Source organism: Poecile atricapillus, chromosome 17 (assembly GCF_030490865.1).
Source record: "Poecile atricapillus isolate bPoeAtr1 chromosome 17, bPoeAtr1.hap1, whole genome shotgun sequence".
Taxonomy (NCBI): Eukaryota; Metazoa; Chordata; class Aves; order Passeriformes; family Paridae; genus Poecile; species Poecile atricapillus.
Genome location: NC_081265.1, coordinates 7,047,539 through 7,283,358, shown reverse-complemented (window position 1 = coordinate 7,283,358; position 235,820 = coordinate 7,047,539). Strand labels below are relative to the sequence as shown.

At 51.2% G+C, this 235,820-nt stretch overlaps 15 protein-coding genes across 47 annotated transcripts; 11 read left to right on the top strand and 4 right to left on the bottom strand.

Annotated features, from left to right (window-relative positions):
- The first annotated feature begins 2,329 nt into the window (after positions 1 to 2,329).
- On the top strand, positions 2,330 to 27,676 carry PRPSAP1 (phosphoribosyl pyrophosphate synthetase associated protein 1). Of its 8 annotated transcripts, XM_058852686.1 has the most exons (12): positions 2,330 to 2,627; positions 3,139 to 3,160; positions 3,300 to 3,411; positions 11,049 to 11,101; positions 12,743 to 12,809; positions 17,195 to 17,367; positions 17,778 to 17,893; positions 18,593 to 18,648; positions 19,153 to 19,298; positions 25,124 to 25,194; positions 25,849 to 25,995; positions 26,597 to 27,676. In XM_058852686.1, the coding sequence occupies exons 3-12, from the start codon at positions 3,329 to 3,331 to the stop codon at positions 26,753 to 26,755; spliced, it is 1,071 nt and encodes a 356-aa protein (XP_058708669.1). In that variant the 5' UTR covers positions 2,330 to 2,627; positions 3,139 to 3,160; positions 3,300 to 3,328; the 3' UTR covers positions 26,756 to 27,676. The 8 variants fall into 8 exon arrangements, with proteins under 8 accessions (XP_058708669.1, XP_058708664.1, XP_058708665.1 ...); XM_058852681.1 differs by lacking the exon at positions 3,139 to 3,160 and having other exon boundaries at positions 2,489 to 2,627; XM_058852682.1 differs by lacking the exon at positions 3,139 to 3,160 and having other exon boundaries at positions 2,582 to 2,651.
- Positions 27,677 to 27,811: 135 nt separating this feature from the next.
- Positions 27,812 to 40,846, top strand: LOC131585985 (uncharacterized). The gene is made up of 13 exons (XM_058852679.1): positions 27,812 to 30,858; positions 30,951 to 31,098; positions 33,115 to 33,367; positions 33,587 to 33,691; positions 34,154 to 34,198; positions 35,569 to 35,677; positions 35,826 to 36,097; positions 36,306 to 36,457; positions 36,604 to 36,678; positions 37,355 to 37,411; positions 37,542 to 37,634; positions 38,203 to 38,314; positions 38,481 to 40,846. Exons 2-13 carry the CDS (start codon positions 31,037 to 31,039, stop codon positions 38,538 to 38,540), a joined length of 1,395 nt encoding a protein of 464 aa, XP_058708662.1. The 5' UTR covers positions 27,812 to 30,858; positions 30,951 to 31,036; the 3' UTR covers positions 38,541 to 40,846.
- Positions 40,303 to 45,070, bottom strand: UBALD2 (UBA like domain containing 2). Its single transcript, XM_058852689.1, has 3 exons — positions 44,848 to 45,070; positions 44,206 to 44,268; positions 40,303 to 41,424 (listed from the first exon to the last, which is right to left on the bottom strand). Exons 1-3 carry the CDS (start codon positions 44,965 to 44,967, stop codon positions 41,104 to 41,106), a joined length of 504 nt encoding a protein of 167 aa, XP_058708672.1. The 5' UTR covers positions 44,968 to 45,070; the 3' UTR covers positions 40,303 to 41,103.
- A 3,972-nt stretch (positions 45,071 to 49,042) lies between these two features.
- Positions 49,043 to 71,546, top strand: RNF157 (ring finger protein 157). Of its 5 annotated transcripts, XM_058852582.1 has the most exons (21): positions 49,043 to 49,266; positions 54,320 to 54,438; positions 58,365 to 58,453; positions 58,954 to 59,100; positions 59,647 to 59,764; positions 59,863 to 59,929; positions 60,086 to 60,129; positions 60,516 to 60,563; positions 60,827 to 60,898; positions 61,407 to 61,566; positions 61,875 to 61,987; positions 62,279 to 62,517; positions 62,602 to 62,710; positions 62,908 to 63,019; positions 63,429 to 63,631; positions 63,761 to 63,826; positions 64,103 to 64,151; positions 65,618 to 65,728; positions 66,341 to 66,436; positions 70,439 to 70,479; positions 70,903 to 71,546. In XM_058852582.1, the coding sequence occupies exons 1-20, from the start codon at positions 49,179 to 49,181 to the stop codon at positions 70,477 to 70,479; spliced, it is 2,091 nt and encodes a 696-aa protein (XP_058708565.1). In that variant the 5' UTR covers positions 49,043 to 49,178; the 3' UTR covers positions 70,903 to 71,546. The 5 variants fall into 5 exon arrangements, with proteins under 5 accessions (XP_058708565.1, XP_058708567.1, XP_058708566.1 ...); XM_058852584.1 differs by lacking the exon at positions 66,341 to 66,436; XM_058852583.1 differs by lacking the exons at positions 66,341 to 66,436; positions 70,439 to 70,479.
- A 3,311-nt stretch (positions 71,547 to 74,857) lies between these two features.
- Positions 74,858 to 81,355, top strand: FOXJ1 (forkhead box J1). 2 transcript variants are annotated; one of them, XM_058852473.1, is made up of 3 exons: positions 74,858 to 74,970; positions 75,689 to 76,243; positions 78,998 to 81,355. In XM_058852473.1, the coding sequence occupies exons 2-3, from the start codon at positions 75,746 to 75,748 to the stop codon at positions 79,796 to 79,798; spliced, it is 1,299 nt and encodes a 432-aa protein (XP_058708456.1). In that variant the 5' UTR covers positions 74,858 to 74,970; positions 75,689 to 75,745; the 3' UTR covers positions 79,799 to 81,355. The 2 variants fall into 2 exon arrangements, with proteins under 2 accessions (XP_058708456.1, XP_058708455.1); XM_058852472.1 differs by lacking the exon at positions 74,858 to 74,970 and having other exon boundaries at positions 75,413 to 76,243.
- Positions 81,356 to 92,075: 10,720 nt separating this feature from the next.
- On the top strand, positions 92,076 to 113,047 carry EXOC7 (exocyst complex component 7). 16 transcript variants are annotated; one of them, XM_058852336.1, is made up of 22 exons: positions 92,076 to 92,246; positions 93,076 to 93,141; positions 94,182 to 94,366; positions 95,032 to 95,137; positions 95,638 to 95,860; positions 96,915 to 97,082; positions 98,070 to 98,093; positions 102,596 to 102,688; positions 103,656 to 103,724; positions 104,894 to 105,039; positions 105,270 to 105,422; positions 105,836 to 105,934; positions 106,523 to 106,585; positions 106,907 to 106,973; positions 108,390 to 108,428; positions 109,445 to 109,510; positions 110,568 to 110,688; positions 111,116 to 111,211; positions 111,495 to 111,558; positions 112,074 to 112,115; positions 112,274 to 112,407; positions 112,792 to 113,047. In XM_058852336.1, exons 1-22 carry the CDS (start codon positions 92,187 to 92,189, stop codon positions 112,892 to 112,894), a joined length of 2,187 nt encoding a protein of 728 aa, XP_058708319.1. In that variant the 5' UTR covers positions 92,076 to 92,186; the 3' UTR covers positions 112,895 to 113,047. The 16 variants fall into 16 exon arrangements, with proteins under 16 accessions (XP_058708319.1, XP_058708320.1, XP_058708321.1 ...); XM_058852337.1 differs by having other exon boundaries at positions 92,091 to 92,246; positions 98,082 to 98,093; XM_058852338.1 differs by lacking the exon at positions 98,070 to 98,093 and having other exon boundaries at positions 92,091 to 92,246.
- A 5,202-nt stretch (positions 113,048 to 118,249) lies between these two features.
- GALR2 (galanin receptor 2) lies at positions 118,250 to 121,211 on the bottom strand. Its single transcript, XM_058852500.1, has 2 exons — positions 120,794 to 121,211; positions 118,250 to 119,509 (listed from the first exon to the last, which is right to left on the bottom strand). Exons 1-2 carry the CDS (start codon positions 121,132 to 121,134, stop codon positions 118,729 to 118,731), a joined length of 1,122 nt encoding a protein of 373 aa, XP_058708483.1. The 5' UTR covers positions 121,135 to 121,211; the 3' UTR covers positions 118,250 to 118,728.
- A 2,066-nt stretch (positions 121,212 to 123,277) lies between these two features.
- Positions 123,278 to 138,170, top strand: SRP68 (signal recognition particle 68). The gene is made up of 16 exons (XM_058852520.1): positions 123,278 to 123,464; positions 125,293 to 125,359; positions 125,852 to 125,965; positions 126,879 to 127,074; positions 127,792 to 127,874; positions 128,083 to 128,192; positions 128,528 to 128,610; positions 128,857 to 128,997; positions 132,263 to 132,361; positions 132,644 to 132,708; positions 132,979 to 133,138; positions 133,804 to 133,898; positions 134,133 to 134,262; positions 134,655 to 134,730; positions 135,544 to 135,596; positions 136,030 to 138,170. Exons 1-16 carry the CDS (start codon positions 123,317 to 123,319, stop codon positions 136,255 to 136,257), a joined length of 1,848 nt encoding a protein of 615 aa, XP_058708503.1. The 5' UTR covers positions 123,278 to 123,316; the 3' UTR covers positions 136,258 to 138,170.
- Positions 138,171 to 145,578: 7,408 nt separating this feature from the next.
- Positions 145,579 to 168,610, top strand: EVPL (envoplakin). Its single transcript, XM_058852428.1, has 23 exons — positions 145,579 to 145,648; positions 150,623 to 150,653; positions 151,249 to 151,348; positions 151,781 to 151,935; positions 152,611 to 152,734; positions 153,377 to 153,502; positions 153,795 to 153,833; positions 154,558 to 154,719; positions 155,274 to 155,381; positions 156,016 to 156,111; positions 156,350 to 156,475; positions 157,312 to 157,458; positions 157,590 to 157,744; positions 159,026 to 159,123; positions 159,663 to 159,844; positions 160,563 to 160,741; positions 161,146 to 161,284; positions 161,823 to 162,016; positions 162,352 to 162,502; positions 163,087 to 163,170; positions 163,256 to 163,366; positions 163,960 to 164,052; positions 164,820 to 168,610. Exons 1-23 carry the CDS (start codon positions 145,579 to 145,581, stop codon positions 168,267 to 168,269), a joined length of 6,120 nt encoding a protein of 2,039 aa, XP_058708411.1. The 3' UTR covers positions 168,270 to 168,610.
- A 10,783-nt stretch (positions 168,611 to 179,393) lies between these two features.
- On the bottom strand, positions 179,394 to 183,655 carry CDK3 (cyclin dependent kinase 3). The gene is made up of 7 exons (XM_058852469.1): positions 183,528 to 183,655; positions 182,545 to 182,622; positions 182,080 to 182,200; positions 181,422 to 181,592; positions 180,898 to 180,999; positions 180,102 to 180,305; positions 179,394 to 179,715 (listed from the first exon to the last, which is right to left on the bottom strand). The coding sequence occupies exons 1-7, from the start codon at positions 183,653 to 183,655 to the stop codon at positions 179,590 to 179,592; spliced, it is 930 nt and encodes a 309-aa protein (XP_058708452.1). The 3' UTR covers positions 179,394 to 179,589.
- A 2,885-nt stretch (positions 183,656 to 186,540) lies between these two features.
- Positions 186,541 to 191,539, bottom strand: TEN1 (TEN1 subunit of CST complex). 4 transcript variants are annotated; one of them, XM_058852223.1, is made up of 4 exons: positions 191,316 to 191,539; positions 188,861 to 188,963; positions 188,578 to 188,735; positions 186,541 to 187,371 (listed from the first exon to the last, which is right to left on the bottom strand). In XM_058852223.1, the coding sequence occupies exons 2-4, from the start codon at positions 188,944 to 188,946 to the stop codon at positions 187,232 to 187,234; spliced, it is 384 nt and encodes a 127-aa protein (XP_058708206.1). In that variant the 5' UTR covers positions 188,947 to 188,963; positions 191,316 to 191,539; the 3' UTR covers positions 186,541 to 187,231. The 4 variants fall into 4 exon arrangements, with proteins under 4 accessions (XP_058708206.1, XP_058708205.1, XP_058708204.1 ...); XM_058852222.1 differs by having other exon boundaries at positions 191,307 to 191,536; XM_058852221.1 differs by lacking the exon at positions 191,316 to 191,539 and adding an exon at positions 190,677 to 190,804.
- Positions 190,770 to 211,429, top strand: ACOX1 (acyl-CoA oxidase 1). Of its 2 annotated transcripts, none has more exons than XM_058852218.1 (14): positions 190,770 to 190,964; positions 192,008 to 192,167; positions 200,590 to 200,750; positions 202,488 to 202,595; positions 203,079 to 203,198; positions 204,368 to 204,483; positions 204,680 to 204,849; positions 205,140 to 205,302; positions 205,975 to 206,165; positions 206,765 to 206,944; positions 207,573 to 207,678; positions 207,764 to 207,907; positions 208,665 to 208,871; positions 209,816 to 211,429. In XM_058852218.1, exons 1-14 carry the CDS (start codon positions 190,850 to 190,852, stop codon positions 209,864 to 209,866), a joined length of 1,992 nt encoding a protein of 663 aa, XP_058708201.1. In that variant the 5' UTR covers positions 190,770 to 190,849; the 3' UTR covers positions 209,867 to 211,429. The 2 variants fall into 2 exon arrangements, with proteins under 2 accessions (XP_058708201.1, XP_058708202.1); XM_058852219.1 differs by lacking the exon at positions 200,590 to 200,750 and adding an exon at positions 197,523 to 197,683.
- Positions 211,430 to 212,674: 1,245 nt separating this feature from the next.
- On the top strand, positions 212,675 to 218,015 carry MRPL38 (mitochondrial ribosomal protein L38). The gene is made up of 9 exons (XM_058852595.1): positions 212,675 to 212,797; positions 213,919 to 214,098; positions 214,644 to 214,772; positions 214,848 to 215,056; positions 215,382 to 215,454; positions 216,138 to 216,183; positions 216,510 to 216,668; positions 217,015 to 217,151; positions 217,435 to 218,015. Exons 1-9 carry the CDS (start codon positions 212,731 to 212,733, stop codon positions 217,569 to 217,571), a joined length of 1,137 nt encoding a protein of 378 aa, XP_058708578.1. The 5' UTR covers positions 212,675 to 212,730; the 3' UTR covers positions 217,572 to 218,015.
- A 782-nt stretch (positions 218,016 to 218,797) lies between these two features.
- On the top strand, positions 218,798 to 224,185 carry TRIM65 (tripartite motif containing 65). Of its 2 annotated transcripts, XM_058852652.1 has the most exons (7): positions 218,798 to 220,207; positions 220,799 to 220,894; positions 220,966 to 221,199; positions 221,476 to 221,647; positions 221,956 to 222,036; positions 223,114 to 223,292; positions 223,568 to 224,185. In XM_058852652.1, exons 1-7 carry the CDS (start codon positions 219,761 to 219,763, stop codon positions 223,607 to 223,609), a joined length of 1,251 nt encoding a protein of 416 aa, XP_058708635.1. In that variant the 5' UTR covers positions 218,798 to 219,760; the 3' UTR covers positions 223,610 to 224,185. The 2 variants fall into 2 exon arrangements, with proteins under 2 accessions (XP_058708635.1, XP_058708634.1); XM_058852651.1 differs by having other exon boundaries at positions 223,114 to 224,185.
- Positions 224,186 to 225,547: 1,362 nt separating this feature from the next.
- On the top strand, positions 225,548 to 235,203 carry TRIM47 (tripartite motif containing 47). The gene is made up of 6 exons (XM_058852525.1): positions 225,548 to 226,286; positions 227,947 to 228,042; positions 228,578 to 228,808; positions 229,373 to 229,568; positions 230,225 to 230,299; positions 231,400 to 235,203. The coding sequence occupies exons 1-6, from the start codon at positions 225,579 to 225,581 to the stop codon at positions 232,023 to 232,025; spliced, it is 1,932 nt and encodes a 643-aa protein (XP_058708508.1). The 5' UTR covers positions 225,548 to 225,578; the 3' UTR covers positions 232,026 to 235,203.
- Positions 235,204 to 235,820: the final 617 nt, after the last annotated feature.

The window sequence follows — 235,820 nt, the reverse complement described above, 5'->3', positions numbered from 1 at the left end:
GGGGAGGTTCCTGCTGCCTCTGTACATGCCAGGAGCTGGGATATTAATGACTCCCTAAGTAAACAGAATTGCTCCTTTCTTCTCCTTTGCCTGGCTGTAAAACCGAGCGTGACCTTCAGCCCGCAGAGAAATCAGAGTCGCTCCCCTTTCCAGGAGAAAGGCTGGTTGTGGCAGTGATAACACCGTGATCTCTGCCTGCCACCCTTCCCAGGGCTGATCCAAACCCTGCCGCTTCAACAGCTGAAGAGTTCCCGGTGGGACTCGCAGGGCCACCCCTGCGAGGCTTTGGCCTCTCCCCGCAGGAATGAAGCTGGTGGTTCACTGAGGGGGAACCTCGGGAGCACAGAAGGGGGGATTTGGGAAACCCAGCCCCTCCAAGGTGTGCACACCTTGTCTGCTGTGCCGGGGCCTGCCCTGTAGCAGAACCTACAAACTTGTTGCATCTCAGCCTCAGCAGCTGGAAAAAGGGCAGGGAAGCGACAATGCCGATAAGATCCATTCCCTGTGGCTGGGATGGCTCTGAGCACCTCACAGGACACCAGGAATGGTGACAGGAGGAGGGCAAAGCAGAGGCTGAGGGCACTCAGAGGCCACAGCATCATCCCTGGGCTGCTGTGCTGAGGCTGCTGAATGAGGAGCCAGCTGGGAAGGGGATAAACAGCCCTTCCTTCTCCACATGCCTGATTCCAGGCAGGGAAGAGCTTTAAAGAGGAGGGCAAAGCAGGTCTCTGGGAGGGAGTTGGTGGGAGGCTGTGTGCTCTGCAGAGGGATGTGCCATGGTTCCTGCAGGGGCAAAATTCCCTCCCTACCCTTTGGGCATGCCCCTGCTGCTTGGGTGTCCCTGTAGCAGGATGTCCCTTGCTTCCCTGGGAATTGCCATTTCTCTGGTGGATGCAGGAGGGACGTCAGGAGGTAGGCAGCTTCCTACATCACAAAAAGTCCAGCTCTCACCAAATTTTTTGAAGGACAAAGGCAGCAACCTGTGTGGAGTGACCACCTGTACCGTGGGTGTTGTGACTGCCCTCAGCCTGGGGTTGGGGTGCCCAGGAGGGATGTCTGGGCTCTCTGGCTGATGGATGTTGTGGATTCATCCCAGGATAATGCCAGCCTGGAGGTCTGATTAGAATCCCACACGTGGCTGTGGTGCCTCCTCAGAGTGAACTTGGCAGCTGATGCTGTCAGCTCTCACCTCACCTTGGGGGAACGGGCCGGGATGTGAGAGCCAAACTGGAATAGCCCCTACAGCCGAGCTGGAATAGTCCCTGCTCTGACAAGGCATGAATTTAGGACCTGCAGGAGGCACAGCAGGAGGGAGATGTGGGGCTGGAACTGCAGGCACAGGTAAGGTATCACCAGGCGTGGTGGAGTGAGACAAAACTCTCCTGGTCCTTGGGCAGTGCTGGCATACACAGGGGACACGGACAATCCTCTCTCGTTTGCATGGAGGATGTCTGAGAGACAAGCTTTAATGAAGTGTCAGCTCAAGGGGCTGATGGCAGTGCTGTAGCTCCCAGCTGAGTCTGTGACAGGGAGTCACTGTGGCTGTCACAGCTGGAAAGCCACTGGGTCATGGAGAGAAAGCTCATCCATATCCTGAACGACGCCCACCAGGCCTCCTCCTCCTCCTCCTCCCTCACTCCCAGCTGGGAGGACACAGGCCAAGGGATGATGGTGCTACACAGCAGCTTCGAGAACTGCCAGGAAAAGCCTCTCCCTCCAGGATGAACCAAGTGATGTGGGGCAATGCTGGTGATTAAAGTAATGCAGTTTGCCTTCCCTGAAATACATAATTTCTGTCATATACCCTCATTTCTGCTGCTCTGTGGGGTGCTCTGATCCATCCTGACCACAGGGGATGGATCCCAACAGTGTTGTCACCTCCCATCATTTTCCCAGCTGCCAAGGCTGAGATGTATATTGTACATATATAAAATAAAATTAAAACAAAATGTAAACACATGTATATATATACTTGTTCAGCCAAGTTTCACCTCCTCCTTATATATATATTTTCATATATATATTCCTTGCATATAACATATAGCATATAATAGATATTTTATATACAATTACTATACACATTTATATGATATGCACTATGTATGATATGTATGTGATATGTACACTATGTATTATAGATATAATACTTTATATACGCCATGTATTTTATCTATAAAGTGTATATTATTTATATAATAATACATGCGTTAATATATTTAATTTATAGGTGTTATATATAAGCACACAGTGCATGGAAAGGTCAGCCTAGCGCTCTGCCAGATGGGCTGGAGCTGAACTTTCCTGTTTAACTAAGCCCGTACCCGTGAGGATTCCGGAGCGGACAGCGGAGCGCCGGGCACGGAGCGTTCCCTCAGGAAAAAGCTGCGGGAGCCGCGGGCCGGGCGGCTCCTCCCGCCGCCCCCGCCACAGAGCGGGGCCAGAGCGCCGCCGCCGCGCTTCCGTTTCCCCCGCCGCCATCTTCGGCACGGGCACTTCAGCCACCGCCGACCCCCGTGCCTCTCACCGCCGGGCAGGAGCGGGAGGCGGCCGCACTGCGAGCCGCCCTCGGCCAGCGGGAAGTGTATTTATCCCCCGAGGAGGGACGGTTCTGCCGCTGTCCTCCCGAGGTACCGGCGCACTTCGGGCAGGCGGTGAGGGGACGCCGTGACGGAGCAGCGCGGCTGCGGTGCCCTCACCTAAGATGGCGGCGGGGGCGGGCTTTTCCCGCCGAGAAGATGGCGGCGGAGGGAGCGGCGCTCTGGCCGGGTGGCGAAACTCGCTGGGCTGGGTGAGGGGAGCGGGATGGGACCGTGGCCCCCATAGACTTCCCCTTTCACAGGGACTCCCTGCGCCGCCACGGAGACCTCGGTCCAACCCTGCTGCATCACAAACCCCCCCAGCCTTCCTCCCTCAGCTCACCCGTACCTTCTCCAGTCCAGGGACCCCTCTCCGCCTTGCTACCCACCCTCATTTTGGGGTCATCCCTCCCCTGCTGCATGAGGGGCCGCTGAGTGGGCGTGGGGTGGGGTTACCCGTTGCCTGTCTACCCCTCTACTCCCCAAAGCAGCCGCTGCTCCATTTTTTTTATTATTTTTTTTTAATCATAATTTCCACTCTCCCTTTCATACTTTGCCGCAGGAATGGACCAGCAAGTCCATAGGTAGCGGAAGGGTCCCCACCCTCCTCTTCCCCCTCCTCCTCCCCACCCCTTAAGGGGCGGTGATCACGGCGGAGAGGAAAGAAAAGGATGCCACGGAAGCTGTTGTTGCCTTATAAATCTGTTTTTTCTCACTTTCGAGCTCCACGGGGGTTGCATGACTCTTTGGCGATGAACGCGGCCAGAAGTGGCTACCGGGTCTTCTCGGCCAACTCCACCGCAGCCTCCACCGAGCTGGCGAAGAAGATCACGGAGTAAGTTGCCTTCTCTTTCAAGTTTCTTTCTCTCCCATCGCTCCCCGGCGCAGGCAGGAGCCCTCCCGAGCGGCTGGAGAAGCTTCTGGCATCCCCCCGCATTCCCAAGGCGTCTCCTGCGAACACCTTTGTGGAGATTTTGCGCTGGGAATCTTCACCAGCTCTGCCTGACCCAGCGATGGGAATGGACTCGCCGCTTTACCCCTTCTTTGATGTCCATTTCACTGCTGGAAAGGCTGGGCTACGGCAAAAGCTGTTACTTTTGGGGAGGAAGGAGGTGAAACTTGGCTGGACAAACCTCAGAAAAGCGTTTTTAGCAGGTTTGGGAGACTCTCAAAACTTTCTCCAGCTCCTGACCTTGTTTTCCCAGCAGCTTCGGTGCCTGGGGCAAGGGGAGTGTCCATGTGCACCTCGGCACAGCACCTTGCGCTGACCAGAATGAATTCTGGAGAGCTGTGCTGTTTGATTTAGGGTAAAAGTCTGCCTCATTTTCTTCAGCCATCAATTTAAGCAGAGTTTGACCTTGTCTTGTCTGGGACAGATGTGTTGGGTCTTGATGAGTTAAGAGTGTGACATCTGCCTCCAAAATGGGGCTCTTGGTGCTCTTAGATACAGTTCATAGACAGCTGATCCCAAAACCGAGGAGTCTCAGTGCTGGTTTGTCAGCTGCAGCTGACAGCATCCCAGTTATCCTTGCTAGGCATCTGCTGCCCCATTCCCATCTCCAAGGGTGTGCTTAAATTGGAAGCAGGAACCAGGACTTAAGTACAGGTGAGCTGCCACCTTAAACTGTGAGAACACTTTGCTGTTGGTCCTGCTTGCTTAATAGACAGTGTTCAATCCTTAGCACAGATTATCTCCACAGAGCTGACTTGGCTGTTTGGCTGGGAGGTGTATTGGATAATAGTGATGGACTTCTTTAAGTGTGAGGCTAAGAGGAAAGTCCTTGTGTTTGGGAGTGGAAAGCTTTTTTTTTCTTTTCTTTTTTTTGGGCTTATGTATTCTTGCTATATTTGGTCAGTTCAGTTTCACTTTCCTGTCACTGAACTCTGAAACTAATGTATTTCTCTATAAAAAAGTAAGTTTTGCTGCAGCAGATGGGACAGAGTTTTACAGAGCTTGTCCTGTTGCATCAACATGACACAACAGAATTCCCCTGGGGACAAGTTCTGAGTTCTCAGGACTGGAGGAGCAAATGGGCAATCTTTCTTCCTTGCTCTTTGTCTTAAAAATAACTCCCTTCTTTGTAAAGATGCAATGAGAAGAGACACAGAGAGGCTTCCCCAGGCCATGGCGCTGGCTGGGATGATGTGCTGATGTTATCCCAGGGATGCTCTGGGGGGGAAAGAAGCAGGATCTGGATCCAGAATGACCTCCCAGCCCCCTCCTTGATCTCTCACCAAGTTAATTTCTAATAGGGGCGATGTGGGATTTTTTCCCTTGGCTCTGCCATCAGTGGGATATTGGGTGCTCTGATGGTGGCACGAGCACAGCCCTGTGACACACAGCTGCTGCTTAACTGAGGCTTAAGGACATTTATCTTTGTTGTGGGTACAAAATCTGGAACTGTTCACAGTACAGATTTGCCCACAGTAAAAAGTCTCCCAAAATTAAAGGTATTTTGAGCATCTAGCACAGTGGTTTTGCACTGCCTTCCCTTAGGAGCTTGAGGGCTGTTTCAACTGATCTGTAACACATCCCTTCTTCTTTCAGGTTGCAAAAGATGCATGGTTGCTGCCTTTCCCCCTGTCTCACATCCCAGCCTGTTCTTTGCTGGGAAGGTCAGTTGCACCTTTAAACAGAGTTGGAGCAATCTTACAAGGGTGAGTCTGTCCTCTAATATTGGGGGTTCTTTTTAAAGTTTTTTTATGACCTTGAGTAAAAGAAGTAAAAAAACTTTAAAACAACACTCAATATTAGGAGGGCCCCTTGAGACACCTGTTCATCTGGACTCTGTAGGTATGAGCTTAAGATATCTACTTGAGTAGTTATGGCTTATCCTTTTTAAAATCTCCAGCCTGGAGAGGAGCAGTGTGACACTGACCAGCTTTCAGACATCTGATTTATCTCTTCACTTTCTTTACTGCAAAACTTCCAGAGCTACTTTCATTTCAGGCTCTGAGTATCATATTCTGGCACAGTTCTGATCTTCATGATTTCCCTTGAGCATTCTCTGCTTATGGGACGATGACTAATGGTCAGTCTTACTTTCACTTTAGGTTTTCAAAGTTTTAGTTGATAGTAATGACTGCCAGGGAGAGGAGCTGGTGCTGGATTATTAGGACCTTGTGAAACTTGAAATAATGAAGATCTTCCTTAGATTCAGCACCACTGAGACATAAATAAACCAATGTCTTTATTTTTTCTGTTATAAATTGAGAGTGATGATTATTTTACTTTAAATTCTTTCCATGATGGAGAGCAAACTGTTGCTGTAATTAGGACACTTGGCACCTGATTACAAGCTGCATTTCCAGGGGACAAAGATAATTTCTGTGACCAGTGCTGGTCCCTGATGGGCCTGTGTGCTGCTGGGGGGAGGGAGATCTAGGAAGTCTTTTTGATCTTTAATCCAACAGATGCATTTAGATCTCCTTGTGACTGCAGTGCTTGGCTCAGCAGGTACAAATATTACATTCTACTCACTGCTTATGTGTTTGGCTTGGAGGAGGTTGGTGATTGAATCTTGCTAATGCCTCCCCAGTGCTCCTGCAGCTCTGTGATGTGGGATGTGATACTCTTTCACTGCCAACTGTGGATGTGAGTATTCCAGAGATTTATTCAGTTTGCATCGTGGAAAATGCTGGTGGTGTGAAGATAGAGCATTGCCATGAGCATGAACATGGAATTAGGAAAACACAGGGATTTGTGTTCGGACCTCTGGCTGCACGGAGCTGGGTCACAATGCTAAACCCAGGGTGGTATTTTCTGTGACTGGGTGGGAGTTTAAAGCCCTGCTTTGCGGGGAGACAGTACATTCAGAGGACTTGCAGCAGCCTCCCTCAGCTGAGGAAGGATTTCTGGTAAGAAATCTATTCTTTAGGTCATCTTACCAGCACATGAGAGGGTGGCAGAGGGGAGTCAGAACATCTCAGTGCAGTTTAGATGGAGCACAGAATGTGGCTGAGCAGGCTGGGTTCATGAGGAGCTTTCTGTGCCGGCCAGCACAGCTTTAGGGGAAGTTCCTTCACCAGGAGTAGAGGAAGATCTGCCTGGTATTTGCCAGTAGTTGGGCAGCATGGCTTTGGCATGGCTGGAACAAGTGATTCCAGATGAGCAGTAGGAACTTTTCTTCAAATACTCAGTTGGGCTGGGTGGATGGGGAGAGGCAAAGGAGAGCTCAGATAGTTCTAATGATATCTAAATAGATTGTATCCAGGAAACTGCCATTCCCTTTCCCTTTCCTGGCTGTTCTTTTACTGGGGGATTAGGAAGTGCACTGCAGAGCTGCCATTGTGCTGGCTGGACCATGGCTGATCTTTATTTAAATGTTTGCTGAAGTTTGAAAAGCAATTCAGAGTCAGGCTGTGGCTTGATTTGGCCACAGTCAGGCACAGCACAGACCCTCTGTCCTCTGCTCCAGCTCCTTCTGAGTCTGCAGATGTGGGGAGAGTTGGGAATTTGTTGAGCTGATACCAGGGAAAGTGTTTATAATGAAGCAGATATTGCCAAAATAAATTATCATAATTAAGAGCTTTGTGTTTAGCTTTCTCTTCAAATTAAATGTTTGTGCTGTAAGCTAGCTGAAAGCTCCCTATGGAGATAACCTGACAAATATCTTGGATTCTGGTCACAGAGGAGAAGGAAACACGGCCTGGGCTGAGGGCACTTCTCAGTGGCACTGAAACAGGCTCTGATGGCACGAAGTACTGTGAGTACATTTGCCCCTTGAAATTTGATTCAGCTGAACATGGAGTTGCTTTGTCTCAAGAGCCTGGTACAGTGGTTTTTGACAGTCTTCAGTGGAGCATTTTAAAGTACAATCTGATACAGACTCCCAGTGTTTCCTAAAATACTGCAGTGTGTCACTTCCTCATTAAACTATAGGTGACTCCTGAGCTGTTTTCACTTAGATGTGAATTTGAGACAGGTTTTATAAACACTTTTGTATTCACAGCTTAATATCCTCTTGGCATATTTTGAGACTGCAGAAAGTTAGATCATCCTTCCTGGGCAGTGTTTACAGAGAGATTCCAGATCAATACGAATTTTTACTGGCCAATTGCTCTGAGTAGGATTTTTAAAGCCATAAAGAGGTATTTTTTTTCTCTTCAGTGCTGTCATGCCCCAGAGGAGTTGGTTTAGTGATGGAGCTGCTGTGAGGATAGCAGCTCATTTTGCTTGGAAATGTGATCAGGACCTAAAATGTTACTTTTCCCAGAGGCAGCTTTATCTCTGCTGGGTGTGTGGTCTGGGTTACCTGCAGTGGCACCTTCTGTGTCCTAGTGCAAGCCTGCCTGTGTCTGCAGACAAGTGATCAGTAACTGTGGTAGATTATTATAGGCCCAGATTATTGTGATTCTGCTGTTAGTCCTGGAGCTGGATGAAAACAGTTCTTGCTGTCAATTCAATTCCTGTATCCCCTAAAGCAACAACCAGTTGGGAACTTCAGGATGGAGAGGATTTTTGAGAGAAAAGAATTGGGATGGAAAAGAAAACAAGGGAGAGGTAATAGGAAGGGGAAATTTATCTTTGAACTCTGGCTGCTGCCAGGCTGTGTGGTCAATAAGGCTGTGCCCTGCCCTTGACTTCCATGCAAATATCCCTTTTGATAAAAGTCCTCTGGAATTTGGTGCTTTACAGCACCAAACAGTCCCCTCTTTATTGTCCTTGACTCAGTCAAGGTTTATCAGACTCCCTCCCTGGCTGATACCTTGTCTAACCGAAGCCTCCAGGAAGGGATTTGGTGCAAGGTGTGCCCCTGGGGTGCACATACCTCAGCTGCTCTGGGGGAGCTGCCTGTGGATCCTGCTGTGCCTGTGGCTCCTGGGACTCTGGAGTGCTGCAGGCAGGGCTGATCTGGGACTTTCATGGGCAGTTTTATCTCATATCCACTGCTCTTGTTTACCTGCAGTCAACAGCTGGAGCAGAGCTGGGATTTATTGTCTGACCAGAGCCGCTCATTCCTCTAAATTGTCATCTGTTCCTGTCTTTTCTGCTGCTTCCTGCACCTAGGTTTGACAACTGAGCTGCTTTAGTGCCCCAAGCCAAGCTGTTTTAGTGTCTCTCTTGCCATGGGGGAGCAAACTTGCCCTTCTGACTTCTGGTTTCAGCAGCACACAAACTGCATTGCTGCTGTATGGTGAGTAGGAGAGCAGTGGGCTCTGGTTTCTGCTGGCTGCATTATGGAATCATGAAGTTCAAAAAGACCTTTAAGACTGAGCACAGCTGTTAACCCAACTCTGCCAAAGCCACCACTAAACCATATCCCCAGGTGCCATATCTACATGTCTTTTAAATCCCTCCAAGGATAGTGCCACATCTACATGTCTTTTAAATCCCTCCACCACTTCCCTGGGCAGTGTGTTCCAAGGCTTGACAACCCTTTCAGGGAAGAAATATTTCCTAATATCCAATCTAAACCTCCCCTAGTACAATGTGAGAATGATTCCCTGTGAGCCCAACAACCATGGTTTTGTTTGCCACCACTTAGCACTGAAAGTGCCACCTCCCAAGGGGTGTTTTGCTGAGATGAGTCCAGCTGGACTGGTTTTGAAGCTTTCCATCCTGCCATGAGATTCAGGGCTGACTAAGAGCACTTGCACAGTCTCTCCAATGGATTTTTTTTCCCAGTACTGAGGTAGGATTGTGCTGTCTGCAGTGAAGTCAGGGCGCACGTGCCTCCAAGTGGAACTTGCAAGACTTGCCATGTAGTTGTGGTGGAACAAGTGTGAGTCATGAAACATTTCCCACCACACACTGCTCTGGGGTGGGTGGATGTGTGTGTATGTTTCTGAGCTTGTTTGGACACAGATGCCTTAGCAGTGATTAGGACTGAGCTTGGTGGTTGAAAATGCCAGACTGTCCTCATCAGGACAGCAGGGTTACACCTGAAAAACTCACCTCTGGTGTGGGTGAGGTGCCAAGAATTGCTTTTATTTGACTAGCTGGCAGCTCTTTTTGAAGATACTGAATGTACTGAGGATGCCTTTGGGTTGCAGCTGCAAGTTTTAACCCATCTGAGCTGAGAGGAGCCCAGAGGGAGATACGTGAGACTTGTCTGGCCTGGGCTGCAGGGTGATGCTGCAGTTGGTACCCAAGCAGGGCTGGTGACAGTCTGGCACGTCCAGCTCTCGAGGTGGCAGTTTAGTCACCAGCCCAGCCATTGCAAAACGTGCTGCCAGACACTCGGTGGGGAGGGTGTGTGTGCCAGACGTGCTTTCGAGCCAGCTAAGCAAACATATCCCATGGCATCCGAGTGTCTGTTATCTCAGCTGTCCCAGGCACACTCTCCAGGCCAGCTTCTAGCTGGGACCTCCAGCTCTGGCTCACAGCTGAGCCCAGCAGTTGCTGATGGAACAGAAGCATGCCAGGGTCAGGCTGTGTTGTTCTTTCACTTCTGAAAGCACAGATCTTTGTGACAATTGAAGTGCAAGGCCGAATTAGTGGGTAAGGAGATGGAGTGAGACCAACTGCTGAAGGCTGTAGATCAGAAAAAAACAGCAGAAGATACGTACTCTTCTATTTAGGGTTAGTCCTGATCTGCAGAATTTTGGCACATATCCAGGTAAATACAGTACAAGTACAAACAGGAAACTGCTGCCATAATCAGCGTGGTGAACAAAGGTATTTTTCAGGCATAAACTCTTTCCTAATTCATTGTGTGGCCATGGCCACAGAGCATATCCTGGGAGAGGAGGGAATTGTCCCGGCTCCATCTCCTTCAGCCCAAGCATTTCACTGCTGCAGGGTCTCACAGCTGAGGCTCTGGGTTAAAGCACAAATGCCTTTAAGTACTTACTAATGGATTACTTGTCAGTACAGTTAAGTACTGAAGTGTCACCTGAGGGAAAAGTCTGCATTTTGGAGCCTTTTAAAATGCTCTTCAAAGTGAGTCTTTGTTTTGTAAGAAATAAATTAAAAAGAGAAGGAGGATGACTAATCTTTGTTGTGATGAGTGTTGTAGATTTGATATTTAAGAAAAGGAAGGAGTAATTTGAAAAAAAAAATTAAATTGACATTAAAATCTCATTTATCATTTGAGTTATTTCAGAAGGAAGGCTCAAGGAGAAAAAAAAAGGAAAAGAGGTGGGAGTCAAAAAAGTGACTCAGGTGCCATTAATTGAGTCTGAGTAAATCATTCAACTCTAGTTGTACATCAGACTAGCCCAAGGGAGCATTGCACAGGCTGGCAAGGTGTCCTTTGCCATCAGGAGTCACAGCCTGTGGTCACTCATACAGGCTTTGGGTACAGCAGTCACCTGCTGCAGAGTGATGTGTCCCAGGGCCCTCTCAGGGACATCAGAGGGAAGGAAACCCCCAGAGAAGGGGATGATGTAGTTCTGCAGCCTGGCTGGCTCACTCAGCTCCCTCTTGGGCAGTGCTGTGTTTTGGTGGTGTGTAATGTGGTCCATTCCCTGTTTTGCAGCACAAACTGCCGGCTCCCTCCATTTCTAACGTCCTTTTTTTCTTTCCAGGCGTCTCGGTGCTGAGTTGGGGAAATCTGTGGTGTACCAAGAAACCAATGGAGGTAAGAGAAAATTCTATATTTTCAACTATTCTGAGGTAATCTTAGAAATGCTGTGTAACTCCGTTGGGCAGACCTGCCTAAGAAGTGCAGTGATTCAGCTGTGATGTTACTGCTGCCTCTGGCAGTGCTAAACCTCCATGGCTGGCCTTGGACAAAGCAATTAAACATGTTCCTTGTTTTCCCTGGTTATCTTGCTTGTTTGCCCATCTGCAAACTCTACTCTAGAGTCCTGCCTCAGGTTTTAGTTGCTGCCAAATCTTTTATGCTCCTATGCTGAGCAAAACATCTCCAGATTTAAAAGTGATGCCCTGCTTTTTCAGTGTCTGCCTTGTGAAAATTTAAATTATCGCTTTCTTTCAGCCCTTCCCTGACACACAAAATTTACAGCTGCCCTTGCCTTTAAAAGTGCAAATTCATGGCTGTGCTGGGGAAAATGCCTCTTGAAGGTTGCTTTTGTTTTTAAGGAGGTTAACACTCCGCAAGCGTCCATTTTCAGATGCTGGTGTAAAACACAAGGATTTTGGCCAGCAGAGTTCTGTAGCCAAGAGTCATTTACTATTTCAAGACCTCTGTTACCTTGTTTGCAAGAGAGAGTAGCAATAGAGAGCTGCTATAGGAAGGGGTGGAGGATTTTGTGGTAGTGCTGCTGCTGTTATAGCAGGAATGGGCCTCTCAGCGGAGAGCTGCTGTGGATATGGTTGGGCTGGCTGGTGCATTCCTGCCCGGGAGAGCTCGCTGCCCTTTGGGGTTGGTTTTAAATCAGGTTGCTTGCTATGAGGTCTGAAGTCGTTTTTCATGGCTGCACAGCTGATCAGTCTGCTCTCAGCAGAGTCCTGTAGGGTCACTGCCAGGGCAAGGCAATTAGACTTGGAATTCCATAGCTGAGGAGCTGTTTCTTTCCTTGTCTTCATCCCTTCCCTCTAGCTCATGACTGTGTGGAAAATGAGTGGCTAAGGCAGGCACCTTGGGAAACCTGGAGTCATTGCTTTGGCTTTGCAGAGCTACTTGGGGTTTAGTTTCTGCATTTGAGTCAGGGACTGTAGGAGTGGTGCTCAGCAGAGACCCAGACTCCCAGCCTGTGCCAGTGTTGAAATGTCTTGACCTTGATAGTGAAACTGGGGAGTTCTTGCTCTGAGCTGCTGCTGTTGCCTTGAGCTCTCCAGTCAGCATGGAGCTGATCCCATGGTAAGCTGTGAAAGATCAAAGTGCAAAAAGTGCTGAGTTACCTTCTTGGAAGTTCTGAAGGTTGTTCTTCCTTGGGTGGTTAATTGCTCACTAATGAATGTGCTGTTGACATCTCTCAGCCCTCCATGGAAGTGTGAAAAGGATTTCTCATTGAGAGTTAGGTAAATTGTGTTCTAAATCTTAAAATTCTAAATTCTATAAAAAAACAAACAGATATTCAGTCTACTTTTGCTCTGTAAATACAACTAGCTCACTGGTATGTCATGCCAGCTCTACCCAGGTCTAGCCTTTGGAAAATCCAGTTGGCTCATTTGCATATGTATGTGCACAAAGGGCAGAGGAGTGAGTCCTCATCTGCCCCGACTAGGGGGCAAGGTTGCTGCTACAACATGGTGTGTTGTCACTGTCAACCTGATGTTTGGAAACAAAACTGACTCTGTTTTCCATCCTTTTCAGAAACAAGAGTTGAAATAAAAGAGTCTGTCCGTGGACAGGATATCTTCATCATACAGACAATCCCCAGGTGAGGCACTTGTGGCTCAGTTCTGCACCTGGGATGTGCTTTGAATACCTAGATCAGCAGATGGTTCAGTGGTTTGCTCACTGCTAACCAGCACAATAACCAATGGAACTCATGCAGTGTTGTTATTGCTCTGCCTTAGATCTAAGCCCCACATAGTGTTAAGTTGTTAACATTCCCAGGGGATTGATTGCAACACTGAGATGCTTCCCATCAAAGAGATGGAGTGTGTCACTTGAGGCAGGAGCAGGAGTGACTGATGGTTTCCACTGAAACATCCCTGGTCTGTGTGTTGGTGGCCTTTCAGGCTCAGCTGTTGGATGATTTCTGATTGGCATTTCCATCCCAGGATGGGTGATTTCCTCTGCCTCCCAGCCACCAAGCAACAGAGCCAGCATCAAACAGCAGCTGCTGCTTTGATTGCAGGCTGGATGACTCTTCCCCTTTTTGCTGTAGTGATGTGAAACTGAGCTCAGGTGGAAGCCCATAGCCTCCCTCCTGTACTTTTACAGTTCTTGATGATGGTGGGGCTTTTTGGGTTTTATTTTGGGCTGTTCTAGGCTTGGAGTAAGAGAAGTGCTGCAAATTACCAGGGGGCTAGAAAACCATCTGTAACCCCAGAAGCCTTGCTCCTTGCTGGCTCAGGAAGAGTAATGGGACAGCACTAGGGTGATGGGAGGGGAGCCTACAAATAAATGATAACTGCAAATCGACCTACTGTGAGCAGGGGAGGTGCTGTTTTCAGAGATGAGGTATTAATATTAACAAAACAAGAATATTCCTGCTCTGGTAGCTTTTTCCAAGTTACCAAATTCTGCTCAGATTTTGGAGATCACAAGAAGTAATAAGTTAGCAGAGCTCAATTGTAGCTCAAAAGTAGTAGGGAGCAGAATTGCCTGGACACATGATTTTTTCTTTCTTGCTAAAGAAATAGAGCCCACTGAAAATTCAAGTTCATTTCCTCTGTGAAATGCTTGGCCTATTGTAAAGAAATCAGTAGGACTACTAGACCAGCTTACTCCTGGAATTCCTCTTGCAGGCAGAAACATTTTCGTAGGGCTCATCTCTCTCCAGAGAGAGCTGCCCCAAGTGTTTCCTCCCTCAGGGAGGAAGATGCAAGATGAAAATCCCCTGCTGTAGGATTATGTTTTGGGTGGATGGTGCCATTCTGTTGTCCCTTGTGAAGGAGTTCTCTGAAATAACTTGTTACTGAGAACTGTGTAAACATGAAACAGATAAATGTTCAGAGAGAGCTAACTCAGAGCATTAGGGATAAGAACAGTTTTGGGAGAGGAAAGCCTCCCTTTTTATTTTAACTTGTTGATCCCTTGTTTTTCCATTAACTGAATTCAGTGTTTTGGGCCAAGAAATGGATCTTTTTTAGCCAGAATGTTCAAAGCCCTCCAGGTGAGGAGCCAGTGTTGTGCAGCCAAGTAATCTTTCATTCCTAAACTGCAGCTGTGCCTTGCTGCATTTCTAGAAAGGACAGGTTCAAGGACATCTCAATTTTGCAGTGGGTTTCAGGAAGCTTTTTAGGAGAGTCAAAACAACAACTGTGTGGAATAATCTAAGAATAGGACTTCCACACTCAGTAGTGGTTTGAAAAGAAAATATTAGGACTTGTTAGTAGAGAGGGAAACAACCTTGTTATGCTGCAGTGTGAATTCACAGTCTGCATCTTAAATGCACAGAGAGAGCAGAAGGACCTGAATATTTGATACAGGCTCTCTGTCGTAAAAGCTGTAACACAACCCAAAAAAAGGTGACAAGGACAGTTACCATCCAAGACTGGTGTGTAGACTGGCATTTGTATGAGGGAAAATCAAATAGCTCATGTTTAGGTGGTAGAAAAATGAACGAGTTGGCGATTTTGTGATACCCTAAAGGCAAAAGGAACCTTTTAGTGCTGAGTGTTGGTGCTGATTGTTGCAAAGTCTATGGACAGTGTCCCATGAGGTGTTTGCTCAGCCTCCAGAGCAGGGGTGTCCAGGGATGGCCCAGCCAGAGGTAAGGAGCAGCAAGGGAGTGTCTGGGGTGGTAAGCAGGGTGTGGGGGATAGCTGAGCTGTCTGAGTGTCCTGGTAATGAGCTGCCAGCCCCTGTGTGAGGTCTTGGCTCAGCCCTCCCAGCGGTCACTAACTGAGCATGGCTTCAATGCCAGAGATGGGGAGGGCAGCAAGGGGCCCAGGATGCTCTCTTGGCTTTTGGAGATGCTGGGGCTGGGCTTCCTCCATCAATGCCATTTTCCCCAGCTGGTGCCCTTGGTTGGGGTCAGTGCCCCTTGCAGAGGAGCAGATCAGAGATGGCTCAGCTTGAAACCTGCTCAGCCCACCCACCCTGGGCCCTGCTGGAGGGACAGACACATCCACCTCTGCCTACTGCCTGTGCCAGCTGGTCTGCAGGAGCTTCCCCGAGCCCAGCTTGGGATCCTGCTTGAATACCGGGAGAAGCACCCTCCTTGAATAATTTCTCAATCAATATGGCTGCTGGTATCCTGCAGCAGCACTAGAACTGCTGGTGCCTTTTGAAGTCCCAGTCCTGTTCTTTGCCTGCTTTCCATGGGAATATGCATGTATTTTCAAAGAGTAAGTTGAAAAATAATGATGAAAAATACTAAGTTTCTCAGATGAGCTTTAAATAGGCTTCAGTTTGACCACTTTGTTTTTACATGACACTGATAGTAGCATCTTTTTCTTCTCTCACAGCCCCACTGGCACAGCTAAATCACCAAAGGGAAGAAACAGTTCTTTGTTTGCTTGTTGTCCTGTGTGGCAGGGGGCTGTGTTTTATGTAATTCTTGGCTGGGTGCTCCAGAGCCAACAAAGCTTTCTTGTGTGTAAATGGCATTGTGTGCGCGGGCTGGCGGGGCCAGCGGGACAACAGAGACCCAGAGCCTCACAAAAGAAGAGGCACAAGTGGAGGTTAATTTCCAAAGGAAGAGAGAGCAGTGGGGAAATGGAAATGGTCAGAGGTTTGTCATGGGTCATGTCTCTGGGCAGTTGGAGAAGCTGTCTGTAGTGGCTGTCTCAGGAGGAAAACAGGGCCTGAGCAATGCTTGGGTAATGTCCAGGAAGCTCTGCAGGGCTTTAGGCTGCTCTGTTTATTCTGCTGCTGTGTGGAAAGATGGCCCAGTTTGCCCCTGCCCTGTCACTGTGGGCTGCACAGCTGAGGCACTCCAGCACTGCTCTCCTGACTGGGCTGGGGGTGTGGTGTGTCACTGGGATCTGTCCGTGCTGGAAACCCCCAGGAAAGGGGGTCTGTCTTGCAGGAGTGCCTGTCCTGCCATCTGAAGCACGTGCTCTTCAGTTTCCAAATGTTCTTGAGTCAGTCTGTGGTGAAGCAGCGTCTCTTGGTGCTGGTCTCAAGAACTAAATGGGATCTAAGGGCTTAGCTTTTTTCCCCATCCCAAAATTAATTAAAATGCAGATAAATACACTCCTACTGGGCCACCCCAGTCATTGTGGGTGAGCAAACTGTAAATGGAATATTTCAGTCTCATGACCAGTGACAGGACTCAAGGAAACAGCACGAAGCTGAGTCAGGGGAGGTTTAGGTTAATACCAGGAAAAGGTTTTTCAACCAGAGGGTGGTTGAGCACTGGAACAGGCTCCCCAGGGAAGTGGTCACAGCACCAAACCTGTCGGAGCTCAAGAAGCAACAATCTCAGGGACAGGATAGGATTTTTTTGGGTGTCCAGTGCAGGACCAGGAATTGTACTCATGATCCTGATGGAGCCCTTCAAACTCAGCATATTCTATGATTCTTCTGCCTATGTTACTTTTTTCTTTGGTTGTTTTTTCTTTCAAGAAACAGTCCTTTAGCATTTCATGTGCTGTTGTTCCTTCTGTCTCTGGATAAGCTAAAGTGTGGAGATGCTGACCTCTACCTAAGTGCTATATCTGGAGTTTGTGCTGCTCCAATTACAGTATTTCTTAAGGCAGGAAAAATAACCTGCCTTACACTGTTAAAGAGGAATATACCCTAAGAAATCCAGTGTGGATGAAGTTGTGTTGGCTGCATGTGAAGACTATTTTAGTTCAAATTAAACTGTATCAAGTGACATTTGTTCCAAACTAAATTCTATACAAAGACTTTTTTGTTGGATGATGGAGGGAAATCATCATACACGTTATGTTAGAATATAAAATCAAATTCCAGTCCACAGCTCTTGAGTGCTGGTGTTATGTCCTGTATGTGTAAGAGTTGATTGTAATTTGTTGTGGCTTGGTGGAAGGAGCTGTTTGGCTGCAATCCGGGTGTGGCACACATTAGCCTGAGATGTAGCATTATTTTCTTGGAATTTTGGTGAGGGGTGGTCAGTATAAATGGAAAAGGAATTGCATTGGAAAAACGCCTGCTAATATTTGGAATTGTGTTCAAATCTCCTAGAGATGTGAATACTGCTGTCATGGAGCTGCTGATCATGGCCTATGCACTGAAGACTTCCTGTGCCAGGAACATCATTGGGGTCATCCCCTACTTCCCCTACAGCAAACAGAGCAAAATGAGGAAGAGGGGCTCCATAGTCTGCAAGCTGCTGGCTTCAATGCTTGCCAAGGCAGGTGAGTGTCCCAGGGAGCAGCAGCACAGCAGGCTGAGTGCTGCTGGGCATCCCAGAGGTCATCTGTCCTTCCAGTCTCCTGTTTGATGTGGGGGCATGTTGCTGAGATCTTGAGCCACATTAGGGGAATTAATTTTCTTCAGCTTTCTTGTGTTTCTCTGTAACTTGTACCTGGGGAAGTGGCCTAGAAATGTTGTAGTGAAATACAGTGTCAGGCCAGTGCTGTGGCATCACATGCCTGTTTCTCATTATGTCTGTGGAACTTTCTGTGTTAATCTGTTTATGATTATTTTATGACATGGCATAATAATCTGAGTAATAGCTAAAACAGTCTGGAAAATGGAGGTGTTGAAGGAACTCCAGCCACGTGGGAGTATTTTCTATAAATTGTTGTCTTTTTTCCTCCCTTAGGTTTAACACATATTATTACTATGGACCTTCATCAAAAGGAAATCCAAGGCTTCTTCAGCTTTCCAGTAGACAACCTGAGAGCATCCCCTTTCTTGCTTCAGTATATACAGGAAGAAGTGAGGTTACTCTAATTCTATGTATATCAACTTGTCTGACCTCATTTGAATATGATGGCAGCATTGGGCCTCTGCTTAAGTAGAGGTGGTGGTGTCAGTCTAGGTCAATCCTTCTGTTAATGAATTCTTTCTCAGGGGGCACCTACTGCATGTTTCATGGAAGGATGTTACACTTCTGTGATTGGATAGAAACTGAACTGCAGCACGAGCAGGAGAGGAGCTTGCTCACTGTGGAGTTAGTGCCATTTGAGAGATGCTACTTGTGCTCCTGCCTCTAATCACCTCTGAAATCCTGTTAAACTGCTTCCCCTCTCCCTTGGTGCTGTGCTGGATTTCTGACTGCTCTGAATTATTGATAGACTTTGTCTTGGGCTGGATGTAGGAGTGCTGAGCACAGCAGGGCTGGGAGCAGGGCACAGAGGTTTTATTCTCCATGTGCAAAAGATGATTTATTCCCACATGATGAGAGCAAGGCTTCTCCATATGGGGAGGGTTAAACATAGTGAACATTCCCACCTTTGCAGACTATACAAATACTGGTGTTGGAAGCAAGTGCAGTTGCCTCTCTAGTTTCTTGTCACAGAATGAAAATTTGGTTCTGGGGAAAAGGATGGGTGAACTTATTCAGCCATGTATCAAACCAGTTACTCCCTAGCAAGACGGTCTTTTTTTAATTAATTAACTTTTTATCACATCCAGATTCCAGATTACAGAAACGCAGTTATTGTAGCCAAATCTCCTGGTGCTGCTAAAAGGTAAATGGATGCTTTGCTGGCTGGTTAAAAGTTACTAGGAAAATACCTGAGCTGGTGGAAGATGTACCAGGGAAAGTATGGGAGGGTGGCAGATGGATTGATAATCTGGTCATAATTCCTTTGTGGCTGGAAATGGGATGGATGTGGTGCAGATAGGCAGCTGAACTTTCTATTCCCACCCTCATGTGAGTAAACTCTGGCAGTCTCACTGAAATGGTTCACCTGGAGTCAGACTTGCTACTGGAGTTTCAGCACTGCCTGACCATCTCAGAAAGCATTTCACATGTGGAGGAACACAGGAGACCCTGTGGTGGAGTCAAGGGGTAGAGTGGGCTTTGGGATATTAATAAGGAATGAGGAGTCACTTCCAGTGAGGTTTCTTGCAGAGAAACAGCCACAGAGGTGCAGCCTTTGCTTGCTGTTGATTTGGGAGAGACTTGCTGTAGTGGGCTGTGAAACTGCATCAGCCCAGCACCTTCCTGAGAGGCTGTTTTTGTGTTGCAGGGCTCAGTCCTACGCTGAGAGGCTGCGGCTGGGGCTGGCAGTGATCCATGGAGAGGCTCAGTGCACAGAGCAGGACATGGATGATGGGCGTCACTCCCCTCCGATGCTCAAAAATGCAACTGTGCATCCTGGCCTGGAGCTGCCATGTAAGATCAAGCTTCTCTGCTTACCTTTGGGGGGAAAAAAAGAGAAGAGTTTGGTGGGAAGTTTCTGTTGGTTTATCTGTGTAACCATCCTAAAGGCAGTTAGACCAGTGGAGAATTGGATAGAAACTGAATCCAATTGTAGGATTGTAGGAGAATTCACAGGGGAAGGTTTTTATTTAACTCCTTCTGGCCATGCGGAGCATCAGTAGTTTCTCCTTGGCTGTGCCTACTTTATAGTGTTATACTGCCAAACCTCTGATAAAGGTGGTGCTTTTACAGTATTCAGCAACAGAATTCATTGAGCTGATGAAACAAGGGAGATGTAAAAGTGTAAGTAATGAGATAACGATCACTGAGGCTGTTGGCTCCACTGGGGAGGGGAGGGCTGGTCTTTGTCTTCCCTTCTCTGCAGACATTGTTACTGCTCGAAATTTTCTTCACCTTGGCACCCAGGTGATCATATTCCAATGTCTGTTCTGACAAGGTTTTGAGGTTTATGTGGCTGGGGTGAATAGGTTCTCCAAGAGCATTGTTGTCCTGCTTCCAGAGCTCTTGCCACTGATTGGGGAGCAGAGAGCAAAAGAAAAAGAAGAAACTTGTGTTCTGGGAAATGCCATCCTCAGGATTGTTTGTATTCCTGCAGCAGTCAAATAACAACAGTGCAATCAAAATCCAGCTCCTTTTTGGGAAGATTTTAGCTTTCTTGGCAGGTGGTGGTAGGAAAGAAATTGGGCGCAGGAACGTGGCTGAGAAGTGCCCAGGGGAAAGACTGTGTTGCTGCATGTGGCAACACCAGCATTGGTTTGGCTACTGATAATCATCTTTGGAAATTTAGGGAGAACATCCAACCAGTTTGTGGGCAGCTTGTGGAGGGCAGGCAAGTAAGACTGCAGGCATTTTACGTCACCCCAGTGTGTCTCACTGGAATACAATCAGTTAAAAAGTGCTTTTGTTGCTGGTGAAACTCCTCTTGGGCCTAGGGGGGCAGGTGGGGTTTGGCAATGAAGTTTGGGGCTTTTATTTTCCTCCTGACAAGAGGATTTTTTTCATGCCTGTCCAAGAAAGCAGGAATTTGCATTGTTATTCTTCACTTTCTCCTTCCCCTCCTATTCTGGAGGATGCTGTCCTCCAGAATATCAGTAGCTGACATGTCTGGAGGAATTGATGTGATTGTATTTTTATTTCCAGCCATGTCAGTTCAAAGAAGCTCAGTTGTGGAAGGTTGTGCTGCTGGAGAGCTCTGTAAATAGTTGTTCATACAGAAATGTGCCCTTGTCCTGTTTAGTAATGAATCCAATGGAAGATTGTTTTCAGTCCTCAGCTATCCAAACACAAACTAATTTGCTGTATCACCACTTCCTTACTATCTCCTGCTGCACAAACTCAGCACTTGACCAATGACCTTACATCCCAGCATGCCTAAGGCACAGTGTAAAACAGTTGAGCTGTGGCTTGGCAGCTCTCTGTCATGGGGTGGACTGTGGGGCAAACTTGTCCAAAACTCTCCTTAGAAGTTGTTTTCTATCCTGAGAGATCCCTGGTTTTGAGTGAGCAGGGTTCTGAGGTTATCCCTGTCTGAAAGCAGTCTGCATTCTGGTTGTGTCACAGTCTCTGCCAGACAGAGGTGAAAGTGCAGCTGGGATGGCAATGCTGCAAGTGTCTCTGCTGACCCTGTCTGCTGTGCCTCGTTTCTTGTCCAATTCAGTCATTTGAAAAGCATCTTCCCACTTCAAATGTCACATTAATTCCAAACCCTCATTCAGCTAGCTCTCCCTTCCTGGTGGTGAAAGCTCTGAGAGCAGAGTATAGCAGGGTTCAGCTGTGTGATTGGTTGTGAAAGGTCAGACACATGCTGCTGCTCAGAACTGGATGTTCCTTACACCAAAACTGTCCCCAGACCCTCCAATTATCAAAACAGAAACAGTCTGTGAGTCTGCCTGGCTCAGCAACCAGACCTGGGCCTGGCAGATAGAAGGTTGGGGATGTTCCTGGGGAGTGGCAGAGACTTCTTATGGGGCATCCCACTCTGGGCTACAACCAGATCAGTGTGGAGGATCCCAGACTTGGCAGTTGTGTTAGAACCAGGAGAGAGGTGAAACCTGTGTTTGGGAGCAGCCCCAGAGCCCCACAGCGATGGCTCGTGCTTTGTGCCATTCTCCATGGGCTTCCTGGTGAATTGGCCGGGCTCCTGCGTCCTGGCATGCACCTTCTCCCCCTGTTCTAGCAGGGATCATGTGCCTCTAATTAATGAATGCTAGGCAGTGTAATGGCTTATTTATTGTCCTCTGAGTGTGGCCTGATGTGATATTCTGATTCGTAGGGAGCCACAACAGAAAAATACCAGAGGTGCTTCTAATTGCACTTAAAATGCTGTGCTAGAGTGGCAGCAAGAGCCCACATCACTGCAGCCCCTGAAATCAGAGCCTTGGAGACAGGATGTCACTCCAAGGTTATTCCCTTTGATTGTGTGCTTTTGTGTCTCAGAGCTTGCAGCTGGCTCGGGGCTGTGCCTTAACAAATGCATGGGGACTCTTTGCATGTTTCCGTGAGAAAAAGAGTGGAGCACCATCTGTTAAATCATTTCAGTGGCTTTGGAATTCAGTACTTTATACAGAGCTAATGGTCTGCTTGAATCCCAGAGCCCAGCAAACTGCCACAAAGGGAGTTAGGGGGAAAAAATGGAGTGACCATAGATCTGTTCCTGCTTCCCTACCCCCATCTTGCCTGTGTTTAGGCTGGGCACAGGGATGTTTTCTGTCCTTCCAAGGTTATCTACACAAAACAGTTCATTCTTGAGCAGCCTTTTGCTCCCAGGCTCTGTTATAAATGCAGCATTATATTTCTTGGTGATTGTCACTTTAATTTGCACTGTCAGCTCCAAACAGAATATGTTTTAGTACTTCTTAACTCGTTTTTGACCACTTAATTAAAGCAACATGTTTACACACCTGGGAATGTTCTTTTTGAGTGCCAGTGATCCTGCCTTTAACATGTGGTACTTTGGTGTATATTATGCACATCTGAATGAAAGTGTTCTTTGATATTCTTGTTTTGTAAAAAATGGTGGTTGGTCTAGTTTTTTCTCTTTTATTTTTCCCCCTCAGAAGCTACAGGTACCAAAAGCATCTTTTCTTACTCTCCAGAAAGTCAGCAACTCTTTAACCCAAACTTGTACATGATCCAAAGGGTTACATCGGGCAAAAGTACCACCATGGCTTATTTCTGTTACCCTCTTCTGTCTATGAACATAGAGGGTTTGTGTCTGGGAGGAAAATATTCTTTATTATTTGAATCATTTTTCAAGGCACCTCCTCATTTCTGACTTGCACATCCTTATATGTCCAAAGATTTTGAAGAAGAAACTGGCTGCACTAACCCTTGTGTAGACTCTCATCACCTTGGAGCAGTTGAGAATTGATGTGGTTGTGGGTAGATCTTTGGCTTGCAATTTCTTTTTCTTTTTTTTGCAGAGAAAATTGAACAAGGAAAAGGGAGAACATCTCTTTAAGATCCGGGTAGGTCGACATGTTGCCTACCATTCTTTAAAAATAAACCAAAATTGAAATACAGCTTTTAAAAAACAGACAGAGATGCAAAGCACTGCTAATGTTGCTGGTTGCCATGTTAGCCTTTAAGCATAGCGAGGAATGTGTCTGCTTCCTTCATGGAGTAGAAGGATACTGATTTGCTGAAACTCCATATCTCTGTGAGTAAAATAGTGCTGAATTTCAGCTCTTCACCATTTGTGTAGAAAAGTTTCCCCTGACCTGGCTGTTGTAAGCAGAGATGGCACTCTTCAGTGGATACACATGGAGGCTGGGATGGCAGCCAGGTGGAATCCTTTTGATACTTCACAGCTCCCACCAGGAGCTCTGTTGCTGTCCAGACTAGATAGTAAATTCATAACTAATCTAAGCAGGCCAGTAGTGCCTGTAACTGAAATTTACTCTTGTGGTGCTTAGTCTTCATTTATTACAAATAATCTTCCTTCTCATAAGAATATTTTTCCTTCAGGGTTTAGATGTGACTTTGCATTTGATAGGAGACTCAGAAATAACCATGCAAGGGAGGCTGAGGAATCTGTGCCACAAAGAGCTGTTGATTAACTCCTCAGTCCAAGGTAGCTGTGACTTTAACTGCAAAACCTGGCAATGAGTAATGGGACTTTGGGCAAAACAGAACTACTGGACACCTTTTATACAGTTTTGGTTGGTTTATGAAAAACCAGCCTGTGGAGTAGGTCATGGATGTGAATACACAAGAATCTTTGAAGTTGTGGTCCTTATAATTGCTTTCATCATATCCCTCAGTGTGACTCATTCACCCAGCTGTGCTTGCACTCTAAGCTTTCCCAGGCACTGATGAGATATGGGAATAGTACTGGATCATCCTGCTGTGCAGGATGGGGAGTTTAATGTAAGACATTTTTGGTGAGGAGAGTGGAGATCAATATTCAGACAGGCTTTTTGATGGGCAATGGCTTATGTTCTCCTGCTGCTCAGGTATTACATTGAAGTGGATTATCCTAAAAGAGAAAAATCTTGCCGTGTCTGAACTCCTTGAGGCACTTGAGAAGCCTCTGTGGCCAGAATCCTGGCAAGACCTGAGCTTAGAAAAGGAGGGGCACCAAGTGCCTTGGCAGGACACTTTGCACTCACTGTGGAGAGTATAAAATAGGGGTGTGGGGTGTGGGGGTGGGCCAGGTAAGTGTTACAAAATGCTGGAGGTGCCTCTTGGCTTCAGTGGTTAGATCAGCCCAGATTGTCACCTGTTGACACACGTCTGCCCACCACGGTGTCCTTCCCATGCTGGAAGGTTTTGTTCCAGCACCCCATGGCAAGTGAGAGGTTTGGCAGATGGACACCAAGTCCCTGGCTGGCAACCAACTGGGGGCTGGTTGCTGCTTGGTGTAAGTCTGAAGGCTGTGTTACATCTGGACACTCTCAGTGCATCTTAGTTCAGATCTCTGGTATTTTTATGATGCTGCTGGAATTTTGGCAGGATGTGTTTTTGCATGAACCCTGTCAGTACAAAAGTAGTGTCAGGAGGGAATGGAACCTTATTTCCCAGTACATCTCTTCACTGTGTGCCAGGTAGCACAGCTTGTCAGTGTGTCCTTTGATCCAGTTGCTGGTTGCACTGAGCTTGTTGAAATGAGTTTCAACTGGATTTTTTCCTACTCTTTCCATTAATCCACTTAAAAATAATCAGCAAATTTACTTCTGCAAACTTCCTTAAGCTTTCTTTGCCTGAGCAGGTGGTATTAAGGTTCTTACATGGTCTCAAAGACCCCTCTGTGTTTGGTGATGTGAGAAAGCAAATGAGGTGCAGTGCAAGTCTCTGATCCTACAGATGATTTACTGAGTCCAAGAGGTGAAAAGTTGCACCTTGTAAAGCACCTGCCCTTTGAGAGGTGCTGCTTAGAAAAGCACATTTTTTGTTCCCAGTCATGGAATGGACCCTTTTTCAAGTCCTGTGCTGGAGCTCAGAGAAAGTCACTGATATTGCCCATAAACCAGGTGCTGATTTGTAACTCTCCTTGCACAGGGGTTTGTTAGAGTTTGAATTGCTTTCTGTTTCTGAGGTGAGTACAAAATCCCCACAGAAACAGAATTTCCTCTTTATGCAGCAGTGCTGTTCATTTGAGGAGAAAAATGGTGTTTAAATCAGGGTTCCTCACTTAGGTGGGTGTCAGGATCACGTAAAGCACATCTGTGTCTGAATCAATGTAAGATGTTTAATGGTTCAGCCTCTTGTGTGGTGGAACTGTTGGGGTTTGACTCAAGCCTGACTCACCTGGACTCTTTTTTTCCCTTTTTCTTTAGTGATGATGGCCAAGGAGAAACCGCCAATAACTGTGGTTGGAGATGTTGGAGGAAGAATTGCCATCATTGTGGTATGAGTGTGAGGGGAGCAGGTGGGGGGGTGGCTTCCTCACAGCATCTTTGCTTCAGCTGCTCCATCCCTGAGGGTCAGAGGTGGGAGGAGTGGGAATGTGTTTTTTAGACACTCATTTCTCCAGTAGTGCTGGTGGCTTTGGTTATTTCAGCTTTCTGTTGAAAACCATTTGCACTTCAGCTCTTTAAGCCCTAAAATCTCCTTGCTCACTTGATTCTAAGTGTCAGATGTCTGCAAGTAATTAATAAATCCAGGGCACACAGAAAAAAAAACCCTGAAGTGTTAAAAAACCCCAAACAAACAAAAAACTTTCCAAGCCTCTCTTACTTGCTATGCCATGCTGCTGTGTAAGTAATGCAGCTCCTACCCCATGAAAAAAATACGCCTTGCTGATGATAAACTGTGCATGTGCAGGGACTAATTTGTTTCCAAGACACAACATTTGCTGTCCACACTAGCAAAAGGGTCATTAAACCCGGGAAATAGCATTCACAGATTAGTCATGCACGTGGCTGTCCTCATCAGCAGCTGAAGTAGACAGGGATTCTATTTTTCATCTGTGTGCATGGCCAAAGCTGCAGTACCCTGATCCACTCCTGCCCTGCAGGCTCTGTAAACTTCTGGTTTTGATGTTATTTCTGTTTCTGCTCAGGATGACATCATTGATGACGTGGAAAGCTTTGTAGCTGCTGCAGAGATCCTGAAAGAGCGTGGAGCCTACAAGATTTTTGTGATGGCTACTCATGGGCTCCTGTCAGCAGATGCTCCCCGTCTCATAGAGGAATCCTCCATTGATGAGGTGAGTCTCCTCTCCAGACTGCAGAGGGAGGGCTGGCACCAAAACTCACAAATTGATGTCCTTCCTATGGCACGTAGCTCATGTCTGGAATTACTCATTTAATCAGGTGCTTTCAGTTAGCTGGGTCTTCACTGGAACAAATAAAAAAAAAAGAGCTAGTGTGATTAATACTTGCTCAGATCAGATCTGCTTCTCTGAGTGTATTTTCTCCCTTATAAAAATATTAGATATCCCTGCCTGGACACTTCCCTCCCTGCAGCTGGGGCTGTGTGGCTGCATCTCACTGTGCAGCCCCTCTCCCCCAGCTGGTCAGGGGCTGCTGGTACATGAAGAGGACAGGATTTCAAACCTTAGTAACAGATCCTGTGATCTGAGTGGGCCCATCAGCCCGTTGGAGAGTGCTGGTTTTGCTGGTCCCCTCATCAGACTGTCCTAGAGGGGAGACCATTTATTTTAATCTTTTTTGCCAATATGCAAGGATTTCTCCCCCTGAACTGTGAAACAGCAGTACACACCCCTCCTGGAGTCAATCCAGGGTGGCTGCTCAGGGAGGGTGAACGTTCCAGCAGCACAACTTCCTTTCCTTTCTGGCCCTCCATAGGTGGTAGTGACCAACACTGTTCCTCACGAGGTGCAGAAGCTGCAGTGCCCCAAGATAAAGACTGTGGATATCAGTTTGATCCTCTCGGAAGCCATCCGGCGGATCCACAACGGCGAGTCCATGGCCTATCTCTTCCGCAACATCACTGTTGATGACTAGACCTGAGCCTGCCCCCGTCCTGGATTCCAAAAGAGAAGGAAATCTGCATGGAAAGGCAATATCATAAAACATAGGCATAACACAGCTGTTTATTTTTGTAGGAGCGTTGAGGTTTTCAGGGTCTTGAGCCATGAGATCTAATAGAAAAAAAACAACCTGACCAGCACTTTACAAGTGAATAGAGGGGGACACTGGCATAGGGGGGGATTACACCTTAATTAAGAGAGATGGAGAAATGAGGTGGTGTTGAATTTTTAAGTTTCTTTAATGATTTTTTTTTTTTAGTATGTATCTCTTGCCCTGTAGGGGCAGAAAGAAAAGCTAAACAGAAGTAGCTGTCAGCTTGTGAGAAGGGAACAGACTACTCATTGCTGTGTGGGCAGCAAGAGCAGCTTTTGGGGTTGTTTCTGCCTGTGTCTTGCCCCAGAGCACGGAAGGGAACGTTCAGGCTGTGCTGCTGGCAGAGCTGAGCCAACAGCAGCTCCGTGCCAGCTCAGTGGCCTCTCCTCTCCTGCACAGCAGAGCAGGGACTTTCATCAAAACTAAGTTAGCGGAACATCCCGAAAGGACAGCTTAGGGCAACCCATTGGCAGGGCTGCTCCCATCCCTGGGTCAGGGAGCTGGGAACAGGCTCTTGTGTGTGTCCCAGCAGAGCAGGGAATGCTAGTTTATGTGTTGGCCTTTTCATTTTGCGAGCTTTGGATCATTATTTCTCCTCAGTGATGTCACGTGAGGGTCTTGGTCCTCACTGGAACACTTGTCTGCACTGCAAAACCAGGCACGATTTTTGGAGTTGCCTGGGGCTGAGTTTGTGGCAGAGTCTTGTGGGGAAGGGAAGTTGGAACAATATCTGCTTCTAATGCAGCCATGCTCACCAAAACACTAACACTGAACCTGCAATAAAAAGTGTAAGATTTTTCAGCTTTGGTGCTTCCTGTGAATGCTGTGCCCTCTGAAGAGCTGCTGTGTCTATTCAGTGGGGCTGTTGCTGTAACAGGGCTCACTTGGCAGCTTGGAGCCTTTTTTCACAGGGAGGTAGGACTGTTTGATCACTCCTTTCTTGAGTGATAACTAATTTCTGAGTGGAGGGGACACTTGAGGAAGCAGCACAAGATGCATGTGGAGGGCTTTGTCTCCAGGATGATACAAGGATAAACTCCCAAACTGATCTTTCCCCTTGATGAGACAAACACACTCCAGAAAAACCTACAACACTAGTCTGCTGATGTGAGGAACAAATAAAAGCTGTTGCTTCAACAGCACACGAAATGTTTAGTTGTTTAGTGTTGGTTATCCTTATTCTACAACCTTCCATTCCACTCAAACATCTAAAATGTGCCACCGGGCCAGCAGTGACTGAGCAGGACAAGCCTTGAACACCAGGTGAACAAACAAACTCCTCATCATGGAGTGCTTGGACCACCTTCAGTATCCAGCATGGATTAAACCTCCATGCCAAATTCCATGAGGGGTGTGCAGGACTGGATGAGGTATCAAGGCTGCTGATGGGTTTTCCTGCATTTTCAAAGTACCACAAACAAATCTCAGCTGTTTTCTGTGACCATAGCCTGGCTCCTTGGCCTGGAGGGGTAACATGATGCTGTACTGCAAGTACATCACCACCAGATCTTCTGGAGCTGTGGAGTCCTTGCAGATGTCTCTGCCCCCTTTCTTCTGTGCTGCTACTGGACAGTGTTCCTCATCCTGGAAGCCAGTGTTAAAAGTGTGAGCAGTATTGCTGTTCCACTTGGGTTGTTATTCAGGCAAGAAAAATAATTTTCAAAGGCTGTTTGTTAAAATACAGGAGCTTGTTAGACAGCACAAGTTCCTGGGAGCAGACAGTGTTTTTGATAAGATTGAGAGTTGCTCAACCCAGGTGCTGTTCTCAAGGCCAAGGTCTAACAAACATTTCTCAGATCATAGTGCAGCTCAAGAGCTGGGTGGGGGGAGGCACCACCAGAATCCACCCCATGACTAAAGACAACTTCTCTTGCTCCACAGAGTGGCCATGTGTTCACCTCTTGCCTCTGTGCCTATAAACAGGGATTTATTATGTCCAGCTTAAAAATTGTGAGAAATTTTTGATCAGGTTAGCTAAATACTGTGATTTTTAAGACTACTGAAAGTGAGGGAACAGTATTATTTATGCAAGGACATCTGTGGGACAGTGCAGTCTGTCTAGCTAATATAAACACTCCAATATATAGAACACTACAGTACATTAGGCATAAAATGACAGAAATCAGAAAAATTACAGCAGGATGCAATGTTAGATCTGGAATTCCTGTTGCAGTGGGTGACCACCCAACACAATCCCACCAGTGGTGTTCTCCATTTCTCATCACATGATGTATCTCTTCTGTATCTGATGAACAATGATTAGAGCTCTGTGTCCATTCCTTCAGACACCTTCCAGCAGTCAACACAGCTCGTCATGCTGCAGTAATCTTTCCACCAGTGCAAGGTTCATTCCAGTGGGGGTGAGCAGGAAATCTTGCTGGGATGTATAGGTAGGTTGTAGCAATTCATGGATTGTGACAGAGCTGAATAGTTGAAGTTGCATCCCCTAATTTTGGAGAAAACTACAAACCCAAATGTTTGAGTGATGGCTTATTTCTACAGTGGTGTGGTGTCCATGGAATCACAGATAGTTCTTAATCTTCCCAATGTATATAAGTACAGTTTCAAGCATTTCAGCAGGACGTATTTCAAAATGACAAACATTTTGTTCAGTGCCAAGACAAATGTCTTGGACATTAGTGGTGTTCCTTTCACAAATAAATCCCTGTTGTTCCTGTACAACACACATCAACAGTGACAGCTTGCCATTTGTTCCTATTTTGTTGGGCCCATACTCTGTGTTGTATTGGAAATAATTCCATGGTGATTTAACCCCAGTGCAATGGGTGGGTATATGAGGTTTACCAAAGCACTGTGTATTGTTAAAGCAAAAGCTGTGGCTTTACTGTTGGTAGGGTCAGAAGTGAAGTTAACTAGATGCCACCAAGGCTGAAATTCTAATTAAAATTTGTTTGCATTAGCCCTGATTACCTCTTACATTTCAGTGGTCAAGGTACCTCCATAGCTTTCCCTTATAAGTTGCTGTTGCAGTGAATTGTGTGCACCACAGAGTTTGGATGTAGCTGTAGACAGGGAGACCTGCAGGCTCCAGAATGAGGAGGAGAGTGAAGAGGAAGGAGCCTGCTGGCTGTGTCCATCTTGCTCCACTTGCTATCACCTCCCAAGTGGGATGCTTGGACACCTGGGCCTGTGGGATCTGCCTGCCCAGGAGAGAAGGGAACCATTGCAGGGAACTGTGAGAGGCCCCTGTGGTTCCCACCCCATCAGACATGGAGAAGATAAGGAAGAAAGCGGAAGCCAGTGAAAAGAGACATCACCAAGGCAGAGCAAGAAGCTCTTCCCAGCCCCTCTGAGTGCTCCCCCTGAGCCACCCCCTCCTTTGGGGTCTGCATCCCTTGTGCTTTTGGGGAGCTGCTGTCCCTTCTTGGCTGCTGAGGATGTGCTGAAGGCCAAGCCCTGCCTGCAGTGCCCTGTGCCAGCCTGGCTGGGCCCTGTGCTGCCCCTGGCTCTCTGCAGACCATGGTGGGGACAAAGGACCTGGTCACCAGAGAGCCTGCCCTGGCTCACCCAGGACATCCCCCTCTCCAAGGTCAGGGCTCTGTGCCAGGAGATCTGCAAGGAGATCCATGACTTGATGGCAGAGCACATGGCAGAGAACATCTGGACCCTCCAGGAGTCCCTTGACTTGGTGAGCTGCCACTGGTGTCCCCTGGGGCTGCCCCTCACTGCTCTGCCCTGCTGCCCCTGCCCTGCAGCCCTTGGAGGCTTCCAGGGTGAAGGGACCAGGAGGGAAGAGTGGGAAGGGTGTCCTAAGAGTGGAATGTGGGAATCAGCCCAACCCACCTGAAGCCCCCTACACTCCTGCCAGCCTCTCTCCAGCCCCAGGGAAGGTGACAGAATGGCGTGCTGAGATGTGCTGCAGGATTTCCTGGGGGGCAGCAAAGCAGAGGGAGGAAGAGGAGACCAAGGTCTGCCAGTGGAGTGGGACTGCAACCCCCAGTACCTCCAGCCACTGCCCCAAGGTTCCTGCCCCTGTTCCCTGCACATCCCACCAGGAGGCACAACCTGGCACAGGCAGAGCCAGGGCAGCTCTAGTGTGCTGTTTTCTGCTCAGAAAAAGGCCGTGCTGAGGGTGACAGGAGAAACAGCAGGAGCTGGTGTCAGCTGGGGCCAGGCTGCATTGACACCCCACCACAGCTCATGGGTGTACATGGGCACCTGAAACCCTTAGCTGGGAAGGAACCTTCTGAAATTCAGCAAAGGTAAGTGCCAGGTCCTGTGCCCTGAGGTGTTCATCCAGGATCCCCCAGCACCCACACCTGCATCCTGTGGCTGCAGCCAGCACAGACCCTCTGTCCAACAGTGTGGCTGGGACTCAGGCAAGCCAGCGATGGCTCTGGGGACAGCTGTGGCCCTGTTCCCTCCAGGAGCCATGTGATGCCTGGCATCACAGACCCATTTTAGCTAGAGATGTCCTCCCAATGACAGGTTTCTGTCATTCAGGGAGGCATGAGGAGTGGGCAGCTCCAGGATGGAGCCTCTCTAAAGCACCAGCTGCTCGTGGCTGCCCAGAGCACACAGGGATGGGACGTGGAGGGCACAGGCTCCCACGCCTGCCATCCCAAGCAGCTCTCACACCTCTGTCCTCACTTGGTCAGCACCCAGGACCCCCATGTGCCCTGCCAGGAGACCATGTGCCTGCCCTGAGAGGGTGGTCCTGGACCTTCAGGATACCCTGGGGCTGTGTTAAGGTGAAACAGCACCAAACAGTCAATTAGAAAGTTGGAGTTTTTGGGCAGCAAGGATCTAAACCTTGTGATAGGTTGCATGGACTGGCGGCAACAATTTAAACACTTCTGAACAGCCTGCAGATTAAATTTTCCTGGACAATTTGTGGATTATACTTCCCTCAGGAACAGCTCACAGATTAAGTTTATTTCAACAGCCCACAGATTAACATTCTCAGAAAAACACGTGGCAACGTTTTTTAACAACCCACAAATTCTCTGATGAAAAGCCCATGGATTACACAACCACCTCAATGAACAGCTCATGGGTTAAATTTCCTTGAACTGTGCATGGAAACAGCGATTTCATAACAGCCCACAGCAGCTACAATTTAAACTCTTAAAGAGAGGGGGAAAGGAAGGAGAACAAATGTAGAGAAAGAATTTGTGTCACCAGCCTGGGTTCCAGCACCATCCCTGCCCCAGTCCCTCGGGATGGTGGGTGTCCCCCCAGCCCTTGTCCATTGTGGAATTTATAGACTGGTCCTTGCACAGCCTCATTTTGTTACTCTTTTAACTTCTCAGAACAGGGTTGGGGGTTCTTGTGGTTTAAATTTCTTCCCCCCTGGGAAGAGCAGGCAAAGGGGAACAGGTTGATGGGCAGAAGTGCAGCAGCAAGGGCAGCACCTGGGGCTCCTCAGCCTGTCCCCAGCCTCGTCTCCAAGCCTTGGCTCATGGAGCCAAACTCAAGTACCCCCTGAGAACCCAAAGGTTCTAGTTGATTGTTTTGAGGATTTTTCTGATGGATCACTTTGGTTCAAAGATTTTTCCCAGTGTTTGAGTCCTTTACTTCCTAGGCTTGTGTTTATCTGCTTTTCCCTGCTTGTATGGCTCTCTGCTCTGGAGTGAGGTGCTGAAAATCTGTGTATTAATGGAGTCAGCAGCAGACTTCCACCATTCCCACATCCAAGGGAGAAGGGAAGCTCTCAAGCTTTTGAGACCTCAAGAATGAATGGCTAGAGGTGCTTCCTCTCTGGGGCTGATCTCCTGGAGTGTTCTGGAATGCTCCAGATAGTGTGAGAACATGGATCACTTTTCCACAGGGCACAGCCCTCCTGGGCAGGCTCAACTCACCCTGAGAGTGGCTCCTGGGGCAGCACCTGCCCAATGTGAGCTGTCCTTGGAGTCATTTTGGGGCTGAAAGTGGTAAAGGCTGGAGGTGTTGTGGCATGTGGTCCCTGCGGGTCCTGTTGATTGCTGGCACCAGGACATCACCAGCAGTGGGGGACAATGGGGACATTCCACATAGGCTGAGCCATTGCTGTGTAACAATGGGCACTCCTTGCCAGGGCAAGGGGACACTGTAAAGAGGGAAACAAGTGGCACAGGCTCTGGAACAAGGAGGAGACCAAAGAGGAAGGAGCCTGCTGGCTGTGCACCTCTTCCTCTTCCTCCTTCTACCACCTCCTACCACCTTCCACCCTACCTGCTCCTCTCTGGAGCAATAGCTCAAGAGGCTCCTGTTCATGGCAGTTCTGTGCTTTTGAACAGATCAGCAGCAATGGCAACACTCACTCTGGGCACGATGCTGGATGTTGCCCTCGGGTCATCAAGAGCTGGAGCTGTCGACTTTGAGCAGCTGTACAACCTCCTGAATGGGATGCTTTTGCACCTGGGCCTGCGGGATCTGCCTGTCCAGGAGAACGGGGAACCACTGGAGGGGGCCGAGGGAAGCCCTTTCTCTGCCGCTTTCCTTGAGGAGTTAATGCGGAAAGTGGAAGCCAATGAAAAAGAACTCGCTGAGGTAGAGACTCTTCCCAGCCCTGGGTGCTCCCCATGAGCCACCCCCTCCTCTGGGGTCTGAACACGCTGCTGGGAGCTGCTGGGGATGTGCTGGAGGCTGAAGCACTGCCCAGGCCAGGCCCTGCACTGCCCCAGGCTCTGTGCAGACCATGGTGGGGGCAAAGGACCTGGACCCCAGGGACCCTGCCCTGGGGCTCACCCCACCATCCCCCTCTTCTAGGTCCGGGCTCGTTGCCAGCAGCTCAATGAGGAGGTCACTGAGATGAAGGTGGAGCAGTCCCGCATGACAGAGGACATGCAGAGGATGAAGGAGAATTTTGGCGTGGTGAGCTGCCACTGGTGTCCTCTGGAGCTGCCCCTCACTGCTCTGCCCTGCAGCCCTTGGAGGCTTCCAGTGTGAAGGGACCGAGAGGGAAGAGTGGGAAGGGTGTCCTAAGAGTGGAATGTGGGTGCTTATCCCAGCCCACCTGAAGCCCCCCCACTTTCCTTCTGCCAGCACTGCCCCGGGGAGGGCAGAGGGGCACCACTGCCCACAGGTCAGGCCAGTGGTAGAGCTCACTGCTTCCCTCAGACAGGGCTGCTGAGGCATTTGTCAACTAAACAGCCACCAAAAAAATGTAGCCTGGGTCCTGGAAGGTGGGGAGACAAAGGGCCAGCTGTGAAATACAGGCACAGCCACTTGGCATAGCCCTGTCCAGGATCCCTCTGTCTGGTGTCCAAGTTAATTTGCAAATGTTCCTTTTAAAACCTGCTCCTGTGTTCTGACTCCTGTCCCTGTCCTCGCCAGGACTCGCTGGATGACCTCCGTAACCAGCTGCTGGAAAGTGTCATGGTAGGTCCTTGAGCACACCCAGGGCCTGCTCCAGGGTAGGGTCCCCTCACATCAGGACATGGTCCCCAAAAGTTCTGTGGGGGTAGGGAGTGGAGGAGGGTCAACACTCCTCTGGATCCCATCCTGCCCCCAGTTACACGGATGGCTCTGATGCCTTCCTTCCCAAAGAAAATGCTAAAAAAGAGGCTGATGCTCTCCCCAGCCCCAGAGGAGGTGAGAAACATGGTGTGCTAGGATGTGCTGGAGGACTTCCTGGTGGGCAGGAAAGCAGGAGAAGGAGGAGGAAGAGGAGGCCAAGATCTGGCAGTGGAGTGGGATCACAGCCCCCTGCACCTCCAGCCACTGTGCACCCTGGCGTCTCTGCCAAGGTTGCTCAGGATTCCTGTGCATCCCACTGGGAGAAGGACCTGGCATAGACTGAGCCAGGGCTGCTCCTCAGCTCATGTGCTCCCAGCTTGTCTTCTGCTCAGAATACAGGTTCAGGGTGGTGGGAGAAACAGCAGGAGCTGGTACCTCCCTTCGGCCAGGCTGTATTGACATCCCACCACAGCTCCTCCTCACTCAGCACCAGGCAGGATCACAGCTCCCTGCCCTCCAGGTCTCTCTGGAGTGGTGGTTGGGATTGGGGGACAGCAGAGGGATGTTATGGGGCAGGTCTGGGATACTGAATCACATTGCTGGAGGGAAGAATGCCTTGCTGTTGTATTAGATGGCATCAGTTGGGTGTTTGCTGATCCCCTGGGTTGGCTCTTAAAACCATGGTCATGGAGGTGCCCAAAGAGCTAAACTGGCTGGGGAGGAACATCTGGAATTTCAGCAAAAGCAAGTGTGGGGTCCTTCACCTGCAGAGGAACAGCCCCAGGCACCAGCACAGGCTGGGACTGACCCGCTGGAAAAGCTGCTCCATGGGGAAGGAGCTGGGGACAATGAGCTGGCCATGACCAGAGCTGTGCCTGAGGGGACGAGAAGGGCTCTGGTGTCCCGGGGTGCCTTAGGAAGAGCATTCCCAGCAGGTCAGGGAGTGATGCTGCCCCTCTGCTCAGCCCTGGCGAGGCCTCCCCTGGAGCAGTGTCCAGTTCTGGGCTCCTCGGGATGAGCGAGACACAGAGCTCCTGGAGCTCCAGCATCCTGGAGGGGCACAAAGATGATCTGGGGACGGGACCATCTCTGTCCTGGGGAAAGGCTGAGGGTGCTGAGGCTGTTCAACCTCAAGAGGAGATGCTGAGAGGGAACCAAGGATGGGAGGGTCATGCTGAGCATCCAAGGGGGATCTGTGCCTCAGTTTCCCCAGGAAGATCTGTGTTGGGAGGTTGGCTTGGGGATCCTGAATGCAGCCTGGTGTGGTAGCCAGCCCATCCTCTCCTTCCCAGTCCGCCGTGAGGGACATGTTGATGGGCGACCAAGACTCCCCAGATCAGCCTAGCTCCAGGCAGATAAATCCGTTGGATGACGACGAGCTGATTGTCATCGGCAATGAAAGTACCTTTGGCCACAGCTGGGGAGGGAGCTGGAGGGTGTGAGGGCACAGCAGGCCAGGCAGGGGGCCTGCAGACTGCTGGGTTTTCCCCCAGGCATGTTCCTCCAGGCTCCCCTGACCCTGGGAGCTCCCTCTGGTTTCTTCTTCCAGTTACCCTCGTGGAAAGGACACCCGTACCAAGGCCTGTCAGCCCCCTGCCCCCCAAGGCCGAGACAGAGGACAGAGAGAAGGATTCCCTGGAGGCAACTACGAGCAGCCACCCAGTCTCCTTCGGGGCAGATGACGTGGGACAGATCAAGGATGAAGAGATCAAGATAAGTATCTCTGAGGCAGAGGCTCTTCCCAGCCACCTGGATGTTCCCCCTGAGATGACCGATGTGGGAGAGATCAAGGATGAAGAGATCGAGATGAGCATCTCCAAGGTAGAGGTTCTTCCCAGCCCCCCGGGTACTCCCCCCGAGACCTCTGGGGTCTGCACCCCCATTTTGCTACCCTTAGACCAAGGTCTGGTTTAAGACCAAGCTCACAGAGGCACAGGGGGCTTCCTTGAGGGAAAAGGGTGGAGTTTTGGGGGCAAGAGCTGGGGCTGAAACACTGCTCAGGCTTGCTCAGGCTCCTCCCCACGTTCAGAAAAAGAGTTTGGATGACAGAGTCACCGCCTCGAGAATGCATCCAGGAGCCCCTGGCACCCACCCCCCAGTCCAGCGGGTGCAGTCATTACGAGGCACCCCAGGAACCCAGACCCCCAGGATCCCAGGGGAGAGTGTGGCTGGGACCAGCAGGTGAGTGCCATAGGGACAGTAATGGCTTTGGGGACAGCACTGGCCCTGTTCCCTCCAGCTGGGCCCATGAGGTGCCCTGGCATTGGATCCATTTATCCACTGATGGAACCGTGGGGATGCTGCTGATGATTTCCTCCCACTGGCAGCAAGCTCCTGACACCCAAGGAGGAACATGGAGGAGGCAGCTCCAGGATGGAGTCACCCCCAGCTAAACCTGGAATGTAGGTGCAAAGGCTTTTGTGACAAGTGTGGGGGACAGTGGCTCGTCCCCTGGCAGGGCTGGGACACGCGGTGGCAGAGCCAGATCATGACCTGCCCTCCTGGAAGGGCACAGGGGGGTCCTGGGTGCTGACCAAGTGAGGACACAGGTGTGAGGGCTGCTTGGGATAGCGGGTGTGGGAGCCTGTGCCCTCCACCTCCCATCCCTGTGTGTCCTGGGCAGCCACGAGCAGCCACCACATTTTGGAGGCACCAGTGGGACCAAGGTGACGTGTCCCAGGCTGGGAGCATCCCACCCCAGCAAGGGGTACAGGAACCCCCTCTTGGACCTTGCCATCAGCCCGTTCCCATGGGGTGCTGCTGGGACAAATTCCCATAGCAGTGTGGGAGTTTGGGAGCTTCCCTCTGTATAATCACCATTGTCTAACATGAGCTGGAGCTTTGATCCAGGTGGGAAACCACAAATAGCCTATTTCCCCATGGCACCCCCTTTATCTTGTAACCAGCCAGGGGGTTGGACTGTGCTGGGGTGGTGGTGGGGAATCCAGGCTCAGCACCCCATGATTCCCCTGAAAATGCTGGAACTCCCTGCAGTTCTGTGCCCAGCACTTGGCTCTGCCTGCAAAGTCAGGGCTGTGACCCTCAGGAGCCTGCCCAGCCTTTTTCTTTCTGTTTTAGGATGGTCCTAAAGGTGCCCTCTTCCAAGTACTCACCTTGTGAGCCGCTTGTGCGCTTGTGAGTGGCACTGGCACCAGTGCATTGGGGGGTGGGACAGGGGCATATGGGTGCTGGCAGTGCCCTGCAGTGCCAGGGGTGGCTCATCTGGCCTCTGTCACCCACCTGTGGCCCCTGTCACCCTCCCCAGACGCTCTGAGATCCCATCCACGCCACCGCTATCCCCTGGCCTCTCCGGGCGCCTGTGCCATGCTCGCAAGCAGTACCAAACACAGGAGCAAAGGTAGGGACATGGGGACCCATCCCTGGCCCCTGGGGGAGCCCTGTCCTGGAGAGGAGAGCTCTTCCCTGGGTGGGCTGGAAAGGGCTGGAGGTGCCTTGACAGAGAGGAGCTGCAGAGGGTCAGCTGGGCTTGATCCAGGTCAGAGGGGTCTTGCAGCCCTCTGTGCCATCCTGCCAAGCCCTGAAGCCACATGTGATGAGTTGTCATCAGGGACTTGGTGCCTCCTGTGAAAGGAGTTCCCAAATCAAGCCCTGAAGCTGGCACATCCCTGCAAAGGGCACCAGGACCTGTCATGGCCATGGGCAGTTCATGGGGCTGTGGGGAAAGGGCAAATCCTGCAGGGCTGGGTAGGCAGGGGTCTCCTGCAGCAGCTGGAGGAGGGGGATCACCCCTTGAACCCCACCCTGTTGAACCTTGAACCTTCACCCAGCAGGTTGAAGCACAGGGTGCCACGGTGCTGGGTACTGAACATCCCTGTGCCCTGTCCCACAGGGAGCAGGGACTGAGTATCCCTGTGCCCTGTCCCACAGGGAGCAGGGACTGAGTATCTCTGTGCCCTGTCCCACAGGGAGCAGGCAGCTGACGGGTATTCCCGCAGATCACCGATGTACTGTGGGGGTAAACACACCAGCACCTACCCCGTGCAGCCCATGGAGCCCCTGCTTCCAGACCCCAACAAGGTAGGGATGGGGAAGGTGAGGATACAGACAAGGGACACCGAGGCTGGGAGGGTGATGTTGAGCATGTCGGAGAGGATCTATGCCTCAGTTTCCCCAGGAAGAGCTGGGTTGGAAGGCTGGCTTGGGGATGCTGAATGCTGAATCCAGCCCATCCTCTCCTTCCCAGCCCGGCGTGATTGAACTGGTGGGCAAGGATGGACTCGTGTACCGGGGCCGGGATGCCTAGGGGATCTGAGCAAGCAACTGCAGCCTGCAGAAATAAAGGGTGACGAGCAGCCAAGCACCTCCTGAACGCAGCAGGATCTTCCCTTCATGCACAAAGAGGAGGCAGCAGCATCCCTCGTCCTGAAAACAGCCCCTGTGGAACCCCCTCTCAGGGTCTGTGTCAGCCCCACAGTGTCGTGCACCCCCGGCCCTCACGAGCCCCACTGCCAGGGGAGCCTGTGGTCCCAAAAGGGTCCGGGACAGCAGGAGGAGGAGGAGCTCGTGGAAAAGGGGAAAATGGGGACCTCAGTGGGAAGGACAGCAGCAAAACACAGTTCGATGCCAAAAGCAAATCCCACCCCAAGCCTCTGGTTTGCTGTTGCTTATCCCCCAGGATGAGCATCACTGAGCTGCCTTCCTCATCTCCAAGTGAAGAAACCCCCTCTGTCACCCCCTCATCCCTCTTGCAGTGCTGCCACTGATTGAAGGCACAAACCCCTCTGCTCCCCACCTCCAACCAACACCCCACAACCCCAGGAGATGGACACGTCCCCTCCTTTCCCTTGTGCCACCCCGAAGCCCCCCCTCACCGTGGGTGGGAGGAAGCCCCAGTGTGTGCTGAGACTGAACACAAGTGGTGTCACGGGGAGTACCGGGCAGGGAAACCCCGAGCCCTGGAGCAGCACGGGGGAAATGAGGGGTGTCACAGCTGGGGACACAAGGCTGTGTGCGCAGGGGGCTGGGGATGTCCCCTCTACACACGAGCAGTGACACTTCCTGGGGGGGACACAGCTGGTGGCACCTCTCGGGTGAGTGGGAGGGTGAGAAAACTTGAGGGGAACCCCAGAAGAACCTGGGGAGGACCCAGAGCTTATGGGGGACATTCCCTGGGGAATCCTGGTGGATGTCCCCAAACCTTCCCCCCACAGGGACAGCCTCCATGCCTGGTCTGCTCCACTGTACTCCACAGGCATCTCAGCTCCCAGGGAGATCCCCCTGGAATGTTCTCCCTGGTGAGTTTGGTTTTTCAGGGGAAAACCAGGTACTCAAAACCTGCTTTGGGGGTACTGAGGTGGACACAGCAGGATCTGGGATCCCCCCAGTGCCACAGTAGGGTAACAGGAGGCCCCAGGAGGATAACTGGGCACCAGAGCAGAGCCAACAAAGAGCCATCCTGCACTCCTGACTGGGATTGAGGGGCTTAAAAACAAACCCCTTTGGGACCAATTGGATTGGCAGGACATGGCCCAGCTGGGGTCACCTCTTTGGTGCTCATCATCCCCCTGCCCCTTTTGCTGCCCCAGGATCCAGATGCACCCTATAAACACCCCCACAGCCCTGCACACCCCAAACACACCCCCAGCCTTGGGCAATCCTTGGAGCAGGTAAGGAACTCCAGACAGAGGATTTGCCTTTGCTCCTTGGAGTTTGTGCCATCCTGAGGACCTCCCCATCCCTGCAGAAAACTTTGGACTGTGCCTTGAGCCTCCCAGTGTTTCCTGGCATTTCCAGAGCTGCTGTGCTCCCATTTTAGAGGTTTTATGCAGACAGGGGTGTCAGCTGCACCCCGGCACATGGGGACTCCTCGCTGTGCTGGAACAGCACCCCCATGGCCTTGGGTCTTCCCTCTGATCCCCCTTTTTGGGGACAGCAGTGGTGGTTTGTGCAGGCAGAGCACAGACTCAGTCTCCACTGGTGACGCTGCTTCACAGAGGAGTCACCCCCATTTTCAGTGCCCTACCAGGGACACCCTCTCATCAAAGAGAAAAGGCAGGGACAGCTGGTGTTAAAAAAGTGATTTTTTTTTTTAAATTTTTATTATTTTTTAAATTAATAAAAAACCTTCAACCTGTTTTTTGCTGGGTCTTTTTTCTCTCTTTTTTTTTTTTTTTTGGTTTGTTTTTCTGTTCGTTTTTTTTAAGCAACATTGATTTGAAAACTAAAAAACCCCCAGCTCCCCCCTGCCTGGGGAAGCGCCACGTAAGGCGGTCACAGGGACAGGGGGACATCACTTTGATAAACCCCCAAGCCCTGGGGGTGCTGAGGGAGGGAGGACGGGGTTGGGGGCAAGTCCAGGAGGGTCTGTGCAAGAAGCTGGGCTGAATTTCGGGAGCCAGAGAGCTGCATTTGTCCTGGGCACTGCAACAAGTGCCCAGGGAAGCCAGAGCTGGGAAGGGTGTCCAGTGGCTCCACGTCCATGTGGCCATGATCTGGGGTGCCAACAGCCACCTCCATCCATTTATTTTTGTTATTCCTGTCCTCCCCTCTCCTGCCCTGATGTAGAGATGCTGGGTGGGGATAGAGCCATAGAGAAAACCCCCCCAAACACCCAGCAGCTGCCTCTATGCTGCTCCTTCTCTCTGGATTTATATACATTAGATATATTTATATATTATAGTTATATATTTTTTAAAAAAAAGTGGAGGAGAGTAGAGAGCAGCCAGAGGCTCTCATGGGTCAGTGCCCCCCCTGGCAGCATGTACTCCCCCGCTAAAAATAATAATAAAACCTAGAAAATTATTCCAGTGCGTTTCTTGGCGAGCCCCTGCTCCCAACGCCCCGGCCCCCCCTGACCCCCCCAACCCTTATCTCTGCCCATCCATGGTGGCCACGGCTTTCTGTGGGGGGGCAGGGGCCGGGGGGGTGGGGGGCCAGGAGGGCTGTGGGTGGTGCAGGTGGTGGTGGAGGCCGTGGGTGGTGGGTGAGGATGGGGGCAGCCAGGCAGGCTGGTGGCTGGGGGGCGAGGAGGCCCAGAAGGGGCTGAAGCTGCCCGGGGGGGAGCAGGCCATGGAGGTGATGGGGCTGTTGCTGCTCTGCAGGCTCTCCGAGGTGCGCAGCTTGGAGAACATGGCCAGCGCGTCCGGGAAGTTGGGCGGCGTGGCCGGCGTGTTGCTGGGGGTGCACATCTGCAGGGCACAGGAGAACGGGGGGGTCAGCTCGGTCACGGCGGCTTTTGGGGGTCCCAACCCACCCACAACAGCCCAGACCCATGGCTGAGGATCCTGCCTGTATCCCACACCTGGCACCACCACACATCCAAGGCTCTGTGTGGCTGCCCCTAAAGGTGTGGGGTCCTGGGGAGAGGCTCCAGAGAATCTGGGAAGGACATTTTGGACCATCCCAGATGCTCAAAGCCCACAGATGAGGCAGGTTTGGGGAGCAGCGCACACAGGGCTGACACAAAGGGGTCCAGTATGGTGGGTAGGGAGGGTGCTGGGGTCCCACCAGGCCCCACAGGACCCCCTTTCACCTTCACTCTTCCCCTTCACACCCCATTACGACAGAAAGAGCAAAAGGCAAGCAGGGTACCCCCAGTTCCTGGTACAGCCCCTGCCTTCTCGGTACCCAGCTAAATTTAGCACCTGGACAGTGATGGATCCGTCCCTTTTTCCAGCAGAGGAAAAATCCATTAGGGAGAACCCAGCCCCACACTGAGGCTCAGGGGCTGGCACAGGGACCCCAAATAAGCACAGAACTTGCTGAACTGAGAACTGGGGAGGTGCTAAAAGGGGGACAGGGGTGTGTATGCAAATTCCTATGAGGCTGCACACACAAGGAAGGGCTTGTGGGCAGGGGAATGCACTGGCAGGGGATGCCTGGACATGGGGGTGGTCTGTGCACAAGGAAACTTCATCCCTCTGGGTAAAATCCATCCCAAATCCCTCTTGCCCTCCCAGAGCCACAGCTCCTGACGGATGCTTGTGGGGACTTGAGCAGAGTTATGGGGCTTGGACAGTGTGTGCTGCCTTTAGCAATGGGGGATTGAGGTATTTCTGGTGGGGAATAGCTGCTTGATCTCCCCTTTCCTGGGACTTATCCCAGGATTCACCCCTGGCTGGTGCTCAGCTGCCCCTGCTGCTCCCAGGACAGGACAACACTGAAATCCCTCCTTGAGGTCCCTCCTCATCCCCATCCCGGCCACCCCCAGTGGGATCAAAGGAGCAGTGGCCAAACCCTTGTTGGGGGGCCCAGACCCCTGAAGTTGGGGTGATCCCTCAGCCTGAGGAAAGCAGCAGCTGGCTCACATCAGCTTGTGGAGCTGGGGCACCCCAAAAATGCAATCATGGCCTGGCTGGCACTGAACAGGTTCACAGTTAACCGGGGATATTCCTCCACAGAACTCATTTCAGAACTCAGCTTGCAGTGGTGCTAACCCAGCTTTTGCATTTTAAATTAACCTATACATTTGGCAATATCTGAAAAGATACTTGCTGGAAAAAAAAAAACAAACCAAAAAAAACCCACCAAACCAACAAACCCCTAAAACCTTAAATTTGCTCTGATTTGAAAAGAACCCACCACCACCACAGCCAGCCATGGAATGATGCTGGACACAGCTCTGAGCTTCTGGGGTGATGTTTGCAAGATTAATTTGAAATATTAATTAAAAAAATAAGAATTCCCATGTAATTATTGCCTTCCTCCTCCAACACATCTTGAGGAGAGCTCTCGGCTGTCAGAGGATGCCCCCCACACTGAACCACGGCTGCACTCGCAGCTTTGTTCCCTGACGCTTGAAAAAGAAATAGAAACTGCAAGCACAAAACTCCTCACCTCACGCCTGCCCTGAACTGTGTGGGGCATTTCAAACTGTCCAAATCAGGATGCTGGGGAGGGGAAGGGAAACACTAAAAAAAAATCCCCAAAACAGGAGTATCTGGGGAGAAGGTAAAAGGTATTTTGACACCACGTGGAGCACATGGCGTTGCTGGGGAGGGGGAGAACCGAGTGGCTCCAGATCCTCCGGGCTGGGGGGAATGGGGTGCCCGTCACTGGGGTTGAGTCCCTGCACAGGGATGGGGTTGGGATGGGTTTCACCAGCCCAGCTTTGCATCCCGCTCCCAGCAGCCGCCCCGATTCCGACAGGAATTGCCCCGATGGGGTGAGAACAGCAAGGCCTGGATCTGGCACCCGGCCCCTCTCCCTCCGGGAACGCGGCTTTTCCATCGCCAGACCCTCTGCGAACCCCCCGGGGCAGCACGAAAACGTGCGGGGTGGGGAAGAACTGCAATAAAAGGGGTTTTAGTGGGAGCTGCCTGACAACACGACTTTCTCCGAGGGAAACAGAGCACTCGCTGCCGGCAATGCCGGGCCGGCTGGCGATCCCCGATGGAATGAGAAAAAGGGGAAAATTCGGTTTAACCCAGACCCGCTCCTTCCCCCACGCGCGGCACCGCTTAGTTCCCTCAACACTGGAGGATGGCGGGGGGAGAGAGGGAAAACAAGAAAGAAAACCCCCCAAGAAACACAAAACAAAACACCCGGAGGGCAACAGCTTCCTCCCTTTGGCCAAGGGGATGTGCCCTCGGCCAAGGTCAAGTGGCGTGGGTGGAAAGGGGGGGCCAGACGTGGCCCCCCGGCCCGGGGAGCCCGAGTTGCAGCGCGATGCTCGCCGAGACAAACTATTTCCTGGCAGACATTTTAGCTCGTGTTTACATTCTCCGGCTGCGTGTTCCTGCGGGCGCCCAGCAATATGGCTGGCAGGGAGCTGACAGCTCCGAGGGCTGGGGGCTGCACCCCCTCGGGGGGCTGGGATGGGGGGTCGCGGGGTGGGTGCTGGTTGTAGGGGTGGGGGCGTGCGGGGTTGGTTGGCGCTGGGAAGGGTCTAAAGGTGTTTTTGGGGCTGGGGGCGTTGGGGAGGGGATGGGGTGGTGGAGGGGTGAGGCAGGGGTCGGGGTTCCACTTACCATCTGGGGGGGGTGGTGGCTGCTGGGAATGTTGGTCTCCTGGAAGAAGGCGCTGAGGGCTGTCTGTGGGGACAAGCTGTCAGCTCCAGCCCACCCGAGACAAAGGGGGAGGGATAACACGGGCCCCCCCGAAGCTCACCCCGCAGCCCCCCGCTCGCTCCCGTCCCGGGGGGCACCCAGGGGTGCCCCCAACCCCGCCAGGCCCGGGGGCTGCCCTTCACCCGACCCACCGGAGATCGTGTCCCCTGCTCGCTCAGGGGCTCCCCACGGGAGGGGGGACACCCCAAAGCCCTGGTGTTTACAGCCCCCACCTCCCTCCAGCGGCTCCCCCATCCCCAGACCGGAGCGAGGGAGGGGCCGGGGAGCCGGGCCGCAGCTCGGGTTACGGCCGGGTATAAATAGACCCGCCGGAGCCCGGGGCCAATTCCCCCCCCGCCCCGGCCTGGGTGCCGGGGGGGCGGGCAGGACCCCCAAAACCCGGCCAGGCTCGTCGCTGGGCCGGGGCCGCTCAGGCCTGCCCCCACCCCCAGCGCCTTCCGCCCCGCGGCTCCGCGGGCAGACGGCCGTGCGGATCGGGACCCGGGGCGTCCCGCTTCGCGTGCGGCTCATCCCGACCCGAGCCGCCGGCGGCCCGTCCCGTACCTCGAACTGCCAGTGTGCCGCCTGCAGCAGCTGCTTGGCCTGGTCGGCGGCGCAGCCCGCCGCCAGCACGAACTGGTTGATCATCACCTGGTGCCGCAGCTCTTCCATGTTCACGGACATGGCGGGGCGGCCGCGGCCGTGGCCCTGGCCCTGGCCGTGGCCCTGGCCCTGGCCCCGGCCCCGGCCCCGGCCCGCACCGCCCGGAGCGCCCCGCGCCCGCCGCGCCCGCCGCGCTTCACCGGGGGGACCGGGGGGGGCGCCGCTGGCCCCGCCCCCACGCTCTGATTGGCTGTCACCGCCCCCCCGCGGCCCGCCCACCGCCGGCTTCGAACCTTCCAGCTGCCTCGGCGCCTCCCCATTGGCCGGCGCCTGTGTTTTGGCTGCAGGCTGCGCCGCGATTGGCTGAAGATGGCGGAGGCGGGGCCATGCGGGAGGGAGAAGGGGAGGACAGGACGCTGATTGGCTGTGCGGGGGTTTTTATCGTGAGGCGCTGGTGACGTCACGTTCATTGAGGAGGTTCATTGAGGACGCGCGGGAGGGGCCCATTGAGAGGGGTTCGGTGTGGGGGGCGCTCATTGAGCGGAGCTGGTAAGGGGGGGACCATGGAGGGGGGGGACCATGGGGGGTTCACACAGACGGGGACTCCTCCCGTCTTTGGATACCCCTCTGGGGGCCGCTCCCTCGGGGGCTGCACCTTAAGCCCCTGCCTTGGCTCCCCCAGCCAGGCTCCCTCATTCCCTTAGTAAGGCTCCTCTTTCCCCTCAGCAGCGCTCTCCCAGCACTCCATCCTCCTTCCTGTTGCCCCCTCCGGGGGTTCCCCCTTAACCCCCTGTCTTGACTCCTCCAGCAAGGCTCTCCCAGAGCTGCTCTCCCATCTGGGAACCGTTTACCTTGGGGATGGAACCCTAACCAGATGCCAGGGGCAGGAGCCCCATGCCCTTCATCCTCACACCCTTCATCCCCATGCCCTTCCCATGTAAAGTCTATGGGGTTCGGGGCAGCTCCCAGTTTGGGGTGGGGTTTGGGATTTTTTGTTAATGGTATAGATCCTGATGACTCTGAGCTCCAGTCTCAGCCTGGAAGGATGAGCTCTCTTCTGGTGTGCTTTCCCCACACCGCATTTGGGGACCCGAGTAGGACTTGTGCAATTTATGCCTTGAAGTGTTTCAATTAAAAAGGTAAAATCGGCATTTAAACCCCAAACAAATAAAGAAGGGACTTGGCAAATCCATGGTCTGCAAATAGGTTGATCTGGGAAGAGCCACTGGAGATTTGGATGTGGCAGTGGTGACCAACTGGCCAGGGGAGAGGGAATGAGGAGGCAGAGGGATGGAAACTTGAAGCTGCATCTGCAGATGATTGCCCCCAGCAGTGAAGACCTCTGTGGGGCTTCTGCAAAGTCCTGGTGGTCCCATGGAGGTGAGGTCAGCAATGCCAGTGTGTGGTTGCCCAGGCTGGATATCCTCCTGGGATACTCAGGGGGATCCCATCACTGGGATTCAGCGATGGGCATGGAGGGTCCTGCTTGCCCAGTAACATTTTGGTAGCTTTGTCTTCTTGGAGCAAAACCAGCCTTGAGGCAGGTTGAGGTGTGAGAGGAGCAATTTCAGATGCAGGGATCCCAGACCCACATGCACACAGCCTTGGTGAGCTCTCAGAACCTCCTGCTTGCCAAAGCCACCCACTCATGTGCACAGCACGGCTTGGAGCTGGGAGCAGCCAGCCCCAGGTAGTGCCGGCCTGGGAAACCAGTGGGAACGCAGCTCATGGGCCCTTGGCACCCAAACCTTTGACAAAGTAGTGTTGGTGACATTTGGAGAAGTCAGCAGGACTGTGAGTTCTTCCAAATTAACCCCTTTTGGGGGCAGGATTTGCTGTCACCTCTCCATGCTGAGATGCTCTTCCAGATGTGCTGCCCTGACGCCCCGCTGGGGATCACCCTGCAGGCAGGGGTGGGCTCCCAGCACCTTCCCAGGCAGGGGTGGGCTCCCTGCACCTTCCCAGGCAGGGGCTGGGGAGCCCTCAGCAGGGCTGAAGGGTCACCCCCTCCCCAGCCATTGCCACCGTGGGCTGCACAGAGCAGAGCCAGCCCAGAAGGAAAGGGGCTGGCAGCTCCAGTTTGTGCCGGTGACTGCTGGGGGAGCTGGGAATGGACTGGGTGTACAGACAAACGTTTTCTGCTGTGGGTGAGCTGCACACCCTCCTGTTATAACATTAACTGCTGTGCTCTACCGTGACTCGGTTTCCCTCTCAGCACAAGGAGGCAGGATCCTCTCTCTGTGCCAAACACACGTGTGAAATCCCACAGCCAGGCAGCACGAGCTTCAGGCTTGCATCTCGCCCAGCAGCACGTGCATTTTGGATTTAAACATTGCACTTTTCCTGGATGCCCCCTCCGGGTCAGCCCTGCTGAGGTTTCTCCTGGCTTTGTGTGTGCTGGGATGTGCAGCTGGGCAGAACTGGGAGGGCCCCTGCCCTCGGAGCCGTATCGTCACCCAGCTCCTGCCAGCGCTCCACTGCGGCACTGTCCTACAAAATCCTCTGCTGCAGTAATCGCAGGGAAAAAAAACCACGAGCCGTGCATGCAGGCAGCAGCGCTGTGCGTAATGACTGCCGGGTTATGGATCTGCACGGGGATAACTTTGAATTATTATCTACACTAAAACCCTGCAGTCTGCTGTGTGCTGCTAATGAAATGTGCTGGCTCCCTCTCCCAGTTTCTCGCTGTTGGTGCCGCCTGGAGCGAGGCAGGGGAGCGGGGCTGTGCTAAATTTTTAAATTATCCATGTGTAGAACAGGATCCCCAAAAATGTGTTGGGATGAACAGGGATCAGTTCCTGGGGTCTCGGGGCTCGCAGCTGGGCACCAGCCCTGAGAACTGGAGCAGGCTCTCGGTGTGGATGTTGCCCTCAGCTCCTCCTAGAATCATTTGGGTTGGAAAAGACCTTTAAGATGATGGAGTCTGAATCCTCCTCTTCAGTCGGTGCTCCCGCTGGCAGCCAGCCCAGGTGTGACATCCAGCAGCGTGGACGTGGTGTCACTGCTGGGAATGTGGGTCCCGGTGTGACTGTGGCAGGCTGACAAACAGGATACAAAGCCACCCCTGCTGCTCTTTGATTTGGCTTTCTCAGCTGCCCTTGGGGCTTGTGAGGGTAGGAAGAAGTCAGGAGAGGGGTCCGTGTGTCCCTCTACAGGGAGGGGATGAAGGGGGGAGCCCCAGGGACGGCCTTTGCTCGTCACCACTGAGTAGCCGAGGACATCAGGGCAGCTGATCCGCCTCCCTGCACATCTCCCGTTTGATATTTATAGCACTCGTGTTATCAACTCAAATCAAAATCATGTGATCCTCCACTAACTGGCGCTGCCGGACTAATTAATCACCGGCTGGTTTAAGTGAGCGGTCAAAGCGTCCATTCTTCCTCTTCAGTCCAAGAGGAAAATCAGTAGGTGACCAGTGCTTCCCAGTATAAGGCTGGGGGAATCTGTTGGGGTGCACTGGAGCGGACAGGCAGCTCCCTGCCTCCAGATTCCCGGTGGATGCAGCTGCTCCTGGTGTGGAGAGGAACTGGGAAGGCAGGATGGGGATGAAGAAGATGGGGATGATGAAGATGTGCACTGGAGGGGGGTTTAACCTGGCTCCTCCCCAGCGCTGCGCACCCCTGAGGTGCTGCTGGAGGGGGTCAGTCCCTGTGCCAGCAGCTGCACACAATCCTTCCCCTTATAACCGGGAAAAGTGGGGTTGTTCTCCTCCCAGGTGACACGCAGTCAGCAGGGGGTGCAGGGACAGAGGGGCCATGCCCAGCCTCGGGGTCCCTGAGCTGGAATTGCTGCTCGGTGCCACCCAGCTGGTGGGGCTGGGGGCAAGGATGGGAGCAGGGAGGGCCGTGGGGGACAGAAGTCACTGGGGAGTGGCTGAGAGTGGCAGATGATGGCCAGGAGGGCCGCTGAGCGGTACTGGAGGCAACTGAGGGGGATGGCGGGTGGGTGGCACTGTGAGCACGCGTGTGCCACCGCGGGGGGACAGGTGAGTGGCACCTGAGGAGGGACCCTTCACCGGGGCAGGGCGACACGGGAAGGCAGCGGTAGCATCTGGTCTCCTCGCCGAGCTGGACCGAGCCGGGGCGGGTCGGGGCGTGCCAGCCGATGCCGGCCCCGCCCCGAGTGTCGCAGCCCCGCGGTGCCGCGGAGGCGGCGCCGGGCGCGGCGCAGAGCGAGCGGAGGATGCTGCGGGCGGGGGCCGCCGCCAGTCCCGGTCCCGGCCCCCGTCCCGGTCCCGGTCCCGGGCGGGAGGACTCCCCGCCGCCCCCAGCCCGCTGAGCCCCGGCCCGGCCATGGGGGCTCTGACCAGCCGGCAGAACGCAGGGGTGGAGGAAGTGGATATCCCCGCTAATTCCGTCTACAGATACCCCCCGAAATCCGGTGAGCTCCGGGGGGCCTCGCGTCCCGGTGCCGCCGATGGGGAGGGAAAGAAAGGAGCGAGTCGGGCGGGCACCGGGCACGACCTTGCTCCGGGCGGGGGTGACCCTGCGCACCCCAAAGCAAACGCTGACGCACAGGGGGAGCACCCTAAAAATCTGGGTCTGGTGCGGGACACCCTGCGTGAGTGCGGCGCGGGAGGGATGGGGGTCACTCCTCTCCGGGCACCCCTTTGCCAGCGCACCCCGCTTCCCAAACTTGGCTGAGTTGACGCGACTTTAATGACATTATTGTTACGATTATTTCTGTAGCCGTGGTCTGCGGCAGCGGGCTCCGGAGGCGATTTTTATAGCCGGTTACTCCGGTGCTGCCTGCTCGGGAAAATCCTGGTTTTAAATTCCCGGGAGGATGAGGGAGGCTGGGGTGGGAGGGATTGGAGGGGATCCCTCCTTCCCAATGCTCTGCCCCATCGTAGCACCCCAGCCCCTGCCGTGGGCAGCCTGCGCCTTCCCGGCTCCTCTCCGTTCCTCGAGGCTGGCTGGTGATGCATCTCCCGCTCCCCAATCCGGCCCTGTCTCAAACCTTGTGCGTGACCTTGGAAAATCCGCCTCTGTGCCTCACTTTTCCCTGCCAGGGCCGGGCTGAGGGGGTGTCCGAGGGGGGCAGGCTGGGGAGGGAGGGGTGCTGGGGTCCAGCCCTTGGCTGGGCAGCGCCTCGGAGCCGCAGAAATTCCGGCGCCGGTGGGTGATGCCCCGGAGCACCGTGCGTGCATGTGAGGAGATTGCACAGGGTCCTTGCAGCACTAAATATTATTAATAGGTAACTATTTTGGTAGTTAATAGGATAAGGTAAACGCTCGGATCGTTAGTGCTGTGACAAATTACTTGCTAATTACAACTAAAGACCTCCTTAGCAAGAATTACAGCCAACACAAACGCTATGCTTGTCCTGAAAAGCCGTGTTTGGCTTTTTTTTTTTTTTTTTTTTTTTTCTACTTTTAATCTAAAATAGGTTGCACAGCTGACTGGAGATGGCTGATCCTTGACAGCCTGGCCTCCTGCAGGGCTCCCCCTGCTCCCCTTTTTACATGGTTTCAAGGCCTCTGTCACTTTGATGCCAGGTGAGGCAGGACCAGCCCATCCATGGATTGTTCTTTGTAGGGACGGTGTTTCCATGCATTACAACCTTTTCCCTTGAGATCCCATCTTATTTAGGGGCTCTTGGAATATCTGGGTATGAAGGGGTGGAGGGTGTAAGAGCACTTCCAAAGCCATCTCAGCTGACAGAGGTCACCAGGCTGATGTTTAACTCGGGCTTTCATTGAGAGCCTGGGGCTCCTGGCTGTGCTCAGCTGGCCTGATCCCACTGCTGGGGTCTGGGCAGAGCTGGGGGATGGTCCTGGTGCTGCCCAGGGTCCTCAGGAGAGGGGCAGGAGGTGCCCAGGTGACACAGCCATCTGCACTGAGACAAGGGCAGGCTGGTGGCCCTGGGGGATTATGGCTGGTTTGCCTCTAATCCGAGTGGGATTTGCCTTCAGCGCTGCTGGCAGCCGAGGGAGGACGTGCCAGGCAGCGGAGCTGAGTCCTCTGTGGCAGCAGCGCTTCCCCCACCACAAAAACCACCTGGAAACAGCCACTGCCTTTGGAAATGTGGCCCTGGAGGGGAATCTCATGGGACCTTGGGGCATTTCCCTCTCTCTGTGGATGTGGCTTTGACTGTTGGGCTGTAGGCTCTCTCGGGATGGCCAGTGGGAATTGGGCAGCTGTGTCTTATCCCAGTTGAGCATCTCCCCATCCTGGGAGTCCCATCCCCTCCAGATGAGATCTCAATGGGATTAGTTAAACTATAATTTTTGAAACAAAGTCTGAGATTTACTTCCATGGTTGCCACTGGGAGGGAGAGCCAGCAGGGGTTGTAGATGGAGCCCACTGCCTGGCTACTGGGATGGCTTTTGGGGCCAGCTTTCAGCCCCTGTCCCCAGCTGAGGTTGTCACTGAGCTCTCCCAGGGCACACAGGGCTGTGAGCAGGGCCCTGGCAGGGGGCAGGAGCACAGGGGTTAATCCAGCAGTGACACCCCCAGTCCTGGGGCACAATCCCAGCGGTGGCAGAGCCACGGCGGGCGAGGGCTGACGCAGCAGTGCTGTGGACAGGGTTCGGCATCAGCTCCGGCTGCTGCTGGCTCTGGCTGCCCATTTTAGAGCATGGAATTAAATAATGGGCTGCCCAGGGGCAGAAGCACCCAGAGCCTTTAACCAGCCCATCACAGCACCCTGTGCTGGCACCCGTGGCCGCAGGGTGTCCCTGTGCCAGCGCTGTGCCACCCGTCTGGGCTGACCACAGGCTGTGCAATCCCAGTGCTCCCCTCACCAGAGTGTGTGGATTAGCTGGGAATGAGCTTTTCTGTTTCAGCAGCTTTGGAGAGTGAGGCTGTAACGTTGGAGAGCCAGAGGCTGCAGTAGCAGAGCCCAGCAGGGCAGTGATGGCTTGGGGCACGGTGCAGGACATGTCACTGCACACCAGAGCACAGCACACACGAGGCTCCTCACCCTCCTCTGCCTCCTGGACAAGGCAGCATCGCTGGCACTGGTGGGGAAAAGGAGCTGACAGCTGGTGCCAGATGTGTGCTGCTACCAGCAGATGTGCAGGACACAATTACTTTTTTTTTGCTGGGAACCTCAGGCAATTTGGGTTTATTCCCCTTTTCCAGCAGCTGCTCGTGCAGCCCTTCCCGAGCTGTGGCTGTGCTTGACTGGCTCTGCTTCCCCAGGAGTGGGTGTGGGATTTACAGTCAGCCCATAATAAGGTGGCTGTGGCTGGGAAGGTTCTTTCCTGCTCTGCCCCCCGGCCATGTCCAGGGAGTCACCGGCACGCTCCTGCCAACGCCCTGGGCTTTCCTGGGCTGCTGCTTCCCTGGAAAACCTGGCTCGACTCACGCCTCTGTTTAACAGCAAGGAGGACCTTTCCTTGGAGGGAGCACAGAGCTGGTTCTGCCTGCTGTCAAGAGGGACTTGAAGCCTCTGGGGGATGTGCTGGAGCCTGCAGCTCCCAGAGATACTCCTGGGAGGGAGACTGGGTGATGGCAGCACGGTCCTCACCTGCTCTGTCCATCCTGCAGGAGCCCCCACCATGCACTAAACTATGGCTGGGCAAATCACAGAGAGCCTGTGCTCCATTTTCCAGCTTTTTCTTAGTGCTGGGGTGGCTTTTCTCCATGTTTAAATGTAATTTTTTTTCCCATCTCCTGCTCTTGCTCCATGTCAGTGTCAGGAAAAGCTTTGGATGGCCCCATTCTCCCCTGGCTGTGCTGTTGCAGGCAGCTCTGAAGGCACTTTGCTCTTGGGTTTTTTTTTCCACGTGGCTGAGTCCTTCCAGGCGAGCTGCCTATAAATTATGTACATGGAAAATGGGACCTGAAAGCAGCAGGCATCAATAATAGATGGTCGACGTTTGCTAACGGGCTCGCTGCATTTGGGCATCCCTGTGCCATGGGGCCTCGGGGCAGAGCTGTGTGACCCACTCATCCCTCCCAGCCTGGAGTTAGACCCCCCCCCCTACTCCTCCCCTTGGGCTTAGGGCTCTGTTTCGGGTTTCAGTGCAGTATTAAAGCCTGATCCAGCCCTGGACAGCCCGTGCCTCTGTTGGAAGCTGATTGCAAGCTCTGACCTCAGTACCCACAAGCAGAGCTGCTGCTCAGGCTTAAGCTCCTTTATCTGTGGTCTCCAAATGTTTGGTTTTGGGGTGTCTCCTGGGAGGGGTGCAGATGGATCTGTACTGGTGGGTTTGGAGTTTTTATAAGCCAAACCCTGTCCCTGTGGCTGTCAGGATTCAGGACTCTGTGTCCATGTCTGACTGAATCCTGGTGCTTCTGCTCACCCCTTGCTGCTGCCCCATCCCTGTCCACCTTTCCCTTTTCTCCCAACCCTCCTGCCTGTGCCACAACATGCTTTCCCCACATAGCCCAGATCTCACAGACAAGGACCAGGCACCACTTGGCTCCTGGCCAGGCTGGAGGAAATTCTCCTCTAGTGGAGAAGTGCCTGACCTGGGGGCTGCTCCCAGCTCAGGGCTGGGACATTTGGTGTTTTGGCTCTGTGAGGGAAGAAGGGACCCTGGTCATTGACCCAGCGTTCACCAGGGCAATGTGGAGCACTCTGCAGGGCAGGTGCTGAGCTCCTGAAGGATCTACAGGACCCCAAAATCCTGACTCCTGCAGGAGAGCCCAGGGAGGGCTGCAGGCTGAGAACTGACAGAACCGGGTTCAGCTGTGTTCCTGGTGGCAGCTGCAGCCAATCTGGGCAGTGTCTGGCTGTGGGCACGCTGCCTTGGGTGGCACACGAGGTCTGTGCCATCAGGTTCTGGGCAGGAGCAGCCCTGTTTTGAGGGCTGTATGCCGGGTCCGTGCTGCCCTTCCCCGCAGCATCCCCAGGGATGTGGGGCCAGCCTGGCTCCTCCGGGGCTCGCAGGGCTCTCTGGCAGCTCAGGCTGTGCCTCTGCCTCTCCCGCCTCCTCGGGGCATGAGCTGCTGCTTATGGGCAGGATTAGCTCTGCTCTGCCGCCCCAGGAGCCCTCTCCTCTTCCTCCTCACGGACCAGGATCCGGCTGCTCCTGCCAGTGCGGGGATGGATGAAGGTCAGGGTGACCTTGGGTGGCTCAGGCCATACTGGGGCTCACAGGGATTTCCCAGACAGGGAAAGGGGACCAGGCACTATTAAATCCCATGGATGGAGCAGCCCCCAGGGCCAGCACTGCCATGGGGCTGGACCCTGCAGCAGCCTCTCCCCATCCCGGCTCTGTGTGCCCAGGCTTGGACCGCAGTGCTGAGGCAGGTGGGATGCAGGAAGAGGGGAGGGTGGGCAGGGAGTGAGGCTTCTTGGCATCCTCTGCCTCCCTGGGGGCTCTCAGCGTGTGAGCTCAACCAGAAAGGCTCCCAGCAAGGTGACCCTGGGGACAAAGTCACCTCCGAGCCATCGATCCGGTGGCTTTGTGCCGCTCCATCCCCCGGCAGGAGCCCCCTCCTCCCGCTCCGCTCAGGAGCTCTCTCTGTTCTCATTTCAGGGAGTTACTTTGCCAACCACTTCATCATGGGCGGGGAGAAGTTCGACTCCACGCACCCCGAGGGGTACCTCTTCGGCGAGAACAGCGACCTCAACTTCCTGGGGAACCGGCCCGTGGTGGTGGGTACCGGGGACCCGGGGCTGGGGGGGTCCGGAGCACAGGCACCCCCTTCCCAAACCTCTGCTGGCCGTGTGTGTGTGGGACAAGGCTGCTGGCTGTCCCCCTCCACGGGCACAGCCAGCCAAGCATGCCTGGAGTGGGCTGAGTGGATTCTCAGGTGGCTCATCCAAGGTCTGGGTTCCTGCTGCAGCCTGTCCTCTATCCGGGAGTGAACGGGAATTGGGCTGATTTAATCCAAATTCTTTCTCGTTCCCTCTCCAAGAGCTGCGTTTTCTCTTGCCTTCCCCATGTCATCCAGGAGCTATATCCCAGACAGGAGGGCACATGTTGTGGGGCATAACACAGAGGTGCTGGTGTGGTTCAGGGTAGTAGAGCAGCTTGGACAGGAGCAGATGAAATTGCTCCCCAAGCTCTAGCAAGAAAGGGAAAGAAATAAAATAAAAGTAAAAAGGCAGGGGTAAGTTGGGGTTGGGGACAGCATGGATGGGTTTTGCAGTGCTGGGGACAGCATGAATGGGTTTTGCAGTGCTGGGTGCTACCAGCTCCAGCTGGTCTCAGGGCACAAGGGAACCTGGCTGGAGGGGGGTCCCTACACCCCAGGCTTCTGGAGATGGTTTTTGTGCTTGCTGCCTTTGGAAAGGGAGGAAATGAGAGCAGGGGTTCAGCCTGGGAGTGATGTCCCCCTCTCATCTGGGTGTCTCTCAGCAGTGGGACAACTCACCAACACTGGCTGGAGGAGTTTGGGAGGTCAAATATTCAAAAGATTCAGGTTGAGGACTTAAAAGTCATCAAAGCTTTTCTGTTAAGTCGAGATAAACTTGCCTGGTGCTTTAGCCCAGCTCTCAAGCATTGCCTGCTGCCAGCAGGGCTCCTGTTTCCTCCTTGCTTTGGTAGTGTTTTGGCAGCATCATGTGGTCCCTCAGAGGGGAAGTGTCCAGCCCTGGGCTGTGCCAGAGCAGGGATCCCAGCAGAGCCAAGGCTGGGAGCACCCACAAAGCACATGAATACAGGGTGAGCAAGGGCAGTGCCTTTCTCTCCAGCCCCTCTGCTTCCCCGGAAAATGAGAAGTCAGCACTCAGGGTCCTCCAGCAGCGTGTTGAGAAATCCTCTTGATTACAGTAAAAGCCTCTAAACTGCCCAGTGAGCAGTTCCCATGTCAGCAGCCCTGACAGAAGAGCAGCAGGGAAGGCAAAGGAACAGCTTGGAAACAGCAGAGAGAATTAATACAGCATCACAAGCTAAATTGTTTTGCTCCGGTTTAATTACCGATGGCTCTGGGCTGCAGAACTGTGACCAAGATCCTGACTCCCCGGGGAGCAGGGGGAGTTCTGGGGCTGGACTTTTGGGTCAGGCCAGTTTTGGGGGCTCAGGGAGGAGTTGGGGAGGGTCTGTGCTGGTTCTGGTCCAAGCCTGTGTCCAGGCAACACTTGGGCCTCTCTGCTGCCACCTCCGAGTCCTGTCCTGATGCTTCTTGGCTGCGAGACTTTTGCTTTCTGGCCTTCTGTGAAAGCCCTGGTTGGGCTGGAAACATTAAAGATGACCACTGCTTTTTGGTGGGGGATTAATTTTGAGTTCCTTGGGGATCAAGGGCCAGGATATCTTAGAATTGTGTCCCAAGTCCTCTGTGAGCAGAGCACTTGGTCTGAGCTATGAACAGCACTGCTGTCACAGGGACGTGCAGGGCAGCCGGAGGCTGTGCAGGTTCTCCCCTCTGTGGATACATGATAATCTGGATTTTCCAGCTGGGAACAGGTTCCCAAGGGGCTGGGAAGGGCGTTGCAGGTTTAAATAGCTGCCACCATGCAGGGGCAGAGGAGCAGAGAAGCTCCTGGAGGCACTCTGAGAGCACAGGGTAAGCTGGGAACTGTTGAAATGTGCCACTGGGTTTCCCTGCCCACGCAGAGCTGCTGGGGTTTGCTTGTAGAAAAACCCCAAGACAGACTTTTGAGGATGTTTTTTATTTCACTTCAACAGAAGCTGGCCTGCACCAAATGTTGCTATAGGCACATGGATGACATTCTTAACTTCACTGCAACTGTTACCCATTTTTTCTGTTGTGTTTCAGCGTGGTTTAAAGTGAGGAGATGCAAAACGTCCTCTGAATGGCCTCCTTCTGATGTGCAAAATCTGGCTTGTAAAATTTAATTTAAAAAAAAACCCCAAACAACCACCCCCAAAAAGCGCTTTTCACACATGGGAGAGCCTGAAGTGGTTTCTGCAGCACAGAATTTGCCTGCAGCACTTCCCCATCCTGCCCAGCCCAACGGCCCCTGTGGGTGACACCCAGGGGACCTGGCTGCCCCTTCCCTTCTCTGTCACCCACCCCTGCAGCAGGAGGGGGGTGCACCCATGGGTGCTTTCCCTGCCAGGGCTGGTTTGAGTAAGGTGCAAACAAGCAATTTTGGATGACTGCATTAGTTTGAATTACAGGGGGTGTATCACGACATGGCACAACATGTCATGACATGGCTCAGCTTCAGCCTGGAGCGTGTTCTCACTCTCTCCCCTCCAGCTGCAATGGGTGACTCTGCAGGTGCTCGATTCTGCAGGTGCACATTTGGTGACTCATAAAAAAGATCGTTAACAGCAGTTTAATGACTCTGCTGCCCTTTTCCCCTCCTGGAGAGGACGAGAGCAGTGGGACCCAGTTCCACAGTGCTGGGAATTCATCTCCAAAGCCCCTGATGCCATCAGCTGAGCTGTGTCCAGCCTAAGCTTTAATCTGTCTTTAGTGGCACCCGTGGGATCAGGGCTGTGCCATAGTTGGCCATGGTGATGGTGGAGCAGGGATGGGACAGAGCTGTGCCTGCACTGAGGGCTTCTGCCTGTCCCATCCTGAGCCCAGCACGGGTCCCCCAGCCCCATCCATCCTGCTCTGCAGGGCTTTGGGGATGGGAAAGGTGATGATGGCTTTGAGGACAGGTTGGGTTAGGTGGTTGTCCCCTGTGAGAGCACCAGGGACATGAGAAACTGGCATCTGGCTCCCTGCAGGGCATCCCCAAGGGCCACTTGCAATTCGGTCTTGTTCCCTTGGTACTGGGGTGGGTGCCTCAGCGAGGGACAATGGGACACTATTCCCTCTCCAGAGGCAGCAGTTGAGGCTCTTTGACCACCCCTGATGGCACCTGACACCCTCCTGGCTCTGGCTGTCCCTTGGCACACGGTGACAGCTTGCCAACGAGCTGGGCCTTAGGGCTGATCCCTCCTGGAGCTAAACCTGCCTGGGAGATGGAGAGGGGGGAGGTGGGTCCTGCATCCCTTCCTCACTGCCCTCAGTCTCTTTTGGGTGACTGCAGTGCCAAGGAGAGGGTGTCCCCTGGGTGCCACCATGTCCCCTCTCCCCAGGGAGCCCTGCAGCCCCTGCCAAGGGGACAGACAGGACTGGCAAGGACAATGTCAGCTTGGAGGAGGGATGCTGCTGCCTGCCTGCTCCTGCCCAGACACCTTGCTGGCTCTCTGCTCTGGGCATGGGGCTGGGATCTCACCACCCAAATCCCGTCCACCACAGGGAGGAAACAGGGACGCTTGTGCCTATTTTTTCTCAGCTGGTGGGCAGGGAGAGACCTTCAGCCTCTCTCTGCCAAGCCTCATCCAACAACATAAAAATCCATCAGCAACCGCCTGCCCCATGCCCCACATCCCCCTCACCCTCCAGCTGAAGGGACAAGGAACAGCCCCCCTGTGTGTCCCCTCCCCAGTGAAACTGTCCCTGCTGTCCCGGCCTTGCTGCTTGAGGAGGGACATCCCTGTCATCATGCTGCCTGGTACCCAGTGCCAGCAGGAGCTGCAGGTGCTCAGCACCCATCAGGATGCCCAGGCCACCCCAATTCCCTCTGTAGGGTGTTGGGTTTGGGTCACAGGGGGTTCCACAGCCACCAGAGCCCCCTGTGTGCGTCTGCCTTCACCGCTGTCTCTCTCGTCCTAGTTCCCTTACGCTGCTCCACCTCCTCAGGAACCCGTGAAGACCCTCAGGAGCTTAATCAATATCCGCAAGGACACGCTGCGCCTGGTGAAGTGAGTGTCCTGAGCCCTGAGCCGGGAGGGAGGTGCTGCTGGGTGCTCTGGGGATGGTGGGCACGGGGGGCTCCTGCTGGGTGCTCTGGGGATGGTGGGCACGGGGGGCTCCTGCTGGGTGCTCTGGGGATGGTGGGCACGGGGCTGCTCTCGCTCCGGCACCTGCGGGTGGAGGGATGAGCCGCCCTTCCCCTCCTGGCACAGGCACTGCCGCAGGATTAAAGGAGCTTAGCGCTGCCTTTGAAGTTCTTTGCTGCTTCTTCCTCCCCCACCTTCCCAAGGCTTTGCTGGAGGGAGGCTGGGGATTGCGGCAGGGCGATTCGGGAGGTTCGGGATTATGGTTGGAATCTGTCTGCGGCGCTTCCCAGCCTGCAGGAGTGACCTTGGGCATGCCAGGCACTCTTGTGCCTCAGTGTCCCCTGATGGAGGGCAGCAGCCCCTTTTGGTGCCAAGAGGATTAGTCCTGGAGCACCCCAAGGTGGACCCTCTGTGCTCCTCAGGTGCTCAGAGGAGGTGAAGACCCCGGGGGAAGAAGTGAGCAAAGCCAAGGTGCACTACAACGTGGAGTTCACCTTCGACACCGACGCCCGCGTGGCCATAACCATCTACTACCAGGCAACCGAGGAGTTTCACAATGGGGTGGCGAGGTGAGGGGTCCCAGCCAGGCCTGTGTCACCCCCCAGCTTGGCCTGTGTCCCCCCAAGCTTGGTGTGTGTCCCTGGCTGGTGGATGTGGAGCCTCACCCCCTGAGCATCTTTCCTCTTCAGGACAGGGAACAGCTGAGGGTGGTGCTGACATTGGAGGGGGGCTCCTTGTTTCCCCCAAGTTCCACCACCGGGTCTTTGCCAGCCCCTGCCACCTCCTTCCCTGTCACATCCTGCTCCCTCTTTTTACCCTCAGGTCACAATGGAGACCAGGCAAGTAATTCTTCCCCCCAAACCCCTCCAGGTTGGCTATGGAGTTGTTCCTGTCCCCTCCCATGCTGTGCTGGCTGCCCTGTGTTTACTTTACCCTGTGGATTATTTTAGCCCTTTTTACACCTTCACACCTCAGCCCCAAGAGGCATCTGGGAAGGGAGGAGTGACACACACACACCCCCTCCCATTTTCCTGGCATCTCGGTGATCTGGGGAGAGCAGGAGGAGCGTGGGGACAGCCGTGGTGCCCTGACCCTGTCCTCTCCCCACGGGACAGCTACACCCCCAGGGACAACAGCCTGCAGTCGGAGACGGTGCACTACAAGCGGGGGGTGTGCCAGCAGTTCTGTGTGCCCTCCCACACCATCGACCCCTCCGAGTGGAGCGAGGAGGAGGTGGGTGCCCCCAGCCCCGACATCATCCCGTGGAGATGGAGGTGGGATGAAGCCTCAGCGCTGCTCCATCTCACCAAGCCCGCCCTGTCTCTCTCCAGCTGGGCTTTGACCTGGACCGCGAGGTTTATCCCATGGTGGTGCAGGCAGTGGTGGATGAAGGAGAGGGTGAGGAGGGGGTTCCTTGCTGGGATGGCCTTTCCCACTTTGCTGGCATTGTGATGCCAGCTTGGCAGAGCCTCCTGCATTTCCTCACTGCTGCTGTGGCTCTGCCCATGCCCCTGCACGTCCCCTGAGCCCTGCGTGTTCCTTTGTGTCTTGCAGAGCACAGTGGGCACTGCCACGTGCTGCTGGCCACCTTTGAGAAGGTAAGTGCCAAGCTGGGGCCATCCTCCCCCTCCTGCCTTCATCATCCACCAGGTACAAGAGCCTGGAGAATCCCTGGGAATTGGGTGCTGCTGGGCTGGGGATGTTTTGGGCGGCTCCTCAAATCCTGGGATCATTCCCTCATTTTAAGTACCCACTTCTAAGGCGTTTGGGCTCAATTCCCTCTTCCTTCCTCCAACAAGTCTCCAGCTTTGCAATGTGTGTGACCTCCCACAGCTACCTGGTGCTGGGCTGTCAGGAAAAGCCAGAATTCCTGCAGAATGGGCTTGTTGGGAGCGGAGAGGGAGCAGTGACAGCCACAGGTTGGGTGGGTGCTCTGGCACAGCAGCCCAGGGCTGCCCACCCATGTGCTCCTTCCTCCCCCCAGCACAGTGATGGCACCTTCTGCGTGAAGCCCCTCAAGCAGAAGCAAGTGGTGAGTGTTGGGGTGTCCCTGAGGTACAGATGTCCCTGCACACCCTGCAGGGAAAGCACTGAGGGGTTTTGGGTAGCCCCTAAAGCCCTAAGCCTCTTCCAGCCTTGCCCCTGCCTCCCAGGGAGTGCAATTTTGAGGTTATCAATGCAAAGGGAACCCCTGGATGTTGGGGGGAGGAGGGCTGGCCCAAGCAGGGCTCTGGGAGCCACAGGGGCTCTGGGCAAGGTGTCTCTGCTCCTCACCCCTTCCCCATGGGATTGCAGGTGGATGGTGTGAGCTACCTCCTGCAGGAGATCTACGGCATCGAGAACAAGTACAACACACAGGACTCCAAGGTGTGTGCCTGCATCCCCCTGCCTGCCTCCCAGGGGTCTTCCCTCATCCCTTCTTCCCTTCCCCTAGCCCAGCTCTGGCCACTGAAACACGCTCAGGGCAAGAGTTTGCAGCACAGCACGGAGCTGGTGATGGCTGGGGACACTTTGTGTTGGCATTGAAGCTGCTGGAGGCAGTAAAGTGAAGGATTGAGCTTTCCCTCCATCCTCTGTGGTCCTTTGAGGGAAGGGTGGTGGCTTAGATGGGGAGCATCAGGCACAAGGCACAGGATGTGCCTTATGCTCTGCTCTAATAGGTGAAAACTGGGGTGAAAGTTTGGGTTTCTGTTTCCTTTGGCCTCACCTCCCAGCCTCCTGGAGGAGAGGAACGTGGTCCCGGGGGGGCATTTCAAGAGCAGGCAGCCCATGGACACAGGCAGAACTCTCCCTGAGCACCCAGCCAGTATTTTAGAGCACCCACGTGGGCTGGGCACCCCCGAGGCCGAGCAGTTCCCTCCTGTCCCTTGGGCAGGTGGCTGAGGATGAGGTGAGCGATAACAGCGCCGAGTGCGTGGTTTGCCTGTCGGACGTCCGGGACACGCTGATCCTGCCCTGCCGCCACCTGTGCCTGTGCAACACCTGCGCCGACACCCTGCGCTACCAGGCCAACAACTGCCCCATCTGCAGGCTGCGTAAGGCCCGGGTGGGCTTGGGTGGGCTGGGCAGCATCTCTGGGAATGGGCTGGCATCTCTGGGAATGGGCTGGCATCTCTGGGAATGGGCTGGCATCTCTGGGAATGGGCTGGCATCTCTGGGAACGGGCTGGCATCTCTGGGAACGGGCTGGCATCTCTGGGAACGGGCTGGCATCTCCCACCCTCGAGCTCTGCAGTCCCTCTAGCCCCACTGGGGATGCCCCTCTTGAGAAACGGTGTCATTTTTTGATAGGTCTCCTTTCAATGCCTGGTTTTCACTCCTCCCTTTTTTCCCTGCTGCCGCAGCTTTCCGAGCCTTGCTTCAAATCCGAGCCATGAGGAAAAAGCTGGGCCCGCTCTCGCCCACCAGCTTCAACCCCATCATCGCCTCGCAGACCTCCGACTCCGAGGAGCACTCGGTCAGTGCCTGCCTGAGGGTGGGACCCCGGCCTCTTACACCAGGATGGGGATGTTTGGGGATCTGTGTGTCTCTGAAGAACAGGGTTTATTTATTTATTACAAATTCATCTTGCAAAAAAATGCAGGGTTGATATTACAGGAAAAAAAATAAAAAAGAATAAAGGTTTTTGTCAGGGTGTCCATTCCCTAGGTTTGAGCTTCTTCCTGGGGCATTTTGATCCCACTGGGAAGTGAGGGGATCAGCAAAATGGCCTAAGGAGGATCCTCAGCCCATCTTCCCCCCTCCCCAGTCCTCGGAGAACATCCCCCCGGGTTACGAGGTGGTGTCACTGCTGGAGGCTCTCAATGGGCCGCTGACGCCGTCACCGGCCGCGCTGCCCCTGCGAGCGCTGGGGGATCCCCCGGGCGTGGGGACCCTGCCCTCGTACGGCAGCGATGGCCCCCTGCCCCCCCTGAGGGCCCTGTCACCCCTGGAGCGCCTGCCCGACTGCGGCCCCCCGGGGCTCAAGCTGAAGAAGAGCATCTCCAAGTGAGTACTGGGAGCCTGGGGGCACGCTGGGGCTCTGGGGGCTGTGGGCAGGGGTGGAACTCTCTGCTTTGCTCCTTTGGCCAGGTCCATCTCGCAGAACTCCTCCATCCTGCCCGAAGAGGAGGATGAGAAGTCGTGCACCGAGTCGGAGCTGAGGGTACCCAGGAGGAGATCCCCAGCCCGGCATGAGGAGGTGAGCACTGTCCAAAACGTGCTGGTAAGGAGTTGAGGCAATGGGGGGACAGCAGGTTTGGGGGAGGCTTGGGACCAGAGAGGCTGCCTGGGGTTGCCCCTCCTGGCTCTTCCTCCATCTATAAGGATGCCTGGAAGAGATGAGCCATCCATGCTGAGTATCCCTCATCCCATCCTTCCCATGGGCTCCTGTTCCAGGAATGTGGTGCGACACCAGAGAGTGAAAACATCACCCTGTCATCATCAGGAGCCGTCGACCAGTCCTCGTGCACTGGGACACCCCTCTCCTCCACCATCTCGTCCCCAGAAGGTACAGCATGGAGGGGTTCATAGGTGCTGGCAAGGCAGGAGAGTGGCATCGTGATCTCAGGACTGTCACACTGTGGGGGGATGCAAAGAGGGGTGGCATGGCCCCTTCTTACCCTGCCATGGACATTGGATGGAGCCCCAGGACATCCCTCTGCTTTGTCACCTGTAGATGGGGATCATGGGGATCATGCCTGCTTTGTCGCCTTGTAGACCCAGAAACTGGTGGCTGTGAGCCCTGGGGACCTGCTGCCGGTAGCTTTGCACCCATCACGTCTCTGTGGCACGCAGCCAGTCCTCCCTCTGCACCCCACAGCTCCTCATTAGCCCCTTCCATTAGTGGGTGCTGTGCCGTGACTCCCAGCAGCGGCTGGGGGGGTCCAGCGGCCCCCTCAGCCCCTGCTCTCCCCCAGAGCCCGTGAGCAGCAGCCTGGCTCAGTCCGTCATGTCCATGGCCTCCTCCCAGAGCCAGCACTCCCAGCTCAGCACCGACACCGTGTCCTCCATGTCTGGCTCCTACATCGCCCCTGGCACGGAGGAGGAGGAGGAAGAGGAGGAGGAGGAGGATGTGCTCCCCTCGCCTGCGGCCGCAAGCGCCACAGCCTCTGATGGAGAGGTGGGGACTGGGGGCTGTTGGTGGAGCCCAGGTTGGAGAGCTCTCCCATGGGATGTAGCTCCTCCTCCAAAACCACTGGCACCAGACTTTTTTTGCTTTTGTTCCATCTTTCCCACCTTCCTCCTACAGTCAACACCTGTGGAGTCCCCAGATCTAAATTTTGTCAGCATTTCTGCCGAGGAGCGCGATGCTGAGGTAACCATCACCATCCCACGAGGAACTGGGAGCTGTGGTGTCACCTGGCACCGTGGGGGGATCCCAGTTGTGCCCACGGAGGGGGAAGCTGGCATCACATTCCACCAGGGCTGGGCTGGGGAAGGGGCTGCCCTGGGGATGGATGGGGCACTGGGGCTGTGCCCCACCAACACTCCTGCTCCGTGGAATCCCCAGGGATGTTCCCCCAGAGGGAGCTGGGAGCAGCCCCTGGCACAGCCCTGGGCTAACACGCACTGCCTCTCGCCTGTGCCACAGGGCAACGATGTGCTGGAGGACGAGGACGCCTCTCCCACACAGGAAGATGGTAAAAGGCCCTGGGTCCTTGTTGTCCCCTCGCTGTCACCGTGAGTGGGGGGTGCTGTGCTGTCCCCAGCTCCCCTGCTGCCATCAGGGACAGCCCTGGGGGCTCTGTGGGAGCCAGGGAAACCTCTGTCACAGTGGGGACACCCACGGGGGGGCTGACCACCAGTGGGTGGGGGGAGCCAGCCAGCCATGGGGACCCCAGAGAGTTCAATGTGGGACGTGGAGCAGGCGATGTGTGCAGGATCCAATGGTCTTTTCCAAGGAGCCAAATGGGAAAGAGGTTTCTCTCTCTGCGCTTTTTCCCTCGCCAAGGTCTTTTCTCAAATCTCTGGAACTCTCCCCTGTAGAAATCAGTGTCTGGGCTGATTCCCATAGGAAGGGGCTGCAGAGCTGTTCCCTCTGGGATGCTTTCCTCACTTTCTTTGGCCTGTCCTCAATGTGCTTTCACAAGTCAACACACACACATCGAGGGCTCCTCTTGCCTCCTCCCCTGAGCTCAGCCAGCCAAGGAAAGAGGTGGTCACCTCCATGCCACTGGCCACCAACTGCCCTGGATTGCTTTTGGGCAATAGGGAGGCCCACAGTGTGCCCTCTCCCACATTTCCAAGTCTCTTTTCAGCAAAAATACAACAAAACTATTTCCCCATCCAACCCAGATGCTCAGCCAAGCTGGAAAGCAGGAACACCTATGGAACACCCATCTCCAAATCATGGCCTCTGACCTGCAGAGAGCCTCATGCTGATGGGGAGACTCAAGTGTAACAAATAGGAACAACCAGGGGCTGTGGTGGACACCCACGGGCATCCCAACAACTCTGGGAGCAGGATGGCCTTTCTCCTTAGGACACAGTCCTGCGCCTGTTCTCAGCAGGGCTACTGGCACATTTGGGAACATCCCTCCTGAGGTTTAGTCACCTGCATCTGATGGATGCAGGTAAGAACCTGGAGGCTGATCTGTTGTAGAAGCGATGCTAAGAAGCAGAGTTACCCCCCTCATCCCCAAAAGCCTCCATCCCCCCCTGCAAAAGCTTGGCTACGGCTTCTTTTGCCCCACGCATCCAGCTACTGCCTCTTCCCGGCATCCACGCAGCTCTCACTGCACCGCTGGTGCTGGAGAGGCTCCTGCAGGAGGTGATGGGTGCCACCACAGCCTGGCTGTGCCAGAGGGAAGGTTTGGCTGAACCCTGTTGGTTGGCAGGTTCGTGCGTGTGCCCGCGGCCGCATCGTCGCTGTTCCGCTGCCCTCCGATGCGGCCTCTGCGAGGAAAGGAGCAGCTTGGGCCGTGCCCAGGCGTTATTGTCCACTCTTCACCCGCTCCCACACAGATGCATCGTTTCTATGTCATTTTTTGTTTTGAAAGAGGCTGGGGAGGGGAGAGGAAAAGCCCCAGAAATCCCACCCCCCAGTGCTAAAAAGGCGACATCGAGCCCCAGCCCGGCCGAGTTAACTGCCTTAACTCCCTTCCAGGCCCGAGGACAGGCGCTTTCCTCGGTCTGAGGTGTGACAATAACAATGACATGGGCATCGCACACGTGAAAGCGCTGGACAATAAACTGTGCTCTGAGGCCTGCTTACCTGGTGAGTGGCCGTCTGCTGAACATGAACTTGGGGTGGGGGGGGACAGTTCCACTCTTCCCTGCATCCCCCCAGCCCTTTGCATCCATCCCTCCTCTCCCATCACCATCATTCCCACCATCCTGGCCACTACCATCCTCGCCAGGTTGTCCTCACTGCACCCCTCCACCCGTCCCTCTGTGGGGCTGAGCACCAGACACGTCACCACCCGTAGGTCAGGGTGGCCTGTCCAGACTGGGACATCCCCAGGCAGCTTTGCTGGGATTCTCTGTCCCTTGGCCAGGGGCTGCTGGCACTCCAGAAGGCACCAGACCTCCCTAGGATGGTGGTTGTGTGGTACAGCTGTAGCCTGGTACAGGCTTGTGGTGGGCACAGCAATATTTTGAGTTGGGATGTGATCCACAGGCAGTCCAGCTGTGCAGCAGGAGCTGCCTGTCCTGTCCTCCTCTTCCTCCAAGGCCAGGGAGATGGGGTGTGTCCATCAGGTCACCTTTCTACAGAGCCCCGACATTCATCTGTCTTTCCCATTTCTTCATGCTTTTTCCCCCGCCCTCCTTCCATTTCTGTTTCCTCCCAGCCTCTCTCCATCCCCCTTTTTTTCTTCCTTCCCCCCAGGCTCCTCCGTCTGCGTGAAAGTTCATGTTCGCTCTGTGCCAACACGGTTTTCTCCACCCACGCTTGTGCCCCTTCCCTGCCCAGAGTTGCCCAAAGGTGACAAATGTATTGAACACCCCTGGCCCCTGTGTGGAAGGGGGCAGTGGGCTGGGGACCCTGCCCAGACCTGCAGGCTCTCCTCAGCCTGTGCGTGGGGAAACGAGCCAAAAAGCCAAAACAACTCCCTCTGAGGGGTCTCCCTCAATACATTTGTGGACAAGCTGAAAGCAACTCTGCCCCTGCCTTGCCCCTTCAGCAGACTTTGTGGCAGGTCCCAGACCTGCAGCAGGTACTGGAGAGCCAAGAGAGTGGGTGAAAACCACTGGAGGGAGGCAAAATCCTTTCTTCTCCCCTTCTCCTTTGGGAAAGCCTCCTCTCCTGCTGCCTTGCCTGTTCCTGCTGGTTTCTGTGCTGGAGAAACACGGCTGAGGCTCTTGGGGAGGAACAGGCGCCTGCCACAAAAGCCCTGTGTCCCCCCCATCACCCTCTGTCAGCAGCTGGCTGAGTCCTGCTGGCCTGGAGGGAATGGGGAGGGAGCTGGGGGTGTCCCAGCAGCACCTCTGCTTTGCTGGAGGGACTGGCAAAGCATCCCTCGGCTGTGGCAGTGGCCAAAGCCATCCTTGACTGCATCCCTCTTGGTTGTGCTGGGGGGAGGATGAGGAAGGGAGAGCTTTGCAGCCCAGATGGCTCTGGCACAGGGTCAAATTCTTGCTCTGCTGTGAGGTGGGCACTGGCCTTGTCCCCTGCCTGGGCTGGGGTGCAGGAGCTGGTCCCTGGGCTGGGCCCAGCCAAGGATGCCCTCTCCATCCTTTGGCCACCACACCTGTCCATGTGTCCGGCAGCTGCAGCCCTCGGCACGAGCTGTGCTGCATGAGAGGGGTGATCCAGCCTCGGCATTTGTGGGGAAAAGCAGAGGGCTGCTCCCTGTGCTGGGACCAGGGGCAGAGGAGGTGCAGGGTGGGGGCTTTGGGGCTGTCCATGGTCCCCTGGGAATGGCAGACATGATGTTCTCCATCCCTTTTCACTCGCTGTAGGATACAAGGCATTTTTCCCACATAATAACAGACAGCAATCATTGATTTCTGACTTTCCTTTTTGAGTTGTTGCACCGGTTTTTATAGATCAGGATGTTCCAGCAGTTTTTAACTGGGGTAATGTCCATTCCAGTAGGGGTTGGAGACAAAGTGTCATGTAACACATCTAACATAACATTTTGGTGCAGTTTCAGTAGGGAGCAGCTGAAGTGACACCCTGCTCTATAGGTGAAATCACAAATACATTGATTCAAAGCTGTATTTTTGTGTCATCCACTGTAAATTGTCACAAGGGGTTCTTAGACACACACACACACCCTTACCCTGTGGGTACTGGGATGGATTCAGGGTCATGGTCAGGAGACATTTCAAAATGATAGCCACAGTTCTGTGTCCAAACACACGGGTTAGGCTATCAAAATATTACTCTTCCATATAAACCCCTGCCATTCTCTCACCACACAACCACTTACATCAGTGGTTTGCCATGCATGTGTATGGTGGTTATTAAAAGCCCATGCTCAGTGCTCCAATGGATCTAATCCTGTTCCTACCACAGGGATTTGGTTCTTGCTATGTACAGAAGCACTGTGTATTGCCAAGACAAATGCTGTGACCTTGCTAGTGATGGGGACATAAGAAAATTTGATTAAAGACTGCCAGGATTAAAATGCCCTTTCAAATTTCAATGAATAAAAGTCCCTTTTCCCATTCAGTGATTATCCCAGCACTGGTAGAGTGTAACCACAACTGAGTTGGAATACAGCTGAGTGCTGAAGACACTGCTTTGGGCAACTCCCAGACCATCAGCCAGTTGGTCATTAGCATTTGGGTATTTTTGGTATTTGAAGCTGACTACTGTGCGTTCCCAAGAGCAGATAAGGAAGACCTTAAGGGCTGATCTGTAGTGTTGAAATTATTAATGGTTGCACTTGATTGATCAGTTAGAGTTTGAAGATTGATATTATTCAATAGTCCTATTCCAGTTCCCAATATATCAGTTAGATGTGTGAGATAACAGCCAGGAAAACCACACAGTAGAGGAGGTAACAGTAAAAGATGAATGTTTTGGTCTGATAGCAGAAACATTGGTCTGAATCTCTTTAAGGACTAGGATTAAACAATATTTGTTGTTGTTCAACCAATTTGACCTTGAAATGTTATATATAATTTAATAATTATAATAATGATAGTAATTATAATAATAACTTATACATTTTTATATTTTTATATATATACATACATATATGTATACATATATATATATATACATATACACACACACATGCACAAACACTATATATATATTTATCTGAAATGTATAGGTTTTGGAGAAGTTTTTGGAGCAGTTGTGGAGGGTATGATGGGCACCCTTAAATCCTCTATGGTCCAGTCAGCTTCTGTACAATAGGGAGCTAAGATCAGTATTGTGTCTTTAAATTTACAATCCTTTGGGCTCATGGTAAGACAGACTGGGGGTGTTCCATATTTTGTGATTTTGTTTTGGCTGTGTCATTCATAAAACTTCTCAGGGCTTTTACCCAGTTCATGACAACCCCATTCACTGGGTGTAGGGAAGGCAGTAGCATCCTGGCCCTTGAGATCTGTGCTGTTCAAGAGTCAACATCTAGGACAGTCTCCAAGCTGGTGACATTTGATAATGATGGTTTTGTCCTCTGTAATAGACGAAGGCGAGGGACATGGTTCCTCAAAGTTTCTTTTGAAATCTCTGCAGATTTCAATCTGTTGGGAAAGAGCACTGGGAGGAGGCGAAAGTCCCCATCCCAGGGATTTTAGGACACGAGGTTTGACTAAACTTATAGATCCGTGTCCTTGTGCGGATCCTGCAGAGCACAGGTTGCAGGGGCTGTCTCCAGGGTTCAGAGCATCCTCCGGCCACAGCCTCTGCCAGGGGAAGGATGGCAAAAACAGCTTTGGAAAGAGAAACTGGGGAAAAGCATCTGCCAGAAAGGCTGGCACTGAGGTGGGGGGCTGGAAGGCTGCTGTAGAAAACCTGAAATCCCCTGCGGGCTCTTGCTGGTTTAAAGCCAGAGATGCTCTGAGCCGTGAGCAGTGGGCTGGGTGAGCCGGTTGGGTTTCACCAGGATGGGATTTGGGAGCTGCTCTGCCCAGGGCAGGTCTGCCAGCTGCTGACAGCAGGGGAGACCCCTCCAGCAGCACAAGGGGTGGGAGGTGGGTGGGCACAGGGCTGACACCCTGCTCCAGAGCCAGACCATGTCCTGCTGCCCCAGCCCTGCTCCTCGGCAGCCTCACAAGGGTGCACTGAGCAGAGCTGGGTCTCTGCTCTGGAGCACTGCAGTGACTTAGGCAATATCAAGCTCTTAATGGGATTTCCGTGTGCATGTACGTGTGGTCCTGTTTAATTATCCATTCCCTCCGGGATCTGCAGACTTAACATGCCTCGCTCTCCAGCCTGAGCTCGCCATGAAAAGCCAGTCGAAATGGCAGCTGTCACCTCCCATAAATCAGCAGGCAGCAGGATTTTGTTGCTCTCCCTCTGAGAAAGCCTCAGCCCTGGGCCTTGGCATGCCTCACACAGTCCCTGTGCCTCAAAGCTCCCCTGGCCACAGGGCTTAACCTCTCTGGAGGGCACAGCCAAGCTGCCCTAAGCGTGCACCCCCTTCCTAAGGGCACCACGCAGCCTCTGATGGGTTTGGTGGTGGGACACAAGCCAGGGGCCGAGCTCTGCCATCACCCAGTCCCAGCTGAAGGCTGCTGCCTGAACCGAGAGCCTGCAGCCGGAGAGGAGGCATGCGGGCACCCAGCTACACCACAAGCACGTCCACCCCTCGGTTCCCCTTGGCACCAAACCCCGGGTGGCTCCACGCATGGGGACCCCTCTCCCCGTGCCCGGCACAGCTCCCCGGACCCCTTGGCAGGCCGTGAGCCCCCCCAGACCCGCCGGTCACCCCGTTTGCTCGCTCGTGTGTGCATGTCCCCGTGTCCCCGAGCCGCCTCCGCTCCTGCCTTCACCGTGTGCCTTCTGGTCTCTCCCGCCTCGCAGCCGCCGTGCCGGACTCCTGCCCCATTAACATTGAGGAATAGGTGAGACCCCGAGACCCCCCGAGCTGTGCCCGCCTCGTGCCGTCCCCCGGGGGGTTGGAGCTGGGTTGTCACCCGTTGCTGGTGGCCCCCTCACTGCCCAGGTGACATCCCTTGGGCACCTGCATGTGCTGGGCAGAGGGGGCACAGGCAGCCCCCTTTATTTGGGTTGTTTAAACCCAGCGGTGGTCGCGCTGTGCTTCCCGTTTGGCCCTCAGCGTTCCTGAGAAATTGGGGGTTTAAGAGGCTCCCCCGGCCTGGAGAGGTGAGTTCGGGCACCCCCCCAGCCCTCACTGCACCCAAAACCCAACGGGGGACTGGGGAGGTGGGCGTTACTTTGGGAGAATAAATCGTATCCCCCATGAATAAACCAGCCGAGTGCACCAGTGGGCTTTGGGAGCCCCTAACCCCATTTTCTCCCCCCAGGCCCAGAGGCAGCCAACAACAACGTGGGGCTGCAGCAGACCTGGCCCCGCCGCCCCCCCGGCTCCCGGGACCCGGAGCAGGCAGCGCCCGCCCTGCCCGTGTGAGGGCTCAGCCTCGGTGGGGGCACAGACCCCCCTGCCCACCCAGAGGGTGTCTGGGCACCGTGGGCATCGCCACCTCCACCCCTCAGCTGTACCAGGACTGATTTTCAAAAGAAAAGACGGTAACCTCGACTTTTCCGTGGGGGCTGAAAGCCATGTCACTTTGGAGCCCCCCATTAGCACCTTCCCATTCTCCAGCCCTAACGGGGATGGGCTGGGGTCCCCTCCTGCCCCCCCGGTCACTTTACACCCCCAGGCTCCTCTCCTCCAATGTGTGGAGCAGATGGGACAGGGTCACCTCACTGAGGGGGTTCTGGGATGTGGGTGGGTAGGTGGGGACAGTGGGAGGATGATGTTCAGGGGTGTGGGTTCAAGGGTGAGTGTTGGGATTGGAATCCTTGGTGCATGAGCTGGTGACTCTCATGGGGGGCCGGCCCCCCCCAGGTTTGCTGGCCCATGCCCCTGCCCTGCCGTGTGCTGTCCCCAAGCCATGGGATGTCCCCATTGATGCACTGGCAGTAGTGGTGCCCTCATAGCTCCCCCTCCTCCTGCTCTCCCTCTGAGCAGCACCTGGGCTCCTGGGCCTGGCCCTGAGGTTGCTTTTCCCCAGGGCATGCAGTAGGGTGGCAGGGGTGGGCAGGAGACCTGGTACCACCCCCCAGCCCTGCCAGCCTGCTCCAGGGGCATTGATAATTTATCCTCTCTGTCTTCCGCCCTGCTGTGAGCTCAGGGCTCTGGAACAAGTGCCAAAAGTGTCGCCCCCGTCCCACCCGTCCTGCCCTCCCATAACACTTTGTAGCAAGGGGTGGATGAGGGTGTGGAGCCGATCCCCATCCCCATCCCTCTGGCCAGCACTGGGCTGGCAGCATAAGTGGATTTTGCTCCAAGGGCAGATACACAGGGATAGTAAAGGAAGAGGGATAAAGCCACAGACCCTGAGGGCCTGGTGGGGCCACTGGCAGAGGCCACGCTCTACTCCAGAGAGCATCAGGACAGTCAGAAATCGCTTGGAAATCACATCAGACCCTGCATCCCAATCTACTGAGCTCTAGAGCTGTTTGGGGCAGCCCAGGGTGGGAAGCTGAGCCTTCCTTTTCACCATCTGTTTTTGTCACATGGCTGTGGCAGCAAAGGCCACCTCCTCTTTGCAGAGCCACCTTAGAACAGAGGTGTCCATGCACTGAAAGCAGTGTCCCTGGAGGGGTGTGTGTGAGAAGCAGGTTCCCAGTGCCATCCCCATGGCAGAGCATGGGCTGTGCTGGTGATGGCTGTGGCTCCTAAAGAGGGATGAAGCCCTTTTGGGGGCTGGGGGATGTTTTCTCTGCCTGGCTCTCAGCCAGGGCCATGGTAGCTGCTTGTTCTGCAGCACCAGTGCGGGTCCTGCCAGAGGTAGGTTTGGAGGCAGCCATCCCACTGGCCTCTCCTCTGGGCTGGCTGTCTCCTCTGCACTCAACAGCTCCCAAATTCCTCCCTGGGAACCCAGGGCTGGCTGCTTGATCTCCAAAATGCCATCCTGTGGCATGTGAGGTGGGAGCTGCAAACAGCAGGGAGGGATGAAGTGGTGGGGACAAGTCTTGTGCCCCATTTGGGGATGCACTGGGTGTCCCAGCCCCAGGGAGCCACAGCACCTCACAGGGAGAGCTTTGGAGGTTCATCATCATTCTAAGCTAAGAAAATCATGGCAGCCACCTCTTCCCTAAGTCTCCAATAAGGGCAGGGGAGAGAAAATTGGGCTGATGCTCCAGGGGCATCTCATCTACCACAGCCCAGCCTTCCTCATGGTTTCAAAGGGGACAAAGACAGCTGGCCTGGCACCCTGGCACAGGGTGCAACGGTGCTTGTGGCTGCCAGCAGAACGAGGACGACTTAGGAGTGACCCTGAGGGTTTTCTGGCTTCTCTGAGCGGTGTCCCCAAGGCTGCAGGAGCGGCCAGACAAGCTCACGAGGCAGCCGCAGACCCGGGGTGGCTGTGGGTGAGCACTGCCCCTCACTCAGAGCGACTGTGGCTGCGATGGAGAGGAGCCCAGAGGATGCTGTGGCCGAGCAGCACTGCTGCCTGGCTGTGAGCAAAGAATCCATCCTCTGGGTGGCACAGGAGAGACGGGATTTGGGCATGAGTGACACCAGTGCCGTCCTTGGCCACCCAGAAGGGATAAGGGGCAGGCAGGAGCTGCCAGCACAGCGTGGGGTGAAAGGTGACAGCCCCTTGTCTCGCTTGTTCCAGTGACCCACGTGTCAGGGATTTAAGGAAGGAAACCAGATTGCTGCTTATGATTTTGCTTTGAGCATGTTTTGGATTTTAAGAGTATGTTTAATAAAGGGTATCTTATGTCGACAAAGTGTCCAGAGTCATTTTGTGGTTGCAGGGTGAGGGCAGTCGGGGTCTGGAGGGCTTGGTGTGTAAAAACCCTTTTTGGCTGGGAAGACCCACTTACCTGTCACCCAGGTACCTTCTCCAAAACAGCCCAGCTGATTCAAATGTCCTAAAACACTTCCAAACTGCATTCCCAACTATCCTAATTCCTGCCAGGGTGGAGAAAGGGCAAATGCAAACTAAAGCTCTGCAGGAAGCGTCTGGCCTGGGGTAGAGGCATCTTCCGGGTGTGTGGTGTGCGTGGCCCCTGTCAGTGCTGGGATGGATGAGGACACCCAGAGGGAACTTTTCCTGGGGTAGAAGAGGAGCAACAAAGAGCCAGGAGCTCATGCAAGAGAAATCCCTCCAGGGGTGGGGAAGAAAATGTGTGCTGGGAGCTGAAGTCTTGAAGGTGAGGAGGGCTGTAAGGGGGATTATAATTTGGGTTTAGTAGAAGGGGCTGATGATAGTGGGGGGAAGCAACTTGCAGCTAAATTAGAGTCAAAATCAGAATCAATCAGATTGCAAAAGACCTCTGAGATCATCGTGTCCAACACATGACTGAACAAGCTGGAGGGGAATGGCTTGCAGATGGTCAGATCCTTCAAAGGGATCCCTTCCTGGCTTCTGCTAAAGCTCTTGGAACAGCAGTTAGGGGACAGAGATTTCTTAGAGAAGCCTGTGGCTGTAGTTTTTATTAATTAAAGGCAGATTCCATCCTTTATGTTTGGAGTCTGCCAGCTTTGCCCTCATCGCTGTGGGTGCATCAGGAGCAAAAAATAGGATGGAGGCACAGGTAGGAGGAAAAGGGCTGGGGTTGCCCCTGGAGGGGCAGGACACAGGTTTTCACAGAATCACAAATGGTTTGGGCTGGAAGGGACAGTAAAGATCATCCAGTTCCAACCCCTCACACCACAGTCAAGGACACCTTCCACTACCTCAGGTTGCTCCAAGCCCCATCCAACCTGGCCTTGAACTATTCCAGGCATGGGGCACCCACAGCTTCTCTGAGCAGCCTGTTCAACAACGCTCACAATCAATTCCTTCCTATAACCCAGTCTAAACCTACTCTCGGTTTGAAGCCATTCCCTTTTCCTATCACCACACGGCCGCTTCAAAAGTCCCTCCCCAGCTTTCTCAGAGCTCCCTCCAGGTACTGGAAAGCCTCCACAAGGTCACGGCAGAGCCTCCTCCTGTCCCCAGGGCTGCGTTCGGCGGGGTCCCCCAGCATCCCTGGGTACCACCCCCGGTTCCCATGGCAACGCGCGGGCCAATGGCGTGCCCGGAGGATGTTTACGGGGCGTGGCGTCTCCCCGGCAACGCGCGAAGCCTCCCGGAGCCGCTACTTAACCCCGCACCGGGGCGGCCGCGGCTCACGGCGGCTCGGCGGGCACGGCCCGGCCCGGGCACCCCGACACCCCTGGGACTTCTCTTTCCCCTTCTCTTTTTCTCCCCTCCTGCTTTTTTTTTTGTTGTTGTTGTTTGGGGGTTTTTTTTGTTTGTTTGTTTAATTTTTTTTTTTTTAATTTTTTTTTTACCTGCCGTCTCCTGTTTTTCTAGAAGCTTCTTACTCTGTCGTGAACTTTGCCTGTCGGGGGGCGACACCCGGACGGGGTAAGGGGATGCGGCGGGGTTGGGACGGCGGTGGGACGGGAAGGGCAGCGCTGTTGGGGGCGGAGGGTCTGCGTGGGGGAGCGGCTCTGGTTATGTGCCCTCCCGGAGCTCTCTCGTGGCCCAGACACTCGGGATTTCGGGTTTACATCCACATCCCCGACACAGGACTCCCCAAAGTCTGAAGCTGCCGGCTCTCACTGACTGAGGGTGTACTTGGGGTGGGATCCCGCCACTTCCCCCAACCCACCCCTGAGTTGTTTCTGGGTACCACGGGAAGGTAAAAGCAGAAATAGCATAAAACCAAGAGAAACTGGCTGTGAGGGGTGAATCTTTAAAGTATTTTGTCCTAGTGTGGACTACTGAGTTAGTCCTCTGAGTGCCAGGTATCCAGAGATGTGTGTTCCCAAGAAACTGCCTCACTTTGTGGGATGGCAGGGCTGGATTTTGGTTGTTCGAGGGGTTTTTTGTTGTGTTTTTAAAAATTCTTTGTTTAGCCAAGAACTTGCTGGGCAGCAGGTCAGTGGGTGACACTGAGGTGAAGGAGTTTGAGGTCCAAGGTGGCTCAATCCCTCAGGGCAGGCATGGCAGGTCCTTTGCACAGCACACCAGGGATGGGACTCACCCAGCAGCTCCAGGAGCACCCAGGCTGGCCCTGCCTGGCTGTCAGAGAGAGACTGCACCTTGGGGAACCTCACCCCTGTTCCTGTTGTTATTGCAGGGTCTGCCCCATCCCTTCCCTCCCCTTCACGTGCAGTTGGGAAGCACTGAGGGAGGCATGGCGTGGCCGAGCCGAGCGCTGAAAGCCAAGGGCAAATTGAAGTGTGTGGAGGAAGACCTGGATGACAGCCTGCCAGACCTCATGTGGCTGAGGGACTTCACGGTGGCCCAGACTGGCCTGCCTCAGTTATACTCTGGCTCAGACCCCCAGGACTGTTACACGATGAGTGAGAGTCTGTTCAGCCTGGTTGATTTTGAGTCCCCGTGCTCGCCCCTGGCTGCTGACCCGGCCTGCAAGGGCACACGCCACACTCCCTGCACGCCTGTCTCCTCCTCCACCTCCTCCACCACGCACCACGACGTGGCTGTGCCCCCTCATCTCACAGGGGACATCGACTACAAGACCAACCCTCATGTCAAGCCGCCCTACTCGTACGCCACCCTCATCTGCATGGCCATGGAAGCCAGCAATAAACCCAAAATCACTCTCTCTGCCATCTACAAGTGGATTACTGACAACTTCTGCTACTTCCGACACGCTGATCCCACCTGGCAGGTAGGAGATGTGGAGCCTTGGCCACTGTCCCTGCAGGGCTGAGCAGGGCTTTCCACAGCCTCCACCCTGCAAGACAACATCCTGCAGGGATGCTGGATCCCACTGGGAAAAGAGTGACACCAGCCACCAGTGGGGAAGGGCTGGAATGGGAAAGGACTTGGCTGGGCATGGATGCCACGGCCATCAAGGTGGCAGAGGGAAGGAGCCATTCTGGGGGAGAGCCCAGGACCATTTTGGGAGCAGGCAGGCACTCATTGGGCTCCTGGCACCTGAGACTCCTCTTGGTCCCTACATTCCTGGAGTTCTCCTGGGGCTCTGAGTCCCTTGGGGTTGAGCACATGTGGAGAAGTTGCCAGGTCGAGTGTCCCTGGGTGCTGAGAACCAGGCATGGGAGAGGGATGGAGATGTCACTTGTTGGACAAGTCTCTCTCTGGGGAAGTTTTGAGCAGAAATGCCGCTGCTTTCCAAGCAGGGCAGAGTACTGGGCTCCTGGCCCCAGGGACAGGCCAAGGAGGCTCCATCACTGGGATGAGCTGGTGAGACCTGCAGAGGGAAGCCCAGGAGTGGTTAACTTGGGCTTCTGTCCCCAGCTAGCACAAACATGTCCCCAGGAGAGAGGGGACAGCCCCCAGGCTCACCAGCTTTGGGGACAGCCTGAAACCTGGGGGGTTTTCCCAGCCACCCTAGCTTGGTGCCCTCCTCTGTCACACCAGGAGACCTCTGGCACGTGAGGTTTTCTAGGATATGGCAGGGCTGGACGGCCCTAGGGGCTCATCCCTCCACTGGGGTTATTCCCATCCCAAATCCACAGTGTGTCACTAATCCTGATGGCAGTGCCCATCCAAGCAGGGTTGGAGAAGCCCACGACAAAGCCCAGGCATTGCCCACCTTCTCTCCAGGCAGGTGGGTCTCCAGTGGCTCTTGAAGCCCATCACAGGGAAAGGAACCCCTCCCAGTCCCCCTCCAGGGCCATCTTGGTCCCACTCTTACACTCAGGGGACCTATGAAAGTGATTTGGATGCAGGAGCTGGGTGCCAGCGGGTTGACTTTCTCCTGCACACTTCATGGCTAAGCATTCACAACGTTTTTAATTAAATGTGTTCATTAAAAAAAGAAAGAAGGTTTTCAATTCCTCTCTGCAGAGATGCAGGGGGTACCCTGGGCCGTTGCAGGCAGGAATGATAAATATGTTGACCAGCTGAGTAATAATTCAGCCTGGGCTGAGCAAAGTTTGGGATGGGGAGGAGAGATGGGCAGCAGAGAATTCAGCTTTCAAGTCTCTGATCCTTGTAAAATTTCATTACACAGTAAAATTGGAGTTACCACAGCCTGGATTGTATGGGGGAATATCTGTATTCCTTCTTCTTCTTTCTTCTCTTTTTTTTCTCCTCCTTTTTTTTTTTTTTTTTTTTTTAAATCTTTTGTTTCTTTTCACTTTTTTCACTTTTTGTTTTTCCTTCCTTTTTTTTTTTTTTTTTTTTTTTCTTTTCTTTTCTTTCTTGTTGTGGCTGTGTTCTCATCCTCTATCCCGATTCCCGTACGTGAAGACAGCCTGGAAAGGTCATGCCACCCATAGTCTGGGGGGGAGATGGATATATTCCTGTGGGAGCTGAGTGCTTTGGAAAGGAGCCAACAAACCCAAGGAGCTTCAGCCCAGAGGAGGGTTTTGTTGTGTGTGTGTGTGTGTGTGTGTGTGTGCACGTGCATGTTTTTCAACAGCTCTAAGCAATTGAGCCTTGTTTTTCCTATTGGGCACTATGGATTATGGATGAATAAGCATAAAGATATCCAGGCAACATTAAACCCCCACCCCCCCCCAAAAAAAAACAAACAAAAAATCAAAAAAACCCACTTCTGCCATATCCAATCTCAGTACAGTCCTGGTTTTGTGGAGTCCAACGCTGGGTTATTTACCCAATAACTGAGTTTCCTTTCTGATTATTCATGTCACTCCAGGCACATTCAGGGTTTCAGAACAGCTTGATGGGAGTAGAAACTCCTCCTTTTCTTCCCCCCTCCTTTTTTTTTCCCTCAGCTTATTTGAGCAGTGCCTGATGAAGATGCAGTGATTCCACACTGAGATTCTCTGGGCCAGGAGGCACCTCTGGGGACACACAGGGTGGAACAGCCCACGTGTCTCTCCATGTTCTCCTGTCTGATTTGTGCCATCCTGGCTAGGGGAAGGCATGGTGCCTATGTTTTGTCCAAATATTTTCCTCTCAACACCACCAATAGACACAGTTGAACTGGGGAATGCCAGCAGGCCTCTGATTGCCGTCCCCCCACAGTGCTGCCATGTGCTGCCCCTTGTAAAGGGGCCATGGCCACATGGGTGTAAAGACCCACCTCTTCCTCCCTGGCACGGAGGATCCAACCTCCTCCAGCCTAGCTCTATGCCTAGAGCAATTCAAGCCAGTTTCTCCCAGTGTTCTGCATGATTCAAGGCCCCATGACCCCAATTTCCAGCCAAGGAGAGCTGCCCAAAAGCTTCCCATTGGGTGGCAAGTCCTAGCTTGAGCCCCTTGGCTCCTGCCACCTTTGGCTGGATGAGAAAGAAGGCAGGAAAACTGCTGGAGACTCAGGGCTTTGAGGGACTTCCTGCTGGGCATGTAGCCTTGGGTGTCTGGATGTTGCCAGTTCTGCTTTGTTTCCCCAAAGGTCCTTGCTGAAAACCTCCACCAGTCTACCAAGGCAGGTAGGTCCTGCAGCTGCAGACAAGCACTCAGCCTTGGTTTCTTTCTCTTTTGACTCCAGAACTCCATCAGGCACAACCTTTCCTTGAACAAGTCCTTCATCAAGGTGCCTCGGGAGAAAGACGAGCCAGGGAAAGGTGGATTTTGGAAGCTGGACCCCTACTATGCCAACCGGCTCAAGTATGGGACTTACAAAAAGCGGAGGATGTCTCCAGTGCAGATCCACCCAGCCTTCTCTGGGAGAGTCCAGAAAGAAGCACGGCATGTTGTCAGCCCGGCCACTTCCTCCTGCAGCTCCAACAGCGTCCTCGAGGCCAGCGTGGCATCGCAGCAGCTGCTCAAAGAGTTTGAGGAAACCACCAGCAGCCAGAGCTGGAGCCCTGTGGGTACCAAAGCGGGGCAGAAGGGCAAGCAGCCCTCACCCCTGCCCACAGCCAAGGCGTCCCGGCTTCCCAGCTCAGCCCTGATGACCCAGGAGGAGCAGACTGAGCTGGGATCGCTGAAAGGTGTCTTTGACTGGGAAACTGTCTTTAACACCAACCCCAACGGAGACTTCTCCACTCTGGTGGATATGGAGCTCCCACCTTCCATCAACCCCGTCACATGTGACCTAGACTGGACAGGACAAGGGCAACACATGGAGTGTCCCCAGGGGCAGGAACAAGTTGTCACTGAATCCAACCAGTACAGCCTGGACTTTAACGAAACCCTCATGGCCACAACTTTCTTGGAGCATCCCTGGGATGAAGGGACAAGCGATTACCTCTCCAACTGTGTCAACATTGACCAGGTGTTTGAAGACATCGATGCCTCTTTGCTGGCAGATGTCATCAACCTCAGCAGTCTGGCACGCCTCTTGTAAGACTTTTGTAGGATGCTCTCCCCAAGCTGGGACTTACAAGGGACAAGATTTCCTAGAGATGCCCATGGTGACTTTTACCAGCTTCATTGTAAGGTTATTCCCAGAAACACCAAAGGGAAAAAACCCACCACCCCAGGAAATGCCTGCTGTGTCTCCAAAAGACACCTCAGAAGTGTCTAGTTTTCTCAAGAGAAGAAGGTTAACACTACTTATTTTTTTTACATTTTACTTTAAAAAAAGAAATGTGAATTAAGATGGGTTCTTTTCCATCAGGGCTAAAATTACCTGTGAAATCCCATCTAAGACATGAGATTCCTGGGGGCTTAGGATTTGATAGACTAAAGTGCAATTTCCACACCTCTTTGCCTCTCTGTTTCACTCTGTCTTTCCTTTTTCTGTCTCAGTGCAGTTGGTAGGTACAGTGTGATAATTAGCTGGTAAGAAAATACAGGTCCCTTCTGGATTCTCCACATTCAACATCCCAGCTGACTTGTGCCTAGGGAAGAAGAAAAGGTTTATAAACTCAGCAAGTGTGCCTCTTTAGACGTTTTTATATAATCTATTATATATTATATATTCAAAGAAATCTATATTTTTTAGCACTAGAATTTCTTAAGGGGGGAGGGGAAGACTGGAAATGCAGTTTGAGAGTTGTTTTGTATTTTCACTGTTTAAAGGTTTTGTTTCATTGTTCTGTAAAACAAGACCACACAAGGGAGAACTCCTGCACCAACAGGTTTTGTGAAGAATCCAGGAATTGGCCCTGGCAGGAGAGAAGCGGCAAGGACCAGGATGCTCCCAAAACCAGCTTTTGTATTTTTTGTACCCAAAACCCTTGCTGCAGTTGCCAAAGGGTCTGGAGCACCATGAACCCTCTCTTTCACCTACTGACATAGCCCCTCTCTGCTTTTTTGGTCTGAGATTGTTGCTCTTCGCTTCTCCAGCTCTTCCATCAGGCTCCGGGTGCAATGAAAACCCCACGGCCTGGCCCTCAGCTGGTGGTGATGGAGCCATTCCACACTGAGCACTCCCAGGTGGGACTGAGGAGGAAAGAAATCCACATTCAGGCTCCATCCAGGAGCTCAGGCCAAAAACTGCACATGCAACAGGCTCTGGGGGACAGCAGTGGAAATGAAGTCCCATCCAGCCGGGAGAGACGTCAGGATCGGTGTGCAGCGAGAGCATGGTGGGGTCAGTGCAAGGTAACTTGGAAATATTTTGGGAGCAGAGCCAAACTCTGCTGAAACTTGACTTGAAGCTCTCAAGAACCAGATTCTTTGCCTCTGCTTTGCTGTAGGCTGTGAAAGGTAGAGCAGTCATTAGATAGGAGCAAGTAGAAGCTGGAATTTTAGTGGTGTGTCTTAGACTTGGCAAAAGAAGTGGAAGATTGTAATTAGATTCTGTTTTGGTTACAAAAGCACTTAGGAGGGGCTTTGGGGTCTGTGTAGTTGTTTGTATTGACAATGTTTCTTTTTATTTGCTGTTTTTCTTCTGTTTTCCTGCTTTGGGGATTATGTTGGAGAACTACAGAGATACTTGTGCAATTTAACTGTTTTCATGCAAATTATTTACAAATTTTAAAAAAATAATAATAATAAAAAAAATGGAGAAGGAAAAAATCCCTTTTGCCTCATTGTTTCCTTTCCCCAGCCCTGCTTGTAAACCCAGGAGCTCTCACACACTTGCACAACTGTGCAAATTCCCTGTGGGGAGCCTGAGGCACGAACTAGCCCCAGTGAGACAATGGTTACACACCACCTATGTGACACAAGGTTGGCTGTGCCTGGTGTCCTGAGCCCTGGGAGCTGCTCCAACCCTGGGAATAGCCTTCCCTGGCCCTGCAGGGAGCTCCTGGGGCTGGCAGGTCCCTCTGCTTGTGCCATGTCACCACCTGGCCCTGTAGATGCTCCAAGATGCCCAAGTTTTGGGTACAGGGTGGGGAGAGGAGCTGCACAGAGGTCCCTCTCCAGACCCTGCGTGGGGCTCCTCCAGCCTGGTGCTTTGGGTGCACCCACTCCTGCATATCCCATCCCTCCTGCCCTGAGGACACAGCCCTGCCCTTCTCCTGGGGAGTGCACAAGGAGCTCCCCAGTGATCTACTGGATCCCCTCAGCACCAGGCACTCCAGCAGCCAGACCCAGGGCTGCTACAGCTTCTCCCAGTCCAGCCAATCTCAACCCAAAATAAGCCCTGGGCTCGGCATAGACACTTGCCTTGGTCTCTGTGTGCTTTGTGATGGGAAAGCAGGATGCTGACGCTGGGAAAAGGTAGGGTTATCCCTGGGGGAACAGCTTTGATGTGTCTGAGGGGGAGAATTTAGAGGCAGATCTGGGCTTTCCTTTCAGCTTTGGGATATTGGGAGCCATGAATACCAGAAGGCATTAAGGAATTCCTTGTCCTGGCTTCTCCTCCTCTCAGCTCCTTGTTGGAAGCACTGGAAGAGCTATTCCCTTCTTCCCCTCCAGTACTGGTGGCACTTCAGGGCTGCAAAAAAGCTGGCACTTCCCCTGCCCCTCAGACCACTTGTTTAATTCTTTTTGCCAGGCACAAACATGTAGTAGTGCTTTCAAACCCCCTGGAAAAGAGAAGCCTCCAGCATCCCCACCCTGCCAGGGGACTGAAAAAAACCCAAACCTGCCAGGAAAAAATATTCCAGCCTGGCAGAGCCAGTCGAGGGGTTTAAAGTGAGAAAGGGTGAATATAAAGGAGGCACCAGGCGAGGCCTGAAACAACCCCGTTTTGTTCAGCAGCTGAAAGCAACCAAACCGACTTGGACGTGAATTTTCCCTTCTTTCAGTGAGATAATTTGGAGGGGGTGGTGTTTTTTCAAGCGGCAGCCAGGAGGTGCAGGAGCTGGGGGTGCTCTGGGCGGTGCCATCGCTTCCCATGGGGCACAAAGCGCGGCTGTGCTCGGGGCTGTGCTCGGTGCCAGGACGGAGGTCAGGACCCGGCAGCCGCGGACCTGCCCGGGCTTGCCGGTGGCAGCGGGGCTGCAGCCGGGGCTGGGGCTGCTCCAGCCCCGCGGGCTCGCCCGGCACAGGGGCGGTGATGGGCTGGGGCTGCAGCCGGGGCTGGGGCTGCTCCAGCCCCGCGGGCTCGCCCGGCTCGCCCGGCACAGGGGCGGTGATGGGCTGGGGATGCAGCCGGGGCTGGGGCTGCTCCAGCCCCGCGGGCTCGCCCGGCACAGGAGCGGTGATGGGCTGGGGATGCAGCCGGGGCTGGGGCTGCTCCAGCCCCGCGGGCTCGCCCGGCACAGGGGCGGTGATGGGCTGGGGCTGCAGCCGGGGCTGGGGCTGCTCCAGCCCCGCGGGCTCGCCCGGCTCGCCCGGCACAGGGGCGGTGATGGGCTGGGGATGCAGCGCTGGCGGTGTCCACCCTGCTGCAAGCAATGAACCCAGAGCACTCCAGCCCAGAGCTGGCCGCGTTTTGGGGCATCCACCAGCTCCAAAAACTCTCTGAAAGCTCAGCTCGCTGTCCTAGTGGGGTCCTTCCCCAGCTGGTTATTAAGCACATGGCGATTATTCCTTTATTATTTATTTCTGCTATTTCCCCAGCCATCCCCTCATCCATCATCCCTCTCTGATGGGCAAACATTGACACCTCAAACCAATCTCCCCTTCACAGAGGGAGAAAAAATATACACATAAGCCCTTCTTTTCTCTCCCTTTCTTGCCGTGTCTTTCTTTTCCCTCCATTGAGAGTGGGGCTGGCATGGAGCCATTCTGGCAACAGCCGGCTTTCACTTGCTAATCATCCTAAATATTGAAAATCAACCCTAGAATAAACAGCTCAAAGATTGGGGCCATCTCTGCTCTGTTTGGAAATGCTAATCTCGCTGCCTTTTGTTTTCCCTGTGTGGATTTGGTGCCTTGAATTTGGAGGAGGTCACAGCTCATGGGTTCTCTCTTCATCCCCAGATTTCTAAAATTTTTTTCCCCTCTCATCGTAAAAAATTCAGTCCATTTTAACATCCTAGGCTGGGATGGTTGGAATGGTGAGGGGGGAGAAGGGGGAAGCAGGATGGAGGCGGGTAGGGAATGGACTCGCCTTGCATAGCAATGAATGAACCTCCAAAGTTTGGGAAAAAAGCAGGTTTCCAAACATGCATCCGGGAGTTCACATGGATGTGAAATCTCCTGGGAGCCACACTCAGACAGGGAGATCTACTTGGTACAGCAGGTCCCTGGTGGGGATGGGAATGGGATGGCATCGGGGCAGCCTGGCACTCACACAAGGCAGGGCTTGGGGACAGCTCAGGCACTCCCTGGCCTGTGATGCTGATTTTTGTAGTGTTTTATACCTGATGGGCTGGAGGTGTCACAGCAAACTCCAGACAGGCTGTGCTGAGCCCCACGGCTGGACTCGGATGGCTTTGCCGGGAAGGATCAGGCTGGATGCAAACACCTCTCTGTGGGGCTGTAGGAGCACTGGGGGAGGTGGCTTTGAGAACAGAGAGGGGGGCAAAGCCCCTCTCCTGCTTTCCCAGCAGTGACCTTGCACTGCCAGCAGAGCCCAGAGGGACCTGTGGCCCTCACACAGCCCGGGTGGCTCTCAGCAGGGCTGAGATGGGTCAGAATCTGATTATCTCAGCAGAATTTTTGGAGCATCTCTTTCAGTCCTGTTCTTGTACGGTGTGTGGGGTGCTACACCCTCTGGCGTGGGGGAGCACATCCAGTAAAAGTCCCCTCGGGTGCCCACGTCCCTCTGCGCCCCAGGGAGCCCCGGGACGGGTCAGTGGCCGTTGCCAGTGGCTGTTCCCGGCTGGCACAATGTCCCGGCAGGCCGAGGCTTGTCCTGCAGCAGGGAGGGGGGGAGTGCCGGCAGCCACAATGCAACAGCCCCTGCGTAAGAGACGTCACATGGACACGCTCGGCTGCTCCTTCCTCCTCCTCCTCATCCTCAGCCCCACCGCCCCTCCATGCATGCCCGGTTAGGGGGCTGCAGCCCCACAGGGCTTCTGCTCCTCCAGCCTGGCTCATGCCGTGGAAAGGGGTCCCTGTGGCCATTGGGGGGACACATCCAAACCCCCAGTGGAGGGGCTGAGCTGCCGGAGCCGTGCCAGCATCGCTTCCTTCTTTGGGAAACCACGTCACGCCAAGGTCGAAACTTGGCCAGTTTGCAAACAAGCACTGGGGCCACGGGGATTTCTTTACAAAGGCTGTTTTTCCAGGTGATTTATTTCCAGGTTTGGAGCGTTAGGACCATCCCATGTCTTGAGATTGTGGGGTTTTTTCACTGCCATCATGACAGAGAGAAAATGGCTTTAGAAATCCAAAGCAAACACACTCCTTTGGTGTCCGACTCCTTGGAATGGGTCTTAAACCCCTTTTAAAAGGGTGGAAGCAGGGGCAGGCTGCAGGCTGCACACTCCCTGGACACTGCTTTCCTATGGTGCTGCTGTGGGCAGAGCCAGGGGTTTGGTGGGGAATGGTGCAATGAGGACCTAATATTCAGGGGTTCCAGATGGGGCCAGCCAGGATGAGCAGCAGCAGGTGTGGATCCTTTGGGATGCTCCTATCCTGTGCACAGGGACCACTGGGCTGGAGGCTGGCACGGGCAGCAGGAGGGCTCAGGGCATTACGAGAGGCGAGTGTTGACCTAGAAATCGCAAAGAATTTGGCCTGGCACCGTGCTGGAGGGCAACATGCCAGCCTGGCAGCCGAGGGAGCATGGCTCCGCTCCGAAACGGTTGCTCCTTTTCCCCGTGCCTGGCTGGGAGAGGTGACTGCTGCCTGCCCCAGGAGCTTTGGGAGCATTTGGGGCTCACTGGTGTCAAGGGGTGGGATGCTCATCGTTCCTACCAGAGGCTCCTCTGGGGAGCCCATGCTCCCACACGGTACAGAGTCTGTGCCAGTTCTCAGCTGGGGAACGGGAGGGAGCAGCCTGGCAAGTGCTGAGGGGAGTAATGCTCCATCCTGGCAGCTTTTGGTTACGAGACACATTAACAGGCAGGAATGTGCAAACATCCAAAGGTCGGAGCTGTGGAAGGCGGCTGTGGTGGCTCCAGTCCCTGGGAGTGCAGCAGACAGAGGCAGGACCGTTTCCTGCTGCAGGCAGACAGGGATGACCGAGGAGAGTCCCCTCTGCACGGGGCTCGTTGGACCTGCGCCCCTCAGCAGACCCCATGGCCTCACTGGGCAGCTCCTTGCCACCCCTGAGTGAATTCCTGCCGAGGGGATGAGGCCAGCTGCAGCCCTGCATGGCCTCCCCGTTCCTGTCATGTGGGGGATGTGTGCCCAGCACCAACCCACATGGCAAACACCCCCCTTCCTTCCCCAGCAACGTGGCATAGGAAGAAAACGAGCATCATCCCCCAGCCTGGCCCCCAGCTCACAAAACACAGTGCCCTGGAGATGCTCTGTCCTCTGGACCAAGGCTCCTGCTACGTGTACACACATCCCACTCATCCCAAACCCATCTGGGAACCTCGGGCTCCAGGGTGGCTCTGCCATGAGCTGTGTGGCACCTTGCTGGTCCCCAATATGTACCAGGTGGCTGAAGGGGCTTGCCCAGAGCAGGGGGTCTCTATCCTGCTCCCCTCACTCTAGCAGAGCCCTGAGTAAACAGTGACGAGGGGAACCTCGTTAATCCTGGGCTTTCATTTACAAAAAGCCATTTAGAGCTGGCTCTACGGGCAGTTATCAGAGCATAGGGGAGGTTTTCCCAGCAGGACCTTAATTCCCTCTGCAAATAAAGCCAGAGGGAAAGAGAGCACAGCTTGGGTCTATGATAGCTGAAGGTTTGGGGGGGCTTCTGGGGCCAGCCTTGAAGGGACTGATTTCCTTGAACTCCTTCCTGCAAGAAGCAGGGAGGGCTGTGGCAGGATTTCTCTGCTGGGCACGGTTTCAGGGCAATTCCAGCCATGCCACATCCTTCCCTGGAGCAGCAACGCTGGCATGGCCCTGCTCAGGGCCACACAGAAATGGCTTGGAAGCTGCTGAAGCCCAAGTGCCAGCCCTTGTCCCACACGGACCCAGTTTTCCGGGAGCAGTACACATCCCTGTGGCACAATGCAGTGCTCTGGACCCAGGTCAGGATCAAAGCAAAGTCAGAAGGGCTCGGGCGTTACCAGGGAGGCAAAGTCCTGCCGTGGATTTGGTTCCTGTCTCATCCCTTCAAATTCATGGACACGTAACAGCCAAGGGAACGTGTCTGGTGCATCCCATACCCTGTCTGTGCACACTCACTCCTTCTTTCAGGGGTTTCCTGCTTATAACCCTCCTGGAAGAGAAAACTGGGGGCTTGTCAGGCAGCTCAGATCTATTGGTTTTCTGTCTGAAGATTAATTTGGCTGAAGATTGATCACTTTTTCTTTCAGCTGACCTGAGGGGAGACAGAACAAGCTGTGTCTGGGGAGGAGGGAACACCAATGATGGTGTTCCCAAGTGTTCCTGCAGCCTGGGACACTGGAACATGGATCACACCACGGGGGAACACAGTCCAAGACAGCCATGCAACCCAGAATGGAAGATTTCTAAATTTATGTTAATCCTGACTCCTCCATACTCTGATCTCTCTCCTCTCCCACATCAAATCCAAAGCCCTTTCGGAGGCTCCTGGCTGCATTAATCTTGTTTTTCCCTCCCTGCATCCCCAGGCAGCTCCTGTGGCTTGGGAATGCTGCTGACCTGTTGCATCCCCAGCATCTCCTCCTCACTGTCCTCTCTTGCAGGAGCAGGATTAACCCTGCCAGTGGGAAGCAAGAGCAGGCATAATTAATTTTTTTGCAATAAAATTGTTTATTAATTATAAAATGGCACTATATTTTAATGCAGGAACAGTTCCTGGAGTGAGCAGTACAGAGCTACAATGCCAGGGATGGAAAGTCCCTGCTTTAAGAGCTACTATTAATTGAATTTCTCCAAATCTTGTAAAAATCGCACTCTTGTGCAATGACCTTTGCCACCATAAAGGCAATCAGTAGAAACAGGAATTTGAGGGATACCTGGCTCTATTTATAAACACTGCCAAAGCCCTGAGCGGGCAAAGCAAAACCCCGCTCTGCCTCAGTTTCCCCCCCCGGCTAATGAGGCTCCGTTCTCTTTCCTGTGGCATTTTGGGTGGCCAACGCCCTGAACACCTTGTCCCCGGAGAGAAGTGACTGTCACGTCCCCTCCAGCAGGTGCCACTTCCTCATGCCTGTGGTGGTGAGAGCTCCCGTTGCTGAACAACAGAGCGGGGCCGTTGGCCGAACCCCGCGGCCCCCACACGCCGAGGGCGCCGCGCTCCGATCCCAGCCGGCCTTCGGGGAGCCGGAACCGCTTTTATTTAACAAACGCGCTAAAAACGGGCTCGTTAACTCTCTCGCTACCACACCAGCCCCCCAGCGCTGAGGATGCGGGTTGAATTTCCCAGCTGCTGTGCCGGCAGTGTAAATCCCTTGTCGGGCGGGGGAAGGGGAGGCTGTGAGGGGGAAGCTCAGCGCCCGCGGGAGCCGCGGCCGGCGGGAGCAGCGGCGGGAACGGGAGATTGTTCCCGCTGCTGGACAACAGCCAGCCGTCACCTGTGAGGCCGTGCTTTGCCTTCTTTCAACACGCTGCTCAGACGGCAGCGAGAAAAAGGCTTTTAGAAATATTTTCTTCTTTTTTTTTTTTTTTTTAATTTATTTTATAAAGTTTAAAATGGTTTAATAGAAAGATATGGATGCTAACTGTGAGCAAAAGCAGGGAGCACAGCGCCTGTGGAAAAGCAGGCCACATGTCAGGAAAATTAATCCACAAACACCAGAGGTTTATGTCCAAAAAGGAGACAGAGGAGTCCTTTTACTTTATTCAAATAAAGGGAGAGGCCATGGGGCATTCCCCTGGGGTCTCTCAAAATTTCGGAGGGTGCAGCCTCTGTTTTATCCTAATTCCTGGATGCTTATCCCTTCTCTCTTTCCCCATAAGCTGAGGTACTTGAGAGGTACAGGCTTCCCGGAACGCCTGATACCTGGGGTACCTTCTCCCCTCAATGCACAATCCCTTCTTAATTCTTAACTCTTGTGGAATTCATGGTGCTCTTTCAGTGCCTCTTTCATCTTTCAGTGGAATCTATCCTGTTGTTTCTGTTGTCTCTTGGTGATAGTTGCATCTTATCAGCAGGCCCACTGCTTGTTTGTAAAGACAAACCCATCATCCCTCTCACCTATAAGGCTGTGCTTTGCCTTATTTCAACACACTGCTCAGACGGCAGTGTGAAAAAGGCTTTTATAATTTTTTTTTAAAATTTTTTTAATAAAATTTAAAATAGTTTAATAGAAAGATATGGATGCTAACTGTGAGCAAAAGCAGGGAGCACAGCACCTGTGGAAAAGCAGGCCACATAACTCTCTGAGTCTCGCCTGAGAAAGTGGCCTGGGAAATCATAAGGAGGAATTAAAACAATTCTCAGAGATAGAATACGGCCTTGAAGGTGCTGTTTGTCAGTTTCTTGTTTTCTAGCAAGAGAAGGTCAAGGGGTGGTGTACCCCACTGACCAATGATGGTGATGTGCTAATTCACTAACCAATAAGAGTTTTACCTTTCTGTACTTTCATGTATCGGTCTATAAAAGATCTGAGGTAATAAACCTTATGCTCTCCTGTTCAACTCACAAGAGAGTCTGTGTCGTGCTTCTTGCCATTCCCAATAGAGTAACAGAAAGACAATTAGGAGATAGAAATAAAACAAAATGGACAAATAGAGCCAGGTGCCTCAGCACCCAGCCAAGAGCACACCTAACTAACAAAGGATTGTCCCTTAAAAACAGAAACTTACTACATATTCATAAATTCTTATACATGATTCAAACATTCTTCTTAAGTTTTAGGTGTTCCTTTGTTTAGCTTCAACTCCCTGCCCGTCCCCAATAGATCAATCTTCTTGGTTTTGTTAAATCTCACACTCCCTTATAAAAGAGGTTCAATAAATTCTTCCCTTGGAGCACTGGTCACTGCTGTCTTCATCTGGAGAAGAAAATCTAAGAATACAGGGGGTGTTTCTAACTATCTTTTCAGTCTCTGAGTATATGAACATATATATATATATATATATATATATATATTATACCATTATTTCTAAGTTTTATCAATAACAGAAATAAAAGAAACTATATTAATACAGCAAGGTTTTCTAACATTATATATATAACATTCATTTTAATATTTGCAAAAAGCAAATAATATAATATGTATCTGTAACCCAAAACAACCCCTTGGATTCTTTATGTTTGACCGGCGTTCTTTTTTTTTTTTCTTTTTTGGTTTTTTTTTTCCTGCTACTTCCTCTTGGATGTGGTGCTGCACCTCACGTTTGCACAGGGTCCAGCAGTTTTTATGCAATGCTGTGCATTTATTTCTGTACATTTATTCACTCCTTATCACCCCACACAGCTGGCATGTGGGGTGGATGTATCTATCCCACTTTGCTCTAAGGGACTGTTGATCCATAAAGGGTGAGGGAGCCTTTTTGGTGGGTTTTCAGGAAATAAATAGCATTATTGGGTGAAACACACACAACTGCTCCCTAAAGGAGGTTCCTTTGGGCTCTGGCTGCCCTTAGAATGAGGGGGTGAGTGCTGGCAGAAAGAGCATGGAATGCTGTAAAGAAAGAGATGGATCTGCTTTTCAGGGAGAAAAGGGTTTCCCAATCACACCAGACCAGTGTGGGGAAGCACAAAAGGTGCTGGGTGCTGAGCCTGGACAGAGATCTCACTAATTCCCTCAAGATCCCTTTTATCAGGTATCCCCACAAAACACAGGCAGGCGGTTGTGGCCACGCAGGGAAAACAGAGCCAGAGCTTGGGCACATCCATGGCCAGCAGGACAGGGTGGGTTGTGAAATCCATTGTTGAATAAAAAAAACAGCTTCTCTCTGGAGCCTGGGGTGGTTTGACAAGGGGAAGACAGATGGGCACACACCAGTCCCTGCGCGTGGCAGGACCCGTGGAGCGGAACAGGACAGCGGGAGCTGGGGCTGGAGAACCTGCAGGTGCTGGAGAACCAGCTCCCTGCTCTGGCCTTGGTGTGGTTTAGGGGGTTGCAGAGCCCCCAGTGCGTGATACCCCCGGCCCCCTCCCCTGTGCTGCATCCTCCCTTCCTAGCTAGAAAGTGGATGCAGGACAGGGGTGGGCTGACATTATTCATGCTCACATTTCTGTAATTTCCCTTCCTGAGCTCAACCCCCTGCACTTTCCCTCCGCATGGGTTCTGCACAAAAAATCAAATTTGTTACCCCCAGTGCAATAAGCCAATTATGACACACTCAAGAGAGACATTGATTACTTATTTCAGAGCTGCACAAGCCTGGGTGCTCATTGGGATTCCACAGATCAAGCCATGAAAACTATCAACACCTTTTACTATTTATACATTTTAGCAAACAAAGGAATTTGTGTTAATTGGCTACAAGTTACTTAGTTCTCTTATTAATTATGATTCTATCTTCTATTGGGAAGTTATTCCCTCGCTTGCCATACTAATTAGACTTTCTCTTCTTTTGGGCTGTTGTGTTTCTTGGATCTGCCCCTGCTGGAATTACAGTTGCTCTGTTGGAGCTGATTCAGCCCAGTTGCTGAGTTGGTTTTATAAGTTTCTTCCTTATCTTGGGGGCTCTGCCAAATGTCCTCGTGGCCTGTAAATTCTGCATTCTTTGTGCCCACTATCAGTAGTACATCCTTCTTCCCAAGCTTTGTTAACCTACCCCTAAATATGAGATAATTTAAAAACGTCAAACCCCTAAACCTTCCAATAAGAAATTCTTCCAGTAAGAAATTTGTTTTTCTAACACCCGGACATCACTTATTGGCTGTTGGCTGTTATGTCTTTCACAGATTAAATCTCCTTTATTGTTGATTAGGCTTGAAAGTACACAAAGATCAAACATCAAAGAACGTTCTCTCTTAAGAAAATTTTACGCAACAGTGCCACGCTCAGGACAAGAGGACATAGTTTCAAGCTGTGCCAGGGGAGGTTTAGGTTGGAGATGAAGAGGAATTCCTTCACAAAAAATTGTGATTAGACAGTGGAACAGGCTGCCCAGGGAGGTGGTGGAGTCACTATCCCTGGAGATGTTTAAGACTGGACGTGGCACTCGGTGCCATGCAGTGTTTGACAAGGTGATGCTGAGGCACGGCTGGGACCCGATGATCTCGGAGTCCAAAAGAATTGGTCCTGTTGTTCTGTGACCCATCGCGCCACTCTCAAGATGGCGGCGCAGCCCTCCCGCCACTCCCAACATGGCGGCTCGCAGGGCAGCGCGCACGCACCGTCACCCCTGCCCGTCCTCGGGCCCTTCTTGAACGGCGCCACTCTCAAGATGGCGGCGGCGTTCTCTGCGCATGCCCGGTGCGCGCCGCCGCGCCCATCATGGCGGCGCGGCAGTGACGGGCCGGGCGCGGTGGGAGCGAGCGGCGGTGCAGCTCCGGCGCGATGATCCCGAGCGAGGAGGTGTCGGCCCGCAGGAGGGAGATCGAGGACAAGCTCAAGCAGGTGGGATTGGGCTTGAGACGCGCTGCGGGCGCTGCCGGGGCCGGGGGCTGGGCCTGGGCCCGCAGCCCCCTGGCGTTGCCGGGGAGACGAGGCTGGGTCTGGAGGTCCTCACCGGGCCTGGGAGCGCCCCGGGACCCCTCAAGGCCTCGTCACCCCCCTCCCGGCTTGGGAGCACCCTCAGGTCCCCTTCAAGGCCGGTTTGCAGGCTCGGGGCATCTCTGCTCCCCACTTTGGGCCTGGGCTTCCCCTCTTCATTCTTGGGAGGATCAGTGGGCTCTCCCGTCAGGTTCTCGGGTGCAGCCTGTGAGACCAGCCCTGACAGGCTGCAATTCCCTCTCTGCCTGTGGGCTTTGGGAACTTAAAACCAGCCCCTGTGGGCTACTGTCGTCCCCCCCCCCACCCCCATCTGTGGGCTTTAATGACTTAAAACCAGCCCTTGGTGGCTGCTTTGCATTGGACACTTGAGTTCCTGGTGGATTTGGAAGGTGCCAGTGCAACACCTGTGTTGTGCTCTAGCAGGGAAATATGTGTTCTGAGTCATTGTGCATCTGTGGAAAAGGTGTTAATTTTATATTGTGCTGATGCTTATGGCATTGAAGGGAAACAGTGAATTCATAAACGTCTCACTCATTACATGATGTGTCTCCACCTTGGATTACTTGCTCTGATTTCTGTTAAGAGGTGGTAATATTAAAATGTGGTCACAGAATCAATATCAGACCAAACATGGCTTGCAGCAGAGTTTACAAGACTGGTAAAAACCTATGTGTAATGTTTAGTGGCTTAAACCTTAGTGTTCAGAATTTAAGGGTATTTTTTTATCTTACAGGAAGAAGAAACTCTGTCCTTTATTAAAGAGAGCCTTGAGAAGAGTGACCAGCTCACCAAGAACATGGTAGGGAGGTCCTAATGTTGGGCCTGGCTTTACTTTTTGTTAGATTTTTAGGTTTATTAGTTTCCAAGGCTGTTGTTGTGTCCATCTGAGGGATGTGGAGAAGTGAACCACTTTGGGCTTCAGTAACTGGGTAAAGGGGAAACCTGAGAAATGCTTCAATACTGAGCTTCTCTCCTGCTCTGCTGAGGGCTCAGATAATCTGTTGGCCTCATCTCTGCTACAGTCAGTCCTCTCTCTTGGGGAAAAGGCATTAAGATACCTCAGACTAGTTTGTGCAATAGCATTGTGTTGTTGCTTTATAATTCAGGTTTTGTTTGGAGTTTTATTTTGTGAATGTTCTGTGTAGAGATAAAAAGTAATTACTGTGTTATAATTGCTCATAAGCCCCCATACTGTGTCCAGTTTTGGTCTCATTGCTTTAAAAAAGTCACAGAGGCACCACCAGAGAAGTGTGAAAAACATGAAATAGGAGAGAATCTTGTAGGAATTACCTTTTGGCCTAGAAAAGGTGTCTGGGGCACCCTTTTATGAGCTTGCTGTGGTTTTCCATCTGTCAGAAACACTATCACAATCCTCTTTAAAAAACCAAATGTCTGTGGTGGAGAAGAAGGTTCCTACTAGACTGATCCTTGTGCAGCTTCTATTTGAGTCTCAGTGGTGTGGAGCAAAGGGTCTGATTTGTGCTTTTATTGCTCTTTTTACATGGGGCACCTCCAGGCGGTTCCTGTGGATTTAATTTTTTGTAGACTATCCTGTGAATAAAATTTTGCTTTTCCTTTATGCTGTCTTGGAACATTATCTTCACTCTTTGCAAGCATGTAATTTGGGATTGGCCCATCCATATATGGCAGGTGATCTGTTTTGTGATGGTTAATAAAAATCAGGATGTAGAGGGATGGAAACAGCTGCTAAGGAGCCATGGCAAATTAGTAGCAGAGCCCAAAAAGAAAAGCTGAAGTTCCCTGACTTCCCTGCTCTAACTCTTACCCCAGTCCATAGGAAGGAAGTCCACAGCTGTTGGTTTCTCTCTCGGTGTGTAGGTTTCAATCCTCTCCTCCTTTGAGAGCCGTTTGATGAAGCTGGAGAACTCCATCATCCCTGTCCATAAACAGACAGAGAACCTGCAGCGCCTGCAAGAGAATGTGGAGAAGACCCTGTCCTGTTTGGATCATGTCATCAGCTACTATCATGTGGCCAAGGACACAGAGAAAATCATCAAGGAAGGGTGAGTTAAGCAGATAGATCCTGCTGGGAGCTTCATCCTGTTGGATTTTTGAGATAGAGGTAGGGGAGCTGACTCCACACATCCATGATATGCTTGGTACCCTTCCCATGCTCTTTCCGTATCCCCAGTCCACGCTGACTTGACCTTCAGCCATTTCCACAGGGCAGAGACAGCTCAGACTCTGCACTGGGATCTCTTCCAGATCTTGCAGAGGTGCTGCATTAGCAATCTCCATGAGTGCTGGTGTTTCTGTTTTCCTCTGACCTTTTCCCAAAGCTTTTCCCTGCCCATTGAGGTTGTCACTGCATCCAGGATGTACCAGAGCTGTTCTGGAGCCTCCTTGTCTGGCAGGATGTTGGATGGCTCTTGTCTGGGGTGTGCAGTTTCCTCTGCCTTCCCATCAGGGCCTGTCTGGGAGAGAAAAGCAAGGCTGGAAGTTGTGTGCTGCTCCATCATCAGTACTTCTGCACTTGCTGTGTGGGCTGGGTATCCTGCTGTGGCACTGAGTGCAGAAAGAAGAGCATTCCATGATCTCCTCCTAGCTGAAGGAAAGGGGATAGAGATTTCCCTTGTTATTTTTATCCTGAGTCTGGTCTGGTGCTTTCTTGTTACTTTGTTTGTTTGCTTCCTGGGGCACTACTTTTTATTTCTGGTTTTATTTTTAGCCCCACAGGGAGGTTGGAGGAATACTTGAATTGCATGGACAAAATCCAGAAGGCAGTGGAATACTTCCAGGACAACAATCCAGACAGCCCGGAGCTGAACCGTGTGGTGGGTCATGAACCTGTGGATGAGAGGGGGACAGACACAGCCCTGCTGCTTGTCCCCTGCTGGGAGAGGCTGTTGGTTTTCTGTGGAGGGAAGGTGGTTGGGCACAGCTGAAGGAATGATTGCTCTGGCTTCTGTTTGAGCCTGTACTGGGCAGCATTTCTGCTCCTGGCATTTTGCTCTCTGTCTCTTGTGCCAGGAGGACTCTGAAAGCAGCTCTTGCACCTGTGCAGGGGGAGTTGATTGAACCTCCTCCTGAGTAGCTCTTGTGAGTGCTTCAGCTGCTTGAGCAGAATGGGTGATCTGTTTAAATCCCACTTGAACAACTCCCAAGCATTTTTTAAATTTAATTCACTTTAAAAGTCTTTCAGATACAGGCGTGGTTGGAATTTGAAGCCTGCAGTACTTGACAGTGGTTAGGAAGGATGTTCTTATGCAAAAATGCTCATGACTGACTGATTACAGAACTCCTGTTCTGCTTCTGTCCTGCTGTTTTGTGCCAGAAATCCCTCTTTGAGCGGGGCAAGGAATCCCTGGAATCAGAGTTCCGTAGCTTGATGACACGACACACCAAGCCAGTGCCACCCATCCTCATCCTGGACCTGATCAGTGGAGATGAGGAGATGGACACACAGGAGGAGATGTCCCTGGAGCACCTCCCAGAGAGTGTCCTGCATGACATCATCCGCATTTCGGGCTGGCTGGTGGAGAATGGCAGGAATCAAGGTGGGTGGTGCTGCCTGCTGTTCCCTGTGGGCATCTGGCAGCACTGGCAGGACGAGTGATGCCTTGGTGGCACCTTTTAGTTGAGTATTTCAGTCTTTCCAGCACCTGAAGATTCTGCTTTTCTTTGTAGTGAGACTGAAGCGATGGTTTGTCAGTTGAACAGGATGAGCTGTGTAAACAAAGCACAAATTATGTCAATGCAAAGTCTGTCCTGTAGCAAAAATCCACTACACTTGCATCTGTAATGCCTTCAGATGAAGCTGCAGCTATCCAGTGCTCAGATTTTATAAATGTGTATAAATGTATAATTTTTATAAATGTATGAAAGACACTGGGCACTTATTCTCATTTGGGAAATATTTATGACCAGAACCCATTGTGTCAAATGAGACCAAGGGCAGGGGAAAAGCAGCACAGACTTTCTTCACTCTGCACATGTCTTTCCTGTTCTGCAGGATCAAGAATTGCCTAGTGCTTTATAGTCCTTTATTAACTTTTCCTTCAGGATTGAGTGACTTTGTAAACTTGTACAGGAAATGTGAACTTTCACAATCATGCAGCTCCAAGAATCAGCCCCCACTTCAATTATTTACTCCTGAGGGGGGGATTACTGTGCCTACCAAGTATCAGGAACATCCTTAAAAGCTTCTTAAGAATTTTTCCATGATCAAAGGCAACTCATGCATATAGAGCATATTTTATTAGTCAGCTTGCATTCTGCTTTCAAATCACAAGCACCTCATTAAATTCCTGAGTGCCCTGAATCCTGAAAAGTGTGTAAAGTCTCTCATGCTGGAAACGGAGCACTTGAATTGACAATGTCTTGCACAAATATCTCCTGTCAGTTCCAACACTTGGTAGTGGTGTGAGGGCTGGGAGATAGCAGGGGAAGGAAGAAGTTTTTGAAGAAAATAGGAGAGGCTCTGAGAGGGAGGGATGCTGGCTTGGGGTCCCACACCAGTGCTTGCAAGTCCCTGCAGGGGTACAAAGTTTCTGCTTTACCATATAGTGTACCCTGTGTGCTTATAATCTCATTTTTACCTTGTCTCCTCAGATTTCATGACAGTTTACTTCCAAATCCGCTCTGTGCAGCTCGACCGCTCCATCAAGGGGCTGAAGGACCATTTCCGTAAGAACAGCTCTTCCTCTGGGGTGCCATATTCCCCTGCCATTCAGAACAAAAGGAAGGACACCCCCACCAAAAAGCCAATCAAGAGACCAGGTGAGTCCCTGAGGAGGGATCACTGCACTAGGTATTAACACATCTTCAGGTCTTCTCATTGCTGAGGTATCTCTCTGTCTAAAATGTGTTTTTAGGACATTTAGGTGAGGTTTTGGAGGTAAGCACTTCTCTGCTCTGGATTCAGCATTGGGATTACAGACTCTGTCTCTCTGTCAAGCCATCAGGTCTGTTCTCTGGGTGCTGTAAAGGGAGCAGAGAGGCCCTGTGTACAGGGAGAGGAAAGGCTTTAACAAAGGAGATGAGTAAAAAAAGGCATGAGGGGGCTGTAAAAGGATTTGATCTGAGAACACCTCAGATCAAATCCTCAGCCTTGGCATATGGAATATAGCCTGTGACACAGCAAATAGATAGCTCATATCTGATAAAACACCTCACATGAGTCATTAGCTATGAATAAATTATTACTGTGCTAGAAAGCAAGAAGCCCCCAGGAGCTGAGATGGGGATTAGGTAGGTACTTACAACAATGAGGTACAACATTGTCTGAAGTTTAGAAGGGCTCTTAAAGCTCTTGCCTCAGCCTGTGTTGGGAAGAGCTATGAAGAATGTGGCTGGTGGGTTTTTCCTCCTCTCCTCACAATGTAGTTTTGCTGCATTTGGTGCTGCTGGTGAGGTTGGTCACTCTGGAGTTTGTGAGTGTAGGGCTGGGGTTACCATCTCTGGAATGTGCCATCTAGTGGGAGCACAGCCAGGAGGGACAGCAAAAGCCAGCACAGGGATATTGATCCTCTGTGTCCCAGCACTCTGATCCCTCCTCTGTAACAGTCATCACATCAGAAAAGTTTCTATTTCTGTAGGTTTACCTGGCCAATACTCCCTTATTTTGTCCTGTGTTATCCAAATAGTCTTAGTGGGTTCAGGAAAATAGTAAGAAATGTGGGTAGGGACTGAGGATGGGTGGGATGGGGAAAGGGAGGAAGAAGAAATACCCATTTTAATTGTGTTGTGTTTATTTTTATAATCCTGATGTGAATGCAGTCCTCATCCCAGGTAATGTGTGTCTATGTATGTGTGTGCTGGCCCTGGTGCTCACTCTCTTCACTTCTGTGTGTGGAGAGGCTTTGCTGGGCCTCTTCTTGCTACAGCAGAGGGTGTGCCTGGGATATTTGGAGAGGGAGGGCTGCCTGGGGAAGGCTGTGGCATCCAGACATCACCTGTGTGGTCTTCTAAAATCAATCTGTGCCATTGCTGCTGTGCTCTGGAGCTGTCCCTGAAAGCTGATGGAATTGGTTTGTGAATTTTCCCCTGACAACAGAGAACCACCTGATAAGGCTCAGAGGCACTGAAAGGTGCTGGTGGGGATCTGTAGTTCAGCTATGGGAAGCTCAGGCTGAAGATGCTTCAGATTTGGTTGACACTTATCAGTTATCACCTGATTCTGAAAAGATTCCTGTGTTTTTATTGCTGTGAATTCAGCATGGTCAGCAAACATTTCTGAGCAGCCTGACAAGTGACAGTATCTCCCTTGTGCTCTTAGGTAAAGAGTTAGGGATGTGGGAGATTCTTTGTTTTCATGGGCAGATTACTGAAAAGTCCTAAGGATGTTTTAAAAGAGTCTCAGATCTTGGATGCTCTCACAGAGAGGAGCCCACACAAGTTCCTACAAATAGGACTCTTCCAAAGTGGATGTATTTGGGCATACAGAATTACTTGGCATGAGGAAAGTCTCAGCTGTAGATGTACCAGAAGATTTTCATGCCTTTATATCAGTTCAATTGGATTTTGTGAGATGGAGCAGGTAGAGCACGGTCTGAATGCACTTATGGAGCTGATGGTGCATGAAGGAAAGTGTCTCAAGTGATCCATTGGGTTATTGTAATGTCAGGAAAAAATAGTGTCTCATTTGTCTCCAGTCTTCTGTGAAGCAGAGAGAGAACCAGACTGTAGCTCTTGAAGGACAGTGAATGTTGAACCTCATACACCAGCCATCTCTTATGACTGCTGAATTGTTCTTAAGTGAAATTAAAAATTGAGAAATACAGAGTCTTCAGGCAGAGATTCACTGTTTTTTCTGCAGTTCCATTAGCTTTCAAGTACGGCTCTTGAGGTGGAGATCTCACCATCTTTTGCACTGGCACAGTGTCTCTCTTCAGAGCAACATTATCTGGTGGTGTTTGTGTGCCCTGGTTTAGCCTTTGTTCAGTTTGGACAAAGGCTTTTTTTCTGTTCTATTACTTTATTTCAGTAAGTAAAGCCAAGTTCTGCCAATCTGGGTTTCAGACAAGGGGGTTTTCTGACAGTTCCACCAAGAGACTTGATTTCTGTGGTCCATGAGGAAAAATATCCCAGTGCACACCCCAATGCACACTTTAACGTGTTGCAAGGGGTAAATAACAAACTAAATCTGATATGCTATAGCTTTTTTTTTTTTTGCCACAAAACAAAGCACAAGAGAGGCCAAAGGGAAGGTGGGGTATTAGGGGCAGGGTAACAAGGCAGAGATAGCTCCAGGGACTGTGTTGAATTCTAGAGAACATGCTCCATATCCATATGTTGTTTCAGAGGGTCTTCATCTCTCTGTTCCTGTTTTGTCTGTTGATGTACCCTGTACTGTCTCCTGTTGTTACATCATGCAGTTAAAAATCTGACTGCTAGAGATGCTTCTTAAGCTGAGTTGTCTCCTCGTAAGTGACACTTGACAGGTCAAGTTGAGCTGATGATTTGTAGGCTTTTTCTGGTTTTAGTTTGCTGTTTGGAATGTCAGCACTCCCTCTCAGACAGCAGGTGTATTCAGGTTCCCAAATCATCCTGCTGCAAACATGTGCATAACATAAAGTCTCTTTGTGATGCCTGTAGACTCTGTGCTCCCATTTGGCTTGAGAGCAGCAGGCAGCTCAGCAGCTCTGCACTTTTTGGGAAGGATGGAGACACCTGGCCTGGCTGCCTACAAAAGCCAGAGGGCATTGTCTGGTTTCATGCAGATTCTTACAGCTGGTGCTTGGGAAAAGAGGATGTGTTGCCCTCCTGCTTGGACAGAAAACTGTCCAAGTTTCTGAGTTGCATTTGCAAAAAATGTCTCATGCATGCCCAAACCCTGCTCTGTGGAACAACTGGGCTGCAGAAGCAAAGGTTTCAGGTGTTTTTTGACCTTTGGAGGCTCTTTTCAGACTTCACGGGAGCTCCTTTCCAGTTTCCTTACAGCTCCAGTGATGTGGTACCTAAGGCAGGTTGAGTGGCAGAATAAAAAGCCCATTCCTGTTTCCCAGACTGATCACTGCCTGGCTTGAATGTGATGTTTTCATTAGTAGCTGAAACACGGTCCCATTTCGTTAGGGAGCTGCTTAATAGGGGAAAACAATCCTGGAACAAAAGCGTTTGGCTTTCACCAGAATCCATTAAAGCCTAATTATGATGCCAAGTCAGAGGGATCCAGCAGCACTGAAGTGATGCCCCTGGACACTGAACACTTGGTGTGTGTCAGTAAACACAGGTAATTGTGCTTATGCAAATAAAATGCAGCATAATCAGCTCCTGAAATTGAGAAAAATAGGAAGAAAAATTGAAAAAGTGAAGAAATCATCAAGGGTGGGCTTTGAAAACATCCCCTGCGTACCTGTGGAGTGACAGCCTGTTGACAGCAGCAGCAGTTGTACTGTCTACTTGGTTTTCACACCAATTCACCCTCTCTTTTTATTCCTTTGTATTTCCCCTCCCCCTAAATGCTTGCAAGTAGGAAAAATGAAAGAACAGGTGAAAGAACAGTACTTGAGTTGAACTGCTCTGCAGCTGCTGGGCCATGGGAGCAACAGTAAGGAAGGACCCTCCTTGCCCAGAGGAGCTTGCTGCTGTGTCCAAGCTCTTGAGGCTTCTGGAAGCAGCTAAGAATAAAGTGGAGATACGGGGTGTGAAGAGCATCAGGAGGCTTGGGAGAAGAGGCATAGCCCTTATTTGATCATATGGGAGAAGCTTGAGAGCAAATGCATCACCCAGCAAGGGTGTGAGACTTCCCGTTGCCCAGGTGTGGGTGGACAGGGGAGAAGTTTTCTGCTAGAAGAAAGTGTTCCATGGATATGACTCTTTTCTTTCTTTACAAAGTGGTTAAGAACACTCTGAACTGGTAGAAGGACAATATTACCAGTGAAATACTACAGTTTGGGAACCATGTTCTGTCATTTAGTAAGTGCACCAGGTTAAGGAAGTTCAGTAATCCATGAAGAACTTCTCTCTCCTGTTCTCCCCCACTGTCTGGAGGACCTGAAGTTTCCTTTCCATTGCCATAAATCCCATTATGGGATGAAGCTGTCCTGCACCCCAGAATGTTGTTCCAGGGGTGTGCAGCAGTGTGTACTTGGGTTCCCTTCAGCATTTGGGCAGCCAGCACTCATTTCCAGGCTGCACTGTGGCTCACAGTTGGTGGTGGAAGTAGGGATCTTCTGCATGTGTGAAGTATTTATTACTTTATCGTGGAAGAACAATTCTTAATTTTGGCAGCAGAATTTTTATGTTTTTGGCTTCTTCATTTACTCACCCTGGTTCATTTGGGTCTCCTATAGAAACTCTTCCACCTTCCCAAAACTTCCAGTTCCCTGTTGTGCAGGCAACAGCAAAACTCTGCTATGAGAGGGTGTCGGTGTGCTTGTGATAATTGTGGCTTGTTGCATGACAACTAACCTTTTAGTGTGGAAACACTGCCTAGGCTTCAGTTGTCACATTAATGCTTTGTTTTGTGCTTTCCAGCTGTATATCCAACACTGCCTTTTGTTCAGTTCTGTCTGTTTTTTGTGTTTAAAGTATAAATCTTTTAACCCAGTGTTATTTTTTTTTTCCATGGTTTTAATTGATTTGCAGTTCTTTAGAAGAGAAGTGTCTTGGGGATTAGGGTGGCTTAGTGCAAGTTACACATGGGTGGGCAGCATCCATTATTTTGGGATTCCTGTGATGGGAATTGCTACTGCAAAAAAGCCCAGAGGTTTTTACCCCTTTACTGCTTCCTGTACCATTCCTTGTCTTGGCTCTGGGGCTCCTGATGGCTCTTTATTGATTATGCTCAGAAAATACCCCTCAGAAAGGCACCTCTTACTAAGTGACAGCAGTTGTGGTTCCAAGAGCAGGAAACATGTTGCCAGACAGAAATTGTCCATATGCAAAGCCCTGCTTCCACAGCTGAGGAAAACCAGCAAACCTTGTGTGCTTGGATGCAGAGCACCAACTTCAATAGACCCACTACAGAGAAGGGAGCTTCATGCCTTCCCTTCTCTGGTTGTGTTTACCACCCAGCCATACCATGCTGTGTCTCCAAACTGATTCTGTATCCCTGGCTGGAATTTATACCCCCAGCCTCAAAGCAGGGAAACATTCTGGAAATGCCATTGTATCTGCACACATGGAAATGAGTTTGGGGTTCACGTTCCCGTGCTGAGCATCCTCATTGCTGCCCAGCATCCTCTTGCTGGGTCCAGGTGACTTGCTGGTGGAGGGCTGGTGTTCTGGGTTTGTTTTCTTTTACTCATTTTCTAGGTTTTCTTGTCTTTTCTCTCTGGTTCTGGTGACAGGCACAATCCGTAAGGCTCAGAACCTTCTGAAACAATACTCTCAGCATGGTCTAGATGGGAAAAAGGGGGCCTCTAACCTCATTCCTATGGAAGGTAATCACAGCTCAAGCTACTTCACCCTTGACTTTCTCTGTGTATCAGCCTTGCTTTCCCAGGTGGGGCTTCCATTACTTCAGTGCTTGGTGGACAGCATTGGATTGGGGAACCAAGGAGACACTGGAGGGCCAAATTTATTTTTTTTTAATTTATTCTATTTATCCAGAATTTACTCTCTGAATTTCAAAGTCTCCATAAGCATGAGTAGAAGTGGTGAGGAATGTTTCCTTAACACTAACCCACCCTAGCCACCTGGGTAATGGAAGCTCTGCTGACATCTGCTTGTGGTGTTCCTGTTCTCTATTCTTTTTGCCTGGACTTTGAGACATTCAGTTTCCTAGTGACCTTTCCAAACCTGGTGCTGAAGTGTTGGACCACAGTGCATTGTGCCTGTACTTCTTCTCTATGCAGACCTGCCTAAATGGTTGTCTCGTGTTTTCTGACCTCTGCTCCTAGAGGTTGTGCCAGAAAAAGGAGAAGATGCTTCAAAGCATCTCTAAGACATTCCTGCCTCCTGCAATGAATCCATCCTAAGCAGATCTTTTCAGCACCTCTGCTGTAGCCTGCTAAACCCCAGATGGTGACTAACATCACTCACGTGGGGGAAAATCCTCATGCTGAGCAGGAGAGGGGCTTTAAATTTGGATTTTTAATGGCTGTGGGTAAAAATTGGACTCTGATGCCTGCAATCCCATTTAGAACATATGGCAGGAGGTTCAAAGGACTCTTGTGGTCCAAGAAACAACTTAACTCACACTTCTCATCAGGTTTCAAAGGGTTGCTACCGCTACATAACCCAACAAAAGGATTTGGTCAGGAAGCATTCCCAGGACTGTAGGGAAAAAGCTATCCACCAGATCAAATAAGCCAGGCTTGAAGCAGCTTCCAGCCAGAGTGAGCATCCATGCTGTGACCACCCAGAATAAATTGCGCCTTCTGTTTGTGCCGGCTGCCATCTCACTAGGTCATGAGCATGACTTACGCGTTAAGCACCTTTCCGATGCCCTGAGCGACAAGCACGGGCTGGCTGCGGGTAAGTACCGGGTTGGCACTGGGAACCATTTGGTCCCCCCTGCTTCCCAGGGTGTTCCACTGTGGTGGTGTAACCAGGGCTGTTCCTCTCTGTGGGCAGTCCTGAAGCATGAGCCTTCTCAGGCTAAGAAGCTCTGGCTCTTCTCAGTAGAATTCACTCCTACTAATCACACCCCCCACAAGCCCTCAGACGAGGAACCCAACTTTGTCCAACCAAAGGTCACCATGCTGGGGGACATTTTCCTGTAGGTGGCTGCTGGCCTGTTGGGTGCTGAGGCAAAGCAAGCAGGAAAGGGATCAGTGCAGCACACACTACAGTCTGTGTCCTCTGCTGACCAAAACTTTTGAAATATCAACCCAAGGGACCTGTCAGCATAGGGAAGAATTGGTTCTTTTTCCATCAAAAGTCTCTGGGAGGTGAGAAGCAGCAGCCTATAACTTAGAGAAGGCCTCTCTGTGTCATCTTGCTGTCTTGCAGGATGGGGTCTGTGTCTGTCCTGCAGACACATTCATCAGTGTTTGGCATGAGTTGGTGCTGTATCACTTCTCATGCCTACCATGTAGGATCTTTGATGGACCTTTGACTGAGACATTCATATTCTAGGACTCAGATATTTGCATTTGTATGCAGCATTGTGTGGCAGATAACTCACCTAGCTGTGCTGATATTTCGGCATCATAGGATGTAAATGTTCATCAGCCTGGTTTTTATCTTTTTTCTGCTAGTGGGAAGAAGCTGCCTTCCAGGACAGCCTTTATTTCCCAGAAATGTTGATGCCAAATGGCAGTTCTTCATCTGCATGATGGATGGAGATAAGGAATTCTAAAAATACCAGCAGAGATGTTGAATAATTCACCTCAGATCTTCCTGAGTTTAGTACTCTGTGTTCAAGCCCTTGATTAAATTTAGTCTGTATCCCAGAAGAGCTCCAAACTTCCCTTCTGTCACAAGGCTGGGAAGAGGTGGTGCCCTGATGTGAATTTCCTGAACTGCGGGTGACTTTTCCTGCCTCCTGCAGGGTACTCAGAGATTCCCACACACAAACCCAGGGCAGGAGTGGTGAGAAGATGACTCTTGTTCTCACACATGGATGGGTGCAAAGCCAGAACCAACTTTCACAGAAGAGCCTCATGCTCTGTGTGTAAACCAAAGGCATCTTGCCCTTGCAGGGAGGGATGACGTCTTTGACATCGAGATCGACGCGTACATCCACTGCGTCAGTGCCTTTGTCAAACTGGCCCAGAGTGAATACCAGCTCCTGACAGAAATTGTCCCAGAGCACCACCAGAAGAAGACCTTTGATTCTCTCATCCAGGTCAGTTGAGTCTGTGTGCTTGGAAAGGATGCTGGCTTGTCCTCCAGGACCCGTTGAGGGAACCATGGCCTGCACAGAGCCTGGAGAACAAGTGTTCAGAGTCCCTCACTGATACCATAAATGACACATCAGCCAAATGGTCATCTGGAATGGGTGTCTTGCACTGAGCCCTTTGTGCTGCCTGGGCACAAGTCCTGTTCCTTCCTAGTGAGTCTCTGGCTTTGTTGCAGGAGTCATTGGATAACTTGATTATGGAGGGTGATAACATTGTGTCAGCTGCCCGGAAAGCCATCATTCGACATGACTATTCAGCTGTGCTCACAATCTTCCCCATCCTCAAGCATCTCAAGCAGATGAAGCCAGAATTTGACCAGGTCTTGCAGGTAAATGTGATGGGATTGAAGAGGGTGCTATGGGTTGCATAATCTGGAGAACTTTTTGAAATGGGTTATCACAGTGGCTTTGAGCAAAGCCATGCTGCTTCTGTCCCCCAGCATGGACTGCAGTTACACAAGTGCACCTTGCTCCTTTCTGAGCTGGTGAACCCAGCAACTCAGCATCTCTCAGCAGCAGCTCTTTTGAGTTCAAGCCCCAACCCTGATGGACCACCATGGCATCTTCCCTTTCTGCCTGGAGAATGTGGGATTTTGTGGGTTGATGGTGCTGTAAATATTTTTCTGGCATATGGGGAGCTGAGAATGAGATGCTGGGGTGGGGGTTGAGGGAGGGTAGGTGCTGGGTGGAAGTTCAGATACTATTTGTTTTCCTTTTCTGTTCTATTGTGTGACTATTCTAGGGAACTGCAGCAGGCACTAAGAACAAACTGCCAGGGCTGATCACATCCATGGAGACCACTGGTGCGAAGGCACTGGAAGAGTTTGCAGACAACATTAAGGTAGGATTATCCTCAGTGGTCTCTGATCAGGCTTGGAAGAGAGTATTGCAGCAAAACCCCTAGTTTAGCTTTCAGCTTTCCATGAGACCATGTAGTTTCTGACTGAAGCAGGAACTTGCTGGATTGCTTGGGACAGTCAAATAGCAAATGCTTGGTGCTGGTTTCAAACACAGAAGGCCTTTGCCTAAGGTCCTTAACAGGTATGCTACAAGTAATTTGACATGAGCATCCAGGCTTCTACAGGTACCAAGTCTATCTCAGAATTAATCCTATTTAAAAAGAAAGGAAAATTGCTGCCTTGAAAATTTTCTAGGACTCATGTTAAGCTGTTCCTTTTTAAGGTGGGCTTGGTGAATGGTAGGTGGGTGAAGGTGTAATGGTCACAGGCTGAACAGAACCCTGAGGTTCTGAGTTGCTGATGCCTGGCAGCTCTACTTTCTGAGCACCAGGAGATGGCACTGCAAGAGCTGGGCCTGAGGGTGTTGGGAGTGGCTGGATGAAGAAGCCTTCAGCTCACTTGTAGCAGCAGTTGTATTGTAGGTGTCTCCCCTTACATGCTCACCTTATGTCTCTCTCTTCCCTTTTTAGAATGATCCAGACAAGGAATACAACATGCCAAAAGATGGGACAGTTCACGAACTCACCAGCAATGTATGTGATGATGATTTGAACTATCCTTTGTGGAAAACAGCTTCTGAAGGAGTTTTAAAAAGAGCAGTAGGGAAACTTCCTAAATTAAGGTGTCTTGGCATTAACAATTACACAATTAGCTGGTTTCCATGGCAGGATGAGCTGGTGACCCCTGCTCAGTCATGACAGGACTGTGTGGGGAAAACTCAGCAGTTCAGAGGAGTGTAGTGATTTGTTTCTTGAATGCCTGTGTGGGGGGACACGTGGTTCTTCATGACCCTTAGTAGCAAAGCACAGGAGATGTAATGTTGGTTGCTCCTAAATTCCCTCCCTTGCTTCCAGGCCATCCTTTTCCTACAGCAATTACTGGATTTCCAGGAGACAGCAGGTGCCATGCTGGCATCACAAGGTACGTACATGCATGGGTCTTGCTCAGGCATGCAGTTCCTTCATCAGATTCCCTGGACATCTTCCCTGAAGTAACCAAACCTCAATATGCACTGTGAGCTTGTTCTCCTGTCCTTCACCCTGTGGTTTGTCTTGTCCTCCCATCTGCCTTGACCACATAGTTGATTATCTGGAGAATTCCAAGGGATGCAGAGGTCCCTGCAGGCCTTCCACATGCTCCTGGCAGGTACAATGAGGATGTTGTTTACTGCTGGTTGCTCTGAGAGAGGATTCCTGGGTCATTTAGCTCCAAGTCTGGCCCTGGCCTGGTGCTGTGTGACTGTACTGGAGTGAGGGCGGCTGCTCCAGCTTGGCTGTGTCGTGAACAGCGTCATCCTCTGCTCAGAGTGCAACAGCAGCAGCAAGAATCTCCTCAGCCTCAAGACACGGGCAAGCTGGGACACTGGAGCCATTTGTGCATCCTGTCAGAGAAACAAGTTTTAGTTCTGCTCTCCAGACTGCCGAGGAGACTCACTGCAGAAATAAATGCATAGATCAGAAGCTGAGAGCTGCTCATGTAGCAAGGTGGTGCTGCTTATCAGCTGGAGTGAGATTCTTGGTTCTGTGCAGAGCAGCTGCAGCTCCAGGCTCTCCAGAGAGCTCTTGGCCTTGGCAGCTTGTGCTTTCAAGGAGGTTGGAATAGAGCAGACTGGAAATCCAGGAAACACAGGGCCCTGAGGAGGCACAGACTGGAGAGGGTTAAAGAGGCCATTAGAAGCAGAGGTAGGAAGAAGCTTAAAGCTTCCTCCAGACTGTTACCTGCAAAGTTCTGTTTGGAAATTTTTGCTAATTCTACATCAACTCAAACTAAGATGTCTCTGCTTTTGCCCCATCTCCTCTAGCTGCTGCCTTGTGCCTTTTCCATTTGCAAGCTCAGTGTGCTCAGACCCTTCTGGGCCTTGGCTCTCTCTCCTTGGCCAAAGAAGTGTAATTTTTCTTGGAATAATCAACTCTTTCCCATGTTGTCCCCTGAATGGTGATGTCAGCACTGTTTGGAAGGCTTGGAATGTTGTCTGCAGTGAGATCTGTCTTGGCTGATGGAAAAGTCAGTATAGATTTGAGGTAACTTTGCCTTGAAAGCAGGTTTGGACTGATTTGGAATGAGGTGTTGTGCTAAATACAACCATTGACAATGCAAACGATGTCTCCAGCAGGGGAAGGAGGTTGGACTCTGCCTTTCCTCTGTGATCTCCATTCCATTTGTGGCCTTGGAGGGAATCCTGCCTGCTCTCCTGTGCACCTGCCTGTGGCTGCTCTGTGTTAATATCTGCTTTGTTCTCAAAGGAATGGTGGTCTCTAACCTGTCTTTTTGCACTTTTGCATTTCTTTTTCTCTCTCATCCCTCCCCTTTTCTCTCTGCTCTGCCTAATCTCTGTAGTTCTTGGGGACACATACAATATTCCTTTAGATCCCAGAGGTAAGCAAACTTACCCACACCTACCTGTTCATATTGCCTTGGACCCTGGTGATGTATGCTAATTCTTTATCCTCCAGCAGTTGTAAATAAATTAACACATAATTGAAAAGGGAGAAAATGAGAGGGTAAATAATCCTTGCCAGTGGGCTGGACAGAATAGGGAGGGCTTGTCAGCAGCAGACAATGAGGGATGCCACAAGAGCTGAAACAGGCTCAAGACACTCTGATGGCACTGAATCTCTTTGGCACAGGTAGCAGATTGGCCCAGCTGGTGTCATGCTTTATCCCAAGTGCACTCAGCTCCTTATTGTCCAGCTCCCAGCAACAGGAGCCTCGAGGCCTTTCCCATGGGGTGCTGGTGAGCTCGGACCACCCGAGCTAGGTCTGGCTGCCAAACTCTCTGGAGGGGGCAGGAGGAGGTGGCCACCCCACGTGTCTTGTGGGCACCATGCCCACAAGCCCTCGAGGGCAGAAAGGCATCTCCAGAGGGGCTTGTGCCAGCCTGGAGTCACTGCTGCCTGTAGGGGCAGCCTCCCGTGCTGGCACAGCCCTTCCTAGAGCCAGGCAGGCCCTGTCAGCAACCATGGGGATGGCTGAAGCTTTCCAGAGCCCTTCTGCTTGTTTCAATTACTCTTGTGTGCTTGCTGTTAACAGCTCCAGCTCTTTGTTCTCTGATTGCCAGTTTCTAGTGCTTACCAACCCTTTTCAGGTTGGGAGAAAGGATGGGGGGGAGGAGTTTAATGACTTTCTGACCAAAAGTACCTGGGAGGAAAGGAGAGATTTCTGACGGGTTGCTCCACACTTGATGAGGACACAGGGATGGAGGGTGCAGAGCTCTTGCCCCCTCACCCAGGATGAGCTGCTGACAGTGGGCTCTGAAGCAGGAACTGATTTTACTGTCACTGGGTGCTAATTCCATAGCAACAGGGATGAGGCTTGTTGGAATAGAGGCAGGCTGACCACACAACCCCCCTCTTCCCAGGGCATGTTAACTGGCCTAAGACTTTCCTTTTCAGAGACCAGCTCCTCAGCCAGTAGCTACAGCTTAGAGTTCAGCAGGCGGCTGCTGAGCACCTACATCTGTGAGTACCCTGCACACCTTTGATGCCTTAGGATTTCAGCTTTAGTATTTTTCATATATTTGTAATCCTGCAATTCTTCAGTGTATAACTCTAAACCCCATATAAAGTGTTAGCTACTGCTTTCCCATTTTGGTCAGACAAAACAATTCCTCTCCAGGCCTGGGAATCAAGGACACCTCACTATCTCTGGCCCTGAGAAATGTAAACAAAAGTGAATTGGGGAGGAGCAAACTTGGGGTAAATGACTTCATTACCTGAAGCTGTAATTGGAAGATTAACCCCCAATATGCAAATGGACCAAACTTATAAAAGTATGAAAACCTGTGACCCATCATCCATTTTCGGGTGTAGCCCCTGGGGGGGCTTCTTCTGCTTGAGATGTACCTGAAGGCCCTTCAATAAGTATAGCTGCTTTATGTTCTCTTAATTTTGTCTAGACTCTGCTTTTAAGTAGCCCCTAGAAGGCATCACTTTCCTACTTCTTCAGTGTGGACATGCCTTCACAGGGCTCGTTCCTGGGTGAAGAGCACAGGCTGTGTCTTTTCTCCATGTGATCTTTCCACATTTGTGCTGGTCTGGTGGGAGGGTCATACTGGGAGTTTGGCTGTTGGAGTAGGACAGGACAAAGCACAGGGCAGCAGCTCTGTACCACAGAGCTGTTCCCTTAAACCATTGTCACCTTCAGCCCCATGAAGGCTCCCAGCTGTCAAGGGGGAGTTTAAGAAAGTGAGATCAGTGACTTCTCCTTGTGTTACAATGGAGATCTCAGAAGCCTTCAGCTTCTGAGACCTGAGCTTTAATTGTGGCAGGTTCTGGGAGTTCTCTGAACCCAAAATGCACCTCCATTGCCAAGGCATGGAAGACAGTAGTTTGCAGAGAGGCTCTGGTGACTTGCTGAAGAAAAATCTATGTAAGGACTGTTAAGTGATTGTAGCCTTTGTACAGGCAGTCAGGCCTGTGCTGTTCACTTTGCTGTGGGCCCACAGCTTGGTTTGCTTTGTCAATAATAAGAAGTTTCAGTGCAAAACTTCTTGCTCTGTGTTTTTCCCTCTTTAAGGCAAAGTTCTGGGCAACCTGCAGCTTAACCTGCTTAGCAAATCCAAGGTTTATGAAGACCCAGCTTTGAGTGCCATTTTTCTGCATAACAACTACAACTACATTCTGAAATCTCTGGAGAAGTAAGTGTGTGTCTTTGAATCTCCCTCAAGTCCAAGGCTGACTGGATGGTTTTGGAGCAGAACTCTGCATTGAGAGCATTTACTTGCTAGCCTGTCTCATATCTGCTTTTTCTTCCATCCTTGAAACTGCCTCTTGCAAGGTTTTGCAGTATTATAAACATCACATTACCTGAGAGTGGAAGATAAAAGCATTAGAAAATGCCTTAGGTTTTAAAGAATCCTTTGATCTCAGGAGGATTGAGGATGTGGCTTTGGAAAGTAACTCAGAGTTGCTTCTGTCTCCCAGTTTGCACGTTTCAAGGAGCATTTTGTTCCTTGTGAAGGGCTGAGAGGAACTTTGTTGATGGGGGGTTGAAATTCTGCCATCCTGAGAGCAGCCTGGAGAGCAGCTGGCTCAGGTGCTTCCTCAGGTTTCCTGTCCTTCCAGGTCTGAGCTGATCCAGCTGGTGGCTGTGACACAGAAGACGGCTGAGAGGTCCTACCGGGAGCTCATTGAGCAGCAGATCCAGACCTACCAGCGTAGGTCAGTGACATCCTCTGCCTCTCCCTTGCTTTTGTCACTCTGGGAGCTCTTTGGGAGCCAGTGCTGCTGGAGCAGTGGGAGAGATTCACCTAAGCCAGAAACTTGTCTAAAACCAAAGCAGAGTATTTTTTTGTTTCCAAGCAATTCATCCAACTTGGGAAGGGGTCACTGTGGGAAGTTTTGCGGTGTGTGTTGTCTGAGTTGGCCTTTGGGCGATGACAGAGGTGCTCTGGTAAAGGTGTGAGTAACTCTTTGTTTCTCTCCTATCTCATTGCATATGCAGCTGGTTGAAGGTGACAGATTACATCTTGGAGAGAAACCTGCCTGTCTTTCAACCAGGAGTGAAGGTGAGAGGATGGGCAAAGATGGGCTTGACATGACAGAAGTTGCCAGAAACATCATCTCCTTTGTCATAAAAAATTCTCAAAAACCTTTTTTCTATTTCATACCAGTATCACTCTACAGAGTGAGCACTGTGGCTGGCACAAGTGGACAGCAGCAGTGCCTTCTGATCTGCCCTGCCCTAGATTCATCCAAGTCTTTTAATCTTTGCCTCCATTCTTACATCTTCACCTGAGCAGATGCCTCTGTTCTGGATTTTCAAAACCCTGAGACCTTTCCTTTCCCTTGGAAGGGGCTGGAAACATGAAGAAGTCTATTTTATGTCAATTATCCTTGTTAAAACTACTTCTTTTTGCTCTTTGTAAAGAGCTCTTTGCGTCTCTCTCCTCACTGCTGTAGGAGAGGGAATCCAAACCAAATACTGGATATTGCTGAGGTTGGATGGGGAGCTGGGGGCAAAGATTGGTGTTGGGTATTTATTTCTGGAGATAAAATAAGATCCTTTCCCTCCTTGTTGCAGCTCAAGGACAAGGAGAGGCAGATGATAAAGGAGCGCTTTAAGGTAAGGAGGTGTGGGATGGAGTCAGGACATCCCCTGCTTGATTGGGACTCACAGATCTGCCTGAGGAGACCTCTTGGTGATCAGCAGGGGAAGGAAAGAGCATCAGCCTCAGTGTGGAGATTGCAGATGGGATGCTGACTGAGTTTCTCTTTGGACAGGGTTTCAATGACGGGCTGGAGGAGCTGTGTAAGATCCAGAAGGCCTGGGCAATCCCAGACATGGAGCAACGGGACAAAATCTGCCGGGCACAGAAAACTATTGTGAAAGAGACCTATGGTGCCTTCTTGAACAGGTGAGACCTCCTGCAGCACTGTCCTCTCCTCTTTGGGTTTACTGAGGTCTTTGGGGCCTTGCATAGCCTGAGCAAGCCACTTTTCTATTGTCCTGTCTTAGCTTCTCTACTTTGCACACTCAGACATGCCCAAGCAGACCTTGAGTATTTGTAGACATCTGCTGTCACCCTGATTCCTTGGTCAGTGAGCACAAAGCCCTGAGCAACCCTGGGCTGTTGATGTAAAACTTGTGAGGCCAGTTGTAACCAGGTCACTTGCTCTATACAGGATACTCTGTCACATTCGAGTGGGGTGTGCTGGAGTGGAGCTGATTTGTGACAGAGGAGGAGCCAGTGGGTCTCTTTGCTGTGTTCCAGTTGTTTGTCACCTCTTTTCTTTTGCAGATATGGCAATGTGCCCTTTACCAAGAACCCTGAGAAATACATCAAATACCAGGTGGACCAGGTGGGGGAGATGATTGAGAAGCTGTTTGACACATCAGCATAAATTTCCAGCTGTTGTGAACTCTCCAGCTGCCAAGTACAAGCCAGTGCTCTCTCAGCAACCCTTGGGATTCCCTTCCCTTCTCCCCTGCCCCATTGTGGTGGGCAGGGTGTTATACTTGTATTTATCAGATTTATAAACCTGTGGAAACACTAAGTCCTGGCTGTCTTTGCTCTGGATCCATGGGATAAAGCAAAGTCTGCCCTGTGGGCTCCTGTGTTGGCACATCCACCTCACTTGGGTTTGTGTTAATGCCCTAATGTGCAGCAGACATGGGGAGTGTGTTTAAAAACAAAAAGAAAGAAAAATACACAACAAAAAAAAAGCCCTGTATAGGTGTACCACCCTTCTGTTAAGGGCAGGAGGCTGTGAGTCCCAAATGGTGCCACCTGCTTCCCTGATGGGTTTTGGGAATCTCAGTTCTGTAGGATACCAAATTATTTTCACATTGTTAATCTCAACTGTTATTTCATTCAGTGGTAGGGCTCAATGCTGATTCTGGGGGTTTGGGGGTGCCTGGCAGGGCTGCAGTCCAGTCTCCTACAGGAGTGTTTCACCCCGAAACCAGACCTGTGTCAGTGCTCTGTTCCATGTGAGGGTGATGGCAGGGCCTGGACCTGTGACAGAGCAGTGGAAGCAGAGGGAGCTCCATGGTGGCCTGGCTGTGTGCTGCTCTTTATTGATCTGAAGCACAGCAAGTATTCCCATAGCGATTTCCACTCAGTACCTTCCTCCCACCCCTGTTTTTCTTTGTCTCCTGTCTTCCTAAATCTGATGCATCTCTTCCTTGCAAGCAGCCAAGCCCATTTGCTTTGTTAAACCTATGGGCATCACATGAAGAGCAAGTGCTGCTCTCCCATGTGCCTTGGAGCAATGCTGGCAGGCTTTGGTATGGACTCTGACACTTTGCACCAAGGCTTTTCAGAGCATTAGAGCACCTGTGTTTTATCTGTGGTCTCTGGCCAGGCATTTCCTGCTCCACTCTCCCTCTCTCCTGCTGCCTGCTCCATTGTTTGCCTGTAACAATTGAAATACAGGGTTTCCATAGAGTGAGGAGCACTCACAATAGCTGCTGCTTTGCAGTTTGGAGTAAATCCATCCTTCACCTGAGCAGTGTTTACAGCAGTGTTTGCTGGTGTCTGATTAGCCTAGCAGTGGAAGAACTGTTGGATGTTAGACCCTGGATGAGAGCACAGGTCGTGCTGTGGCTGTGTCTCCTCAGACGGGTATTACTCAGGTACAGCTCCTGCCCTTTCTGAACCCCTGACCTTCTCTTCCTCAGCCTGGTGTAGCAAATGCCTGAAAAACAGCAGTTTTGACAGGCTCATCCAGCCCAAAGCTGGACCACAGTGTGAGTTCAAGTCTTGACCACTGCACCTGACTGTTTTTATGTGTCTGACCACGCAGTCTCACAGTGCCAACACAAGAGCCCTCCCTGCAGAAACCTTCCTCCTGCTGTCAAATCTCAAATGTATGTGGAAACCTGAAATCTTGTACTTGCTGTTTCTAACCTCTGCCAGATTCAAGAGCCTCTGGAAGCCAGCAGGCGCCAGACAGTGTTTTATACATAAGCAGAGCTCTGCTGACTTGTGTTTCATGCAGTGTTGAGTCTGCTGGATACACACCCTGACATTGACCAGAAGGAGCTGGATTCCATCTTTCTCGATCTGTTTCTGACACTGCAGCAGTCCGATACGAATTTCTTTCTTGAGGAGAGTGCATGGAATTCATGCTGAGCTGTAAAACATGTTTTATTGCAGCTGATCCCAGGGTGAGACAGTTCACCCTGAACAGTCACAGGGAAAGCCAGAAGAGGGGAGGGGGAGCTTTGCCTGCAGCTTTACTGGAGCACCTGAGCTTTAGTGTGCAGGAGCTGAAATTCTCCCTGACCTGATGCTTTTGTGCCAACCAGAGCCCCCAAAAAATGCATGAGATCGTTCAAGGGTCTCAGAAAGGGCCAAATCCTATTCTCCAGAGGCTCTGGAAATGTCGCTGCATGGCCCCCACCAAAAGAGGCCTTTCTAGGCTTTGCTGTCAGACTGTTGCTCCAGGAAAGATGTACCAGACCAGGGCTGGGGGGGAGATGCAGCCAGAGATGGGATGCAAAATACCCTGCTCCCTTCTGGTCACTCCATTACCAGCACCAGTAGCTGACTGCATTGTTTCTACCCCAGGGATGCCCTGGCTGCATCTGGAGGAAGGAATGGGGCTAAGAGGCTTGGTGATATCTGTGCACTGAGGAGGAGCTGGAGATGGTGATTCCCTAGGGGAACAGGCAACTTCTGCTGCTCCCAGGTGGGAATCAAGACCCTAATTTCTCTGAGTTAAAGGGAAAGCTGAGCCACCTGGTCCCTGTTCCCTAAATCCAGCCTCCCACTCAGCCTAGCTCTAAGCATTCCCTCACTGTCTGCCTCTCCCCTGCACAGGGAATGAATGTGGGGAGACAGACCTGCTTTGGTAGCAGCAACACGTTTTTTCCACGTTTTTTGAGCCACCCCTTCCTCAGGATGGAAGCGGGGGAGCCTCCAGGCTGAGCTCATGTCCAACACTGCAGCACCAGGGGAGGGCTGCGTGTGCTCCTTGGCTTTTTATGGTAAGGAATGTGTTTGCAACATGTTAATTAAGAGCGACCATGGCAGCCAGCACAGTCTGACCCTCTCACAGATGAGCCCTTCATGCCCTTCTAGGAGCTGAGAATGAAACCTGGAGTCGTGCTGAGACCATGGCAAGGGGACAGAGATGGGGCTGAACCCCCTCTGCCTCCCCCTTTGCTTCCCCCAAGGCTCCTGTGGGGTTTGACACCATTCCCTCACCTCCCGTTCTGCCCTGACACAGGGAACGTGTGTCTGATTTCCAAGGTTTTGGGGCCAGAGCCTCATTTTGATGTTTTTTTATTTTTAGTGGCCATGCTGGGGGTTATGCCAGGGTCTGGGGGTGCTACCTGCTGCCTCCTCAGACTGGGGAGCAAATTTGTCAGAGTAAGTATTTGAAAACAAACCCACAAATCAAAATAACTTCTCTAACCCTAGTGATAAATCTGTTTGGAAAGCTCACACTTACTGAGGTTTCAGGCAAGAGTCCCTCATCACCCTGCCCACTCTTGGGCTTGATGTGAGCTCAGTTTAGCCTATTCATTTTTCACTTCCAGTTAAGTATGCTTTTATTAAATTTTAACAGGAACATAGGGACTTGCAGTGCTCTTAATTTAAGATAAAACCTCCCAAGAGAATGGACCAGGAGCCCATTTCTCTCAGCTGGGAGCATGTTGAGTGTCAGCAGATCCTGATGCTCTTGTCTTTTCCATCTGGGCCTGATATGCTCTGTTATTTGAGGGGCAAAGTAGCTTCCCAATATGGTTTTGTGCTGGCAGCAAAACCTTGTGTTTGTCCTTGGAGGGCTCATCAAGGCATGGGCTGGGTGTGAGGGCAATGGTTTCCTCCTCAGTTGAGCAGGGACAGTGTCAGATAAGCAGGAGGGGGCTTTTATCTCTAATTCTGTATTTGCTGTAAATGGTGCAATGATCTGGCCCAGGCTTCAGTCTTACAGCCTGCAGACAAGTGGGAGCCAATTGCTGGGTGAGGATCCATAAAATGAGGGGGGCTGTTGGATGTGTCACAACACAGGGCCCTGACCTTGCTGTCTGACCATCACCAAGCCTCTCTCTGCTCCTGGAGAGGGTGAAAGCAGCCATGGTGCATGTCAGAGGGGATTTGGGGGTGCTGGAGGCAGCAGTGAGGTGCAGCCCCCCAGGCTGGGAGCTGTGCAGAGCCTGCCCCCAGCCCACTGTCACCCTATGGGACCTCATTGCTGAACTGTGACCAGAAACAAGCAGGTGCCAGTGGTGCCCACGGCCACAGTGATGTTTTGGGCTGGCAGCTGAGTTAGGGGTATCCTGGGATGTTTCTTCAAAGCGGCTGGGTAGCTGAGCAGCTAGCAGGGTAGGGCAGGGTCAGCCATGGGCTTAGGACGCTGTTGGAAGGGTTGGGGTGGGATGGATGGGGGTAGAATCAGTGTTTCTGACAGGGGAAATGTGGATATTGCATCCCCCTGCCATGCCAGCACAGGGACCTGTGCCCTTGGGCAGTGCAGAGGTGGTGGGCCAAAATCTCCATCCCCAAGGTGAGCTGGTAACTGTCCAGGAGCATGGATTGAACCCCTCAGTGTGTGTGGGGTCCACTGGAGTCAGATCCCGTGGCTCTCCAAGCAGAGGTAGATGTGGGCATGAGGACAGTAAGGCTTTTAGCTGTGTTTGTGCAGCTGCTTCAGTGTTTTCCCTGGATGTGAAGGGTTGAGCAGGGAGATAAATGCAGATGTAATTAATGGAGCTGCTTATATGCTGCTCTCTGTGACTTATGCCGGGAACAGGACTAGACTAAATATCACTGTTACTGATAGGAGGAGGTGGCCAATTTATGGCCTTCTCTGTGGGGAGAGGAAGATCCTGGTTATAATAACACTCAGCAGGGGAAAAGAAATGATTTACAGTCAAAGGCTTCTCAAGAAAAATAGGCCAAGCACTGGGGCTGAGTGGAAGAGGGCTGTGTGGGGACCAGAACCCCAGGGAGAGCCAGGGTCCATGGACAGAAGTACCCATCGCAGTCCTGGGGAGCTCTGCTGTGAGGATTCACAACATTCTCTGCTGACAGACCCTCTGTCATGGCAGTTTATAGAGACATGGCCTTCGTGGGGGCTGTTGGGGTACACACCTGGGAGTTGTAGGGATGCACAGCACAGCTCATCCCAGCTCCCCTGCACTTTCACCACCACCTCTGCCTGTGCTCTGCCACAGGGTTTTCAAAAGGGTGGCTTGATCCTAGTCTGGTGATGCTCTTCTGGTAAGGAAAAGGAAGGTGTTCACTTAAAGCCCTTGGCTGGTGGCAGTCACAGGGCTCAGGCACCCGTGGAGCCTTTGCAGGGTTAAGAGGTGGGCATGTGAATCACAGCAGCCTCTTGTGGGCAGCTGCACTCAGCAGTGGTGTTCCTGTGCTGCAGTGCTCCCCTCCAGGGATGTGCTTGGGCATCACCCACATCCTCCATCCCCTTCCAGCTTCCCTGCATCCAGCAGGTCCCACCACCCCCCAGCCCCTCCTTTATTGCAGCTGTGGGGCTTCTCAAAGGAGCTGGACACGGCAGGTGGGATGGAGGAGCTTTATTGTGGCTTCCCCGGCTCGCTGGGCACCCCCAGCTCTCACACAGCCCTGACTGTCCTGCCTCAGGGAAGCAGTGTCAGTGCCCCGCTTGTCTCCTCGCCTGCTTGAGATGCTGAGCTGTCCCCAAGCTGTCCAAAGGCATTAAAATCCTTCCCCTACCATGGGTCCATGGCTGTGCTTCCCTGGCAAACAACCTCCCTCCCCTTGGTCCTCAGTGACCTTCTGTGCTTCACTCTGGATTTTCCTACCTGAGCTGGGTTTGTGCCCAGTGCTGCCCCAGGATGCAGCTCCTAAACTAGGACACAAACAATCCAAGACTTTCCAAATGTCCCTAAAAGTGCACCTACTAACTCCAGGTGCTGTGCTGGTCAGAGGGGCCAGAGCTTTTCACAGGGTCTGGGTGTAGATGCGATAGGAAGTTCGTCCATGACAGAGGAACAGGTGTTCACACATGGCAGTGGATTTTTGGGCTTGATCTCTCTGCTCTCAGCAAGTGCTTGGTGGAAGCAAATCCTGTCCTTGGTTGGTTATTGGCTGAGTTTGTATCAGCAGCATCACGGTTATGAAATCTGGATGTATTTGAATGAAAGGGGTTCAACTGGACCCATTTCAACCCAAAACGTAGCCCAGCCCCAGGCTTGCAATGCTGCAGGAGACTGCAAAGCCGTGGGGTGGGAGGAAGCTCTGCTAGCTGATGTTGAAGGTGATGGAGGAGCCATCTGCTCTCTGCTGCTGTCCCACCAGCTCTGCCTCCCCCCAGGGCTGTGCGGGGACCCTGCAGCGTGCGGCGGAGCGGCCGGGCAGGGCATCGCTCAGCTGGGTCACCTCACTGAGCTCTGCCTCCAGCGTGCTGACAGTGTTGGTGGCCTGGGCCACGTGCACCTTGTGCGCTGCCTTCTTGTGCAGGAGGCAGCTGAAGATCTTCTTGAAGCCCTTGCGGAAGTGTTTGGAGACCAGGGCGTAGACGATGGGGTTCACGCAGGAGTTGGCGTAGGAGATGACGTGCGAGAGGATGCGGAGCACGTATGTGGAGTGGTTGAGGGGGAAGTACCCGAACCACACGCAGAGGATGACCAGGTGATGGGGCAGCCAGCAGAGGCAGAACAGGATGGCGACAATGATGATCATCCTGGTGACCTTCCTCTTGGCCTTCTTGGACTCAGACATGTCTTGGAGAGGGTCCACGGACCGCCACAGGTAGCGAATAGTCCGCACGTAAGTGAGGCTCAGGATGAGCACAGGGATGATGTAGCTGAAGATGAAGGTGCAGATGTCCATGATCTTGCGCTGGGAGATCTCCCAGATGGGATGGCAGACGGTCAGGTTGGCCAGCTGGAACTCCTGGTAGTAGCTGAGGTAAGGGCCCGAGAAGATAAAGGAGAGCCCCCAGATGAGACAAATGGCCAGGAGAGCGTTCCTGGGTGTCCTCAGCTCCCTGGAGTGCAGGGGGTATCGTATGGCCAAATACCTGCATGGGAAAGGGAGAGAGACATGGCTGCAGTCCTGGGGAGGGCACAGAGACAGCATTGCCAGGAGCAGATTGGAGAGAGGGCAGAAATGGATTTGAGCTTTCCAGAGCAGTTAGTAACACAACAGATTCCCTGGTATATCTTAGGGACCCTGTGCAGCACAAAGGATTTAGGAAGATTCTCTCCCTGCCCCTGCCCCTTCAGCCTCTGCTCTTAGTGGTTGTGGGGACAATGGGGATGGTCCCATTCTGTCCCTCCCCTAATCCAGCAGACCCTCACTTGACCATCACTGTCTGGCACAGATTGGAGCAGTGAGGATACAAAAGCAGGAGTAAGTCCCCAGGATCCCCAGACACAGCATTCCTTGTACTGGCACACGTGAGGGCACATCACCCCTTTTCAGTTCTGTAATTAGCTGGTCCCTTAATTGCAGCCAGATCTGAGGCTTGTGCAGGCCCTCCCCTGCTCAACACATCTGTTCCCCCTGCTCTGTGGGATACAGGGGCAGAGGCAGCCCCTGGATGTGTTTTAGCTCCTGGGGGTGCTGGGATAGCAGGACACATCCAGCCAGGCTGCAGGGCCACCCAGGGGACAGCAATATGGGCTTCTCACATCCAATCTCACAGGTTTTGGGCACTGAGTGGAGCAGCACCAGGAGCTCCCAGGTTCATAATTCACCAGCCCTTGCAGAGGCAGGGACTGAGGTAAAGCACAGGCAGGAGCAACAGGCTTCCCAGCAAAACCCACCCTGGAATGGGCTGGGATAATCACTGTGACAAGGGACAGCACCAGGACAGAAAGGGGTTTTTTGCTAATAGAAGAGGAGGGTGAGAAAATCGGTGTCTCAGCTCAAACATCCCAGTGGTTTTTTCTCCTCAAGGTCTGCCTGCTTCACTGGGGATGGTTGGGAGGGTAGGGGCTCTCTGTGCATCCCAGGAAGAGCCAGAGCTGCACAGGGACTGAGCTTTGCTTCTTTCTCATTTTTCATCCCAACTTCACTGCCAGGGCCAGTCGATAAATCCCAGTCCTACAGCTTTGGGGTCTGAAAGCTTCCTCCACCTGGGCACTGGGGCCAGGGATCCCCATCCAGCCCTCTGCAGGATCTCATAGTGGGTGGTTGCACTTCCTTGCACACATCAACTGGGAAATGCTCCTTGATTCCCCCAGAGATCACAGCAGTCAGAATTTAGCTCCAGGGGATTTTGTCCCCTCTCTGCCCCGGTGGGATCCAGAGGAAGGGGAGCCTCAGGGTGCAGGGAGTCCCCCCCCATTCCCTTTCCTACCTGTCGAGGGAGACGGTGGCCAGGGTGAAGCTGCTGGCGTACATGGTGAGGTAGATGAAGAAGTGGACAGCCTTGCACATGAAGGGCCCAAACACCCATCCCTCCAGGGTGTAGATGGTGGCTTGGAAGGGGACGCAGAAGAGGATGAAGCAGAGGTCAGCCACTCCCAGGTTGAGGATGAAGAGGTTGGTGGTGTTCTTCACCTGCCCATTGTGCAGCAGCACGGCCAGGACCAGGCTGTTGCCCACCGTGCCCACGAGAAAGATGACGAGGTACACGAGTGGGATGATGACGGACTCGGGCTGCCAGCCCCCCCCAGAGCCCGCCAGCGAGCCGTTCATGGCCGGGAGTGCACGGACAGGGCCAGAGCGGGGAGCGGGCGTGGAGAAGGCACCGGCGGGGCACACAGGGTGACGGGGCGCACAGAGAAATCAGTGTGGGGTGTACCAGGGACTGCACGGGAACGGGGGTGCAGGGAGAGCGCGCTGGGCAGCACGGAAGGGAGGAAAAGGGAAAGGGGATGCAGGGAAAGGTCAGTGAGGAGAGCACCAGGGATGCAAAGGAGAGAGGTGGACAGGAAAAGAGGAGCGGTGGGGAGTGCAGCAGGGATGCACGGGAACAGGGGGTGCACAGGGAGCGTGCGGGGGTCCCGGCGGGGATGCGGGGGAGCCGAGGGGGAGCCGGGCGCCCTTCACCTCCTCCGGGTGTGCGGGAGCCCGCGGGCGCTCGGGGGGGCTCCGGCGGGGCGGCTCCGGCGCTCTCCGTGCGCCGGCGGAGCGGGGGGGCCCGGGGGGCTCCGGGGCGCGGCTCCCGCCCGGCCCCGCGCATCAGATCCCGACCCCGCTCCCCTCGGGGAAGCGCCCGGCAGAGGGGCTCGGGCCGGGTTTGCCCTGGGCTGGGGTAAAATGTCAGTGCTGTCACTCCCCCGGAGGGGCTGTGCACCCAAAAGGGAGCTGGGCACCCAAAGTGAGGCGTCTCCGGGGGTTTTCTTATCTCCTCCCCCTTCAGTAGTCATTGGAAAAGGGTTTGTTCAGCCCCAGGGTCTCCAGGGCTGTTTTTTAGGAATGGGGGTCCTCTGAGAATGTGTCCACGTTGTCCAGCGGGCAGCTAAATCCTCGCACCAAAACAGCCGAGGTGAGCGCAGTTTTCAGGAGAAACTGCATTTTTCCCCACGGCTGGGTGAGAAGCATGATACATTGCAGCGGGAACAAATCTTTTTCATGCCGTGCCTTCTTTTCCTGTAAAATTGCCTTTTTGGTCCTGCACAGATGGAACTCTTGATTCCGGCCGGTGCAATCAGCTCTCCCAGGGCTCTTCGTCTGACCCCACCCCAGCCTACCTTGTTTTGCTCCTGTGGAGAGAGAAATATTTAATGCATCGACTGCTCCTGTAACTCACTCCACAGCTTCTCAGTTCTCTTAATGGGCGTTCAGAGCTGAGATTTTTTATTTTATTTTATTTCCCCCCCCCCCCCCTTTGAGCTTTGCTGTCTATGAGAGGAAAGGAGAAGTCTGAAATCAGGAATAACAGGTCACAGCTGAGCCTTTGGAAGGGGAGAGGAACCAAACTGCTTCTTGTAATGTGACAGCAAAGTGCAGCCAGGCTGGCAAAGATGGGTCTGGGGACACGAGCCCAGTGCAAGCAGCTCCTGGAGCAGTTTGTACTAAAAAGGGTTTACGTAAATATTACGATTAGGTGCTCAAATAAGTTTGGTGTTTGTCCTGAAGGAAGTATTCAAGCCCATGTGCAAAATGACCTGGTCTTACATGCTCACACCATGAAATACAACAGATTACGTGAGGTAACTGCAGTCTCTTCTTTTACCAGGTGCACAGCCCCAAGGGGTGAAGGCGGCTGGAGGTGGGAGGTTTTGTTTTTGGGGCTGAGCCTGGGGTAATTTAAACCCCCTCTCCCGAAGGGCTGCCCAGAGCAGCAGGCTCCGGTGTCTCGGGAAGGGGCAAAGGGATGGATGGATGGAGAGGCTCCCCGGGACTGCCACAGCACCGGGGAGGGACAGCAGCAACAGCACCGCCAGCTGTGGGGTCATCCCGGGCTGCGTGAGGGAATCTGGGGGCCAGGGTGGGGGGGGTGGCCCTGGGGACTGATTTGGGGCTCAGTCGAGGGGAACGAGTGGGAAAGGATTGAAAAGGGTGACCCTAGGGGCTGATTTTGGGGTAGGGGGGTCAGTTCTGCGGGGAGTGAGCGGGGCAGGGGTGAGGATGGTGACTCTGATTTTGGGGTCAGCACTGAGGGGTGGCCTTGGGGCAGAGCACCGTGACGGAGCTGGGGGGCTCAGTGCGGGATGGACGAGCGGGACACGGGCAGGAAGGCCGGGGGATGTACAAACCCCGGGTGAGGCACAGCCCCGGGAGGCTGCCGGGATCCCCTGATCCTGATCCCGATCCCGGTCCCGGTCCCAATCCCGGGCTCCCCCCGGGTCCTCCCCGTTCCCGGCGGCCCCCGCGCGGCCGCGCGCGCCGCTGCCCGGCCCGTGATGCACCGCGGCCGCGGCCCCGGAGCAAGATGGCGGCGGAGCGTCAGGGGGGCGGCGGCGGCCGCGGGGCCGGGGCGGAGGAGAACAAGGACCACAAGGACGGCAAGGACAACAAGGAGAACGAGCGGCCGGCGGCGCCGCAGCCCGGCGGCCTCGGCGATAGCCTGGGCCTGGAGAGCATCCTGCGCAGCGGCGGCGGGGGGACGTGGCAGGCCCGGCCCCGTGGGCGGCGGGGGGACGTGGCGGCAGCGAGGGGCTCGCAGGGCCCGGGCGGGCAGGGACGGCGGGCGGCGGGGGCTCACCCCCGGCCCGGCCCCGGACATGCGGCCGGCGCTGGCCTGGGCCTGCGTGGGGGTTTGGTTTGGATGAAACAGGTCAGCCTGGCTTTCCTGATTTATGGAATTGCGCTCTGCCTGTGCTAATTCCCCTTCCAAACCGCGTGACGGCCGGCGTCAGTCTGCACAGCGGAGCTGTGTGCTGGGCCGTGTGCTTTAGGGTAAGAGCAGGTCACCCCTGAGCTACTCGTGGTGATACTGCAGCTTGAAGTGAGCAATAATATATAAAAATATCTTAACAGGTGCACTGAGGTGACAGATCTAGTGCTTCTGAAATCTCGGCGTGTAAAGCTCGTGGAGGTTTTGTAGGTGAAACTTGGGTGTGAAACCAGCCCAGCTGCACAGCTGTGATAGAGCTGAGTTATCTTCTGGGTCAGAAGGAAACCCGAGGGAAATCAGGTTTCAGTTTTCCACGTGGCATATGGCAGGTGTGTAGTCAGTAACTGTTGAGTTAGATGCAGACATAGCAATTGCCCTGGGAATGTTGGAAATGTCTTAAAAAGTTCAGGGGATATGAATTCAGCAAATAACTGCAGGATAAAAAAAGAGTCTGAAAAAAATCTTGGGTAGACAGCAAGGATGAGGAGGGCTGTGTTGAGATATTGCAGTTTGACTTGGTTGTTCTGCAAATGTAGAATAATTCAGTGTAATAACTATTGGTGCAGGCTTTTAATACTTCAGAGACTTTCATTTAGGTGTAGTCCTAAGAAAACACTTGGATAGACATCTGGCATTTTAAACTTTAAATGTTTGGTGGTTTCTTTAGGTATAGTTATAGTTTTTCTTTTGTTTGGCTTGTTGTACAGTCTGGTTGTGTGTTGTGGGCTTTCTTTAAAGGCTTGGTAAAGCTTGAAGGGAAATTTTAGGATATGAATATATATAGCAGAGATTTTTTGTTTGTGGTAGAGATTTCATTTCACAAAATAACTTGTAAACTGAATGAAGAACATCAGATTTACTGGAATGTGACATGGTTTTATTTGGTAGGAATAACTGAGGGAATAAAGGAAGTGCAGGAACTCTGCAAAAACTGCAACATTGAAGGATGTGGAGTCTGGATGGAGTGATGGTGCCCCAGGTCACAGGGCAGTGCTTCATGTCACAGACACTTGTTATAGCAACGTGCAGAAAGACTAGAAATGTGCTGAAAAAATGAGAAAATTAGCCCTGGAGTTATTTCCAAAAACACTTTTTATGAGGTTCTGTGCTCAGAAGGCACTTTGTTTATGGAAGCTGTGCTGGGGAGGCAGCAGTGATTCTGTTCAGGGTGGTTTTTTTCTACAAAACTGTCACAAGTGTGGCTGGTGAGGTCCTGCAGCCAGGCTGGGGCAGTCAGGTGTATTATCCTGGATGGGTCTTTTGGCACAGCTGCTTATCCTAAAATGAACTCTGGTGACAGCAGCACTCCTGTGGATGTCTGTAGGAGGAGGTGCTTGAGGTTTGTCTTGGTCTCTGCTGACAGTCAGGGGCTCTGGAGGGAGCTGTGGACTCATGAGGTGCTTTACAACCATCAGCTCCCTCAGCTCTCTGCTTTTAGGAGGTTTTGGGCTGCCCCAGTGTTTGAAGTGCGTTTGTCTCATGGGATCAGTGGGGTTCCCTGCTGTTATTTTGGGGTGGAAGGAGGAGCTGGTGCCAGCTGCACTGTGAGTGTGCCTTAACGCCAGCCGCAGTCCTGCAGATCGTGAAGGAGTCGCAGCAGCAGCACGGCCTGAGGCATGGGGACTTCCAGAGGTACAGGTGAGTCTTAGGAGAGCTGTTCCTGGGGCTTCATTTAAATTGTAACCTCCCCACAGCAGGCAACAAAGCCCATCTGCCAGGCTGTTCCAGCTGGGGCTGTGTGTGCTGATCTCCCTTGGCTGTACTGTGGTGTGGCTGTGCAGACTGGCTCTTGCATCTCCACTGCCCGTAGGAGCTTGTGTTCACACCTCCTGATAGGCACTGTACTCCTCCAGAACTCAGTGCTCAATAAACACACGTAAACCAGTTAGGAATGAACACATCACCTTGATTTTTAAGGATCATTAATGACTATGTGTCTTCTTACCTTGTTTTCTATTAATTACTGCTTTACAGGTAGTTTTTGGGCTACCATATGTCACACTTGGAGTTTTAATTGTTAAGACATTTGCCTGGTACGGCCTTTAGTCTTTTTTTTTTCTACTTGGATAGAGCAATAAACAGAAACAAAGTTGTCCTTTGGCCAAACTGACTGTGGTTATCCTTTTTTAGGGGTTATTGCTCCCGCAGGCTGAGGCGGCTCCGCAAAACTCTCAACTTCAAGATGGGCAACAGGCACAAGTTCACTGGGAAGAAAGTAACTGAAGAGATTCTCTCAGACAACAGGTACAGGGACTGGATGGAATTGAGAATTCAGTATGTTACTGAAGAGTTTCCCTTCATTAGTTTCTGTTGCAGGTGGAAAACTGTTCTGTGCAATATCATCCAAAGCATTTATTTTCAGAGATGTCTGTTGTTGATATTTAATGAAAGTTCAGGCTGTAGTGCAGGTGCAAGAGACACTGCTCAGATCCAGCTTCAACCAGTGGGAGAAGAAGGAGCAGCAACAGCCTGTTCCTTCTCTTCCCTCATAGTTGCTAAAATTGATTATTTTCATAATTCATAAGTGAATTCCTGTGACACTGAAGAGGAAATATTTATTCAGGTCTGTTGCAAGGTAGCCATGGGAGTGCTTTTAATATAAAGGATGTAGCCAGCAAGGTTGTGGTTGGAGATGTAATCCCTTCTGTTTGAACAGAAGTATTGCACTGCAAGTTTTACTGAAATCTTCTAAATTTGACAGAATGCTCATCTGACAGAGTATGTGGAGAATAGCCAGGATTTTGGGCTCACTTCCCATCTTTTAGGAATACTTGAAATGTTTCCCATCTTGTCTTTTCTTGTGGGAAAACAGCACATGACGCTGCATTCACCCGTTTTTTTAAGAACATATTGAACCAGTTTGAAGAGTGGCCTAAAATGATGAATCTCATGTCTTTGTAGTATCTGTGGTACTACAGAATGATACCTAATTCTCTACCTCAGTGGGGTAATTACACTTCTGAGTGAGAAACACAGCAGGAACAAGTCAGGAATAATAAGACTTTGTGTGCTTAGAACTTCAAGAAGTAAAAGCATCTTGCCTCTTCTAACCAAGCTGAACTTCTGTTACTGAAGTTGGCAGGCCAAATGGCAAAGAACTGGTGGTGATGCAGCTCTTGTCTCATTATTGTTCCATGGACCCTCCTGCACCCTGCAGGTATTTGCTGCTGATCCTGATGGATGCAGAGAGGGCCTGGAGCTATGCCATGCAGCTGAAGCAGGAGGCCAACACAGAGCCCCGCAAGCGCTTCCATCTGCTCTCGCGGCTGCGCAAGGCTGTCAAACACGCCGAGGAGCTGGAGAGGCTCTGTGAGAGCAACAGGGTGGATGCTAAGACAAAGCTGGAAGCTCAGGTAAGCACTGATACTTTCATCTTGTTATACAGCAAAGGCTGAACAAGAAACCGTTGGAATTTGGGGTGAAGAAATAATTGCTCTCTCTCAGTAGATAATAAAATTTCAAAGAATTTGGGGTGACTAAGATTGTGCAACACAGCCCAAGAAAGTGCTTACCTGCTGAGTTACCTTTCTGTTAAATGTGCTGAAGTAGCCACCTAGAACGCAAGATTTGGGAGGTTCAGTTCCTGGAAAACAGGAAACAACTGTTGTGACCTCCTTGAGCAAGGGGCTGCAGTGCTGTACTCAGTTAAACTGCCATTGTGTGGCATATTGCTGGGGGGAAAAAGTTTTGTGACATCAGTGGGCCATTGCATAACAAACAAGAAATATCTTTGCTTTGATTTCTGGGCAACCTTATCTAGTGGAAGGTGTCCCTGTCCATGGCAGGGGGTTGGAACTAGATAATCTTTAAGCTCCCTCCTAATCCATTCCATTCTGTGATTCCATTTTATGATTCTGTGGTTCCTTAGAAATGTAGCAAAGACAATTAAAGGAGAAGAGGTAGGTAGCTGTAACCTGTCATCCAAATCAATTGTTTTCTGTGGGAAGCCCCAATGAAAAGGGCAAAGCTTAGTCACTCACTGCAGGAGTCACATCAGCTGTCATGCTAAAGGTGGCACTACTTAAGCTGTGGATGGTGGGGAAGTGACCTTGCCCTCGCTCTGTGTGCAGGCGTACATGGCTTATCTCACCGGGATGCTTCGCTTCGAGCACCAGGAGTGGAAGGCAGCAATGGAGGCTTTCAACAAATGCAAGTGAGTCCCTCTTTGTTCAGTAAATAGTGTTAGATCAGTTACATAGACCAACTCTGGCAACTCTGTGAGTTTTTTAATTAATTGTGCTTAACGGGGAGGTGCTACTGAAGAAATAGCATCCTCCAGAGCACAGACACAAACTGTTCCTTTAGGATAGCACCTCACAAGTGACACACTCTGCAGTGTCAATATTTGTCCTTTGCTGTAGGACCATCTATGAAAAGCTGGCCAATGCCTTCACAGAAGAACAAGCTGTGCTGTATAACCAGCGTGTGGAGGAGATCTCGCCCAACATCCGCTATTGTGCCTACAACATTGGTAAGGGAAGGGGGGCCTCATCTGTTCACAGGAAAGCAATATTGATCTAGTTAAACCCTGGCCTGAGTGACATTGAGGCCATAATATTTTGGGCAAATTCTGCATGTGTTCTGGGACAGTTTAGCAATGCAAAAAGGGTCTCATTCTGCAACAACACTTGTGGTTATGTGTAGAAAGACAGGAGTAACAGTTTGTGATAGCTTGCCTATAAAGACAGAATGGAATTGCAAGCTTGCCCCTAAACTGCCAGTATAAAACCTAATTATTAGGTTTGGTATATGAAAGTAATTTTGAAGTAAAATGGAACTGTGATCTCAATTTGTCGATTCTCTCAGGTGACCAGTCTGCCATGAATGAGTTGATGCAGATGAGACTGAGGTCTGGTGGCACTGAAGGTCTTCTTGCAGAAAAACTGGAGGTAATTTGTTTGCATGCCTCTGCTTGCAATACTCATTATTACTGGGCTGAGCGTGAATATCCTGCAGCAAACTGTTCAAGAGGCAGAATAGAACAGAAGTGAGCAAGCAAGCCTAAGCTCTGTGGGAAACAACACTTTCCCAGAAAGCCCTTTGATTTCAAAATTGTCAATTCTAACATGAATTCAGGAGGTTCAGTTTTGCATCCCTGTAAGTTCAAGCTCCTAAGGTCAGTGTGTTTTGTGCAGGCACTGATCACCCAGACTCGGGCAAAGCAGGCAGCCACGATGAGTGAGGTGGAGTGGAGAGGGAGAACTGTCCCAGTGAAGATTGACAAAGTGAGGATCTTCCTGCTGGGGCTGGCTGACAACGAGGCAGCGATCGCTCAGGTAACCCAGAAGCCCTCTCCATCCTGCCCTTCTAACCATCTTCTGTGCAATACCTGCTACCTGAACTAAAAGCTTTTGACTAAACTAATTTGTTTCAAACTTGGGGCTGGAAGGTTAAAGGTGAAAGTGGGGGAATACTGATGGTAACTCGAAGCTGAAGTGTCAGCTCTCACAGCCTGCTGAGTAGAGTAGTCTGGGAGATCTGATCTGAGTATTCCTGCTCCTTGGAACATTCTGTGCTGCCTTCAGCAGCAGGGTGATAACCATTATTATTAGTACATCACTTGGAAATGAAGGTTACTGTTTTAAGAGTAACTAGTTTTGAATTACTCTTCTAATTTTTTTAAGCATCTTTCTCAAATGCTCTAACTTCAGAGTGACCAAAACAAAAAGAGATAGATATTGACCATGTTTTCTTCAGCAACAAATAGCCATTTGCCAGGTGTAGCAGGTGCTGTGACATCTATTCCAGTCTCTTACTGACTTAAGGAAATCTTCAAAAGCAGGAAGTGGATTACTAAATGTCAGGATGTAAGTCAATTTCACATGTAATGGTTCTGAAACACTTCATAGAATAATGGAATATCTTGAGCTGGAAAGGATTCAAAAGGATCATTGAAGTCCAGCCCACTGGAACTTGCAGTGGCACATACTATGCTTGTCTTTAGTATTGTAGTCAAGTTTTCCATGTGTAGTTTCCCTTGGAAATGGTGACCAGATGGGATATCCTGCTTTTCAGTGGCTGCATACACACTCAGAGTTTGAAGAGACAGTGAAAGGATCTTCAGTAACAACTATTGCCACTAAAAATGGGATTTTTGCATCATTAAAAACTTTTTATCACCAGGAGAATAATAACAATAAATAAAAATATAAATGATCAAACAAAAGCCCTACAGAAGGGATTAGACCAGAGCAGGGGATGGTGTGAGTAGGATAAACAGGATCCTACTGGTTGGGTAGGAAACAGGCTGGGTGGGAAACCTGAGTGTTACCCATAGTGTTAGGAGTTAGACATTGCTGAATGGATTTGGTTTCAGGAAGCACCTAAGTGTGGCCAGCAGGTGGAAGTACAGCTCAGAGTTCCATCCTGGAAGCCAACAGTTGAACTTTTTCAGTTTAACTGCTCTCTAAAGTAGTGGCAGAACAGCCTGAATTTGTTCTCCTCTTGCTTTGCATTCCTGGGAAGCTCTGACTAAACAGAGGAGTTGAGTGGACTGGTGAGAGCTGAGAATGCAGCAGCACTATTTGCATTCCCAGAGGGCTGAAACTTGCTTTTTTGGCACCAGTTCTGGAGTTTTGTCAGCTGTGATGGGTAGTCCAGCTTCATGTAAATTAATTGTGCTTCCTGGGATCATTGGTACCTTTCTGCTCATCTTCACTGAGCTGAAGCCCTGACATAACAGCAGCGCTCTGCAGGGTTTAATTAGGAGTAAAACCAGTCTGTTTTGTGTAAAAATGGAGTCTTCCAGTGCAATTATACTGTTGCCTTTGGTTCCTTATTGATAATGGAAGGAACAGAACAAATAAGCCAAACTGAAATTGGAATCCAGGTTTAAAATTGCTTATGTCAGTCCTTTTGTAGATTTGAAGGCACAGCTTTGAGGGCCCATTGGCTCTCACCAGGTAGAAGTGACGAGGTTGCAGGGCAGCATGACACAGCTGTGCTCCTACCTGGTATTGCCTCAAGGATTCTGTGCTCATCTCTGGATTGCAGCAAAAATGGGTGGTAATAACTGTCAGAGATGTTACACAGTGGTTTAGACCAAAGGAAATCTGACACCTGAGCACTCCACATTTTTGGAATTGGGTTCAGTGGGATTGGTTTCTGTGAACCTTCTAAGATGTTCAGTTCTGTCAGGGCAGTTGAATCACCAGCTGTAGCACTTGTGTCTCTGTCCTATGAGCTGATATCTCCCAAATCAGAACACGTCTATTTATGCATAGAATCAGCTTAAGGAGTTTTTGCTTGGAAAGGAAAGCCTTTGTTTCACTGCAGGGCCCAGCCCTTGCCCTGTTTGTGCCTGAATGATGATCCGGCCATGTCTGTTTTCATTTTTGTGCTTACAGTGAAATTGCTGTGCTGCTCTGGGTGAGGTTGAGAATGCAGTCAAACTCGTCTCTGGTTATTCTCAGGAGTCAGTCCCACCTTAAAAATTCTCACAGCAAATCTTAAAAAAACCCAAACCCAAAAAACCGCCTCCGTCACAGGATACCTGAGGCTTTCTGAGGGGGTAAAAATAGCATTACTGATTTGGTTTGTGAACATGGGAAGAGGAGAGGCAGAGACTGTAGAGCTGCACAGAAGACAAGTGAGTGTGGTTTTAGACAGTTTTTTTATTCACTTGAACAGCTGCAAAGTTATTGCATCAAAGCTCATGTTACACTGTTACATGGCATGGGAGTGGTAGAACATGGTGCTGGTGCTCTTGAATTCTTCAATCACTGAGGCTGAGGTTTGTTTCTGAGTAGTTTTTTCTTACTGAATCAGTGAGTCTTGCAATCTTCACCTGGTTTCCTTCTCAGCATCTGAATGAAGACTGAGTTTGGGTTTGGGAGCTTGTTTAATTGAGTACATGATATGCCAATAAATTAGGCAGAGATCAGGCTTCAACTGGTTTTTTAAAAGTTGTTTTCAAGTTCTGGTTTTGGGGCAGAAGGCCAAAAGCTGCTTCACTTTCTAACAAAACTTACAGCGACAGCAGAAAAGCACTCAGTCACTCCTGCTGCTAAAATATAGGGTTACTGTAAAAAATGCTTCAAACAAGCAAGTTATTGCCACTGTGAGCATTGCTGGAGTGGGAGTGGAGGAAAGATAATCATCTGCATGTTCTTACCACATGGGAAAAATTAAATCAGCATAACAAGAGCTGTCTGCATTGGTAATTTGCCAGTTCAGGACTGCTCAGCTCTTCTGTTGCTGGGCCTTTCCCACAGTGCAGTCCAGCCTCAGAACAGTGCAGGTGCCATCCAGGAAGGGAAGGAAGGTAACTGATGGAAGGATTGAGACCATGAGCTGTGTCTGCTCGGCCTTCACTGCTGTTCAGTTCTCAGCACCAACCCCATTCCCCACAAGCTCTAGCAGATTTTCCCCAAGAATATGTTGCAGACAGGCACAGATTGGAGTTCTAAGTACCCATGGATCTTAAATTGGTCATAAAATGGACATAATTTGGGGGAAATTTTGTTTAATCTCCTTAGTTAATTCACGGATCATACAAAAACTTCTGATTTCTGATCTGTCTTGAATCTCCTTTGCTCTTAGGCAGAAAATGAGGAGACAAAAGAACGTTTGTTTGAGTCTTTACTCAGTGAGTGCAGAGATGCCATTCAGGCTGTTCGGGAAGAATTGAAACCAGACCAGGTAAGCAGCAAGCATCAGTTTCTACTTCCAGTGACACCATGTTTCCTTGGGGCTGATGTAGTGTTAAACTTCCTGGGATTTCTTCAATAAAGAGCTGCAAAATTTGAATTTATTCTCTACAGAACTTGTGTGAGGAATAGCAGTGGAGAAGCCCTCCCTCTTTTGCCTAGAAGTCTGTTACAGCTTCCATGGTTTACCCAAACCTTGAGTTGTTGTTTGTTTTTGTCCCTTGGCTGCCAGTTTTAAGTAAATCACGCAGTGTTTTGTCTCCACTGCCTACAGAAGCAGCGAGAACACTCTCTGGAAAATGATTCTGGGAAGGTGTCCAACATCCAGTACTTACACAGGTAATAGGCAAACATTGCTGCCAGTGCTAGTGTGAAGAAGCCATGTTCTTATGTCAAGATTTTATTTTTGTTTGGTTTTGTTTTATGGGGTTTTTGTTCTGGGCCTCTAAGATCCCAAAGGATGACTGTACAGATAAGGATCTGATTTGGGCAGCTTTGTAAACATCTTTCTCCAGACTCTCATGTTGACCTTACAGATGTTTTCCTGCCACAGAGTAATGTCTGAGTAGCTCTGACAGTGCTGATGGGATTTCTCTTTTTCTCTGGCAGTTATTTGACTTACATCAAGCTGTCCACAGCCATCAAGCGCAACGAGAGCATGGCCAAGTCCCTGCAGAGGGCCCTGCTGCAGCAGCAGCGCTCTGATGAGGACGGCAAGCGCTCGCCACGACCGCAGGACCTCATCCGCCTCTACGACATCATCCTGCAGGTAGTGCTGAGAAAACACATCCAACTCTCCAGTCTAACCAGAAAACTTTGGTACAGAAAGTTAGTGTAGAAATGCAGCACTGCAAGTGAACTGCCGTGAAGTCTGAAGAGCAGCTGAGTACCTCAAGTACCTTCAAGTACCTCAAAGATGTTCAACATCTGCATGAAACACGAAAAAAACTCTTTTAGTTATGAGCAGAACCTGCTTCTTGAATGAGTGTCCTTCGTTGTGCACTCTAATATGGTTTCAAAATAATCTTTTTACTCTTGTGCAGCACCCTTAGAGCTGCCTTAGCTTCTGCTGGCCAGGGAAAGTAGCAGCTAAAAATAGTTGAGCCAGGTTCTCAGTTTCTCCCATAATTTTGCAGTTAACTGAGGGAGCCTCAGTCATGAATGGCAGAGGGAAATGCCTAATGAAAGAATTAGTTCATGTGAAATCTAAGGAGTCTTTGTCCTGTTTGTGTCAGGAAGTCTGTCCTGAGGGCAACTTGCACAAGTTTCAATGAGAGTCCTTCACAAGGTTAGAAAACTGATAATTAGAAAACTGGAAACTATTTTCCTGGGAGTGTTCTGTTGACTTGTCAGAAGGGGCAGCTTTCTCTTAGTCCAGCAGATTCCAGAGGAAGGCAATGCCTGCATTTGTTATTCTGACTCTCTTTTGTGCAGAACCTTGTGGAACTGACACAACTTCCTGGCCTAGAAGAGGACAAGAACTTCCAAAAGGAGATTGGATTGAAGACACTCGTGTACAAAGCTTACAGGTGACTGGGAAAGCAGCCGGGTTTTCTTTAGCACACTTGACACCTCCAAAGGTTGTAATTCCACAGCTCTGTGTGCTGTGCAGGCCTTTGATCCAGTTTCCTCTATCCTTTGAGACTGGTTCCTAAAGGGAAACTGCCCACTGCAACTTAAGAATATCTCCTATTGTCAGTGATTTCAGTTGGAAAAAGGTGTGGAAAACAAACACATCAGGAATGCTTTTTTAACTGTTGCAGGTGTTTCTTCATTGCCCAGTCTTATGTCCTGGTAAAGAAATGGAGTGAAGCCCTGGTGTTGTACGAGAGGGTGCTGAAATATGCCCGTGAGGTTCAGTCAGGAGCTGGAGCTCACAGGAACAGCTTGAAGGTAGGAACTCAGTCCTGGAGCTGAAGTTTTATGAAGCAGCTCTGTCCCACTATTTATTGTTAATTAGGTGCCAGGCCATTACAATTCAAGACTGATCTTTAAGTAGGGAGAAGAGTAATGTTCATTATAGCAGAGTCCCAGTGACATGGGAACACTTCACCTGGCCACTTGATTGGAGGAGGGACAGACTTCCACCAACTCCAAAACAACTTACCACTTTTTCTCACCTGTGCATTTTCTCTTATACAACTTCTGTAGTGCCTGAAGCACAATGCTGTAGCTTTTCCCCTTCTGGGTGGGTGAAACCACCACACTCTGTCTGGTTTTACCTTTGCTCTGACTCTTAGGCTGGCACATTTGAGGCTCTCAAATAGTTTTCTTTAATGCTCTAGGAGCTGCCTGATGTTCAGGATCTCATCACTCAAGTCAATGCAGAGAAGTATTCCTTGCAAGCAGCAGCTATTTTAGGTGAGTAACACAGCTATACTAGAACTCTAATATATCTTGACTAAAGCCCCTCCAGCTATTTCTTTCCTTTTATTTAAATTCTGGAGTTCCAAATGTTTTTCCATCACCATTCATGAAGTCTCTGGAAAAGTACTTTTCCCTCCAGTTCTAGCTGTGTGTGGTCCAGGTAGGCAAGCAAGTGACTGGACCATTGGCATGTTTCTCCCTTCCCAGGGATGTTAAAACCCTTCCTGGGGATGTGCATCCCTTTTGGGAACCTGCACAGAACAGTTTAGTGTTTCATTTTTTTGCTGCAAACACTTTGGCTTTACTCATCCCAGTTTTGCCTGCCTGGGCAAACAACTAAGAGAGAGCGCGGTGATGTTCTCTCTGTCAGTGTCAGCCTTGTCAGCAGAATTTTGGGGGATGGATGAACTTTGTGATTTCTTGGGCTGCTGTTTTTGGTGTGCCTGCTGCTGGAAATCCAGGACAAGTAGTGTGTTGCCTCCTTTAGTGCCTTAATGTTGCTTTAACAGACCCCCCTGGGGTGTTTTCATCATCTTGTGCTGTGTGCTTCACTCCAAGTCTGTGCAGCTTTCCAGACCTTCTCATGACAGTGTGAAGGAGAAGCTCCACCACTGCAGGGTTGGCTGTAAATGAGTGTGTGTGGTTCTTACTCTGGAAATCAAGTTGATTCTGCTGAAAATACTGTCCTGTGCATCCCAGAGAGCCAGGATCATGGCTAAGCTTGGAGCACAGCTGCTTCCTGAGACAATCTTACTCTACACCGAGGTCAAGTATATTATTCTTAACCGCTTTTGTTCAATTTTGCAGATGCAAATGATCCTCATGAGACTGAATCTCCATCTCAGGTCAAGGATGGCAAGGTAGGAGCCAAGAGCTCAGGCAAATTCCAGCTGTGCTCTTAATGACCATCACCTTTATCCTGTTACCTGAGTGTCTTTCACAACACAGGAAATGTCACATTGATCAGAATTTGGTCACAATTGGTGTATTTAGGAGATTTTATTAGGCTTGGTGCTGAAGGCACCTGACACAGGGGGGTAGGAGCTGGGAGGCTGCTTGCAGCTTCCAGTGTGGCAGCTTGCTTTATTTAGCTTTCTCTCTGCACATGGGAGGGTTTTCCAGAGATCAAGCAGCTGTGCTTTGACAGGAGGTTAAATAATTTTCAGAGTCCCAGGAGGCCTCACAAGGGAGCTTGGACTTCCCTTGTCTCAGTTGCTGCTCAGTCCTGTTTGATGTTTGACCCTTTTGATGTGACTGGAATTTAATTTGTGTCCCTGTCTCGGTCTCTTGTAGCCACTCTCGGAACGGTTTGAGACTTTCTGCCTGGATCCTTCCCTGGTCAGCAAGCAAGTCAGCCTCGTGCACTTCCCACCAGGATTCCAGCCCATTCCATGCAAACCCTTGTTCTTTGACCTGGCTCTTAACCATGTTGCTTTCCCTCCTCTGGAGGACAAGGTGGAGCAGAAGGCCAAGAGTGGCCTCACAGGATATATAAAGGGCATTTTTGGATTCAAAAGTTAACCAGGACCCCCAGAGGAACAGAGGTTTTATTCTGTAATTGAAGGAAAAGCTCCAAGAGGTTCTAGGACACAAATAACAGCACCTGAAACCAACAGAGGGAAGTTTTGCCATCTCCTCCCTTGTGTCCTGTGTTTATGTTTGTGCACACACATTCTCTCCCAGTGTATTAAAGACAAACAATTACTCAGAAACAAACATACACTATAAATAGCTGAAAATAACCTGGAGCACAGAAAAATTCCTTTCTGCTTGGAGAAGTTTTGTGATCAGTGGCCTGTCCAGGGCTGGTACACATCTACTTACTATGGACCAGGGCACAGATACAATTTGATTCCTGCCTCTGGCCCATTATTTGACACTAAAATTTGGGGTTTTTTAATCAAGAAATTGGGGTGTAATTGGGAAACAGAGGCAGAAGTAGATGCAGAATTAAACCAGCAAGGTGAGGCTCCCACACAATGGCTGTGGAACAGTAGCCAAGGAGGCAACTTCTTCCCTTTCAGCCCAGAAGTCTATATTTTTTAAGAATGTAACATGACAAAAAAAAGAGCCTCTTTTCAATAAGGATGGCAAACATCAAATGTTGATGGTTATTCATGCTGTGGTGGTGAATTTGTACTCTGGGCCAATAGCACCCTTCTTTATTCATACACACACTTTGTTAAATACCTAAATACAGTATAGAACCTATTCCTGAAAGTATTTTCCTGGGAAAATAGCTTCATGGGTGGCTTTAGAAATAGCTACTTGCTCTTCTTGGGAAGTTGGGTCTCTTGGTGTTCGTTTTGTCTCTGATCTAAACCTTACCTGAAAACAAGATGATCTTTTTCTGGAGTTCATCTATTGCTTTGTTTCTTGTCCCTGGTCAGTAGCTACACGTGAAATGAGGGATAAGGAGCAAGAGACCAGTAGGTTTGTGAGTGATAATTCATCTCTGTCGTACCAGACAGCGTTTTTTATAAAGCACCCAGGTGCCATGGGGATGGGCACTTGGAAAGTGCAGATAATTTCATAATTGTGATCACTTCAACAGGAAAAACCCCATAGTACATGGGCAGAACTGTTCCTAAATAAAGCGTTTGGAAGATTCCACCAGCACTGTGTGGGTTTTCACTCAGCTTGTAGCTGGCAGGTAAAGCAACAGTTTGTTCTGGTTGTCTGGACTTCGTGTTTTTTCTCCTTTTTAAGGCATTGGAGTTAAGGTTGGAAACAGAAGGACTGTTTTGAATTATTGGATTTTTGTCGTACTGGGAATTTTCCTTGCAAGGTGCATGTCAGATGAATGGAGGGAATTAACAATTCCCATTATTTTAATATGAATGTTCTCTTTGTTCCAAGTTGATCTGATTTGTGAGTTCTTGAAGTACAGGACTGTGTGGTCAGAAAGAGGTGGGAGGAGGAGGAGGAACTTCTTGTTTAATTTTAGCAACATGGAAACAAAACGGGAATTTCTGATGTTGTAGCCAATTCCCTTTGTTTCTGGATTTCAGGGGCATTTTACAGAGGAAGGGGAAGTGTACAGGTGAAAATGTGGAAGACTTTATTCATCACATGGCAATTTCTAGAAAACTGGGTCTTGACTGGCAGCTTTCTCATCCCCATAAAGCCCATTTCCTTTTAGGCAAGGAAAAGCCTGCAATGACCAGGCTCACCTGGTCCTGTGTCCAGCTGAGCTGCTTTTGGATCAAATCACAGAAGTGTTCTACTTAGATCTGCACCAAACTCTGCTTTCCTTCCAGGGATCTGTGTTGTGCCTGGATTGATTCCAGGGAAACTCCTGCTGTGGCCACTTTCTAGTTACAGTTTCAAAAGCCTAAGAGCAATTGGCCTCTTTCTGCCAAACATCTTTTGACAGATAACCGATGAGTTGAACGCAGATAAGAAATTTGAAAACAATAAAGTTTTATTCCTGACCTCTGAGGCGTGTAGTTTGTATTAGGAGCACTGAGCACTCTTTGCCTCCCAAGCACTCAGAGGATCGAGGTCACACCATCACCTGGGGCTACTGAACCCCTGAGGAATGGCCAGTTAGCTCTGGAGGAGGATCTCCTGCCCCAAGGCTCAGATAACACCATCCCGAGGTGATTTGGCTTGTTTGTTTTGGTGTAATGTTAGTGGAAAGTGAAGGGAGCGGGGTTTGTGAGCAGTGCTGTGGCTTAAATTGTGGAAGGTGCTGATGAGGTGCAGGAGAAGAAACCTAAAAATGTAAAGAGGGGAAGAAAATTATTATTGACGTCACCTGTATGATGCAGACCAGACCATACTGACAAAACTGAGGCTTTTAGCGCTGCAGTGGAGCCTGGGCTGGCACAGGTGAGGTTTACAGAGCTGCAAGGGGACAGGGCAGGCAGGTGAAGTGTCTGATGTGCAGAACAAACCAATTCCCCTGGGCTTGCCCAGGTGCTGGGCCTGGAACAGCCAGGGCAAGGTTCAGAGCATGTTGTGGGGCTTGGAAACTTCCTTATTGCACTGCTCTTTCATGGCTCTTCCTTTAAAGTGCTTGCGCTCTTTCCATGAATTAATTGGCATGGAGGCCACATGATTGCCCTCAAAACAGGAAACTCCAGCAGAATGGTCAAGAGGATTGCTTTCAATCAACTTTTCCTATGCAGTATCTTTGGGATTAGCACTGGAATTTTAATTACAGGCTGAGCTAGCTATGCCTGGTACCATTGCATCTATTAAAATAGGAATGAGATGTTCATCATGGCCCTCACTGCACCACCAGTGCTGGACCTGAGCAATGTTTGTTTCTGGTTGTGCAGTCTGAGGAGTCTGGGGACAGTGGATGTGTCTCAAGGGACTCCTGGGGGACAGAAGTGAGGAGCATGAAGCAAACTGGGCAGTGAAAGAACTGAAAGGTGGCACATGGCCTGGGAGCTCCTAAACTGTTCTTCGCTCACTCTGTGTACTCGTTTTGTGCATTTACTTCGTGACCAGCAGCATCCTGCTGAGTGCTGGTGCTCGGTTCCAGCCTTGGAGCTGAGCCCCAGTGCAAACTCCATGCGGGAGGGAGGAGGCTGTGTCCATCCCCAGCCCTTCCCGGGCTGCTGACAGGGACCTGTGCTGAAAACCTTCCCACCTCTGCCCTAAAAAGCAGTAATGGCTCAGAGGGGGAGGTTTAAAACCACTTTCAGAGGGTATAATTTACACGTCTGTTGTGTGCAGGCAGCCCTGGGCACGTTTTTCGTGTTCCCCCGTGCCATCCATTCAAATCCAGACCCAGGTCCGAGTGTGCACTTGGCATTTCCAGGCACTGCCACACTGGGATCTTTGTCAAACTCCTCCACTGCTGAGCACCCGAGGTGCTGCCGTTATTAAAGTCAAAATTCTTGCTCTGGAAATGATTTTGTCTCTGCCTTGCTGGGCTGCAGGACATTGCTGGCCGTGCACAGCACAGAGACGGAGCTTTGCCCCAGGCTCACACGCTGTGCATGAGGATTAGTGACTCCCATCCCTGCCCGTGGTCAGTCTAGGGAGCGATGCCGGGGCTGTGGTGCCCGAATGACTAAAGAGCAGCATCAAAGCCTCTGAATTACCTTCAGAGCTTGCCTTTTTCCACAGAAGCAGGAGAACGTCTAATTTTCTCAGAGCATCAAATTAAGTCGGGGAAGGCGAGGCCTGGCCACGCAGAATTAGCTGTGGCAGACACATTCATCGTGCTCGGGTCCCTGCCTGTGACACAGAAGCACTTGCTGCTGAGTCAGGCAACAGCAGCTCACAATTGGAGCTTTGCAGGAGATTTATGTGAGATTGAAAAGCATTTGGGGCTCTGGGCTGGAAGCTGCAGTTTGGGATGTGAGGCCCCTTGGCTCAAAATGGCTGCTGCACCCTCTGCCCTCACGGATGGGTTGGGAGGTGTTTTGCAGGGGCTGTCACCGTTCTGTCCCCTGCCTTAGTCACCCTGGAAGGGTTTCTCTCCTCTCCCTGCAAGCAGAGCCCTTCCAGGAGCTTGGTTTGATTTGGAGGGTGTCTGAAAGCACAATCCTTCCTAAGGGCCTCCAGGTCTTGCAGGATGGGGTGCTCCAGCCTGGGCCCCTCTTCTGAGCACCTGCTGCTTCTTTGTGCTGGGGTTGTTCTCCCAAGCAGGAACATCTGTGAGCTGCTCCAGGCACGTGTTTCAGTTGGCCACCACCTGCAATACACCATCCTGCAGGTATTTTGCACATTGCAGGGCCTTTGCCTTGCACCTGAGTGTGGAGAGCAAACCTGCCCTCGTGTTTAACTTTCCATCATCCCAACACGGGCTGCGTGCCTGGTGCTTTATCCCAGCCTTTGCAGGGGATGGTCCCTTCTCCAGGGCACTCCTGTTTGGGCAAAGCAGCTTTGAAAGAAAATCCAAAACCTGTGATCTCCCACCCTGATTTCATGGGTTCCTTCTGCAGCTGTGCCATGTATGTGAAGGCTGCCTCTCCAGGCAGGTGTTTAATTACCTCATTGCCTCGTTAATGATCTAGGACACATCTTGTTCAGATCCAATCGCTGTTTGGGAGCAGCTCCCTTCAGCCCTGTCACCGGATAATAAAGCCAAATTTGCAGGCTGCATCCTGTAAGTTATAAGCAAGTTTTCCAGACAAAGTGTCCTGAGAATCTGCCATTAGTGAATTTATTTAGTGCTATTACAGCATTGCTAATCCTCTGGGGAGAGGAAAATTAGGCTAATGCGTTAACTGCTGCAGGGAATTGCCCTGATGTCCTGCTCGTTAGCTCTGGGGCTTGAACTCAGAAGGAGCTGCAGGATGCTGGAATGAGCCTGGAGAGGCCGTGGGGTGGGAAGCAGGCAGGTCCTTTTGATGTCTGAAGGGTCTGGTGATGAGTAGTCCCCAATAGCCGTGGGACTGGGCTGTTAAGGAGATGGCGTGGTGGGAATGTCCTCTGTATTTAGAGAGATCCAAAGGAGCAGGACAAGGGCTGCCCCTTTGTGCTGTGCTGGACTGGGGCACCTCTGGTTTCTGGGGAAAGATCCCTTGGAGTTGAGCTGGCTCTGCTTCCACAGCCCCCTGACTTGTGCTGAGCCTGCCCCAGCCTGGGGAGCTCCTTAATGGGTCTTAATTCCACCTGCAGGGAGCAGTCCTGGGGCCTTTGCACTTCCCCTCTGCTTATCAGTTGGCAAAGATAAGGCAAAGCAAAACAAGGTTTGAGGACCCAGTAATTTTAGACTCCAGAAAATCAAGTGTCCTATTATCCTGGTGGTGAGGAAGTTTTTTCAGCTAGGCTGTTCTGAGGCTCTGGAGATTCCCTTTGGCTTGTGGAGTATGAAAACTGCTGCACAAGGGGGGAAAAGGGCTGGAATGGGAATTGTATGAAAAGGTGCCATCCCTGGTGCAAGGCAAACAGAGGCTGAGGAGTGTGTGGGATCAGGCTCTGATTCCTCCCAAGGTGGTGTCTGGGACCCTGATTTCATGCTCCACTGTTCTCCATGGCTTTGGAGGCACTCAGAAGGGTTTCCCTGTGGCTGAGGTCAGCTCAAGTGTTACAGGCTCAGTCTCCAGCTGCAAGGAGCCGGTATCCTTTGTAAGTCAGCCTGGGCTACCTGTACCTGCTGGTCCTTTTGCCAAACAAGCAGCACCTCCACAGAGCAGAGCATCCCTCGTGAATGCAGAGGGCTCCCTGGGGATGTCCTGGTGGGTGCTGCTGGTGAGACAGGCCCTTGGTTTTATTTGGTGTAAAGATAGGGCATCCTGAGCAGGGCCCATACAGGGTGAGGAGATGCACAAACTGCTTTTCCATAGGTATTTTATAAACAGCTCTGGGCTGTTTCCAGGTGCCAAACAATTGGAGACCAAACCCCAATCACCCTCTGCATCTGTGCTCACTGGTTGTTCCTGTGTTTCTCCTACTTCCCAATGGTTAAATTTGTTGTCAAGATCTTTCCCTTGTTCTGCTGTGGCACCCACTACTCTATAGAGTCATTTAGGACCTTCAAAGTGGAGTTTCCCCTGCAGTGTCTGCCCAGAAGCAGCTCTGGCTGGTGTGAGGGCATGGTGGGTTTGTGCAGTGTTTTGATTCTGTTGCATCACGTCCCGGGGGATGAGTTTGAGAATGAAGAAGTTCAAAAGCAAGGAGGTGAAATGGAAAGAAAACTGATCCAAAGTAATGGTGTGCAGAGGGTGTTCAGGATGGGAGAGGCACAGGGGAGGCAAGTTCATTGTCATCCAAGAAGGCAAATGGTCTTCACAGGTAAGAGTAAATCATTTATGGGCCATGTTCACCTGCCATCTCCTCTAAAAACCCAGCAGAGGCCAAGCTGATAGCGACAGCACATCATCCTCCAGCCTCTGCCAATCTCTTATGAAAGGTTAGCCCAGGATGGTTTCTGAAATCTTCCTGCCCTGAAATGTTCAGTGCTCACCAAGGTCCTCTAGGCAGCTGTGCCTGCTATCTGTCCCTGCAGGCGACTACTGAGCTGTGTGAGCAGCAAGAGGCAGCTGCTGGTTGTGTGAGTGCCCTGTAAAACCAGGCATCTGCATCCTGGCACAGCTCCCGGCCACGGGGATAAATCCTGGTCTGGAAAACGAATGAAGTGATTATGGTGTGACTTCCCATACCACCTCCTGTTGTGTCTGGAGCCCTGCAGGAGCAGCCAGCCCCAGGTCTATTCCCCCAGGAATGCGTCTCAGCCCCAAACAGAGCTGGAGCCCAGCTGGGAATGTGCCTGGGCAAGGCACAACCTGCTCTGGGATTGGCTTTGCCTCTGGATCAGCGGCAGCATTTCCAGGCTGGAACAACTGGGAGGAAAAGAAGGCTGCCCACCCCTGACCCATCTCCCGTGAGGACAGCAGCTCTGCCAGCTGTGGCAGGAGGGAGCTTGGTCCCATTGCAGCACAGAGTGATCCTGCTGGAGATGGAGCTGCGATGGGGCTGCCTGACTGGAGGGGTCAGGAGATGGGGTCAGGGGATGGGGTCAGGAGATGAGGACCCCTGGCAATGCTGTCAGGATGGTCTCCCAGAGCTGTGCTCAGCTTTCCAGCTGCACAGGGGCAGGCAGGTCCTGCCCAGCACCTTGGGCCCAGCTCCCAGTGCCAGGTGCAGCCATGTGGGTGGCTCTGGTGGAGAACTGGCTGAACTGGTCTCCTTGCCTGTTGCTTCATGCAGGGTCTGGGTTAACCACCGTGCTCTGCCCTGGCACGGCTCGGGCCAGTCCAGGCAAAACCCACGGAGGATCTGGAAGTGACCTGGGCTGAATCCAGCAGTGCCTGTCACAAGTGTGAGGATCTGACATAATCCCCTGAGGATTCTTGCAGCGATTTCCCCTTCCCCTGAGCAGATCTTGGTGTCCATCACAGAGCAGGGGAGGCCAAGCTGGCAGCAGTAGGACCTGGCCTGGCTTCCCAGCTTGTGCCTCAGTCTGTGAGTGGCCAGGTGCCCTGCCAAGGACGCTGCTCTCCTCCCAGAGATCATCCCCGTGTCTGTCTGTCCTGTCTGTGTGGCACAGGGGCTGCTGCTGCTGCCAGGGCGTGTGTCTGTGTGTGCACAGGGCTGACAGCAAGGACTGTGGCCTTTGGAACACTCTGTCCTTCTGAGGGATCTTGGCCAGGCTGGGACGTGGCTGGGGAAGGATCACAGCAATGTCCTGTTCCACAGAGGAGAGGAAGGTGATGTCCTGGAGCTGAGCAGGTGAGGAGCCCCAGCTGTGGGCTCCAGGCTGCTCCAGGGTGATGGATGGCTCAGGAAACAGGCTGTCCAGAGGGCTGTGCTGGTATCTGCTTGGTTTAGTCCTGCTGCTAATTCTTAGAACTTCCCTGTGCCAGGGGCTGTTTACCAGGGGATTACAGGCAGTTGATCTTGTCCAATTTAGTTTCCTTTTAACCTAGAAGGAATTAATCCCCTCCTGGCCCATGCAAACAGCAGCTCCTGTTTTGTGTGGGTGCAAGATCAGGTCTGTGTGGAATCAAATGCTTTCAACTCTCATCCCTGGCAAGGCTTCAGGTCACTTAAAGCCTTTGAGTGCCAGTGCCAGGGACTGGCTCTGGTCTGGGGGTCCTCCTGGAGCCTCCAGCAGCTCTGGTAAGAGAACATCACTGCTGTCATTGGTCAGTGGGATGTCAATGGCAAAGAGGTGCTCTCTCAGCAGCCACTTTCCATCCTGTGTCTCTGAACCAAGTGTGATTTAAATTTAAAGGGGACAAAGAGGTCACCCAGGAAGGGACAATGCACCCTGAGCCTTTTCCTCTGCTCCTGGGTTGTCCTTGCACCACACAAAACAGGTGAAGAACAGCCACAAGCCTGTGTTGGCATCACTGGTGTCTTGCTGGCGCTTATGTGGGGGCTGTGACCCCCATCTTCTCCTGTCCCCTTCCTTCTCCATCCTCTGCCCTCCCTCCCTGGTCCTGCATTGGGAAGATCCCATGTTGCTGTGGGATCTGTGCTGGATCAGCCTGAAACACAGGGTTCCTGGTTTGTGGGGACCTTTGAACTTGGCTTTGTCTGCAACCAGCCCTGGCTGTGGCCAGGGAGAGCCACAGGGCTGGGCAGCCCCACTGGCAGCTCCACCTGGATGGGCATCCCCAGGAGCCACAGGGATGCCAGGGTGCTGCTGAGCTTACTGGGAGCCACTTGGGACTCTGAAAGAGCTGTCCAGGGGCAAAGCCTGCTTTAAGGTCTTGTGTAGACAGGGTGCCTGGCCAGAGCCTCAGACCCAGATTTTGGGGCTGGGATTGTCCCAGAGCTTGGATCCTGGTAGCTGGGGCTCCTGGGATGCTGGAGCTGCTGACTTTCCCTCTGCCATGAGCCCTCGGTGTTTTCCTGGGAGCCAGGGCCACCTTGTGCTGAGCCTGGGCCACAAGTTTGCTGGACTGCAAAGTAACATCATGTTCTGAGAATTGCTGATTCCCAAACTGCTGCTGCCACCTTGGGAAGTGCTTGGTTGGCTTTGTCCGTGGGGGATTCTGCTGTTCTGTAGCGTTTTAAACAGATGCTGCAAGGAGATGCTTTAAAACGTGCTTCAGTGGCTGCAGTGCACTCTCTCCAAGTCGTGTTCCCAGCACTGCAAAGTGCTCTCTGTCCCTCTGCTGGAAAGCTGCTGCTGTGGCTGTGTGAGCCCAAACACTCTGCGAGCCAGGGCGAGGTCTCCCGCTCTCCCTCTGGGGCTCTGTTCTTTCCACCCTAAACTGGTTTTTCGAGTCATTTTTTCAGATGTGCCTCCATCTCTGCTGCTCACCTGCGTTCGGGGAGGAGCCTCCCAGGAGCTGCTCTTTACTGCTCCGCAGAGCGTCCCTCGCTGAGTCCTGGCCTTCCATCCCACAGACCGCAGCAGGGAGCAGGAGCCAGAGCCCACCACGAGCCTGCAGAGCCCGGGACAGCAGCTGGGACCTGGCCAACATGTTCAAGGGGGTGGGCAAAGGCTCCCCGAGCAGAAGCTCCCCCAGCAGAGGTTCCCCTGTCAAACCGAGCAAGTAAGTGTGACCCCTCTCCTCTGTCTGAGCTGTGAGACCCTGGGGGAGGACAAGGGAGGACAAGGGATGGGTGATGCAGTTTTTTGAGCTACCCTAAGTGCCATCCCTCTGTGGAGCAGCAGGAGGTTGGGGTTTGCTGGGAGCAGATACCAAAATGTGCTGCCTGGCACATGTCCTTTGTCTCCTGTGGGCTTTGTGTTCCTTCCTAGAAGTGTCCTGCAGCCCCTGGGATGTGCTCAGAGCTGTGGTCATTGAGCAGGGAGGTGCAAAAAGCCCCTTTTGGGCAGGTAGGAGCTGGGTGAAAGCAGCCTCTGTGCTTGGGTGGAGCGGGGTCTGCTCCACGGTGAAGCAGATCCCAGCCTGGCTCTGAGATCCTGGGATTCCCTGGCTGTGTGAGGCTGGTGTGATGCTGCCCTGGGATCCCTGGGGAAGGATGCTCAGTGTGCTGCTGCTCCTCAGCTGGTGGAGATGGGTGAGGATGGGTTTGCTGGGACAGGCCGGGTCTCTGCAGGTCAAATCGCTGAGTTTGCCTCTTTCAGACCTGCTTGGAACAACCTGCTCTGGTGGAAGATGTTCCTGCCCATGGCAGGGGCTTGGAACCAGGTGCCTTTAATGTCCCTTCCAGCCCAAACCAGGCTGTGATTCTATGAAGAGATCAGTTCTGAGGGAATGAGATGTGTGATGCTTCCCTAGGATCAGGGAGTCCTCTGGGAGGGAGCGCTCCTGCAGGGAGACCATCCCTCCCTCCAGCTGCTGTTGTTAACTCAGGATTATTTTCCACTTTCCTCAGCAATTTTGCATATTGGCTGATTCCATGGGAAGTCCCTTCCCTGCCGTGGTTGGAAGCTGAGGAAGTTTCCAGGGAGGTTGTGCTGAGGAGAAGGGGACATGCAGGGTGAAGGGGGTGCTGGCCACATCTCCTGGGCAGTCCAGGACAGTGTTTGTGTGTCTGTGGACACCTGGGTGCTCACAACACAGTGCTGGCCCCCAAATGTTCTGTTTTGGGGGGCAAACCCAAACCCAGGTCAGCCAACAGCCACTGAGGAGGGGGTGGCTGGGCAGGGCAGCGGGGCCCGGGGACAAGGTGACCCCACAAAGGTTGGGGCTGCCCAGGGAGCAGGACCTGGAGCTGGACCCCTGCCATGGGAAGCTTCAGTGGAGCTGAGCACGCACAAACTCATCTCAAAGGCAGGTCTGGGGGCTCTCTGAACACCGAGCTTTGCCTGGGGCCTGGCTGCAGTGAGGCACCTCCCCAGCAGCCCAGGAGCTGTGTCAGGCTCTGGTTTATTCAGCCTTACTAATGCAATCTCTCCACCTTCCCAGCCAGCTCCCAGAGCAGGCTGGGGATTTCTCAGGATCCTACAGAGGGTTTGGGCAGCTCTCCCCTGGCATCAACCTCTCAGATGAACTGGAGCTGCATCCCAGCAAGACCCCACTCCTCTTCCCAGTGCAGGATGGAGGCCAGAGCCAGGAGCACAGCAATTACTGAGCTAGTTGTGCTTGTTTGCGGAGGCTCCAACCATCAGACACAGCCTAATTCTCTTGGCCATGGCCTGGGGCTTGGTCAGTGCCCACAGTAGCTGAGAAAATGAAGGTGGATGAGTTGTCTCGGGAGCAGCCACCAGCACACGCTCTCTAGATGGCCCCAAGAAAATGTTGGTGGCTCACAGCTGCTCTTGGTGGCCCCAAGGCCAGAGCCTCAGCAGCAGGTGAGCTTCCCTGTCTCTGGGGTTCCTGATTAACCCCACAGGTCCTGGTGCCTGTGGTGTTGAGCATCCCAGCTCTCAGGGCCCTTTGCTGTCTCCCCTTGGTGGGTGCATCCCAGAGAGGCATCAGCCAGCACAGGTTGTGCCCGAGGAGCATCCTGGAAGTGCCCTGCTCTAGGTGAAGGCACTGCAGGGCTGAAAGGGAAAACTCCTGAGAAGGTGGAATTGAACTGGATCTGGCTGGACTGGCTGTGCCTGGGTGTGATTTTGACAAAGGCTGTGGGTGGTTTGGGAGGTGGATGGCAAGTCATCTCCTGGGATTTAAGCGTCTCCTGGGATTGCTGCTTTTTCCACCACCACCCTCTGCTTCTCCCCAGTCAGTCTGGAGCAGTGTGACCCTGGGGACAGGCAGGGGGTCTGCTGGCAAATCAAAATGTGCCAGGACTTCTGTGTGTGTCGGGGAGAACAGACCCAGCTTTGGGCCCTGTGGCCATAAAGAAAAGTCCTGTGAGGAGGGGACTCAGGAGAGGGGTCAGAGACTGCAGTGGGTGGTGCTGTGCTCCTGCCCAAAGTGCCCTGGCAGGAGTGACCAGGAGTGGGGGACAGTCCTGCTGCTGTGAGACAGTGTCCCTTGTGTGCAGCTGGACTGTCCAGGAGGCAGAAAGTGGCAGGAGAAATGAACCAATTAATAATGATAATAATAGTGCTGTGCCTCTCCTAGGCATGAGATAGCCCTAGGGAGGAGGCTGCCCTGGCTGCTGAGGAGGAGCAGGAGGAGCTTTGCCCAGCCTTGCCCTCAGCCATCCTGGGGCTGTGGCTGCACCATGCTCTGTGTGTGGAGCTGGACCCGAATTTTGGGGGCAGGGGTGTCCAGCATGAGCTCGTGGCTGCCTGTATCCCACCTGATGCCAGACTGCCTCTCTGCAGCCCAAATGTCAGCGTGTTCACCCTGAAATACAGGGCCCAGCTCTGGCTGAGTGAGAGCTCCTGCCCAGGGGCAGCAGGGATGGGCAGGGGGACACCCCGAGGAGGGACAGTGATGGGTGGGGGTTTGCACAGGCTCCTCTCAGCACACCCCTGCTGCTCCTGAGGTGATGTTCTCCAGGAATCATCCCTGCTTCCCTGAAAATCGGGCTGTTTGCAGCAGCATCCTGCTCTCCAAGCTCTGGTGCCCCGTGCAGCGCAGGCTGGGATGGGCTGAGTCCCCATGACCAGGAGATTGCTGACGTCTTCTCAGTCCTTAGTTTTGTTGTGGCTCAGCCTAAACAAAGCAGATTCCTGTGCCCAGCCTCAGGAACTAAGGGATGGAGTGCCCCAGTGTTTCCTTCAACCAGAAAGGGAGTGCCAGCAGGAATAAACAGGGTTTTGTTGGTGATCTACCATTCCTGGGAAGGATGGATCCTCACTTCTCCCCTCTCAGAGCAGCACAGAGTTATCCACAGCCACATGACAAACTGGGATGGGCTCAAGCAGGGCTCCCCATCCAGGCTCTTTAGGGTTCAGCCGGACCTGGGGGGAGGATGCTGCTGTTCCCGGCGCTCCGGGAGAGGCTCGGTCCCCCGGGCCAGCCCAGCCCAGCCCAGCCCGTGACTCACATTCTCCTCCCTGCGCAGGGAGCCCGGGCAGGAAATCTGGGTGGTGCTCAAGTATTTGCTCGTGGGACACCACCTCATTCCAGGCGTGTCAGGGATGAGTGGGAGATTGTGTAACCTCCTGGGGAGGGGGGACCTCTGAGAGCTTCAGCCTGCTGGGCTGCTCCCTCCACCCTGTGCTGCATCTCCCTGAGCGCTGCAGCTCACACCGGGAAAGGGCAAGGATGGAGGAGGAGAGATGATTAACGGGATAGAAAACACAGGCTGTAGCAGGGAATGATGGTGATGGATGCACTGCTTTGGGCTCTTGGGCTCCACGATCCCTGGAATTAGACCCTGCCGAGCACAGCAGCCCCCTTTCACTCTGCTGAGGAGCATTCCAGGCAGGAAAACTGAGGCATGGCTGGAGGATGCTGCCAGCCCCAAACCTCCGGGACAGCTGAGAGCTGAGGGCTGCAGGCCCACGCTTGGGAAAGGAAAAACACGGGAGGAGCTGAGGAAAGGGGACGGGAGGATGCTCTGAGCAGGAGCTCTGGGGCTGTGCTTCCTCTGGAGCCACACGGGCTGAGCTCACTTCAAGCAGGAGCTGTGGCACCCCAGTGCTTGGCTTGGGGTGGCTGTAGCACTCCCTGGCACGTTACAGTCACTTGGGGCTGTAATAAATGAACATCCCAGCATCTGTTCCAGCCTTTGGAACTGTGGAACAGCTGGAGCCACGAGTAGGAGCTGGAGCAATGACAGAGCCATTAAGGGAATCATTTTCCCCTGTCCTTTGTGGATTCAGGGGCTTGGAAGGAAAGCACGTGGTGGCTCTGCTGCAGGACATCACCTTTCTCTTACCTTCTTCTTCCACCAAGAGGTACCAAGCTGCCCTGAAGAAGTGTCCCCACACTCCAGCTGACCCTCAGTGATGTCCCATTGCTGCTGCTCAAACTCTCTCCTCCTGGTCTCAACTCAGCCTCTGCTGAACTTTGTCCCCTCAGCAGCATTCCAAGGGCTCCATCCCTGCGTGATGCTATCACTCCACACCCTCCTGCCCCTGCCCACATCCTGGCAGGGCTGTGCTCTCCCTGCCTGCAGGGTAGGGCCAGCACTGTCCTCAAGGGCAGGTGCTGTTAGAAGCAGCAGGACACGGGGACAAAGGTGGCAGCGAGGTTTGTGCTTCCTTGTCCGCAGGGAGCGTTGGGAACCATCCCAAGCCTGGCTGTAAGCTTTGGATCCAGCTGTTCTGGCAGGGGTGCTCATTCCCAAGGGTGGTGGTGGGATAAGGGCTGTGATGGCCCTGTTGGTTGTGTGGTGGCACCAAGGTGGCAGCAATAGGGTCTGTTTGGGACCTTCAGTGAAGCCTCACTGGGGCGAGGAGGGCTGGTAGGTGTGCCATGGCCTTGGGAGATTGGAATCTTGGAATCACAGGATATCCTGAGTCGGAAGGGACTGATCAGGATCATCGAGTCCAACTCCTGACCCCAAGAATCCCACCATGTGTTGAGAGCATTGTCCAAACACTCCCTGAGCTCAGACAGGCTCAGTGCTGTGACCACTTCCCTGGGAGCCCATCCAGTGCCTGAGCCCCCTGTGGGTGCAAAACCTTTTCCTGATATCCAACCTAAACCTGCCCTGACTCAGCTTTATGCTGTTCCCCGAGCTCTGAAAACAACACAACGGCCTACAGCACCCAGAGGGGCTTGTGATCTGCATAGCAAGTCCTTGTCCCCTGCAGCCCAGTGTTGGGGGGTGGCACTGGGCTCACCAGTGTCTGGGCCCAGCTTGGAGAGCCTCACAGGGAACAGGGTGGCAGCTCTGGGCAGGGCTGAAGGGCCACCTGTGCCAGCAGCCAAGGGCAGGCACCCAGGGAAACACCTCCAAACAGGGTGAGCACGTTGTGCTGCCTCTGCAGGGTGCTCCCCTGGCCCCCAGCCGTCTGTGGCTTTGGGTCTTCCCATCCCAGATGTGGTGGCGGTGCATTTGGGAATCCTACAGCAGGTTTTTCCCCCTTTATTTTTTTTCTATTTCCCCACCTCTGATTTTTTTTTAAATCCACACAAATTTTAGCATCTGCAGCAAGGAGTTGTGCAGGTATGCTGGGTTTGTGCAAAATCCCAGCAGCACTCACTCTGAACACAGCAGCTCTGGCCTTCTCCTGGCTGAGGGCAGCAGAGAAGATGAGCCAGAGCTCAGACTCTTCTTGAGAGACCCAGTGGAGGTGGGGGAAAGGGATGAAGGAGCAGGCCTGGGGCAGGTCCTGGGCAGTGATGGAGTTTGCTTTACCCCACCCATCTTTGCTGTTCCCTCTCTCAGGTCCTCCACAAACGAGCTGGCCGTGCTCATCTCCCGCATGCAGACAAATGCTGACCAGGTGGAGAAGGACATCCTGGAGACTCAGTCCAGACTCAGGCAGGTCAGTTGTGGCAGGGGGTGGTGGGAGGTGAAAGGCTTTGCAGTGTCTAGGACAGCAGGTCAGGTGTCTGCTCTGTGCATGCTGGTGCAGCTTTGGGGGCTGACTCGAGGCTGGGGAGGAACAGACACCCCACAGAGCCTCCCAGCCCCTGGGGCTGCATCCCAAAGCCTCCCAGATTCTTTCTGCTCAATGCCTCAGGCTTTGCACAGCCAAGGCTGCCTCAGCTGTGGCAGCACAGCCCTGTGCCCTCCAGCAGCCCCAGAGGCTGCCAGCCTGGCACACAAAGCCCCTGGAGCAGGAGGCTGGGCTGGGCACCAAGGCTCCTCCATGGTTGTTGTGTGCAGCATCCAGAGCCTCTGTGTTGGCCAAGGAAAGTGTTGTGAGGTCTGTGTGATCCAACCAGGCTTTTTCCTCTGTCTCCATGGCCTTCAGGACTCCAGCAATCACCAGAAGAACAAGGCTTTTGAGTTCCAGACAGAGAATGCCAGGAACCTGAAGGAAGCTGAGACCCTGCTGAAGGATCTCTTCCTGGATGTGGACCGTGCCAAGAGGCTGAAACACCCACAGGCTCCTGAGATAGAGAAAGAGTGAGTACAGTGGAGGGACTAGTGTGATGAGGGCACTGAGCAATTGGGAACCTCCTCAGGAAATAGAATGAACTCCAGTCCTTGCCATGAGTGGTAGTTTCACTCTTCTTCCCACAGAGTTTAGCCTTAAAATCATCTTTTCTGCCAATTTATTATAAATACACTGGTATGCAGAGTGGATGCCAGAGCGATTTCCCAAGAGGCCCCATCTTTTGGGAGCCCTTATAAAAGGTACCAGAAAAATGCAGAGCTAAAATGTGGCCCCACTCTCAGGGCACATCCCCTTTTCCTCTGCCTTCCCTAAAATAAATACCTTTAATTTGGGGCAAGCACAGAGGCAGAGGTGTTGGAGTGGGAGAAGAGCTTCAGCTGGCTTCTGGTGCTTTGATCCCCTTCACTTCCAGCACTTCTATGTAGCAATCAGGAGGGAAGTTTCCTAGTTGGGAAGGGACAGCCCTGGCCTCCCTGCAGCATCCTCCTGGGCAGGAATTCCTGAGACATCCCTGAAGCTGGAGAGCAGCAGGACAAGTGCTGGGCCCTGCTGAAGGAGGCCAGTGCCACAATGGGACAGCAAAGTACCCTGGGTCCTGTGAGTGAAATTTGGGCTCCACGAGGCCCACCTTGGTTCTCCTGCTTCCCGAGTGACCCAGGGACCGGTGCCTTTCCCCTTGGCAGCATCCAGCAGCTCCATGACCGTGTGACACAGCTCTGTGCGGAGTACCGGGCCCTCTACGAGCAGCTGAACATCCCCGAGGTGGGGCCCAGGGTGGACTGGACCAGGATCCTGGACCAAAAGATGGTAACAGCAGCTGGGTTTGGATGTTTTCTCCCATCTCCTGCCTGGCCAGATAATGTTTGCTGTTGTCTGTAGCCAGCCATTGCACAGCATAAAGCGTGTTGGAGCTGGTGGGAATAACTCAGCGGCTCTGGGTGGAGAACAGGCTCTCCTTCTACCTCTTAAAACCCTCTGGAGCACCCTCTGAATTCACCTCTTCAGATTAAAAGTGACCAGAGGGGGATCAGGTAGAGAGTCCTGCTGTGGGATGGAGAAGGTGATGTCTCCTAGGATTTTACAGCCCTACCTTTCAGTGTTTCACTCTGCAAGGTTTGGGTATATGGAGTGCCCAGATTGGAGCCAATTTGGATTCCCCTGAAAGCTGGATGGTAATTAAGTGTGTCCCATGTATGTCACCATGGGCAGGGGGCTGGCTCAGCTCAGGTCTGTAGCCCAGGGTTATGTGGTCTGGTTATCTTTGCCCCCATATTAGACTGAGGAAATAGCAACCAACAGCAATAATGGGAAACAACAAAAAAATCCCTTCCCTTCCTCCTGGACCTCTATCAGATACCAGATCTTTTCATGCCCTGCCAGCAGTGCCTGGGGTTTCCCTCTGAAATGAAGCCTTTTGCTTTAGTGTGTGCCCTGACTCCTTTTGCACAGAAACAAGTCAATGCAGGACAGTACGGCCCCGGCATGTCAGAGCTGGAAAAGCAAATAGCTGAGCACAACATCCTCCAGAAGGAGATCGAAGCCTACGGGCTCCAGATCAAGAACCTCCGCTCCGGGGTAAGGCACCCTCTGTCCCCTCCTTGCTGCTGTCACCCACGGGGGACCCTGCTGGCTCTGCTCATTGTCTGGCTGGGTGTCCCATCTGCTCCTCTCACACTGAATGTCCACCCTTGTTCTGCAGAGGCCATGGGGGGGCCAGGGAGCTGGCTCCTGGATGGTTTCTAAAGCACATTCCATAAATCAGTTCATCAGCATTCACCACATGTTTTGCTAATAGCTTTTCTTTTTTTTTTTTTCTTTTGTTGTTGTTGTTGTTCAACTCCTTGGTCTTGGCTGTGTTGTAATCCAGGATGTGGCAGATTTAAAAAGCCAGTACAAGGACTTGCTGGTAAGGTTCTTGGTGGTTTTCTGAGCAGATGGGGTCTTACAGCAGAGTAACACCATCCCTGATGGGCAGGAAATGCCCAGTGCAGAACAGGAGCTGCCCCTGGGCTTGCACAGTAAAGTCGTGTCCCTCATATCATTTCCCTGTTTCCTTCCCTCCTTGGGATAGGCATAAATTGAAAGAACTCCTGCTGTCCTCAGGGCAGTGCTGAGGGTGAGATCCATGTCTCTCCTCTCCATGGGCCATGGATCTGCAGTTTCCTCTGTGAGCACAGGGACCAGAGGGCAGCAGGAAATCCAGCCCACACACAATCCAAATCAGGATTGCAAATATGGAGCTTTCCCTGATCCCTAACAAGGGCTCCAGAGAGGAAATGAGCAGCCAGAGCAAAGGAGGTGGCCAGGAAGAAGGTTCTGGGTTTACCCAGCTAGGCCCATAAAGGTTGATGCTGAAAATGGGATTTGTGAGAAATCTCAGCTCTGAGACTGCCCCAGGCACCAGCCCACACCTGGGATTCTGGTTAGACAAACATATCTTGTCTGTGAGGAGGGAAAGGGAACAGCAGCCCCATCAGATAAGAGCCAGTGGTGGCAGATTTCTCACCAAGGTTGCTGGGAATCTCCTGCTGGATGTGTAACAGGACTGTGGTCCTGGGGAGGAAGAGGAGGAGGGAAAAGGGACTCCTCAGGCTGAGCACTGACACTGTCTCTGTCCTGTGTGTGGGCAGAAAGCTTCCATCTGGCGAGGGCAGAGCCTTGGCAGCCTCTACCACCACCTCCAGGGCTGCACCAAGGAGCTGGGCTACCTGACAGAGCAGCAGACCAAGATCCTGAAGCAGGACTGGAGTGACCAAATGATGGATGTCCAGAGCGTGCGTCGGGAGTACGAGGTGAGCCCTCGGGGGTGCCAGCGTGTCCTGGCCACAAAACACTGGCCAAGCCTGGTTCTGCAGGGTGCATCCCAGCCTCCTGCACCTCCACCACCAGCCCTGAGCATGAAGCTTTCCAAAACAGAGCGGGAAGAGAGCCCCTGGGACCCTCTGTGACCCCTCCAGTCCCCTGAGCTGGCATGTGGGATCATACACTGGAGAGCTGCCAGGGAGGCTTTCCATGGTCAGAGAGAAGGGAAGGGCTCAGTGCCACATCAGCCTCCATGGCCACAGTACAACCTCCAGTGACTGCCATGTGCTGGGACACAGACAATGAGAGGGATAATTGACTGGGAAAATGTTCTTTGAACGAATGTCCTGATGCTTTCTGAGGCCCAAGTGTGTCTAATTTGTTTCAGCTCTGCCTATCCCCTTCTGTTATAACAGACAAACAAACAAACAAATAAGGCTGTCTGTGCTTTGGGAGCCTTATCTCTGTTATGTTTGCTGTCCCAGGAGGCCATTCTGTGCTCCCTGCATGTTCCCAAGGTCAGAAAGTTTCTTTTCCCCTCCAGGATTTCAAGTCCAATGAGCTGCTCAGCCAGGAGGAGTTTGTGAACCACCTTCAGGATGATGGGGACAGGATGATTGAGCTGAAGCACCCAGCCATCAAACCTATCCAGGTGGGGAGAGGGGATCTGTTCCCCAGCCCTGAGGGAGAATGAGAGTGTTTCTGTGCTGCAGGTGGTGGCTCAGAGGAGACCCCTTCACTTCTCCCTGCAGTTATGTTACTCTTTCCTTCCACACTGCACTGGCTGCACTGCAGCATCTTTCTGCCTGCTCCAGGCCTGCAGGGAAGCTGAGGGAAGTCCAGGGTCTTCACCCTTGCCAAAATTTCAAGGAGATAGTGGCCAAGATCTGTGTGCTGGGACCAGCTCCTGCTCTAGTGCTCACACACATCAGTGCAGCCACCCTCACACTTAGGAAATTCCAGCTTTGGTGTGAGTTCTCCCAAGGGAGAGCAGCTCCCAGCCTCCAAGGCTGTATTTCCAAGCCTGCATCTGCAGAGCCAGGCTAAGGTGGGTTCTCAGCCCCCAACACCACTGGGGATGAGACCACCTGAGAAGTGATGGCTGCTGTGTGTGAGCCAGGTCCTTCTCAAGGCTGTCCTCACCCAGGCTCAGCACCAGGCACTGCCTGGGCACAGCTTTGTCTCTGCTTCTCCTCTGATCTCTGGGACTTGTGAGGAAAGGAGACCTGTGGTGGGGGAGGTAGGACCAGCTGGAACCCACTGAGATGTGCTCTGCCCTACCACAGGCTCACCAGGAAGCTTTGAAGAACGAGTGGCAGAATTTCCTGAATCTCTGCATTTGCCAGGAGAGTCAACTGAAAAGTGTGGAGATCTATAAGAAGGTAAAAAGCAAATTCGTGGGCCATGGTTCTGCAGGTCAGGCCAGAGTGGGCAGACTGGGAAGAGAGACAGCAAAGGGGGGAGGATGGGAGACCCTTTGCTTGCACCTAGTAAAGGTATTTTGGGGAAACACCTCTCAAAATATAATCTTTTAGAGGTGCTGGGAACTGAGAGACCCCACTGGACTTGGAGACAGTAATGTCCCCCCATGCCTGACTGTTTCCCCACCCACACCTCCAGTTCCAGGATGATGCTGAGGCTGTGAGCCGCTCCCTGAAGAAGATGAGCTCTGACCTGGACACCAAATACAGCAAGTTCAACAAAGACAGCCCTGGGGTGGTGTCAGATCTGCTGCTTCAGCTGGAGGTGAGGCCTTTGGGGCTGCTGGCACCAGCCAGACCTCAGGGCAAATCCAAAGTTTAAAACTCCCCAATAAATGACAGAGGGGAAGGGGAAGAGGTGGGTGAATAATCCTACAGGGATAGCTCACCCCAGCTCTGTGCTGGGGAGGGGGAAGCCCAGAAGATCCACGCTGCTCACAGTGCCCTGAGATGGCACTGTCCCCATCAGTGACACACAGCCAGGCCCCAAGGCATCAGCAGAGTAAAGGAGAAGTGCAGGGAGAAACCATTTGTTGTCCCCAACATAAAACACTTGGATTAGAGGGCCTGCAGAGTGTGAACCACTGGCATCCGAGATCCTCCCATCTCCTCAGCACTCTCATGAGCCAAGGGCAAGGGAGGGAATAAAGAAATCTGACCTCAGGGGTGAGATGCAGATAGGAAAGGAAGATTTGCCCTGGAGAGAGGGAGGAGACACGTTCACCCTGGTATCTTCCCAAGTATGCAACACACTTAGCTCTCAAGAGATGCTGGAATCTTGGCACTTTCTGGCACTGGAATGCAGCCACCCCTTGGCAGGTGTTCCATTTCCAAAAAGGAAAACTTCTTCAGGATATCTGATATGAAAGTGTGTGTTCACCTAAGCTTAACCCAGGCTGTGTCCTCAACAGCAGATCTGTGAGCAAAGGAAACTGAGGATGGTGTTGGCAATGGGAAGGGGAAGAAGGAGAATGGAGGGGTTGAGAATGGAGAGGCTGACTCCATCCCACAAGGACAGATAATTGGTCCCAGCATACCTGCTATAGTGTGACCCTACCCTTCCTTATCCAAGCCTGGTCACAACCATTCTGTTTTGTCTAGAACGAGGAGAAGGTGTTGAAGCAGGCAGAGAAGAGCATCACTGACCTGAAGAGAAGGAGCAAAGAGATCAGCCCACTGAAACTGCGCAGGACACGTCCCCCCCAGCCCCTCACCCTGGACACCCTCTGTGACTGGGATGCTGGGGAGGTGAGGGCAGGACTAGCAGCACCCTCAGAAGGGACAGAGGGCTGCATTCTTCTCTGTTTGCTCCAGATCTTGGCCCCTTGGTGTGAGGAACTGTCTTTCAAGCCTTTCACTGGGTTTTGTGTCCTCTCCAGGTGCAGCTGACCAGAGGGGACAAGTACACTCTGAAGGACAACAGCAACCCAGAGATGTGGGTGGTTCAGAGCAGCACTGGGGTGGTCCAGGAGGCACCTTCTGCTTGTTTCTCCATCCCTCCTCCTGACCCTGAGTCCATAGACAAGGTCAATAGGTGAGTCTGCAGCAGAGACCCTGACCCAGAGAGACATTTAGACTCTCTTGGGTCTTAACCAGCCTGACTGCAGAGAAACAGCAGCTGGTGACAGGCCTCTCGACTATCTCATACCAAATCCCTCCTGGAGAGGGATTTTTCCCTGCACCCAGGTATTTCATCCAGATGCCTGCCATTCCTCAGCACCCCTGCACACTTCACAGACCTCACTGTCGATGAGTTTTCTGGCAGTCAGGCTTGATTTCTTCACCCCAACATGTGACTCGCATAGGTTTGACTAAATTCATAGTAGAATCAGTCTGGAGCTTGGGACTTGCCAAACAGGACAGAGTTATCTGTGGTATCTCCTCTCAGCCAGCCCCAGCTGGAGACTGAGCAATGCTCCTTCAGCCTGTGTGTGGGTTTGCTGCCTGCCTGCTCCGTCAGCTCCTGATGTTCCCACAGGACGGGGCGGCGGTGCAGGGAGGTTGGCATTGCCTTTTTAATCATGGCCCCGGGTGTTTGGGTAAATCAAGTGCCGAGGAAAAGCTGCAGCCCAGACTCAGAGCTAGGCAGGAATGCCCAAAGTGGGAGCTTGGGTCCCCAGTGCCACGGGGTGTGATTGCTTCATCGTGTTCTCAGTGTGTAACCCTCTTCACACATCCCAGGATTTATGGGTTTCATTAGTGTTTTAAAACAGAAAATCAGTTCCTCTGCACAGAGGGACAGCCCTCATCTGGCAGCAGCCAGGCAAGCTGGGAAATGCTGGTTTTAACACACAGTGTTTGGCTGGAACAATCCACAGCAGGGATGAGAACCAGCCTGGTCCTTCCTGTTCCCCCTCCTTCTGGTTCCAGAAGTCTTTTCCCACCCAGAAATACTTTTTGGTCCTTCAGGCTCTGGCAGATCCCAGCCCTAGTTGCATTAGGCAGGAACCATCCTTACAAGTGAGACGTGGCACTTCCAGTGCAGCAGCCACAGAAGCAGCCACTTGTGTTTCCTGCAAAGCACCACAACCATATGAAATTCATTTCCAGCTTTGGTGGCTTCTGCTGAGAGTGGGAAACTCTGGCTTCCTTGGGAGAACTCAGCTGCTCAAACCAACCAGCTTTTCTTGCTGCTATTTCCTTTCCTAAGGGACATCTCTGAGTTACAACAGGCTGCAGGCTCCCAGCCTTTGGGGACACCTTCCCTTGCCTTTGGGGACACCTCCCCAGCACAGCCACGGAGCTGATGCTGTGCTGTGAGGGGCTCTGTCAGTGCTGTGTCCTTTCCTGGCTGATGATGCCCCTCTGCTCACAGGTTGGAAGGGGAACTGAGCACGGTGAAGCAGAAGCGAGCAGCAGTTCAGAGCACCCTGAGACGCAGCCAAAAGGAGCAGGTGCAGCCCAGCCAGCAAGGTTTGTCACCTGGATAGTCCAGCCCTCTCTGGAGGCAGCTCTGGAAGCAGAGCACCCACCCAGGGTGGGCAGAGGCACCTGCAGCTCACATGCAGACACCTGCAGAGGTCCCTGTGGGAGGATGCCTTCTCCACCATGGCAAAGAACAGCTGGCAGGACAACCTGACTCCTGTCTCAGCAATTCACTAAGTCTGCTGCCCTTCTCAAGCCTCTGAGATTGACCTCCAGCTCCATCAACAGCTGGAGGGTATTTAGGATTTCAGGGGGATGTGCCTATCCAGAAACTTTAATTAAACCTGCTTTGTAATCTGAGTCCCTTGCAGTTCTCTTCCCTAGCTGGGGGCTGTGGGATGAGCAGGCAGCCACAGCTAAATCCCAACTCTGGGTTATCTGTGTTATTCCCACAGCTGTAGTTCAAAGGCTCCCAGCAAAGCTGAGAAGGGATGTGTCTGCATTTGGCTTTGTGCCTCCTTTGGAGCTGTGGCTCACCATGGCACAGCTAAAACCTGGGGATTAACCTAAGCTATGTCTCTCTCCAGCTCTGTCCAAGAGCCCTCCAGCAGTCCAGGATGATCCCAAAGCTGACCAGCTCCTCAGCAGCCTGGATCGCATTGGCAAGGACCTGGTCCAGGTGGAGAAGGAGGTCTTGAACCGAGTGAGGTCTCCTGTGAACTACAGTGACCCTACAGATGACCTTGGCAGGAGGATCAAACAGCAGCAGGTGAGTTGGAGCAGGAGCAGTTTGGTAGGGCCCTGTCCTTGGCCCAGAGCAGGAACGTGGAAATAACACACAGCTGATGCTCCAAAGGAGAAAACCATGCTGCAGATGTGAGGGTTTCAGGCTGGCTTGAACCCTTGAAATGGGACTAAATGAAATGAAATCCTCAGGAAATGCAGGCCCTTCCCTCGCCTCTGGAGCAAGAGAGTCCATCCATTTCAGAGCTGTGGTGCAGGTGCCAGTCTTGGAATGCTGCCACCCTACCCTCTCCAGTCTGTAACAAAGAGACTAAGGGATAAAGGGAATTCATCCAAGGGCCAGCTTTGTCTCACCTGCTGGGAAGTACAGACCTGTAAATGTCAGTGAGACAGGAAAAGAGGCAGTGCCCTGGAGCCCCGCTCCTTTCCTCTGGTCAAGGTCTGGGTTTGCAGTATTGCAGCTTGTTACATCTTCATCTCTGGGTATTTGCCTGGCTCTGGCAGTAGGATAGGCTCAGGCAGGAAGGTTTTTTCCATCTCTGTCCATGTGGATCTCTTTCCCACACCCTGCCACTGCCAGACAGCCACAGTCTGGATGGGGCTGTGCCCCAAGGGACAGCTCCTTACGAGAGGGGCACCACACCCTGAGCCCCACAGCCAAAGCTGCCCCTGAGGGAAACACATTTCCACAGCAGCACTGTTATGGTTGTGTTGGGTGACTGTGCTTCCATCTGGTGTGCCAGGAAACAACAAAGAAACTTGAGAACCTGGGGGCAGCCAAGGATGCCTTGCAGAAGGAGTGTGAAACCTACCTTTCCAAAAAACCCACCAGCACCTCGGCTTCCCAGCTCCCTGTCACGCTGAATGCCCTCAGGAGCAAATACAACGATGTCAATATGCTCTCCAGCCTGTACAACGAGAAGTGAGTGATGGGGATGAGGGGAGGAAGTGTCCTTGCACAGGTGTGCCAACACAGAAGCATAACAGAAAATGATTTTCATCTGTATGAGTGTTGGTTGAGGTCCAGCCCAGGTTGGAAACCTCCCATTCATCATCAAAGACACCTCTGAAGGAGTCCCCATGTGTAATTTGTGAGCAGATCCCCCCACTGTGGAAAATCCACCACAATGGGTGTGTGTCACAACTCTGCTGTGTGGTGAACTGCAGCATATCTGACTTGTGAGCAGCATGACAGGGGTGTGAGTGCACGTTGCTTGTTCTGTGACATGTTGAAGCTCTAACTTTAAGTAAGGTTGAACACCAAAGGGAGAAAAGAAGAATGGGGTTTCTGTAGCTAACCATGTTCTTCATTTCCCCCCTTCCCAGGGCTAAGGCTGCCCTGAACCTGGAGACTCAGATTGAGAACACAGACAAGATTGTCAGCACATTTGAGGCCAAGCTGGCTCAGGACAGCATCATTCCTGCATCCCCCAATGCCCTGCAGGATCGGGCCAATGACCTGCAGGTAGGGGAGCACCAGGCTTCTCACTAAGGATGGGAGATCCCTGAGCTCAGGGAGCAATGTGGGAGGGGCTGGATTTATTTGAGCACCTTGAGGCACCAGAGATGAAGTATTTTAAGGACTTGTTCCTTGAAGGTTTAATGTTGGTGTTGCAGGCTGATCTGCTCTCAGTGGACAGTAGAACACTGTCCCTCTGTCCCTCCCTTTGCAGGCCCTAAAATACATCATGACCCCCTCAGCATCTAATCTCTGTTACTCTGCCTCACACCTATCTCTAATATTTCCTGCTCCCAATCTCCTTGCCCCATCCTTGGCACCCACAGTGTTTTGCTTTCCCCAAAACTTCTCAGTGCACTGTCCAAGCCACCTTGCTTCCCATCTCCCCTGCTGAACAAGCCTCAGTGCTCCACTTCCACCCTGCCTGTCACTTGGAGAGCCTGAGCAGCCCCCAGTGCTGCCCAGTCAGTGACACACTGAGGAAGGTCTTTGGGTGCTGCTCTGACTGATGCAAACACGAGGTGTTTTCTTTTCTCCCCTGCAGAAGCTGAGGCGGGACCTGGTGGCCCAGGAGGACTGTGTGCTGAAGCTGAACCGAGGGCTCAAGGATGCTGAGCACAGCTGCAGTGCTGTGCAGAACAACTTCCAGGAGTACTGCCCTGACCTGCCCCGGCAGAAGCGGGAGGTGCAGCTCCTCAACGATCGCTACCACGCCGTGGCTGACCAGCTGGATCAGCGGTGAGGGTCATCTCTGCTCCTCCTAGCTAAGGTGGACTGGGGCAGGGCTCAGAGCCCTGAGTATGTTCTTCACTGCAGGACCTGATCCTGACCACAGTCCTGAAATACTGAGGACCAGGTGTGTCCTGCTGTGTAGTTGCCACCTTGCTTCACAGCACAGGCTTTGAGCTTCCAGAGTTGTGCTCCCCACTCAGGCATCAGTTGTCACCCCCTCGTTTTTGTTATTTTCATCTTTGTTGTGGTGCTATTTTCACCTTTCATCTTCCTTCCTAGGAACTTGCACATGAATCTTTGCCCTTCCCCTTAATGTCCCTGTCCACTTTTGTGCTGTGCAGAGAGAAGACCCTCAGAAACATCAGCCTCACCTACCAGCAGTTCCAAAACTCCAATGAGAACCTGATGTTCTGGATGAACAACCTACCCAGGCACCAAGTGAAGACCACTGATGGGCCAAGCCAGATCAAATACAAGCTGCAGGCACAGAAGGTGTGTTCCAGGGCAAGAATAGCCTGTAACTTTATGTTATGTTATGATGGGGCAATTTGCTTGTGAACAGCACATGCAAAGTTGTACCAGCCAGCTCCTAGCTGTGTGCTCCCCCATTGTAGTGAATGAGCTAGAGAAGGACTGCAGCCCATGGATGGTGTTACCTGGTGTATCTCACCTTGCTGGATTTATCTACAGTGCTGCTGTCCTCATCTGTGCCACTCACCTCCAGATTGAAATCTTCTCCATGGAGAGGCCACTTTCAGATCCTGAAATTTTGCACCTTAGCCTGAGATGTTACATCCAAGTCCTTCATTTTTCTCTCCTTGAGCAGAGTATAAGCTCACTAGCTCAGACAAGGAATTGTGGAGGTCTCTGTGTTGGCTGCTATTTACCTTATTTGTGATAAATCAGTGTGGGAGGTCCTGGGCAAGTTATAGCACTACTGAGATACCCTAAAACCCTGGAAACTCTTCCTAAATGTCTTCCTGTTCCCACCATTCCCTCAGCTGAGCTGATTCTCTAGGCTGCAAGAGTATTACTGGGAAGCTGGATTTCAGTGTGTCCATGTGTGTCTCCTGCAGAGGCTGGTGGAGGAGATCCAGAGCAAGGAGCCTGAGAGGAACGCCCTGATCAGGCTGTCCCAGAACGTGCAGTCCACACTCAATGTAAGGATGGGCTTTCCCATTTATCACTCCCTTAGCATTTCACCTAAGACATCCCACCTGATTGTCGTGTGTCTGCTCTGAACAGGACTATGAGCTTGAAGCAGGCAAGTACAGCTCTTCTCTGGACCCTTCCCTGACTGACTCTGCTGCAAAGAGGCTGCGTGTGACCCCCCTGCAGGAAAGCATCCAGGCCCAGGTAAAATGCTAAGATGAAGGCATGGAAATCATTGTCCAGCTTATCACCCATGCCCCAATGTCCTCTGCAAGGCCTTAACCCACCTTAACAGCCACCACTTATTATGGTCCAGTGTCCTCAGGGATCCCTTTGCTCCTGGGGCAAAGCAGGATGTGAGATCCTGAATTAGGATTGTGCCTGGCACCTTGGCTGAGATTGCTGATGTTGCCTCCTCACCACATTGTGTATGAAGATAAAACTTACAGGGTAGGTGTGTGAGAGGAAGGAGCCACAGCTCCTCTGTGCTCTTCCCAGTATCACCCCAGTCCTCCTGCATCATCCTGGGGCTTTTGTCAGCTGCTCTCCATCTGTGAATTTGGAAGACTGGACCCTGTGTAGGCCTGCAGGCATCAAACAGGCATTCAGGGAACAGGGACAGGATCTTCTGCAGGAGTCCTTAGACTCTGAGTCTCTGTGAAGAGGCAGATTTGATGACACTAATCCCTAGAACTGTGCCATACACAAAACTCATCCAGGTGAAAGGAGGTGTGGCAGGGTCTGCCATGCAGTGTCCAGGTGAGGGCACAAGGCTCTCACCACTCTTTCTTTTGCAGGAAAATGATGTCACCAAGCTCTACATGGAGCTGGCAGCAGAAAATAAACAGCAGCTCAGCCGGCTGGAGTTTGCCAAGAAGATTGTTGAGAAGGTACCACCTTACAGCTCACTGCAAGATTGGGGTACTCTAGATTGGGGTCCAAATCTGCTCAGCCTGGGGCTCCCCCACTCCTCCCTGAGTCTCCACATCCAGGTGTAAGGAAGGACAGGAATGGAAACCCCTCTAAGAAAAAAACCACAAGAAACCATAGTTTCACTGATACTGATCACACTGTCACACTGGGTTGTGACTCTCATCACTTCTGGGGGCCTTCAACTCCTTACTGAAGCTGTAGTTTATGCTTGGAAAAAAAGTTTAGGGTTTTTAAGTCCACTTCTCTTAGCCATAGCTAATCAAGGATCACAGACTGAGAATTTCAGATTTGTTTGTGGGTGTGGCTGGAATTTAGTGCTCACAACCTGCTGTAAACACTTCAAAGCAATAGGATTTTTATACCTTTTTAAGGTTTGAACCACCTTTCTCAGGACCAGGTGACTTTTAGTGGGTTCAGGAAGCACAAGAGATTAAGCTGGGGACTGGCTGTGATGCTCTCCCTCGGCTGCAGGTACAAGAAGGCAGCACAAAGCACCTTTGTGGGCTGCCACAGCACCTCCATCTCAAGGGGAGGTCATTTGCTGGAGATGTTGGGATTGTGTCCTCACTTTCCATTTACAAACAGCCTTATTTGAAGACTGCTTGAGGATTCTGTGCTAGTTTTGTCTCCCACCATGCCGTGCCATTTAAAAGATCTCTGACTCACCTTAAAAGAGTGACTTGGTTTACCTGCCTTTTTTTGTTTATTTTTTTTTCCCTTGCAGAAGGAAGTGCATGAGGACATTGAAGCTGTACATGAGCAAACCCAGAAAGCTGAAAACAAAGCCACAACCAGCAGGGAATCTGAGGGGTTGAAATTGCAGCTGGAGGAGGAAAGGAGGGAAGTGGCCAGGATTGAAGAGGACCTGGAGGAACACAGAAACAAGCTGCTGATGTTGAAAACTCAGAAGCCCATTGAAAGAGTGGAAGAAAAAGAGGTGATTGAATATTACAGAGACCCACAGGTGGAAAGCAACCTGTCTAGGATGGTACAGCAGATTGAAGAGGAAGGCAAAAAGAGGCAGGGCCTGCAAGAAGACATTGATATGATGAGCCGTAAGCTTGCCCAGATGGAGAGCGAGAAGAAGGTGGCTCCTGCCCAGCTCCTCACCAAAGAGATCACAAAAATTGAGAAGGATCCAGGCCTGGATGGCCAAGCAGCCAGTCTTCGTCAGGAGATCAAGCGTCTCCAGGAGGAAAGCTTGGCTGCTGCTTCTGAACTTGAGCAGCACAAGAGGGAGCTGCACATGCTGGAGCGAAAGCAGCCCAACATCCGAGAGAAAGTGGTGGTGAAGGAGCTCATCAAACTGGAGAAAAACCCAGAAATGCTGAAGTCTGTTAGGACCCTGCAGTTACAAATCGATGAGGAGTCCTTCAAAAGAAAGTCTGCAGAAGAAGCAATAGTGAAGGTGAAGAACAAGATTGAGGAGGTGGAAAGACTGATTGAAACAACAGAACCCAAAATTATTGTTAAGGAGGTGAAACAGGTAGAGCAGGACCCAGAATTACTGAAAGAGACTTCCAAGCTTAAAACTCTGATTGAAGAAGAGAGGAGCAAAAACTTGCTGCTGACAGGTGAGCTGGGAGAGCTGCAGAGCCAGTACAGCATCGCAGAGAAGCAAAAGCCCAGGATAGAGGTGAAAGAGAGGGTCAATGAGATCTTCCTGGTGGACCCTGAAACAGAGAAGCAGATTGCACACCTGAAGAGGGAGCTGCAGGAAGTCACTCTGAAAAGGACAAAGATTGACAGTGAAGTGGAAGAGGCCTTAGCAGAGCTCAAAGTCCTCAGGTCACAGAAACCAGAGGTGGAATTTAAGGAGGTCATAGAGGAGGTGGTGAAACATGAAAAGAGTCCAGAGATTCTCAGAGAAATTGACAGGCTGAAAGAGCAGCTCAATGAACTTGTGAACACCAACGGCAGGACCCAGGAGCAGCTCATTAGGCTGCAGGGGGAAAGGGATGAATGGAGGAGGGAGAGATCCAAGGTGGAAACCAAGCTGGTCAACAAGGAAGTCATTCGATATGAGAATGATCCACTCTTGGAAAAAGAAGCCGATCGCCTGCGTCAGGAGGTGCGCAACATGTCCCAGAAGAGGAGAGCTGCAGAGGATGCCATCTATGACCTGCAGAATAAATACATGCTGCTGGAGAGGCGGAAGCCGGAGGAGAAGGTGGTTGTTCAAGAGGTGATACTGACCCAAAAGGATCCAAAGCTCCGAGATGAGCACAGCAGACTGAGACGCAGTCTGGATGAGGAGGTGAGCAACAGGCGTCGCCTGGAACGCGACGTGCAGCAGGTTCGTGTGCTGGTGGAAGAGCAAGAGAAGTTGCTCAACTTTCAGGAGGATCGAAGCAAGAGGCTTGCACTGGAGAAGGAGATGAGGCAAATTACACTGAGAATAAAGGAGCTGGAGGAGAGCCCAGCCCCAGTACAAGAAAAAATAATTATGGAGGAAGTTGTCAAGCTGGAGAAGGATCCAGTCCTGGAACAATCTGCCAGCAACCTGCGCTTGGAGCTGGACCGTGAGAAGATGGAGGTGCTGAGCTTGCAGAGAGAATGCAAGAACCTGCAGGTGCAAGTCGATGTCCTTCAGAAAACGAAATCCCAGGAGAAGACCATCTACAAGGAGGTGATTCGAGTGGAAAAGGACAGAGCACTGGAGAGTGAACGTGCACGCATCTGGGAGCTGCTGAGCAGGGAGAGGGGAGCCAAGCAAAAGGCAGAAGAAGAGGTACGGCGGCTCCGGGAGAAAATCGAGAGAGCTGAAGGCATGAAGAGGACATGGGCTCGTGAAGAGACAGAGCTGCAGAAAGCCAGGAACCTGGCCATCCAGGAGAGAGCCAACCTGGAGAGTGAACTGCGGGAGCTGGAGAGGCAGAAGCAGCAGAAAGTCCTCTTCCTTCGGGAGGAATCCAAGCTGCTCAGTCAGCGGACTGAGAATGACAGGCAGAAAAAGAAGCAGCTGGAACATGAGGTTTCCCTGCTGGAGGCAGACATCCTTAGGGAGAAGGACCAGATCTACAACAAAGAGAGGTTCATTCGGGATCTCCAGTCAAAGGTCAACCGTGAAGAAATCAATCATGAGACCCAGATGAGAGAGACGAACCTCTCAACCAAGATCTCCATCTTGGACCCTGACACAGGGAAGGACATGTCTCCTTATGAAGCCTACAAGCGAGGTATCATAGACAGAGGCCAGTACATCCAGCTGCAAGAGCTGGAGTGTGACTGGGAGGAAGTCACCACCCTGGGCCCAAATGGGGAAATCTCACTTCTCCTTGACAAGAAAAGTGGGAAGCAGTATTCCATCGATGATGCACTAAGGCTGAGGAGGATCACAAAGGAGGAGTACCAGCTCTACCGGGATGGCAAGATTCCCATCTCTGAATTTGCCTTGCTGGTGGCTGGAGAAACCAAGCCTCCCTCGTCCCTCTCAATTGGCTCCATCATCTCCAAATCCCCACTCACATCACCCACCACCCACCAAACCCAAACCTTCTTCCCCCCAGCCTCACAGAAGGGCATATGTGATGACACTTCCCCCATCGCCGGGGTGTATGACACCACCACCAACACCAAGTACAACATCAAAACTGCCGTTGCGAAGAAGCTGCTCGATCCCATGACAGCTCAGAAGCTTCTGGAAGCCCAGGCTGCCACGGGGGGCATCATAGACCTCATTTCCAGGGACCGGTTCTCAGTCCACAAGGCGATTGAGCGGGGGCTGATTGACAGGACCTACATGCAGAGACTGCTGAATGCACAGAAAGCTTTCACGGGCATTGAGGACCCAGTGACCAGGCGAAGGCTGTCTGTGGGGGAAGCAGTTCAGAAGGGTTGGATGACCAAGGACAGTGCTTTCCCCTACCTGCAAGTCCAGCACCTAACTGGAGGGCTCATCGATCCCAAGAAAACTGGTCGCATCCCTGTGCTGGAAGCTGTCCAGACAGGGATGATAACGAGCAACCTGGCCAATAGGCTCCAGGATGAGTCCAACTATGAAAAAGATCTCATTGACCCTGTCACTAAAGAGAAGATAAATTACAAGGAGGCCATGGCCCTCTGCCAGAAGGATTCTCTGAGCCACCTCCTGCTGCTCCCGGCCGCGTCGGAGGGGTATCAGCGGTACCACCAGGCCAGCCGCTCCCCCAGGCTCTCGCGGTTCAGGCACTGAATGGACCAAGGCACATTCTGGGGCTGGTTCCTTCAGTTCATCCCTTCAGAACACCTCTCCTCATGGAGGCAGCAGGCTCACAGGAATGGAGCATCTAGAATTTAGGGCTGCCTACGCTTCTCTCTTAGCTCCCTGCCTCCCAACACAGCTCGGCTGTGCAAGGACAAAACCGTGGTGATGGCCTGCCATGGACGGGTCCCCACAGCCCCCAGCTGCTGTTCCCTAATCAGCCCAGAGAGGAGTTGACTGCCAGAACTTCATGGGCAGTTATATGTGGCTATGGCCAGAAAGGGGGGAGAGGCAGAGCGTTTTCCAGCTGGGTGATTCTGCATGCAATAAACATAGCAAGTGAGTGGCTGTGGCTGTGTTGTTTCTGCAGGTTGTGGCTGAAGGCACAGCTACTCCTCCCCCGTGCAGTCCCACACACTTCAGCCCAACCCACACAGGTTTTGTGTGGATTTTCTTTCTTGCTCTTCCTGATCTCCCAGCACTGAACCCTCCTAAAGTGTCCTTCTGCCTATGAGTTCATAGTTTTAAAGATTTTGTTATATTTGTCTTTAAAACTGAAAACCAACAGGACTTTGTTTCCTCGTCATTTGGACACCTCTAAAAGAGGTGCAAAGGGGTGCAGTCCCACCCAACAGTACTGGAAAATCCACACTTGCCATTTCTGTAGGTGAACTAAAAGGAAATTACTCCTCTGTGTAACTTCCACCACTCAGTCCCTCCTGAAACAAGCAATTCTTATATCCCAAATGTTCTTCCCTAGTATCTACTCTATTGTGGAGCATCTCCTGGGTTTATGGGATGAGAAAATTACTTTCTATTCATATCAGATGTTCCTTTCCCACTCCCAAGGGCTCGTTTAGCTGATGCTATCCAGGAACTCCAACATACCCAAAATAATCCATGAGAGTAGAGATTTTCCCCCCTCGCCTTCACCCACCAGACCAGCAGCATAGCCTCTATTCCCATAGAGCTTAGCTGGATTTTGAAGTCTGGGCTGCAGGCAGAAACTGTTCCCACTCTGGCAGGCGCAGGACACTCAGCTCTCTTTACCTTCCTGCAGGTAGGAAGTGCCCAGCATTAGTAATCTCTAACAGCAAGTTTCCAGTCTGAGATGTGCCCAGGCTCTGTCCCAAGCTCTGTCCCAGGCTCTGCAGGGTCTCTGGTTATTGTCAGGCCTATGGCTGCTGTTTGTGGCCATTTCAGCTGCCATGATCAACACTGGGCAATTTGTTGGTTTACAATCGGGAAAACCATTGCACACAGCCTGGAGCATCCACTCCCAGCCCGTTTCCTTTGGCAGAACACTGCTGGTCTGGACCAGCAGCAAGGCCCTGGAGCTGGGCTGTCACAAACCAGGAGAGAAACTCTGCCCAACAGCCCTTGAAGCACAGGAGCATGTCCAGGTGAGGATCCTGTCACAGGGCAACTCAGGATCCCTGCAGTCCCCAGAAAACCTCAGGTCACAGCTCCCCACAGCAGCCTTGCTGTGCCTGGCTCTGCTCCCCTCAGCTGGCTGAAAGCAGGAGCATCCATCAGCAATGGAACTGTTGCCTTTCCTTCAGCTCAGCTCAGCCCAGCAGGTGAGTGTGGTGCCAGCCTTCCTCACCCTGCTCTGTGGGGTGATTAATGGTTTGGGGAGTACTCTGTAACTACAAAACTTGGAGTTCTGGTAATTAGGCAGGCAGATAATAATTTTGAACAAAACTGCATGGCAGGAGGGATTTACCTGGGGTTGGGTGAAGTCAAGAGATGATTTAGGTGGCTGAGCAGTTTAGTCTAGTCTGAAAAACACCCACAAAAATCCTTTTGCTTGCTACCAAGGGCCCCTTATCTGCAGAAAGTAGCTCATGTCATGTCCTGATGTGTCCATAGGAAGCACCACTCAGCCATGGGGCTCTCCCCAGAGCCTTGCTGTCTGCAGGGTTCTGAGCCACTCAGGGGGAGCCTGGTAGGACTTTTCCTCCTTTCTCTGGCACAGGGTGATGGTGCTGCACTGTGAGCAGTTCATTCCCAGAGCAGTTATTTCCACACAGCTGCTGTTTGTTCCCTTTGCTGGCAGTGGAGTTGGTAAACTGAAATGTTTAAAGTTAAGTCAGTTGCTTCAGTTTTGGGTTAAGTTTGCTCTAGTGTTTTATTTATGTTTCTGGACTGGATGAATGTCCTTGGTATTTATTTTTACTGCAGATCTTTTAAAAACAAAACAAAATGGAAACTCTTCTGCAAACAGTGTGTCTGGTACAACATGAGCATTGTTTGCATAGAGCAAACAGCGGAGCATTGACTTTACAACATGTATGCAAAAGCAGGGAAATGATTCCCACAGCATAATTCATCCATGACTCCATGGATTCATCCACAAATACGTGCCTCCAAGCTGGCTGTCACCACACAGAGGCCATAAGATGCAGGAGCACAGCTGTCAGGTTGTGCTGAAATTGTTTTTTTGGGATTGCAGTTACTAGGAGAGCACACGTGTGCACGTGCGAGAAAAACAGGAGTGCGGAAGTTTGGCTTCCATAAATTAGATCTGTCTTTTGAGTATTTAAATAAGTAGAACATAACTCTGAAATAGCATGTGGCAAATCCTAATGGAAGGCAACCCCTCACTGAGACATCACTGGGCTGCAGAACCATCAGCCCCTCATTCCACCACTGAAATTCACCAAAAACCGAGTAAAATAAAACTCCTTAACACCAATGTCGTGTTAAGAGGAGCCATCATTTATTACAGAATAAGCTCCACCTAGCGTGCACACCATTCTCTACAAGTGCCTTGCTTATACACAGTCACCACATGCATATTGTAAGTGCCCATTACCATAAAACCCTCCCCATGCTCCCAGGTTCAGGTTTTTTTATAGCCTTGTTTTGGCTGTAGCTGCATTCCTAAGCCAGATGTTTTAGGAATTCAATAGGTCCTTGCTGAGAAAGCAGCTACTGCATACCCCGTTTCTTTTTGCTAAAAGAACAAAGAGCAGAAATTGGAATAACCCTTTTGGTATCAATTCTCCCTTTTGAAACACCTCAAATCCCTTAAGGCCATTTGATAAGTTCCAACTCGATTTCTATCTCTAGTCACCTATATTCCCATACAATTATGTCTGATCATTTTGCAAACATAACCAATAGCAATGCTGATAATTATTACAATGACAATCGCAATTACAATGGTTTCCAGTATTCCAGCCAGCCTTCCTTTCAGGGACCATGACACTGTTCCTTGAAGAATTTTATTGAACCAATTAGTTTCAGGATAGCATTGCTATCCTCAGCAACTGGCCACATTTAGTGGTCTTTGGAGATCTTCGTTACATTTGGGATGTGCACACAACAATGTTCTCTATCCAGTTTTAAATGTTCACAACCCCCTTGGGCCAGCAATAGATCTAAGGTCATTCTGTTTTGTAATGTCAGATTATCATAATGAATCACCACTGACAGATTTATAGGGGTAATTTCCCAAGGAATAGGTTCCCCTGCTGAATTTGGGATAGGGAGGCAGGCTGTACTACTGTACAGATTGTGCATCTTACCAAACCTAATTCAAATCAATATTAACTTTTCCTCAACACCTCCACCTAAAGATAAAATAATTCCCATAAATATTAGTCTATACATTTCTTTGCTCATTTACAGATGTCGTCAACATTTTCAGCTGCAAGGGTCCGGTGTTTTCCACTGTCTGCTCTGAGTCAGGAGACCTCTGAATTCAGGTGCAATGTGTCCAGGAGGTAATTCCTTTCACAGCTGGTCTTGTAGTCAACTGAACCAGATAAGGTCCTTTCCACTGCTCCTGAAGTGGCTCAGGTTTCCAGATCTGGATGTGTATGTGATCCCCAGGCTGAAATGAGTGAACTGGAGTGTCTAGGGTAAGAGGTTCTGAGAGAATGACAAACCATTTTTTGTCCATTCAAGGGTTTCCCCATTAAACTTAAATATTGTTCTATTTCCTGATTCCAGATTTTCTCCTCAGATCCAGGGAAAGTTGAAGCAGAATATGATCTCCCAAACACCAGTTCATATTGGCTCACTTTCAGGTTGGTTTGGGGCTGTACTCTAACTCATAGCACAATAGGAAAACACAACACCTGTGGCCATTTTAAGAAAGCTTCCTGACACATTTTGCCAATCTGTCTCTTTAAAGTTTGATTCATTCACTCAGCCCTTCTGCTAGATTGCAGTCTCCATGGATTATGTAAATGCCAACTGATTACTAAATTGCTGTAACACTTCAGATATAAAATGGGGTGCCCTATCAGATTACATCCCAATAGGAACTCCAAACCTGGGTATGATCTCTTTGAGGAGTACCTTGGTGACTTCCCTGGCCTTGTTGGTGCAGCAGAGGAAAACTTCTGGCCACCTGGAAAAGGTGTCCAGCAAATAATACCAAGAGATAACTGTATCACTGTTGGTGTGGTAGCTCAGGAAAAACAATCTGCCAGTAATCCCTGGGGGTGTTTCCTCTTTTAGTGATCCATGGAGGCAGTCTTTTTGAATTCAAAGGATTATTTTTAAGATATATCAGGCATTTTTCTGTAAGAGATTTGACACTTTTTGTCATAGGCACACTGGTATCTGAGTCCTTGGACCAGTCACCATAGCTCTGATTCCCCAGTGGGTCTGCTGGTATTTGTCCTTGACAATCTGCAACCATCACTGGTGGCAGGACTATGATCTGGTTGTTGGGAGTTAGTAGCCATCCACCCTCTCTGTTCAGGGCTTTTAGGTAAGTAGCTAATTTTACATCTGCCTAACTATATCCAGGGCTAACTTCTGGGAGTGAAACAGCTTTCTTAGGTATTAATGCCAGGATGCCTTGTTGTGCAACCTCTTGTGCAGATTTATCTGCAAGTCTGTTTCCAACAAGAACATGGGAATCCCCATACTGGTGTGCCCTGCAGTTTAGCACAGACACTTCTCTGAGTGGCATCAAGGAAGGACAGTATTTCTTGTGTATATTAATCAGAGATCCCTGTGCTGTTAATAGACCTCCTTCCTTCCATATGGTTCCATGGGCATGAGCAATAAAAAAGCATATTTCAAGTCAGTCCATATGTTTGCTCTTCCTCCTGCTGCTGATTCCAGGGCTCTTCACAGCACTGTGAACTCTGCCTTTTGAGCTGAGGTGTCCATGGACAGTGGTGCAGCCTCTGTTACCTTGGTTGGAATTACTATGGCATAGCCAGCTTTTTATTCTCCATCTTGCACCAAGCCACTTCCTTCTGTAAAGAACTCTGGATCTTCAGCTGGTGCATCTTGTAGGTCTGGTCAGCTTACATAAACTTGCTCAACTATGTACAGGTGATTGAGGGTCTGCTGTTCTCCTTGCATTGGGATGTTCAGGACTTGGGCTGGATTTCCCACTGCGGTTACTTTCAGCTCCACATCCTCTTGCTCCACTAGGACAGTCTGATATTTCAGCATACAGCTTGGGGAAAGCCAATGCCCTCCTTTTTGGCAAAACACAATGGTTATGGTGTGTGAAGTGTACACTACTATCTTTTGTCCCAAAGTCAATTTCCTGGCCTCTTGGATGAGAACAGTCACTGCTACAGCTTGCAGGCATCTGGACCATCCCTGGCTGACTTTGTCCAGTTGTTTTGAAGAACACCCCACAGGCCTCTTGAAGTCTTTACCTTCTGAGCCAGAGGAGCCTTCCAAGGATGAGGTGCTGTCATTCCTGCCCAAAAAGCTCAAAGGGCTTTGTTAAGTCTGGAAGTCCTAAGGCAGGTGCAGACATCAGGGCCATCTTTAGGTTACAGAACACGTGTTCACTCTTAGGAATCAAAATCGAAAGTCCTTCCAGGGCCTCCTTTAGAAGCTCAATGATTTGACCAAAAGTCCATAATTTTAAACCCACAATCTACACCATCCAGCCATAGCCAGGGATACTGTTAAATCTCAGGCAATTGTAGGTTAGGGTACTTGGCAGGTGGCCTCTTTTCTGTCTGTTCCAAATTTCCACTGTCCTGGTATCATTTCAAACCCTAGGTAGGTAACTTGCTGCCTCATTACTTGAGCTTTTTCTTAAAATACTTCATAACTTCCTTGGCCTAGGAAATTTAGAAGACTGATACACATTTCCATGCACTTTTCATTAGTTTCAGTTGCTAGTAAGATATCATCAACATACTGCAGGACCAACCCTTCAGGGTTCTCCTTTTTCCAGGTCTCTAATTCTTTTGCTAGTTGGTTCCCAGAAATCATGGGACTATTTTTAAATCCTTGTGGTAACACAGTCCAGGTAAGCTGAGTCTTCCCACCAGTCTGAGGATTTTCCCATTCAAAGGCAAAATTGCTCTGGCTTTGCTTATCAAGAGGTATGCAAAAGAAGGCATCCTTCAAACCTAACACTGTAAACCATTGGTGATATTCTATAAGGGATGTTAACAGGGTAAAGGGATTGGCTACAACAGGAAATATTTGATTGATTGCTCGTAGTACCAACCTGTACTTATTCATCTCAGGCTTTTTAACTGGCAAAATGTTCTGGCTTTCATTCTATCAATAATCCAAATTCCCTGAAATTTTCAATTAGACTCATGACTCCCCTCCTAGCTACTAATTTTAAAGGTTATTTTTTCTGCTTTACTGGTTTTGGTCCAGGTTTTAGGGTAACTCTTACAGGTTGAGCTTGTTTGGAATGGTCTGGAGTTCCACTGATCCAAATCAAGGGTGTTTTACTGCATTTTTTGTTGTTTCTATTCCTCCAGAATTGTCTGGTTCCAGTATTCCCTGTAACATAAAGGTCCTTGCCTCGATGGCTTTAGTCTCAGATACCAATAATTGCATTTCTCTGTCTTTAAACAAAATCCATGCCTGCAATATAGCAGGTCTCTTCCTAGCAGGGGAACTGGACATTCAAGCATATATAAACATTGGTGTGTTTGCCAAATTTAAAGTTAATGGGGTTCAATAATGTTTGTTTTTCTTCTTTCCCTGTTGCACCAACAACGTTTACAGTTTCTTGGTTTAATTTTCCATGATTTGTATTTAATACCGAGTAAGTAGCCCCAGTGTCTATTAAAAAGTCAATTTTCTCTTTTCCCCCAGCCCAGGGGGTTTAGCTGGGGTTTTCACTCCCGGTTCCCGTCATTCCTGATGGAGGGTTAGCTCGGTTACCTTGGGCCCTTTCAGGTTTTTGGGGCATTCCCGTTTCCAGTGCCCAAGTCCTCGGCAATAGGCGCACTGGTTCGGCTGCAGCCCCCCGCGGGCAGAGCCCCTCTCGCTCCTGCGGTTAAAAAGCGCTCTCTGCAGGGCTGCGCTCAGCATTGCATCCCTACATCTTTCTCTTCTGTTTCTTTCCACCTCCCGTTTCTTTTCTCTCTCCTCCCTTTCCATTTCCCATTTCTTTTTTCTCTCCTCCCATTCCATTTCCCGTCTCTTTTCTTTCTGCTCCTTCTCCTTTTCTCTCTCCCGGATCTTGTTTTCTTCCTCTTCTCCCCTATTATTAAAAGCTATCCAGGCCACTTGTAAGAGTTCTCCTAGGTCACGAGACTCTGCTGCCTCCAGCTTTTGTAACTTCTTTCTAATATCTGGGGCTGAGTTCCCTATGAAAATGGAAGCCAGCTGTACAGCTTCCTCTGGTTTTTCTGGATCAATATTAGTGTATCTCCTGGCAGTTGCCCTTAGGCGTTCCACAAATGCAGTTGGAGTCTCATGCGGTTCTTGTTTCACCTCATAAAGTTTAGACCAATTGATTGCCTTTGGCATTGCATGTCTAAAGCCAAATAATATCCACTGTTGATATTGTTCCAGAAAAACCCTCCCCTCCGTTGTGTTAGGGTCCCAACAGGGGTCCTGGGAGGGAAAATGCTCTTCCAGAGTTCCTGGTAATTCACCTGCTGTACCTATCCTGTCCACCTCTTTCCTAGCAGTCCTGAGCACCATCTTTCTTTCTGTGGAGTCCAATAGAGTATATAACAGAACTTGTATAAGCCCCCAGTCAGGGTTCTGTGTCTTGAGAATGGTTTCAAATACTCTAGATACTCTCTCTGGATCTTCTCTGTAGGGCCCTGCCAGTCTCATCCATGCCTCGAGATCGACTGGGGAGAAAGGTACCTTCACCACTATCAGGCTGTGAGATCCCACTCCTGCCCAGAGCTGAGCTCTGGCCTCCTGCTTATCCCCCTCCAGCTTTCTCGCCTCCTGCTCCCCTACCTCCTGCTTCTTCACCTCTTGCTCCCCTACCTTCTGCTTTCTTACCTCCTGCTCCCCTACCTCCTGCTCCCCTACCTCCTGCTCTCTCACCTCCTGCTCCCCTATGTCCTGCTCTGTCACCTCCTGCTTCCCTACCTCCTGCTCTGTCACCTCCTGCTTCCCTACCTCCTGCTCTCTCATCTCCTGCTCCCCTATCTCCTGCTTTCTCACCTCCTGCTCACCCTGGGTTCTCCCCACCACTGGACTTGAAATTAACTCTTGCCTCCCCCCTGACTGCTCATCCCCTCCTTGTGCATCCCCCTTATCAGGCACACCCCAATTCTCTATACCCCTGTCTCCTGCACCTGGTGCCTCTAGCATTTCTACATCATCCTCCTCCCATCGGCTGTGGCATTTCAAACAGTGGTGCCCAATACTACAAGAGGAACAAGATCTCTTTGGTCTCCTATCCTTTTCCCTTTCCTTTCCAAAAGCTAACATGAGAGGGCTTGATAGGCTGGGTAGGCACCCCCTTTGTAATTCCAGATGGTCTCTTAAAGTAAAGAACAGATCTACATACGGCATCTCACTCCACTTCTCCTCTCTTCTACAAAACAGCCTCAGCTCTAACAGGGTGTGATAATCTAAGGTGCCGTTCTCCGGCCACTTCGCCTGATTGTCCAGTTTATATAGTGGCCACAAGTGGTTACAATATTGGATTAGTCTGGATTTCAGTAGCGAGTCTCCCCCTATCTTTTCCCAGTGGTTCAATATACATTTCAACGGGGAGTTTGGGGTATCATTTCCCACTCTAGTTTTAGAACAGACTGCCCCCATACTCAATAATACAAGTATATAACAACGGCTGGAAAGCGAACACAACGATTACCTGGGCGCGGGGAGCCCAAGGCTCTGGGCTGCAGCGGGCGGGTGACGCTGCCCAGGCGGCTGGAGCAGGCAAGAACCCGCCGAGCCGGGCCCGGGCTGCTGTGCTGCGAGTCTGTTGGGTTTCTTCTCCCTCCTCCTCCTCCCCGAGCCAAGGTGACGGCGGGGGAATGGCTGAGCTGCAGTTGGGGGTGTCCCTGCCCTCCCGCCCGCTCCCACTCGTGCCGGGAATCCTGCGCGCACTGGCACGAGAGGGCGCTTCGCATCCACAATTGTATTTCAGCCGCGCACGCAGAAAACAAATCGGGAATCGATAGCACACACCCCCGATTGCTTGAAACCCCAACTGTCAGTTAAGTTTCAACACTCTTCCAGCAAAAGAGCTTTATATCACAGGCGTCCCAGTGCTGATTTTGCAGGCCGGCAAACTGAAATCAACACACAACCCACTCACATGCACACTGCCAGAGACCAGAAAGAATTCAGAGTATCTAAGTGAACTCCACCACAAAAGCAGGTACAGCAACGCTTTGGCTCCGGTGTTATGAACCTGTTTTTTTTTCTCCTCGACCAGCTACAACACTGAGTTTCCTGCTTCAGGGGAACTCCTCAGAGGGAACTCAAATCCCCTAGTCCTGAGGGACTGGAAGCCCCAGTAGTCCTGGGGGACTCGAAGCCCCGCACAGTGAGCTTTCCCAGGGACTCAAACCCCGTTGGGCGACTCAAACCCCTCACCAGTAACTCTGTGAGGGGATTTGTACCCCTCGTCAATAACCTCAAATAAACAATTTAAATGATGCCTTTACTCACCCCAGGGATCTTGCCTCGAGCCCCTGACGGTCTGAGGCCGAGGTTCTCCCCGACAGCCCCTCGGTGCCAGCTGGAGATCTGTCGACTGCAGATCCGTAGAGGCTCAGAGGTGAGCTCCCATCTGGGCGGCCAATAACTGTCACCAAAATTGACCAAAAAGCAAGTAAAATAAAACCCCTTAACACCAAGGTAGCGTTAAGAAGTTATCACAGGCCTGGTGCACGGGGGATAAGCTCCATCTGGTGTGCACACGATTCACTACAAGCATGTGGCTTATATACAGTCACCGTGTGTGTATTATAATTGTTCATTACCATAAAACCTTCCCCATGTTCCTAGGTTCTGTTTTTTCTAGAATCTTGTTTTGGCTATAGCTGCATTCCTAAGGCAGATGTCTTCCCCTTATCTTCCTTCTGTCCTTGATGAGAAAGCAGCTCCTGCATACCCTGTTTCTTTGCTAAACACATGCAGACGCAGCAGAAATTGGATTAACACTTTTGGTACCAGGTCCACAACAGGACTGAGAGCACATCTCTGTACCTGCCAAGGATTTGGGCTAGAAAGGGTAAGAGTGCAGAAGATGAAGAAGGGGGAAAGGCTCTTTGGAAAAAAGGACCAGCCAGGCTGTCCTGCATTACCAGCCTTCTGAGCTTTGCCAAAACAATGAACACCAAGGTTTCTGAACAAATGACAAGTATTTATTTTATACAGAAGAAAAAGAAATTAAGAGGTCAACACCACACCAAGTGTCAGAGACAATCTCCCAAACCTTTGAACAGCAAAAATATTTCCAAGTCAATAAAGCAAAGGAAACAGCATTACATCTGGAATGATGATGGAAATCCAGTGGTTTAGCTGCTGCCTGTTTCCAGTCATATGCAGTAAGTGCTTTATCCTAACTGGATCTGCTTTATGCTAACTGGATCTTTTGGCTTCTTGGTCCCAGCTAAGGCACAAACTGACACTTGATAGTGCTCTTCAGCTTATGAAAGAGCAGGATGTCAGCTCTGTTAAACAGCTCAGCCTAAACAGCTTGTCCAGTGCTGAGAAGCCTGGCTGATAACAGCAGCAAAGCGCTGAGCAGTGAAGCATCCCCCCTTCCCTGGTGCTAGCAACGGCCACCAACAGACCCGGGGATGCTCCAGTGCTGGAGACAGAAATCACTGTGTGTTACCTTAGCTCACTAGTGGAAGGACAAACCTCAGAGAGATGCTCTCTTCTCTACATTTCAGTAGTTTATGCTGATAAATTACCCCCACCTTTTGTATATGACCTCTTCAAAACAGCTCTCCTGGCTGTAACCCAAACTTTCCCCCAACAACAGACTGAAAGTCTCTAAATGGCAAGAACGTCCCCTTCCAGGCTCCTCAGGAGAAGCAAGACCCTGGGTTCCAGCCAGGCCCCTGCTAAGTGCCCCAGACCAGATCTGCAGTGCTACCTGGAGGTGCAAGAGCTTGGGGAGAGCTGTGTCCTCTCATCTGCAGTCTCTCCACAGCACAGGTCGCTGTTCAGGGCTCCCAGCGTTTCTGCAGAGGAAGTACTGATGGTTGAGGGCTGCTTTGGCTGAGATGCGCTTGCTGGGATCATACAGGAGTAATTGCTGCCAAGAGAAAAACCCAACAGATTTAGGATTTTAAAAACTGGGTGATTAATTGCACCTGCACACAGCTGGGCCCAGGTGCAGATGTTGGTCCTGAATTTTCCTTCTCTGGGCTTCAGGAGTCACCCACAACTTTTTTTACTTTGGGGATTATGTTAGAAGAGTTCCTTAACTCCCAATGCAGTGGCTCCTAGAGGAACCTGCAATGACAGTCCTTCAGAGCAGGACGTATTCCATGATTTGGTGCTTCTGCAATGTCAGAGGTGAGCATTCAACCTAGATCAGCTAACACACTTCCAGATAATTAAATCTCAAATATCTCTATTCATTGCCCAGTTTAAAAACATCCTGTCCATGCCCAGGCCCTGTTCTAAGCCCTCACTCACTGTCAGTAAGTCTCTCCCATCTCGATCTAAATTTGGAACAATGTCCTTCATCTCCTTCCTTGGCCACCGAGGAAAGCTGCCCTTGTAGTCAGGGAGCTGGGTCACACCAGGCCAGGTCACCTCGGTGGGAGTGCCCAGGGTGCGAAAGATCTGGAAGAGCTGGTCGATCTCAGAGTCCCCTGGAAACAGGGCCTTCCTGGTCATCTGGGGGAAGAAAAGAAAAAGCCAGTTCCCACCTTTCCATCAGTTGTGTTCACTATTTCATGCTGCAAGCAACCTTCTATCCCAACAGATGCAAACAGCTGCACAGACCAAGGCAGTTACAATGCAGGGATTCTGCCAGGCAGTGGTTGGGAACATCACAGGTGTCTGACTGCTTGTTCCCACTCTTGGCTAGCTCACTCCTACCTGCCCTGCAGCCCAGGGACTTGGGAATGAGGCAAAGTGCTATTATACTGCAGAGCTAACCAGAGCTCTTCCAAGGGACATATGGACCCCTAGGAGATCCATAGCCATGCCACGGGAGTGCTTATTCTCTGCAGCCCACCATGGGGTCATCTCCTCCCAGGGTCAAAATGCTGCAGCAATAAGGCTGAAGTTACCCCTTTTGTAAGGAGAGGCATCATGTTCCAATGTACTTAGAACCTGAAGCCTTCTGCCCCCAGGGTGGTATATTTCCTGCTGAGATAAGGACCAGTTAACCCTTAACACAGTATCCCAGATGCTCTGTATCTCATCCCTCCTTCCCACTGCAGCTGCCTCCTCTGGCTCATGAAAGAGATTAAACCCATCCTACCATTTCTGCAAAGATGCAGCCAATGCTCCAGATATCCACAGGGGTCGAGTAGTATCTGCATCCCAGCAGTATCTCGGGGGCTCGGTACCACAGAGTCACCACCTGGAAAGGAACCAACAAACAGGCTGTGTTTGGTTTCCCTGGATGAAACCAAAGGTGTGGGACCCTCCCTTCTCAGTTGTAATGTGGTGACTGTACAAATCAGAGCATGCTAAGGCCTTGCTGAATTTATAGACACTTTAGTGCCTGCAAGGTTGGGATTAATGGAACATTCTTCAACAACACACTCTGGAACTATTAAATGTTCCAGACTCTACACAGGGTTGTGGAGAGAAGGTGGGAGCCCAGCTGGCAGCCAGGCTCTGGTAGTCAGCACCCCTTGTGGGGACATGGAGGTCCCTCAGCTGCAGGTGAGCTTAAGCCATTCCTGGCATGGCTGTGCCTCTGTTATGGACGAGCAATTTGTGCTGCTGCTGTTCACCCACTCTGGATTGTGCACCCCACTCAGGGAGCCTTGACACTACCTCATGAGTGTATGTGCGCAGGGGGACCCCAAAAGCTCTTGCCAGTCCAAAATCAGCCAGCTTGATTGCTCCTGCTTCGTTAATGAGCAAGTTCTGTGGCTTCAAGTCCCTGTGGATGACCCTGTGCGAGTGGCAGAAGCTCACACCCTGCAGCATCTGGAAAAGGTAGTTCTAAGGAGAGAAGACATTTCAGATAAAGCCATGATGAAAACACTTTGAAGTCTGGATTGTGTGAACCAACACACTTTGGATCACTTAGAGATCTGAATGGGAAGAAAGCCCTTGTTACAGTGCAACATCAGGCTTATGGGCCACTACTCAGAGATACACACAAACTGCTGCCATGCCACATGGGGACAGAGAAACCCTAATCCAGGCAATGTCAGTCCCTTCCACCCAGGCATTACTGTCTACAGAGGCAATGAGCAACAGATCTCTCCTTTGTTCTGCAGCGAGATGGGCTGGAGAGCCCAGAAACAGCTGAGAAATAAACATTTCTGAGCAATAGTGCCAAGAGGGTTTCCCAGCTGAAATGTTTGAGATCTGGGAGGCTGAGAAATCATTTCCAGGCCCAGTCTGAGATGGCTCTGCCCGGCAGAAGGCAACATGGATAGATATGTTGTCTGCCCTGCCTGTTGGCATTCCTTCCACACTGTACCTTGACCAAGCTTAAAGGAAGCTCTCCAGCTTGGCATGAGTCCATGTACTTCTTCAGGTCCTGATTCAGATACTCAAACACTATATAGAGCTTCTTCTGGCTGTGTATGACATCTAGGAGCCTGTAAAAGAAGTACAGGCTCTCCCTTCAATATCTGCTCCAGACCTCTGTAAATACCCAAACATCCCTCCTCCCACACATGCCTATGCTCTGTTGGCCCTCTGGAGAAGAGAGGGGCAGTTTAAGGGCAGAATCTAGAATGGGGCAGCAGCAGCAGTGTGTTGCTGAAGTGGCAGACCCATGAGGTATTGCTGAAAGCCAGAGAAGTGCATGGGATTCCTGCATTTACAGGTGTATTTTGCTTCTGCCTGTGCAGCTGGGGAAGGAAAGAAAAACCCCTTGCTGCCTGCTCCTGGAGCAGGAGCTCATGGATGAGCTGGTGGGGAGGGTGCATCCAGGTCTTACCTGACTATGTTAGGGTGCTTCAGCTCCTTCAGCAGTGAGATTTCTCGTATTGCAGTGCTGGGGACACCCTCTGACTCCCTGTGGCAGAGACAGGCTGTAGTGCGCTCCATAACCCAGGGGGATCCCACAGCCCAATGGGGTTCTGAGTCCCTTCCTTCTTCCACTGTACCAAGGGAGCATTTGAGTTTGGAGCAGTGGCTGGGATGGGCTGGGGTGAGGCAGGGGGAAATGGAGTTGTGGGCAAGGAGAGGATGACCTAGACATGCAAGCCTTTGGGCAGAGCTTGATTGGAAGCACCTAAGGGTACATTCAGAGGACCAATTATATATTAAATATGTAGGTCTTTCTTTTTGGAGGTGGGGGAAAATTAAAGCTCTTTTCCCCTCAGGCAGCTACCTCCCCCACCCTGAGGGGCCACCATGGGGTGCAGCCCCAGCATATCGGCTCCCAGTCCACACAGATACCCCTCACTGTGCACACAGCTCAGACCCCACCCAGGGGAACAACAATAAGCTTTTACCTGCTCAGTCCCACCCTGGAGGGCTGAGGGTGACCCTGCCCAACACCCACAGCACAGCCCTGAGGGAGACACCACCTCACAACATAGCAGCTGCTTCCCCCTGCCCTGTGCCATGGACCTGGGGCCAAGTGGTGCTGGGTCAGGCCCTAAACACTTGCACTCAAAGATCTTGAACTTCTGGCTCAGCAATGGGTTAAATCAGCCCATTTTTAGGCCACCTGGAAGTTGGAGTCTTCCCTGTGGAAGTGTGGAGTCTTTCTTGCCATGCCCATGAGACATGGAGCCCCCAAGCTCTCCAGACAACATTCCCTTTGCCTCTGCTTTTCCTTGTGCCACAATATATAAGATTATTTTAATCCTAGAGACACCTTTTTCCCCCTCATGTCAGGATTTTTTGTGCCTCTCGCACCATACGGGGCATAGGCCTGGCACCATGGCCGGACCAGGGCTTTGCTCCACTCACGCGTCCAGGCGGATCTTCTTGAGGGCCACCAGCTGCCCCGTGCGCTTGTTGCGAGCCTTGTACACCACGCCATAGGTGCCCTCCCCAATCTTCTCCACCTTCTGGAACGACTCCTGGATGGCCTCCATGGGGCTGCCTCAGCCTGGCAATGGCAGCGGGGGTGGCTGGCACCGCGCTCTGAGGGGAGAAAAAAAGGCGGGAAACAAAAAGGTGAATGTGGAGAAAGCGTTTGAGCCCCCCAAGTGTTCCCTGAGGTTCTGCCGGGGTCTGGGTCCCACCTTGCTGCTCCCTCAGCCTTGAGGGACCCCTCAGGGACCTGCCTGGGGCAGCTGTGAGTGGACAGGGAGGCCTGGTGGGGCCTGGGGTGTCTGGGGAGCTTCAGGTGGACAGAGCCACACAGAAGCCACCCAGGGCTGGTTGTTCTGCTGCCCAGGTTGTGCAGTCTGCTGGCTACAGACAAAAATTGAGGAAAATTGATGTAAAGAGGCACTTTGGGGCCTGGGGAAGAGCAGCATGAACTACACAGGGCCAGGGGAAGCTCTCCCTCTCCATCTGCACAGTGCTGGGCATCAGTGGAGTGATTTAGTTCATAATTATGGCTCCCTGGGACATGCTGAGGGCAAACACCCAGAAGACATGTCTTTTTTATTGGTTTTTTGGTTGTTTTGTTTTTTTTGTGGGGGGGGTTGGTTTTTTTGGTTTTGGTTTTGTTGTGGTTGTTGAGGTGGTTTTGGGTTTTGTGGGGGTTTTTTTTGGTTGGTTTTGGTTTTATTTGTCTTTTGGGTTGGTTTTTTTTTCTCCTTTTATTTTGTCTTGCACAATTGTCCCTTGAACCTCCCCAGCATGGGCTATGCTGCTAGGTCAGCCCTTCAGGAGATGTCCTTGAGGGGGACAAGGTTAATCATTGACTTAATAGCTGACAGAAGACAAGATTAAAATAATCTTATGTATTGTGGCACCAGGAAAGGCAGAGGCAAAGGGAATTTTATGTGGAGGACTTGGGGGCCCCATGTCTCTGGACATTGCAGCTGCACGGGTCTGCAAGACTCCAACTTTTTGGTGACTGTCCTGGGGTGACTTTATGATTTATGATATCTAATTGTCTGTTCTGTTTATGTTGGATGTTAAGTTCTGCATCTTTAGGACTGGCTTTGAGAGCAAAAAGGGGGAAAGAAAAAGCCACAGCTTGTTTTCAGAAACAGCACTCACTCCCCCACATGCTTCTCCGGACTGTGTTGTCTGCAGCACAGACAGCAGGACAGAGCTCTCCTTTGTTTTTAGGTAGTTTTTAGCTAGCTGAGGCAGAGAAGTTCCCCAGACTGTGTTTTTTCTTTTTTTCTTGGATCTGTTCAAACCTGCTCTAGACTGAAAACCGAGGAAAACCCCAGGAGCTCACTCCTATAGCTCACCAGGGCCTGGGCCTCGGCACCTTCCAGTACCGGAGAGACTGATAAGAGACTGAGCAAGCCAAGCTACACCCCACAAAAAGAACTTTTCTGGAATTGCCATCTCTTTGAACAGCGAGAAGGTTTTTTTTTGTTTTGTTTTGTTTTTTTTTTTTTTATGCTTGTTGATACTTTGCTTGTTAAATAAACAGCTTTTTCCACTTTTCTCCAAATAAATTTTTCCTGAACCAGTTAGGGGAGGGGCCACTTGAATTTGTTTCCTAGAGGGAATCCATTCGGAGGTTTTCTCCCAAATTTGCCCTAAACCAGGACAAATACATTTATTGGCACCCAATGTGTGGCTTGAGAAAGTGGAAAAAACCTGCACTGATTACATTTTGGTTGTACTTACTCTACATTAGGATAAAGCAGTCAGTAGCCATGTTGCTTAAATTCATAATGTCTCTCAGGGTGGAGGGCTTCATGTAGTTCTAATTCCTAGACTTTTTTGAGGTTTAAATACCTTTCTAGTCCCTAGGTTTATTTTCTTATCCAGAGATAGTTCCAATATTGTCCCTAACATATATGTCCCTACATAGCTTTTACAGTAGAGGGGCACGGATTAGAAGAGTTATTGTGCTGGGCTTGGTGGTAATAATTTATAGGAAGTTTATAAAAGTACTGGAGTTTGTGCCAAGTATGTTTGGTTTATAGTTTCTTCGTCCTACCCTATGTCCCAGTCCCAGTAACATGTTTTGGGGGTTTATTAGTAATTGCACCCAATTTGATAGAGGAGGAGCAGGAGATGAGACTTTTCACCCTTTCCTTCTTCTCCTTTAGTTCTATTACACCACCTTTTGGAAATGTTCAGTTTCCCCTGAGTGTTTAGGGGAATACCTTCCTAGTATTTAATCTGATAAACTCCTTCTATATGGTTCACAGCTTCTCTAGAGTGAGGGCTGAGATATCCAGAGTGTATCCAATGAAAAGTTTCATTAATTAATATTATTCATTTTTTTTATACTTGTAGATACTTTTCTTATTAAATAGTTTTTTCCACTTTTCTCCAAAAAAAAGTTTCCCAAATCAATTAGGGGAGGGGCTGCTTGAATTTGTGTTCTAGAGAGACCCCATTCAAAAGTTTCAAAAATTCCAAATCTACCCTAAACCAAGACAGTGACCTAAAAAAGGGTTATTTAACCATTGCTGAGGCAGCAGCTCAAATCTTTTGAGTGCAAGCAGAAAAGGCTGGAGATGGCTGCATTCCCCTGCAAACCACAGGCACAGCTCACTCCAGATTTGGGGATTTCTACAGTATAGGAGAGTCTTCTCTCCCTTGCACAAACATTTGATTCTCATCTGACATTAGCAATGTTCTGTTCTTTTGCCAATGGTTTAATACAGCTGTGTAGGCCTGGCACCACGTTCGTCAATCAGAGTGGCTCTGGTGTAACTTCATCTCCTTTTCTCGCAACTTTTTTAAAGCCAGACATTTCCATACAAACCCAGTACTTAGGAGGAGGAGGAAAACTGAATTCTCTTACATCATCTATAGGGTTTGTGCAGGACCTAGCACATTTGACTTGGCAAGGAGGGATTTAATCAATGAAAAACAGGCTGCCTTCTTTTTTCATCTTTATTTAGGAAAATTTAAATCAAAATCTTTAGATACCTCCAAAGTAGTGATTTAAGGTCTCTTAAACTTAGCTGTATCAAGGAAGAAAGTCAAGTACTCAGAGCACTGCAAATATTTATTTTAGAGTTAGAATTAATCCTCCCCTTAGATACCAGTTCTTCCTACCTGAAGAGGCAGGTGCCACTGGAAATAGGGACTCTTTGTTCTTGTTTCTTTGGTCAGCCCAGATATGTGAGTGTTTTGCCAGGAATGTTCCTGTGTGGCTGCTGAGTCAGGGTACCCCAACACAGGAACTCATGGGCCCGCAGCCAGGCAGGGCAAATGAACTTTGTGCTAATGCCCTTTTCCCCCATCTGCCAAAGGTGAGCTGCGTAACTCCAGGTTTAGACACTTTGGACTTCATGTTGTGCATTACAAAAGGACCAGTATAACCCAAATGTTCCCTTTCCTCAACCACCCATTCAAACAAACAATGAACCTGCTTCCCAGAGCTATTTTCAGTCATGACACCTAGGGCAGGAATGGACAGCCCACAGTCACACATTGATTCAGTGTCTTCAAGTGTTTCCCTGCTCAGTGACTTTGCTGTTTGCCACAGAGAACACACCTCCTAATTTACTTTTAACATATTTGTTGCAAATCGTAGTGCAAGGACCAGCGTGTGGCTGGCCTCAGAGCTGCTATCAGGATGTGCTGTTTCCCCTCTGCTCCTGCCTCTCATTGAAGTATTTCCTCTGCTCCAGTATGGCTTGTTCCAGCAGGGGCACGTTCATCCCTTCCACGCAGGTCAATATTCTTGCTTTTACTACAGGACTGGAAGTTTCTGGAGAAAAGAGAACAGACACAGCAGCTTGGAGACAGAAAGCTCCCTCAGGCAGCACAGGACTTGAGCTAGGCAAATAACCATAGCCTGAAAACTTCAGGAGACCAGACTGGCTGCATGCTGCCACTGATGTGAGTGATGTCACTGATGTGAGCTTGATTCAGTGACGTGATTTGCTCTGCCCTGATGGCTACAAAATGCTGATGAGTGACACTGCACTCCCCTTGGACCAGGGAACAGTGCCAGTGCCTGCCATGCAGCATCTGTCTACTTTCTGGCTAGATGCACTTTGGTTTTTCTGAAAAGCAGCAGTGATGGGTTTGGGCTCATTTCTGAATGCCCCTGTGCAGACAAGAGGGCTTAGAAGAGGCTCAAATCTGGCTACAATCAGCAGTTCATTGGTGGCATTCAAGTGGCAACATGGAGCTGCACAGAAGGGGCCAAACCTTGGTGGCATAGCCTTGGTGACACAGCCACCCTTGCAAAATGGGGCCAACTCCCTCCTAGGCTGGGATGACCAAAATAACAATTTTCTAAAGGAATTTTGCAGCAGTGGCTTAGCAGGTCACTCTCTAGAGGTCACGTGAGGTGTGGCTTTCCACATGCTGCTGAGGACTTCTATGGCATGAATGCAAACACTTTTTATCAGGTGTGGCCAAGATAACAAAGAATTTGTTTCACCATCCCATGGCACAGCTCAGATAAACTCCTCACGCAAAGCACCAAGCAGCTGGAACATCGGGCACCCCAGGAAACGACAACAGGGTGCCCTGTATGACACAGCCTGCCACATTCCTCACATGTCTGAGGGCAGGGATAATAATTAGAGCCTTTCAAAGATGGCAAAGACCAACCCAGCCACTTGCAATGAGGTATTGCTGCAATCTGCCATGTTTGGGGTGAAGTCAGTTGGTGTGGTGGCTGACAGTTATGCCGGAAGGCTTTTTAGCACAGATTTCACAAGCCCAGCAATGCTGCTGAAATGCTTCTTTTTTCTAAAAAAATCTGTGCCAGAGGACCAGATTTTCAGCAAGATAAGGGTAGCTCTTCTCATGGTCAGCGGTACCTTGAATCACACACTCGGGTGACTGGAGGAGCTGCACGAGAGGAGCCTTGGCCCAGGCTGCCCTCGGTGACTCAGGGAGCCCCAAAAGAGCTGATGTACCATGAAGAGCAGAAAAGGGCACCAGTTTGTGGAGCATTTACCTTCCCTGTGCTCAGCCTCTCCCAGGACCATGTAGAACGATCCCACTTGGGCTTGGAATGGCTCCACAAACCTGGTGTCAACACAGACTTGGTACTGAGCCGAGTTGTGCTGCGTGGTGAGAACGGCTTCAGATCGGGCCAGGTCATAGCAGCATAACCTGGGAATGATCAATTCAGGAAGCTCAGCTGTGCAAAAATCCAATTACAAACCAAAGGGGAGAGGGGGTGCTCAGCCAGTTAAGAAAAGGCCTGGCCTGCAAGGAGAGCAGGGTATCCTTCTCACCTGCCAAATGTCCTCAGTGTCTTCCCCTCGGGGACTGAGCTGTTGATCTCCCATGGGAAGTAATAGACACCAGCACTTGGAAGCATCTCATACAATGGCTGGCCTGCAGTAAAGCAAAAAGTCTGACTCCATGCTTTTCCAGTACCTGATGCAAATTGTAAGTGATACTGCCCTTCAACTCCTTCCTTGCCCAGGTTCCACCATCCAGGGGGCTGCAAGAGCTTCACAGCTTCCCTGCTGAGTCCTGTTTTCAGCTCAGTAAATGTGCCAAGCCCAGAGCATTCTGGCACAAAGAGGAGCTGTCTAGTCACACACAACCCAGCATGAACTACAGGCAGACCATCAGGTCCTCTGGGTCTCCTCCAGGCTATGGACAAGTTGAGAAAGGTTAAGGAAGTGGGGAGAATGGTGACTGAGCAGTTCAGAGTGTGAGGGACTGAAATGCAGGATAGCCTCAGCTGCTGGGCTGACAGAGCACTATGCAGCAATATTTAAGGAATGATCCCGAGCCTGTTCTCTTACTGCAGCATAAAAAGTTCTGGCAGTGTCTGATCCTGCAGCTGGAGAACAATACATTGGATCCAAGCCAGCCTGGTTTCATCAGAAGTCTGGTCTGGTAGGGTTTAGAAGACAGTGACGAGTGAGAAGGATTAATTCCAAGACAAAGCTCAGGTGGGACCTCCTGGGAGCTCCTGTGGTGGAGCAGGGCTGGCACAGGCAGTCAGCCACAGCACTGGGCACACAGAAAGGCAGGAATGCAAAGTGGCTTCAGTGAAGTTCTAATCTTGCCCAGTCAATGTCATAGCCAGGCTCCTGGCTGTGCCCTGAAGTGGTTTTTTTTTTGCATAATTTTCCCTCTGATCTCCCTTGCAAGCTGCCTGTGTTTGGAGTATTTCCATGCTTCATTTACTGTTTTTCTTTTCTTTTTTTTTTTGCCTCTATGTGGGGGATCCCAAGAGCTGCACAGCAGCCCAGGCAGGGACTTCTGCCACTCAGACAAGTGGGTCCATTGCTGGGTGTTCAAGGACGCCCAATAGTGATTATTCAGCAGTGGGGACACTGAGCTGACACGCACGCTGTGGGCTTTAATGCCTGGTGTCCCTTGCCCACCCCACGCATTGCTCACGGGGTCGCACCCTTGCAAAATGCCCCACAGAGGAGGAAGGCTGCCGAAACCAGAGCGGTCCTGGAGTACCCTGTCCCTGCATACGCCTCTTTCTCTGCCTGCTGCTGCAGTCCCATGCCAGGCTGTGGACAGACACCCAGGGCGGGCTGAAAAACCTCTCTGGCAGGGACCCAACGTGGGCCCCGGAGGTGGAAACCCACCCCCCTGCCCTCTGCAGCTCCGTGCATCCCTGGGTCAATTCTGCACCTGTACCGCTCGGGTTTTGCTCCCGAATCACACTGTGCAGCAAGGCGGATCAGCCAGGGATGCAAGACACTCAGTGTGCATTTAACACACTTTTTAACGTATAGAGTAATTTAAGTTGTAAAAGCCATACCCCAGTCGCCACACACCCTGTGCCCACCCAATGTACGACCTAATGCATGCGCCACCTCCAGTGCAGGACCTTGCAGAGATTTACGGCCGGCCCAGCCCCAAGCGCAGCCCTTTATGCGCAGATCCAGAGCACTAGCCAACACCGTACTTAACGTGTGCACAAACGCAGCCCGCTAACGGCATTTAATGAGCTGTTTATTCAATTAACTACTCCATGCTGATGCCGCATGTGCCGAGCGCTCTCCCAGCGCTGCTCCATGCGCACCACAGCGCGATTTAAGGCACCGCTCCCAGCACGAATGAACGCGCCCTCACCGCTCCGCCATCGCCTCCCGCGGGAAAGCCGGGCACGGGCCGGGACCCACGTGCTCAGGAACCACGTGGTGTCGCGGGGGTGACGTCACTTGGGGGCGGTGCCGGCGCAGCGGGGACGGGAGGGGATCGGGATCCGAGACCGCGATCGGAGACCGGGCAGAGCCGCCGCCGCGATGTCGGTGAACGCGGACCTGCGGAGGGAGCGCGCTGCCGCCACCTTCCAGCCCCAGCTGCTCACCCATGTCCTGGACGGCGGCCCTGAGCGCACCCGCCGCCGCAAGGAGATCGGTGAGGGAGGGCCCGGGCCGTGGGGACGGGGAGAGACAGCCCCGCTCGGGGCTCGAAAGAGGAGAAGGAGATGCGGGGCTGGGGAGGGGAGAGGCTGCCTGGTGGGGGAGGCGCAGAGGGCACCTCCGGGGTGAGGGAGGGGGGATACAGGGCGGGGGTAGCGGGGTGCGGAGCCTCGGGGGAGGTGAGGAACGGCGGAGTTGTAAGGGGGGTCGTGGGGCGAGAGAGGGTATGGAGGAGCTTTTGTGGAGAGGGAAGACCCCAAGGAGAGGAGAAAGCTTTGAGGAGAGGGTTTGCAGGTGGAGGGTCAGCGTAAAGGAAGGAGCTAGAGAGGAACAGGACCTGCGTTACCCTCCTGGTCCTCCTCTTCTCCCCTGAAAAGATTTAGGGTGACCCTGACGGAGCAGTGTCCTTTTACTTCTCTGTTTCTCCTTCCTCCAGAGGGTCAGAGGTGGCTTCCCGTGGGCATTTCTCATGGGCTCTGTCCCCTCGTCTTTCCTTCCTAGCATGCTCTTGCCCAACAGTACAAATGTCACCTATTTGTCACCCGGCACGTCCTGGTTATGAGAGATTAATGAGGTGCTTCCAGTCCGTTCCCTGGCCTGGGACTGTCAGAGGCTGGTGTTGTGTAACTTCGGTGCCACAGGGGGGACACAGAAAGTTTGTGGTCTCTGGGCACCTTGTTTCCAGTTGGCAGAGTGGGAGTAATAACTGTGATTTCTGCTGGAGTTACATGGAGATCAGAGTTCATGAGGCTGCCTGGGTCTGTGAGGCTGTTGCTGAGGGGCCTGCAGGTGTTGCATCAGTGAATTGCCCTCCTGCCAAGTCCAGAGTCCTTTGAACTGAAAATGGAGTATATGTGTGGAATGAGAGTGCCAGGGGTTGAGCTTGCAAAGAGCTTTGATTTCTTTCTCATTTCATTAACTTCTAATTTTATTTTCAATTTTCTGATACCTCTGCCTCGTAAAATGCTGTGTCGTTGTTGACCCACTGCTGAGGTTTGTGGAAACTGAGCTTGTTTTCCTGTCCTGGTCTGTCCCCAGAGGCCTTAGTTCTTAATGACCCTGACTTCCAGCACGAGGATTTGAACTTCCTGTCCCGTAGCCAACGCTATGAGCAAGCCATCAGGAAGAGCTCCTTGATGGTGATGAAGCTAAGGGAATATGGAATTGCAGATCCCGAGGAGATCTACTGGTTTAAAAGGTACCCAAAAAGATGCAGAGTTTGCTTCTTGTACATACTTCAGTTGTCACCAAGGACGTTAGGATTGTGCTTTTTCCCAATGTTGTCTAAAGAAAGCTCAAGACCACTCAAGTCTTTGGTTTCAGTGAATTTCAGATTAAATCCTGAATTCCTGAATATTGTGTTTTCCTAGGGTTGTTTTTAACATAAATACAAGATTAACAAATATACCCTGTTCTTTATATGCAGTGCAGAAACTACAAAACAGAACTTGAAGTCAGATTTTTTTCCCTAAAGGAATAAAAAAATTATACTGAATGACTTTGAATCTGGATAGATCTGATGAGTTTTCAGCTTCTAATGAAGTCACTAAAAGCTGATTACTTCACTTTGCACTTAGACCCAATAAAGTCACATTGCAGGCATACTTGAAAATATTCCAAGATGGCTAATAAGTTGTTTATCACTGTGTGTTCTGTGTCCCTCCTCTAAGCTCCTGATGCTGCAGAGGTTCTCTTTGACCCAGAGGCTTCTTGTTGTAGCTGACATTTGGTTTATCTGATAGTACAACCTTTGGATCAAGTTTATCAAAAGAAGAATGTCTTTACATCTGAGTTTTCATTCCTTCCAGAAGGAATTAGAACTCAGTTCCTGATTTTGATGCATTTCTCCCCCTAATTCTGTTTAAACTCTTTCTGATTTAATCAAACAGAAGTTGATAAGAGAGAGGTTACACAGACCTAGAAATCTGTCGTAATCCCATGGATATATTCTCTGGCACATTATATAATGAACCACAAGCCCCCTCTGACTGGTTTTGTAGAAAAGCATGACCATGGGCACTGAAAATTGAAATCATCTTGTCCACTGTGGTTTTACTTTCAGAGAAGCTGGTCTGCACTTACCTGTGTCATGAAAGTTCTCATGGAAGTAATGTAAATAAATTGAAAATTATCATTGGTGGACAGTGATTACAGGGAACAAGTTCAGTGACAGTAGTGGATTATTCAGGTGCTGCACAGCCAAAGTTAATCATTATTTTTTTTCCTACACAAAGTTTATTGAAAGTGACGAGGAAGTTTCTTTATTTATTTATTTATTTCTACAGAGAAAATTCAGCAAAGTCTATCCAGTCTATCAGATGGAAAATTTTCACAAATTTTCTGTCTTTTTCTAGCATTAAATGACAATATTATATGAAAACAGACCTTTTTGAAGTGGTCAAATGAGAGTTTCTAGTTTTGTCTTTCCATAAACTTACTTTGGAGTCATCAATTCTTAAGTGGATGAAAGTGTATTATTTCATACAGATACCAACTAGTACCTCCATATTTAACGTGACATGAATGGTCAGGTGTGACTAGTCAGAATTCACAGTCCAAAACCAACTGTAACAATGAAAAAAGCTTATTTTTTTCCAAGGTAAAATCTATTTGCAGCCATTCAGGATTTCAAAATGTAATTGCAATTACTGTAGACTGACTGTATTTGCTGTTTTTTATTTATTTTATATACCATATTCATTCTATAATAACATGTAACAGAATGAAGAGCAGTGCATAAAGTTCTTGCCTACAGGTGAAGTGTGTTTGCTTTAAAAACTGTACAGTGTTAATATTCTGAAATTACGTCTTTACTATAATGTGTGGTGTTGGCAAGGGAGGATGTGGGCTTGCTGCTGCTTAAAAACAGGATGAAATGAAAGGATTATTTTTTCATCCTTTGATTTCGTTTGCATTTTAACATCTGTCCCCACTTTCCCACCTGTTGAGTGTTAAATATTTTTTAAATTTGGTGAACTGCACCCAACTGACAAAATTATGTCTATTTCTATCCCATATCCAAACATGATAATTGATGCTAACTGTAAGTGACTTCAATAGTGTAAAAGCTGACCTGGAGAAAGTGTGTTTGTGCTTATTCATTTTTCCAAACTAAAAACTGAATGGATATGGTGTTGCAACATGCCTCAGATGAAGTTTATAAAATAGATTTACACCCTTGATTCAGACATCAAGTTGTATTTATTGTGATTGACATTTCCACTTATGGAAGCTTAAGAAATTTTGTCAGTTATCCCCAAAAGGCAGGGACAGATTTATATATGCAATTTTGAAGAATTTTTTCTTGTAGCTTTCCTAAACTGTCAGAACATCTCTAGGTAGCTTTGCACATGACTCACCAACTTTACAGCTTGATTTATGAGTAGGTGAGGAGAAATGCTGCTTCCTTCACTGCCCTGAAGATATACTTAAATACTTGCTGCTGCTGCTGCTGTGACATGTCCAAGTGAATGCTCCTCTTTCTTGTTTCCAAATGGCTTTGTTGGACAACAAATCATAAGAGGATCTATTAAATATACTTAATTGCTTTTCATGTAGTAATTCTTCTGTGTCCACACTGCAGCTGTGGCAGTTGTGAGTACAGATTTGAAGGCCATCAGCCTAGAAGTGCCAATATTTCAGATTTCTTTTACAGTTTAACTGCAGCAAAATATATAGCATGAAAAACGGGAAATGTTTCTGGTGTAATGCTCCAAAGCTCTTGGAAGAGAGTGAGCTGCTCAGTTTTAATTCGCCTTCAACTTTAATTAACCTTCATTGAGGAAAATGGGATTAAACAAAGAAGTGAAAAACAGTTGAGACAAACTGGGTCACAGAAGAAGAGAAGATCTGAGAGCTGCTGGTCACCAGATGATTCCTGTGTTCATGAATATTGCATGAATGTGCACTTTCCCTGTTGGAATTTGTTCTTACCTATCTAAACTAGGACCTGGATTAGCTTTGAGATAATCAAAGTAAAAAAAACTCTACTATGGGCCCTACTTGCTACTGTTAAATTAATGCAGAGTGAATGAGTCTGGCTTGATCTTACTTTGATATAGGTGAACAGGAGTTTATTGCCATAGCAGTTATCTCTGAAGCCCAGATAGCACAGCTCAAACACAGCTCCTGCTCCTTCTCCACTGGGATGATCCTTCATGCTCATCCTCCAGAGAGTTACTTCAAGAACTGCACAAAGCAGAAAAGTTTGCACACAGACTAATGTAAAGTAAATGCTCCTGTTCTGTGACCCAGTTCTGCAGCTTGAGAATGGCTTTGCAGTTGTTCCTGTGGCTTTGGAGCTTCTGAACACACAGACTTTGCTTTTGTTGTCCTTTGTGCACTTTGAGACATGACACACCTGTCACATAAATGCCTTTTACTGTGTGGGTGGTGCTGGTTGCTGTGAAATCTGGGAAGATCTATATTGCAAATCATATATTACTACACAGTGGATTTGGAGCTGTAGCCTTGTTGTGACACTGGTTGTTGTAGCAGGGCTGACCTCAGAGCAGCTGGTCCTTGATCAGATGGTCACTGCCACCATCAGTCTTGATGGAGCAGAGTATTTGAACAGTTACACTCTGCAGCCTTTGGAGAACAGCCAGTCCAGGTGCTGGGAGTGTTGAAGCTGTGACAGGAAGCAGTAAGAGTTCAGAGGAAGAAAAATAAGGGAAGAAAATCTGTTCTTCCTCCCTTCACAGCTGGTACCTCTTCTGTTTGCCCTGTGTCTTGAGGAAAACAAGATTCTCTCTCCTTGTCATTCAAGTTGTTAAAAGGCACATTAAGGAAATCCTACATCTTCAGTGTGGAGTACACAGAGATGAACAGTTTCTGCTGTAATTTAATTTTCAGCTTAGTTAATGCAAGAAGCTGTTAAAATGCTGCAGGATTGGCTGCTGAAACATCATGGCCTAACATGTTAACAGGGGTGTTAAAGCATCCACTTGTAAAATGTCTGCTGTCTTCCTTCTGTCAGAGAAGGTGATAGTTAACCATGAGATATCTGGCACTTGTGATTAAACTTCCTCATAGGCAGTGAAAGATGCTGGTATAACCTTTCAGAAGATTTCTGGGATTTTTTCCTGGAGCATTACCTTCAAAGAAGCAGTGTCTGACCTGATTTTTCTGACAGCAAAGCATGGGCTACACATTTTTCTCAAGTTCTTTCAGTGACTGCTGAAAATATGCAAAGACCCATTCAAGCTCTTCTCAAGCTGTCCTGAAACTTTGTGTTTCAAACTCAGCACTCATTTTCTCCCTGTAGATTTGTCCTTTTTGGATCCAAGGAATAGGTGCACAATAATTGTGCTGCAGGTAGTGAGGAAGAACAGGGTGCTGCTGTTGCTGTATAGGTTCTGGGCTAAAAGAATGACCTACTTAGGAAACCACAAGAGAGTTGAAAAGTTCTGTCTTGCTGTCCTTGCAGCATTTTTAAGCCCTTGGTCACCACAAAAACGTCATCTTTTGTAACACGTGCTGCTGTAGGCAAGAGTATTTTTTGGTGAAAGAACAGTGTGGCTCAATTCCAGTAACTTGAGACACTGTACCTGCACCCACACCAGCTTAAAGCGCAGTTAATATATTAATGACCAGCATTTGATTACTTGATTGCAATAGTTTTGGTCCTGGAGAAATCCATGGCTCATTTAGTCTTGTTCAGTTAAAACAGGCAAGGTGCATTTCAGTGTTGCTGTCTTTAACTCTGGTTTACACAGCCTGTACTTACACTGTGTAAACAGGTGTTTACACAACCTGCTGTTGAATTATCAATTATTTATTCTCTGCGTGGAACAAAATGCCAGTCACAAATGCTGCTGTAATTGATAAGCTATGTGCAGAACAGCCCCTATGGTATTTGTGTACAATTGATTGAAGATGAAGATTGAAGATGAAGAAACTGTTCAAGCTGCAGAAGGGAAGATGTTTTAATTGAGAATGTACTTTGCCTGCCATTGTGGCTACTAGATGATTAGAGTTTTCTTTCATGGAATAACTTCTGCTTTGGTTGTCTGATTTTTCTTTCCATTCCCTCCAGCACTAGACTGTAATGGTAATTTTAATTGAAGGTGAGTTTCAGATCTCACAACTGATAGAAGCAGCTGCAGGTAATACAGAGCCGTTCTGAAAAGAACTCAGTCACCAAAGAAATCTTTTCATTTTTAATATATATTTATTCTAACTAATAATGCCCTAGTTGTAGGCTACCAGCAGCAGTGGGATTTATTTCCACAAAGCCTGAGAGACGGGGAAGAAAATAATTTGGTTTTCATGTCCTTAGTTTCAAGTTCCTCATGAACCTTTGTAGAATAACATTTTTTCCAGTTACATAGCAACAGCAGGATTCATGGGGTGAAGAAGATGCCTGGAAAAAACATCTGTTTCCCCATTAGCATTGCTTCTGATGCCTCTACATTTGGAGGTTGCTTGTGAGACAAAAATAAAAAAGGTTGAATGAGGCAAAGAGATTATTTATCTTATGCTCCAGTTGGAGAAAAGCCTTTCAGGTTCATGGTAACACTGAGATCCAGATCCCTCTATTTCTCTCCTGTAGAACATGCTTGGGCAATTTCCCTGAACCTTTGGGTCTCCACTTCAGCATGTTTCACAAAACCATAGAGACCCAAACGACTGCTGCTCAGAAGGAGAAGTGGCTGCCCCTGGTCCGTGGAGTCAAGATAATTGGCACCTACGCCCAAACCGAAATGGGACATGGTTAGTTCCCTTCAGGGATCAATGGGTAACCTCTTTTCTCTAACTCCAGTGGGTAAATTGTTAATGTTCCCTGGGTCAGTCTAAAGGGGGAAGGGCGAAATTCCTCAGTTAATGGTTGACATCTGTAGCTGGACAGCCACCTCATTTCACATCCTGACAACCCCAGGATTCCTTTGGTCTATTCCAGAATGCATCTCTTAGCTGATCTCTGCATTGGTAGTTGATATCTTTGTTTGGAAATGAGAAGGTTGTTCTAAGCCCTGAGAGTCTGAATTTCACTTGAACCTGTTGGAACGTGTCAATGAACAGTACTGTGGTTTTAACTTTTGCCTGATTTTGGGATATGTATGCCAGAGCCCTGAGTGCATGGCTGGCCTGCAGAAACAGGTCAGGAGCATTCCTATAGCAGCAGTGGAGCACGGTGAGATTGTGAGTTTTGGGTTGAAAGTCAGGTATGCTTTGCCCCAGGCGCTTCTCTTCCAGATGTTGTTCCACTGCAGCTGTACAGCTTCCTGGAAAGGTCTTGTTCACAAAGAAAAAAAAACCATCTTATTCCTGCTGTTGTTGACAGCAACTTTCACTGCTTCAAATGGAAAAACATTTAATGGATCAGAAAAAAAGTCTTTTAGCCCAGAACCTGGAATTATGGCTGTTAAATACCAGCAAGAATAGTTTACAAACAAGGACTCCAGTGCTTGTGCTGGCATCTGAAGCGGGAAAGCCTGAGGTGTACAAGCCTGGACACTGCTGGATGGCAGTGCCAGCTGCCTGGTTGTTCAGTTACAGCTGCTGAAACATTTGTAGAAGACTCAGTGGAAAAAACCCCGTCCTCTGACCTGCTCAACAAACCCAGCTCAACACCAGAAGCTGAGGGATAGCTGGATGGCAACAACCAGTGCCTGCTGGCCTTATTTGCTTTCTCACACCAGCTGCTTGAAATCAGTCACATACACACTGCAGTGATTGGTTTTACTTCTGATTTCACATTGGATCATTGCACTTTCTTGCCTGGTGATGGTTGATTTCTTTATAGTTCTCATGTTGTTTCATGGTTAAATTGGTATTTTGACACTAAATGGAGCTAATGCAGTGAAGTAGATATACTTTCTATGCTGAATAATTAAAATGCAAACATCTGGCGTTCTTGCTGTGAATATTGAATATCTGATATTTCATCAGTGAAGATACTGCAGTAATTGTCACTGAGCTTTGCTTAATTTAATCCTGATGTTTAAAATCTGGTGATGGGGGAACAGACCTCTGGATTACTGAATTGAACTCTGGCCTGGATGGGTAGTTACTCAGTTTTATCTTAGTGATTGTGTGTGTGTTTTTATTTTGTTAACATAGCCTGTGTTGATTTTAACATGTTTCTTTTTAAAAAAACAAACAAACAGAAAAACACAAATAGCACAGGGCTGAAAATGAAACAAGGAGCAGTGAAAAAGTAAAAATACTGTGCTGTTTCTATCTGGTTTATAACTACTGCTGGTAAATAAGGATTTTTTAATTTTCTTTTTCACTCTTTGGCTGTCAGCTGTGTACTTCTCACTAGTACTGAACTCACTTAAAATCTGGTATTCCTGGTAGGCCATTAGCCCTCTGTTGGGCTTGGTCACTGTGCAGTTAGAAAGCTTAGAAAACCTTGTTGCTGGGTTTATTAGATTGTTGAATTTATTTGTAGGATTCTGAAAATATCAAAAAACAGTTCTTGGGAAGCCCTAGGGACAGAACTAATTCATATTAATGTGTATTATTAATAAGAACACAAGGATGCATTGTTCCCACTTTGATAAGAATGGCAGATGAGTTTGAGCCAAGCTCAGGCTGGCGCTCTTTCCATAATGCATATCATTTAAATATATATCAATATATTCCTGTTAAAGTCCAATTAAATTTATTTCATACATAAATGAACCAGGTGGAGGTACTGGTCCTCAATCTATCCCCACTATTTTAATGCTCAAAGCTGTCAATATTTTAAGATTTAATGATGAATTAATTCTTTATATTGAAAAACTTAATAGACCACTTAATTACTTCACAGTGGTGTTTGACAGAACATGGAGAAAAAGTAATTCTAGTAAAAGATGTTTAACTGGAGATAATTTGTGCTGGTGATTTACAGATTGAAAAATGTTGGCTTTCTTCCCAAGTTGTTAATGTTCACAACTTCAACTTACTCATACAGAGCACTGTCCTTTTAAGAAAGTTTTTAAAAAAGCAGAAATTGAAGTGAGTTGATTTGAAATGCCATGTACACTAATTGTGTCTGATATTTAATTTTAAAAAATCAGAGTAAATAGTGTAGCCAGTTAGGATTTGCCTTTTTTTCAAAAAAAAAAAAGAAGGTTCATTGAAAACCTAACTCATTTAGCTGGATAAACTAGGACTTCCTAGTTCTAGTTCCAGGTTCTACCTTCAAAACATGGCAAAAAACCACCATGGACTTCCTATATCTGGTTGAAAGCACACTGCATTCAGCCACATCACATCTCCAACAACCTGACATTCTCAGCTGACTGCCTCAGCCCATTGAACTTAGGGATGCTCTGATGTTCAAACCAGAAGGCCTGGTCCATCTTTTGGTTTGGATTCATCCTTTTTTTCCCAGTTAATCATAGTGCATCAAAAATAGGGGAATGTTGCAGATGCACTTTCTGCATGATTACAAAAAAATGCGTCGCAGCATGTTTATTCCAAAGTGAGTACAATTTCTTATTACTCAGGCCTGAGAAAAGGACAGTGCTCTGGCTCTCTCAAATACACTTGCTGAATTCCAATTGACACATGAATCATTTTTTTTTTCTTTTTGTCTCTTCCTGAATCTCCACCATGAATCCTCATGCTTGCTTCCCTCCCATAACATTCCCTTCACGCTCCCATCCCATGACAATTCTTCACAGCTTTGTTCACCGCGGACGGCCTGAACCTCTGGACCTTCACCTGGGCATGTTCCTCCCCACTCTTCTCACCCAGGCCACCCCAGAGCAGCAGGATCGCTTCTTCATGCCTGCCTGGAACCTGGAGATCATTGGCACTTATGCCCAGACTGAAATGGGCCATGGTACAGTACATTCAGTAAATGCTCTTTCTAAGAATGGCTTTGTGTACAGAGGATTCCCATGCCTGGGAAGAACCGTGTGTGTGTATCCCACAGTTCTACACATCAGCTGTGGTTGTAGGGAGAAGTGGACAGCCTCTGGAAGGGTTAATGGAGCTTTATGCCATCAGCTGCTTCCCTGTCTTCCTCCAAAGGGAGGGTGTGATGTCTGTAGCTCTGTAAATGAGCACCTGGGTGCTCCATGTGCCATTCCAACCAGTGTCATTACTGCCCATCACTGGTGCTGTCAGGTTGGTGGCATCTGTTCATTTTACATTTGCTGTTCTTTCTTTCAGTTTGACTTCTGCTTTGCTCTAATTAATGTTCAGTGTAAAGACAAAAGGACAGAGCTTTGAAGTAGTGAAAGAGATGCCAGAAAATTAAAGAGTTACTGTCTCATCTCATGATTAACCTTGGATCAGATAGGTCAAGATTAACTTGGTTCCAATGGTCGTGTTCTGTGGGGAGCATTTTCCCCTTAGTTCACTTCTGTGTGCTCTTTTTAACTGGCCATGAAATGTGTTGGGCTTTTTGAGTTCTCTGTCTCAAGCTGTCTTTGTTTTTTGTTGCTATTCCTTTACTTTCAAGCTTTGAAATGGATTTTGATAACTCCAGCAGTATTGTGTTTGCAACACTTCCAATTCAGGTTTCAAAGGGAGGACATTCTGCCTTGGGAAACTTTTAATTTTGGTCATCTCAGAGTTGCAGATGAGAATTATTTTCTAAAAATGAGCATGATTCACCTTTATGTTGAAGGGAAATGTAGAGACTTTGTGATGCATAAAGTAACTGCAAGTCTGAGGAAAATCTCTTGGAACTAGTGAGGTTTGAAGATCCTTTGCCAGCAGAGTGAGTCTGTGTTGAGCTGCCTGTGGAAGTCTTCCATTACCTCCATGCTTTGGGGACGTGGTTGCTGCAAGGTGATCTCCTTTTTCCTGTTGGAGCTCTTGTCCTGCACTGTCAGTCCAGACTCTCAGGAGTGTTCACAGCTGGTCTAGTTTAAGCAAGTAGGCTTGGTGATTTTGGGAGTTTTAAGGCATTCAGAGGCAATGCCACTGCTCTGAGACATGTGTGTGGGAAGTGAAGCATTGGGGGCAGAAGACAAAGACTGTTCCTGAAACTGCCTCCGTCTTCTTGCAGTCTCTTCATCTTCCTGCATCAGTACCTGGCATACACATGCCATTACTTGCTGTCTTGGAGCTGTGGATGATCTCTTCTGGGAGATCAGCTCCATCAAATGAGAAGAATGTAGGCTTGATGAGGGAATGAAGAGGTGGTGGGCACTGTTTATTTCATCTTGTGGTTGAGAACTGGATGGTTTTATTTTGCAATTTAATCAGATTGCATTTTAGTGAAATTCAGGTGAGTGTGTTCCTGTGGAACATTTTAACTGAGAAAGGGCTTCTGGTGTGTGATAGCAAAAAGGTGTCAAATTTGAGGTGCTTGGAAAACTAGTCTTAGACCACTGGGGAAAAAAATCAATAAGTTTTCTAAGAATTGGCTTCTGGCCCCAGAATGTGGTGTGGCTCTCTCTTGTTCTTCCTTAATTTGTTGATATTTAGCTTTTTATAGATATAGCCTAAAAGCAAAGTTAAAATTTAAACATTACTACTGGAGTTCCACTTTCCATTGTCCAGTTCTGTCCTTGTCTCTGTTTTGGGACTGACTTCCTGCCAAAACAATGTGTTTTCTTGCTTCCAGGGACTCATCTTCGTGGCCTGGAAACTACAGCCACTTACGACCCCTCTACACAGGAGTTCATCCTCAACAGCCCCACTGTCACCTCCATTAAGTGGTGGCCAGGTGGACGTAAGTGTGTCTAAATGGAAGATGTATGGAAAAACTCAGGGAGGTGATGCCACATGTGTTATCATAGAGTGATAACTGAAAGTTGATCCAAAGAGTTGGCTGAAAGCCAGTCATGCTTGCATAACAAGCAGACCTATCAGAGCCTGCTAAACATTGTCTGTGTGCTCTGGCCTGTTGCTCAGAACCATTCACACTGTGGATTTGGTGGAATTTCTGATTGCCTTTATCAAATTATTTATAGTCCCTGCAGCTTCACTGGCAGGTGTGCCAAGGACTTGGTGTTTTATAGTCAAGAAAACTGTGTTGTGCTAATTCCACTGACTTGAGGGACACTTTGTCATAGAGCTGTACAATTGGGGTGACATCCCGTGGGTCAGCCTGGCTTTCTAGTGCATGATGTGATGAGGTTATCTCAGAAGACTCTGTGTGTGTGTGTAAGTGTGCCTGCCTGTGTTTCTGTGCTGACTCCTGCTCCCGTTGCAGTTGGGAAGACGTCGAACCACGCCATCGTTCTGGCTCAGCTCTACACCCAGGGCCAGTGCAAAGGCCTGCACGCCTTCATTGTCCCCATCCGGCAGCTGGGCACACATGAGCCTCTGCCAGGTACAAATCCACACTCAAGGAATGGATTAAATCTGTTTCTCTGTGACTGTATACAGCTGCTGTGTCTTGTTAAAGTCCATGGCTTACTTCATTAGCTGAATTCAGCTGGTAGATCACAGGGCTTTAATGAGTCCTTCTTATGACTGAACTACCACTCAATCATCTTTCCTACCAGGCCTTCAGTGTGAAGTTTAGTTTGGGATTTGATTCTGCCCCTGTGAAGTTTAGTTTAGGATTTGGTTCTGCCACAGTGTCTGCCAGCTATGCATTCCATGAGCAGCACATCCTGCTTTCTGAAAGGGGAAGAAGAGCTTTCTTCACTCTTGAGCTGGATGAACTTTAGAGACAGTTCCTGCAGTGTGTGAATAGTAGGGCTGCATGGAAATCATGGAGATTCCCATGTTTTGGTGTCTAGTTGTTGTGATTTAACTCATCAGACAGCTTAACACACACAGCCATTCCCTCCACACAGAGGGCTGGGGGAAAGAATTGTGAAAAAGGTAAAACTTGTAGGCTGAGATAAAGACAATATAATAGGACAGAAAAGGAAGGGAAATTAACAACAACAACAACAACAACAATAATAATAATAATAGTTGTAGTAGTAGTAGTAGTAGTAGTAGAATATGCAGAGCGAGAGATCACTCTGTGCTTGCTCAGCATCAGCTGGCTGGTGCCCAGCCAGTCCCTGAGCAGGGGGCTGTCATCCCCCCCAGCTGGCTTCACCCAGTTTTATTGTTCTGCATGATGCCACACGGTGGGGAATATCCCTTTGTCCAGCTGGGATCAGCTGTCCCGGCTGTGTCCTCTGCCAGCTTCTTGTGTCCCCCCCAGCCTCCTCACTGTTGGGGCAGTGTGGAAATGGAAAAGTCCTTGACCTAATGAAAGTGCTACTCAGCAACAACTGAACCATCAGTGTGTTATCAGCATTGTTGTGCTAAATCCACAACACTGCACTGTACCAGCCACTGGGAAGATAATTTGACTCTATCCCAGCCAAAACCAGGACACCACTTTTCCATCAAAGAGATTAAGGTCCCCGTTAACTTTTACTCATAACACTGCCAGGACTTGCTAGAAAACTAAACAGTCTCCTTATAGGAGAAGGCTTGAACCTCACCTGGTGTTTAATTCCTATTTTTTGATACAAGTGGCTTTGTCTGTGGCAGGTATTACAGTGGGTGACATTGGCCCCAAATTTGGCTATGATGAAATGGATAATGGCTACCTGAAAATGGACAACTATCGAATTCCTCGGGAAAACATGCTGATGAAATATGCCCAGGTAAAGCAGTGAGTTTCAGCATCTGCTGTTAGAAATGAGCATGCTGAATGCTCCTGTGAGGTTGAACACTGCACCAAAAGGATTGTGGGTGGCTTGTAAGTGCTGCTTGATGAGTTTAGAGTGTGAACATGTAAAAGAGAGCAAACATCACAAATCAACAAGCTGTATTTTTTTATATTATTTTACTTTTTGGCAGGTTGAACCAGATGGCACCTATGTGAAACCAGTCAGTGACAAGCTGACCTATGGGACCATGGTGTTCATCCGTTCCCTCATCGTGGGTGACTCTGCTCGCTCGCTGTCCCGGGCCTGCACCATCGCCATCCGCTACAGCGCTGTCAGACACCAGTCTGAGCTGAAGCCAGGGTGAGTGCAGAGAGACCCACAGCTGAGAGAGAATTCTGAAGTACTGGGAGGAGTGAGAGCTGTTGCTGGCATTTGCTTTGGCACTCAGTATGGTTTCAAAACACTGTATGTCCTGGGGAGTGCATAATCTTTCATTCTTGGAATGTCCTCCCCTGCCAGAGGCTTTTGCTGGATGGTCTGAGAGAGTCTGGCTTGATGTGGATGGTGAAGATACTCAGAGTAGGGATAAATGGGATTTCTGCAGCAGTTTGCTACCACTGACATGCTAACTCATCTGTGTTTTGCTCTAGGGAACCAGAACCCCAGATCCTGGATTATCAGACCCAACAATACAAGCTCTTTCCTCTCCTGGCTACAGCCTACGCCTTCCATTTTGTGGGAGCCTACATAAAGGACACCTATCATCGTATCAGTGGGGACATCAGCACAGGGGACCTCAGTGAGCTGCCAGAGGTACTGTGTCCCCTGGAAACCTGTGGTGGTTGAATTTGTGTGAGGTTTCTTTACAGCATGGAAAAAATGGCATTGAGGCTTTTTGGCTTTTACTCATGAGGTGTCTTCTGTAGTTTGAGAAGCCCCCAAGTCTAGTATGTGCTGGTGACATTTTTTACTCTATTCATTTAGCACTTTATAAAAAACAAGGAGTAATGCACAGTGAGAGAACTACTAGGAATATATTTTTATTCAAAAGGTGCATTTCCAGGAATGATGGAATACTGTTTGGGAGTTAAGATTGGTCTTGTGCTTGTGCTGTAACTTCTTAATTGTTTTTCCAAGTGCCACAGGTAGAATAGGTGTGTTGATCAAAGTATCAGTACTATACTGAGAGGTTAGGGTTGTAAAATGTTAATTTTCTTTTAGGGTTGACAATGGGCAGTTGAAAACAGTCTTGTACATAGAATGTGTAGGGGCAGAAGGAATGGTGTACTAAAAAGAAGTCTTTCCATGTAGAAGGGTTTTCATATAAACATTTAGCTCAGGAAAGAATTCCTTTAAGAAAAACAAGACCCAAGCAAGAATGGTGTTGTTGACTCTACTTTTTTTTTCCTGGGAGTTGCAGTCCTTAACATGTATGTGTGCAAGCTAAGACTGGAAAATAAACCTGGCTTTGCTGTTTCCCCTCAGCTGCATGCCCTGACAGCAGGGCTGAAGGCATTCACCTCCTGGACTGCCAATGCTGGCATCGAGGAATGTCGGATGGCCTGTGGTGGGCACGGCTACTCCCGCTGCAGTGGCATTCCTGACATCTATGTCACCTTCACCCCATCCTGCACCTATGAGGGGGAGAACACAGTCATGATGCTGCAGACAGCCAGGTATGGGAGCTCTGCACAGGGATGTTCCAGCCTCTCCTCGTGGTCCTGGCAGCTGAAGTTGGTACCAAAGGGGTTAATTTAATTTCTGCTGTGTCTGTGTAACTTTGAGCTGAGAAACAAAGCAGGAAGTATGTGCTATCCCAGCAAGGACAGTTGGAAGATAAGGGGGAGACATCTGGCTTAGGAATTCAGCTACAGCCAAAACAAGGACTGAATCTGGGAACTGGGTTTATGGTAATGAGTGAATTATAATATGCATGTAGTGACTGTATGTAAGCAACATGATTGTAAAAAAATCACATGCACACAAGGAGTTGCCCCTATGCAACCAGGCACCTGTAGTAAATGATGCCCTTCTTAACACTAAATCTGTGTTAAGAAGTCTTTTATTTGACTGCTTTGGAGTGAATTTGGTGACAAAGTGATGAGCAGAAGTGTCTGTATTACCATGAAACTGGTGTCATGTTTCTGTTCCCTACCCCATTTTTGATAAATGCGTGCCTACAGCTGTTCTTCCTGGCCTGAGCCTCAGTGAGATGGCTTTTGTCCATTCAAACAACTCATGAGTAAGAGCTGCCATCTACTGTCTCTGTTTACAGGTTCCTTATGAAAAGTTACACCCAGGTGACCTCTGGACAGCAGGTCACTGGCATGGTGTCCTACCTGAACGACCTCTCCAGGCAGCGCATCCAGCCCCAGCACGTGGCTGCCAGGACTGTCACCGTGAGGATCAATGACCCCACCAGCTTGGTAGAAGCCTACAAGTCACGTGCTGCCCGGTGAGCTCACATTGACTGGGCTTAGCCAAGAGAAACTGGGTGAGGTGGTGGTGATGCACTGCCCTGTTTGTGCTGGATTCTCGAGGCGTGGCTGGAGAAGCTTTGATCTGTGTGTTGCTTTCAGGAAGTGATACACTTTACTGGGTTGGGGTCAGGGTTAAGTCCTTTGAGGCTGCAGGAGGCTGCTCACAGCCTGTTCATAGCCTGGTTACCCTGCTCCCCATTCCTTTGGGATGTATCTTTTTCTTATTTATGTGTAAAGTATATTCAAACTTACAAATACCAAACTATTCAGAGATCTCTGTGGAGAGAAACAATCGTGATACTAAAGTTCATTGTGAGGGAAGTGGGAGAGTAGAACAGACACCTGTTTGTGAGTAGGTATTGAAGCACCACATGTGTGCTGTCAGAAGTCCTTTTACCCCTCTGTAGCTGGGTTGTAGCTGCAGCAGTGATTATTGGTGTTTTAGAAGCACAAGTCATTACTCCAGTCAGTGTCTTCACTCAGGGTACATGAGAAGAATTCTGAGCTCACGTGCCATGACTGACATGGACATGAGTTCAGTGTGTGTCATCCTGTTAATGTGGTGTTATTATGTAAACTGTTTTTCTTCCTCATATGAAACAGGCAAGTAGAATCTGCAGCGAAGAACCTGCAAGCTGAGCTGAACCACAGAAAGAGCAAGGAGGATGCCTGGAACAGGACTTCTGTTGATCTTGTGCGGGCATCAGAGGTCAGTGATGTGCCTGCTAAAGAAAGGTGCTGTGAGAGCTCCTCATCTTCCTGTGCCCCTGACTGACCCTCTTTGGTTTCTGCAGGCCCACTGTCACTATGTGATAGTGAAGCTGTTCACAGCCAAGCTGGCCGAGGTCAGTGACGCCGCTGTCCGCAAGGTCCTGACCGACCTGTGCCTCCTGTACGCCCTGTTCGGCATCAGCAGGAACGCGGGCGATTTCCTGCAGGTTGGTGTCTTCCTCCAGCACTCCAAATCTCTGAAGCCAGCTTTACTGCTTGCAAATGTGCTTTAAATGCCAAGCTGTGTGGGTGTTACAGGTGTGAGTTCTTGACAGAAGGTCATTAGCACTGCAGGTCTGCTGGAAGGCTCTTGTTGGGTTTCCCTTGTGATCAATGGAAACCAGGCATGTGCCAAGGTTTAGCTTGGTAAACAGCTGCTGTGTGTTAAAAAACAATGAATTAATAAAGGAGCTGCAATTAGAGGTATTCCACAACTAATATCCCTCAAAGGGGATCTTTTGCCCAAATTCTAACCCATCCTTCAGTGAATGGCTTTACATTGTCAGGTGTTGCTTTTCTTCTCTTCATTCTGTCAGTTTGAGAATGCATTTGTGCAGCAGAGTTTTGTTTGCTCTTCAGGCAGACATGGTTTGTTTTGTCTTCCCATTTTCCTCTGTGCTGCTTACTAAAAATCTCCTGAAGCCAGGTACAATTTAATATCCTTATATGCATATTCTCCAGAAAACTTGCTGCTGCAGTTAACTTACAGGTACTCACAGAGTGAGTCTCCCACCCAGGATTAATGTGCTGGCATCTCTTTTGGCCTGTGCACTGTGGCAAAATGCCAATTACGTAGTGAAGAAAAAAAAAAACCTTTGTGTTTTAGGATCTGCTGCATTTTTGTGTGTGGGAAAGCTGACCTGTGTGAGAGCTTGGGGAAGGGAAGGATCTGTGATTTGTGTAACCCTTGTTTCTCCTCTCAAGGCGGGTATCTTGACCAGTGCCCAAATAACCCAAGTGAACCAACACGTGAAGGAGCTCCTGGCTGTCATTCGTACCAATGCAGTGGCACTGGTGGATTCCTTTGACTTCCATGATGTTCATCTGGGATCTGTGCTTGGCCGCTACGACGGCAACGTCTACGAGAACATGTTTGAGTGGGCAAAGAAATCCCCACTGAACAAAACACAGGTAAAGAAATCTCTTTTCTTTTTCTCACATCACCAGAGAAATAACTCAATTTAGGCTTGTTAATTATGCTCCAGTGATTTCAGCAGGTAATTGAGGAAGGGGGGAGAAAAGTCACAAGTAGTAATGGACCAAAATGAGCGATCTTCTTTCAGTTTGCTCTCTGTGGTTTCTCTCCCAGGTGTACCTTGCATTCATACCTGTGGGATCTCTTGAGCTTCTCAGTTGAGGGAGGAAATGGCACATTCCACAGGGAAACAACGGAATTATCTCAGTGAATTCAAAAGCAATTATCACTTGCTGTTGATTCTGCTTAGTGACAGTAGCTGTGGAAGCGTTGCCCATTTTCTGGCAAATCTTCCAGTCTTCAGGTAGTAGCAGTGAGTGGAGGAGAAAATAAATTGCTCCCCTGTGGTACTTGGGTGTCAGTTGTATATCTGGCCTAGGATTGGAGCTTCAGCTGAGCTAAAATAAACTGAAGTATCCCTGCTCCATCAGCCAGAATTGTAAATCCTGTCTCCTGCTGCCTTTATTTGATGGGAGCAAACTGTATCTCCTACAATGGGCTGCCAGACACTGCAGCTGGAGTTAAATCCCACCACAGCTTGCTCAGTGTTCTGTACTTCTGAAGTCAGTGGGGCTTAGGAGCTTCATTACAGCCCCTTAGGAACCCTGTAGCGGTTTTCTTTTAATCAAAATGCCAAACAATTCTATAGATATAAATATTGCTGCTCTTTCTAGTAGTAGTGAGCAGGCTGTTCTTTATAGCCTCATGTTTTGTATCATGTAGACCCTGAAATACAGAAGTTATCTGGCTGTTCTTAAATCTCCAAAGTGCCTCTGATTCAAATTTTCTTAGTATAAAAAAACACTGCAAGATGTGAGGAGGTAAAAACTGTTGCAAAGATCAAGCCTGACCTTGTAACCACTGTCTTCCTGTCTTGCAGGTTCATGAATCTTTCCACAAACACCTGAAGCCATTGCAAGCCAAGCTGTGAAGCCTGCAGGTTTTTTAAAATGCACTCATGTCCTGCCCTGAAAATTGGATGTTTGCATCCTTCCTTCAGGCACCTAAATCAAACCTTTGAATCCTGTAGCTGTAGGACAGTGAATAATTGTAGCCTTTCTTTCCTCTTTTATAAATGGAGGAGATGTTTGGGAGGAATGCATAGGGATTGATGCCTGTTTTTAAAGTGCAATTATAATGGTAAAATCAACCTTTTAAAAATTTGAGAAAGCTTTATGGATTTATACAAGGATTGCTTTTGTGAAGCTGCTAACTAGGGAGAAGTTCCTGTCAGCTGGAAAAAGTGGCAGGACTACTATGATGTAGTTGACAGCCCTCAGGCAGTAGCTTCTGGTGAGCAGCTATGTCCTCCCCTCAAAAAAAGCATCAGTGTCTTGATTTTTTCTTTTTTTTTTAAGATTAGCCCCACCTCTCTCCTCATTTGGCAAATGTTTGTGCTGTGTGAAGCCTCCTGCAGAGCTCTGTGCACATGAGTCTGCTTTTCTGATGGATCTGGGAAGTAAATACCCGTCCTTCTCTGGAGCTCTGCTTCAGGCATCTTTCCAGAAGAAATCCTCATGTTTCCTTTGTTTTCCTTCTCTCACTGCCCTGCACAAACTCCTTTTCCCTTAGTGCCAGCTCTTGGTTAATAGGAGGTCAAAGGAGAACATAGTGATGCTGCTCTGAGGATAAAAACCAGCTCATAGTAATCAGCTGGGTGCTGATGACAGATGTTCTGCCCTTCTTTTCACTCTTAGCATTTTCTAGCACTATCTCAAAGCACTTTACAAATGTTACTTACATTGATTTGGTGGCAAAAAAACCACATGTAGTGGTAAAAATTGTAAATTTGACCTGGAATGATGAAGCCAGTATTGGAGGGCAGAAATCAGTTGACCAACATCTTCAGGTATTCTGATTTTTCTGGGATGTTGTCCTGGTTTTTTAAAGGCATTTGTCAAGAAAATGACAATCCCAAGTGAAGTGTCCAGATTTTTTATTTTTTTTTTTTTCCTATCCATGCATTTCCAAGGAGCTTTCTCTGATTTTGCTTAATTTTATTTTGATATCAACTTGGGCCTTACACAAGTGCTGTCAGATTGAACAGGAAGAATTTAGCTTGGAAGATAAGGTCCTGCTGCCCAGGGAAATCAGTGCAACAACTGATTCCAGTGCAACAGCTGAAATCAGTGCAACAACTGATTCCAGTGCAACAACTGATTCCAGTGCAACAACTGATTCCAGTGCAACAACTAAGCAAAATCATTGCTGCTTTTCCACGCCAGTAATTCTGTCCAGTAACCATATAACCTCTTCACACTAGAGAAGGGCAACTCTGAGCATAAAATGGTAAAAAAGCTTCAGCATAAACCCAAATCCTGCAGTTTATGAGGCAACACCTGAGAAGCTGCTTCTCTGCAGCTTTGGTCTCTGTTAATATCTAATTTTGAATCAGTTTTCTGGCACTAACAATGATCAGACACACGTTTTGGCTACATGTGCAGTAGCTGAACAGAAAGAAATGTTTAATTTTAAATAAACTAATCAAACTTGCCTTTTGGATGCCGAGTGTTTGAGGTGCCATGGAAGTTCAGGATGCCAGAGGAGGCTGAAGGCTCTGCCTTCCCTGTGTCCAGTGGAACAGGCTGCTGGCCTGGGGAGGGGGGATGGAGGAGCAGGTTAAAAATACACTAATGAGAACAGCACTAGCTGTGTACAGATCTAATAAATTACAAAAATGTGTTTTCAGACAAAATGTCTTTCTTTTCACACGCTGCCTTCAGTGGATCTCATGTAAAGCAATGGGGAAAGTAGAGTGAAGTATTCAGAAGACCTCAAATTAGCTGGATTTGGGTGTTTTATAGGGTGTGACCTGCCTGGCTTTGCTCTGCAGTGTTGTAGGGCAGCCAGCCCCATCCCACGGGGCTCCAGTCTCTCCTGCTGCTCACAGCCACAGGGGCAGCAGGGATGGCACAGGGACAGCAGGGATGGCACAGGAAAGGGATGGCTGCGGCCTTTGCTCGGTGTCACTGCAGCTCCAGCACCAGTAAAAGCTGGTCAGTGCTGTGAAAAACGAGGTTCACTTATTTTAATGTAGAATTTTAAAGTTTATTTTTAGCTCCTAATTGTCTTTTTATTAAAGTATACAGATACGGCCGGGTGTCTCTGCATTCAGCCAAGAGAGCACACCTCACTAACAAAGGGTTGTCCCTTAAAAACAGAACCTTACTGCATATTCATAAATTCTCATACATGATTCAAACATTCCTCTTAAGTTTTGGATGTTTCTTTGTTTAGTTTTTGACTCGCCCCCTTCCCAATAAATCAATCTTGGCTTCACCAAGTTTCACATTCCCTGATAACAGAAATGCAATAAATTCCTCCCCTGGAGCTCTGGTCACCGCTGTCCTCATCTGGAGAAGATAATCCAAGCATGGAGGGGGGTCTCTAACAATCTTTTTCAGTCTTTGGGTTACACAAACAAAAGTAGTTTTTGTTTTAATACTGTGCCATAGCTCAACATACATGTATATTATACCACTATTTCTAAGTTACATCAGTAAGAGCAGGGCTGGCTTTGTCCTGTACTCAGCCTTGGTGTGAACTGCCCAGGCCATGAAGGAGGTTTGGGACATTCCCTCAGGGTGGGGATGGGGAGCCCGGGCCGAGGGAAGAGCTGCGGCTGTGGGGACGTTTCTAGTCAGGCACTAACAGGGGCAGCCGCACTGTGGGGACCGCTGGAGACAGGCGGCGCGAGGGGCAGCCCCGTGGCGGGCGGGCCCTCCAAGCCAGGCCTGCGCGGCGCAGCGCTCGTCACTATGGCAACGGGGTCCTTTCCTGAGCGCGGCGCACAATATGGCGGCGCCCTTGCTGAGCGCGGCGCTCCGCGGGGCCCGCGGCGGGCGGAGCTTCGGCACGGCCGGTGAGAGACGGGAGAATCAGGGGAGCCCCGGAACCCGCCCGGGAAGGGAGGGCGAAGGGGAGGGTGCTCTCGGACAGCTGTGTGCCGAACGCCAGCCCTTTTCACTAGTGGTGTCCCCCAGGGTTTAATACTGGGCCCAGAGCTGTTCAGTTTGTTCCTCAGTGACTTGGATGAAGGGTCGGTGCCTCCTCAGCGAGTTCGCTGATGGCACAAACCTACGAGGGGTGGCCGATAGCCCAGAGTGCTGTGAGCCCTTCAGAGGGACCTGGACAGGCTGGGGAGAAGGACAGAGAGGAACTGTCCCACATTCAGCAAAGGCAAGTGTGGGGTCCTTCACCTGCAGAGGAACAGCACCAGGCACCAGCACAGGCTGGGACTGACCCGCTGGAAAAGCTGCTCCGTGGGGAAGGAGCTGGGGACAATGAGCTGGCCATGACCAGAGCTGTGCCCAAGGGGACAAGAAGGGCTCTGGTGTCCCGGGGTGCCTTAGGAAGAGCATTCCCAGCAGGTCAGGGAGTGATGCTGCCCCTCTGCTCAGCCCTGGCAAGGCCTCCCCTGGAGCAGTGTCCAGTTCTGGGCTCCTCGGGATGAGCGAGACACGGAGCTCCTGGAGCTCCAGCATCCTGGAGGGGCACAAAGATGATCTGGGGACGGGACCATCTCTGTCCTGGGGAAAGGCTGAGGGTGCTGAGGCTGAGAGGGGCCCTCATCCCTTTCTGTCCCTGTCTGCAGGGAAGAGGCAGAGCAGGGCCCAGGCTCTGCTCCAGGGGGCAATGGCAGCAGAGGCCACAGACAGGAGGTGGTGCCCAGGAAATTCCACCTGGACATGAGGCAGAACTTCCCTGTGCAGTGACCAAGCCCTGAAGAGATTGTGCAGATTGTGGAGCCTCCCTCACTGGAGATGTTCCAGAGCCATCTGGACACAACCCAGTGCTCTGGGATGATCCTACTGGGGCAGGGAGGTGGGACCCAAGACTCTGGTCCCTTCCAGCCTCACCCATCCCGTGACTCCATTAAAGTGGCTGTGGGAGCTGGGGATGGCTCCAGCCTTGTCCATGCTCTGCCCATCCCTGGCTCATTTCTCTCCCTCTGAACCCCCTGGGATCTGTGTTCCCCTCCAGCCGTGCTCTGGAAGAGGGCAGCCCCGCTGGGGCCGATGCCCAACGAGGACGTGGACGTTGGGAAGCTGGAGGTGCTGGAGAGGTACCGGAGCTTCGCGCGGTATTTCCGGCAGGCGCAGCGGGAGAGCCGGAAACCCTGCTGGTGGAACACCTACCACAAACACACCAACCCCCCTGCAGGTACCCTGCCCTTCTCCCCAAAACACCCCCTCAGGCTCTGCCACAGGCTCAGCCCTTTCCCATGGACAGGTGTGCAGAGGGCAAATGTCTCCAGGGAAAAGGGGTGGCGGTTTTCCAGAGGGAGGGAGGCTGCCCAGCACCTGCCAAAAGACACAGAGCAAAGAGGTGATTCCTCAGAGCCCCAGCGGTGCCACAGAGAGCAGACAAGGAGCCAGAGCTTCAGGGCTACAGCAGATAACACAGCTGGGCTGCTCAGCAGCTGCCAGAGCTGGGAACGGGAGGGCCATGATGTGGGGAAGGAGGTGCAGAGGGGACAGAATCGAATCCTGATTTTCCTTTTAAGTCTTCTCAAGTGGGAGGTGTCCTTGTCCATGGCAGGGGTTGGAAGTGGATGGTCTTCAACACCCCTCCCACCCCAAACCCTTCTGTGACCCTGATCTCTGGAAGTCTCTGTCTCACGCTCTCAGACATTTCACAGGGGTTTGTGTTTGGGTGGTTTGGGTGCTCACATGTTTCACCTCCTCTCTTTTCACCCCTCCCTGAAGAGCCCGAGACAGACATCGGCCTGCCACGTGAGAAGCTGTCACGGGCAAAGGAGATCAAGGAAAGAAAGAGGATCCTGAGGGAGAACCGCCGGAATGCTGAGATGGAACGAGCAGCACGGCTCCGGACTGGTGAGAACCTGAGCACCTCCCTTCCTGCTCCAGGTGTCCAGCTGCTGCCTCTGCATCCTCCCTCTCTCTTTCCAGTGCTCATTCCCCTCGATGACGTCAGGGCTGAGTGGGAGAGGACCAGCGGCCCGTTCCACAAGCAGCGCGTGGCCAAGCACTGCGGGGTGTTCCGGGACCTGTTCAGGGGGGCCACCTTCACCCCCTGGGTCGCCCTGAGGGTGCAGTACAGCCAGGAGGATGAGCACCTCGTGCCAGTCTACTATGGGAACATGGTGACTCCCTCAGAGGTGTGTGAGGGGAGCTGGGAACAGCCTGGAGCCCCTGGGAAGCTTTTTTCTTCCAGGTGCTTCCAACAGGCACGGTTCATTCCAGGGGATGCCTTTTACAAGGGTGTTACCTCTGTGCTGAGGGAAACTGCTTTATGGATGTGATAGGGACAGAGATTGTAGCTTGTCTGCCAGGAGGCTGATGGTTATTTATGCCCTGAGGCTCTCCAGGTGGATTCCTCAGTGGCCTGGCAGTGCCCAGTCTGTGTTGTGTCCAAGACACAGTTCACAGTTCACAGAGGCTGTTGTGTGAGTGATTTACATTCTCTTTATGTTGCTCTTTTAGGCTTCCAATCCCCCTGCAGTGTCGTATGAGGCAGACAAAGGCTCCCTCTGGACCCTGTTGCTCACAAATCCAGGTGAGCAGCGAATTGTTTAAAGGAACATGTTTAAACTGGGCTGTTTCACTTTTGGTTAACTCCTGATTCTTTTGGCTGCACAGAGATGATGAACACTGGAAGGGTTCAAGGCCAGGTTGGAGCAACATGGTCTAGTGGAAGGTGTCCCTGCCCATGTCAGGGGGTGGGATGAAATAAGCTTTAAGGTCCCTTCCAGCCCAAACTGTTCTGTGATTCTGTGATATCTGTTAGATTGGGACATATTACACATGGAGGAAAGATTGTGGCCTCCCCTAATCTGTAGCAGTTGAGAGAAGGGACAGTGACACAGCAGGACCTGAGTCACACTGTAGAGGAAACAATTACCTGACTTCCATCTTTGCTTTCCTCCAAACTCCTCTTCCTTGGCAGTCTGCCTGGAAGGCAGCTTTGCTGACACTGCTCACCCTGAGAAACCAAGGCACAGTGAAGGGATGCAGCCATCCAAGAAGATTTCAAGAATCTTGGAATTAGATCTGCCGAGTTCTTTGCTCCTCATTTTAAACTCAGTCCTATAGGAATGAGTTCCTTTTCTGCTAGGGAAGGAATGCTGGGAGGTCTCGAGCTGCTCCTTCTGGTCAAAGCAGATCTGGACATTCTCACTTTGGGGTCAGTGCTGGCACTAGGGTGTCCCTAAGTCACTTTTCTCTGTTGTGTGTTGGCAGATGGACATTTGAGGGATGCAGACTCAGAGTACCTCCACTGGCTGGTGTGAGTACATCAGAGCCATGTGCTCTGTGCTTGTGGATTGGGCAGAAACTTCTCCAGCAGCTCAGAATCCATGGCTTTTCCTGGTGCTTCTGCCATGAGTTCCTTTAGCCCTGTGTTCTGGGTCCTGCTAAGGATGCAGGAGTTCCAGATGTTGCTGCTGTTTAGCATTCAAATCACTGGGTGGGATTTTTCCTGTGGTGAAAGCAATCTCTACTATCTGTTCCCTTATCAAATGGGGCAGAAATCACATCACAGCATGGCAGAGTAATTTACAGTCCTGGATGAATCTGCTGGAGAGAAATGAGTGTAAATGTGTTTGTGTTCAGGACCAACATCCCAGGCAGTGACATCAAGGCTGGTAAGGAGATGTGCCATTACCTGCCCCCCTTCCCTGCCATGGGGACAGGCTACCACCGCTTCATCTTCCTGCTCTTCAAGCAACACGGTCCCATCGACTTCAGCCAGGATGCTCGGCCCACACCGTGGTAATTCCTCTGCTCACATGCAGGGCTTGGCTGCTGCTGCCTGTGGGGTTCATGTACCTGCCACTGCAGTAGAGGAGAAGCTCCTGTCACTCTGCAGAGTTCTCCAGGCTGCTTTGGGTTGGTGTGTCCTCTGCAGCCGCAATCCCAGCACTGCAGAGTCCTGTGGTAACAGAACAGGCTGTTAGAGAGTGGTTTGTCCTGCCCAGAAATGTGCACGGGGCTGGAGACACTGGGAGATTTCCTTTTAGTGGCTTCCTTTTCCACCTCTTTCATATGCCCTGGGGTGATGTGGAGCAGGGTACTGCTGCAAGGAAAGGTTCACCTGGTGTCTGTGTCTTGTTTCCAGCTACAGCCTGAAGATGAGAACCTTTAGCACATTTGACTTCTACAGAAAGCATGAGGATGCCATGACCCCAGCAGGGCTGGCATTTTTCCAGTGTCGGTGGGACAGCTCTGTCACTTCCACCTTCCATCAGCTGCTCAGTAAGGAATGGGGATGCTGGAGGGGGTCTGTGGGTGGGACATGGCCCTGTGGCTGCAGGCTCTCACTTGGTCTTGGCACTTGCCCAGGATCAGCACAGACAAAGCCCTTCCTGAGCCATTCTCCTCCAAACTAACAGCAGCCTGAAAGAACAACCCCTAATCCTTGGATGAGGATTTTAAAATATCTCCATGGGCATGTTTGAGCAGCCCTGGTCCTGTGTGGGTGAAGGGGGGTTTGGGGTTCAGCTGTGAGCCCTCCTGCTGACCCTGTCACCCCTTGCAGACATGAGGGAGCCCGTGTTCGAGTTCGTGCGGCCGCCTGCCTACCACCCTCCCCAGGTGAAGTTCCCTCGCCACCAGCCCCTGAGGTACCTGGACAGGTACCGAGACACGCAGGAGCCCACCTATGGCATTTACTAGGAGCTGTCCCCCTCTGTGGCTGTGGGATGCTGGCTCCTGGATTTCCTGCACTCCCCTCAGTGCCTCAGGAGGGAAATGACAAAGTCTCAGCTCCTGGTTCTCCTGTGCTGGGAGCTGGCACTGGGTGCTCACAGGGCTGGCAGCTGCGTGGTCAAGAGGCTGCTTAACAAGAACATTCAAAATGAATCCATGGCCAGGCTGAAACCTTGCTCCTGATTCTGCAGCTGAGCTGAGCAGTGGCTGGCAGGTTGCATCTCCCCAGAGATGCTCTGTCTTGCTTCCCTGCAAGGATCACAGTTCTCCTTTTGCCTGTTCATGGAACAAACAGAGCTGGGCCAGCCTGGATTTCCTCCTCTCACAGTGCTGCGGTTCAGGACTGTGTCAGATTTTATTTGTGCAGTCCTCCTGAAGAGATGAGTCTGATTAAACACTCTCTGAGCAGTGCTGGCAGAGCTGTCTTTATTGGGAAGAACTTGTTGCCCTGGCCAGTTGGCCCAGAGCTCAGCAGGGTGCAGGGGAGTGGCCAGAGTCACTTCCCTTTTTGGATGTTTTAGTTTGGGAAGAGTGTGGCTACACAGGTGGTAAACCTGCATCAGGTCAGTGCTTGTGGAGGTGCCTTCAGCTACCCAAGCTCGTGGACCTCAGTCTCCTTCCCCTTTCTCCCTGGACAGGCCATACCTGGCGTGGGCAGGTGGAGCAGAAGCAGAACTGCTGCTGCTGGTCCCGTTCCCAGGCCTTGGAGAGCCTTTGCTCTCTGCTGTGCTGCACTGTGCATCTCCTGTTCACATGGACCCCCAGCATGTTCCTGCTGGTACAGCTGCCTCTTCCCAGCTCTGCTTCTCAGTGACTTTTTCTGAGGTTCCTTCTACCAGGAAATTGGAGCCTTCAGCAAACAGCTGAGATTGGGCTGAGGTGGCCCCTGCTGCCTGTGCTCAGGGCTGTTACCAGTTACTCCCAAGCTCCAGAACTCCCCTCCCAGCCTGAAGGGTTCTGGGGTCTGCTTTAAGGTGGGGTGAGTGCACTGGGGAGGTGCCCATGGTGGAGACACAGGTTCCAGGCAGACACAGAGGTCATGTTACATCTCTCTGGGCTTTAAATATTTGGCCAGAATTGAAAGATGCAGCCTAAAGGAATTTTTGGAGCTAAAGCTTGCTGGGACATGCAGGGAATTGTGACATATCCCAAGTCCTCTCCTGTGGTCAGGGGGTGGCTCTGTGTATGGAAGCTGGTCTGGATGATCCACCAGAGACCTGCTCCCTGTGTGCCCTCACCTGTGCAGGTGAAAGGGAAGCTGCTCATGAGGGGAGGCTGCTGAAAAACGAGTCTGTCCCAGCAGCATCAACAGCCTGGGAACGTGTGCAAGACAGCACATGGGCCTGGTACAGAGGTAAAACTTGGGCTGGGAAAACTAAAACAACTGTGTGACAACGAGATGGAGGTTTACAGTGCACAGGCACCACACTGATCTCCAGGCAGGAGACTCCACCTGCCACCTGAGCAGGGACAGGTGGCCCAGGTGACATCTTTATTGCCTTTCAGGGTGCTGATGTGCACGGGTGTTGCAAGGAAGTTCATAGGAAAACTTCCCATGTGTGGTGGGTGTGCATGGGGACATGGCAAACAGCAGGAGCTGTGGTTTAAAAGATGCAAGGGAAGAACGTGGTGCTGGCATGTGTCACAGCCTTGCCACCGCACAGGGAGGTGACACGTGGCTGCAGAGCAGTGACTCTCTGCTGGTTCCCAGGCAGGAGCTCTGTAGGGAGGTCTCTGTGCCAGGGGGAACTGCAACTCTCAGCTCAGGGACCCAGACCTGGCAGACCCGAGGATTCCTGGAAGCTCCCTCAAAGGGCAATAAAGGAGTGAAAATCCAGCTGCACATCCATTCGTGCCCGGCAAAAGCGTTCATGGAAATACACATTGCGCTGATCCCTGTCGGCCTCCTGCTTGTCTCCCTGTGCTGTCACCGCAGCATTCCATCCTCTCCGGAGTCTTCCCACTGTGCTTCACAGCCCTCCCTCTCCACGGGGAAACAGCTCCAAGCCTCCCTGGCACAGGCAATGTGAGGAGGGAGCAGCCGCCGGGTGTCACCTTTGGAGCGGCTGGCCGGGAGCCCTGCCCCGCCTCGGCACGGCGTCACCAGCTCTCCTTCCTCCGCGCTCTGGAGTTCCTGTTTCCCCGGCACAGGCAGGATGGCATCACCCATCTCGCACAAGCTGGAGGAGAAGCTGGTGTGCTCCATCTGCCTGGAGCTGTTCAGGGTGCCCGTGACCTTGCCCTGCGGCCACAACTTCTGCAAGCGCTGCATCAGCGACCACTGGGACAAGCAGAGGCAGGCGGCCGCCGGGACCCAGCCGAACTACACCTGCCCCGAGTGCCGCAGGGGCTTCGAGCGGTGCCCGGAGCTGGAGAAGAATGTCACCCTGTACAACGTGGTGGAGCTGGCCCAGGACAGAGAGGCTCAGGGCTCGGCCGCGGGCCGGTGCGAGGGGGTCCCCGCCGAGCTGTGCCGGCAGCACGGGCGGCCGCTGGAGCTGTACTGCGAGGACGAGCGGCGCTGCATCTGCTGCATCTGCACCGTCCGCGACTGCCAGCGGCACCGCAGGGTGCTCTTCGAGGAGGAACGAGCCAAAAAGCAGGCGGGTGACAGGGCTGGGGGCGATGGGAGAGCAAGGGGTGTTGTGATAGCTCAGGCATGATATCCAGCTCCACCGCCCCGTGTCCTGCTGCAGGGATGTGATGTCCCTCTGTGTGCCAGACTGCCCAGCCTCAGCTGGACGTGGGGCTGGCCAGGGAGATGCCACCAGTGCCCAGCTGCTTCTTGAGAAGCCAGGTGTTGTCAGGAGCAGCAGTGAGCTGGGTAAATCCGGCAGCACAAGACGAATTGTGCCCTATGTGTTTGTTACCCTCTGATCTAGAGGAAACAGCTAAAAAGGGGGTAAAAGGCAGCACAAAAAAATCACTTCTTTGTTATCCTTACACAGAGTCCCCTTCCAAAATTACCTTCTTCCCTGTTAGCCTTGTCCTGCAGCCCTGAAAGAGTCCTGGGGGCGGGTGAGCAGCATTGGGCTGTTCCACAGGATGTGCAACTGGACATGACCAGGAGAAATGACTCGATGTGAAACTCAGAGCTCTGGGCTAGGTGAGGGTGTTCAGTCATAGGTTGAACTTGATGATCTTGGAGGTCTTTTCCAACAATAATGATTCTATGTTGGTGCCTCCCTTTACAGATCTTTTTGAAAGAATCTCTGGAAAAAGCTCAGGAGGAATTGGAGAGGACTGAGCTGGCAATGAAGGAGCTGGAGTTGAAAACACAGAGCATCAAGGTAATGCTGCATCCTCCCTGTGCTGGCCTGTGCATGGGAGCACACTGGTTCTCATGGCTCTTCCTGCCCAGGACTGCTCTGAGGAGTTCAAGGCTGGGATTCAGAGCAAATTCACCCACCTGAAGAAAGCTCTGGAGGATTTCCAGTGTCAGACAGTGGCCAGGATTGAGCAAGAGCACAGTGTGGCACTGGAGTGTGTGGACAAGAACTGGAACCTGTGCAAGGACCGCCTGGATGTCCTTGGCCAGCACAGGGAGAGGGCTCAGAGCCTGCTGGCCTGCCCTGACCACAGGACCTTCCTGCAGGTACCACTCTGGCACTGTGTCCTTCTGTTGGCTTCCACCTGCACCTTTTTGATGACAGCACAATCATGTTCAGCCCATTCCCACTGGGAATGCATCCTCAGCTTGGCTCAGGGATGTGATGGGGCTATGGGGAAGAGCTGTTTTTTGGGGTCCCTGAAAAGTTGTATGGGCAATGCTGGGATGCCCCTGTTGCCCACTGGGGAGACGTGGTGAGTGCAAATGGGTTTGCACAGCCCTCCCCAGAGTGGTGCATGGTGTCTGTGTGTCTGTCTGCAGGAGTTCCCCCTGCTCCCACCTCTGGAGAGCCCAGAGGCGCTGGTGCCCGTGGAGTTTAATGTGGCTGCTGTGATCAAACCCATCTCTGAGATCCTCACCAGCATCTCCAGGCTCCTGCTGGAGGACCTGCCTGGCTCTGTGGCCCCCAAAGCCCCAGACTCCACTGGCCAAGGTAACCCTCGTGCTCTCAGGGGTACCTTGAAGGGCTCTGAGTCGTCCTGAGGATGAGCCTGGCCTGTGTCACTGCTGGGGACAGGGGTTGGGATGGACACACATTTACTGCTCAGCAGATGAAGTGGGATGAGCCAAGTGGCCTCCCTGTGGCCCCTCCCTGCTGGGAATGCTGAACCATGGTGGCACATGCCAGCTCCCAGGTTTGGATACAATGGAGTTCCTCCTCCTTCTCCTCCTCCTTCCCACGAAGCCAGAAGAAAGTTTTTGTGTGGCATTACTCAAAATGCCTGTTCCCCTCCTCCACAGGCCCAGTGCATCCCCAGGAGCTGGCAGTGAAGGCTGTGGCCCCTCTCCCCAGCTGCCAGCTCCGAGCTGAGCTTCTGAAGGGTAAGGAGCACAGGGGGCCTGGAGGGACAGCACCTCGGTGGGGTCCCCAGCAGGAAGAGTTGTCACCAAGCTGGGCTCTTTCCTGGGAGGAGGGTGGTTGTGGCTGCAGGGACAGGGGCTCCTTCCCTGGTTCTTCCAGTGTGTCTCCTTAAATGCAGAGAAGGGGGGTGTAGGGACAGAGTGCATGGGCTGGGATGGGAAAGGACTCACTAGGGGGATTAGCAGCATGAGGAAATGCTTTCCCATGGAACTCAGGCTGGTACTGGATTAGTCACTGCCCTGCATGGCATAGCCCCAGTCCAGAGCCCTGCCTGCAGTCATTGCTCTCTATCCAGATATCCAAGGATATGGCATTAGCATTCCTAGCTACAGTCCTTCATGTCCCCTTTCCTCCCCAGGCCCATCCCTCTCCTGTTTTTAGGAAATCCTCTGTGCTCCTCTTCCCATCTCCTCCCTGTTGGGAAGAGGGTCAGGTAATGTTCAGGCAATGTTGGTCATGTCACTCAAGGAGGCAATCACTGCCTATGGGAGCTGTAGGAATTCCTTCCATTCTTAGGGTTATTAATAGGAACCCTCTGTTATTTATGGGCAGCAGGCAGGAGCCCAGCCAGCTGGGGGTGTTGGGGGAGGAAGGTGGGGTGCTGGTGGCTAGTGAGTGCCCATGGCAGGAGCTATCACTGCCCATGCAGAGGAGAGTAACTCTGCAATACCATATTTGCTCACTTAACACCTGGTTTTCTCCCCCTCTCCCAACCCACACTGGTATTTTTTGCTCTTAAAACCAAGCACATCCCTGCCAAAATGGCCACAGAGCCACTGTGGTCACAATGGCTACTTGTTGGTTGTGAGCTGGGTTGTGCAAGGACTGTGTAAAGTGTGTGAGTGCCTCAACAGCTATTTCTGGGCTTTTCCATTCCCTCTAGGGCAGGTACTGCATCCTTGCCACTCCCCTTCCCCTCCAAACAACCTGTTCCATTCTGGGAGCCAGCCCTACAGAATTTAAACCCCATCACTGCTGGGAGGGCATAAAGCTCTGATGAGGCATTTCAGCCCCATCCATGCCCTTGCTCTTCCCAGACCATCGCAACCTGACCTTCGATCCCGAGACAGCCAACAAGTACCTGGAGCTGTCGAAAGGTGCCCGGAAAGCCAAGCACGGTCCCAGCCCCATCCATGGGCAGGAGCAGGGCCCCCGCTTCGAGCCCTGGCAGGTGCTGTGCACGCAGAGCTACGGCCCCGGCCACCACTACTGGGAGGTGAGGATCTCCAGCCACTCTGTCGTGCTGGGGGTCACCTACCGGGGGCTCCCCCGGGAGCAGCAGCAGGGCTGCAGGTTCAACATCGGGCTGGACGGGGGCTCGTGGGGGCTACAGGTGAGGGAGGATTGTTACCTGGCCTGGCACAAGGGCCAGGCCAAGAAAATCCAGGAGAAACTCTATAAGAACCTGGGGGTCAGCCTGGATTATGGCAAGGGGCTCCTCTCCTTCTACGGCCTCGGGGAGAGGACAAAGCTCATCCACTCCTTCCACAGTGTCTTCACGGAGCCCCTGTACCCCGTGTTTTGGCTGTGTGAGGGGCGAATGGTGACGCTGTGCCAGAGGGACTGAGCCAGAGCCACCACACTGAGCCAGGCTGGCAAGTCCCAGGCTGGTGCCACAGTGGAGCTGCAGCTGAGGCTGTCATGGTACAGTGGACCTCAGTGCTGAGGCAGGTGTGGAGTGCAGTGTTTTAACAAGAGCTTGATGAGGACAGACATGTAAATTAACCTGTTTGATCTGCATATGCAAATATTACACTGGTAACATGGCAGGGCTGGAGCTCACTGTGGGTGCCTGTCCCTGCAGACAGAGCAAGGGAAGAGGGGATAAAGAAGGTGAAAAAATTATATTTTCCTATTTCTTCTATCCCTGCCAAACTTCCCAAACTAGGGGAAGGTTTGGGATGAGGGGGACCCCAGAGGGAGGTGCTGCTGCCACAGGGTGCTCTGAAACAATTCAGAGGGACCTCTGTGCTCACACAGCCTCATATGCAGGCAGGTCCTGCTTCCCCCAGCCCCTTCTTGGTTACCTCTTGTTGTTCTCAGGCCTGGCAGAGCAGCTTCTCAGGGTTCTATGCTGCAGCTCTTTGTGCAATGCTACTTTACCCAATAAAACTCTATTTTCTTACTGGTTTGACCTTGCTGCTGTTGGGAGATGTGGGACCCAGCATCACTGGGGGTGGGGAGGAGCTGGGTACCCCTGTTCTCACAGCCATCCCTGCAGGGCCCCATCCTGCCCCTCTGTGTTCCCATGACCTGTGACCAGCCCTTGGAGTGATCAGCTGGCAGCAGAGCCAGAAGGTGTTTTATTTACTGTAACATTGTGATAAGGAAACCTGGTTTCCTACTGCTCTGCTCCAAGGCTGTTTTGACACAGAAGAAAATCTAAAGTTTTCATTGATGTTTTTCCAAGGGTGTAGGACTGCAGGTCTGACGTCTCCTCCCGCTCCTGTGGGAGTGCTGGCGAGGATTAATGGGGTGAAACTGGGCACTGGGTTCAAAGGTGCTGGGGATGTGAATGCCTGGGGAATGAATCACATCATTTTTTCCTTTGGGGATAAAAAGCTTAAAAGGATCAATCCCCTTCTTCAAGAACAGTTGAGATTTGTCTTGGGCTTCCTGCTTCACTCAACACCTCCCTGCCTCTCCCAGCCCTGTCCTTGGGTAAGGCCTTGGGACAGCATGCACCTGGGAACTTATCCAAGTCAAAAAATTGTCTGTGTATCCTGCACAGAAAGGGTCCAGAGATCTCATGAGGCTGATCTTCACTCTAAAAGCATTTTGGTGTCTCCTATCCCTCTCTGGTGCCTGCCAGCACCCAGGACTCCAGACCCCAGAGGAAAAGTGGACGGTGGCTGAGCCAGGACCTGGGCACTGCAGCCTTTTTGGCCATGGGCGGGGGGGGCAATGTAAGGTCCATGGAGGTCCACGAGGGCTGGCAGGAAAGCACCTGCACCTATACACTGTGGGGGGCTCAGGACCTTCCATATGGCCCCAGGGGAGCAGTGGAGCAGCAGCAGGTCCTAGAGGAGGAAGGAATGCTCAAGGGGAGCAGCAGATCCTTGGGAAGGCGACTGGAATGGGCTGGCAACAGCTTCCCCAGATGGGAGATTTGGGGAAGGTCAGCAGCTTTCCTTGGGAGCAGTAGAACGCCGGGGAGGGTCCAGATCCCAGTGGGGCAGATCCTTTAGGACGTGGCAGACCCTGGGTGGGGAGCAGCACATCCTCAGGGTGACATCCCCCCGCAGCTGATCTCCCTGAAGGCAGCCGGGGAGAGGGACCAGATGAGAGAGGATCCCATTTGGGGTGAGACCCTTCCCAGGAGGGCGGGTGCCTGGGACCAGGTCCCGGGGCTGATGCTGTGGCTCGGTGTCCCGAGGACGCCGCAGCCCCCTCGGCACGGCGGGGAGCAGAGCGGGGAGGCGGAGCGGGCGGGCGGGGCGCGGCTGCCGCCCGCCCCCGCCGGGGCTGGGACCGGCACCGGGGCCGGTCGGGGCGTTCAGGGATGGATGCTGCGCCCGGGAGCGCCCCGCCGTCCTCCGCCGCGGCGTTGCGGCTGGCGCTGGCGGCTCCGGGGCTGCCCGAGGGTCCCCTCGGCTGCCCCATCTGCCTGGACGTGCTGCGGGACCCGGTGACGGTGCCGTGCGGACACAACTTCTGCCAGGGCTGCTTGCAGGCGCTCCGCCAGCGGCCAGGCCCCCCCGACGGCGGCGGGGCGGGCGGGGCCGCCCGCTGCCCGCTGTGCCAGGAGCCCGTCCCCGCGGCCCTGCGGCTCTGCAAGAACCGCGCCCTGTGCGAGCTCCTGCCGCTGCTGGTGGCCGCCACCGGCGCCTCGTCCCCGTCGTCCCCGGCCGCCGCGTCCCCGATGGCCCCGGGAGCCGAGGAGGAGGACGCGGCGGGGGAGGAAGGAGCGGTGGTGCTGTGCGATGTGTGCCCGGCCGGGTCCCGCCTGGCGGCCGAGCGCTCCTGCCTGGTGTGCCTGGCGTCCTTCTGCGGGGCGCACCTGGAGCCGCACCGCCGCGCCCCGGCTTTCCGCGCACACCGCCTGGTGGCCCCGCTGCGCCGGCTGGAGGAGGGGCTGTGTCCCCGCCACCTGCAGCCCCTCGACGGCTTCTGCCGCACCGAGCAGAGCTGTGTCTGCTCCCGCTGCCGCGCCCACGAGCATCGCGCCCACGACGTGGTGCCCCTCGAACAGGAGCGAGAGCACAAGCAGGTGCGTGGGGTGGGGAGGGGCGCGGAGGTCCCCACGCGGGTGGGACACTTGTGTGGGGGTGTCGCGGGTGGCAGGACGTGTGGCATCCCTCGGAGGGGTTCGTACCCGCGGGGAGCCCTGTCCGGGCGGGGTGTGTGCACGGGCGGGATGCCATGTGGAGCGGGTTGTGCTGAACTCTCACCCCTCGGGAGATTACACCCCAGCATATGGACAGGGTGCTGAGCCATCAGGGAACCCCTGGGATTGGGACAGGATGGGCAGATGGGGACGGCTGTTGCTGCCAGGTGTCCCGTGGGGAGTGTTCCCGCTGCACAGCCGAGCTCGCAATCCCGTGGCTGTAGGGCTGGGGTGAGGCTGCCTGGGACACCCCACAGCGGCCGCCCCTGCTCCTGCGGCAGCCGCCGTCTCCGTCTCGTTCCCACAGCTCCATCAAGGCGGTGTTTCTGGCCGCGCTGGCAGCCGGCCCGGCCGCCGCTCCCGCTCCCCCAGCCTTTTGTATCCTGCCGTTTTGGCAGCGGGGCTTTTTCCATCACTCCCATTCCCAGATGTGACTGAGTCACCTCCTAAATTCACACCCACGAGCCTTCCCAGGAGCCGGGGCTCCAATCGCGGCGTGGTGCTGCCTTCCTGGGCACGGCTGCCTTGGAAGTGTGGGGCCTCTGTGGGGCTGCAGGCACATGGGAACCTGCGAGGTCTGGTGGCATCTCGCATAGCCTTGAGGCATTTTGAGTCCTTGGGAAACTTTGCCTTTTTCAAGGAGGAGCTCAGCCCCAAGCAACAGCCCCAATCCAGCTCCCACTCTTGGCGGGCTGCTAGGACTGCAGAAAAACCCTTTTATCGGCATTATTAGTCATGAGGTACCTTAAAATAGAAAGTGTGCGTAATCCCAGCCCCGAGGAGCTGTCAGACCTCGGCAGGCGCTGCTTAATGTCGCCTGCACGACCTCTGTGACTGCCCTGGGGCACCGCCCTCGCTCTGCGCGCTGGGATGGATGCACGGGGATGGATGCGCCTGTAGCTGCTCCCCGGGCACAGGCGCTGCCAGAGCGGGGCCAGCGGGCTGAGCATCGGCGGGGAGCTGTCGTGGCTGGGGAGAGCCCTCCTGGCTCCCCAGGGAACCGTCCTCGTGATGGGCAATGGCTGAGCCAACAATAGCGTCTCCGGAAACGCCGTGTTCTGAAGGTGCTTCCTTTGCAGCCCGTGCTCCAGGGCTGGCTTGCTTTGCTCCTAAGCAGAAACCTCCAGGGGACTCCGTGCTGAGTTTCTTAGTGCTCCAGCCCTGCCTTTCAGCTTCTGCACCAAACCCAGGTGGATTTTTCCCAGCCCTGGGTACTCGCTAAGAGCACTCGCTTTGCTGCGATCACTGCCTGATGGGTTTGCTTTCAAATTCCTGTTTTGTTTGGTTTCCGCTGGGACCGGGGTGGGGAATGTGGAGCTGGACATGACCCTTTCGTTTTCCAGCTGAGTGAGAAGGGATGTTTGCAGGTTGGATGTTGCAGGGAAGGAAAACAGGAAAACAACTCATGGTTCCCCTTGCATCCTTCACATGAAGCCTGGTAGCGAGGTCACGGTCAGAGACTGAGCTTAGGGAGAGGCTGAATGCTCTATGGCTCCCACTGGGACTGGGGGTAAAGCTCAGTGTTTGTCCTTCATGTCTGCAGGCCCAACAAGCCAAATTCCTCAGTGATGTGGAGAATGAGCTGGAGGAGCTGGCAGTCACCATTGCCCAGGCCAAGAAGATGGTGGAGCTCATTAAGGTGACTCTGCAATGGCTTTGCTCTGTCGGGGCAGCTCTGCTGGGCTGGGGGTGGAGGAGAAGGGGCTGTGAGATTTTGGGGTGCATGGGGTGTAGAGATGGTGCTCACAAGAGCACCATGAAATGATGGTGATCCTGGCAGAGATCCCTGAGGATTCTTTTTCATCTTTGCTAACACACATGGCATCTCTGGTTGCTTTAGTTTTTAACATGGAAGAAGGAACAGGGCGAGGGCCATGCCAGGGCATCCTCTGGCTCTTGCTCCTTGTCTCCCCAGGCTCATGGGGGGTTGTCCCTTTTGGCCCTTGTGCAAACATGTCACTTTCCTGCTTGGGGACTCCAAATGTGATGCAGCAGTAAGTGGCAGTGCCCAGCAGGTCCCTTGACAGCTGTGCTGGGAAGTGATCTGAGTTCTTGGGTGAAGGGGGTGATGGAGCATCAGGGGGATTCCACAGAGCTGAGAACCAGGCAGGGCACAAGGGTGGCACTCCTGCACCCTCACCTGTGGGACCTGACCCCTCTCTCCCTGCACTCAGGGTGCTGCCACAAAGGAGAGGGAAAGGGTCGAGAAGCTCTTTGCAGAGGCCTCTGAGGTGCTGGCGACCTTCCAGAAGGAAGTGACAGGATTCATCGAGGACGGGGAGCGCTCCATGCTGGGGGAGGCCGAGGCCGATCTCCGCTGGAAGGAGGGGAGACGAGCCAAGCTGGCACAGTGCAAGCAAAACCTGGAGAACGTCCCCAGCACCGACACCATCTACTTCCTCCAGGTGGGATGGAGCAAGAAGGAACTGACAGTGTTGTATTTTGGGGTTTTGTCCCATTTCCCATGGAGCTGGGGCCCAGGAACCCTGGGATGTGCAGGCTGCAGAGTCTCACTCCTGTTGGCACTCCTGTCCCCTCCCCTCTCCCAGGGGGATTGGGCAGCCAAGATTTTCCCCTCCATTGCCCCTCTCTGTCCTGTCTGTGACTCAGGAGAGGCTGGTGTGCTGCCCAGAGTGGGTACCCGGGTGTGGGGGAGAGCGAGAGTTTGGGGTGCCCCACTGCCTCCTCCAGCATCCTCCCTCCCTGACAGCCCAGCAAGAGGAGACATTTCAGGGAGGAGATTCTGCTCCCTGTGAGGTGGGCATGGTCAGAATCTGGGTTTGAAAGGGAGTGAAGAGAAGGTGCCAGGAACACGTGGCCAGGAAAGTGCTCTCCTCCCTTACGCTGTCCTTGGGCCAAGTCCTGAGAGCTGCCAGATCCCAAATCCTCCAGGGCCGGGTGGGGTTGTGGAACAAGAGACAACTTTGGCTTGTTTGAAACCTCCTGAAACTCCGTCTTTTTTGGCTCAGGAATTTCAGGCCTTGAAAGTAGCCATGGAAGAAAACCTCTCTCCACCTTTGAGCTTCCAGAAAGAGCTGAACTTCACCAAGTGCACCCAAGCTGTGGGTGCCATGAAGGATGTGCTGTCCACTGCCTGCAAAAACCAGTGGAACTACTTGCAGGGGAAAGGAATTGATGGATTGAATTGCCAGGAGATGGAGGAAGGTTTGTGTTAAGTCAGCCTCCCTGCCTGGATGGTTCCCTGTCCCTTTTCCTCTTCCCTGCATAGGTGGGAGGTGGCTGCAGGCTCCGTGGCCCCTGTGAGTTCTGGCCCCTGTCTTTCCAGCCCTGGAAGCTGCTCAGCTCGACTTTCCCTGCACGTTGCACAATCCCTGTCTGGGCTTACGCCTCCTTGAGGTTTTGTGAATTTTTCCACGGAGACTGGAGACTGGAGAGGCAACAAACAGCCTGGGAGTTAGGCAGGGCCCCGTGGGAGGGGCAAGTGGCCAAAGTGGCCTCCTGTGAAAGGGGACTCTTCTTCCCAGGACAGACAATCCTCCTTACAGGGCAGGCTGTGGGCTCCCAAACATGCCAGGGTTAGAGAGCTGATGTGGCAGCTCTCTCCCATGCTGTCTCATTTAATCTAAACTCTCTTTCATTTTCTTGGATGCCCATGGGAATTGCAGGCAGCTCCTTACCCTGCTGCCCACCTCCCTGGGGTGACAGAAGTGGTGTCTGTCCTTTGCTGTGCAGGGGGAGTGGGGATGCTGGCTGGGGCTGTGACAGCTGGGTGCCATCAGGGGCAGGGGACAATGCTCCAGCAACCCCTTGCTGGTTTGGTTCCTTTGCTGACACAAACCCTTCTGCCCCTGTCTCCACAGCATTGGCCGAATCCCGATTTCCAGACAAGTCAAACAACCCTGCCTGCCTGGAGCACCGAGATTATTTCCTGAAATGTAAGCGGGGGACTTCTGCTTTGGCGGTTGTTGCTAAGGCCCATCTTCCCTTTCCTCTCTCCTTCCCGCCTGCCCGGCGGCGCTGATCCAGCGCCTGCGGGAGCTCTGCCACCAGCAGAGGAAATATTGCTTGGCTAACAGGGAAGCCTCCAGTCATAGCCTGGTTAGGTGATGTTTTCTTTCCCTTGTCTGTGGTTCTGCTGGCCCCAGGGGGGCTACAGGCGTCCTGTGTGATTCCTGCTGCCTTCCAGCCCTTGGCAAATCAGATCATCTTTAAATTAGATCAGAGTTTGTGCATCTGCCTTGTTTGCTGCAGGACCCTGGGCTGGTGAGGGCTGTCTGCAGCAGCAGAATGACAGGGATCATATAGTGGTGGAGCAGAGTGGGGCAGGAGAGGCTGAAGCTGGAGGGTGCTGGGTTTGAGCTCCCACACCCCAGCTGTGTGTCCCCAGCCTTACAGGGGATATGGGGTCACCCACTGACGTGTCCATAGGGGACAAGATCTGCCTCAGTGGCACAGAGCAGCAAAACCTGGGCTTAAGAAGGGTCTGCTGCTTTGCTGTCAGGTTGGGACATGCCATGGTTCAGACTGCTGTGCAGATGATAGTGATCCATGTCCAGGGTTGTTCCCTGGAAGAACTTCCTTGGTCATGCCCTCTGTTTGGGATCCATCAGTGGATCCATGGCCCCACTTGCTGGGGGCTGCCTGTTTGTAGCTGTGGCATACCTGGCTGTTCTCTCTTCTTGGGGTCTTTCTCAACTGCATTTATCTGTGGTTACCTGAAACATGCTTTTATGTGAGATTTTCTTACCACCAGTCTGTCAGGTGGATTCTCCAATGTCTGGTATCAAGGCTGAGCTGATAAAGCAGCTCATCTGCTCTTTCCTCTGCCCAGTTACCTGTATTCATCCTGCTTGGGAGTATCAGCTCTTTCAGCCCTTCATCCTCATTGACTGAAATTTGCCATGGGACTTAAAAGCAAGGGGACAGAGTGATGGGAAAGGCCAGAAAGGATCATACTCATCATCAAAGGCTGGGGCAGGGAGGATTTCCTCACATTTCCCTCCACATGCTCACTACTCCCTCTTGCCCCACACAGTTGCCTTCATCATCGACCTGGACAGCGACACAGCTGACAAGTTCATCCAGCTCTTCGGCACCAAGGGGGCCAAACGGGTGCTGTGCCCCATCCCCTACCCAGAGAGCCCCACCCGCTTCATCAACTGCGAGCAGGTGCTGGGTTTGAACCTCATGAACAGGGGCAACTACTACTGGGAGGTGGAGCTGATCGACGGCTGGGTCAGCATCGGGGTCATCGCCGAGGATTTCGACCCGCGGGAGGCCTACAACCACGGCCGCCTGGGCAGGAACGACAGGTCCTGCTGCCTGCAGTGGAACGGCCAGAACTACGTGGCCTGGTTTGGTGGCTTCGAGTGCGCCATCCAGCAGCCCTTTTTCCACACCATCGGCGTCTTCCTGGAGTATTCAGAAAAGGCTTTAACCTTCTACGGAGTCAAGGACTCCAAAATGACCTGCCTGCAGCAGCTCAAGGTCTCCCCTCCTGCCAAGGGGAAGCTTGACCCGTTCCAGAACAAGATCAACCGCCAGTTTGCCTCTCTCTTCTCGTGCAGGCTGAAGCCAGCCTTTTTCCTGGAGAGTGTGGATGCCCACCTGCAGATCGGGCCGCTGAAGAAGGACTGTGTGTCGGTGCTGAAGCGCCGGTGACTGCCCACGGAGAGGGGCACGGACACACGCACAAATTCTCTCCTGCAGGTTACTGCCACCTCTCCTTGGTAGCCCTGTCTGTCTCTGTGGCAGCCCTCCCTCCTCTCTGCACTGTTGGGGACCCAGGGCTGGATGAAGCCTCCTGATGGGCAGGGCTGGGGGCCAGGATGGGGCTGGATCCGAGTGCCAGCTGTGCCACTGAGTGAGCTTGGGCGAGTCCCTGTGCTTCTCCCTGCCCTCAGCTTCCCTTTCTGGACATCAGGGACTGCGACAGCCTTTCTTGGTAAAGTGTGTGCTCAGAAGTGCCACACGGATTTGGAGCTGTGCCTTGGCCACCTGCCCAGTCCCTCTCCTTCACCTCTGCTTGCTCTGCCCCGGCAACTTGTGCAGATGCTTTGTGCCTTATCTCAGGCTCTGTTGCTGATGCTTTTTTAAGTGCTGCCTCATCGACACCTTCTGCATGCTCCCCACGAAGTGCCTTTGCTGGAGCAAGCCCTGTGTGCACCAGGTGAACCCTCAAGGCAGACGTGGTCACTTCCCTGGTGCCCCATCACTGCTGTGCCCTGGCATGGGAGAGATGGTGCTCTGGGAGAGGGATGTGGAGGAGCCTGGGGCGATGCTGATGTGATGCAGCTCCTCTCCTTGCACACCCATTAGTGCTGCAAATGTGAAACAAGGATCTCTTGTTTCACAGCTGGGAAAGGGAGAAACCTCCTGCCGAGAAGCAGCACCACTGAGCTGAAAATCTGCCCCTTAGCTTAGAGATTTTTAAGTGACAGAGGTGCTGTGAATATGTCCCAGAGATAAATGGTCTGGTTTAGTGTTCTAGGGACAGCTGTGAGTGTCTCAATAAAGGTGCAGCACCAGTCAGCTACTAAACAACCCTTTAGGCTCTGGGAATAACAAGTAACAATTAACAAAAACTACTCTCAAGCGAGAGAGAACACTGTTCCCTTCAGGAAAAGTGGAAACTCGAGGCTGAGAGACAAAACTGCTGGTTCACATGTCCTAAGGGAGCTTTTTCAGAAGGAAAACATAGAAATACTGCCTGTGAGGGTGGCACAGAGCAGCTCCTGTCTCAGCACAGCGTGCCTTTCCACAAGTTTATTTTTTCTGGGGTTATTTTGCTACCTACCTCCCAAAGCTTGCTTTACAGAACTGTGGTGCTGTGTAATATACACCTGGAGAGAAAATACAGAGGGTCAGGTTCTTCACTGGCATGAGTGAGTCAGGGATGATGCAACAACCATCAGCAGGGATAATAAACAGCCCATTTAGCTAAATATATGATTTATTTTTTTCCCCCCAAAGGATAAACTGGAAATCATAGTGCTGTATTCAAGTGGAGCCAAGGGAAAAATGTGAACGTGAATAAAAGGCAGGCACAAAACTGGGAGGTTTGAAGTTAAAGCCATGGTTACATCTAAAACCACATTTACATGCTGAGGCTCAAAGAGCTCCTTTACTGTGACTCCTTTGCCAGCTCTGCCAATTTCTGCTGGTGCAGAAAGAGCTGCCAGTTGTCCTGAAAATTAGGATATTTGAGTGGATGAAGGGTCTGAGCGCAGCCACCCCTTCCCCAGGGCTAGGCTGGTGAGTCAGTTTGGGAAGGGGCTGCTGGCATCTCTCTGCAAACTCCTTCTCCTTCTCCTCCTCCTCCTCCTCCTCCTCCCCTGCATGAGGTGACTCCTAAACTGCTGCAAGCAGTGGGAAAAGGAACAGTAGGGCTTCCAGACTGAAATCTTCAGCTGAAATCTTGGCCTTTCCCGGCTGGTGGGAATGCTGCCCAGACTTCTGTCCGGATGGGAATTCATTCCCTGCATCCTGAGCTCCAAACCCTCTTTGTTTAGCTGGCGCCAGCGGCCCCTACAGAGCTCAGCCCTAGCACGAGATGTCAGCAGTGACACAGAGCAGGCGTCGCTGCTGTTGTGTGCACACAGGGAGAACGTGGTGTCACCAATTCCTGATGGGATGAGAAAGGTAGAGCCGTGCCACAGCCTCTGCATGGTCACATCCTGGGAGGACGAGGGAGGGAAGGAACCTTAATCTCTGCAGGAAGAGATTTCCCATGCAGGCCCACATCTGCGCCCTAAATCTCATTTATTCAGGCTAAACTCCCACAGTTTGCAGCGAGGAGTTTTGCCAGAGTAAACACAGCAGATCTGTTTGCCCTGTTTCATTTCACCATAGGCGGATTGATTGCTCCAAGGGGAAACCCACACTGGAGCCATGCATCCCGCCCTTCTCCACTTTCCCAGTGCACAGACACAAACCTCTGACCTCTTTTGGAGCTTGGGAGGCTCAGAGGGATCCTCTCTTTCCACCCTGTCACCTGTGGGAGCAGCTCAAGAGGCTGCTGGGGTGTCTGGGCATGGTGTGTGGTTGTGCTGCTGCTGTGGGTGGATTCATGGATGCAGCTCCACATCTGGGGGGTCCCTTTGGATGTGCCACAGTTGGGAAGTGCTGCCCAACCCTCTCTTTCCTGCTGCTTGCTTTTATCCTGGTAGGGAGTGCTAAAACCCCTCCTGGTTTAGGGATGATTTACAATAGGAGCAATCCCCCCAGGAGCTGGGTCAGAGTTTTCTCTGTGCTGCCAGTAATTTGGGCTGTAAACTGGAACAATCAGGGAGTGTGCACTGCGCCAGCTCTGGATCCCCGATTCTGCTGTAAACAAAGGGTTAAATGCAGGGTGAGATGAGTGGAGATGGATCGATAGCACTTGGCAATTTAAACAGCCTTTCCTTGTTCCCTTGGGTTATTTCTGCTGTTCACAGAGTGTTCCTCTTTTTAATTAGGATTTTTTAAATACAGTTTTACAGTGTGTGAAAAAACTGTAACAGAATAATATAATGGTGTTAGAGACTATGATTTGACCATTAAATATGATACAGTCATTGCCCTGGGTTGTCTTTCCTTTAAATACCAATTTAAATACCATTTGAGTTGTCCCATATCTTATGTTTATTTTTCTGTGTCCTGTACATCTGGCATAAAATAACACAGATTTTATTTTCCAAGTGTGTCCATGGGAATTCTGCCACACATTTTTGTTGCAAAAGGAGAAGAAGAACCTTCAAATCCAGTAGTAATTGTCAGTTCGGGGCAATTAAAAACAATGAATTGTCTCAGTTCTCTCTTCTATGCCTGTCCTCATCCTACAAATAAAAAAGATTATCAGATTACATATTTTTTCCTTAGTGTTTTCAAGTTTTAATTTCCAAGGTTTTCTGTGTGATGACGAGGTCTAGAGCTTCACACACACACTGGCAATTACAGTAGCATCTTTTTTAAGGGAAGACTGCTTTTCTTAATCCCAAATGTCAACTGAAGTTAGGATAAAAAGGTTATTTGGTGAACCTTAGTTCATGCAAAGTGCCAATGCTCCATCTGGGTGTTTCAGTGGAAGCTGAGTGGATTCTGCTCCTGACTTTAATAGGAGAAGAATCAGAACTGTTTGTTATGACTGTTTCTTAAAAGGGAAACTTACTGCTTATTGGAAAAGCGGATATGAAAAGCACAAACTTGTTCTTTTCCTGCCAAGAAACCGTACAGATTATGTCATTGCATTTATTTAAATCTGGTTTCCATTATGTCGTTTTTCTGCTTTCCCCCACGGCCTCATCTGGTTCTCAGGCATTCACACAGGACTGGGCTGCAAATCCAGGGAACAGCTTAGATCCATCTAGAAAGACATAATAGAGACATAATACATGCTCTTATTTGTATATTACTGATATACAGCTGACAGTTATTGATCTGAGGGAGCCCTTCAAACAGCGATTAATTTTGCAGGGT

Excerpts from the sequence above, each read along its gene's own strand:
- PRPSAP1 (XM_058852680.1), top strand. The coding sequence starts at position 3,248 with ATGCCACGGAAGCTGTTGTTGCCTTATAAATCTGTTTTTTCTCACTTT. Across the intron at positions 3,412-11,048 it reads CTGGCGAAGAAGATCACGGA|GCGTCTCGGTGCTGAGTTGG; the intron begins GTAAGTTGCCTT and ends TTTTCTTTCCAG. Across the intron at positions 19,299-25,123 it reads TCCTGGCCTGGAGCTGCCAT|TGATGATGGCCAAGGAGAAA; the intron begins GTAAGATCAAGC and ends CTTTTTCTTTAG.
- LOC131585985 (XM_058852679.1), top strand. The coding sequence starts at position 31,037 with ATGGGTGTACATGGGCACCTGAAACCCTTAGCTGGGAAGGAACCTTCT. Across the intron at positions 37,412-37,541 it reads TGTGAGCCGCTTGTGCGCTT|ACGCTCTGAGATCCCATCCA; the intron begins GTGAGTGGCACT and ends CACCCTCCCCAG. Across the intron at positions 37,635-38,202 it reads TACCAAACACAGGAGCAAAG|GGAGCAGGCAGCTGACGGGT; the intron begins GTAGGGACATGG and ends CCTGTCCCACAG.
- UBALD2 (XM_058852689.1), bottom strand. The coding sequence starts at position 44,967 with ATGTCCGTGAACATGGAAGAGCTGCGGCACCAGGTGATGATCAACCAG. Across the intron at positions 44,269-44,847 it reads CGGCACACTGGCAGTTCGAG|ACAGCCCTCAGCGCCTTCTT; the intron begins GTACGGGACGGG and ends TTGTCCCCACAG. Across the intron at positions 41,425-44,205 it reads GCCACCACCCCCCCCAGATG|ATGTGCACCCCCAGCAACAC; the intron begins GTAAGTGGAACC and ends TGTGCCCTGCAG.
- RNF157 (XM_058852580.1), top strand. The coding sequence starts at position 49,179 with ATGGGGGCTCTGACCAGCCGGCAGAACGCAGGGGTGGAGGAAGTGGAT. Across the intron at positions 62,518-62,601 it reads CTGAAGAAGAGCATCTCCAA|GTCCATCTCGCAGAACTCCT; the intron begins GTGAGTACTGGG and ends TCCTTTGGCCAG. Across the intron at positions 63,827-64,102 it reads CCGAGGAGCGCGATGCTGAG|GGCAACGATGTGCTGGAGGA; the intron begins GTAACCATCACC and ends CCTGTGCCACAG.
- FOXJ1 (XM_058852473.1), top strand. The coding sequence starts at position 75,746 with ATGGCGTGGCCGAGCCGAGCGCTGAAAGCCAAGGGCAAATTGAAGTGT. Across the intron at positions 76,244-78,997 it reads ACGCTGATCCCACCTGGCAG|AACTCCATCAGGCACAACCT; the intron begins GTAGGAGATGTG and ends TTTTGACTCCAG.
- EXOC7 (XM_058852336.1), top strand. The coding sequence starts at position 92,187 with ATGATCCCGAGCGAGGAGGTGTCGGCCCGCAGGAGGGAGATCGAGGAC. Across the intron at positions 94,367-95,031 it reads GAGAAAATCATCAAGGAAGG|CCCCACAGGGAGGTTGGAGG; the intron begins GTGAGTTAAGCA and ends TTTTATTTTTAG. Across the intron at positions 111,559-112,073 it reads TCTTTCAACCAGGAGTGAAG|CTCAAGGACAAGGAGAGGCA; the intron begins GTGAGAGGATGG and ends TCCTTGTTGCAG.
- GALR2 (XM_058852500.1), bottom strand. The coding sequence starts at position 121,134 with ATGAACGGCTCGCTGGCGGGCTCTGGGGGGGGCTGGCAGCCCGAGTCC. Across the intron at positions 119,510-120,793 it reads GCCACCGTCTCCCTCGACAG|GTATTTGGCCATACGATACC; the intron begins GTAGGAAAGGGA and ends TTTCCCATGCAG.
- SRP68 (XM_058852520.1), top strand. The coding sequence starts at position 123,317 with ATGGCGGCGGAGCGTCAGGGGGGCGGCGGCGGCCGCGGGGCCGGGGCG. Across the intron at positions 127,075-127,791 it reads AGACAAAGCTGGAAGCTCAG|GCGTACATGGCTTATCTCAC; the intron begins GTAAGCACTGAT and ends CTCTGTGTGCAG. Across the intron at positions 132,362-132,643 it reads AAGAATTGAAACCAGACCAG|AAGCAGCGAGAACACTCTCT; the intron begins GTAAGCAGCAAG and ends CACTGCCTACAG.
- EVPL (XM_058852428.1), top strand. The coding sequence starts at position 145,579 with ATGTTCAAGGGGGTGGGCAAAGGCTCCCCGAGCAGAAGCTCCCCCAGC. Across the intron at positions 145,649-150,622 it reads AGGTTCCCCTGTCAAACCGA|CACCCAGAGGGGCTTGTGAT; the intron begins GCAAGTAAGTGT and ends AACGGCCTACAG. Across the intron at positions 156,112-156,349 it reads GTGTGGAGATCTATAAGAAG|TTCCAGGATGATGCTGAGGC; the intron begins GTAAAAAGCAAA and ends CCACACCTCCAG.
- CDK3 (XM_058852469.1), bottom strand. The coding sequence starts at position 183,655 with ATGGAGGCCATCCAGGAGTCGTTCCAGAAGGTGGAGAAGATTGGGGAG. Across the intron at positions 181,593-182,079 it reads TTCCTTTAAGCTTGGTCAAG|AACTACCTTTTCCAGATGCT; the intron begins GTACAGTGTGGA and ends TTCTCTCCTTAG. Across the intron at positions 180,306-180,897 it reads GCTGCATCTTTGCAGAAATG|ATGACCAGGAAGGCCCTGTT; the intron begins GTAGGATGGGTT and ends TTCTTCCCCCAG.
- TEN1 (XM_058852220.1), bottom strand. The coding sequence starts at position 189,461 with ATGAAACCAGGCTGGCTTGGATCCAATGTATTGTTCTCCAGCTGCAGG. Across the intron at positions 188,964-189,382 it reads CCAGAACTTTTTATGCTGCA|GCCAGCCATTGTATGAGATG; the intron begins GTAAGAGAACAG and ends GCTTTACTGCAG. Across the intron at positions 188,736-188,860 it reads ACACTGAGGACATTTGGCAG|GTTATGCTGCTATGACCTGG; the intron begins GTGAGAAGGATA and ends GATCATTCCCAG.
- ACOX1 (XM_058852218.1), top strand. The coding sequence starts at position 190,850 with ATGTCGGTGAACGCGGACCTGCGGAGGGAGCGCGCTGCCGCCACCTTC. Across the intron at positions 190,965-192,007 it reads CCGCCGCCGCAAGGAGATCG|AGGCCTTAGTTCTTAATGAC; the intron begins GTGAGGGAGGGC and ends GTCTGTCCCCAG. Across the intron at positions 205,303-205,974 it reads ACCTCAGTGAGCTGCCAGAG|CTGCATGCCCTGACAGCAGG; the intron begins GTACTGTGTCCC and ends GTTTCCCCTCAG.
- MRPL38 (XM_058852595.1), top strand. The coding sequence starts at position 212,731 with ATGGCGGCGCCCTTGCTGAGCGCGGCGCTCCGCGGGGCCCGCGGCGGG. Across the intron at positions 212,798-213,918 it reads GCGGAGCTTCGGCACGGCCG|CCGTGCTCTGGAAGAGGGCA; the intron begins GTGAGAGACGGG and ends GTTCCCCTCCAG. Across the intron at positions 217,152-217,434 it reads CACCTTCCATCAGCTGCTCA|ACATGAGGGAGCCCGTGTTC; the intron begins GTAAGGAATGGG and ends CACCCCTTGCAG.
- TRIM65 (XM_058852651.1), top strand. The coding sequence starts at position 219,761 with ATGGCATCACCCATCTCGCACAAGCTGGAGGAGAAGCTGGTGTGCTCC. Across the intron at positions 221,200-221,475 it reads ACCACAGGACCTTCCTGCAG|GAGTTCCCCCTGCTCCCACC; the intron begins GTACCACTCTGG and ends GTCTGTCTGCAG. Across the intron at positions 221,648-221,955 it reads CCCAGACTCCACTGGCCAAG|GCCCAGTGCATCCCCAGGAG; the intron begins GTAACCCTCGTG and ends CCTCCTCCACAG.
- TRIM47 (XM_058852525.1), top strand. The coding sequence starts at position 225,579 with ATGGATGCTGCGCCCGGGAGCGCCCCGCCGTCCTCCGCCGCGGCGTTG. Across the intron at positions 228,043-228,577 it reads AGATGGTGGAGCTCATTAAG|GGTGCTGCCACAAAGGAGAG; the intron begins GTGACTCTGCAA and ends CCCTGCACTCAG. Across the intron at positions 228,809-229,372 it reads ACACCATCTACTTCCTCCAG|GAATTTCAGGCCTTGAAAGT; the intron begins GTGGGATGGAGC and ends TTTTTGGCTCAG.